This window comes from Stomoxys calcitrans, chromosome 5 (assembly GCF_963082655.1).
Source record: "Stomoxys calcitrans chromosome 5, idStoCalc2.1, whole genome shotgun sequence".
NCBI classification, from domain to species: Eukaryota; Metazoa; Arthropoda; class Insecta; order Diptera; family Muscidae; genus Stomoxys; species Stomoxys calcitrans.
Window position 1 is genome coordinate 133843463 of NC_081556.1, and position 288358 is coordinate 134131820.

A 288358-nucleotide genomic window follows, 5' to 3' on the forward strand; every position below is an offset into this window, starting at 1 on the left:
AAGATCCGTAATTGGTTTATATGGGAGATATATCGGTTTATATGTGAGCTATATCAGGATATGAACCGTTTTGAACCATACTTGCCACAATCGTTGATTGTCAAATCAAAACACTTCAGGCAAATCGGACAAAAATTGCGCCCTCTAGCGGCTAAAAATTAAACCGAGATCGGTTTATATGGGAGCTATATCAGACTATGAACCGATTTGGACCATACTTAGCACAGTTGTTGAAAGTATAAAAATACCTGGTTTAAAATTTTAGCCCAATCGGATAAGTATTGCGACTTCTAGAGGCTCAAGAAGTCAAGATCCAAGCTCGGTTTATATAGGAGCTATATCAAAACATGGAACTTCCTTCGAGGTTAGCGCGATTTCGACATACAGACAGACGGACGGCATGGCTTAATCGACTCAGAATGACAAGAAGATCATCCATTCTATGGTGGAGGCTATACAAACCAAAGTAAAATAAAATATGTAAAACTCGTGCAGAATCAATTAAAATTATATAATATAAAACAAGTACAAGCGCATTGATTTATTCATACAGAATCTCCATCATGGATCGCAGTGGATGAATTCCTTGAAAAACTTTTTCAAAGAAGAAGATACTGAAATTATGCGTATTTTAACTAATTATTAAACGGTCATACCAAATTATATGCTGATGGCAACTCTGTTTTCCACATATATCATACGTCTGACTGAACTAACTGCATTGAAAGCATAACATAACACAAAGCTTAGTAAGAGCCAAACAACCTAACTTTTTGCTGGCACACAAATGCACACTCATTTGACTCCACTTCAATTTTATCACATATTCGCACGCAAACATGGACCAACAACTTGCTGTTGTAGTTGTGCAGACACAATTGAGAGGCTAATTTAATCGGCCACAGTCTGTCTGTTGGATTATTGATGAAATTTACCTCTAACAACAATGACATGACATGAAGTGCGCTTTAAATGTGAAGCTTTGAATTGTTAGATGCGAACACCAGAGAAAGATGAGAAGCTAAGCAAAATAAGAGAAATGATCGAAGGTGTGAGGTTACCAAGTGGTATGGCGAAAGAAAGCCATAGGAAAAAAAAAGACAAACAAAGGTTTTAAAAATCAATAACAGAAAATGGTTCATTATAAACAACTTTTTACATTAATTATTTCAGAATTAATAACAAAAGTCTGACTTTAGGGTTGAAATAATGTTGAAATAGTGAATAACATAGAGGAGTGGTAAAAGATCTTAAATAAGCGGACCCTTCAATAGGTGGACGCCATATAACTTGAAAGAGAATGTGTCAACGTTAAGGAAATACACTTGAAATAGGCTCAGAGTAGATTTTACTCTGAGCCTGTTGGACGTCTGGATGGACGTCTGTAGATCTATAAAAAGCCTTTCTGTAGAGAACATAGGAGAACACATTTGAAAATCGAAGAGTATACAGACAATGTTCACAAGCAAAAACCCTTGAAGCTATACCTGAGATGACCACAATGGCTACATTAATAGGCTTTCAAGATACAAGAACGATGAGCCTCTTGGCAGGCCCCTAAAGTTGCTCAACTCGGTACTACGAAATTGTTGGGGCTGCCAAATCTTCATTTGTGGTCCGCTTGAGGTATACAATATCTCCACTGGTTTTGGAGATCTGCTTTGTATTTTGCAATTTACGAAGGCATTTGTAGTTCGATTTTAATGATTTGGATTTATGACAAAATTTATGTATGATATGTATGACAAAATTTATGATGTATAATTTGTATATAAAATATTTTATAACCTGCGACAAAATCGCTACCTAATGTGCACACCCCTATGATTTTATCACCTATCCGGTAGAGTTCATTATGTAGAACATTTGAATATATGTCGAAAGTTGGGTTTTTCCTCTAATTTGTGAATTGCAATATCAAAATACTGACTGAGCCAAAGTTGGTCCAAGTATATCCAGCAAGAAAAGAATTTCGAAAATCACTCACAGGTCACTTGAGATTGTAAATGGGCCATATCGGTCCATGTTTTGATATAGCTGCCATATAAACCGATCTTGGATCTTGACTTCTTGAGCCACTAGAGGGCATAATTCTAATCCGATTTAGCTGAAATTTTGCATGAGGTGCTTTATTAGGACTTCCAACAACTGTGCTGAGTATGGTTGAAATCGGTCCATAACCTGATATATAAACCTAACCTGATATATAAACATATCTGATATATAAACCTATCTGGGGTCTTGGTTTCTTAAGCGCCTAGAGGACGCAATTCTTATCCGATTTGGCTTGAATTTTTCACAACGTGTTTCGATATGACTTCCAACAACTGTGCCAAGTATGCTTTAAATCGGTCCATAACCTGATACAGCTGCCATATAAACCGATCTTGGGACTTGACTTCTTGTGCTTCTAGAGGGCGCAATTCCTATCCGATTTGGCTGAAATTTCGCATGAGGTATTTTATTATGACTTTTCAACAATTGTGGCGAATAAGGTTCAAATCGGTTCCTAACCTGATATAGGTGCCATATAAACCGATCTGGGATCTTGACTTCTTGAGCCTCTAGAGGACGCAATTATTATCCGATTTGGCTGAAATTTTGAACGACGGATCCTCTCATGACCATCAACATACGTGCTTATTATGGTCTGAATCGGTCTATAGCCTGATACAGCTCCCATATTAGTTGATCACTATCACTATTTTACTTCTTGGGCCCCCAAAGGGCGCAATTCTTATTCGAATTGGCTGACATTTTACACAGGTCTCCAACATATAATTTAATTGTGGTCCGAACCGGACCATATCTCGATATCGCTCTAATAGCAGAGCAAATCTTTTCTTTTATCCTTTTTTTGCCTAAGAAGAGATGCTGGGAAAAGAACTCGACAGATGCGATCCATGGTGGAGGGTATATAAGATTCGGCCCGGCCGAACTTAGCACGTTTTTAATTGTTTTTTTTTCTGACGGTCTCGCCAGGATTCGAAACCAGGCTTTCAGTGTCATAGGCGGACATGCTAACCTCTCCGCTACGGTGGCCTCCATTGTTGTACTCATTTGGATTTGGATATAGCTAGAGGCAGATCCTATCTGTCACTCATCTCTTAAACTTCCCGTGAACATTTCATTTAGGAACAGAGCATACTTCTCTCATATCAATGAATGCAGCCCGATTGATATTTAAGCTCAATGAACGGCTGCCAGCACAGCGACACCACTTGGTAGAGAAGTTTTAGCATGGCTGGATAACTCAAAAATGTAGCCAGTAAGGTAATAACCACCGCTGAAAATTTTTGTGATGTTCAAGTCGGGATTCGAACCCAGGTGTTTGGCGGATATGCTAACCTCTGCGTCACAGTGGCCTTCTAAATTTGGTCCTAAAAACTCTATTTTCAAGTTTTAATACAAAATTGAAGTAAAAAGATTTACCACACCTCAGCTCACCTGGTCACCTCACAACATCTACAAAAAAAAATAAACCCTTATAGCACATTAACAATAATAAACTCATGATTTACTACTACTCCACCTAAGTACTCTCAATCAAGCAAATACTGTTAAAAATTTAAACAAAAGCCGGCATATGCACCAACAATATTTATAAGCAATGAACAACAGAGGCTGAAGTTGTAGAGCTTTGCTCTCCACAGAGTTTCACCCCATGACGTACCACCACCATGCTCAATGATCGACAACCCAACCCAACTCACAGCGGTCATGATAGTCCACATAAAGGTGTGTGAAGAAGCTGTCTTCGCATTGTGCGAAAGCTTAAGAGAGGAGAACAGAACAATCGTTTGCAGGGAGGGTATTGTGAAGCTGAAGTGAGCAAAACCCTCTGCCAGCAGATGATCATCTCCATGTGCGCCAAATTTAAGAAAAAAAACCCCCCAAGGACAAAATGTGAGCTTTTCTCTAGTCTCAATTATTATCAATTCACAACAATAACAACAATGCAAAGCCTAAACTCAACAAATCAGATGTGCAGATTGTTTAGTTGACAGACAGTCTTTGATCGTCTCTCCGATACGGGCGTATTGTAATTACACTCTCTAATACACTCACACACACACACAAGTGTTTAGCAATGAACATCTCGAATTGATTCAATCGGGCAATTTTTAAGTACCATACAAAGAGTTGATGCTATCATTGTCAGTCATTCTGTGCTCTTGTATTCTAATATTAAATTCATATAAATTCATTCATTTTCAGGAAACTCAAAGATTAAATTGTTTATATTGCATTTCAGATAAATTATATGTAAACTGAGAACAACTGCAGAGATACGGGAAACATTTTCTTAGACTTTACCTGAAACTGATAGTGCAAGTGCAGATGTACTAATATTTAGATCAGCAGAGCAAAATGCAGTGGATGGAATCATTGGCATATCTGAGTTTCGGAGTGGAAAGCTTCCTTATCGTTAATTACTAAAGTCTATGATAAGTATCCAGAAACGATTCGTTTGTCGAAATTCCCAAGTTCGTCAAATCCGATGTAAGACCAAGTATCTGGTATGCCAACTAACAAACGTTGGTTCATAGCTAATGTCAAAGCTACTTTAGAGGAGTTGGTAAATTGGGACCAAAATTGTGTAGACACGTACTAGAAAATTGCCTAACAAACGCACGATAAAGGGTCTAGAAAAGAAAATAGGGCAGTACATATGTATATATGGGAACAACAATAAAACCAACACTTAATAATGGCTGTTTTTCATACCCTTCACCATAGGATGGGGGTATGAAAATCTATGGGGCCTCCCCACCCATATAACACCACCCAAATAGGAAGTATTTGTTGACCATTGCAATATGAGGCTCAAATAAGAGGTATATAAGAGTAGAACACGAATCTGGAATACATTTTCAAAGCCACCCTATCCCCCATACCGGTCATGTTCGCCGACTATGGAAAAATGGAGCTCAAATGAAGGGTATTTGGGAGTAGACCATGAATCTGACATCTACATTCGGGACCAACTGTCTAGGGGACGTCCCCCCACCATAAAGTGGACATATTTGCTCACTAAGACAATTTGGATCTTCAAGACAAGACGATATTCAGGGGCCAATACCCCAAACTGGACATATTTGCTGGCTTTTTCAATAAGGTGTTTAAGTGAGGGATATTTGAGATTAGACAACGAATTTGATATCCAATTTTGAGGCCAATGGGGTTCAAATATATGAGAATAGAGCAAGTTGCTGATATATTTTCAGGGCTCCTAAATCGGGCATATTTAGCGAACATGTCGATGTGGGGCTTAAATGAAAGGAATTGGGGGGTAGAGGAAGAATTGAAACCATTTTCGGGACCAATTTTCTGAGGGTCTACCCTTTTCTCAAAATACCCCACAAACAGCAATTTTTTACTGGCCACCGCAATATGAGGCTCAAATAAAGGTATTTGGGAGTAGAATACAAATTTGATATCTAAATGTAGGACCATGTATTTAAGGCATCACCCCTTCCCCAAAATAACCCCCAAAGGGTAAAAATTTTTCGACCATGCCAATATGTGGCTCAAATGAAAGGTATTTGAGATTAGAAAACGAATTTGATAACCAATTTTGGGGCCATGTGTTTGGGGAACGCCTTATTCTGTAAATTCCCCACAAAACCAATGGCAATATAGGGTTTAAATAAATGCTATTTGAGAGAAGAGCATGATGCTGATATTTTTACCGGGCCAAGTGTCTGGGGTACCACTTCACCCCCGAAAACACCCCTAAATCAGACGTCATGAGAATATCGGGCTAAAATAAAATATTTTAAGAATGGAGTACACCTTACATCCAAATTTAAATTCGTAGGCCAATAAAGATCATATGGGAATCAGATAAAGGCTCTTATATTGTTAACATTTTATTCCACTAAAAGCTCTTTAATTGTCGAAAATAAATATTTCAAGGAAAGAGAGTGCTAAGTTCGGCCGGACCGAATCTTATATACCCTCCACCATGGACCGCATTTGTCGAATTCTATGCGCAGTATCTCTTTTTTGGCAAACAAAGAATATTGAATAAGAATATGCTATTGTGTAATATTTCAGTTCATTTGGATAAGAATTGCGCCTTGTAGGGACTCAAGAAGCAAAATCGGGAGATCGGTTTATATGAGAGATCTATCAAGCTATTGATCGATTCAAACCATATTAGACGCATATGTTGAAGGTCATTAGGAGAAGCCGTTGTATAAAAATTGCTCTCAAATCGGATGAGAATTGCGCCCTCTAGAGGCTCAAGAAGTCAAGATCCCAGATCGGTTTATATGATAGCTATAACAGGTTATGTACCAATTTGCGCCATATTTAGCACAATTATTGGAAAACATAACAAAACAACTCATGCAAACTTCCAGCCAAATTGGATAAGAATAGCGCCCTCTAGTGGCTCAAGAAGTCAAGATCCAAGATCGGTTTATAACACGGCTATACCATATTATGAACCGATTTGAATCATACTCAGCACAGTTAATAAGAGTGATACCAAAACACTACGTTCAAAATTTCAGTCAAATCGGATGAGAATTGCGCCCTCTAGAGGCTCAAGAAGTCAAGACCTAAGATCGGTTTATATGGCAGATATATCAAAACATGGACCGATTTGAACCATACTTAGCGCAGTTGTTGGAAGTGATACCAAAACAGCTCTTTAAAAATTTCAGTCAAATAGGACGAGAATTGCGCCCTCTAGAGACTCAAGAAGTCAAGACCCGAGATCGGTTTATATGACAGCTATATCAAAACGTGGACCGATTTGAACCATGCTTATCGCAGTTGTTGGAAGTGATACCAAAAAACCACGTGCAAAATTTCAGTCAAATCGGACGAAAATTGCACCCTCTAGAGACTCAAGAAGTCAAGACCCAAGATGGGTTTATATGGCAGCTATATTAGAACATGGACCGATTTTAACCATGCTTATCGCAGTTGTTGGAAGTGATACCGAAAAACCCCTTCCGAATTTCAGTCAAATCGGACTAAAATTGCGCCTTCTAGAGGCTCAAGAAGTCAAGACCCAAGATCGGTTTATATGGCAGCTATATTAGAACATGGACCGATTTGGTCCATTTGCAATACCAACCGACCTACACAAATAAAAAGTATTTGTGCAAAATTTCAAGCGGCTAGCTTAACTCCTTCGAAAGTTAGCGTGCTTTCGGCAGACAGACGGACGGATGGACGGACATGGCTAGATCGACTTAAAATGACATGCCGATCGAGAATTTATATACTTTATGGGGTTTCAGACGCATATTTCGAGGTGTTACAAACAGAATGACGAAATTAGTATACCCCCATCCTATGGTGGTGGGTATAAAAAGGCGCAGCGGAGCGGGTCCGGGTCAGCTAGTCTATAATACAAGGTGAGACATGGTTTCAAAGTTGACCCATTTTCACTTTTCCAACTTTCTGGGGGCCATTACTGTTGATCTACCGAATTGATTTGCTTCATATGGGACTCGTATTGAACTTGACGAAATTGAAGATCTTTAGCTTATAAAATGCGTATTTCTTTAAAACGGGGAGTTTTTTTTTACATATCTACAACTGTGTCGAATACGGTTCAACTTTATGTGCAGGTTCCATACCCGTACCCCCGATTTTCGTAATTTTTGTTCCCTAAAATTTTGCATGCGATATTTTCTCGGCATGAAAAAAGGTTATTCCAACCCAAGGACCAATCGATCAATATTTTAAATGAATCTGGCAATGCAAAAAGTGGAAAACGAAAAAAAAAAAACAAAATTTTTCGTATATGTCGTATTTTGCTCATTTTGATTTTCTTTAAATCAGGTCTCGCTACGACTCTTTCGGTGTGGTCCTTCTTATCCCCATATGCCGAAAGCTATAAATTCAAAATGTTTTGTCAACACTATCATACATAAATTCGAATCTATGTCATCACATTATCTTCAAAAAGCTATTTACCGGTAATTAGAAATTCATAACTTAATGTTTTCGTACAATCATTTCCCCAAAAAGAGAAGAAAATGAAATTAAACATTTTTTTATGATCAATAATAAAAAACACAAAACAAGTGGATGCTATGGGAATATTAATCAGGCGAGACCCAACAAATCACCATTAAGGCGGATCAAAAAAAAAAAAAAAAACACACAACCGATATTACCTACTAACAACCACATGAACAATCGAATGCTTCTAATGGACAAATCGTAAAGGTCTCTACATGGACGGACAGACAATTTGTAGTACACTCTCGTAAATGTCACTTCTGTATATGTAAACATAATGTTTTCTTGTGTAGTAAGCAAATTGTAAAATTATGACAAAAGAAAAAATTAAATAGAAAAACGGTGAACTATTCATTCAACGCTTTCGTGTTGACAACATTTAAGTGGCTTAACACGGGATTTTTGACTTGATGGGACATGGCTGAATGCCTCATAATGGAGTTATAAGAATTATGAATGCAAATAGGAAACTCTTTGGGTATGTCTTTTGGGTATTTGATCATGCCGATGTAGAAGGTGTTTTAACTTCACTCTGGTTAGGTTGAATTTTGATTTTTGATTTGGACAGATAATTGAACCACACCAAGAAATCGCCATCAAATTGCATCTATTGGGTTGCCCAAAAAGTAATTGCTGATTTTTCATATAGTCGGCGTTGACAAATTTTTTTACAGCTTGTGACTCTGTAATTGCATTCTTTCTTGTGTCAGTTATCAGCTGTTACTTTTAGCTTGCTTTAGAAAAAAAGAGTAAAAAAAGTATATTTGATTAAAGTTCATTCTAAGTTTTATAAAAATGCATTTACTTTCTTTTAAAAAATCCGCAATTACTTTTTGGGCAACCCAATATATGCTCATACGACCTATGAGCAATATGTGAAAATATGAATTTGAAGCGAGAATGTTTAAATGGCTGCGCATTTCAACCATATCGATCCAATAAGCAAACATCGATTTTGTCATAGCCTGCCCAGACACTCAGCATTCGAACCGAAGCATTCAGTGTCATGGGTGAACATAATTACCTATGTGCTACAGTGGCCTCCAAAAAGATAATACTGATGGTAAAATACTTATCTGCCATGCAGATCTTAGCCTCCTTCTCCTTTAAGTGTCCTTCTGACTCAACAAAGTCATCGCCAGTTTGTTATCAGCTCTAATACAGTGCGGGGACTTATGGAGTTATCGAGATTCTTTGGCGGGGATTCGACCTAATACTTCTACAGTGTATGTTCTGAAGTTAAGTTCCAAACAGTTCCTGTCAGTTGGCATTCGACAAATCAATAACTTCTCAACACTGCCAACTTAGGTGACATCACTTCGCTCCGTAAATGTATGCGAATGGAACCCTCCATCGGGTCAACCAGTTACAGAACCGGCTGCCATGGGATTGTTTATACCCGTAGGTATATTCCCGCTATTGGGCGGTTAAAATTCCCATATTTTTACCAAGCGAAGTGAGGGATTGCCGCCTCAGTGTTCGTCCTTTTTTCGTCATGGGATTGGCACATGTCGGAGTGCCTTCTCCATATGCTTAAGTCCGTCCGGAAGATACAATGTTCTGCGTAAGGATCTCTTAAGGAGTGGAGGTGGGGAATGGCCTTCGTGATATATCGTGCAGTATTAATCGAACTCGCCTGTGCCTTGAGCTAGTGACCTCTACATGGAATGTATGGAGAAAGCAAACAGGTCCGGTACTGCCGACATAGAACTAAACAACGCACAGTGGGAGAAAATCGAAAAAAAAACTAGTAAAAACAAGTAAAAGTGTGCAAAGTTCGGCCGGACCGAATCTTATATACCCTCCACCGTGGATCGCATTTGTCGAGTTCTTTTCCCGGCATCTCTTCTTAGGCAAAAAAAGGATATAAGAAAAGATTTGCTCTGCTATTAGAGCGATATCAAGATATGGTCCGGATTGGACCACAATTACATTATATGTTGGAGACCTGTGTAAAATGTCAGCCAATTCGAATAAGAATTGCGCCATTTGGGGGCTCAAGAAGTAAAATAGAGAGATCGATTTATATGGGAGCTGTATCGGGCTATAGACCGATTCAGACCATAATGAACACGTATGTTGATGGTCATGAGAGAATCCATCGTACAAAATTTCAGGAAAAGCGGTTAATAATTGCGACCTGTAGGGGCTCAAGAAGTCAAGATCCCAGATCGGTTTATATGGCAGCTATATCAGGTTATGAACCGATTTGAACCTTATTTGACATAGTTGATGAAAGTAAGAATAAAATACGTCTTGCAAAATTTCAGCCAAATCGGAAAGGAATTGCGCACTCTAGAAGATCAAGAAGTCAAGTCCCTAAATCGGTTTATATGACAGCTATATCAGGTTATGTACCGATTTGTACCATACTTGGCACAGTTGTTGGATATAATAACAAAATACCACATGCAAAATTTCATTCCAATCGGATAAGAATTGCGCACTCTAGAGGCTCAAGAAGTCAAGACCCAACATCGGTTTATATGGCAGCTATATCAGGTTATGAACCGATTTGAACCATACTTGGCACAATAATTGGATATCATAACTAAACACGTCGTGCAAAAATTCATTCCAATCGGATAAGAATTGCGCCCTCTAGAGGCTCAAGAAGTCAAGACCCAAGATCGGTTTATATGACAGTTATGGACCGATTTGAACCATACTTGGCGCAGTTGTTGGATATTATAACAAAACACGTCGTGCAAAATTTCATTCCAATCGGATAAGAATTGCACCCTCTAGAGGCTCAAGAAGTCAAGACCCAAGATCGGTTTATATGGCAGCTATATCAAAACATGGACCGATATGGCCCATTTACAATACCAACCGACCTACACCAATAAGAAGTATTTGTGCAAAATTTCAAGCGGCTAGCTTTACTCCAGACAGATGGACGGACGGACATGGCTAGATCGACATAAAATTTCGCGACGATCAAGAATATATATACTTTATGGGGTCTCAGACGAATATTTCGAGTAGTTACAAACATAATGACGAAATTAGTATACCCCCCATCCTATGGTGGAGGGTATAAAAATGATGTGTGAGTACGGGTAGGTACATCTCTTTGAAATTTGAAATGGGTAGAGCTGAGGTGTTAGCGAAATCGTGTGCAAAATTTCAAGTCCCTAGGTGGTCCGAGCTCCTTTTGGCAGGCTCCTTGATTTGGTCACTGCGGTATTTTGAAAAAAGACGCCCAGATAACCTAGGCCCTTGAAATGTTGCACATAATCTCGTAAACACCTCAGCTCTAACCATTTCAAATTTTAGAGAGATATCTTTACCGCTCTCACATCGCATATCTTGTACTAGTTTTTATACCCACCACCATGGGATGGAGGTATACAAATCTAGTCATTCCGTTTGTAACACCTCGAAATATTCTTCTAAAACCCCATAAAGTATAAAAATTCTTGGTCCGTCCCGACGTTCTTAGTCGATCTTGCCATGTCCGACCGTCCATTGAAATCACGATAGCGGTCGACCGCATAAAGCTAGCCGCTTGAAATTTTGCACAAATACTTAATATTGATGTAGGTCGTTGAGGATTGCCAATGGGCCATATCGGTTCAGATTTAGATAAAGATCCCATATAAACCGATCTGCCGATTTGACTTTTTGAGCCCTGGAAGCCGCAATTTTTGTCTGATTTGGCTAAGTATTTGCACGTAGTATTCTGTTATGACTTCCAACAACTGTGCCAAGTACGGTCTAAATCGGTCTATAACCTGATATAGCTCCCATATAAACGGATCTCCCGATTTGACTTCTTGAGCCTTTACAAGCCGCAATTTTTGTCCGAAAAGGCGCAATTTGAGCATGTGGTCTGTTATGACTCCCATCATCTGTGACAAGTACAGTCTGAGTCGGTGTGTAACCTGAAATAGCTCCCATATAAACCTTATATTCCTTATAATTGCTCCATTCCTTATAATTGATCCAGCTTCCCTTATAAAGCTATTGAAAATTCAGCAAATTTTTGCTGGGTCTGTTCATGTATTAATGTGACCAAGGATGGGGGTATACTAATCTCGTCATTCCGTTTGTCACACCTCGAAATATTGATGTTGGACCCCATAAGGTATATATATTCTTGATCGTCTTCATATCCTGAGTCGATCTAGCCATGTCCGTCCGTCAAAATCACGATAATGGTCGAACGCGCTTTGAAATTTTGCACAGATACTTGGTATTGATGTAGGTCGTTGGGGATATAAACCGATATCTCGATTTGACTTCTTGAGCCATTACAATTCTTGTCCGATTTGGCTGAAAATTGCACAAAGTGTTCCGTTATGACTTCCAACAGCTATGCTAAGTACTGCATGTAGTGTTCCATTATGATTTCCAACAACTGTGCTAAGTGCGGTTCAAATCGGTCTATAACATGATATAGCTCCCATATAAACCGATCTCCCGATTTGACTTCTTCAGCCCCTGGAAGCCGCAATTTTTGTCCGATTTGCCTGAAATTTTGCATGTAATGTTCTGTTATGACTTCGGTCCGAATCTGTCTATAACCTGATATAGCTCCCATTTAAACCGACCTCCCGATTTTACTTCCTGAACCCCTGGAAGCCGTAATTTCCAGACCCACTATGTCCTCTTGCTTTGATCCATCCGTGTAACTCAGGAAGGCAAATCGGAGGGTCGGTTTATATGGGAGCTTTATCAGGTTATAAACCGATTTGGACCGTATTTAGCAAAGTCGTTGGAAATCATATAAGAACACTATGTGCAAAATTTCAGCCAAATCTGGCAAAACTTGTAGCCTGTAAGGGCTCAAGAAGTCAAATCGGGAGATCGGTTTATATGGGAGCTATATCATGTTATGGACCGATTTGAACTGCACTAGACACAGTTGTTGGAACTCATAGCAGAACACTACATGCAAAAATTCAGCCAAATCGGAGACAAATTGCGGCTTATAAGGGTTCGAGAAGTCAAATCGGAGATCGGTTTATATGGGAGCTATATCAGGTTATTGATCGAATTGCACTGTACTTAGCACTGCTGTTGAAAGTCATAAGAAAAAACTACATGCTCAATTTCAGCCAAATCGGACAAAAGTTGCGGCTGGTAAGGGCTCAATACTAGGGTTCCGTCTTGCATTGACGGAACCCTAGTATTGCCATCTAGAATATCATGTTACACGAATGGATCAAAGCAAGAGGACATAGTAGGCCTGGAGGTTTACATAGAGAACCCAGGGACTGAGATCTGTTTTAGACTGTTTGACCATAATACGGTCCTGCAGGCGGAGATCCGGGCAATCACGGAATGCGTGAAGTGGTGTGGTGCCAACGCGAGGACGTCAACTGTGAACATCTTTATCGACTGTAACCATAAGGGCAATAACAACCAGGATGGTAAGGCCACGAACAGTCTTGCAGTGTAAGAAGGAGATAAACGTCTTCTCTGAGGATGGCAAAATCCGCATCGTTTGGATGCTGGGCCATAACGGAGTAAGGGGAAATGAAAGGACAGACGATTTGGTGGTGAAGGCGAGAGGACTGCCGTCAATGAACTTGGTTAACCCGAAGCCGTTCGGGTCGACGCAGTCCGTGTTAAGGGAGTGGGCGACGAATGCGCATGCAACATCCAGATGGGGGGATCCAGATGAAAGGAAGCAAGAAGGAGGTCAGTATAGCTATTGGAATCATAACGGGACACATAGGACTACGAGCTCACTTATGTAAAATCGGTGCGGCAAGTGATAGCATGTGTAGGGCATGCGGGAAAGATGATGAGACGTTAGAGCATTTCCTTTGTCATTGTCCAGCTTTCGCGTCCAACAGATACTAATACTTAGGTGGAGACACAATATCAGACATGAACCAACTTAGGGGAGTGGTATTGAAACCAATTAAGGAGTTTGTAAGTTGCACGGAATTCCTACCTTAACATTTTCTTTTTAGATGTTACTTTATAGTTTTTAGAGCAAACAACAAGCCGATTACTGGCTTAGGTGTATGTCCATAGTGGCATGGGACGCATTAATATCTGCATCCTCTTTTCAACCTAACCTAACCTAAGGGCTCAAGAAGTCAAATCGGGCGGACAAAAATTATGGATTCCAGGGGCCCAAGAAGTCAAATTTGGAGATCGGCATATATGGGAGCTATATCTAAATTTGAACCGATATGGCCCATTTGTAATCCCCAACGAACTTCATCCATATAAAGTATCTGTGCAAAATTTCAAGCGGCTAGATTTACGCGTCCGATGGTTACCGTGATTTCGACAGACGGACGAACGGACAACGCTAGATCAACTCAGAACGTCGAGACGATCAAGAATATAAATACTTAATGGAGTCTTAGACGAACATTTCTAGGTGTTACAAACGGAATGACTACATTAGTATACCCCCATCCTATGGTGAAGGGTATACAAAGACCGATTTTGAAAACATACTAGTTCAATGTTTTCACAAAAAACGTTCCCAAGTTTTGTTTCTATAAAAAATTTTGCTTAAATTTTGTGTTTAAGAAAAAATATTGCCAAAATGTTCAAAAGTTCGAAGTTACTACTCTTCGAGTGATTTTGCTATTGTCATTTAATAATTAAAATAATATATTAATGTATTCTTTTTATCAATAAATGTAATGTGTTATATCATATCGATAAAGAAGAAGAAGAACTATCGACTGCTTCCTCATTACAATAAATTGCAACGATATCAGTGTTCAAGTTGCAATCATTATTTCCTTCTACCATAAACACGGAAAATGCAATGTAAATATTTGTCAATACTCGTTCCGTACTGTAGGGAGAGTAGCTCGAATGGTCCTTCGTAGAGATTCACACAAATGGTCTCAATAAAAAGGTATAATAAAAATGGCAAAAATAATATGACGATAACTTTTAATTAAAGAATGAATTGTTTATTTTCTTTTTTAACTTTACTTTAATTTGTCCCCCACTCATTTATTACAGTAAAAAGCAAAAAAAGCAAAAAAAAAAAAACAAATTTTTATTTACGCAATTTGTTTCATTTATAAATACTGCCAGACTTCGTCACCTTCCCATTTATGCCTGCTTATTTTCTTACCCATCTCCTTCCACTGCGAACTCGATATTGGCCAAACTAAAGTGGAATCGCATTGGGTGTTATCACTTCCCGCCAGTCAGAGGTATAACAACCAACATAAACTCTGATAAGATAAAAACTAAAGAACCAGAACAAACATCAGCTCTGTATGTGGAACTCAGATGTCGACCCTCTTTAGGGAGCAACATGCATGCATTCGCTGGAAACAAGAGCTTGTTTTGGTATTCCAAACAAACTTTTGCAAGACCTTTAAATGAGGGTGTCGTACATGCATTTCAAAATTCATAATCGAGGTCTTTATCGCTAAAAGATACCAAAATGTAACAACAAGAAAAAGTTGTTTAAATTAAGAAATTAAAAAAAAATGATTTTGTTAGTGTTAAATTTTAAGAAAAACACAAGTGAAAGCATTCTAAGTTCCACCATGGATTCGGCTAAAAATTTGTTCAAACTAAATTTGGTTCAATGCCATAATTTTATTCTACATACCAAACTTTTGTCAAACCAGCAAAATTAAAGCTTCTGGGAACCGAACAAGGATAATCGAGAGACCGGTTTATATACGGGAGAACTACATCAGGTTATAGACCGATTTGAACCGTATTCTGTGCAGTTGTTGAAAGTCATAACAGAACCCTATGTGCAAAATTTAGACCTAATCGGATGAAAATTGTGGCTTCCAGGGGCTCAAGAAGTCAAATCGGGAGATCGGTTTATATGAGAGCTATATCAGGTCATAGACCGATTTGAATCGTACTTGACAAAGATGTTGAAGGTCATAGCATAATGTAATTGTAATCCACTGCCGTATACCTTTCATTTGAGTCCTTTATTGATATGAATGTTCAATTCGTCTGCTTTAAGAAGTTTTGAGGTTAGGGCGACTTCCTGGGTACTTGGAACCAATTTTTATACCAACCACCGAATGATCGGGGTATATTAATTTTATTATTCCGTTTGCAACACATCGAAGTATCCATTTCCGACCCTATAAAGTATATATATTTTTGACTGTCGTAAAAATCTAAGATAATCTAGACTTTGTCGTCAGTATGCAATTTTGGCTTATATCGGTTCAGATTTGGGTATAGCCGTATAAACCGATCTCTCGATTTAAAGTCTTGGACCAATTAAAGGCGCATTTACTGTCCGATTTCGCTTGGACAGTGAGTTGTGTTAGATCCTTCGACATTCTTCTTCAGTTTGGTCCAGATCGGTCCATATTATGAATATAGCTGCAATATTGACCGATTTCTCGATTTAAAGTCTTCGTCCCATAAAAGGCGCATTTAGTTTCCGATTTCGCCGAAATTTGGGACAGTGAAATGTGTTTGGCTCTTCGACATCTTTTTTCAATTTGGCTCAGATCGGATCAGATTTGGGTATAGCTGCCATAAAGACCAATCTCTCGACTTAAGGTCTTGGGCCCATAAAAGGTGCATTTATGTATTCGATGTATTCGAGATCCTTCTGCAATTTGGTAATAGGAACCGATCACCCTATTTGAACATAGCTGCCATATAGACCGATCCCTAGATTTAAGGTTTTGGGCCCATTAAAAGCGCATTTATTTTCTGATTTCGCAAAATTTGGGACAGTGGGTTGTGTTAGGCCCATTCGACATTTCTCTTCAATTTAGTCCAGATCGGTTCAGATATGGATATAACTGTCATATAGATTGATCTCTTGATTTAAAGTCTTCTCCCCATAAAAGGCGCATTTATAATCCGATTTCGATGAAATTCGACACAATGACTTATGTTAGGCTTTTCGACACCCGTATTGTAAATTGTTCCGATCTGTCTATTTTTGGATATAGCTACTAAAAAACCAATATCGCCAATATCACCAATATCAATATTCATATCGCCCTTATCGGTCCATTTTCGATTTTGTATGGTGTTTTCCGATATTAACAAATTATAAAGCCTATTTTTCCTTCCTTATAAATAGCCTATATTTCCTTCCAGACCAACCTACACCATCCGTAAAAATTTCAAGGTAATCGGTGCAGCCGATTTTGAATCTAAACAGAACAAACAAACACAAGTTTTTGTGCCATATCGGATTGAAAATGAGGCTTCTAGGGGTTCAAGAAGTCCAGTACGGGAATCGTTTTATAGGGGGGCTATATCAGTTTATAGATTGCTTAGGATCATATTCGACATAGATGTTGAAAGTGAAACTTGGGACCTCTAGGGACTCAAGAAGTCAAATCCAGGGACTGGTTTATATGGGCGCTATATCAGCTTATAGATCGATTTCGATCTATAAGCCAAATCGGGTGACAATTGCGGTTGCTAGGGGCTCACGAAGTCAGAACTGGGGATCGGCTTATTAGGGGGCTATATCAATTTATAGACCGATTCAGATCATACTCCGCACGAATGTTAAAATGTCAAAATGTTAGTCCGTGGGCCAAAATTCAGCCCAATCGCAATAAAATTAAGGCTTCTAGTGGCTCAAGAAGTCAAATCCTGCGATCGGTTTATATGGGGGTTATATCAGGTTATAAACTGATTTGGTTCATACTCGGCACGGATGTTGAAAGTCCTTGTGGCGAATTTCAACCAAATCGGATGGAAATTGAGACATCTAGAGGCTCAAGAAATCAAAACTTGGGACCGGTTTATATGGGGGCTTTATCGAAATCTAAACAGATATGACCCATTTGCAATACCTAGCCACCTATATCGATAAGAAGTCGCTGTGCAATATCTCAAGCGGACATCTATGTTCGTTCGACCGCTATCGTGATTTTCACAGACGGGTGAACAGATGGACGGAGGGAAGGACGGACATGGCTAGATTGGCTTAATGTGTCAAGATGATCAAGAATACACATACTTTAAGGTTTTGTAGTTCAATATTTCGAGGTGTAACAAACGGAAGGCCACCGTAGCGCAAAGGTTACCATGTCCGCCTATGACGCTGAATACCTAGGTTCGAATCCTGGCGCGGCAATCAGAAACAAATTCAACGGTGGTTTTCCCCTCCTAATGCTGGCAACATTTGTGAGGTACCATGCCATATAAAAAACATCTCTCCAAAGAGGTGTCACACTGCAGCTCGCCGTTCGGACTTGGCTTTAAAAAGGAGGCCATTGATATGTGTAGAATTTGCCCCTCTTCCTTAGTGAAATGTTGATGGGCAAAATTTGTAATTTTACAAACGAAATGACTTGATTAGTATACCCCCATCCTATGGTGGTGGGTATAAAAATCTTCAATTGCATCAATGTACATTTAAATTTTGCATAAAAGCCTATAATGGTTTTTTTGTAGTTCGTATTTTTTTTAAATTGTCGTCAAGATGAAAACGATTTTTAAATAACCACATATCCCCATATGTATAGGAGTAGGCGATATGTGTGTTTGCCGTCAAGTATCTTTTCAAAAGTTTTCTGGGTCACAGCAAACAATAGGAGTTGCAACGAAAGATGCGTAAAGCTCTATTGTAAAGGCTAAACGAAAATTAGTTGCATGAAATTGGCACAGAATTCATTCAGGGAATATTTGTTGTTGTTGTAGAAGCAGTGTATTTACCGGCATAGCAAGTTCAAAGGCAGCGACTAATGTCTAGAATACGTTCTGCTAAATTAAACGATGTCATTGCTCTAATTACATTCTACACATCTATTGTGGTATAGGGTATTAAGAGATAAATTCTTTGTTCCATAAAGAACATATGTTCTTGATTGTCTCAACATTTTGAGTTGGCTAGATAGCCATGTCAGTCCGTCTCTCGAAATTTTGCACAGATACTTCTTAATGGGGATTGCAAATGGGCCATATCGGTTTAGATTTGGATATAGCTGCCATTTAAACCAATCTCCCGACTTTTTAATTCCAATCTTTCAACCACCGACTGGAAGATTGGTAGATTGCATGAGGGGAATCAGGAGACAATTCAGCTGATAAATTGCTTAAAAAACTATCGAACACATCGCTAAGGTCTGTGGGATTGCAGGAGACTGAAAATCCCCCTGCCATAATCGAGACAGGGGAGAAAGCATCGAAACAGGACCCGACAAGCCCTATGTGGGTGGGTCATCCGTTTGGACTGGGCTCAAGGTGTGCGTTAGCGGGGAAGCACGGAACTCAAAATGAATTTCGTCAGCAGCAGCTAGCGAAGCATCTAAGAAGAAGTCGTTCACACCGCAAGTGTCCAGTGTCCTGAGGAAGAGTGGTTCCATAGCTTTCTCACCTGCCCCTGGATGCGCACGGAAGCTCATCATGACAAGATCTAACGTATCTTGTGAGGATAAACAACTGACGGAATCAAAAGACGAGGCTAACGCAACAGTGGTGGATTCTGAATCCTGACTATGGTCCTATTTCTGCAGATAAATCTCCACTATTGTAAGGCCGCTTCGGCGGCACTAAAGGTCCTCCAGATGGCTATGGGGATTTGACGTCTTTAAGGAGGAATGGTTCGTGGTGTATGGAGGAATGATTCGTGGTGAGTGGAGGAATGGTTCGTGGACTAAGAATTCCGGGACTTAAACTTCTCAAGGTTACAGGGAATGGGAGACACAGAGCCTGTATTCATGCAAAGAGTAGTCTAAAAATTTTTCTTCTTCCGTCGCTAAGCACTGAAGAGCCAGTAGTAGCCAGCCTTCAAATAAATAAGTCTCATTACTGACTGGCTTCCCTATAGAGATGCCGCCTTCAAACCTTAAGTTGCTGGTTGAAGACGCTTTTGCAAAGAATAAAAGCCTCATTGTAGAAAGTAATGGAAATGCACTTCATCAGATATGGGGAAGTTCGGATGTCAACGAATAGATTGAGCTGCTTATCGAATAAATTATAAGTAGCAATCTGGCGATTTGTAATAAAGGGGATAAACCGAGCTTTATTACCAGGAACAGGCAGGAGGTACTAGATCTTACCTTGGTATTGAAAGATATTACCACAAGAATATGCGACTGGGAAGTGTTGGATGACCATAGCTTCTCTGAGCATCATTATATTAGTTACAGCCTTGGAGAAAATACTGCAAAAGTGGCTCCTCGGCTAAACAGAGGAAAGGCGGATTGGGACAAATTTCGGCACAAATTCTGCACCTCTATCGCTTGTAGACCATAAAAGGAAGTAGCAACTGCACAGGATATAGACATAATGGTCAAGCGGATCACGAAGGCCCTGAATGACTCGCCTGTGTCAAGCTAAGGGGTAAACAGCGACCGCCATGGTGGATCCCATAGCTGGTTGGTCTTAAGAAGGACTGCAGAAAACTCTTCAAGCGAAAGCCACAAGAGACATCTCTGGGACACCTATAAGGCTGAGCTGAGAAAATATAAAGGCGAGCTAAGACAGGCTCAGAACAAATACTGGTTGGAATTCTGCAGCTCCGTGATGGATACATCTGAGGCCTTTCGGCTAAGGATGAATCTGTCCTCTAGATCTTTGACATTGGGGTATATTCAGAAGTCAGATAATGTATGGACAATGTCTAGTGAGGAAATACTAGAACTACTCGCTGATACACATTTCCCCGGAAATTCTCCAATGGACAAAGTGGAGCCAGAAGAGGTTGTCCCTGGTATGCATTCGTCGGAGGTTATTAGGGAAATTGTGTCTGAGCCGAAAATCTTTTGAGCGATAACAAGTTTCGTCTCCTTTAAGTCGCAAGGCCAAGGTGTGCTCCAGCGGAGAAGGACTGAAATCAAAAAGTATTTCTATCCCTTCTAGAGCAGAAAAGGAAGTGGCAAATGCGGAGGATATAGATATAATGGTCAAGCGGATCACAATGACGAATACAGCATTTTTGGCTTCGATTACATGTTTGAATAAATAAATCTAAATATAAATCTAAACTGCTAACCTCAGGTGAAAAATTCCTCTGGAGATATCTAAAAATCTTGTAGGCTGACTTCATAAAGGGTGATTTTTTTGAGGTTAGGATTTTCATGCATTAGTATTTGACAGATCACGTGGGATTTCAGACATGGTGTCAAAGAGAAAGATGCTCAGTATGCTTTGACATTTCATCATGAATAGACTTACTAACGAGCAACGCTTGCAAATCATTGAATTTTATTACCAAAATCAGTGTTCGGTTCGAAATTTGTTCATTCACCGTAACGTTGCGTCCAACAGCATCTTTGAAAAAATACGGTCCAATGATTCCACCAGCGTACAAACCACACCAAACAGTGCATTTTTCGGGATGCATGGGCAGTTCTTGAACGTCTTCTGGTTGCTCTTCACTCCAAATGCGGCAATTTTGCTTATTTACGTAGCCATTCAACCAGAAATGAGCCTCATCGCTGAACAAAATTTGTCAAAATTTGAACACATTTCGAACCGAACACTGATTTTGGTAATAAAATTCAATGATTTGCAAGCGTTGCTCGTTAGTAAGTCTATTCATGATGAAATGTCAAAGCATACTGAGCATCTTTCTCTTTGACACCATGTCTGAAATCCCACGTGATCTGTCAAATACTAATGCATGAAAATCCTAACCTCAAAAAAATCACCCTTTATTTTGTGAAAACATTTGTAAACCAATTTTTTACTTAGAAATTTCTGATTGCTTAGAAAAATGCCAATAATTTTGTGTTATCGTATTTTGAAATCTGATTCTTCAGTCAAAAGTTATGCGGGTTAGAAATCAAAAATTCCTAAAAATGAATGGATGGAGGTACAAAAGTTCCAGAATTATTCCCAAGATTTGCCGATTTGGCAACACTGTGCAAGGTCCGTTTTTGGACGACCTTTACGGAATTCGAATTTGAGCGAGCGTCGTCCACCACTTCAGTTAAAAGTTATTCGGGTTAGAATTCAAAAATTCCTGAACATTCCAGAATGGATAGAGGTTCAAAAGTTCCAGAATTATTCCCAAGATTTGTCGATTTGGCAACACTGTGCAAGGACCGTTTTTGGACAACCTTTACGGAATTCGAATTTGAGCGAGCATCGTCCAACACTGAATTCATTAAACCAGTTTAGGATGGTGCTTCGTCGCCATATAGAGATTTAAACTCTTATCAAGATATGGAGTATCTTCGTCAAAAGTAGTGAAAATAATACCCTGTACCACAGTAGTTGTGTAGGGTATAAATAGTAGCACGAAAATTTTCACAAGTTTTTTTCCTTTTTTTTTTTTGCAAACTATCTAGCATTCGAAGCCATCAATACAACTTCCAACAGATGCACAGAATCATGTGCACCATAGAAGTACAATAGAAAAAATTCTGTCATTACAGGAAAACACATGCATTGGGAAAAGTACAGCTTATAGACAGGGTTGTCGAGCGTGGTTAATGTGGTATTTATATTATAAAAGCGTTTTTGCAATAAATACGACTCAAATACAACATACCAACGCGCGGCCCTTGAAGCCATCTCACCTAATATGGTTGAAAAGTCTTCTAACCAAACACTGAACGCATCCCATAGTTGTTGTTGTTGTTGTAGCACTTTGTTGTGTTCTATCTTTTGTCTGCTTGATTCAATTAAGCGTTAAGATCCAGGAGGATAGAGGCCACCGTAGCGCAGAGGTTAGCAAGTCCGCCTATGACGCTGAACGCCTGGGTTAGAATCATGGCGAGACCATCAGAAAAAAAAATTGCAACGGTGGTTTTCCCTTCCTAATGCTGGCAACATTTGTGAGGTACAACGCCATGTAAAATTTCTCTCCGAAGAGGTGTCGCACTGCGGCACGCCATTCGGACTCGGCTTTAAGAAGGAGGCCCCTTATCATTGAGCTTAAAACTTGAATTGGACTGCATTCATTGATATGTGAGAAATTTGACCCTGTTCCTTAGTGGAATGTTCATGGGTAAATTTTGCATTTGTTAAGATCCAGGACCTCTGCGACTAAGATTGGATGCATCCACAGGTTCTGGGTCTGAGTCGAGTGGGTCGGCCTGGACAGTTAAGCCGGTGACGTGTATCGTGTGGTTACAATCAGGACATACATCTTGCACGTCGGCATCAATTATTGCTCTGTAGGACTTGAGGCGGCTGCATCTGCTCGAACGTAATTGAGCCAGAACTACTCTGGTTTGACGGGGGAGGTCAAATTTTCAGGTGCAATGGGAGGCAGTCGTTTTCCAAGGACTACATTCACCCGGTAGCTATTTACCGCATCTGCTACCGTGCTACAGGAGGCCACCATAGCGCAGAGGTTAGCATGTCCACCTATAACGCTGAACGCCTGGGTTCGAATCCTGGCGAGACCATCAGAAAAATGTTCAGCGGTGATATTCCCCTCCTAATGCTGGCAACATTTGTGAGGTACTGTGCCAGTGAAACTTCTCTCCAAAGAGGTGTCAAACTGTGGCACGCCGTTCGGACTCGGCTATAAAAGGGAGGCCCCTTATCATTGAGCTTAACACTTGAATCGGACTGCACTCATTGATATGTGAGAAGTTTGCCCCTGTTCCTTAGTGGAATGTTCATGGGCAAAATTTGCATTTGCATTTGCTACCGTGTCTGCATGAATGTTGTCAAGACCCGCTTGATATGCCACTTGATCGAGAGGTTCTCTCTTGATGAGCTGAACCTCACGCTCCAGATCATGAAGATCTACTTTAAGGCTTCTGGCCGGTGGATATCTAACCACAAGATGATGACTTGGATGGTCTCTGCGATAACAGCCCAAAAGGCATTGCTTGGACGGCATTTAGTTAGTGTGGAGACAGCCCATCGCAGTTCGGAGGGCGGCATTCTGACAGATCTGAATATTACTCCACTGCGTGTCACAAAGTTGACGAGACCACACTGGCGCTACATAACTTACCACAGACCGGCTAATTTCTTTGTGCGTGGTCAACAAGGTTTCTTTGTCTGCGCCCCAAGTACTGCCGGCAAGTGACTTGAGGACCTTGTTTCTACTTTTGACCTTATCGCAAATTGCTGTGGCATGTGTGGAGAATGTGTAAGAGCTGTCAAATGTGACGCCACTTGATGGTCGGAATCATTTCTCAATCAACCATCACAGTCAGCTCGGCATTCACCTTACGCGTATTTGTAGTGAACAATGTGGCTGAAGTTTTGGTGGCAGATATTTTCCCATAGTGGTTGATGTGTGTTGCGATCTCTGGCTTTCCTTTTCCATTTGCAAAGAAAATCTCCAATCATTGAGCTCGTCTCAAAAGAGAAACAAACAAAAAATTGAGAAATGTAAGGATTTTTCTCCAGTCACATCACAAATAATGGTCGTACGCCAAAATGTTCTGAGTGCGTTTATGCTTGAAAATGTCAAACTTTCCAATGGTAGTGACAGATGGGCAACTGACACTACTTTGTGTCGCCTTAGCCAGAAACTTATATAGAAACCCTCGCGCACTGTATACCATAGCCACATGGTTTGCTAAAATAATTATCGCATATGCAATTTGTTACCCTTCTCCATACAATGGATTCGTGAATACTGATAAAGTTTAGAATTATATAACTACCATCAGGTATTTTCCTTTCGCTGCCGTTAAGCCAAAACATCTGACTCTATTTTTTTGTGTATGCTTTGGTCATAGTAACAAAAAAGCACCCTCAACAAACTAAATAAGTCATTCGACATGTTTTTCCTATTGGATCGACCAAATCATATGCCTTAAATAAATATTTGCCAAACATTGGTGTATTTTTCATCGATTCTAAATAAAATTGCTGTTGACATGTGGTGTTTGGGTGACAATTTAATTTAATTTAATTTACTGTGTACACACACCTCTCTAGATACTGAGTATGTCCAAATTCATATGCCGGTAGCAAACCAATTCACACATTTTGTTCTATTGCAAATGAGGTTTTTTATTTATTTTATTTAGTGATTATTTCCGACAATTTCAAAGGAAGGCCTTACATCATGCACAAATTATTGTGCCCTTGAAGAGTTCCATGGAAATGCTTGGAACTTTCTTTGAAATACGAAAAAAAAAAGATTGAAAAGGCACAAAACAGAGAAACTTGGTTAAAACCCCTTGTGGAACCCCGTCTCCACGGGTTCCACAATGTTGCATGCGCATTCGTCGCCCACTCCCTTAAATCGGACTGCGTTGGCCCGAAAAACTTCGGGTTAACCAAGTTAATCAACGGCAGTTCGCTGACCTTCACTGCCAAATCGTCTGCCCTTTCATTTCCCCTTACCCCGTTATGGACCGGCACCCAAACGATGGGGATTTTCCCATCCTCAGAGAAGGCGTTTATCTCCTTCTTACACTGCAAGACTGTTTGTGACCTACCGTCGTGGTTGTATATGCCCTTAAGATGTTCAGACTCGACGTCCTCGCGCTAGCGCCACACCACTTCACGTATTCCGTGATCGCTCGGATCTCCGCCTGCAGGACCGTATTATGGTCAGGCAGTCTAAAACAGATCTCAGTCCCTGGGTTTTCAATGTAAACCCCCAGGCCCACTCTGTCCTCTAGCTTTGATCCATCCGTGTAACCAAGACTGTGCCGATGGCAGCAGCGCGTCGCACTCGACTTCAAGGTTCATCTCAGGTATCCGATTGAAAACTTCTCCCCTTCCTTCCAGGTTTCCTATCGTCGCCTCGATTATACTGCGATGGTATGAGCTGCTCCTATCCTCAATCCATTCTCCCATCGCTTTAAGTCTCATAGCCGTAGTGGCTGCCTCACACTTAATCTGTAAGTCAATGGGTCAAATATCTAGAATAGTCTCCAGTGCTCTAGTGGGCGTGGTCCTCATCGCTCCGCCTATGCCAAGACAACATGTTCTCTGAATCTGTTGTATGGTCCTTATGTTGCACTTTTTCTCCATACCAGTCCACAAAATACTGAGGCGTAAGTAAGTATTGGTCTAATCACGCTCCTGTAGAGCTAGTGAACTATCCTAGGATTCAGGCCCCATTTCAAGCCTACGGCCCGTCTACATAGTGCCCAACATCTGTGAGCCTTCTTAGTACGCTCCTGAATGTGACACTTCCAATTCAGTTTCCTGTCCAAGATCACACCTAAGTATTTGTCCTTGTCAGATATCGGAATCGTCTTATTGAGGAAACGTGGTGCGTTAAATTGGCCCAACTTCGTCTTCCTCATGAACAGGCATATTTCAGTCTTCTTTGGGTTAACATTGAGATCTCTGGGTCTAGCCCCGTCATATGCCATATGTAAGACCCTTTCGGCCCTTCTGCATAGCTGGTTCGGATCCTTACCTCTTGGAGGTATTATAATCGTCTGCGTAGCAGACGGGTTCAAATCCCTCCTCAGTCAGCATCCGTAATAGGTCATTTATGGTGGTCACCCATAGGAGTGGCGATAAAATGCCCCCCTGCGGCGTGCCCTGTGGCACTTTCTCCCTTATATTTATGTCATTGTCACACACAATTTATCTACCTGTTCCTTAGCAGTCTCTAAGGATCGGGTCCATCCGATACTGGTCTAAGGATTGGATCATCATCGAGGACCCCCTCGATGTTAATGCATACCGCCAGGGTGTACTTTTGCCATTGAAAGATTCTTCTATTTTAGGAACAATCTCGTGCAGAGCAGTCTCCACCGACCTTGCGTTGTCATAGACAGTACTGATCGGGGTTCGAATCTTGGCGAGACCATGAGAAAAAAATTTCAGCGGTGGTTCTCCCCCCTAATGCTGGAAACATTTGTGAGATACTATGCCATGTAAAACTTCTCTCCAAAGAGGTGTCGCACTGCGACACGCCGTTTGGATTCGACTATAAAAAGGAGGTCCCATATCATTGAGTTTAAAATTTATTCCTGAGACCCTCCAATCCGAACATAATGTCGCATCTAAACCTCCTCCCTAATACTCTTACATGTCACACTTCAGACCTCTAGCTCCATCTGAGCCGAAAGTACCAAATGGTACCAAAATGTTAGTTGCAGCTACACCTCTAGCTCTTTCTATGAAGAAAGTATCAAATGGTACCAATATGTGCGAATTGTGAATAGATCTTTCAGCCACTCAGCATAGATTTATTACTTGTGCCTACATGCCAAATTTCAGATGGTACCATTTTGGGACGAAAATGTACGAACTTTGAATAGATAATTTAGTCTTTCATCATTTATGTCTTAGTTGTACCTACATGCCAAATTTGGACCTCTAGCTCCATCTATTAAAAAATTATCAAATAGTACCAATTTTGGTACCAAAATGTTTGAATTTTGAATGTACGAATTTTTAATAGAATATTTAGTCACCCATTATATCTGCATCTGCACAGAAAGAACCAAATGGTACGAATTTTCGTACCAAAATGTATGAATTGTAAAAAGTTGATAGTCATCCAATTTATTTTTCCTAGTTGTACCTACATGCCAAATTTCAGACCTCTAGCTCCATCTGTAAAGAATGTACAAAATGGTACCAATTTTGGTACCAAAATGTATTAATTGTAAAAAGTTCATTGTCACCCATTATATTTTTCTTAGTTGTACCTACATGCCAAAATTCAGACCTCTAGCTCCATCTCTAAAGAAAGTACTAAATGGTACCAATTTTGGTACCAAATCTACCAATTTTGAATAGATCATTTAGTCGCTCATCATATATTTCCTACTTGTATCTACATGCCAAATTTCAGACCTCTAGCTCCATCTGTAACGAAGGTACTAAATGGTACCAATTGCGATACTAAACGTACGTATTCTCCCGTTACCACTTTTTTTTAATTTTTTCCTTTTCACTCTCATCCTTTTGCACCAGATGTCTTTTAAGTCAAATTTCAAAATTCTACCTCCATCCATCCGCCCTGTACAAAGTTCACCTATTTCGTACCTTTTTGGTACATTTTTTGTTCCTAATTACACAAATTTCCAAAAAATCGAATAGTTTTCTAATTAAAGTCGCCATAGTGTATCTAAGCTTCAAAATGCAGAGCTCCAGTTCAATTTACAAACAAAGTACCAAATAGCACAAATTGCGGTACTAAACGTAATATTTCTTCCACTTCTGGTACGATTTTCCAAAATTTTCTCTACCAAAGCTTAATTTTTCGAGACTCTCTTTAATTTGAGCCCCAGAAAATATATCTCTAGGCTTGTCAATTCGCGCTGGGCAAATATGTACCATTTCGATTCTTTTAGTACCTAAATGGACGATATTCAATAAACAAGTGTAGAGGTCTTTCAAAACGCACTGTTTCAAATTTCATCAACATCGGATGAAAAATGCTCGTTTTATGGTCTCAATACTCTATATCGGGAGATTGGTCTATATGGCAGTTATATCCAAATATGATCCGATCTGGACGATATTCAATAAAAAGGTTTAGAGGGGTACCGCAACTCACTGCGCCAAATTTCATCGAAATAGGATGAAAAATGCTTTTTTTATAGGCTCATTACACAATATCGGGAGATCGGTATATATGGCAGCTATATCCAAATATGGCCCCATCTGTACCACATTTGATAGGAATGGGTTGTGGTCTACCGAAGCACACTCTGCTAAATTTCGTCGAATTCGGGTAATAAACGGATCTTTTATGGCCTTAATACCCTATATCGGGAGATCGGATGGTCGGTCCAAGGGCAGCTATATCCAAATATAGTCCGATCTCAACCGCACTTCATAGAAGTGAATAGGGACCAGAACTCACTGTGCCAAATTTCATCGAAATCGGATGAAAACTGACCAATTTATTGCCTCAAGACTTTAAGTCTGGAGATCGGTCTATATAGCGGCTATATACAACCAAAATCCGATTTTATGAGTTCAGGAGATCAGGTTTATATACAAAGAATACGAAATCATCAAAAAATTTTTGAAAAATATTTAAATACCCAAAATATGTGCAAAATTATATATACCCAGCTTTTGGGTATAAATGAGTAGTTACCCGGGTATTTACCCAATTTACCGGGCTATTTACCCATTTGGCTATTTACCCATCGCTCATCTCCATCCATGACTCCTGAATTAAGACAATATGAATCTTACCCTTGCTGATTTTATCCATAAGAGAAGAGGAGGTTGGATATATTGGGTTGCCCAAAAAGTAATTGCCGGTAATATAGTAGTAATATAGTCGGCGTTGACAAATTTTTTCAAGTCATCTCCATCCATGACTCCTGAGTTAAGGCAATACGAATCTTATCCTTGCTGATTTTCTCCATAAGAGAAGAGGAGGTTGGATATAATATATGGATGACCTCAATCAATCAATCATTACGACAAGGTGTTCATGCATTAGCTGGGCTTCTTGGGAGTGGGTGATGGTCTCATCGTCTACTCCCGGTTCTTAAGGCTTCATTGAGTTTACCGTTACTGCACTACCTGATGTTTTAATATATAGATCTTTGCTTATCCTAGTTTTCCGAATCTTGAGAAAGTCGGTAATGGTTTCATCATCGGGTCCCTGTTCATTAAGCTGTATAGAATCTACCGTCTCCGCACTGCCTAATGTTCCAATATCAGGATCTTTGCCTATACAAATCTCCCAAATCTTGAGTAAATGAGCTTCTTAGGAGTAGGTTATGATCTCATCGTCGGCTCCCTGTGAATTGGACAGCATTGAGATTTCTGTCACTATACTATCTGATGTTGCAGCATTAGAATCTTTATTTATCCTTGTCTTCCTAATCTCGAGAAAATCGTTGATGGTTCCGTCGTCGGGTTCCTGTTCGTTAGGCTGTATTGAGACTACCATCCCTGCACTGTCGGATGTTTCAATGTTAGGATCTTTCGTTTTTGGACAACTTTTGTTATTGGCTCATCAAACATTCAAGCGTATGGAAATGAGTCCTACTTCAATTCTATTTATAATATATTTTCTCTCTCACTATAATACCAAAATATTAAATTTTTTCCAAACATATTGTATCAGTTTTTTTTTTTCGTTAAACCTCGTAATTGTAACACCTAATATGGAGCTAAACAAATTTCAGCTTTTCACACTTTGTTCTTCTGAAGTGCAAAATGAGGAAATATCGCATTACCCCACCACACATGTGTGATGATGATCAGTGTCTAAATTGAACTGGCGATAAAATAGTTCTGCTTTCATTTGTTTTGACTGATGCATTCATCCAACTATTAAAGCTATTGAAGTGTATCATCTTTACAAGTGTTTCTAATATTTTGAAGTTTACCTTACACGCTGACGCTCAGTGTGTGATCATCATCTACCGCAAATGTTCATAATAAACGTTAGACTTTTATTTGATATGCCGACTGTGAGTAGCTTTTTCTATAAAACGAAGTAACAGCAGGAAGCAACGAAACAATCTAAGGCAAGTTTGCCACAATAGGTAGCAGATATAGCTTTGGGGGAGTAAAGTAATACATGAACACAATAAATACTTCCTTTATCTTTTGCCAAGATAATTTATGGTTAAATCTCGAAAGTAAACTAAATGATATCCATATTGACTTACCATGTGTAACTATAGAACAATTCCTACTGAAAATCATTCCACCATCAATGATTAACTCAGTCAAGGCGTGGTATTACATTTAGTTCATTATTTGAGCATTCATTCAGGTGTTAACTGAATGTTTGCCGAAATATCAAAAACACCAACCGACTTGAAAAAGAAAAAAAGCAAATGCCAAAATATATAAACAATTGCCTCATTGTTTATCGAAATAATCATTTTGAGTTCTTTTTGGCAAATACAATTTTGTTTTTTCTCTTATCAAAACATCTAATATTTCCTATGGTATGGCAAAGAGTTATAAGATACGAACGTGATATAACTAGAGATGGGCGAAGGGTAAATATCCAAAAGGTATTTACCCGGTAAATTGGGTAAATACCCTGGTATTTACCCATTTATACCCAAAAGCTGAGTATATAAAATTTTGCAAAAATTTTGGGTATAAAAACCTTTTCTAAACCTTTTTTGATGATTTCGTATTCTTTGTATATAAACCTTACCTTCTGTTCTCATAAAATCGGATTTTAGTTATACCGGCAAATTAGGTAAATATCCGGGTATTTACTCATTTATACCCAAAAGCTGAGTATATAAAATTTTTCAAACATTTTGGGTATAAAAACCTTTTCTAAACCTTTTTTGATGATTTCGTATTCTTTGTATATAAACCTTACCTTCTAATCTCATAAAATCGGATTTTAGTTATACATATTCGCTATATAGACCAATCTCCAGATTTTAAGTCTTGAGGCAATAAATTGGTAATATTTCATCCGATTTCATATCAATTGAATCAAGAAAGTTCATATCAGTTTGTAGTCAAATAAACAATAAATTGAGAAAAGAAACAATAAAGTTCGAAATATTGTTAATATAAAAAATAAAGAGTTACAAAGGAACCCCGCTCAATGTTCTTTGTTGACCTTGAACCAAGCCCTAATAATCAAGATGTTTTCGACATTCGATATATTTATCACGCAGTCGTCAAAATTGAACCTACATTGAAAACTAACGACACATTATCCAGTGTCACAGATGTCAACAGTTTGGACATAGCAAGACTTATTGCAGAAAACTATATAGCTGTACTAGCTGAACCGGGCCAGCTCCGCTGCGCCTTCTTTAATTCTCTAATATCTTTTCAGGGTGGGAACACTTCGCCCTGAATATGGATATCGAAATCGTGCCATTGTTGCCTATGACGCTGAACGCGTTAGAATCATGGCGAGAACATCGGACAAAGCGGTGATTATCCATCGACATTTGCGAGGTACAATGCCATTCTAAGTCATTTAAAAAATTGTTCCCCAAAGAGGTGTCGCACTGCAGGACGCCGTTCGGACTCGGCTATTAAAAAGGTTCCCTTATCGTTGAATTTAAACTTGAATCGGAAAGCACTCATTGATGTGTGAGAAGTTGCCCCTTCTCGATTCCTGGTGGTTATGTTCTTCCTTAGGGTAATGTTCTCATTAGGAGACACTTCGACTCAAATATAGATATCAAATTCGTGATGCACTTCCTGGTGGTAATGTTCTTCCTTAGGGTAATGTTCTCATTAGGAGACACTTCGACTCAAATATGGATATCAAATTCGTGCTGCACTTCTAAACCCCTTTAATTTGAGCCCCATATTGCCATGGCCGGTAATTATGAACTGTTTGGAGGGTGTTTTGGGGCTGGGGTGGCCACCGGCACTTTGCACTAGAAATAGATTTCGTAATCGTTCTCTATTCCCAACGGAAATAAAGTTCAGTTTAGGGGATGCTTTAAGGCTCCAAAATTGGAATTTAATTCGCTTTCTACTTTCAAATACCTTTCATTTGAGTCCCATATTGTCATAATGGGTCAAATAACCCATTTGACGTATCTTTAGGAGGAAAAGCGCCACCTAGACTTGCACGCAAATTTTAATGTCATATTTGTAATCTACTCCCTAATACCTTTCATTTGAGAATATGCCCATTTGGGGGTATTTTGAGATGGGCGACTTCCCTTGGACGTCATGTTTATGCCATATTTTTAGTCTACTACCTAATACTTTTCATTTATGTCCCATATTGACATGACATTGGAGTTGGGGGGGGTGGCCCGCTGGGTACTTGGACCCAAATTTTAATACCATATTTGTTTTCTGATCTCCAATACCTTTCATTTGGTACCCTTATTGTGCCCATGGGATATGGGTGGCGTTTTTGGGGTAAGGGGGAGAGTCCGCCTTTACTCGATATCAAAAAATTACAAAGCCTATGTTTCCTTCCAGACAAACGTATGAAAATTTTAAGAAAATCGGTTCAGCCATGTATCATATAGTCATAATGGGTTTAAAGGCGTTTGTGAGGGGTGGCGTGACCCCCTATACTTCGATCTGATTTTTTATGCCAGATTCGAAATCAACTTCCGAATACCTTTCATTTGAGCCCCATATTGAAATGATAATACTTTTCATTTGAGTCCCATATTGACAAGAACTTCTAATATTTCTGTTTAGAGGAGTTTTGGGGTTGGGGCGCCCCGATGGGTACTTAGACTCAAATTTTAATACCATATTCGTATTCTACCTTCCAATACCTTTCATTTGATACCTATATTGTGTTGTGTTTTGGCATAAGGGGGAGGATCCGTCCACCTTCCGATACCGAAAAATTATATAGCCTATGTTTACTTCCAGACCAATCTACACAATATGCGAAAATTTCGAGAAAATCGGTTCTGCCGTTTTGCAGTCTATATGGGACAAACAAACCGAGTCCCATACATCTGTGATTGGCTAATGTGCCCATTTTGGGCGTTTTTGTGGGGGTGGGGTGACCCCCTATACTTCGACATGAATTTGTATGCCAGATTCGTTATATACTCCCGCATACTTTTCATTTGATACCCATATTGTCCTTATCTGTCCACTTTTGATTTTGGGTGGTGTAGTTGGGGTAACGGTGGAGGGTCCACCCCCTTCAATAAATTATAGAGCCTATTCCTACTTCCTGACCATATTCGTAATCTACTCCCGAGATAGATGGATTACCATATTCGTTATCTCATTTGAATTCCATATTGTCATGATCGTCAAATAAAGCTATTTTAACGGGTTTTGAGGCTGGGGCGGCCCTCCCAGGTACTAGGACCCAACTTTTATTAAGAAATTCATACTCTACTCTTGAATACCTTTCATTTAAATCCCATATTGTCCCGATGGATCCACTCTTATTTTTGGGTAGAACTTTTGGCGTAAGGTGGAGGATCCGCCCCCCCTCACCATATCAAACAAGTAAAAGCGTGTTAAGTTCGGCCGGGCCGAATCTTATATACCCTCCACCATGGATCGCATTTGTCGAGTTCTTTCCCAGCATCTCTTCTTAGGCAAAACAGGATATAAGAAAAGATTTGCTCTGCTATTAGAGCGATATCAAGATATGGTCCGCTTTGGACCACAATTAAATTATATGTTGGAGACCTGTGTAAAATGTCAGCCAATTCGAATAAGAATTGCTCCCTTTGGGGGATCAAGAAGTAAAATAGAGAGATCGATTTATATGGGAGCTGTATCGGGCTATAAACCGATTCAGACCATAATAAATACGTATGTTGATGGTCATGAGAGGATCCGTTGTACAAAATTTCAGGCAAATCGGATAATAATTGCGACCTCTAGAGGCTCAAGAAGTCAAGATCCCAGATCGGTTTATATGTCAGCTATATCAGGTTATGCACCGAATAGAATCATACTTAGCACAGTTGTTGGATATCATAACAAAACACGTCGTGCAAAATTCATTCCAATCGGGTAAGAATTGCGCTCTCTAGAGGCTCAAGAAGTCCAGACCCAAGATCGGTTTATATGACAGCTATACCAGGTTATTGACCGATTTGAACCATTATTAGCACAGTTGTGAGAAGTGATACTAAAACATTATGTGCAAAATTTCAGTCTAATCGAATGAGAATTGCGCCTTCTAGAGGCTCAAGAAATCAAGACCCAAGATCGGTTTATATGGCAGCTATATCAAAACATGGACCGATATGGCCCATTTACAATACCAACCGACCTACACTAATAAAAAGTATTTGTGCAAAATTTCAAGCGGCTAGCTTTATATTCTTGATCAGCGTAAAAACCTAAGACGATCTAGCCATGTCCATCCATATCTCTGTTGAAATCACGCTACAGTCTTTAAAAATAGAGATATTGAACTGAAATTTTGCACAGATTCTTTCCTTGTCCATAAGCAGGTTAAGTTCGAATATGGGCTATATCGGACAATATCTCGATATAGCCCCCATATAGACCGATCGGCCGATTTTGGGTCTTAGGCCCATAAAAGCCACATCTATTATCCGATTTAGCTGAAGTTTGGGACAGAGGGATGTGTTAGGCCCTTTGACATCTTTCTTCAATTTGGCCCTGATCGGTCCAGATTTGGATATAGCTGCCATATAGACCGATCCTCCAATTTGGGTCTTAGACCCATAAAAGCCACATTTATTATCCGATTTTGCTGAAATTTGGGACATCGAGTTGTCTTAGACCCTTCAATTTTGCCCTGATCGGACCGATCCTCTGATTTAGGGTCTCAGGCCCATAAAAGACACATTTATTATCCGATTTGTATACAGCTGCCATATAGACCGATCCTCCGATTTAGCGTCTTAGGCCCATAAAAGGCAGTAATTTGGGACAGTGACATGTGTTAAGCCCTTCGACATCCTTCGTTAATTTGACCCGGATAGGTCCAGATTTGGATATAGCTGCCATATAGACCGATCCTCTGATTTAGGGTCTCAGGCATATAAAAGGCGCATTTATTGTCCGATTTTGCTCAAATGTGGGACAGTGAGTTGTGTTAGGCTCTTCGAAGTCCGTCTTCAATTAGGCCCAGATCGGTCCAGATTTGAATATAGTTGCCATATAGACCGATCTCACGATTTAAGGTTTTGGGCCCATAAACGGCGCATTTATTGTCCGATTTCGCCGAAATTTGGGACAGTGGGTTGTGTTAGGCTCTTCGACGTACTTCTTCAATTTGGCCCAGATCGGTCCAGATTTGGATATAGCTGGCATGTAGACCGATATATCGCTTTAAAGTCTTGGCCCCATAAAAGGCGCATTTATAATCCGATTGGATTTTATTGTATTTTGATGAAAGGTGGTTTACATATATACCCGAGGTGGTGGGTATCCAAAGTTAATATCAGCCTATTTATGAAGTTCAATAGAGCTGCATAATTCCTGTTATTTAGAAAATAATTCATCACATTTGCTTATTGTCTTTATTAGATAGATTGCAAATAAATATGTTAAAAAAAATCTTTGATTACGACTTGTGCCAACTTTTCTAAGCTGATTTGGGTCACTTCATAGAAGCTTGAAAATTCCACCAGGCTGATTCACCGTAGGTGTATGTTTTATAGAGCAAAAAAATAAAAAAATATGATTTTTTTTCTTACTACGTCTCTGTTTACTTCAAGTAAATAATTGATAAAATACGAGTACAAGTAAATATAAACAAACCTTAGGGTAATTGAAACTCTAAATAGATATGCTCATGTACCCTCTCTCGTATGTAGTCGCTTAAATGTTTGTTTATAGCTGTAAACTGAAGCAGAAGAAGAAAAATTGCCATATTTGATATACGTACAACAAATCGCAAGATATCGGAAAGTAGCACTAGCCCCGTAAGAATATTCCTAAGAAATATTTGATACTCGCAAGTACATAGCACGTGATTGTGAATAAATGATAGAGGGTATGTAATCGAAAACCCAACGTCAGCCAAAGCAGACACTATGGCCAGTCGAATACATTGTCAATTTATTAAATTTGATTAACCAAAAACCACCAAACTTATGCTCACCAATGACAAAACGTTGGAAAATTGCTGATAGTGTTTTATTTTTTTTTCTTTTAATTGTTTTTTACTCCATCACTTTAATTTCGATTTTTCAAAAGTGTCGTGGTTGGCCGTTGATGTTATGTGCCCGCTTTTTTGTAGTAATTTTTTTTTTTTTTATTAAACCACAACATGGTCATTGACCTGCAACAATTTATATGCGATCCCAATTCATTCTACATAAGACATTTGAAGTCGTTTTCAATTTCATTTCATCGATTTTTGCCAATTCAATCAAATATTTGTATGCTCGCCTTACAGACCTACTAAATTGTTGAGCGTTGAGCGGAGGTGAATATTTGGGAAACCTGAGTTCACATTTATTTGGCACACATTTATTTCAATGGCTGTGATCATTCTGAGGTATGACAGCATAGTAATCAAAAAGTTTGAAAACTATTTTTTTTTCTACCCACAAGAAAATTAAGTGGATTTTATTGAAAAAAGAATTTCAAAGCGTGTTCAGAGCTGAAAGAGTAAGGTTTACAATTTTCATTCATATTCGATTGTTTTAAAGGTAATTCAGGAGTTGAGTACTTCTCATAAAAAAATTAAGAATTTCCTGTACTTCAAATTTTGATCGGAATTATATATAACACTGGCTGGACCGGGCCCGCTCCGCTCGTCTTCTTTTATATGGAACAAAATTTTCCTTGGAATATTTATTTTCGACAATTAAAGAGCTTTTAGTGAAATACCATGCTACGAAAATAATATATCGCTTGATAATCAGTTTAACAATATCTGAATCCCATATGACTTTATTGGCCAACGAATTTAGGTTTGGATGTAAGGTGTACTCTATTCTTAAAATACTTTATTTCAACCCGATATTCTCACAGAATCTGATTTACGGATGTTTTTGGGGGTGAGGTGGTACCCCAGACACTTGGCCCTGAAAGAATATCAGCATCGTGCTCTTCCCTCCAATACCATTTATTTAAACCCCATATTGCCATTGGTTTTGAGGGCAGTTTACAGGATGAGGTGTCCTCCAAACATATGGCCCAAAATTGGTTATCAAATTCGTTTTCTAATCTCAAAAACCTTTCATTTGAGCCACATATTGGCATGGTCGAAAAATTTTTACCCCTTGGGGCGTGTTTTGGGGAAGGGGTGATGCCTTAAATGCATGGTCCTACATTTGGATATCAAATTCGTATCCTACTCCCAAATACTTTTATTTGAGCCCCATATTGCGATGGTTAGTAAAAAATTGCAGTTTGTGGGGTATTTTGGGAAAGGGGTAGACCTCCAGAAAATTGGTCCCGAAAGTGGGCATCAATTCTTGCTCTACCCCCCTATTCCTTTCATTTAAGTCCCACATCGACATGGTCGCTAAATATGCACGATTTAGGGGCTCATATATTTGAACCCCATATTGCCATTGGCCTCAAAATTGGATATAAAATTCGCTGTCTAATCTCAATTACCATTCACTTAAACCCCTTATTGAAAAAGCCAGCAAATATGTCCAGTTTGGGGTATGGGCCCTAAAAACTATGAATATCGAGCTCCACTGTCTTGAAGACCCAAATTGTCTTGGTGAGCAAATACGTCCTACTTGGGGGTTGTTATGGTGGTGGGACGTCCCCTAGACAGTTGGTCAAATGCTGATGTCAGATTCATGGTCTACTCCCAAATACCCTTCATTTGAGATCCATCTTCCATAGTCGGCAAACATGACCGGTTTGGGGGGGGTTTGGGGGATGGGGCGGCCACTCAGTGACTTGGCTTTGAAAATATTTAACAGATTCGTGTTCTACTATAAAAAACATCTTATTTGAGCCTCATATTGCAATGGTCAACCAATATTTCCTATTTGGGTGATGTTATGGGGGTGGGGTGGCCCTATAGATACATTTTCCAAACATTGATATCAGATTCGTGCTTTACTTTCAAAGACCTTTCATTTGAGCCCCATATTGCTATGGCCGTAAATATGACTTCTTTGGGGGATGTTCTCGGGGATGGGCGACCCCCAAACACTTGGTCCCACATCTGGATATCAGATTCGTATTCTACACTCACATACCTTTTATTAAAATCCCATATTGCCATGGTCTGTAAATAATTCCTGTTTGGTGATTGTTTTGGGGAAGGGGTGGACCCCCAGAAACTTAGTTCCAAATTTGGATATCAGATTCGTATTTTACTCGCAAAAACCTTTCATTTGATTCCCATATTGCAATGGTCGGTAAATATGTCCGATTTAGGGGTGTTTTGGGGGGTTGGGGTGGTCCCCCTAACATTTGGTCAAACAATTGGATATCAGATACGTTTTATTATCCCAAATACCTTTCATTTGAGTCCCATATTGTCGTGATTGATGTATATATATTTGGTAGGTTTTGGGGTGGGGCGCCCCCCTAGGTACCCTATCTGAAATTTGGACGCCAAAATTTTTGATTGTAGGTTCCTATAAGAGAGCACACATAATTTCGCTTAAATCGCACCGCCCATCGCCGTCTAATAATTACCGTTTCTGAAAATTAGGGTAAGGGTGAGGGTCCGCTCCCCCTTCAGATATCAAAAAATGTAGTACCCTATTTCCACCAAGGGATTATTATGCACCATCAGTGAAAATTTTAATATAATAGGTTCAGCCGTTTCTAATACTATAAGGAACACACAAACAAATAAACAAACCTACGCATTTTCCACAGGTTACGACGGGACTCACGGAAACACCGGAATCTTGGAATAATGAGGTTGCTCAAAGGCTTACCATAACGGAATTTATGGTCATGGAAGCCTTGAGGAGCTTCAAACCTTTAAAGTCACCCGCACCTGATGGAATATTTCCAGCGTTACTACAAAAGGAGACCGACAGTCTGGCACCTCATTTGGCAACTATTTCCACAGCGAGCCTAGGACTTGCATATACTCCGAAATCGTAGCAGGAGACAAAGGTTGTATTTATACCCAAGTCTGGCAAGGCAAGTTATGCGACACCAAAAGCCTACAGACCTATAAGCCTTAGGTCCTTTCTACACATAATTTTGGAACGTATTGCGGATACCATGATAAAGAGTAGGACATCCAGCGAACTGCTCAGATACAAACAGCATGCCTATGTCAAAGGAAGCAGCCCTGCACGAGGTTGTGCATGAAATAGAAGAATCCTTCGATGACAAGTCGTACACATTGGCGGTTTGCATTGACATCGAGAGGGGGTTTAACAGTGTGCGGACCGGCACCCTGAGTCAATCCTTAGACCGGGTGATCCGGGTTCCTAGAGACTGGACAAACCATATGCTAAGGAACATGTGGGTTCCCATGACATAAATATGAGGGAGAAAGTGGCACAGGGCACGCCACAGGAGGGCATTTTATCGTCACTCCTTTGGGTGACCACCATAAATAACCTATTACAGGTGCTGACTGAGGAGAGATTTGAACCCGTTTGCTATGCATAATATAATGTTATAATAGTTCTTAGGGGTGAGGATCCGAACCAGCTATGTAGAAGCGCCAAAAGGTTCTTGCATATGGCATATGGCTGGGCTAGACCCAGATGTCTCAATGTTTACCCAGAAAATATACCTTTTCACGAGGAAGACGAATGCGAAACAATTTGACGCACCACGTTTCCTCAAAAAACGGTTCCGACATCTGACAAGGTCAAATACTTACTGTCATAATCACCTGTTCTGGGAACCGGGCCACAGCGATATTCCAGGGAATTCTAAAGCAGGCGAGCTTGCAAGACTAGGAACTACCTTACACATTTCAGGGATACTGGAATCTGTGGGTATGTCTCTAGCGACATGTAAGCTAAGTGTTCAGGACCAGGCCGGAAGGGCAACGTAGGATAGATGGTCACATAGAGGGGGCTGTGAACATTCCAAAACTATGTGGCCTCATCTAGACTTGAAGAGGTCTACTGCTTTGCTTTCATTGGATAGAACAGTAGTCTCAGTCATTTTGCCCGTCATGACAGGTCACTGTCTAATCGGAAAACATGCTGACATACTGAAGCAGAACAAGCATTTTCCTACAGTCCGCTCACATAGGATCTTCTCAATCTGCCTTGGCGGCGTTGTCACCGATTTTGTCAGTCTGCTCATTATCATCGTCGTTCACCTACTATGTTTGCATAGTTCTTATTGGAAGATTCCCCTTTGACCTCTTCAAAAAGAAAGAAAGAATGTTTCTTAAAATTCAGTATTTAAAATTCAATATGATTATCTCAAACGATGACAGCTTCAAATACTTTATTAATAAAACTCGGATCTAAAGATTTGTAGATTTTTATGACTACCATCGTTTAGGCGTTGCTATTGTTAAATGCAAATTTGCTCCTTGCTATTGCTTAAGGTCTGCAAATTAACAACCAAATACTTCAAGTTTGTAAAAATGTTGCTGAGGCTGATGTATGAATTAGCTTGCATACGCAATTCTATGAATAAACTACGCTTTTCGTTTCGCTTTACTCCTCAATGTTCATATCTGTTATTCACACCTTTTTTTGACTATGCGAATTTCTTAATTAGTTTCAAATATTTTGCCTTTTGTTGAGCTATTGTACGGTAAGATAGTTAAAAGCCCATCCAATCTATGAAGACCGTAATAACAAATAAGTATATACATTGGGGTGGACCAATTAGTATGGAACAAAAACAATTGCATGTTCGATTATCAAAATCGAAATCTACGACGAATTGTAGAAAAAAAATTTAAGATTGGATCACACATTAAAGCCAATGTTGGTGCGAAAGTTAGAAATAAGTCGAAAATCGTACTACAAATGATGATAAATGTGACAGCAGATATTTTCAGCACACAACAGGCCTTTCAGCAGCTAATTTGCTACACGAAAATTGCAAATATTTTGCGCTGACTGCAGAATATTGCTGAAATAGCAACAAAATTAAGTTCGAACAGTCAGCAGATATTGTTTGCTATTATCACCAGTCTTTTTTCTAAGAGTGCAGAACTTAAATGTGCAGTAGAGAGAAAAGCTGGAGAGCAGTGACAACTTTTGTTTCAAGGTGTTGTGCGAACTTATACAGCAGTGGGTCACAAGCTTCGTTTTCGCTTTCTGCGCTCTCGTCGTCGGACTATGTACCCTCCTGACCTCTCCCTTGCGGCACATACGTATACATACCGCCGGTTGGTAGTTGTGATCCAGTTAATGGCAAGGCTAACAATCCCGACATAAGTTGGCTACTGTCTGGCTACAAATGCTTGGTTCTAGGAGACTTTAATGCGCATCACGTTTCATGGCATACTCCCCTAGGTAGCGACCAGCGGATTGAAAGCTTCACAGAGCAGATTGAAAGCTCCACATTGTGCACGGTGAATGAGGGTGCAATAGGATTACAAGGAGATGCAGCAGCTCACCAGACATTTCCATTACATCCCTTGATCTCCTGAGCGACGTATCCTAGCAAGCCATCATTTCTTTGGGATCCGACTACCTCCTCATAATCCTCACCATCGACCGTCTACCCGACTTCATAATCTCTGAGCGCCAGACGTTTATCAATCAGAAGAAGGGCGATTGCTTTGGCTTCAGAGTGTATATCATTCGCCACTTCAGTGAACTGAAGTGTTAATTGCCGAGAACATCATTAACGTAGCAGCCGTTCGCCTTATATCAACTGGTCGAAAACCCCAAGTGCTACTCAATTTCCCGGCGCAGGCATTCGCAGAAGAGCATGATAGGATTCGTTCCACGGACCTCACTGAGCCTAGAATCAACGAGTTGAATCTGGAAATTTACCGTGGATCAAGTTACGAATGTCATCCGTGGCGCCGAGTTATGCAAGGCGTTCGGCCCCAATTAAATCTCTACACTGATGCTGAAGAATCTGGATCAATCTGGAGTTGAGTACCTTATAACTGTCCTTAACATGTCTGTGAACACTCTTATAATTCCCGATGTCTGGAAGATGGGCAATGAACCCGCTACTGAAGTCTGTAAAGGACCCGAGTTTGGGGGAGTCGCACAGAATGATCTCCCTTGTCTCACCAGTAGCCAAGACGCTTCCCCCCGAGTCTCTTTGGAGAATTTCCATTCGCCGGGCATCAGCATGGGTTTCAAAGACTGCATAGCACAACAACTGCTTTGCATCGCACATATTTGCCGCGGCTTCAATCAGTCCAGGCCATGTGATAGGACGGTCTTCGTGGCATTAAACCAATCAAGTTATTCGACACTGTCAGCCATGCCATTTGAGAACATGGCCAACACATTCTTCCAGCCAGGCCTGAAACAATAGGTGTGTCGTCGCCAGACATTTGTGGAATTTAGGAATAAGAAGTGAAAGCACCGTAGAGAGAAACAAGGAGTTCCTCAAGGCGGGGTGGTAACTCCTGCACTGTTTAACCTCTACCCATACTCCATTCCATCTACATAATCTATAGCGTGAGGTTCAGCGCTACAAGAGAGAACCTCTAGATCAAGCGGCATATTAAGACAACATTCATACAGACATAGTGGCAAATGCGGTAAATTGCTACCGGGTGAATGTAATCCACGGAGAATGACTGCCTCCCATTGCACCTGAAAAATTTTACCTCCCCCAGCAAACCAAAGTAGTTCAGGCTCAACTACGATCTGGCAGATGCAGCCGCCTTAACTCGTACAGAGCAAGGTTTGATGCCGACGTGCAGGATGTGTGTCCCGATTGCGACCAGGGACCACACGACACATATCACCTGTTTAACTGCCCAGCCAGACCCACTCAACTCAGACCCAGGTCCGTCTGGACGCACCCATCTTAGTCGTAGAGTTCCCGAATCTGGAGACTCAACTGAACCAAGCAGACAAAAGATAGAATACAACAAACTGCCTCAACAACACTAAGACGTAATGCGTTAGTGCCTCCCCAAGCGAAAGGCGACGGCCATAGTTAGAGGCGCAAAGCCTTTACCCAACTAAGGAAAAAAAAACAAATAAGAGCGTGATAAGTTCGGCCGAGCCGAATCTTATATACCCCCCATCATGGATATCATTTGTCGAGATCTTTGCAGTGTATCTATTTTTAGGCAAACAAAGAATAATGAATAAGAACTGTTATGGTATTGGAACTATATCAAGTTATATACCGATTCGGACCATAACAGAATTGAATGCTGAACATTGTAGAAGTCATTGTGTAATATTTCAGTCCATTCAAGGGCTCAAGAAGCAAAATCGGGAGAACGGTTTATATGGGAGCTGTATCCAGCTATTGATCGATTCAGACCATATTGGACATGTATGTGGAAGATCATGGGAGATGTCGTTGTACGAAGAGTTTCTGCCAAATCTGATGAGAATTGCGCCCTCTAGAGGATCAAGAAGTCAAGATATATATGGCAGCTATACCAGGTAATGAAGCGATTTGAACCATACTTAGCACAGTTGTTGGAAGTGATACCAAAACACCAAGTGCAAAATTACAGCCAACCAGGATAAGAATTGCGCCCTCGAAAAGCTGAAGAAATCAATGATCGGTTTATATGGCAGCTTTATCAGATTATGTACCGATTTGCACCATACTAATTACAGTTCTTGAAAAACATAACAAAACACCTCATGCAAAATTTCAGTCAAATCTGATTAGAGTTCCGCCCACTAGAGGCTCAAGAAGTCAAGATCGGTTTATATGGCAGCTATACCAGGTTATGAACCGATATGAACCATACATAGCGCAGTTGTTGAAATTCATAACAGAATACCTGGTGCATAATTACAGCCACATCGGATAAAAATTGCGCCCTCTAAAAGCTGAAGAAGTCAAGACCCATGATCGGTGTATATGGCAGTTTATATCAGGTTATGCACCGATTTTGACAATACTTAGCACAGTTGTTGCATGCGATACCATAACGCCAGTCAAAGCCAAATCGGACGAAAATTGCGCACTCTAGAGGCTCAAGAAGTCAAGACCCAACATCGGTTTATATGACAGCTATATCAAAACATGGACCGATTTGGCCCATTTACAACCCCAATCGACCTACACTAAAAAAAGTATTTGTGCAAAATTTCAAGCGTCCAGCTTTACTTCTTCGAAAGTCAGCGTGCTTTCGACAGACAGACGGGCGGAAATGGTTGGAAGTCGTAACAAAACACTACGGGCAAAATTTCAGTCAAATCGAACGAGAATTGTGCCCTCTAGAGGCTCAAGCAGTCAAGACCCAAAATCGGTTTATATGACAGCTATATCAAAACATGGACCGATTTGAACTTTACATAGAGCAGTTGTTGGAAGTGGCAGCAAAACACCAGGTGCAAGATTTCAGTCAGTTTCGGACGAGAATTGCGCCCTCTATAGGCTTAAGAAGACAAGATCAAAGATCGGTTTATATGGCAGCTATATCAAAACATGAACCGATCGGTTTATATGGCAGCTATATCAAACATGAATCCCAACCGACCTACACTAATAAGAAGTATTTGTGCAAAATTTCAAGCGGATAGCTTTACTCTTTCGAAAGTTTGCGTGCTTTCGATAGACAGACGGACGGACAGACGGACGGACATATCTAGATCGACTTAAAATGACATGACGATCAAGAATATATATATACTTTATGGAGTCTCAGACGCATACTTCGAGGTGTTACAAACAGAATGACGAAATTAGTATACCCCCATCCTATGGTGGAGGGTATAAACATACTACACATTGAGTCTGTTTTTTAATTACAACATTATATGAAGACGGATACGGCCGAATAATCCGATGAAGTCTTTATGAAAATGAGCATCTTTAAAAAAAATTATATGGCACAAAGCAAAATAAATTACAAATAGATGTAAGTCAATACTTTCTATAACGTGGTTGATTGCACATCAATGGCAGGAAATTAAATTATTAAAGCTTTAGTTGCTGTATAAATACTCATATGATCCATACTTGGCACCGCCATACTGCATCAAACATAACTTTCATATAAAAAAAATCTTTTAGGTTAAGTTGGCAACTAAATACATATGTAATGACGAATTTAAAATTAGACACTAAATGTTTTTAATTAAATTGTTCACAAAAATCTTCAAAGCCAAATGTTTACCAAATTGGTAATAAAACAATTAGGAAACTCAATTTAAACGGAAATTGTTACTTCAATAATGCATAATAATACTTTTTAGTGAAGAACCCACTTTAGCCACTTTATGTATGTCTGTTTGACTATCTCAAGGAAAGTTCAACTAAATTCCAATTTTAGTATTAATATGATAATCACTGAATCAAAGCTTAACAAAAACTTCTTTCAAGTCGTCCCATAGCCATGGGTGAGTTGAACTTTCTTCAATGCTACAAAAACCAAAGCAAAGACACCATAAGAAACTCACGAAAATTCTCGTAATAACCATTAACCCCTTTTATGGATTGCTTCCCATTAATTTAAAGGTGCGGAGTTCCAAAAAGAAAAAAATATTGAGTTTAATTCGTCGTTAAGTCTGTTTTGGTTATTCATCAGTTGCTTTTTCGTTGGCGTTTTAGTACTTTTACTTGCTTTCATAGAATTTTTAAACTGTCATAGCAAAAACGATTTTTGGAAAATATGTGAACAACAAATATTAGGGAGAATGTAAGAGAGTACAGTGCGATCGAAAAGAATGAAGAGTGTGGAAATACGAGGGTTACCTTTTATATTTCGGGATTAGAGAACACAAAAACAAACATTTATCATTGTAATATTCCCCATTAAGATCTATAAACTTTTGAATGCGTATGAACCAATTGTCTCCACTCTGATTGAGGTATCTCCAAAACATGCATTCTGAACACATCAACCGGTCATTCAGGTTTCAAAAGCGTTGACCTCCAATTTTATTTTTTCACGTACGAGAGTAAAAAGAAGTCATTCGGTGCCAAGTCAGGACTATACGGCGTATGACTCATCGAATCGATGTTTTGAGTACTCAAAAATTCAGTTGTTTCGTATTTTTGGAGCATTTCTTTCTATCAATCGACACGAACCTTTTTTTGAGCGATTGACAAATCGTGTGAGATCTAATGGGAACAAGTTTTTTTGATGGTGAAATGTTCAAGCAATTTTGAATGTATGATGGTCCCACTAAGGTTGTCTCAATCTCACGAGAGGTCACATATTGATCTTGCAATATCAGTTGGTACACAGCATCAACGGTTTTTGGACGACCTTCAACTGAATTTGGAAGACCTTCACGAAATTCTTCTTGGAGTGAACTACGACCTCGGTTGGTGAGTTCAACCATCGATAAACACTGGTCCTTGATGAAGCTTCATCGCCACAGTTCATCAATGCACTATGGTTGAGTTAATCCACTTCGAAAGTTGTAAAAAATATTCGCACGAATACGTTCACGATGTAATTCCATTTTTTTGGCGAGATGAATCTTTCAAGTTACTGTAAACAACACAAATAGCGCTCGTACGTCAAAACGTTCTGAGTACATGTAACCTCAAAAATGCCAAGCTTTACGATAGAGCTGTCAGTTGGAAGATTGCAACGCAAGGGTTGCCAAATCTCGAAATATAAAAGGCAACCCTCGTATAACGAATCTACCGACGTCTTACACAACTTAATATTCCAAATTTCAGCGAAATCGCCAAAGTCCATCAATGCACTTTGATTGAGTTAATCCGCGTCGAAAGTTGTAAAAAATAATCGCACGAATATTTTCACGATTTAATTCCATTTTTTTTGGCGATTTGAATCTTTAAAGATACTGTAAACAACGCAAATAGCGCTCGTATGACAAAACGTTCTGAATACGTATAGCCTCAAAAATGTCTAGCTTTACGATGAAGCTATCAGTTAGCAGATTGCAACACAAGGTTTGTCCTATCCCGAAATATAAAAGGCAACCCTCGTATAATGAATCTATCGACTTCTTACACAACTTAATATTCCAAATTTCGGCGTAATCGGGTAAGAAATGTGAATTTTATGGGCAATATGAATCATATATTGGACAACTGCAACATTTTATGAAACATTTTTATGAAAATAAGTAGTATGGCAGATCGTTATATATGGCAGCTATACTAATCCAATATACACCGATCTGGATCGTATCTGGCAAGGTGGTGTAGGGGTTTCACGCAACTCACTTTTCCGTATTTCAGAAAAATTGGGAATTCGGTCTACATATGGTAGGTGTATTCACATACCAACCGATGTGGACTATATACAACAAGTAAAAAAGTAATAAGATCGGTCGGACCGAATCTTTGAAACCCACCACCATGGATTCTGCGTAAAATTGACACAAAATGAAATAAGTTGAAAGGTATAAGTTTACTCTACGTACCAAATTTCTGCCAAACCATGCAAAAATGAAAGCTTAGAGGAACCGAACAAGGATAATCGAGAGATCGGATTATATGGGAGCTACATCAGGTTAAAGACCGATTTGGACCGTACTTGGCACAGTTATTGGAAGTAGCAACTGAAAAACAATTGTCGCTTCCAAGGGATCCAGACGTGAAATCGAGAGATCGGTTAAAATGGCAGCCAGGGACGTAGCCAAGGCGGCCCTCGGATTAGTGGGACCAGCATACATACATTGAATGAACATTTGACCGTCAAAAAATGTGTTCGCGGTGCTACGAAATACGTCTTTGACATCGTGACAGGCGATGAATCGTGGATTTACGCGTATGAGGCCGAAAGTAAACAGCAGTCGACTGTATGGGAGTTTCAAGCTGAGCCGAATCCAAAAAAAGTTGCTCGCACACTTCCAAGCAAATCATCGCCTGTTTTTTTTTTTTTTGGACAAACTGGACTTTCTGAGTGGTACAAACCCATTTGTTTTCCAGTTGTCTTCAAAAAAATCAGGAAAACCAACAGCCGAAGACCGATCGGCTCAAACAACTGCATTTTTGAGCATTCAAAACATCGATTTGATGAGTCATCCTCCGTATAGTCCTGACTTGGCACCGAATGACTTCTTTTTATTCCCGTATGTAAAAAATAAAATGAGACGTCAATGGAGTTTCCTCAATCAAATTGAAAAAGTGCTTAGACAATTGGTTCAAACGCATGCGAAAGTGTGAAGATCTTATTGGGGAATATTTTGAAAAGCAATAAAGCGATTTTAGATGATGAATATTTGTTTTTGTTCTCTAATCCCGAAATATAAAAGGCAACCCTCGTATTTCATGCAAATGTTGACCGTGACTGCGCCTCAAATGGTCCCTCCGCTTAGTCCAATTTTGGCATACTCTTTCCAACATTTCGACCGGTATCTCACGAATAATTGCTTCCATGTTGTCTTCCAATGCATCAATTGAAGTGGGCTTGTCTGTATAGACATGAACTTTAACTTAGCCCCACAAAAAATAGTCTAAAGGCTTTAAATCGCACGATCTAGGCGGCCTATTGACCGGTCCCGAACGTGCAATAAAATGTACACCAAACTCGCCTATCAATAAGTCCACATATCATTCAAGTGAAGCTCTTGCATTTTGGCAAAAAAAAAAGTTGGTTATCATCTCACGGTAGCGCTCACCATTCACAGTTACGTACCGATTCGCATCATCTTTAAAGAAATACGGTCCAATGATGCCACCAGCCCATAAACCGTACCAAACTGTGACTTTTTCTGAATGCATTGGTAGCTCTTGCAATGCTTCTGGCTGATCCTCATACCAAAATCATCAATTCTGCTTATTTACGTACTCATTGAGTCAAAGATGACCTTCATCACTCAATGGAAATAGCAAGCGATGAACTTTCTTAACAGAGGACTTTCTTATTTTATTACATTTTGATAATAAAAGTTCAATAATTTGCAAGCGTTGGTCGTTTGTAAGACGATTCATGGTTAAATTATAGACCAAACTGAAGATGTTTGACAGTGACACAAAACGCGAAACGTGCGGGAGGTCTTTTAACCAGTGTTACCAAAAAGATAATAGTGAAAAAATCGCCCTTTATATTCAAAAAGGAGGTCTGAGTATCCTTTCGATTGAGATCATATTTAGCTCCACTGGAACTCGCTGATAAATTTTCAACGTATGCACGAACTAGCATCTTCTTCAAATGCTAATTTGGCCACAAGCATTCAACTAAGGAATAGGGAGCAAACTTCATCCATATCAATGAATGCTGTCCGTTTTCGCTCAATGATAAGAGACCTCCTTTTTATAACCGAGTCCGAACGTCGTCCGCAGGGCGACACCTCTTTGGAAAGAAGTTTTAACATCACTTACATTAACTTTAATTGGCTCTGACAGAACATTTGTTCCACTAGCCGAACGTAGAATAGCGTTCCAAGCGCCTCTTCAAATGCACTGTCGTTTCAAGTCATGCATCGTTTGTTGCATATCATATCTGATTTCCTATCAAATGCATATGCGCATGCGTTTTAGTTTTAGTTTTTTTCAGTATGTCACTGTGCCTCGATAGACTTCCACCACCAAAAAAAGATGATTTTCGATTACTCTTTTTTTTTTTTGGTTTGAGTTCATATTTGTTGTTAATAATTTGAATACGTGATGTCATTTGTATACTCTTTTTTTTTGGGAATATTATTTTCATTTTTGTAGTTTGTTTTTCTTGACAAACGAAAAATTTTTTAATAGTACATGATGAGGATGATGTTGATGATAGTGGTGTGTATGACTATGACAACGAACAGACGGACAGACAGCTGCTGGCGCTTGTTAATGGTTATTGGTTTAATGGGATAGTTGGTTGGGTTGGTTGGGTTTGACTTGACTTGACTTGACTGCCTGGTTGACAATTCTAGTTGAGAGTTTTGTATATTTATTATTGCGTTACTTAGTCATGTGTGAATTGTCCAACCCAATTATTATTGTGATTTATAATGCACTAAACATTTTGTGGATCTCATCTTTATATTTCTTTTGAACTCATTGATGGCGGATCTAATCATGCGCAGTGTGAAGAAAAATTTCGGTAGAAAATTAAACTAAAGTGAAAAATATTGAAGATATTAAAAAAAGAGGCGAAATTCAAAGAAAACAAGTAAAAATGGGTTTTGTTTGGCTGGGCCGAAACTTGGGAACCCACTAACATTTGATTTTGAAGAGCATAACTTAAAGTTTCTAGGAGCCGAACAGGGATAATCGAGAAATCGGTTTGTATGGGAGCTATATTAGGCTATAGGGCGGCTTGGAATCGTTCTAGGCACAGTTGTTGGGATTTGTATCAGAGCACTACGTACAAAATTTCAGCTATATCGGATAATTATTTCGACTTCCAGGGACTCAAGATCTCAAATCGGAAGTTCAGCTTATATGGCAGCTATATCAGGTTATACACCGATTTGAACCACATTTAGCAAAGTGGAAGTTGTAACAGGACACTGCTAAAGAAGTAGATCCGAGATCGGTTTATATGGAAACTATATCAAAACGTGGACCGATATGGCCCATTTACAATACTAACAAACCTATACTAATTGAAAGTATTGGGTTGCCCAAAAAGTAATTGCGGAGTTTTCATATAGTCGACGTTGACAAATTTTTCCACAGCTTGTGACTCTGTAATTGCATTCTTTCTTCTGTCAGTTATCAGCTGTTACTTTTAGCTTGCTTTAGAAAAAGTGTAAAAAAAGTATATTTGATTAAAGTTCATTCTTAGTTTTATTAAAAATGCATTTACTTTCTTTTAAAAAAATCCGAAATTACTGCTGGCGCTTGATTAGCACAGTTTCCAGTGAATAGCTTTATTTCTTCGAAAGTTAGAGTGCTTTCAACAGACAGACGGTCGGACATGGCTAAATCGACTTAGAATGTCAAGTCAATCAAGAATATATAGATTTACCGAAAAATTATTTTTCCTAATTTTAAAGATTCGACCCAAAGATTAAAAATCTTATTTTAAAGACAGTCCCTTTGGTGAAAAATATTTTCCTTCATATTAAGGATTTTTTTATTTTAAATGGTAGGTTAATAAATCCTTAAATTTGCATATTGTTATTAAAGACAAACATCTAAAATTAAGTTCAAAATAACATTGAATGTAAGAAAATTGACCTTGGGACAAAGCAACAGTGAACCGTAGTTAAAAATGCTAAATGACCTAACAAATAGAAGCGTCTTTGAATATTAACTTTTATATCCACCACCGAAGGATGGGGGCATATTCATATTGTCATTCTGTTTGCAACACATCAAAACATCCATTTCCGACTAGAGCTGGCAAACTATCGATAATCGCAACATTCGATATTTTCGATAGTTTAATAATAAATATCGACAATATCGATACTATCGTTAATTTCCGATTTTTCAAACGAAAATGAGAAGTTAAAATAAGGAGACCGATCTCATATTGAAGCAATATCAATGCACAGACCAAATAAAACCATGGTTAATAAAGTCAGTTGGAAGTCATGAGAAAAATCATAGCTCAAAATGTTAGCCTAATCGGATGAAAATTGTGCCCTCTAAAGGCGCACTATATCTTTAAGGATGCGTTCATTGTCGGATTGGTTATTTTTGTTTAGTTTTGCAAAAAATTTAACTTATTCGATAGTATCCATCGGAAAAATAACAATCGATATTCAGTCAAAAAATTAAGTATCGATAGCGACATCGACATTTTGCCAACTCTATTTCCGACCCTATGAAGTATACATGTTCTTCATCGTCGTAAAGTCTAAATCTGTTGAAATTACGCTAGAGTCTTTACAAATAGAGTTATTGAGCTAAAACTTTGCACAAAGCCTTTTTTTGTCCATAGGCATGTTGAGTTCGAAGATGGGCTTTATAAATTACATTCCGATATAGCCCATCTTTCAGCTCAATAACTCTATTTGTAACGATTGTAACGTGATTTCAACAGACAGACGGACGGACCTAATACACGGACCCATACAGACCGATCAGCCGATTTAAGGTCCTGGGCCCATAAAATGCGTATTTATTGTTCGAAAATTGGGACTGTGAATTGTGTTAGGCCTTCTACACCCTTCTTCAATTTGGCCTAGATCGGTCTAGACATGGATACAGCTGCGATATATACCTATCTGCCGATTTAAGGTCTTGGGCCCATAAAAGGCGCATTTATTATCCGATTTCGCTGAAATTTGACACAGTGACTTATGTTAGGCTCTTAGACATCTGTGTCTTTTATGGTTCAGATCGGTCTAGGATATAGCTGCCAAAAAGCTCAAAATTTAACAGTGACTTGTATTTATTAGACCAGTCAATGTTCGTGCCGACTTTTGTCCTTTATGGTTCAGATCGGTCTATATTAGAATATAGCTGCCAAAAAAAACGAATAGTGACTTGTATTTATTAGACCACTTAATGTCTGTGCCAAATTTGGACCAAATCGGACCACATTTCGATATAGCTGCTAGGAGTGCATAATTAATGCATTTTTCACCAGATTATGACGAAAGGTGGTTTACACATTTATCCGAGGTGGTGGGTGTCCAAAGTTCGTCCCGGCCAAAATTAATGCTATTTTACTTTTTTATATCTATAAACAGATATAGCCCCCATATAAAGCGATCCCCGGAATTGGCTTCTTGAGCCATTAGAAGCCTCAATTTTCATCCGATTGGGCTGAAATTCGGAACAAAGACTTGAGTTATGACTTCCAACATTCATGCCATGTATGATCCGAATCGGTCTATAAACCGTTATAGCCCCCATATAAACTGATCTCCGGATTTGACTTCTTCAGCCCTTAGAAGTCCAAATTTTCACCTGATTTGGGTGAAACTTGGCCCAAACCCCTATCCTATGACTTGCAACATTAGTGCCAAGTTTTATCCAAATCGGTCAATATGGTGATATAGGTCCCCCTACGTACTGATAACCCGATATGACTTCTTGAGACTAAAATAATTCAAATACAAACTCAGTCAACAAGGGTACATTTTAAGCGGCCCGGCCGAACTTAGCACGCTTTTACTTGTTTTTAGCTTTAGCTAAATTTAAAAAAAGAATCTTTCAACAAATAATTGAATGGTCATCTATGAAATAAAGAGAAGCTGTGTTCATCCAACACTTCCCAGTCGCATTGTGTCAAGGATAATTTTAAAGAAATTTTGTAGTCAAAGAACACTTAAAGGATATTTAAAATTAAGAGAAAATGTCATTGAAGTGTTTTCTTAAAAAAATATTCTTATTGACCATTATTATATCTGTCAAGAAACCTGAACTTAATTTGTAAAATACCTCCATATTACGGCCCGTGTCAATACTCTGGCCCCTGTCGACCTCTTCATTCTTTTGTCATTTCCAAATCAATTATAACATAATTTCATCATCGGCCAACTCGTGAGAGTTTCTATTTTGTGCACATGTCTTTCGTTTTGGCTATTTATGGCAAAAGTGATTAATATTTTAGCAAATACCTTTTGACTTTATCGTACTCCCCTGACGTCAATGCCAACCTTTTGGGGTGCCTTCATTGATGGTAATACCAAATCGCAACCATAGTGCAACACGTTTGGATCCAATTGTTGCCAATTGTTCATATTGGATGTTAGCGATGGGGCTATGCTCTTGACTATTATTGTCTTGATGTGGCAAAAACAAATGCAGTGGCATGGTGGTCGTGGTAGAGGCGGAGACATTTCAATGGCTATGCAGTGTGGCTGGTGATGATGCCGCAACCATTTAAGGTCTTCAAGTCATTTGGCTAAATTTGGTAACAACAAACAAAATGAGACAAAAATGCAGTTGGCTCATATTGTCTGGGATTTTCTTGGGATATGCGGGGGGATTTTTTTTTTGGTAGTAATCTGCAATGAAAACAAAAGAAAGGTTTACCAAAAAAAGCGAAAAGATCAACGTTAAACTGGCAGAGAAATGTCAATTCATTTTAACAGATGAATGATGGCGTACAACATTGCAAAAACGAAAGAAGTCATTCCGGCAACCTTGGAAGTCATTGTCTTTGGATTTAAGATTAATGTTGCCAGCCAGGACTTACAAAAACAAGTGATGCAAGTTTTGGACAAAGTAGACAGTCTGGGAGTAAGCAAACATTTCAGGAAAATTTTTCATAAAAAGAAACAAAAAAAGTGTACAAGATTTTTAACAGAAAATTCAAAATAATTAACAAAAAATTGTTTTAGAATAAAATTTTGTTAAATTTTTCGAAAGAAATAAAATTTGGAAAAACTTTTATATAGAAATAAAAATTCGAAAAAAATTTTTAGAAATAAAATTTTGTGGAAATTTTTTTAGAAACAAAATTTTGTGGAAATTTTTTTAGATATAAATTTTTTTTAAATTTTTTAGAAATAACTTTTCTTTTAAATTTAAAAAAAAAATTTGATTTTTTTTGTTTTTTTTTTTTCTTTTTTACGTAAGCCTTTTGTTGCAAATCTGTTAATTTTTGTTAGCAAAAAAAAACCAAAAGATCAACACTAAACTGACAGAGGGATGTCAATTGGCTGAAACCCAAATGAATGATGGCATACAACAGCGCCGGCAATATAAACCAAAATAAAAAACAAATTCCTAACAAACCATTCAACCAATCTGGGAAACCATGATCTGGGCTCCTTGAGTCAATGTTGCCTGTTTTATCTTTGGTGCCATTGTTGTGTTTCCAATGAAATTGTTGCATGTTTCGGGTCCCAGCAGACAACAGACATTAGACATCGAATTATTGCTGTGGCACAAACATTGTATTTCATTGTGTTTTTGTTGTTGTTGTTGTTGCAACATTAGTTTTGTTACCATTTTTGGAAAATAACTTTCATTTATGTTGAAATTGTTTTAATGTTTTGTGCTTTTGCTCCTTTTGTTGAAACTTGAAAAATACTTAAATAATGCGAATACCATTGAAATTTTTTGTGATACCACATCTTTGGCGATTGTGTCATTTTTCACTCTGTCTCTGTTATTCATGGCCTTGACCATTGTGGCAGACATAATTCCATCAATTTTTTGGCGGGGTCTGTCATTGCAAAAATTTGACACGAAGTTGATTGCTGTTGTTGTTGAAATGTTGCTATGAAACTTTCATAGCTGAAAATGTAATTAACGAAGAGATTGGTAGGTCTATAAGTTGGAAAGAGCAGCTATGGATTACCGAAAACTTGTAAAGAATTTTGATGAAAGTATATTAACGTAATTTAAAAAAAAATCTTAAAAATAAAATTCCGAAAAGGAAATCAAACACAAAAATTTTAAAAATAAAATTTTGATAAAATGTTCACCAAAAAAAATTTACATGCTTTGCGCTAAATTTATTCGGTCTGCCTAACTCTACAAATAAGGTTTATTGTTTTTCAATTGGTAATAGATACAGAGAACCCTACGGTCTGCAGCCAAACGATATACAATTGTATGAAAAAAAAATAAATAAAAAATGTAAAATTAAAAAAAAAAAATAAAAATACATTTTTGACAAAATTTTCTCAAATAATAAAATTTTAACAAAATTCATAGAAATTTTAACAAAAATTTTAAATAGAAAAAAAATTTTGACTAAATTTTCAATAAAAATAAAAATTGGACAAAATTTAATATCAAAAATTCTTTTTGGAAAAATTTTCTAAAAAACTGAAATTTAAAATTTTTTCAACTAAAAAATTTTATCTCCTTTTTGTGTTAGTTGAGCCCACGAAGAGGGGTTGTAAGAAACAGTTTGTTTTTTATGAACTAAAGAAACGAAATTGTCAGCTATCAGACAAAAGGCTTAAGTTCGGCCGGGCCGAACTTTAGATACCCTCAGGTAAATGCGTGAACCACCTTTCGTCATAATCCAGCGAAAAATGCATCATTTATGCCCCCATAGCAGCTATATCAAAATATTGTCCGATTTGAACCAAATTCGGCGCGTACACTTAGTGGTCTAAAAAATAAAAGCCATTGTTCAATTTTGTAAAACAAACTATTGGTCTTTTTGGCAGCTTTATCCAAAAATAGACCGATCTGAACCAAAATCGGATTATAAATGCTCCTTTTATGGGGCCAAGGCTTCAAATCGAGAGATCGGTCTATACGGCAGTTATAACCAAATCTGGACCGATCTAGGCCAAATTAAAGATGGATTTCGAAGGACCTAACACAACTCACTGTCTCAAATTTTGGCAAAATCGGACAATAAATGCACCTTTTATGGGCCCAAGATCTTAAGTCGAGAGATCGGTTTATATGGCAGCTATATCCAAATTTGAACTGATCTGGGCCAAATTGCAGAAAGACATCGTGGGGCCTAACACAACTCACTGTCCCAAATTTCGGCTACATCGGAGCATAAAAACGTCATTTATTGGCCCAAGACCTTAAATCGAGAGATCGGTCTATATGGCAGCTATATCCAAATCTGAACCGATCTGGACCAAATTGAATAAAGATGTCGAAGGTCATAACGCAACTCACTGTCTAAAACTTCGCCCACATCGGACAATAAATGCGCCTTTTATGGGCCCAAGACCTTAAATTGAGAGATCGGTCTATATGGCAGCTATATCCAAACCTGAACCGATCTGGGCCAAATTACAGAAAGATATCGAGGGGCCTACCACAACTCACTGTCCCAAATTTCGGCTAGATCGGACCATAAATGAGCCTTTTGTGGACCCAAAACCAAAAATCGAGAGATTGGTCTATGTGGCAGCTATATCCAAATCTGAACCGATTTGGGCCAAATTGCAGAAATATATAGTGGGGCCTACCAATAAATGTGCCTTTTATGGGCCCGGACTACATTCACCTGGAGCTATATATCGCATCTGCTATCGTGTCTGCATGAATGTTGTCTGGACCCGCTTGAGATGCCTCTTGATCTAGAGATTCTCTTTTGTAGCGCTGAATATCTATCCACAAGATGATGGATGGTCTCTGTGATAAGAGCCCAAAAGATTTGCTTAGACAACATGTAGTTATGTCTTTGCACTGGTAGGATCTTTGTCTCCTGATGGAGGTGGTCCACGTGTGAGCTGAGGAGACTAGTCCTAATGGTGTTTAATGCAGGCACCTGCCGCGTTGGCCTAATCCTGCAGGGCTCTTAACCCCGGGTGAATATAATGCATCCACCATCGCCCCCATACATAGCCTAAGCTATGCATGAGTACCGATTTGAGTTCACGTTGTTTGGACGCGTGTTCTCCCCCTTGGTTAGGGACGGAGCACTATCTAAAACTCCTTCCGGTCTATGGGCCACGGCACCCGATTGCAATGCAACACCACATCGAGCTTGCGCTCTACCCGCCATTTAGGTCCAAACCACAGCCACCACGTTACTCCACACTGGGGCCACACCATAGTCAGGCTGGGATGGGAATCTCAGGGGCTCCCGACTCCCGTGGTACCGGATTAAGGACTCTGGTCAGACCTCGTAGGCGAAGCTACTACCAGTTTAACCCGAAACGGTCCCGGACTGGTCACCTAAAAGGAAAACGGCCAAAGTCATTTCCCCGCACACAACCCACACCCCTCCAAAAAAACCCACAACACAATTAAGATCAAAACATGGTCGCCAACAAAACGGACTAAAACCCAATACGGATGTAAAAACGGACAAAATATATGGACAAAAGCAGTCAGTTGCCTATACGGACATAACGGACGGAAAAGAACAGATACTTCCCACTACGGACAAAACATCAAGAGCCAAGCCATCGGACGACCTCACCAGAGCCCTATCACCGCCCACCTAACATCCTCCTCCTATCAAACACCACCCTCGCAAAGGTGGCCAACCTCGCAAACGTCCCAGAGTCCAACAAGGCCCTGCTCAAATCCCACACCCTTTCTCCATAGGATATACCCATAGCGCCTAAGTCCCTGATGTCCGAATAGTACGGGCACTCAGTCAGTAAGTGTACCACGTCCTCAACCACACCGCCGCATCTGAGGAGACAGTCCGTCGCAGTTGGGAGGGCGGCATTCTGACAGATCTGAATGTTATTCCACTGCGTGCCACAGAGCTGAGGAGACCACACTGGCGCTGCATAACTTACCGCAGACCGGCCAATTGCTTTGTAGGTGGTCAACAACGTGCACCCCAAGTGCTGCCATCAAGTTACTTGAGGACCTTATTTGTGTGCTGTGGCATGTGGGGAGAAAGCTGCGGCATGTGAGGAGAATGTGTAAGAGTTGTCAAATGAGACGCCAAGTATTTTGGGACACTTGATGGTCGAAATCATTTCTCCATCGACCATCACAGTCAGTTCGGTATTGTAGTAAACAATATGGCTGAAGATTTGGTGGCAGATATCTTCAGATTTCTTGCAGCGAAATATGAGGCATGTTCTGGGTGGAATTCTGCAGCTCCGCTGAGGAAACATCTAAGACCTCTGGGCTGAGGCAGATCCTATCCTCGAAACCTAGTACGCTAAGATATATTCAGAAGTCAGAGAGTTAATTGACAATGTTTAGTGAGAAAACACTGGAAGTATTCGGTGATACATATTTCCCGGGAAACTTTCCAACATACATCGTGGCACCAGAGAATATTGTCACTGATATGCATTCGTCGAAGGTTATTAGGGAAATTGTGTCTTAATCGAAAATCCTTCGGGCTTTAAAAAGTCTCGACTCCTTAAAGTCGCCAGGCCTTGATGGTAAATCACCGGTTGAATTACAAGCTGTGTCCGATAGATGGGATGCTTGGCTTAGGGAGATATAATCTGCTAGTATCAGCATTAATATACCTGTGGGATGCAGGTATATTAAAAAATTTGATTACCATTTTTTTACATTTTTTCTTTATAACTTCCTTCATTATACTCTTTAAAGCTATTAAAAACCCATATACTATTCATTATTAAACATTATTAACTTATTATTCTTAGAATTTACTTGATTAACTGAAATATGTATGTTTATCACCAACTTTGTATTATTGTCATTTTAAATTCACCACATCATTGCAGTTCTAGAGTACACTTCCATATGTCTTTAAACATATGCATCATACACCATACATCAATGGTCATAACTTAATTCTAATTAACATAATTTGGGGTGAACAAATCATAAATTCTCATCATAAAATTAACTTATTAACACATTAATTTTGAGCATTATTAATTGGAATTTAAATTAAAAAAAAAATTTAATAACCATTACTCGCTCTCACCCAAAATGGGTGTGATTTGATTTCTTCTTTGTGTGGCTTTGCATACCCAGTGTCACAATATGGAACAACTGACTGTTCCATATCGTCTTCACTCTTTTTTCGAGCATTTTCATTTCATTGTTGGCTCTGTCATTTGCACACACAAATCGTCACAAGTTTTGAGTGTGGCAAAGTGTTGATCGAATTAAATATCCATTCATTCATTCATTGTCATTCGGAGCAGCAACACCAAGCCAAAGGCAACAAACAAACAAACAAAATCATCAAAAATTCCAGTTTTATTAAAGAAGACGACCCCAAGAAGACATAGTCACTAGCTAGCTCATTCATATATTCCATGCCATCTGGGAGACCATCATTTGAATTAGAGATAAGAAATTGTTGTTGTTGTTCTTCTTGCTGTTATGATTCCATTTCCCGTGCAGCTATAGTTTCTACTTCACCAAGATGGAGGGACAGACATGCTGTGAACAGCCTTGTCTGCTCTTAAGTGGGCGAGTGCATCCGAACTGTATCAGCGTGACACTCAAAATTTGAAATGTTATGCCTTGCCTTTTCATAGAAGACTCCCTCCCCCACATTGATTGAGTTAAGGTTGGAGTTTCCCATTTCGTATACATTGGCGCTTGTATGTCTGTTGCGCATTTGTATTAATCCAATTTGTGTGAACTATCAATTCTTTGGTTCCAATTATGGGTTAAGTGCAGGCAATTGTGGCCCTCTGTTAACAATGGTCGACCACAACAATAGCAGCCGCGCAACAATGTTGCTTTTTAGGTGCTGACATAAAAAAACAACTTGCAATTCTTGCAAAACTTGCCGAACAGTATTTAGAATATCTGAAAATGTTAATACCCACCTTCAAATGATGAGGGTATATTCATTTTGTCATTCCGTTTTCAACACATCGAAATGTCCATTGTCGACCCTATAAAGTATATATATTCTTGATCGTCGTAAAAATCTAAGACGATCTAGTCTGGTCCGTCCATCTGTCTGTTGAAATCACCCCACAGTCTTTAAAAATAAAGTCATTGAGCTGAAAATTTGCACAGATTCTTTTTTTGTCCATAGGCAATTTCGAAGACGGGCTATATCGGACAATATCTTGATATAGCCCCCATATAAAACGATCCGCCGCCACATTTATTATCCGATTTTACTGAAATTCGGCACAGTGAGTTGTGTTAAGCCACTCGACAACCTTCTCCAATTTGGTGCAGATCGATCTTGATTTGAATATAGCTGTCATATAGACCGAACTCTCGGTTAAAGGTTTTGGAGACAATATTGGAATGTTGGTCCGATACCAATAAAATTAACAAGTAAGAGCGTGCAGGGCCGAATCTTATATACCCTCCACCATGGATCGCATTTGTCGATTTCTTTGCGCGGTATAAATAAGAACTGTTATGCTATTGGAGCTATCTTAAGTTATAATCCGATTCGGACCATGTGAAATGAATTGAATGCTGAACATTGTAGAAGTCATATTTCAGTCCATTCGGATAAGAATTGCGCCTTGTAGAAGCTTAGGAAGCAAATCGGGACATCGATTTATATGGGAGCTGTATCAAGCTGTAGATCGATTCAGACCATATTGGACACGTATGTTGAAGGACATGGGTGAACCGGTTGTACCAAATTCCTGCCAAATCGGATGAGAATTGCGCCCGCTATATCAGGTTATTTACCAATTTACGCCATACTTATCACAGATGTTGGAAGTCATAACAAAACAACTCATGCAAAATATCAACCATATCGTATAAGAATTGCGCCCTCCAGCTGTTCAAGAAATAAAGATCCAAGATCGGTTTATATGGCAGCTATATCAGGTTATGAACCGATTTGAACCATACCTAGCACAGTTGTTGGAAGTGATACCAGAACACCACGTGCAAAATTACAGCCAAATCGGAAAATGGGCAAAATCGGTCCATAACCTGATATAGCTGCCATATAAACCGATCTTGGGTCTTGACTTCTTGAGCCTCTAGAATGGGCAATTCTTATCCGATTGGAATGCAATTTTGCACAACGTGTTTTGTTATGATATCCAACAACTGCGCCAAGTATGGTTCAAATCGGTTCTTAACCTGATATAGCTGCCATATAAACCGATCTGGGATCTTGACTTCTTGAGCCTGTAGATGGCATAATTCTTATCCGATTGGAATGATTGAAATTTGTGATGATATCCAACAACTGTGCCACGTATGGCTCAAATCGGTCCATAACCTGATATAGCTGCCAAATAAACCGATCTTGGGTCTTGACTTCTTGGGCAGCTGGAGGGCGCAATTCTTATCCGATATGGTTGAAATTTTGCATGAGATACCAATTTGGGATCTTGACTTCTTGAGCCTCTAGAGGGCCAATTCTCATCCGATTTGGCAGGAATTTGGTACAACCTGTTCACCCATGACCTTCAACCATACTTACCACAGTTGTTGGAAGCGAAACCAAAACTCCACGTGCAAAATTTCAGTCAAATCGCACAAGAATTGCGCCCTCTGGAGGCTTAAGAAGTCAAGATCCCAGATCGGTTTATATGGCAGCTATATCAGGTAATGAACCGATTTGAACCATACTTACCACAGTTGTTGGAAGCGAAACCAAAAACACCTCGTGCAAAGTTTCAGTCAAATCGGACGAGAATTGCGACCTCTAGAGGCTCAAGAAGTCAAGAAATCAAGACCCAAGATCGGTTTGTATGGCAGTTATATCAAAACATGGACCAATTTGACCCATTTACAATCCTAACCGACCTGCACTAAAAAAAGTATTTATTTGTGCAAAATTTCAAGCGCCTAGCTTTACTCCTTCGAAAGTTAGCGTGCTTTCGACAAACGGACGGACAGACGGAGGGACATGGATTGGACGGACATGGCTAGATCGACTTAAAATGACATGACGATCCAGAATATATATACTTTATGGAGTCTTAGACGCATATTTCGAGGTGTTACAGAATGACGAAATTAGTGTACCCTCATCCTATGGTGAAGGGTATAAAAATTGGCAGGATACATCGTGACGCAATGGAGATGTGACTGGCGACCTGATGCGATTATTCAAAGTTCTAGTGGAGGCATCCACCACGTTCACCATGCAAAACGTGGAGCTATCCATCTGCTATGCCAAAAGCATGCCCCTCTAGTCTTTTCCTCGTGCCAAGCGATTATACTGTGCAACAATGTTAGGGCCATTATGGTATTACGTCAGTTGAGCAAAAAGGTTGAGAGTTCACAGATCAACATTTTTTAATGCCCTTTATACATAAACTTAAAGCGAAGAAAGGGGACCATACTTTGCTACATATCTGAGATGTACAAGAAAGTGGAGGACCGTTCAGACATGGTTTCAACTATCTTTGAATTTTAAGGGCTGTCGAAAGCTGTTATGACATGGACGAAAAAATTATAAGTTTGGTATTTTGCAGTATTTTTCTTTTTTTACCCTACCTACTACTACTGTGGAACAGGGTATTATAACTTAGTGCGTTTGGTTGTTACACCCAGTAGGAGGAGAGATAGATCCATTGATAATTGTACCGATCGACTCAGAATCACTTTCTCTTGTATTTTAAGCAAAAAAAAAAAGTTGGATATCATCTCACAATAGCGCTCAACATTCACAGTTATGTTACGATTAGCATCATCTTTAAAGAAGTACGGTCCAATGATGCCACTAACCCATAAACTGCACCAAACTGTAACTTTTTCTGAATGCATTGGTAGCACTTCCAATGCTTCTGGCTGATCTTCACTCCAAAATCGACAATTCAGCTTATAGACGTACCCATTGAGCCAAAAATGAGCTTTGTCGTATAATGGAAGAAGCGCGCGTTGAAGTTTATTACCAGAGCACGCATTTTGATATAAACAGATCTCCCGGTTTTACTTTTTGAGCCACTATAAGGCGCAATTTCTATCCGATTTGATTGAAATTTTACACAATGACTTCTAACTACTTCGGTCTCCAACAGCCACAACACGTATGGCCTCAATCGGTTCATAACTTGGCATAGCTCCAATACCATAGCACTTTGTATCCATTTTCTTATGTTTGGCACTAAAGAGATATCGCCAAAAGAACTTGACAAATGCGATCCATGGTGGAGGGTATATAAGATTCGGCTCGACCGAACTTACCACCCTTTAACCGTTTTCTAATAAAACTGAATTTTCTTCGCCCACTTTATCTTTCCATGCACTGTGCCACCAACATCACACACAACGTTATACCAGGCAACAGCTCAATGCATCAACGTTCTATCGCACAACACAATCGCTTACAAGATACCGATTATCGAGTACATCGATATCTTGTTACTTTCGCACTTTGTTCCAAATTTATCATTGCCCATTTAACATGTGCTGCATTATCGTTTTATATTTCATGCACCCTGCTTCTTTGTGGTGTACGATGTACGAGTACACCACCCCCATTGGTCGTTAATTATTCAATTGCTTAGCATTGAGACTTTTGCTGTTCCAATGACCTTTTACTCCAATTAGCCATTGAAGATTAACTTCAATCGTAGCCGACACTAAATGCTCAATGGGATACAAATATATTTTATTAATAGTTGGAAAAAGAGTAGGAATGGCGGAAGTTAGTTAAACTAGGAAATTTATTTCAATTAAGGAAAAGTAACATAGGAACAAACTGAGAAAAGAAACTTATGAAAATATAAACATTAATGGACAATTTATGAATGAAGAGTTCTGGGTTTCAATAAAAAATGACAACTAAAAAGGCATTAAGTTCGGCCGGGCCAAACTTTGGATACCCATCAAATTTCAGCAAAATGGGGTAATAACTAAAGCTTTTATGGGCTTTGGTCCCCCTATCGGCAGATCGGTCTATATGGCAGCTATGTTTAAATATAGTCCGATCAGAACCATATTTAGGTCGGATGTTGGGAGATCTTAACCTACTCACTGTTTCAAATTTCAGCAAAATCGGGTAATAAATAACGCTTTTATGGGCTTCAAACCATTTATCAGCAGATCGGTCCACATGGCAGCTATATCTAAATATAGTCCGATCTGAACCATATTAAGGTCGGGTGTCAGGAGGCTAAAAATTACTCACTATTTCAAATTTTTGCGAAATCGGTTAAAAAATAAAGCTTTTATGGGCTTCAGACCCTTTATCGGCAGATCGGTCTATATGACAGCTATATCTTAATATAGTCCGATCCGTACCATATTTGGGGCGGATGTTGGGAGGCTTCTAACTGCGCTCTATTCTTAATGTCAGTGAAATCGGATAAAAAAATAAAGCTTTTATGGCCTTCAGACTCTTTATAGGGAGATCGGTCTATATGGCAGCTATATCTAAATGTGGACCGATCTAATCCATATTTAGGCCAGATGTCGGGAGGCTTAAAATAACCTAGTGTAGCCAATTTCAGCAAAATCGGGCAATAAATAAAGCTTTTGTGGTCTTCAGACCCTTTATCGGGAGATCGGTTTATATGGTAGCTATATTTAAATATAGTCCGATCTAAACCATCTTTGGGTCAATTGTCGGGAGGCCTTAAAGTACTCACTGTTTCAAATTCAGCAAAATCGGATGAAAAATAAAGTTTTAATGGGCATTAGACCCTTTACCGGAAAATCGGTATATATAGCAGCTATATCCAAATATGGTCCGATTTGGCCCGTCCAAGAACTTAACCAGCGTGTATCAAAAAGACGTATCTGTGCCAAATTTCAACTCAATATCTCAATTTCTGAAGGCTCTAGAGTGATTACAACAGACGGACAGGCGGGTAGACGAACGGACGGACAGACACATGGACATCGTTAAATCGTCTTAGAATTTTATGACGATCCGAAATATATATACCTTGTAGGGTCGGAAATTAATATTTCGATGTTTTGCAAACGGAATGACTAAATGAATATACCCCCTACCCTACGGTGGTGGTTATAATAATATAGGGTTGACCACCTTGCCAAGTTATATATGCAACTTCTACATATATGAACAATATATACTTCTACTAAATAAAAATCGTTTGCGAAACATCTCTTACACACAAAACGTTACAGTAATCATGTTCGAAAATTTCCCTCAAACGAAGATTTTATCTCACGAAAAGTTAGGTAACCTGCACACAAAAAAATAATTCGTTTATCATAAAGGAAGTTTTCACCAAGTAAACTTATTTTCTGAAAAACGTTGGACTTTGTTTACGATAAAAGTACGTTTTTTTGCGATAAATTGTTGCGAGAATTAGTGACAAATATAAAGGTTTTTTTACGCTGACAATAACTTTCATTCTTGAAATATAGAACATGGTACTCAGGGTTTTAACTAGTTTTAAATGGATTGTGTTTTAAAATGGATTGTGTATATTGAAAAGGATGACATGTTCAATTTAATATTGTAACATAATTCAAACTCAATTATTTACGAATTATAAGCAAATCTCAGATGGTCATTCAAACTCTTTCAGAGTATATTTGGATTTATTTCGATGTTATGAGATCCAATTGTATTAAATACCTTACATTTTCGCACCACTCCATTATGGTTTTGTATTACGATCTGATGTAATCGTTATGATATACAACAAGTAAAAGCGTGCTAAGTTCGGCCGGGCCGAATCTTATACACCCTCCACCATGGATCGCATTTGTCGAGTTCTTTTCCCGGCATCTCTTCTTAGGCAAAAAAAAGGATGTAAGAAAAGATTTGCTCTGCTGTTAGGGCGATATCAAGATATGGTCCGGTTTGGACCACAATTAAATTATGTGTTGGAGACCTGTGTAATATGTCAGCCAATTCGAATAAGAATTGCGCCCTTTGTGGGCTCAAGAAGTAAAATAGAGAGATCGATTTATATGGGAGCTGTATCGGCATATAGACCGATTCAGACCATAATAAACACGTATATTAATGGTCATGAGAGAATCCGTCGTAAAAAATTTCAGAAAAATCGGATAATAATTGCGACCTCTAGAGGCTCAAGAAGTCAAGATCCCAGATCGGTTTATATGGCAGCTATATCAGGTTATGGACCGATTTGAACCATACTTGGCACAATTGTTGGATATAACAACAAAACACGTCGTGCAAAATTTCATTTCTATCGGATAAGAATTGCGCCCTCTAGAGGCTCAAGAAGTCAAGACCCAAGATCGGTTTATATGGCAGCTATATCAGGTTATGAACCGATTTGAACTATATTTGGCACAGTTGTTGGATATCATAGCAAAACACGTCGTGCAAAATTTCATTCCAATCGGATAAGAATTGCGCACGCTAGAGGCTCAAGAAGTCAAGACCCAAGATCGGTTTATATGGCAGCTATATCAGGTTATGGACCGATTTGAACTATACTTGGCACAGTTGTTGGATATCATAGCAAAACACGTCGTGCAAAATTTCATTCCAATCGGATAAGAATTGCGCCCTCTAGAGGCTCAAGAAGTCAAGACCCAAGATCGGTTTATATGGCAGCTATATCAGGTTATGAACCGATTTGAACTATATTTGGCACAGTTGTTGGATATCATAGCAAAACACGTCGTGCAAAATTTCATTCCAATCGGATAATAATTGCGCACTCTAGAGGCTCAAGAAGTCAAGACCCAAGATCGGTTTATATGGCAGCTATACCAAAACATGGACCGATATGGCCCATTTACAATACCAACCGACCTACACTAATAAGAAGTATTTGTGCAAAATTTCAAGCGGCTAGCTTTACTCCTTCGGAAGTTAGCGTGCTTTCGACAGACAGACGGACGGACGGACGGACGGACGGACAGACGGACGGACATGGCTAGATCGACATAAAATGTCACGACGATCAAGAATATATATGCTTTATGGGGTCTCAGACGAATATTTCGAGTAGTTACAAACAGAATGACGAAATTAGTATACCCCCTCATCTTATGGTGGAGGGTATAAAAACAAAAAATGGTTGTTGTTGTTTTCGCACATTTAAATTTCTGCCTTGTGATGGATATTTGTTTATCGCGTAAATTTTACCAGACAATGTATTTGCCTTAGAAATTCTTGTTGTGTTTTCTAGTACCTGGCAGCCGTTTGTATGTTGCTCTAATGATTTTTTCCATTGGGCATACCAGCATTTTTGTACCGAATTCAAAATTGTCACTTTTCGAGTTTACAATCCGCACTTGTCCGATATGTTCAATATACTATACAATACTGTAATGTTCTTTGCTCAGTCAAAACAAAAAAGGAAAACATGTTGTGTGTGAGAAAGCGACTATACTAGTGATGAGCACACAATTGCAATTATTTGCAAGCCTATGTCTGCGTGGTATTACCTTCTTGTGTATGTACAAAGTAATGTGCAATAGTGTGAGTATTTTTGCATGGTTTATACGCTCAAATACTCACCCTTTTTATACCCACCACCGAGGGATGGGGGTATATTCATTTTGTCATTCCGTTTGCAACACATCAAAATATTCATTTCCGACCCTATAAAGTATATATATTCTTGATCAGCGTAAAAATCTCAGACGATCTAGACGATGTCCGTCCGTCTGTCCATCTATCCGTTGAAATAACGCTACAGTCTTTAAAAATAGAGATATTGAGTTGAAAATTTGCACAGATTCTTTCTTGTTCATAAGCAGGTTAAGTTCGAAGATGGGCTATATCGGATTATATCTTTATATAGCCCCCATATAGACCGATGCACCGATTTAGGATCTTAGGTCCATAAAAGCCACATTTATTATCCGATTTTGCTGAAATATGGGACAGTGAGTTGTGTTTGGCCAGTCGGCATCCAACTTTAATTTGGCTCCGATCGGTTCAGATTAAGATATAGCTGCCAAATAGACCAATCTCTCTATTTAAAGTCTTGAGCCTGTAAAAGGCGCATTTATTATCCGATTTTGGCAAAATTTGGGACAGTGAGTTGTGTTAGGCCCCTTGACATATTTTTGCAATTTGGCCCAGATCGATAGGGATTTGGAAATAGCTGCCATATAGACCGATCTCTTGATATAATGTTTTGGCCCCATAAAAATCACATTTATTGTCCGATTTTGCTGAAATTTGAAACATTGACTTATGTTAGGCGTTTCGAGATCCGTGTCGTATATGGTTCAGTTTCGGTTCGGTTTATATTTGGATATGGCTACCAAAAAGACCAATATTTGAATGACTTGTACTTATTAGACCTCTCAATATCCGTGTCGAATTTGGTACAAATCGGACTATATTTCGATAAAACTTCTATGGGGGCATAAGTTATGTATTTTTCACCGGATTTCACCGGTGGTTTACATACATATATACCCGAGGTGGTGGGTATCCAAAAATTCGGCCGGGCTGAACTTAACGCCTTTTTACTTGTTCTCCAATAGCATAGCCACAAGAGAATAATTAATGGTCCACTACATGAACAATCGTTTGCGGCTATCCAAGCACTTTTGAAATTTAAGAGCTTTTGGTTTTCCATCAAAAGGAAGGTCCCTTTACCGTAGACAAAGCTGCTAAAGGGTTTACAATAAGAAAAAGTTCATTACATTCAATAATACAACGTTTGTGGCTAACATTTGATATGTTGAAACGAAATGTTACATGGTTACAATTACAGCAAAACTTCGTGATAAAAGTACTTTGTTTGTCGAAAAATTTTTCAAGCGTTTTATTTCTTTTTTGCGTGTATATATGACCCACCCTCTATAACTAAATTTCTCATGAACATTTCATTAAGGAACAACACATATTAATATCCAATTATCCTTGACAGATATCTTCTTTAAAAGTATACCAAAATTATAAAATTTTTTTTTTTCAATATTTTTTTCTAATAACTTGCAAGATTTTATTAACAGTCATCATAGTTTGAATCAATATTTTGATTATCGTAAATGAATTGGCCCCCAAAGACCACAAATGGCAGCTAATAATCCCAAAATAAATTTCTGCGAAACACTTTCATTTGCCAGGAGGATATATTAATTGATTTTGTTTTCTCTCGCGCTTTAATGCGCCCCCAAATAGCCCACTTGCAACTTTCATTGCCATTCATTCGAAGAAGGGGATCTAAAGAAACCATTTGCACAAAATGTTGTTTTTTAGTGTCCGTTCTTCGTCTTTAAGATTCAAAAACATTTTTTATAGCTTGCGCCACATTTTTTTCGTAAGGGGAAATTTCGCTTTTGCTGTCACCATTGTCGTCGTTTCATATTCATAATCTTTGACATTGCAACACAATGCAAACAGCATTGACCTTGTGTCAAGATGACATATAATCACAAAAAAAAAAGATTTTCCGTTCAATAAGGCATTTTGTAGCCTGTTCATAATTTCAATCATGTTTGCCATAAACAAAAAGTAAGTAAAGTGGAAGAGTCGGTTGAATTCGACCTTTAGATATGCTAAAAAATTTAAATTTGCTCAAGGGCATTTTATAACGATATTGCTGTTAAACTTCTCTCAGACAATGGTACTGATAGGTCTCAGTTGTTATTTCAATGAGATGAGACCTACTGTAAGTTATTTTAGACCACTCGATATGCATACCCAATATCGCCTTAATCGAACTATATTTGGTTATAACTGTCATACAGACCGATCTCTCAATTTCAGGTCTTAGGTATATAAAAAGTCATTTTGCATAGGACTTAGACTTAGGACCGCCCGGTGTATGTATATGGAGATGGCTTTATAAATACCGATAAGTTTGCCCCGTCCGAATGCGTTTTTAACCTTTAACCCTTTAACCTTTAACGTTTAAAAATTCTGTTTAAGAGATGGCATCCTTCGAGGGTGGGCTGTGATTTATCAGGGGAAACAACTATGGGACACTCGAATTGTAATATATCCTCACCTAATGAGCCCGAAGACGTAACTCTCATTATCATAATTTTGCAGAAGAAACAAAAAACGTTATAAAATGAAAACTGTTTAATATAAAATTTGGATTTCGTCACATCTTATCTTTAGATAGATGACTTATTTCTGTAAGAAAAAATTTTTATTTTTCAAAATTTCGGAAGTTATGTGGCTTAGTTCTAAGTTCGGCCGGGCCGAATCTTATATACCCTCCATCATGGATCGCATTTTTCGAGTTCTTTTTCCGGTATCTCTTTTTAGACAAACAAAGGACAGAAGAAGAGAATTGCTATGCTATTGGAGCTATATCAAGTTATGATCGGATTCGGATCAAAATTGAATTGAATGTTATAGATCATAGTAGAAGTCATCGTATAAAATTTCAGCCCATCGAATAAGAATTGCGACCTCTTGAGGCTAAAGAAGTAAAATGGGGAGATCGGTTTATATCGGCTGCATCTGGAAAAAGACCGATTCAGACCATATTTGTCAAGTATGTTGAAGGTATTGGGAGAAGTCGTTGTACAATTTTAGCCAAATCGGATAATTGCGCCCTCTAGAGGCTCAAGAAGTCAAAATCCCAGATCGGTTTCTATGACAGCTATATCAGGTTATGGACCGATTTGAACCATACTTAAAACAGTGGTTGAAAGTCATAACGAATCATGTCACGCAAACTTTCATTCCAATCGGATTATAATTGCGCCTTCTAGATGCTCAAGAAGTCAATGCCCCCGATAGGTTTATATGACAGCTATAACAGGTCATACACCGATTTGAACCATATTCAGCACAGTTGTTGAAAGTCATAACAAAACACGTCATACCAATTTCAGCCAAATGGGATAAGAACTGCGCCCTCTAGTGGCTCAAGAAGTCAAGATTCCAGATCGGTTTACAAGATATATCAGGTTATAGACCGATTTAAACCATACTTAGCACAGTTGTTGGAAGTCATGACGAAACATGTCATGCGAAACTTCTGCCCAATCGGATTCTGCTCTAGAGGTTCAAGAAGTCAAGACCCCAGATAGGTTTATATGACAGCTATATCAGGGTATAGACCGATTTGAACCCTAGTTGGCACAGTTGTTTGAAGTCATAACAAAACACTTCATGCAAACTTTCAGCCAAATCGGATAAGAATTGTGTCCTCTAGAAGTTCAAGAAGTCAGGATCCAAGATTGGTTTATATGGCAGCTATATCAAAACATGGACCAATATGGCCCATTTACAATCCCAACCGACCTACATTAATAAGAAGTATTTGTGCAAAATTTCAAACGGCTAGCTTTACACCTTCGAAAGTTAGCGTGCTTTCGACAGACAGACGGACGGACATAGCTAGATCTACTTAAAATGACTTGACGATGAAGAATATGTATACTTTATGGGGTCTTGGACGAATATTTCGAGGAGTTACAAACAGAAGACGAAATTAGTATATACCCATGCTATGTTGGAGGGTATAAAAATATTGCGTTTAATTCTGCCTAAAATTATTTTATTTTTTTTGGGACTCTTAAAGCTTCATTGAAGTTATATTCATCGCCTGCATATATGTAGCTCCCTTATAAACCGATCCCCCGATTTAACTTCTTGTGTCCCCCAAGAGCGCAATTATAATCCGATTTAGCTGATATTTTGTAGGTGGTGTTTTGTTATGACCTCCAACATCCCTGTTTATAATAAAGGGTGATTTTTTTGAGGTTAGGATTTTCATGCATTAGTATTTGACAGATCACGTGGGATTTCAGACATGGTGTCAAAGAGAAAGATGCTCAGTATGCTTTGACATTTCATCATGAATAGACTTACTAACGAGCAACGCTTGCAAATCATTGAATTTTATTACCAAAATCAGTGTTCGGTTCGAAATGTGTTCAAATTTTGACAAATTTTGTTCAGCGATGAGGCTCATTTCTGGTTGAATGGCTACGTAAATAAGAAAAATTGCCGCATTTGGAGTGAAGAGCAACCAGAAGCCGTTCAAGAACTGCCAATGCATCCCGAAAAATGCACTGTTTGGTGTGGTTTGTACGCTGGTGGAATCATTGGACCGTATTTTTTCAAAGATGCTGTTGGACGCAACGTTACGGTGAATGAACACATTTCGAACCGAACACTGATTTTGGTAATAAAATTCAATGATTTGCAAGCGTTGCTCGTTAGTAAGTCTATTCATGATGAAATGTCAAAGCATACTGAGCATCTTTCTCTTTGACACCATGTCTGAAATCCCACGTGATCTGTCAAATACTAATGCATGAAAATCCTAACCTCAAAAAAATCACCCTTTAGTTGAAATCGGTCTATAAACTTATATGGCTCCCATATAAACCGATTTCACAATTTGGTTTCTTGAGCCTCTAGAGGGCGCCGTTTTTACCCCGGCTTGGCAGAAATTTTGTACATCGACTTCCGTTATAACTTTTAAAATATGTACCAATTATGGTCAGATACTTTAAATTGATGAAGGTCGTTGGGGATTGCAAATGGACCATATCGGTTCAGATTTGGATATAACTCCCCTATAAATCGATTTCCCGATTTGACTTCTTGAGCTCCTGGAAGCCGCAGGGGTATGTATTTTGTTATGATTTTCAACAACTGTGCCAAGTACGGTAAAAATCGGTGAAGAACCTGATATAGCCGATTTGACTTTTTGAGCCCATAGAAGCCGCAATTTTCATCAAATTTGGCTGAATTTTGGCACATTGCACTCTGTTAAGACCTCCAACATCTGTGTCAAGTACGGTCCAAATCGGTCTATAACCTGGTATAGCCATCATATAAACCGATCTCCCGATTTGACTTCTTGAGTCTCTGGAAGCCACAATCTTCATCCTATTTGGCTGAAATTTTACACAAAGCATTCTGTTATGACCAACAACAACTGTGTCAAGTACGGTCCAAATCGGTCTATAACCTGGTATAGCCACCATATAAACCGATCTCCCGATTTGACTTCTTGAGTCTCTGGAAGCCACAATCTTCATCCTATTTGGCTGAAATTTTACACAAAGCATTCTGTTATGACCAACAACAACTGTGTCAAATACGGTCCAAATCGGTCCTTAACTTGATATAACTGCCATATGAACCGATCTCCCGATTTGATTTCTTGAGCCCTTGGAAGCCGCAATTTCCATCCGATTAAATTAAATTTTGCACATAGTGTTCTCTTATGACTTCTAACAATTGTGCCAGATAAGGTCAATATCGGCCTATATCCTGATATAGCTCCCATATAAACCGGTCTCTCGATTATCCTGGTTCGGTTCCTAGAAGCTTTAATTTTGCTGGTTTAACAGAAGTTTGGTATGTTGAATAAAATTATGCCCTCCAACTAAATTTAGTTTGTATAAATTTTTAGCAGAATACACGGTGGTGGGTTCTCAAGGGTTTCCGGCCGAACTTCACGCTTTTACTTATTTAAGGCATGGAAAATATTTGAAGGGCTTATTATCTCTTACTCTCAATGATAGTTGCTTTGTTCACCACACAATTTCAAATTTCTATTATTGCATTCCCTATGTTACTTGTTCTTTCTACTTCACCATCCTTCATTCTGTACCAAGCTCTACCTCCTTTTCTGGCTCTACATATAAGTATTGCATTGCATGTACCTTGTAACACTTCTCAGATTATGTCATTCTGCAGCAATACTTTTTTAATTTTCTTTCAGCCGTAGCCCTCTCAATTAATCTTTTTTACGCTCTCCCTTGGTTTTTTTATAACCTCGATCATAGGTTAGGTTAGGTTGATAAGAGGTGGCGGATATTAATCCTCCCCTTGCCACTATGGGGATGTACCTGAGCGAATAATCGGCTATTCGTGCGCTCTAAATACTAAAAATAGTAACCTGGAAAAAGAAAATCTAAGATAGAAATTCCGTACTACTTATGAAATCCTTAATTTCCACCCCACGCCTCTAAGTTGGTTCATTTCTGGTATTGTGACCCCTCCTAAGTGGCGGTATCTGTTAAACGCGAAAGCCGAGCAATGACATAGGAAATGCTCCAACGTCTCATCATCTTCCCCGCATGCTCTACGATTTTACATAAATGAGCTCGTAGTCCTATGTGTCCCGTGATGATACCAATAGCTATACTCACCTCCTTCTTGTTTATTTTCAGTAATAACCTAGTCTTCTCACGATCTGGATCCGTCCAAAGGATTTTCGCCGTCCTACCGACGATTTCGCTGTTCCACAGGGTTGTATGCGCATTCGTCGCCCACGCCCTTAACTCAGACTGCGCCGATCCGAAAGGCTTCGGGTTAACCAAGTTTATTGACGTCAGTTCTCTACCCTTCACTACCAAATCGTCTTCTCTCTCATTCCCAGTTACGCCGCTAAGACCCGAGTTACGACACCCACCTTACTGTCTCCACCAAATCCACCAAGAATGCTGACCAGTTAGTTGATCTAGTTACGACACCCACCATAATGTCTTCACCAAAAACCACCAAGAACGCTGACCAGTTAATAATTGTATAATCGAATTTGTCTCACTAACTTCCGCTGTAACCTATAAAACATAACAATTCTAAAGAATCTTGCCCCTTACACCCACATCACAGTTACCACCTAAAACACTAACCAATCAATAAGACCTTAATATTGCTGACTAGCTAATAAGAAGAAATTGTCTTTGTAACTTTTAATGCGACCCATAAAGTATAATTCTAAGAAATCTTGCTTTTCCCATAATCATCAATTATTACATTGTAAATTAGTTTTCTCTAAGATTAAAATAAAAAATAACAAGTAAAAGCGTGCTAAGTTCGGCCGGGCCGAATCTAAGATACCCTCCACCATGGATCGCGTTTGTCGAGTTCTATTATATGGCAGCTATATCAGGTTATGTACCGATTTACGTCATACTTAGCACAGTTATTCGAAGTCATAACAAAACACCTCATGCAAAATTTCAGCTAAATTTGATGAGAATTGTGCCCCCTAGAGGCTCAAAAAGTCAAGACCCAAGATCGGTTTATATGGCAGCTATATCAAAATATGGACCGATTTGAAGCAAATTTAGTGCAGTTGTTGGAAGTGATACCAAAACACTACGTGGAAAATTTCAGTCAAATCGGACGAGAATTGCGCCCTCTAGAGGCTCAAGAAGTCAAGATCCAAGATCGGCTTATATGGCAGCTATATCAAAACATGGACCGATTTGAACCATACTTGGCACAGTTTCAAAATTTCAAGCGGCTAGCTTTTCTCCTTCGAAACTTAGCGTGCTTTCGACAGGCAGACAGACGGACGGACAGACGGACGGACATGGCGAGATCGACGTAAAATCTGAACACCTCACCCCCATAACGGACATATTTACCGACAATGCAATATAAGACCCAATTGAAAGAAATTTGAGAGTATAGCACCAATTTAATATTCACTTTGAGGCGACATATCTGAAAGGCCGTACTTGCACCCCCAAACAGGACTATTTTCCTGACCGTGCCCATATGAGGCTCAGATAAAATAAGAGAGTGAAAGGAGGCGCAGCGAACCGGGATCTGTTCAGCTAGTAGCTCCCATATAAACCGATCTCCCGATTTGACTTCTTGAGCTCTTGGAAGCCGCAATTTTTTTACGATTTGGTTAAAATTTTGTTAGACTATCAACAACTGTGGTATGTACGGTCCGAATGGGTCTATAACCTGATATAGCTCCCATATAAACCGAGCTTGAGAATTGACTTCTTGAGCCCTTACAAGCAGCAATTTTTGTCCGATCTGGCTGAAATTTTACATGTGGTGTTCCGTTATTACTTCCAACAGCTGTTCCAAATAGGCTCCAAAACGGTCTATAAACTGATATAGCTCCCATAGAAACCGATCTCCCGATTTGACTTCTTGAGCTCTTGGAAGCCGCAATTTTTTTTGGATTTGGCTGAAATTTTGTTAGACTATAAACAATTGTGGTATGTACAGTCCGAATGGGTCTATAACCCGATATAGCTCCCATATAAACCGAGCTTGAGAATTGACTTCTTGAGCCCTTACAAGCAGCAATTTTTGTCCGATCTGGCTGAAATTTTACATGTGGTGTTCCGTTATTACTTCCAACAGCTGTTCCAAATAGGCTCCAAAACGGTCTATAAACTGATATAGCTCCCATAGAAACCGATCTCCCGATTTGACTTCTTGAGCTCTTGGAAGCCGCAATTTTTTTTGGATTTGGCTGAAATTTTGTTAGACTATAAACAATTGTGGTATGTACAGTCCGAATGGGTCTATAACCCGATATAGCTACCATATAGACCGAGCTTCAGGATTGACTTCTTGAGCACTTACAAGTCGCAATTTTTGTCCGATCTGGCTGAAATTTTGCATGTGGTGTTCCGTTATTACTTCCAACAGCTGTTCCAAGTAGGCTCCAAAATGGTTTATAACAAGATATAGCTCCCATATAAACCGATCTCCCTATTTGACTTATTGAGCCCTTACAAGCCGCAATTTTTGTCCGATCGGGCGGAAATTGAGCATGTAGTGTTTTGTTATGACTTTCAACAACTGTGCCAAGTACGGTGCAAATCTGTCTATAACTTGATATAGCTCCCATGTAAACCGATCTCCCAATTTGACTTCTTTAGCCCCTGGAAGCCGCAATTGTTGTCCGATTTGGCTGAAATTTTTCATGTGGTGTTCCGTTATTACTTCCAACAACTGTACCAAGTCTGGTACAAATCTGTCTTTGACCTGATATAGCTCCCATGTAAACCGATCTCCCGATTTGGCTTCTTGAGGCCTTACAAGCCGCAATTTTTCTCCGATTTGGCTGAAATTTTGCATGCGGTGTTCTGTTACGTCTTTCAACAACTGTGCCAAATACGGTCAAAATCAGTCTATAACCTGATATAGCTCCCATGTAAACCGGTCTATCAATCATCCATATTTGGTTCCTAGAGCTTCTTTGCTGGTTTGACAGAAGTTTGATATGTAGAATAAAATTATACCTTTCAACTAAATTTATTTTGTATGCATTTTTAGCATAATTCATGGTAGTGGGTTCCCAAGATTTGGCCCAGCCGAACTTAACACGCTTTTACTTTTACAAGATATTTCAGGCTTTTCATCTTCAATATTTTTATACCCTCCACCATAGGATGGGAGTATACTAATTTCGTCATTCTGATTGTAACTACTCGAAATATTCGTCTGAGACCCCATAAAGTATATATATTCTTGATCGTCGTGACATTTTATATCCATCCAGCCATGTCCGTCCTTCTGTTCGTCCGTCTGTCGGTCCCTCCGTCCGTCCGTCTGTCTGTCTGTCGAAAGCACGCTAACTTTCGAAGGAGTAAAGCTAGCCGCTTGAAATTTTGCACAAATATTTCTTATTAGCGTAGGTCGGTTGGAATTGTAAATGGACCATATCGGTCCATGTTTTGATATAGCTGTCATATAAATCGATCTTGGGTCTTGACTTCTTAAGCCTCTATAGGGCGCAATTCTTATCCGATTAGAATGAAATTTTGCACGTAGTGTTTTGGTACCACTTCCAACAACTGCGCTAAGTTTGGTTCAAACCGGACCATGCTTCTATAATGCTGCCATAAAAACCGTTCTTGGGTCTTGACTTCTGGAGCCTCTAGAGGGCACAATTCTCGTCCGATTTAAGTGAAATTCTGCACGTAGTGTTTTGGTATCACTTCCAACAATTGTGCTCCGTATGGTGAAACTCGGTGCATAACCTGATATAGCTGCCATATAAACGGATTTGGGATCTTGACTTCTTGAGCCTCTAGAGGGCCTAGAGGCCCTCAGTCTTAGCCAATTTGGCTGAAACTTTGCAAGAAGTGGTTTGTTATGACTTCCAACAACTGTGTTAAATATGATTGTAGTTGGTCCATAACCTGATATAGCTGCCATATAAACCGATCTAAGATCTTGACTTCTTGAGCCTCATGAGATCGCAATTATTATCCGATTTGCCTGAAATTTTGTACAACTACTTCTCTTATGACCTTCAACATACGTGATAATTATGGTCTGAATCGGTCTATAGCCTGATATAGCTCCCATATAAACCAATCTCCCTATTTTACTTCTTGGGCCCCTAAAGGACGCAATTTTCATTCGAATTGGCTGAAATTTTACAATTCTTTTGTTTTATCATATGTTGGCCTATAACGAGAAGAACTCGACAAATGCGATCCATGTTGGAGGGTATATAAGATTCGGCCCGGCAGAACTTAGCACGCTTTTACTTGTTGTTTTTGTTTCTCTTTTTCAAAATTTCCCTGTTCTCTCTTTTCGAGAACGGCAATCTTGACCAATTACTCAGTAAGAAGTATGTGTGTGTGTCTCTCTCTCTCTCTCATACTGCAGCATATTAACCTACTCTTTCTTTATCTCTCCTCAATCGATATCCAGCACTCCCTTTTGATTACAAAAAGTGGACTTACAAACATGAGAAAATATTTCGATCGTCTTATATGTAAATTTTTTCACCTTAAAATAGAGTCAAACTCCTTTTCCTTCAGGCATTACCTTCCTCTACACTCAATGGCACAGTAGGGTATTAAAATACTCCACCTACCCACCACCACTTGACTTGTATAGGCTACGTGCGATGTCATGAAAGTAGCAAAAAAAAAACCAAAAATCCTATAAAAACATTGTCCACTTTCCACTTCAAGAGTAAGAGTTGACACAACAGCAGCAACAACAAAAACTCCAACAAAAATAACCAATATTGGCAAAATGAAACCTCTTAAATTAAAAATGACAATGAATGGACTCCACTTTACACCATCACCTTCAATTGTGTAGAGGATACTTGGCCACTTGGTTGCTTGAATAGCTGACATTGCTGCAGAAAGCCAGGAGAGGGTGTCCCGTTTGCAAATTACCGCCTGCAGTTTGTTGGCAATGCATAGTTGGCATGCATGCAACAATAACATCAACCATTTAAAGGCATGCAAAGCCATGCAACAGGCCCATGCATGTGTCGCTCATTCACCACCAGCAATACATGGTCCGTTGCAGTGCAAGATGAGCTCTCATTCATGGTTCCTGCCTTCTTCCTTTGGGTTTTATTGAGAGGGGGACACACTCAAGTTGTAATCGTCCCTGCTACTCCTAGACATTTGTGAGCAATGGCAATATGGCATAGCAATCGGAATTGTTTGTCTAGGAATACATATGACGGTGATTATGTTGATTCAGTCGATTTTCTAGACCACCTGCACCAAGTCTTGAGGCGGTGATTCGTTTGCTGAACGTCTTAAAGTCTGTCCGAAAGGCTCTAAGGGGGATAGATGGTAACATAGGAAAGGAATGATGAAATTTATTAACTAAAGAAAAAGTTAATATAAAACTTTTTAGATAATTTCAAAAAAATTAAAAAAACAAGTAAGAGCATGCTAAGTTCGGCCAGGCCGAATTTTATATACCCTCCACCATGGATCGCATTTGTCGAGTTCTTTGCGTGGTATCTCTTTCTAGGTAATCAAAGAATAATGAACAAGAACTGTCATGCTATTGGAGCTATTACAAGTTATACTCCGATTCGGACCATAGGGTTAGGTTAGGTTAGGTTTAAAAGAGGGTGCAGATATAAATCCATCCCATGGTACTATGGATATACACCTAATCTAGTAATCGGCTTGTTGTGCACTCTAAGAAACTTTAAACTAACTAACCTCTTAAAAGAAAATTTTAAGTTAGGAATTCCATGCTACTTAGAAAATCCTTAATAGTTTTCAATACCACTCCCCTAAGATGGTTCTTGTCTGATATTGTATCTCCACCTAAGTGCCGGTATTGGTTGGATATGTTCCAACGTCTCATCACCTTCCCCGCATGCCCTACACATGCTATCACTTGCCGCAACGATTTGTAATAAGTGAGCTCGTAGTCCTATGTGTCCCTTTATGACACCAAAAGCTATACTGACATCCCTCTTACTTCCTTTCAGTAATAGCCTCGTCTTTTCACGATGGATGGATGGATCCCCCCATAGGATTTTTGCAGTCCTACCGACCGTTTCGCTGTTCCACAATATTGCATGCGCATTCATCGCCCGCTTTCTTAATTCGGACTGCGTCGACCCAAAATGCTTTGGGTTAACCAAGTTTATTGACGGCAGTCCTCTGGCCTTTATCACCAAATCGTCTGCCCTTTCATTCCTCTTACTCCGTTATGGCCCGGCACACAAACGATGTGGAACGTGCCATTCTCAAAGAAGGCGTTAATCTCCTTCTTACACTGCAAGACTGTTCGTGACCTTGCCGTCCTGGTTGATATTGGCCTTATGGCAATTTTACTGTCGGTACGAATGTTCACACTCGACGGCCTCGCGTTAGCACCACACCACCTAACGCATTCCGTGATCGCCCGGATCTCCGCCTGCAGGACCGTATTATGGTTACGCAGTCTAAAATAGAACTCAGTCCCTGGGTTCTCAATATAAACCCCCAGGCCCACTCTGTCCTCTAGCTTTGATCCATCCGTGTAACTTGATCTTCCAGATGGCAATACTAGGGTTCCGCCAACCCAAGACTGTGCCTCGACTCGACTTCTGAACATTGTAGAAGTCATTGTGTAATATTTCGGTCCATTCGGATAAGAATTGCGCCTTTTTGGACCTCAAGAAGTCAAGACCCCAGATCGGTTTATATGGCAGCTATATCAGGTAATGGACCGATTTCAACCATACTCAGCACATTGGAAGTCATAACAAAACACGTCATGCAATATTTCAGCCAAATTGTATAGGAATTGCTCCCTGTAGAGGCTCAGGAGCCAAGACCCCAGATCAGTTTACATGGCAGCTATATCAAGTTATGGCCCGATTTGAACTACTCTTAGCCCAATTGTTGAAAGTCATAACAAAACACCATACGCAAAATTTCAGTCAAATCGGATAATAATTGCGTCCTCTAGAGGCTTAAGAAGTCAAGACCCCATATCGGTTTATATCTCAGCTATATCAAGTTATGAACCGATTTCAACCATACTCAGCACAGTAATTGGAGGTCATAACAATACACGTCGTGCAAAATTTCAGCGAAATCGGATAGGAATTACGCACTCTAGAAGTCAAGACCCCAGATAGGTTTATATGGCAGCTATATCAGGTTATGGACCGATTTCAACCATACTCAGCACAGTTATTGGAAGTCATAACAAAACACCTCATGCGAAGGTGTTTTGTTATGACTTCCTCATGCGAAATAATAATTGCGTCCTCTAGTGGCTCAAGAAGTCAAGACCCCAGATCGGTTTATATCGCAGCTATATCAGGTTATGGACCGATTTCAACCATACTCATCACAGTTGTTGGAAGTAATACTAAAACACCACGTGCAAAATGACAGCCAAATCGGATAATAATTGCGTCCTCTAGTGGCTCAAGAAGTCAAGACCCCAAAGGTTTATATGACAGCTATATCAGGTTATGGACCGATTTCAATCATACTCAGCACAGTTGTTGGAAGTCATAACAGAACACCACTTGCAAAACTTCATCCAAATCGGATAAGAATTGCGCCCTATAGACGCTCAAGAAGTCAAGACCCCAGATAGGTTTATCAGGTTATGCACCGATTTCAACCATACTCAGCACAGTTATTGGAAGTCATAATAAAACACCTCATGCAAATTTTAAGCCAAATCGGATATGAATTGCGCCATCTAGAGGCTCAAGATGTCAACACCCCAGATCGGTTTAAATGGCTGCTATATAAAAACATGGACCGATTTGGCCCATTTACAATCCCAACCGACCTACTCTAATCAAAAGTATTTTTGCAAAATTTCAAGCGCCTAGATTTACTCGTTCGAAAGTTAGCGGGCTTTCGATAGACAGACGGACGGACGGACATGGCTAGATCGACTTAAAATGTCATGATGATCAAGAATATATATACTTTATGGGGTCTTAGACGCATATTTCGAGGTGTTACAAACAGAATGACGAAATTAGTACGTTGCCCAAAAAGTAATTGCGGATTTTTTAAAAGAAAGTAAATGTATTTTTAATAAAACTTAGAATGAACTTTAATCAAATATACTTTTTTAAATTTTTTTTTGTAAAGCAAGCTAAAAGTAACAGCTGTTAACTTACAAAAGAAAGAATGCAATTACAGAGTCGCAAGCTGTGAAAAAATTTGTCAACGCCGACTATATGAAAAATCCGCAATTACTTTTTGGGCAACCCAATATATCCCCATCCTATGGTGGAGGGTATAACAAAACCTGTTAAGTGCAGCTTCTTCATAAGGAATCCCTAGGCTTTAAATGTACATCCACTATTTAATGTTCTTTAGGTATATGCAGGAGGCCATCATTGCCCAGAGTTTAGCATGTACGCCTTTGACGCTGAACGCCTGGGTTCAAATCCTGCCAAGAACATCAGAAAAAATTGTCAGTGGTGGTTATCCTCTCTTAAGGTTGTCCACATTTGTGAGGTATTATGACATGTAATAACTTTTGCCCAAAGAGGTGTTGCACTGCTGCAAGCCGTTGGCATTCGGCTATAAAAAAAGAGGTCCCCTATTATTGAGCTTAAATTTGAACCGGACAGCACTCATTGATATGTAAGAAATTTGCCCCTGTTCTCCGTGATGGAATGTCCAAGAGCAAATTTGCATTTGCAAGTATATGCAGAATGGCAAATTCCGCATCGTTTGGGTGCCGGGCCATAACGAAGCAAGGGGGAATGAAAGGGCAGACGATTTGGCGGTGAAGCGCAGAGGACTAATTTACTTACTTTAATTGACTATGACAGAATATTTGTTCCAAGCGCCTCGTTCTTCTGTGCTCATTCTAAAAATCTCTGACACCAAGTTTCGAGGTGTCTCCCACCACTTGCTCTTTCCATCGGGCATTTGATCTTCCAGGTTTGCGTGGAGCTTCTTCATCCATTCTGACAACATGACCTAGCCAACGCAACCGTTGTATTTTGATGCGTGTAACTATGCTATCGTCGTCATACAGCTTATACAGCTCGTGGTTCATACGTCGCCTATATTCTCCGTTAACGCAAACTGTTCCATATATTTTTTACGAAGAATCTTTCTCTCAAATACTCCAAGCACTGCCTCGTCCGCTTTCACAAGTGCCCATGCTTTAGAACCATATAACAGCACGGGTAGTATCAGTGTCTTGTATGGTGTAATCTTCGTCTGTCGAGAGGAGGCCTTGTTTCTAAACTGCTTACTTAGTCCAAAGTAGCATCTGTTTGCCAGTATTATTCTTCGCTATATATCAAAACTGGTGTCATTCGTTTCGGTTACGGCGATGCCGAGGTAGATAAAGTTACAGACTGTCTCAATGTTGTGGTTCCCAACTGTCTCCATTTTCTTTATCTGCTCGGTTGTGCAAGGCTTTTTGGGAGTTGAAACCATCCATTTAGTCTTATCTCCATTTACTGACAGACCCATTTTCACTGACTCTCTTTCGATTCTTTCAAAGGCTGCAGTTACTACTTCCGGTGACCGACCTATAATATCGATGTGCCATATCTATTCACATCTGCATCTCGTATAATCTTCTCCACCAGGATATTAAAGAGATCACACGATAGGCTGTCTCCTTTTCTGAAACCTCGTTTGGTATTAAATGGTTCGGAGAGATTCCTTCCTATTCTTACTGTACATAAAACTTGGTTAACCCGAAACCTTTCGGGTCGACGCAGTTCGAGTTAAGAGCGTGGGCGATGAATGCGCATGCAACCCTTTGGAACAGCGAAACAGATGGTAGGACGGCGAAAATCGTATGGGGGGATCCAGATCGTGAGAAGACGAGGCTATTACTGAAAGGAAGTAAGAAGGAGGTCAGTATAGCTATTGGAATCATAACGGAACACACAGGACTACGAGATCACTTATGAAAAATCGTTGCGGCAAGTGATCGCATGTGTAGGGCATGCGGAAAAGATGATAAGACGTTGAAGCATTTCCTTTGTCCTTGCACGGCTTTAGCGTCTAACAGATACCGGCACTTAGGCGGGGACACAATAACAGATATGAACCAACTCAGGAGCGTGGCATGGAAAACAATTAAGGATTTCGTAAGTAGCACGGAACTCCGATTACTGGCTTAGGTGTATGTCTATTGTGGCATGGGGCAGATTAATATCTGCACCCTCTTTTCAGCCCAAACTAACCTAACCATACGCAGGGTTGGGATACATTGATGGAAGACCGTATTGAATTTTTCTTGTTTCTTCACAGCAGTATAGGTATTGTTTTAAAAGGATAACCTACTACGACATAATCCTTACCAAGAATTTGCAGTGTCATTCCTTCCCGACAGAATCATTGGCTAGTTTGCAAAAATTCCATCATGCCAATCTATACACCATACCCCTTCATTGATCCTTTGCATATTTTAGACATTGTCGTAAAGTGGCCTCATATGCACATAAGTACGAGTATGAATGTAAGCTCTCCCTGTCCGTCTGACCGTTGGTGGTGCAACATGTGATATCATTGACAGTTTTGCCTCTTTATTATTTTTTACTGCTGTTGTAATTGTTATTGCCACAGTGTGACCGCTATGGCAGTTGCAGTTACCACAGGCATCTTCCAATGTTGGGTGCATTTTCCCTGCCGTTATTGTTGGAAGTTTGTTTGCAAATTGTTGCCAACAATTCCATCAATTGTTTATTGTTTCAAATTGGCCATGTGAATGTGTGTGCCGAGTGTGTGTTTGAGCCATGGTAAGACAAGTTTTTCCTCTTGGCCCATGCTTTTTCTTTAAACCTTCTTGCAGCCGTTAAGGTTGCATTTCTTGCTTTTTTTGTATTGACTCAAACTTGTTACCTCGATTTAAGTATTCCTTGCTTTGTGGCCATGTCAGGCCATTGAGGGGACCTCTTTTATTTCTGATCACGCCATTTGCTGTTTAATGCCTTGTTGCCTTGTAGCCTTTATGGCTTTTTATAGATTTTGGCCACTTTATTGCTGTAAAGAAAAGACTGTCGATTGTAAATTCCACTTTGAAAGGCATCACTTTAGATGACATTAAGTTCACTCATTTTTATGGAGGGGTTTATTTTTTCCTAAACTAGCCGTATGGCTATTCTATTGACATTGGCATTGAGAGTTTTGGACACTTGAATCAATAGTAGCTTCAAAATAGAACAAATTGTTGCAACAAAAAAGGGGAACAATAAAAATAAAATATTTCAATGATAAAATCCAAAAGAGAAAAGAAAAATTTGAACATTCGGAAACTTATTTTATTATTATTTTGTAAAATTTTTTTATAATTATATGCAAAATGTCATTCCTAGAGAAAATTTTGTACAAATTTTATATATAGAAAATTTTCGCTTTAATTTATTTCTGTATAGGAAATTTTTAAGAAATTTCGAAATTCCGGGGCGAATTTTATATACCCTCCCCCATGGATCGCGCTTGTTTAGTTCCTAGCCCGATATCCCTTTTTTAGACAAGCAAAGGATAATGAATAAGAATTGCTATGCTATTGGAGCTATACCAAGTTACAAACCGATAGGGGCCACACTTGGTTTGGCCCGAGACCGGTTCATATGTGAACTATATCAGGTTAAGAGCCGATTTGAACTATACTTGGCACAGTTATTCTGACAAACTAGATAATAATTTCGCCCTCAAGAGGCTCAAGAAGTCAAGATTTGAGATCGGTTTATTTATTTATTTTTTTTTTTTACGTAAGCAACACACAGGGTATGTCCCCTATATATGCAGTGCCTTGCGTTGGCAATTAGGAAAGTTAATAGTTGGAGGGGGGAAAGAGGGATTAGTGTTTATTGATATTCGTCTTAAATTTCTGAACATCAAAGTCAGTGGGAAAGACATTAGCCGGAAGTCGATTCCACAAACGAATAGTTCGGGCGAAAAATGATTTTTTTTAGGTAATGCATGGTTTGGTCGAAAGGCCAATCAATTACAAACGGGTGTGAGTTCCTGGCAAGTCTTGTATTCGTGGTGAACAGCCTAACGTCAGGGATAAGAAGACGCATATCTCTGGAACAGACGCCATGAAAATAACGATAGAGCAATACAAGGCTACTCACATTCCGACAATGTTCAAGAGAAGCAATAGAGTTGGATACCCTACTGTCCCAAATCAACACCATCGCTCTCCGTTGAACCCGGTCAAGTAGCTTCAAGGATGATTATGGAGCTCCTGCCAATACATGAGAGTTATATTACATACTCGACCTTATGTAGGTAGTATAGATATTGAGAAGATCAGAAGAGGTGAAATATTTCTTGCACCGCCTAAAAAAGCCCAAACACTTGAGTGCTTCTTTCGACACTTCGCATACGTGTTTTGAGCAACGGGCATCACATTGTATCTTGATGAACAGAACATCAAGAGCATCGGACTGTTCAATATCTATACCGTCGATAGATATCGACGATTGTAGTGGGTCAGTGAATCGCTTGTGAAACAAGAAACAGTACTGCGTCTTCTGGGCGTTAAAGTCTACTCTGTTCATTCTACCCAACTCGCAAATGTCCAACAAATCCTGGGAGAGCGTCTCATCCATAATGCGCCTCCTGTCCACAATTTCTTGAGGACTGGACCTACCTGTCGAATGAGAATGAATAACACAGACTACTGTCATCGGCAAATGAGTAGACTGGATTCGAAGTCTGACCCAATAGATCGTCAATGAAAATAAGAAAAAGGGAAGGAGAAAGGGAAAGGACAGAGCCTTGTGGCACACCTATAACAACTCGTATAGTGCAATCTCTGAGAAAGCTCGATATAAATCGAACGAAGTTATTACCGACTCCAAAAGCAACAAGCTTTGATAAAAGTGCGCCGTTCCAGACCCTAACAAATGACTTGGAGATATCCAGAGCCACGACCTTACTCTCACCAAACTGGTGGATACAGCGATTCCATCGTTCTGACGCAAATACCATTAGGTCTCCCGTAGAGCGATTTTTCCGGAACCAATACTGTCTGTCGGTAAGAAGGCCATTGGACTCTACGTATCTGGCAAGATGATGGTTAACCATACTCTCCATAACTTTGGAGAGCGGTAATTCGGAGGGTTGTTCGCCCCACCTTTCTTGGGGATGGGCAGAACGTTCGCAACCTTCCAACGTGCCTGGAAAAATCCGGCACGGTAAGCAAGGTTAAAAAGGGAGCTATATCACGTAACGAACCAATTTAGACCATACTCGCAAGAGTTGTTGAAAGTTAAAACAAAACACTTCGTGCAAAATTTCAGTCAAATCGGATAATAATTGTGCCCTCTAGTGGCTCAAGAAATCAAGATCCGAGATAGGTTTATATGGGCGCTATATCACGTAACGAACCAATTTAGACCATACCCGGAACAGTTGTTGAAAGTGAAAGCAAAGCTAATGCAAAATTTCAGCCTACTCGGATAAAAATTGCGTCCTCTAGCGGCTTAAGAAGTCAAGATCCGAGATAGGTTTATATGGGAGCTACATCAGGTTATAAACCGATTTGGACCATACTTGGTACAGTTGTTGAAAGTTAAAGCAAAACACAGCATGCAAAATTTCAGCTTAATCGGATAAAAATTGCGCCCTCTATCGGTCGAAGAGGTCAAGATCCGAGATCGGTTTATATGAGAGGTACATCAGGTTATCAACCGATTTGGACCACACTTGGCACAGTTGTTGGAAGTCAAAACGAAACACCTCATACAATTCGGATAAGAATTACGCCCTCTAGAGGTCCAAGATGTCAAGATCCGAGATCAGTTTATGTAGGAGCTATATCAGGTCATGAATCAATTTGGATCATGCTTGTTGGGCCAGTTGTTAAGAGTCAAATCGAAACACTTCATGAAAATTTTCAGCCAAATTGGGTAATAATTGCGCCATCTAGCGGCTGAAGAAGTCAAGATCCAAGATCGGTTTATATGGGAGCTATATCAGGTTATGAACCGATTCGAATCATATTTGGCGCAGTCATTGAAAGTAAAAACAAAACATCTCATGAAAAATTTTGGACAAATCCTATGCTAATAGCGCCATCCAGAGGCTCAAGATGTCAAGATGGGAGCTATACCGTCGAGGATTAAAGTAGCTGTTGTGTGGAGCGGACTCGCTCCTAAAAAAAATATCCTTATCTCGGAGTAGGTACTACCTATTACGAAACATTTGAAAGCCTTTTTGGAGTAGGTTAGAAATGAACTCCAAAGAACCAACAGCTGCGGTGGTGGCGTCAGATCTTAGCATGTTGTCCTCCCCTCCTATAGGTATGGGTGCCTTAGCACCTGTAGTCGATATTAATGACTCAAGCGCACAACAAGTCGTCAGACTAATTAATAAGGAAGGGACGGATAAACCAGAGGGATGCACAGTTCGTCCCCAGCCTTTAAGTAAAGGTGGTTTTTCTGACTCGGATTCAGACAGTGTCAATGAAACAGCCATCGCAGATGAGGGCAGCGGGATGACGGCAGAAGTAAGCAATGGCTTTGCTAAGCTCAAGTCGGATCTCTTTCTCGGGATCCGGGGCACGAAGGAGGAGACACACTGGCGGTATACATTGACATCGATGAGGCTTTTAACAATGTGCGGACCGGTCCTAAGAAACCTAAGTATATACCATATGCTAAGGAACAGGTGGATAAATTGTGTGTTGCACGACATAAATATAGGAAAGTGGCACAAGGCACGCCACAGGAGGGCATTTTATCGCCTCTTCTATGGATGACCACCATAAATGACCCGCCTGATACACAGACGATGTTATAATACTTCTAAGGGCTAAGGATCCGAACCTGCTATACAGAAGGGCCGAAAGGGTCTTGCAGATTTCATATGACTGGTAGACCCAGAGGTCTCAATTTTAACCCAGAGAAAAGTGAAATATGCCTGTTCACGAGGAAGACGAAGATGAGTCAATTTAACGCACCACGTTTCCTAAATAAGACGATTTTGATATCTGACTAGGTCAAATACTTAGGTGTGATCTTTGACAGGAAACTGAATTGGAAGTGTCACATTCAGGAGGCTACTGAGAAGGCTCACAGATGTTGGACACTATGTAGACGGGCCGTAGGCTCGAAATGGGGCCTGAATCCGAGCGTGATTAGATCAATACGTACTTACGCCTCAGTAGTAAGGTGAACTGCGATGGAGGAAAAGTGCAACGTTTCAGAGAACATGTTGTCTTGGCATAGGTGGAGGGATGAGGGCCACTCCTAATAGGGTAATGGAGACCATTCTAGAGATCCGACCCATAGACATAAAAATTAAGTGCCAGGCAGACATTGCGGCTATGAGACTAAAAGCGATGGGAGAATGGATGAAGGATAGGAGCAGGTCATACCATCGCGGTATAATCCAGGCGAAGAGGTTTCCGATCGCATACCTAAGACGACACTTGAGGTCGTGTGCGAGCCACTGCTTCCAGCGGCACAGTCTTGGATTGACGGAATCCTAGTATTGCCATCTTAAAGATCATGTTACACGGATGGATCAAAGCTAAAGGACATAGTGGGCCTGGGGGTCCACATTGAGAATCCGGGGACTGAGATCTATTTTAGACGGACTGACCATAATATAGTCCTGCAGGCGGAAATTCGGACGATCACGGAATGCGTGAGGTGGTGTGGTGTTGGACATAAGGGCAATAACAACCAGGACGGTAAGATCACGAACATTCATGGAATGTAAGAAGGAGATTAACGATTTCTGTGAGGATGGCACGATCCGCATCGTTTGGGTGCTAGGCCATAGCGGAGTAACTACTCGTTCGGGACATGCCTTCGAAAAGGTCTCGTTCAGGCATCCCAAGACAAGATCAACTGCGGGCTCCAGTTCCCTTGGGTCCTCCAGAGGCCCCAGATGGTCCAGTTTCTGAATCTCTTCCCTAAACTTGTCCTCATTTGGTCCTTTAAGGGTTTCTATATGGTCTCCTAAATTTCCCATAAACATTCCTTTTAGGAACAGGAATTAGTGAAGTCCGATTAATGTTCAAGCTCAATGATAAGGGGCATCCTTTTTATGCCGAATACGAATGGGGTACTGCATTGTGACACCACTTGGTAGAATTCGGCGTCATAGGCGAACATCGCTGAGCCACTGTGGCCTCCTAACCTATAGTGATCCGCAAAGGAGCACTGGGTGTAGACGTTTCAAACCAAGACTTTGACAGAGTCAATGTTTATTACAAGCGTTGTTACCACAACCTGTTCCATGATCTGTTTGCAGAAAGTAGAGACATTGCCCCCTTTTGCACACATCTTAGCCAACGACTCATCCCTATTGTTGGTATCCGTGCTTCCGCGGAGACTGTGGTATGCATTCGCGTCATCCTCTTGTCTTAGGTCATGGTCATGCCTTCATGGTATGGTAGCTACATAGAGGCCAGGTTTAATAATGGTTAGGGCGGGCACTCCATGGCAACTATCGTTAAGTCTACATCGCTGAAACTGGATACAATACAACTTTTAATTTTACCTTCTGCTGGGGGAGAGATGAGATTTAGATTACGTGATCTGAGTCCACGAAGGTTGTTACCTCGTAACATAGGTTTTTGAACGAGGGCCACGCCAGTGCCGTCTCTCCCCATAGTTCTCAGCAGCTCATCCGTGGCTGCCTCTGAGTGGTGCAGGTTAATCTGCACTAACTACAGGAAACCCGTGCCTCCTAGCTCCATGACCATTCTTAATCAATCCCATGGCAGCCGGTTGTACATACCGGATTAACCCGATGAAGTCCTTCATCGGCAAGGCCAGCCGCCTCAGTGTACAACACAGTAATAAAACAACAACAACCATTCTTAAATGGTTTAAGCCAAACTTGATCCCTCCCGGCGAGGACTTCAGGAGTGACAGGCATACTGAACCAACTCTGATCCAGAGATCCATTATCTTTATCCCTCGCTCGTCTCCTTACAATCGCCCAATACTCTGCTGGAGAATGTTTGTTCTGCACTTTAAGCAGTATGGCTTCATGCTCCAAAATAAGAGGAGGAATCTAAACCCGAATGCTATCCAGCGGTGGATTTGATCAATCGGGACCAGCTCTATCTTCATACCAGACCAAAGAGGGTGAAGCCATTGATGGTCGATAAAAAATCTAATGCTTGCTCGTGTCTGCATCCAATGACCTTGAGGCCTTTCTGCCACCTGGCGCCATCGAAAGCCACGAAGTAGTCGGTCTCGCCTTTTCCAATAGCTTCCGATAAAGCTCGGAGAATTTTCTCTTCGATAAGCAGCCATCTTTTCGTAGATATCCGGCCTTCAGGATAATTCCGATCCAGGATAGCCACTTGTAGTTCAGGTGCTGATGGAAAACTGGTCGAGGGAGATACCCTTGCCGGGAGGACACTCTTCAGACCACCCTTCCTGGCTTTGGCGGCAGAATCAGTGAAAGGCCTCGGATTAACATTTATGCCCTTTTCTACGCCGGGTGTAATGCACACTGTGCTTCCATTTGCGGTCTGGGTTTCGTCTGTTGCATTTGTACTAATTTTTCTTGTTGTGTTGCTTTTGGTGCCTGTTCTGGTATCGTCTAATGTTGCAGAGGGCAGTTTACGTTCCACGACAGACTCGACATAGACTCGAGACATAGACTTTGCGCAGCAAACGCTTAGCACGCTTCGCCAGGGTGGATGGCTGTAGACCCTCCATCTTTCCCTGATACGATAGGGTACTACGATACTACCATCCTTTAGTGGTAGATTGGTAATTGAAAATTTTTGTCCATGAACATTTCACTAAGGAACAGGGGCAAACTTCTCACATATCAATGAGTGCAGTCCGATTCAAATTAAAGCTCAATGATAAGGGGTCTCCTTTTTATAGCCGGGTCCGAACAGCGTGCCGCAATGCGACACCTCTATGGAGAGAAGTTTTCATGGCATAGTACCTCACAAATGTTGCCAGCATTAGGAGGGGAAAACCACCGATAAAGATTTGTTCGGATGGTCTCGCCAGGAACCCAGGCGTTCAGCGTTAAACGCGGGCAGGCTAACCTTAGCGCTACGGTGGCCTCTCCGGTAGATATAAAAGCTAATAACTCGAAATTTTATTCCTCTAATTTGCTGGTATGTATGATTCTTATACCCTCCACCACAAGGTGGGGGTATACTAATTTCTTCATTCTATTTGTAACTTCTCGAAATATTCGTCTTAGACCCCATAGAGTATATATATTCTTGATCGTCATGACATTTTAAGTCGAACTAGCCATGTCCGTCCGTCCGTCTGTCTGTCGAAAGCACGCTAACTTTCGAAGGACTAAAGCAAGAAATTTTGCACAAATACTTCTTATTAGTGTAGGTCAGTTGGGATTGTAAATGGGCTATATCGGTCCACGTTTTGATATAGCTGCCATATAAACCGATCTGGAATCTTGACTTCTTCAACCGCTAGATAGCACAATTCTTATCCGATTTGGCTGAAAGTTAGCATGAGGTGTTCTATTATGACTTCCAACAACTGTGCTGAGTATGGTTTAAATCGGTCCATAACCTGATAGCGCTGCCATATAAACCGATCTGTGGTCTTGACTTCTTGAACCACTAGAGGACGCAATTAGAAATTTTAAAAATTTTTCATAGAAATTTTGCATGACGTGTTTTTTTATGACTTTCAACAACTTTGGCAAGAATAGTTCAAATCGGTCCATAACCTGTTATAGCTCCCATATTAACCGATCTGGGGTTTTGACTTCTTGAGCCTCTAGGGAGCAATTCCTATCCGATTTGGCTGAAATATTGCATGAGGTGTTTTGTTATGGCTTTCAACAACTGTGCTAAGAATAGTTCAAATCGGTCCAAAACCTAATATAGCTTCCATATAAACCGATCTGGTGTCTTGACCCACTAGAGGGCGCAATTATTATCCGATTTAGCTGAAATTTTGTACAAAGGCTTCTCTTATGACCTTTAACATATGTGTCGAAAATGGCATGAATCAGTTTATTGCCTAATGCAGCTCCCCCAATAAACCGATCTCCCTATTTTACTTCTTCAGCCCCTAAAGTGCGAAATTCGTACTAGATTTGGCTGACATTTTAAACAATGACTTCCACTATGGTCTCCAATATTCAGTTCAATTATGGTCCGAAATGAACCATAACTTGATATTGTTCCATTAACATATCAATTCTTTTCTTTTATCCTTTGTTTGCCTAAAAAGAGATACCGTGGCAAGAGATCGACAAATGCGATCCATGGTGGAGGGTATATAAGATTCGGCCCGGCCGAACTTAGCATGTTTTTACTTGTTAAATATGCAAGCGTGTATCGATTTAGTGAAGGAGCATTAAATAAAATTCAAACAAAATCAAAGCATACTTTTAGGCTTACTAATTACGATATTCTTCGAAACATATCTCGAAAGGTGGTTGACTAGACTATTTGAATACAAACAATCCAGAGATGGTCAAACAAAATATAATATTTTGAAAATAAATTTCGAGAAATAACTCGACGATCTTTTAAAAGAAAACACATTTTAGTGTTTTGATGATATCAGAATATATAAGGCAGTTGAGATCTCTGTTTTTCACCATAAGATATGCTCTAATTAGCAGACTATTGTGACTTTCTTCTCTGAATGATAATAATGTGCGTTATAAAATAAAATAGTTCTGTCGTTATAGTAAAGTACTACTATGCATCTCCAGATGGCGCTATAGTATTTTAGCTTTTTTTAAAGAATCTTTATTTCTCTTTTAAGACTAGCTGGATGATCGGAGATGCAAATGGAAAAGGAAAGCCAAAGATAGCAACACACACCAACCACTATGGGACGCGTTTTGTCTTTAGTTAGAAGACTTTTCAACCATATTATGAGGTGTGATGGCTTCAAGGGCCGTGAGTTGGTATGTTGTGTTTGAATCGTATTAATAGCGAAAACGCATCTATGATACAATTACCCTGTACCACAGTGAAGGTTATACCCTACACCTTCAATGTGATACAGCAAACAGTCTAGGATAGAAGCATCTACATTTTATTTTTATATTTTAAAAAATTTTAGAATTTAAAATTTCCTATATTGTCACCTTTATTTTACTTATCCGGAGTCGGGGTCGATATAATTTTCTGGACTCCGACTCCGCAGACCTGATATTTACCCATATTTACCTGGTGAATTGAGCAAATAGCAGTTTACTCAGATTCACCCGGTATTTACCATTATTTACCCAGTAAATTGTATAAATACCCGGGTATTTGTCCATATTTACCCGGTAAATTGGGTAAATATCCGGTATTTATCGGATAAATACCCAATAAATAAATTTTCTGCATATTTATAATTTTGCAGATATCTTGGGTATAAAAACATTTTCCAAACAATTTTGGATGATTTCGTAATCTTTGTATATAAACCTGATCTTCTAATCACATAAAATCAGAATTTTCCTATATATAGACCGATCTCCAGACTTAAAGTCTTGAGGCAATAGATTGGTAATTTTTCATCCATTTATGATGAAATTTGGCACTATTAGTTCTGATAGACCCCTCACCATTTCTGTGAAGTGTGGTCCAGATCAGACTATATTTTGATATAGCTGCACTATAGACCGACCGATCTCCCGATGTAGGGTATTAAGACCATGAAGGATCCATTTGTTGGCTGAATTCGATGAAATTTGGCACAGTGAGTTCTGGTAGACCCCTACCCATTCCTGTCAAATATGGTTCAGATCGGACCATATTTGGATATAGCTGCCATATAGACCGATTTATCGGTATAGTGTATAGAGCCTAAAAAGGTGAATTTTTCATCCGATTTCGATAAAATTTGGCACAGCGCGTTCTAAAAGACCCCTCCACCTATTTGTTGAGTATGGTCTAGATCGGTACAGATCGGACCATATTTGGATAAAGCTGCCATATAGACCGATCTTCCGATGTAAAGTAATGAGCTCATAAGAGGAGCATTTTTCATCCGATTTCGAGGAATTTTGGCAAATTGAGTATTGATAAACCTCTAAACCTTTTTGTTGAATAAAGTCCAGATCGGACCATATTTGGGTATAGCTGCCATATAGGCTGATCTCCAGATATAGGGTATTGAGTCCATATAAATCGTAGTTTTCATCCGATTTTGATGAAATTTGAAAAGGAGCATCAAAATCAGATGAAAACTACGACTTTTATGGGCACAATACCCTATATCTGTAGATCAGCCTATATAGCAGCTATATCCAAATATGGTCCGATCTGGACGTTATTCAACAAAAAGGTGTAGAGGTTTATCAATACTCATTGTGACAAATTTCATCGAAATCGGATGAAAAATGTTACTCTCATGAGCTCAATACTCTATATCGGAAGATCGGTTTATATGGCAGCTATATCCAAATATGGTCCGATCTGAACCAAATTTAACAGGGATGGATAGGAGCCAAATTTCACTGTGCCAAATTTCATTGAATTAGGGTAATAAATGGATCTTTCAAGACCTTGATAACCAATATCGGGAGATCGGGCGGTCGGTCTATAAGACAGCTATATCCAACTAAAGTCCGATGTGGACCACACTTCACAGAAATGGGTAGGGATCTATCAGAACTCACAGTGCCAAATGTCATCGAAATCGGATGAAAAATTACCAATTTATTGCCTCAAGTCTGTATAGCGGCTATATATAACTATATTCCGATTTTATGAGATCAGAAGGTCAGATTTATATACAAAGAATACGAAATCATCAAAAATTTTTGAAAAATGTTTAAATACCCAAGATATCTGCAAAACTATAAATACCCAGCTTTTGGGTATAAATGGGTAAATACCACGATATTTACCCAATTTACCGGTTAAATACCCGAATACCTTTTGGGCATTCACCCATCGCCCATCTCTAAAAATAACCCAATGTGATTTTATGTTTTCGTGCTGGTACAATATCGTAATTTTAAATCGGAGAGCCACCAAGACTCTCCCTCTTTTCACATACACAGATATGGCACTTTATTAACAAACAACCGTTGCCTATGACATAGAGATGAGAAGTAAACACACCACGGCTTGAATGGATTTTACCTGAATTCCAATGAAATCGTGGGCGTTTTTACCCAGTGCAATTGTAAAGATAACAACAAACAAGCCGATCCATATGATGCATACACTCTCAAGTCCATATGCAATCCATATGGGAGTCATAAACAACACTTTCATACGAATGCATTAACATACAAACAAATATAGGCTCATGCAAATGCACCCACCCAGATAACCGAGTACGTTGTGTTGCCATTCCATTCACTGACTCTGGTTTAGTTGAATAAGCACTTTGATCGGGCCAGAGAGAATAAAAGTATTTTATAACCACATATATGGGTGATTGCATAAAAGTTGCAATGCCATTTTTTTGTGAGGAAGGGGGTGTAACGAAACAAACCGGAAGGTAATGATCTCAGGATCTTAAGCCTATAAAAGCCGCATTTATTACCCGATTAGGATGACACAGTGGAAAAGTGAGATGCACTTGGCGCCAATGTCTGAACTGAATGTGGTCGAGATCGGACGATTTTAGAATATAGCTGCCATATAGACCGAACTGTTGTTTAGGATTTTTAGCCAATAAAATCCATAGCTATTACCCGATTTCGATGGAATTGGGAACAGTGGGAAACCGAATGTTGTTCAGATCGCAATACATTTGTATGAAGCTCCCATATAGACCGATCTGCTGATTAAGAGTTTTAACCAATTTCAGACTATATTTTTATTATATTTTTCGTAAAATAATCCAAAAACAAGTAAAATCGTGTTAAGTTCGTCCGTCCGCCTATCACCACCATGGATAGGATTAAAGCAAGTCACTATTTCAAATATCAGCGAAATCGGGTAATAAATGCAACTTTTATGGGTTTTAGATCCTTAATCGGCAAATCGGTCAATATGACAGCTATATTCAAATATGGTCCAATCTGAACCATATGTGAGACGGATGTATACTTTAAGGATGGCAGTTCATTATTTCGAGGTGTTACAAACGGTATGGCTAGATTAGTATACACCCCATACTATGGTGGTGGGTATAAAATGGAAAATGCTAAGTGAAGCATCAAATTCCATAAAGGGATTTTATATGTTGGGTTAGGAATTGCGTTCGGTAGATCCTTAAGAAGTAAAGTCGAGAGATCGGTATATATGGGAGCAATATCAAGTTAGAAACCAATATGGACCATACATGGCAAGGATGTTGGAGGTTATAGGAGAAGTTATTATGCAAAATTTCAGACAAATCGGAAAAGAATTGCGACCTCTAGAGGTTTGGGAAATAAAATCGGGAGAACGGTATGTATGGAACCTATATCAGGTTAAGGACCAACTTTGAACCAAACTTTGCAAGGATGTTGAATATCATTAGGCAAAATTTCCAGCCAAATCGGTTAAGAATTGCGTCTTCTGCAGGCTAAATAAGTATTGGGTTGCCCGAAAAGTAATTGCGGATTTTTTAAAAGAAAGTAAATGCATTTTTAAAAAAACTTAGAATGAACTTTAATCAAATATACTTTTTTACACTTTTTTCTAAAGCAAGCTAAAAGTAGCAGCTGATAACTGACAAAAGAAAGAATGCAATTACAGAGTCACAAGCTGTGAAAAAATTTGTCAACGCCGACTATATGAAAAATCCACAATTACTTTTTGGGCAACCCAATACTATCAAGAGATCGGTTTGTATGAGAACTATAAAAAAAAGCTACAACGATAAAAAAAAATTCAAGGGAATTGCTTTATTCCTTTTGTTAATGGGCTTTAAAAATATTTTGCAATGGAATGACCCATACGAATCAGGGATGGAAAAGGTAGCATTATGGTACTATTTCGACCCGAGTAGTACTTTGTACCAGCGAATCTGCAGTTTGCGGGAAAAATAAAAAAATATATAAAAGCGTGCCAAGTTCGGCTATGCCGAATCGTATATACCCTCCACCATGGATCACATTTGTCGAGTTCTTTTCCCGGTGTGTCTTTTAAGGCAAACAAATCAGAAAGGAAACAAATTGCTATGCTATTGGAGCTATATCAAGAAATGGTTCGATTCGGACCACAATTGAGCCAAATCGAATAAGAATTGTGCCCATTAGGTTCAAGAAGTAAAATAGCGAGATCAGTTTATAGGGGAGGTGTATTAGGCTACAGACCGTTTCAGACCATATTAACAAGTATGTTGAAGGTCATAGGAGAAGCCGTTGCACAAAATTTCAGCCAAATTGGATAATAATTACGCGCTCTAGAGGCTGAAGAAGTCAAGGTCCCAGATCGGTTTATATGGCAGCTATATCAGGTTATGGACCCATTTGAACCATACTTAGCACAGTTGTTGGAAGTCATTCCTCAACGATGTGTGTACAATTTCAGCCAAATCAGATAGGAATTGCGTCCTCTAAATGCTCAACAAGTCAAGATCCCAGATCGGTTCATATGGCATCTATATCAGGTTATGAACCGATTTGAACCACTCTTAGCATAATTATTTGGAAATCATAACAAAACACGTCATGCAAACTTTCAGCCAAATCGGATAAGAATTGCGCCTCTAGTGGCTTAAGAAGTCAATATTCAAGATCGGCTTATATAGCAGCCAAAGAATGGAGAATGGATTGAGGATGGGAGCAGCTCATGCTATTGCAGTATAATTGAGGCAACTATAGGAAACCTGGAAGGAAGAGAAGAGGTTTCCAATCAGATACCTGAGACGACACTTGAGGTCGAGTGCGAGGCACTGCTGCCAGCGGAACAGTCTTGGATTGACGGAACCCTAGTTCCGGAACCCTCTTCAGTCTGAAAGATCAAGTTACACGGATGGATCAAAGCTAGGGGACAGAGTGGGCCTGGGGGTCTTCATTGAGAACCCAGGGACTGCGATCTGTTTTAGACTGCCTGAACGTAATAAGGTTCTGCAGGCAGAGATCCAGCCGATCACGGAATGTGTGAGGTGGTGTGGTACTAACGGGAGGACGTCGAGTGTGAACATCTTTACGGACAGTAAAATGGCCAAAAGGGCAATGACAACCAGGAGGGTAAAGTCAAGAACAATTTTGCATTGGAAGAAGGAGATTAACGCCTTCTCTGAGGATGTCACAATCTGAATCGTTGAGGTGCCGGGCCATAACAAAGTAAGGGGGAATGAAAGGGCAGACGATTTGACAGTCAAGGCCAGAGAACTGACGTCGATACACTTAGTTAACCCAAAGCTTTTCGGGTCGACGCAGTCCTATTTAAGGGCGTGGGCGATAAACGCGCATGTAACAATGTGGAACAGCGAAACAGTCGGTAGGACGGCGAAAATCTTAAGGGGTGATCCAGATCGTGAGAAGACGAAGCAATTACTGAAAGGAGGTTAGTATAGCTTTTGATGTCATAACGGGACACACGTTATAAATATAAAGGACTTCGAGCTCACTTATGCAAAATCGGTGCGGTAAGTGATATCATGTGTAGGGCACGAGGGGAAATAGTAAGACGTGTCCGGCTTTCGCGGCTAGCAGATACCGGTACTTAGGTGGGAACACGATACCAGATATGAAACAACTTAAGGGAGTGGTATGGAAAACAATTAAGGATTTCGTAAGTAGCAAGGAATTCCTAACTTTAAATTTTCTTTTTCGAGGTTACATTTTTGTTTTAAGAGCGCACAACAAGCCGATTACTGGCTTAGGTGTATGCCTATATTGGCATGAGGCATATTAATATCTGCACTCTCTTTTCAACCTAACCTAACAAATTCAAAGAACTTGACAAATGCAATCCATGGTGAAGGGTTTATAAGATTCGGACCGGCCGACCTGTTACTTGTTTATTTATAGGCTAGGATGAAAATTGCGCCCTCTAGAGGCTCAAGAAGTATTAGGGAGATCGGTTTATATGGAAACTATATCAGGTTTTGGACCAATTGATGAGCTGATGAACCAATTGAATACTTGGTACCTCTGATAGAAGTCGTAGCATAAAAACATTGTACAAAATTTCAGCCAATTCGGATAATTATACCGCCCTCTATAGGCTCAAGAAGCCTATTCGGCAAATCGGTATTTATTGGAAGTTTTATCAGGTTTTGGACAGATTGAAACCATACTTGGTACATCTGGTAGAGGTCATAGAAAAAGCAAAATTTAGACCAAATTGAATAAGAATTGCTATCTCTAAAGGCTCAAGAAGTATGATCTTGAGATCGGTACATATGGGAGCTATATCTAAACGTGGGCCGATTTGATCCATTTACAATCCCAACCAATATACATTAATAAGAAGTATTTATGCAAAAATTCAGGCGTCTATTTTTACTCCTTCAAAAGTTGTCGTGCAAACACACCGAAACATTCATTGCCGACCTTATAAAGTACTAGCTGGCACTGTGTCCTTCGCTGCACCCTAAAGTATTTACATGGTCCGAATTAGAAAATTATTTATATTCGTATTTAACTCTCAATTTCCGCAAATATCGGTATACATGTTCCTTTGGGGTGGGCGACCCCCCGGAAATTGACCCACAATTTTTTATAAGGTTCGAATTCTGCTCTCAAGTACCTTTCGTTTGTCCCGATCGGTGTACATGATTATTTGGCGCATTACTTTGGAGTGGAGTGAACCGCATGGCAATAGACCACAAATTTCTATGTAGGTTTCGTATTATACTCTCAAGTACCTTTCGTTTGAATTCTATATCGGCCTACATGACTGTTTTAGGGTGGGGCGTCCCCCTTGTTATTTGACACCAAATTTGTTGTACAATAAGTTTCGTTTTCAACCTCCAATTACTTTTCGAGTGAATTTGACGCAATATGAAGACACAGGCGGGTTATGGGGATTGGGCGAGCCCCCGGCACTTGGGGTCAAATTGTTATATCGAGTTCGTACTCTACTCTAAAATACTTTTAATTAAATACCCATGGGTTGTGGGCGAATTATTTTTTTATTTTTTTTTTTTTTTTTTTTTTTTTGAAATGCAAAATTTTTTTTTTTTTGGTTCTTCTTCTTGCTCATATTATGCGCCATTTCATTTAGAAAGATGAAGAGGGTCCCAAGTTCCAAAAACCGATTTTACATTCTGTTCTAGTAGTCAATTAAGGGGATATGCAAACAAAAAAAGATTTTTTGCTAGTGTCGCGGTAAACAACAGTTTAGGCGAATTAATTTGAATTTTTTTCAAAATTTTAAAAAGTACCTTTTCATTAAAAAAAATGTGCCCTTTCCAAACGATTTACAAATTCCCATCTCTGATGAGAATGCAGGCAAACCATGAAATACACATGCAAGAAGCATTAAAATATATTTACACATTAAAATAAGAGCACTCACAATCACAGCAATAAAGTGTTCATTGCGAGCACAAGCAACACAGAGAGCAGAACTATCGAAATTCACCACTGTACTGGGCTAATGGAGGTGAGAGAGAGAGGGAGAGTGATCCGACAGCGAACATCGAATCATGTTACCAAAAGCAGTTATTAAACGAAACACAAATGTCGCTGAATTCAGTCGAGTGTAGCATCAACAGGTGTTAAAAACGTGTTAACGATTGTGTCGGGCGAACCTACTGCAACTCATTTTTGTACTAAAAAAATCTAACAAACCAAACCTAACCAAAACGATAAAAAAAAGCTAAAAGAGAAAAACGAAAAAAGCTGAAATAAGAATTTAACATCACAAATAATTAGAGAAGCAAAATCTGCAAAGCGAGATTAAAACCTAAATAAAGAAATAAATTTTTTGGCTATTCAAGGTGAATGTTTAAATGATAAAAAATTAATATATAAAGTTTGGTGAATTTCTATATTTTATATATTGTGTGGAAAAAACCCCAGTGTTGTTTTTATAGCGTTTAGTTTCTTAAGAGTCCATTTTCTAAGCAAGGATTATTCTTTTCCAGCTCAAAGGATTTATAACCACTTCTGAACAAAAGAAAACAACTACGCAAATCGATAAAACGATATCTTTTTTTCTGGGGTGAGTTCAGAACGCCATGAACAAAATCAATATTTACACTTATATAAAAATTCAAGCACTCGTTGAAGAGTAAGATGGGGGGAAAAACGAATTCACCAACAAGCAGTAAAAATTAAAAAAAAAATATTAAGAATTTTTTTATCTTGGCCCCAGTTGTCGGTGGTGTAGTTTGTAGAGTTTTTCACCTTTTTGTCGGTGCCTTTACTACCACTACCCACTTATCGGTCTATCTTTGTGCGTATCAACACCGATAAAACTAAGCAACACATACCTGGGCAACTCGCTGCCATTATTACCAATACACTGATATATGCATTTATGCACAAGCAATTAACTCACCTTTACCTTTGGGGAGATTCGAGTGAAATAGTAGTCATCATATTTCATCAGCATGTTCAGCATTTAAGCCAAGAGTTATTGTCGTCATACTAGTGGTTGCTCACCTGTCTAGTGTTGTCTCTTTTGCTCATGGGCCTTGTTTTGTTGGTGTAAGATTGTTAAAGAGAACACAAAGAGAAGAGATCACGTCACTTACAGGAAGGCAGTGTTGCCGTTTTGTAATGAGGATGTATAAAGAAAAACAACTCAATAAAAATTAAAAAAAAATAACATAAACAAGAAATAACAAGTAAAAACGTGTTAAGTTCGGTCGGGCCGAATCTTGGGAACCAACCAACATGGATTCTGCTAAAAATTTATACAAAATAAATTTAGTTGAAGGGCATAATTTTATTCTACATACCAAACTTCTGTCACACCAGCAAAAATTAAAGCTTCTAGGAACCGAATACGGATGATCGAAAGAGCGGCTTACATGGAAGCTATATCAGGTTATAGACCGATTTAGACCGTACTTGGCACTGTTGTTGGAAGTCATTACAAAACACTACATGCAAAATTTCAGCCAAATCGGACAAAAATTGCGGATTGTAAGAGCGGTTTACATAGAAGCTATATCAGGTTATTGACCGATTTAGACCGTACTTGGCACTGTTGTTGGAAGTCATAACAAAACACTACATGCAAAATTTCAGCCAAATCGGATAAAAATTGCGGATTGTGAGGGCTCAAGAATTCGAAGCGGGAGATCGGTTTATATGGGAGTTATATCAGGTTATAGACCGATTTCGACCGTATTTGGCACAGTTGTTGGAAAGTCATAACAAATCACTTCATGGCAAATGTTAGCCAAATGAGACAGAAATTGCGGCATCCAGGGGCTCCGAAAGTCAATACCGCGAGATCGGTTTATATGGGAGCTATATCAGGTTATGAACCGATTCGAACCGTACTTGGCACAGTTGTTGGAAGTCATAACAGAACACTATGTGCAAAATTTCAGCCAAATCGGATAGAAATTGCAGCTTGTAAGGGCTCAAGAAGTCAAATCGGGAGATCGGTTTATATGGGAGCTATATCAGCTTATAAACCGATTCGAACCGTACTTGGCACAGTTATTGGAAGTCATAACTATGTGAAAAATTTCAGCCAAATTGGACAAAAATTCTGGGATCCAGAGACTCAGGAAATCAAATCGGGAAATCGGTTTATATGGGAGCTATATCAGCTTATAGACCTATTTAGACCGAACTTGGCACAGTTATTGGAAGTCATAGCAGAACAATATGTGCAAAATTTTAGCCAAATCGGATAAAAATTGTGCTTTCCAGGTGCTCAAGAAGTGAAATCAGGAGATCGGTTTATATGGGAGCTGTATCAGGTTATACACGGATTCGGACCGTACTTTGCACAGTTGTTGGAAGTCATAATGAAATACCACATGCAAAATTTTTGCCAAATTGGCTTCCAGGGGCTCTAGAAGTCTAATCGGGAGACCGTTTTATATGGGAGCTATATCTTAGTCTGAACCGCTATAACCTATTTGCAATCCCCAACGATCTACATCAATACTGAGTATCTGTGCAAAATTTCAAGCGGCTAGCTTTACGCGTTCGACCTCTTTCGTGATTTCGACAGATGGACGGACATGGCTAGATAGATTCGGAACGTCGAGACGATTAAGAATATATATACTTTATGGCGTCTTAGACGAATATTTCGAGGTGTTTCAAACGGAATGACTAGATTAGTAAACCCTATCTTATGGTGGTGGATATAAAAAAGGCATTAAATTCAGCAGGGCCGAACTTTGGATACCCACTCGGGTATATATAAACAAAATTTCTTTTAAATCCGATTTCGTTAAAATCCGATTCAAGATTCTGAACTAGTAGCAGCTATATTGAAATATGTTCCAATCTGGACGGAAAGCAAGTTAAAAGTAACAGCTGATAGCTGACAGAAGAAAGAATGCAATTACAGAGTCACAAGCTGTGAAAAAATTTGTCAACGCCGACTATATGAAAAATCCGCAATTACTTTTTGGGCAACCCAATAGCTCACTCTACATAATTTCAGCAAAATGGGGAAAAAAATAGGCTATTAATGTATGAAAGACCTTCAATCGTGTGTTATATTTCAGTAACTGTGTTATATTTCAGTAAAATCAAGCAATAAATGCAGCTTTTATTGGCCTGATACCTTTAATCGGGAAATCCGTCTATATGGAGGCTTTATAAAGATATGGACTGATTTAAACCATATTCGCTACGGATGTCAAGGTGTTTAACACAAATTAAAAAAAAATTTGGCCATGAACATTCCATTAAGAAATAGGGGCAAACTTCTCCCATATCAATGTGCGCTGTCCGATTCAAGTTTTAACCTCAATGATAAGCGGTTTCGTTTTTGTAGCCGAGTCCGAACGGCGTGCCACAGTGCGACACCTCTTTGGAGAGAAGTTTTTACATTGCTTCTCTGCATGGTATAGTACGATACAAATGCCGCCAATACTAATAGAGGAAAGCTACCGCTGAAAATTTTTTCTGATGTTCTCGGTAGGATTCGAACCCAAACGTTCAACGTCAAATGCGGGCATGGCAAACTCTGGCTACGGTGGCCTCTTAACACAAATCACTGTGCCAAATAACAGCGAAATCGGGTATTTAATCCAGATTTTATGAACTTAAGACCCTATTTTAGGAGATCCGTCTATATGGGGGGACAAATTAAGATATAGACTCTTTTGGACCATATTCAGCGAGGATGTCGAGAATCTTAACAAAAATCACTACGCCAAATTTCTAAGCAAAGTTTTGCCCTCGTCCCCCGTGGTATGAACTGGATCATACTTGGTACGAAACTCGGGGAGTGAAATCAGGCAACAAATGCGGCTTTTGTGGGCCCCGCACCTTAAATCGGGACATCGGTATATATGGCAGATATATTCAAATATGCAATTGCAAATTTGCCCATAAGGAACAGGGGCAAACTTCTCACATATCTATGAATGCTGACCGATTCAAGTTTTAAGCTCAATGATTAGGGACCTCCTTTTTATAGCCGAGTCAGAAAGGCGTGCGGCAGTGTGACACCATTTTGGGGAGAAATTTTTACATGGCTGCTATACCATTTTTTCATATGGAATAGTTCTTTACAAATGTCGGTCGCATTAGGAGGGCATACCCACCGATAAAACTTGATGTCTCATTCCTCTGCTTGCTTTGGCTTTATATGACACTCATCTGAGTGGTGTTCACTTGCAAACAACACACGATGTCCATCGACCAAATTGACAATCAAAACCACTGAACGATTACTAAAACGTTCGCGCAACTCTCCCTTTATTGTATTTGTACGTGTGTTTCTACCTAACTTTGTTTTTATGTTGCATGCAATGCAGACAATTGCTTTGGCCAAAGTGACTACTGAGTGCCAAATTTTGGGTCTCATGTAGTTCTCTGGTACGTATGTCGAGGGGCTAAGCACATAAGGTTAGTAAGGTTAGGTTGAAAAAAAAGGTGCGTTTTCTTATCCGTCCCACGTCAGTGTGGGCATACAACTAAGTCTGTGATCGGCTAGTTGTGCGTTCTTAATCCGAAATTCATCCCCGAGGTGATCCCTGTCAGGAATTCCATGCTGCTCACAGAACCCTAATGGTTTTTTATTCTATGCCCCTAAGCTTAGGGTCCTTATGATTGAGCTTAAAACTCGAATCGGACTGCACTCATTGATATGTGAGAAGTCTGCCTCTGTTCCTTAATGGAGTGTTCATGGGCAAAAATTAGCAATTTTTTTGCCCCTAAGCTTAAAGTTCAAGTCTGATATTATATCCCCAACCAAGTGCCGGAGACTGTTAGCCACGAAAGTCAGGCATTGTCATAAGAAATGTTCCAACGTCTCATCATCTTCCCTACATGCCTTACACACGTTATTCTGCATAAGTGCGCTCGATGTAATATGTGAGCCTTTATTATAACATAACCCATATTGACTTGCTTTCTATTTCCTCTCAGTAACAGCCCGGTCTTCTCATGATACGGATTCCCCCATTAGGTTTTCACCGTCCTACAGTGCTACATGCGCGTTCGTTACCCACGATCTTAACTCGAACTGCATTGTACGGAAAATTTTCGCATTTATCAGGTTTACTGCAGTTTTCTGGTTCATACGACCAATTCGTCTGTCCTTTATTTCCCCCTTTCTGCGCTGTGGACCGGCAATCAAACGATAAGGAACATGCCTTCTTCAAAGAAGGCGTTAATATCCTTCTTACCCCAGAAGACTGATCGCGACATTGCCGTTCCGGTTAACACCACACCTCACCTCACGCATTTCGTGTTCACCCGGATCTTCGCCTGCAGGATCAGGCAGTCCGTAATAGTTATCTGTTCCTGGGCCCTCAAAGCAGACCAACAGGCCCACTCTGTCCTCTAACTTTAATCGGTGTAGCAAGAAATTCCAGAAATCCGTCAATCCCAAACCGTGCATCTGGAAGCAGTGTCTCGCACTCTATCTCAAGTGTCGTCTCTGGTATCCGATCCGCAATCTCTGTCATTCCTTCCATTTCCTATCGTCGCTTGATTGTACCACGATGGTATGACCAGCTCCTATCCTCACATCGCCTTAAGTCTCATAGCCGCATTGACCGCCTCATACTTAATTTATATGTCTATGGGCCGGAAATTTAAAAAGAGTCTCCAGTGCCCATAAAGGTGTGGGCCTCCTTAAGTTGCACTTTTTCTCCCGCATTCCACCAAACTAGTGAGCCGTAAGTATTGGTCTGATCACGCTCCTAGAGATCCAGTGGGCCATTCTCTGATTCAAGCCTACGGCCTGTCTACATAGTGCCCAACATCTATCAACCTCCTTAAGTTGCACATTTTCTCCACCGCATTCCAACAAACTAGTGTGGCGTAAGTAAGACGTTGCTGTGTAGAGGAGCTCTAGCAAATCTCTTGGGAGACTATTAGAACTAATTTGGAATATAATGAATTTTGACCATTCTAAGGCATTCGAAACTCTCGGTCACACAAAGCTGGCGGTTAAGTTAAGATATTTGTGTCACTTCTCCAATCGTAGACAATCCTGGGTTTCCAAGTCATCTGTGTCTAGTCCATTGCATGTTATTCGGTGAGTATCTCAGGGTTTAATTTCGGATCCTATTGTTTTTGTATATAATAACAACCTGCCGGATCAGCTCTCATTATGTGAGACACACATGTTTGTGGATTATGTACGTGCCTATAATAGTAGACCTAACGAAAATCTTGAGTACCATGTTAGAATGCTAAACCATGACCTGTCTAGGACTTATATGGGGGCAAATGTTAATGGTTTGTGCCTTTATCCTTCGAAGTGACCTGTCTAGGACTAATATGGAGGCAAATGTTAATGGTTTGTGCCTTTATCCTTCGAAGTCCAAGTGCATGGCTATTAAAAGTAGGACACTATGTTGTTCATGTGGCCCTTTGTTGTTGTTGCCAATGAAAGACTGGAGATTGTGGCTTTTGCAAAGAACTTGGGGGTGAAATTCAACAGTACCTTGAAGTGGACAGACCATATCAATTCTGATGTTGGTCAAGGGTATTCATAGCTTCTCTTCCTTTAGGCTATTAAACAATTCACTTCTCTTTTTGGTTAAGAATACTCTTAACCTCTACATCATGGAAACCTACAAGTGCTTCTCATTTTTTTTCTTAAAACATTTGGTTTTGTCGTTTGAAAATATTCTTCATCTATGGCAACACTGCCTACTTCACATCTTTAAGATACCGCATATGTTTTTCATTTGTCTCTACTTCTTCGTTGTTGAGTGGGGCTCCAGTAAGAAAGACGACGGTGAAAAAGAAGAATAAGAAAGAAAAAAATACTCATAATGACTATAGGTACGATTGGTGGTAGGCAGACGGCCGATGAGGAGCCACTCCGTCATTCAGCCAGTGAGTGGTAGTAACTGGTAACCACAATCTGGTTTGTTTTACATACTGGCTGTAGTTCACCTCTAATAATGGCGGCGACCATACACAACAACAACAACACACAAGACTGCAAGAGGAATTGATCGGTATGATAGACAGACAGACAAACAAACAGAAGGGGGACACACACAAAGACTTCACTGACGAAGCAACCAAACGACACATTCTTTTGAGAAAATATTTTGGTGTTTGACCATCATCAATAGAAATTTATTTATTTTGTTTTGATCTGCATGTGATTGGAAGTTATGAATATTAAAAGGTAGTATACTCGAACTCAAGAGGTTTGTAAAGGTGACCAGATGTTTAGTTAAATTGGTATTTAAGCCTTATTAGAAACACTTTCTCAATCTCAGTACATAATGGAACAAACAGAAGGAGAGATAGTACAGGGTTACCATATTAAAAAAAATTTTTGGAATATGCAATTTTGACCAAAAAATCTAAGAATATTAAAATTAAATCATTTTTTGTATGAGATACATTTTTGACAAAATATTCCAAAACAAGTAAAAGCTTGCTACGTTCGACCAGCCCGAATCCTATATACCCTCCACCATGGATCGCATTTGTCAAGTTCTTTGCCCGGTATCTTGTTATAGGCAAACAAAGGATAATGGATAAGAATTGCTATGCTATTGGAGCCACGTCAGGTTATGGACCGATTCGAACAATACTTGGTTTGGATTTTGGAGCTCATGGTAGAAGTCATTGTGGAATATTTCAACCAAATCGGATAAGAATGGTGCACTATAGAGGTTTAAGAAGTGCAGTAGGAAGATCGGTTTATATGAGAGCTATATCAAGTTAAGCACGTATGTGGAGGGTCATAGCTTGTCGTTGTTTAAAATTTTAGCCAAATCGGATAAGAACAACGACCTCAAGTAAGAGAGAGAGAGAGAGTAAAAGATACATACCTTTCACCATGGTTCGCATTTGTCAAGATGTTTGCATGGTTTCTCTCTATAGGCAGAAAATATCTAAAAAATAATAGGATGTGAAGTAACACATCTGACGATGTTCGTTATATATTTGGATAAGAATCCAGAGGCTCAAGGAATACATCAGATCGGTGAATATGGGAGCTATAATAGCTTATGAACCATTTTGAATAATACTTGGCATGGATGGTGAAAGTCATAAGAAAAGTCTTTGTGCCAAATTCAGATAAATCGGAGAAGAATAGGTTTAAGAAATCAAATCGGGAGATCGGTTTATGAGGAAGCTATATCTAAATCACAATAGCACAATATTTTGCACAGACACTTCTTATCGTGGTAGGTCGTTGGGTATAGCAAATAGGTCAAATCGGTCTATGTTTAGATAAAGCTTCTATTGGGTTGCCCAAAAAGTAATTGCGGATTTTTCATATAGTCGGTGTTGACTAATTTTTTCACAGCTTGTGACTCTGTAATTGCATTCTTTCTTCTGTCAGTTATCAGCTGTTACTTTTAGCTTGTTTTAGAAAAAAAAGTGTAAAAAAAGTATATTTGATTAAAGTTCATTCTAAGTTTTATTAAAAATGCATTTACTTTCTTTTAAAAAATCCGCAATTACTTTTGGGCAACCCAATATATAAACCAACCTCCCAATTTGACTTCTTGAGTCTATAGAGGGCTCAATTTTTATACGATTTGGTAGAAATGTTGCTCAAATGCTTCTCTTTTACCTTAAATATATTTGCTCTATCTTGATATAACCCCCATATAGACCGATGAAACGATTTTACGTCTTGAACTCGTAAAAGACTAATAGATTACCCGATTTTGCTGAACTTTAGATCAGTGGGTTGTGTTGTTGTGTATGGGGCCATATTAAGATGTAGGTCGGAATATTGTTTGAAATAGCACTATGCCATCGCTTAAGTCTCATAGCCGCAGTAACTACCTCATTCATGATGAATATGTGCGTGGTTCTCATCGCCCCGCCTATGCCAAAACAACATGTTCTCTGAAGCTGTTTATTTGTCACAGTCCATCAAACTACTGAGCGCAATTTAATATAGGTTTAATCACGTTTCTATCCTCGTAGACTATCCTCGGTATCCTCAGTAGACTATCATCGGATTCATGCCCCATTTCGAGCTTACGGCCCATCCACATAGTGTTCAACATTTGTAAGCTTTCTCAGTATACTCATGAATGTGACATGTTTCAGTTCGGTTCCCTGTCTAAGATCATTCATTAATATTTTAATATCGAATTGTTGTGTTGAGGAAACGTGGCGCGCCAAATTGGCTCACCTTGGCCTTCCTTGTGAACAGGCAGATTTCAGGTTTAAAATTCGTACTCCTTAGCCCACGCCATAGGTGTGTCATCTCCAAGACCCTTTCGACCCTTTCTGCATAGCTGATTGGGATGCTTATCCCTTAGATGTATTATAATATCGCCTGCGTAAAGTAGATGGGTCGAAATTTCTCCTTAGACAGGACCAAAAATGTTTGCAAATTTACTCACGAACATTTCATCAAGAAACAGGGGCAAACTTTTCACATATCAATGAGGGCTGTCCGGTTCAAGTTTAAGCTCAATGATAAGCGACTTCCTATTTATAGCTGAGTTCGAACGGCAAACCGCAGTACGACACCTCTTTTGGGGCTGCCATACCAAATGGCACAGTGCCTCACAAATGTTGCCAGCTTTAGGAAGCATAACCACCGCTGATATTTTTTTTTATGTTTTCGCCAGGCGTTCAACACCCTACATGGATATGGTAATCTCTGCGATACGGTAACCTCCACCTCAGACAGGATCAGTAATTGGTTATTTATGATTGTTGTTGTAGCAGTGTGTTGTTCTATTTTTCGTCTGCTTGATCCTGTTGAGTATCCAGATCCAGGAACTCTGCGACTAAGATGGGGTGCGTCCAGAGGGATCTGGGTCTGAGCCGAGTGAGTCCAACTGATCAGTTAAACAGGTGACGTGTGTCGTGTGATCCCTGTAGGAATTGAGGCGGCTGCATCAACCAGATCGTAATTCAGCCAGAACTATTCTGGTTTACCGGGAGAGTTCAATTTCTTCAGGTGCCAAGGGAGGCGGTCGTTCTCCAAGGACCACATTCACCCGGTAGCTATTTATCGCATCTGCTACCATGTCTACATGCATGTTGTCTAGGCCCACTTGATCTAGAGGTTCTCTCTTGCAGCGCTCTCTAGATCATGTAGATCTACATTTAAGGTTCTGGGCGGATTATGAACGATACACTTTGCCAGCATTTGCTGGCCATTTCTGGGTGGGGTCGAATGAATAGGGTAGATTTTAATGCATGGAAGACTCAGTGCTGTTTGTTGTCACACAAATGGTTTGCTGACCCATTACGATCATCTCTGACCATCAACGATATGAATGTTGAACACTCAGAAGCTCTTGATGTTCTGGGCATGAAGAAACAGCGTGATGTCCGTTGGGTTAAACATATATTTGGCTGGCTCTGTTCTATCTGTACCATGCATGGTGTGTGTGTTTATTTTCGTCTTCTTATTTCTGATGTAAGGATGTTGGTCAGAAATACTAGACTTACCAGAAACTCGCATCCGTTTAAAGTTGATTAGCCAGCAAACCGAAAAATGCATTACAGAGAGAATTCTTTCTTCGCCCGGACCGTTCGCTGGTGGAATCGACTTCCGGTTAATGTTTCTCCCACCCACAATGACATCCAGATATTTAAGACAAATTGGCAATGTCCACTACATCCCTTTCCATCCCTCCACTTCCTAAATTCCATTCGCCAACGCAATGCAATTTTTATCCGATTTGGCTGAAATTTGGGATGAAGTATTTTGTTATGATTTCCAGTAACTGTGCCAAGTATGGTTGCAATCAGTCCATTACATGATATAGATGTCATATAAACCGATCTGGGGTCTCGACTTCTTGGGCCTCTAGAGGGCGCAATTCATATCCGATTTGGATCAAATTTCAAACAACTATGCAAAATATGGCTCAAATCGGTTTATAACCTGATATAGCTGCCATGTTAACCGATGTGGGATCTTGACTTCTTGAGCCTGTAGAGGGCTTAATTATTATCCGATTTGGCTGAAATTTTGTACGACGGCTTATCCTATGCCCTTCAAAATACGTGTCAAATATGGCGATACAGCTCCCATATAAACCGATCTCCCTATTTTACTTCTTGAGACCCTAAGGGACGTACTTCTAATAAGAATTGGCTGAAATTTTACACAATGACTTCTACAATGGTCTCCCATATTCAATTCGATTATGGTCCGAATCAGACCATAACTTGAAATAGCTCTAATATCATTGCAATTATTGTCTTAAATCATTTGTTGGCCTAAAAAGAGATATCGGAGAAAGAAATCGACAAATGCTATCCATGGTGGAGGGTATATAATATTCGGCCCGGCCGAAGTTAGCAAGCTTTTACTTGTTCTCTTCTAACTCCTAGGGCGAACACAATGAACCTTGGGTCTCCGAGTGAAGCGTTTAGCAACCACCAAGCAAACTACCCCCATGTTCTCCAACCTAACCTAACCTTATTGGCAGCACTCTATCATTAGCAAGTTTTCCCCCAATTATGGACGCCCTCTATTTAAGCTTTTAGCATTCTGTTTATGTAATACCAATAAAACACAAAATTGGGTCAGGACTACTCTCATTACCCATGGTCATAGCCTTTCAATGTTACTTTAAAAATCAAAAGATTGCCAATTTATTAACTTTTAAACAATTCCAACTTAAAAATGAAAAAAATTTTAATTCTATTTGCCTGAAATCCCCACCATAGCATCGATCAATCAATCAAAAGGCAACACAAGTTTGTGCACTTGGATTTGTTGTTGTTATTTTTTTTTCTTCGTAAAAATTCTTTAATATTCACAATATGAGAGGGTTGAGTTTAGGTTTCATTTGATCGCTAGTTTCTGCTGTCATTCGTATTTCTGTTGTTGTTTATTTGTCCCCCTTTTTGCTGAGAAACGCAACAACAACAGCAGCAAAAACAAATGCAAACGCTAAGGTTTCTTATTATCGATCTAGACATTCGGTAGTTTATTATTCGCTGGCTCACCACTCTTCCATCCTATACCCCGCCTTGGGCGACAGAATTCATGAATATTTTGTCGAATGGTGGGTATATGGGCAGATAGGTATACGTTGGTTGCTAGCTTGGTACGTACGTACGTACACATGTGACGCGAATGTTGTTTGGCTAATTCAACACATTTTTAGCCAGTTATTAGTGTACGTGATATTCCAGCATATTTGCTTAACTATACCCCACACCACTTATGTATATGCATACCATCAGTCGCAAGTAAATGAGAGAGAAGCAAAAAAAAACACAATGTGGCAGAGTATAAGCTAAAACAGGTAATGAGTGACAGTAATGAATGATGTTTAAGGCAAATTCCTAAATAAGCTATTAAGGAGCTAAAGTAACTGCAAATCGATTATAAGATTCATTACTATTTATAAGAAAAGAAAGCGCCAGCCGGGACTCGCGTTGCATTTAAGAATGAGGTTTAGAACCTTAAACTTGCGATGCAACTCAGATGATGTCATTCAAAAATTTGGAACTGTTACGAACGGTCGAATCAACTATTGAAGTTAATCGATTAATAAACAGTTCCAGGTAAACCCGGTACATCAGATAACAAAATGATACAAAACAAGTAAAAGTGTGCTAAGTTCGGCAGGGTCGAATCCTGGGAGCCCACCACCATGGATTCTGCTAAAATATGGGAGCTATATCTGGTTATAGACCGATTTGGACCGTACTTGGCACAGTTGTTGGAAGTCATAACAGAACACCATATGCAAAATTTCAGCCAAATCGGACGAAAATTGAGGCTTCCAGTGGCCAAATCGGATAAAAATCGAGGCTTGTAAGGGGTCAAGAAGTCAAATCGGGAGATTGGTTTTTATGGGTGCTATATCACGTTCTTCACCGATTTGGACCACACTTCGCACTGTTGTTGAGAGTCATAACAGAACGCTATGCGCGCAATTTATGCGAAATCAGATGAAAATTGCAGCATCCAAGGGCTCAAGAAGTCAAATCGAGAGATCGGTTTATATGGGAGCTATATCAGGTTATAGACCGATTTCAACAGTACTTGAGACAGGTTCTGGAAGTTAAAACAGAACACTATGTGCAAAATTTAAGCCTAATCGGACAAAAATTGGAGCTTCCAGGGGCTCAAGAAATCAAATCGGGAGATCGGTTTATATGGAAGCTATATCAGGTTATAGACCGATTTCAACCGTACTTGACACAATTGTTGGAAGTTAAAATAGAACACTATGTGCAAAATTTCAGCCAAATCGTACAATAATTGAGGCTTGTAAGGGTCAAGAAGTCAAATCGGGAGATCGGTTTACATTCTTGGCCGATTTGGACCATACTTCGCACTGTTGTTGAGAGTCATAAGAAAACACTATGAGCAAAATTTCAGCCAAACCGTACAAAAATTAAGGCTTACAGGGGCTCAAGAAGTCAAATCGGGAGATCAGTTTATATGGGAGCTATATCTTAATCTAGACCGATATGGCCCATTTGTAATCCCCAATGAACTACATCAATATTAAGTATATTAAATTTAAGAACAGATAGGGCAAGATCGACTCAGGATGTTGAGACAATCAAGAATATATATACTTTATGGGGTCCTAGATCAATATTTCAAGGTGTTACAAACGGATTGACAAGATTAGTATACCCGCATCCTATGGTGGTGAGTATAATAATAAGCCTGTCAAAATCAGTCCACAGCATGACTGCGGAAAAGATGGTAAGGTAGAGAAAAGTCCGGCATTCAATACAAAACAGAGACGGATATACGATTAGGAGCACAAATGGAAGATCACGCGAAAAGATGGAACAACTACTAATGTACGGTTGGTAAGAATGTGTAGCTAGAAAATAACATCAACAGGAATGATGGAAAGACGTACATCAAATTCCGATCAATATTTGCATGCACTATGTGAAGATATATATCTAGATAGGGGTCTTATCGCTAAAGCCCTTTAATGAACAGTTATATGATGAGTACTAGACATTCACTGATATTTCTCAAAAACTCACAGCAAAATCGGGTAATAAAGGTAGCTTCTATGGTCCTTCTATGGAAATTTGTCTATATGGGGGGTATATCAAAATATTGTCTGATCCCATATTTCCTACCAATGTCGGGGACCCTATGACAACTAACTGCGCCAAATTTCAGTTAAATTGGGTAATAAATGCCGCTTCTCTTCGCCCAAGTCATTAAATCGAAAGATCGGTCTTACACCCAGAAAAAAACTTAGCATGCTTTTACTTGTTAAATATTTCCTAGTCTGTACCACTGTACCCACCTCACATTTGTCTCTGCTGCTCATATGTGTCTTTCGCAAATGATCGTCTATTAGTGTTGTCAACTTTGTCCGTGCCATCTCATTTTATCCGCTCTCAATAGTTTGCACACTTTCCTCTCCCTCCGCAACGACATGCAAGAGTGTTAAGTCTTTCTTCGTGTGTAGGAGAGCATATTTAGGATGAAACGAAAGCAACCATTGTACGTTTTTCGGCATGTCTAAGCATGTCTCATTCACAAATCACTATTCGTTGAGGCTAATGTTGAGTTCTCAGTCTTGTTGTTGGCTTAGTGTGAGTAGTTTTTTAATCAGTGTTATTTTGTTCTTCTTCATTTGGCTGTTGTAAAGAGTTTTCTCACTCTCTAAGTAGAGTTTGAAATCTTCTTATTTCTATAAAAATCTTTGTCAAAGTTTTAGTTCTATAGAACCTTATTCTTGTTCTTTTTGAATTTAGTTCTAGTATTTTTTTTTTAATTTTTTCTATTGTTTTTATAAACTAAAATAAATTGTGGTTTTAAAAATTTTCATCTTATCAACTTTGGCTTTCTTTCACTTGTCAAGTGAGTATTTGTGATAAAATCCATTAAAAAAATGTACCAAACAGTGGGCGTTTATTTTGAGATATTAATAAAAAAATTCCAAAAGCTTAATAAGTTTTAGTCTAGGCTGCGGTTGACAATAACGTCGCAGTTGCTTGGCATGCATTTGGAAATAGTTGTGTGACACCATTCCACCACCATCTACCACATGTGGTGAGAAAATGATTTAAATTGATTTTCGATATGGTTTTTCTTTCTTTGATTTTCAATCACTCTCTCCCCCTGATTGGAAAGGCAACTTGAAAAAAATGACTTATCTGACACTGCATTAATTTTGGATTTTATTTAAAATGCAGCGAAATGAAACAAAAACGGCCTCAAATTATTCCATGCGGGCCTTTTTCTTTAAATGGAAATGTCAAATCAATGTTGAATATTGAATTTCATCATTGCATTTTATTGTCTGACATGACTAATTGGCTATAAATTCAAAGACAACCAACCTTCCATTGGAAATGACTCCACCTTCCACCAAGTTGTGTTGCAGCTGCTGCTGCTGCGTGTAGGTGTTTAGGAGAAAAGTTTCAATCAATTTGAATATTTTTCCATTTCAGTTAAGATTTTTTAAGATTTCCTCTGATGACTTTCCAAATTGGGCTTTAAAACTTATCTCCTATTAACATTGACATTTTCGAAGATCTATAAAAGTTGATAAATAACTTGGCCATTCAGCGGAATAATCAAAACGATTTTTTAAGGTTTTTTTATGACTTCCCAAACTCGACATTTGAATAGAAGTATCTGCATAGTTTGTAAAAACATTATTTTCAAAGATACCAACTTTTTATATCTTTAGGTTTTGGTGTAAATTAACACATTTTTAGGGTTTGATAATGGTGACATGCGGTTAAGAGTTAAGGATTTTTTTTATATTAATAGATAATAAACACAAAATTCGTTAGAAAAATTTCGTTAATCAAAAATTTAAAACAAAATATTTTAACAAAATTTTCTATAGAAATAAAATTTTGACAAAATTTTCTATAGAAATAAAATTTTGACAAAATTTTCTATAGAAATAAAATTTTTGACAAAATTTTCTATAGAAATAAAATTTTGACAAAAATTTCTATAGAAATAAAATTTTTACAAAATTTTCTATAGAAATAAAATTTTGACAAAATTTTCTATAGAAATAAAATTTTGACAAAATTTTCTATAGAAATAAAATTTTGACAAAATTTTCTATAGAAATGAAATTTAGACAAAAATTTCTATAAAAATAAAATTTTAACAAAATCGGTTCAGGTTTGGATATAGCTTCTTATTATATGTTCGCTCGATTTGGACTAATACTGCAATAATATAGTTATTTGTGAACCGATTCACATTAAATTTGGCACAAAGGACTCCCGACCTTGTGACTACCAACATTGCTGTTACATTCCATTGAAATCGGTTCATATTCAGCTATAGCCCTTTAGAGCCTTTCTCACCGTATTTCTTAACAGATTTTCTCTAAATTTTGCACAATGTCTTTTTCTATAATTTTAGCTGTGGCCTTCGATATTAATCGCATTTATCAACCTATCTTATCAAAATTTTGCACTACGATTTTTTGCACTGCGACTCCCACAATATGTCCAGATTCTGGTCGAAATACTACATTTCAAATTTCGATGACTTAACCTGCTTACCCAAAGTGGAGTCAGGTATTAAAACGTCGGCTTCGCTCGACTTTAGACCATCCTTACCTGTTTCAGTCTTAAAATCTCATTGAGATTCCACTGCAGGATATTGTCCTGCAATGGTATGCTATTCCTTCGATAGAGAGCAATTCCCACAATATGTCCAGATTCTGGTCGAAATACTACATTTCAAATTTCGATGACTTATTCTGCTTACCCAAAGTGATGCCAGGTATTAAAACGTCGGCTTCGCTCGACGTTAGACCATCCTTACCTATTTCAGTCTTAAAATCTCATTGAGATTCCATTGCATGATATATTGTCCTGCAATGGTATGCTATTTGTTCGATAGAGAGCATTAACCAAAGGTCTAATGCTGGACAATATCCTTAAAAATTACGGCAAAGAGCTGAAGCTTTGCACAAATTCTTTTTTCCCTTAGGCAGGTTAATCCGGGGATGGGCCATATCGGACTATATCTTGGTATGGCCCCCTAATATACCGATCTGCCGAAACAAGATTTTAGGACGATAGAGGCGGAATTTTTTGCCTGATTCCGCTGAAATTTGAGACAGCGAATTGTATTAGGCCCCTCCCTTCACATCCTTACCGAATATGGCCAAGATCAAACAATATTTGGATATAGAAGCCAAATAAAGGATGATTTTTTTAGCTATTATTTTTTTGGCAACATTGGTTTAAACAGCCCACGCACATTCCTGTTTAGTTTCACTGTCAAACATCTTCAGTTTGGTCTATAATTTAACCATGAATCGTCTTACAAACGAAAAACGCTTGCAAATTATTGAGTTTCACTACCAGCGACGAAGCTCACTTTTTCCTCAATGGGTACGTAAATAAGCAGAGTTGGAGTGAAGAGCAGCCAGAAGCAAGAGCTACCAATGCATCCAGAAAAAGTCACAGTTTGGTGCGGTTTATGTGCTGGTGGCATCATTGGACCGTACTTCTTCAAATATGATGCGAATCGTAACGTAACGGTGAATGGTGAGCGCTATCGTGAGATGATATCCAACTATTTTTGCCCAAAAGGCAAGATCTTAACTAGCATGATATGTGGTTGCAACAAGACGGTGCCACATGCTACACAGCACGGGTAACAATGGACTTATTGAGAGGCGAGTTCGGTGAAAATTTTTTAGCTCCCGGACCGATCAATTGGCTGCCTAGCTTGTGCAATTTAACTCCTTTATGCATTATTTGTGGGTATATGGTAAAGCGCATGTCTATATAGACAGGTCCGCTTCAAATGGCGCATTGGAAGACAACATTGAAGCATTTATTCGTTAAATACCGGCCGAAATGTTGGAAAGAGTATGCCAACATTCGACTTAGTGGATGGACCATTTGAGGCGCAGTCACGGTAAAAATTTGCATGAAATATTCTTCAAACATTAAATTATATAGACCGTACGATCGGATCAAATAAAGATTTCATGAATTTTTCTTAATTTTAGGTTTTTCCTATAGCTCTTAAAAAATCACCCTTTTTATCGATCTCCCGACTTAAGGTTTTGGGCCAATAGAAAGCGCTTTATTACCCGCTGAAAGCTAGCGTAGTGAGTTGTCTTAGGACCCTCGAGATCCGTTATAAGTATGGTCAAGATGATTTGTGTTAAACCCCTCAATGTCCGCACCGAGTTTGGTCCAAATCGGACCTAAGATTCATCGGATTTTTACGAAATGTGGTAAATTTTCATACATATATCCGCGGTGGTATGTATCTTAAGCTCGGCTTGCCCGAAGTTAATGCGTTTCTATTTGTTTCGATTTATTTACCATATCTGGTAAGTGGTGGCCTTTAAACATCAAAACAAATGTCCAGACTTGTTCAGTGACGTTCTGCTGTATTCAGAGAAATGCAACAAAACAACTGTTGCAGCAATACTGCCCCCAAACAATAAACAAAAACTCAAACAAACAAACAACAACAAAAAGACTCTAGAAAACAAAAACAATGTCAAAAGGGAGTCATGGACATGATTGATTTGTGTGAATGAGAAAGGTATCACACCCTGTGGGGAGCAAACGAAATAAAGGTTAACGGTTTTCTTTATCAATTCTTCTCTCTGGAAAATGCCATGCCATGAAACCGAGCCATACACAAACACGCACACACACAACCATACACACAAGTAGTCTATGCTGCCGACATAAACTGCAACATAAAACCCCCACAAGTAATGGAGAAATGATAAAACAACAACAACCAAAAATACTACTTCAGCCCAATCCTAGAGTTAAAGTAAGAGACATGCATGTGCATACAGGCGGCAGGCATGCAGCCATGAAACGAGACGAAATAGACAACAAACAACTACCCACCACAGATAATAGACAAGCGAACAGCATGCAACAATAACAACTATGGCCACCACAAAACATAGGTAACCAGTAACCACAAAAACAACGACTTCTGCTCACGAGTCGAGAAACCTATAGACGAGACCAGAAAAACAGGGCAATCGTTAGATGAAGAGCTAGTGTGAGAGAGTGAGCGGAAGAGAGAGAAAGAGAAAGAAAAGGAAATTGTAATAAAAAAGACAAGGTTTGCAATCGCATCTGCTGATCAACAACATAAAACCCAGCAAAACTTTTGAATATGTTACTAGAATGTAATGGAAACGAATACTAAAAAAACGAAAAATTGCTATAAGGCGTCCATAAAAATTGGCAAAAAATCATTAAAATAAGTTTGCTTAGAAATAAATGAATGGAAGTGTGGCATACCCCTTTAATTCATATATTGAAGCTAGGACGAATGTACCAGAGAGGACTGATATCTGCAGCGTTGCTTTTATTTTGTACAGGTGGCCGGTGTATCGCGAAAATCTGGATAATTGGAGATATGCCAATAACAAAGGACGGATGATCAGAGGCAGACATACGCGTACGTATCAACAAGGCTAGATCAGCCCTTCCTAAACTCAACAAATACCGTGCGACGATATAGCGTGAAATGTCCTAGGCTGGACATGATTCCGCAAGGACAGCGAGGGAGGAGACGCCCGAAAAACACATGGAGACGCTGTACGAAAAGAGAGTTGGAATCAACCCATATATCGTGGAACCAAGCTAAGGCTTTGGCCAACGATAGAGGTCGATGGACAGAGCTTATTAACGCCCTAAAGACTACATATCAACTCTGTCATATACATGAATCTCAGGTGAACAAAAGCTTTCCTCCTCGCAAAACGAATTGGGTTTATCGTATATGATCTTGAAAGGCAGAGTAATGAGCATACTCATTCCAAAGGCCTTAAATGGGAAGATTATGTCAAGCCACCACAAGGAAAGGCTTTATCTCCTGTTTTAAGGATCTTGGTAATCATTGGGATTTTCAGATGTTTTGAAGAGCAGAGAGCGAAAGTTGATACCTACGAGGATGGCATTATCAGGGTGGGTGACTGATTTCCTTATAAAGGGTGATTTTTTAAGAGCTATAGGAAAGTAAAACAAAAAACAAAAACATTTAAATATTTAGAAAAATGCATGAAACCTTTATTTGAATGGATAGTACGGTCTATATAATTGAATGTTTGAAGATTATTTCATGCAAATGTTGACCGTCACTGCGCCTCAAATGGTCCATCCACTTAGTCCTATTTAGGCATACTTCTTCCAACATTTCGTATCTAACGAATAAATGCTTCAATGTTGTCTTCCAATACGTTGAAGCGGGCTTGTCTGTATATAAATGACCTTTAACATAGCCCCAAAAAATAGTCTGAAGGCGTTAAATCGCACGATCTAGACGATCTGCGGACGGTCCCGAACGTGAAATAAAATATTCACCGAACAATGTCAATAAGTCCATTGTTACGCGTGCTGTATGACATATGAGACCGTCTTGTTGAAACCACATGTCATGCAAGTCAAGCTCTTGCATTTTGAGCAAAAAAAAAAATTGGATATCATTTTACGGCAGCGCTCACCATTCAAAGTTGCGTTACGCTTCGCATCATCTTTGAAGAAGTACAGTCCAATGATCCCACCACTCCATAAACCGCACCAAACTATGGCTTTTTCTGGATGCATTGGTCGCTTTTGCAATGCTTCTAGCTGATCTTTACTCCAAATTTAACAATTTTGCTTATTTAAGTACCCATTGAGCCAAAAATGAGCTTCGTCGCTCAGTGGAGGAAGCGTGCGATGAACTTTCTTAACAGAGCACGCATTTTGATAATAAAATTCAATAATTTGTAAGCGTTGTTCGTTTGTAAGACGATTCGTTAAGTTATAGACCAAACCAAAGATGTTTGACATTGAAAGAAAACACGAAATGTGCATGAGCTGTTTAAACGAGTATTGCCAAAAAGATAAAAGCTAAAAAAATCACCCTTTACTATTACATACATGTTTTCGGGTTCATATATGATGCTGTCTAGATTGGCAATGGCAAATGGGCATGGTATAACCCCCAGATAGACTGAGCTAATACTGTTCTTCAGGAGAACGAAACTTGGTGTTTTCAGAGGACCAGTCCTGGATGGGGTGGAACTGCCGCTATCACTATAGACAGCTATCTTGATAGGCAATAGTAATGTCAGAACTTTCGCAGCGCATTGGCCACATAAAGGGGCGGACTTCTCAGAATTTATGGGGATGAGAAGTTATACAGATTTTCAACAGACACATAGTCCACTCGCCATTCTTGAGTTGATTTTTACTGTGTGGGCGTGATATAGCAGATAGAAGAGAACTTGGTTAGTCCGATTGGCTCCCATTATGGTTAAAGGCATTCGAACCATTGCTGTCTGCCACCCGACTGCTGTTAATTTTACCTGTCTCCTGCGTTTTAATACCCACCACCATAAGAGGGGGGTATATTTACCTAGTCATTCCGTTTGTAATACCTCGAAATCTGCGACTTCTTGATCTGCGACCCCATAAAGTACATATATTCTGGATCGTCTCGACATTCTGAGTCGATCCACCCATGTCCGTCCGTCCGTCTGTGGAAAACACGAACGCGTAAAGCTAAAAAATGCAAATTGCAAATTTTGCCCATGAACATTCCACTAAGGAACAGGGGCAAACTTTTCACATATCAATGAGTGCAATCCGATTCAAGTTTAAGCTCAATGATAAGGGACCTCCTTTTTATAGCCGAGCGCGAACGGCACGCCGCAGTGCGACACCTCTTTGGAGAGAAGTTTAACATGTCATAGTATCTCACAAATGTTGCCAGTATTAGGAGGGGAAAACGACCGTTGAAAATTTTTTCTGATGGTCTCGCCGGGATTCGAACCCAGGCGTTCAGCGTCATGATGGGACATGCTAACCTCTGCGCTACGGTGGCCTCCTTAACGTATAAAGAAAGCCTCTTGCACAGATACTTCTTATAGATGTAGGTCGTTGGGAATTCCAATATCCAATATGACTTCCAATATACATGCCAAGTACGGTCCTAGTCGGTCTACAAACTGACATAGCCTCCATACAAACCGATCCCCCGATTTTACTTCTTGAGCCCCTAGGAGCCTCAATTTTCATCCGATTTGGCGGAAATTTGGAACAAAGACTTGTGCTATGACAACATCCATGCCATGTATGATCCGAATCGTTCAATAAAGAGATAGAGCCCCCATATAAATCGATACCCCGTTTTGACTTCTTGAGCCCCTAGAAGCCTCATTTTTCATCCAATTTGACTGTAATTTGGATCAACAACTTTTGGTATGACTTCCAACATCAATGCAAGTACGATCCTAGTCGATCTATAAACAGGTATAACGCCCATATATACCGATCCCCGGCTTTGACTTCTTGAGCCCCTAGAAGCCTCGATTTTCATCCGATTTGGTTGAAATTTGAGACAAAGACTTTTGTTATGACTTCCAGCCTCTATGCCAAGTATGATCCGATTTGGCTGAAATTTGGAACAGAGTCTTGTAGTATGACTTCAATATCCCGATGAAATTTCCGATATCCCGATATGACTTCTCGAACCCCTTGGATTATGCTAAAATATGGGAGTTATATATGGTTTTGGACCGATTTTTACCGTACTTGGCACAGTTGTTGAGAGTCATAACATAAAATTTCATCCAAATCGGATAAAAATCGCGGCTTCTAAGGGCTCAAGAGGTCAAATCGGTCTATCGGTTTATATGGGAGCTGTATAATATTCACGACCGATTTGGACCGTACTTGACACAGTTGTTGAAAGCTATAACAGAACACCGCGTGCAAATCGGATCATAATTGAGACTTCCGGGGGCTTAAGAAGTCAATCGGGAAATTATATGGGAGCTATATCAGGTTATAAACCGATTCGGACCGTACTTGGCACAGTTATTGAAAATCATAACGGAACACCGCGCGCAAAAGTTCAACCAAATCGGATATAAATCGCGACTTGTAAGGGCTCAAGAAGTCAAATCGGTCGGATCGAGCTATATCAGGTTCTTCACCGATTTGAACCGTACTTGGCGCAATTTCAGCTAAATCGGATAATTGAGACTTCCAGGGGCTCAAGAAGTCAAATCGGGAGATCGGTTTATATGGCAGCTTTATCAGGTTATAAATCGATGCGAACCACACTCTGCACAGTTGTTGAAAGTCATGACACTACGTGCAAAATTTCAGCCAAATCGGTCTAAAATTGCGGCTTCCAGGGGCTCAAGAAGTCAAATAGATCGGTTTATATGGGAGCTATATCCAATTCTGAACCGATATGGCCCATTTGCAATCCCCAACGACCTACATCAATATTAAGTATCTGCGCCAAAGTTCAAGCGGCTGGCTTTACACGTTCTGCCGCTATTGTGATTTCGACAGACGGACGGACATGGCTAGATTAGTATACCCCCATCCTATGCTGGATCTTGCATCTTCACCAAACCTTTTGAAAACCATATTAATTTTGTTACCTGGGTACCATTTCCCCTTTCTCTCCTGCACCTCCTTAGATCTTCAAACGACACGCATGAATTACCCATGAAACCAGAATTTGCAAAATTGACTTTTTCTTCAAGAATTCAGTTAAGAAGCCAAAGTGCAAGAAGCGCTTCTTTTATGGCCACAAGGCATAAAAGAAAAGACGTAAAAAGTGCAAGAAAAGGAAACGCCAAAAGCCAAAAGCAAATAAAAGTTGCAGCCAGCAATGCGCATTTACGATGTTTGGGTATTGTTGATACAACAACAACAACAATACGAGAGACAACCAACTTTACAACCACAAATGAAGAAATTTTAGCTCTCAAAAAAAAAAAAACAAAAATCCATTTGTGGACCGACCCACCTACCTACGTATCTGCCACAATGAAGGTGGTGGCGCGACCGATTACCTGGAATAGGGAATTTTTCAGTCATGAGATGTTTACTTTATTTTTTCGAAAAGACAAAAAGTATACAAAGTGAAGAAAAAAAAAAGAACAACTGAAAAAAATTCCAAAGCTCTAGACACTAACGGATGAATTTGGATGGATGGACACTTGGGCGAATGTATCTAAGATAAGATAAACGGACAAATTTGTTAAGGTTATATTGAGGTGGTGCCATACAAAAAAAATATGAAAACAATAACAAAGATAAATGATAATATTATCCACACTAATACAACGGCATTCAGTTTTATTTGTTTCATGTGCAAGGAAAATAATTGCATGGAATGATTTCATTGCAGTCTCTTTAAGCTTAAGATCTTTATAAGATATTCACCTTCTTCAAAGGGGATTAGGGCAAATGAGTGGGGAATTTAAGGAATTCCATCAAATGTCAGATTATATTAACTAGGTTAATTGGAAATACGTTCGTTGAAGCGAGAGTAGACTGTGGTGAAATTTTCATATTCCCGAAAGAGAAGGACTTAATAAAACTGCATTTTATGCGAAAGTAATAGCAGATTAAGAACAAATGGTTTAAAAGGGTATTACATTTTAATACCCAACACCATACATTTAGAGAAAAAATGTCCTTAGTAAAAATATTATTGAAAAACAAATAAAAGCGTGCTAAGTTCGGCCGGGCCGAATCTTATCCACCACCATGGATCGCATTTGTCGAGCTAGTTCCACAGCATCTCTTTTTAGGCAAACAAAGGATAAACGAAAAGAATTGCTATGTTATTGGAACAATATCAAGCTATGGTTTATTTCGGATCATAATTGAATTGAATATTGGAGACAATAGTAGAAGTCATTATATAAAATTTCAGCCAAATCTAGTAGGAATTGCGCACTTTAGGGGCTGAAGAAATAAAATAGGGAGATTGGTTTATAGGGGAGCTGTATTAGGCTATAAACCGATTCATTCCATATTCGACACGGTCATGAGAGAAGCCATTGTACAAAATTTCAGCCAAATCGGATAATACTTGCGCCCTTTAGAGGCTCAAGAAGTCAAGACCCCAGATCGGTTTATATGGCAGCTATATCAGGTTATGGACCGATTTCAACTATTCTTATCACAGTTGTTGAAAGTCATAACAAAAAACGTCATGCAAAATTTCAGCCAAATCGGGTAGGAATTGCTTCCTGCAGAGGCTCAAGAAGTCAAGACCCCAGATCGCTTTATATGGCAGCTATACCATGATATGAACCGATTTGAACCATAACAAAACACCTCATGAAAAATTTCAGCTAAATCGGATAATAATTGTGCTCTATTGAGGCTCAAGAAGTCAAGACCCCAGATCGGTTTATATGGCAGCTATACCATGATATGAACCGATTTGAACCATACTTAGCACATCAGTTGAAAGTCATAACAAAACACCTCATGCAAAATTTCAGATAAATCGGATAATAATTGTGCCCTATTGAGGCTCAAGAAGTCAAGACCCCAGATCGGTTTATATGGCAGCTATACCAGGACATGAACCGATTTGAACCATACTCAGCACATTAGTTGAAAGCCATAACAAAACACCTCATGCAAAATATCAGCTAAATCGGATAATAATTATGCCCTATTGAGGCTCACGAAGTCAAGACCCCAGATCGGTTTATAGGCAGCTATACCAGGATATGAACCGATTTGAACCATACTTAGTACATCAGTTGAAAGCCATAACAAAACACCTCATGCAAAATTTCAACCAAATCGGATAATAATTGCGCCCTCTAGTGGCTCAAGAAGTCAAGACCCCAGATCGGTTTATATGGCAGCTATATCAGGTTATAGACCTATTTGAACCATACTTGGCGCAGTTGTTGGAAATCATAATAAAACACCTCATGTGTCAAATCGGATAAGAATTGTGCCCTCTAGCGGCTCAAGAAGTCAAGATCCCAGATCGGTTTATATGGCAGCTATATCAAAACGTGGACCGATATAGCCCATTTACAATCCCAACCGACCTACACTTATAGGAAGTATTTGTGCAAAATTTCAAGCGGTTAGCTTTACTCATTCGAAAGGTAGCGTGCTTTCGACAGACAGACGAACGGACGGACACGGCTAGATCGACATAAAATGTCATGACTATCAAGAATATAATGGGGTCTTAGACGAATATTTCGTCTAAGACCCCATTATATTAGACGAATATTTCGAGGAGTTTGAAACAGAATGATTATCAACGAGCAAAACTGACGACATCGTTTTTATATCCTCCACCATAGGATGGAAGTAAAGTAACATCGGAATTTAGCTTAAAACATATCGGAATAAAGGGTGATTTTTTAGCTATTAATGTTTTGGCACCAATGTTGCTACAGCTCATGCACATATCACGTGTCTTATTTCACTGTCGGACATCTTCAGTTTGGAAAGTAATTTAACCATGAATCATCTTACAAAGAAAAACGCTTGCAAATTATTGAATTTTATTATCAAAATGCGTGCTCTGTTTAAGGCCTAAACAGAATGAGCGCGTTGAGAAGCGACGAGTGGAAAAATTCAAATCTGCAAACAAATGTTAAAAAAGCAACTCGCAAAAGTTAAACAATTTTTACTTCGACGACCAAAAACACTACTTCAAGTCTGGTAACACCGAATGTCGCTCGGTTTCAAGCGTCATAGTTAGAAAATTTTTAACTTTTCCGCGTTGCTTTTGTGAAATTTGTGTGCATTTTTGCAACGCGACATTCCAAACCAAAGCTCATTCTGTTTTAGCCTTAAGAAAGTTCATCGCGCGCTTCTTCTTCAATCGAGCGACGAAGCTTATTTTTGGCTCAATGGGTACGTAAATACGCAGAATTGTCGATTTTTGAGTAAAGATCAGCCAGAAGCATTGCAGGGGCTACCAATGCATCCAGAAAAAGTCACAGTTTGGTGGGGTTTATGGGCTGGTGGAATCATTGGATCGCACTTCTTCATATATAATGCGAATCGTAACGTAACTGTAAATGGTGAGCCCTACCGTGAGTTGATATCCAACTTTGTTTAGCTCAAAATGCAAGAGCTTGACTTTCATGGCATGTGCTTTCAACATGACGTTGCCACATGCCACACAGCACGCGTAACAATGGACTTAGTGAGAGGCGAGTTCGGTGAACATTTTAATTCACGTTCGCAACCAGTCAATTGGCCGCCTTGAAGGTGCGATTTAACGCTTTTTAACTATTTTTTATGGGGCTATGTTAAAGCCCCTGTATATACATTAAAGCATTTATTCGTGAGATTCCGGCCGAAATGTGAGAAAGAGTATGGACCAGTCACGGTCAAGATTTGCATGAAATAATATTCAAACATTAAATTATATGGACCGTACTATCGATTCCAATAAAGATTTCATGCATTTCTCTGAACTGTGTTTTTTTGTTGAAGAACTTTCCTATAGCTCTTAAAAAATCACCTTTTATATGTCTAAGACATGACATTTTAAATCGATATAGTCATGACCGTTTTCCCCTCCTAATGCTGGCAACATTTGTGAGGTACTATGCCATGTAAAACTTCTCTCCAAAGAGGTGTCGCACTGAGGCACGCCGTTCGGACTCGGCTATAAAAAGGAGGCCCCTTATCATTGAGCTTAAACTTGAATCGGACTGCACTCATTGATATGTGGTTGTGGGCATACCAAAAATATGTGGCCTGGTCTAGACTTCAAGAGATCTACCGCTTTCCTGTCGCTGTCTATAACAGACGTCTTAGTCATTTTGTTTATATATATGGCTTGTTACAGCCCGTCATGTTAATGAATTCATTTCATTGATTGGTTACCCGCCAAGGGTAATCGAGCTTTAATGACCAAAAGAATGTTACATAAAAAGTAAAGATTGTTCTGAATGTGTTCTGTGGAAAAGAAATTGTCACTTTTCACTCAAGTCTAAACAAACATATCACACCACTGTTGAACTTGTTTCAATGACTGATTATCAAAACCGTCGTGTATTATCGCGAATTATCGACGGATATGATTCATGAAGGTGTTGAAATCTTACCAGTCATAGTAACGCATTCACCAGTGGTGTGGTATTTGTGTCCTCATTCTAAGGAAATAAAATTGCAACAAAATATTCTATGGAAATAAAAAATTTCCAAAGAAATTAATGTTTAATTTTTTCTTCAGAAAATCAATTTTGACAAAATTTCTTCAGAATGAAATTTGAGCAAAATTTCCTAAGGAAATAAAAATAAAATTTCATATTAAAAATTGGGTCCAAGTAACTGAGGGGCCGTCCTAACCCCAAAACACCCTAAAAATAGGCTTATTGGACGATCATGACAAATTTGACTCAAATGAAAGGTATTCTGTAGTAGTGTAAGGAATATGGTCAGAAAGGATGAATAGGCTTTAAAATTTGTTGATATCGGAAGGTGGCGGACAATATGGGCATCCTCACAAATGGGAATATTACTCGATCATAGCTGTATGAGACTCAAATGAATGGTATTTGGGTGCAGATTACGAATATGACAATAAACTTTGTGTCCAAGAATCTAATCTAATCTAAAATCGCCTCAAATAGGTTATTTGATCCATTAAACCAATGGGGAATCAAGTGATACATAATTTTGTGCGTCATTCAAATTTGTGCTCAAGTGGCAAATGGGGTGTGGCGCACAACCATCCTATAGACGCTCTCCACCAATCATAACAATATAGGGTTCATATGAAAGGTATAAGGTTGTGGACTGCGAATATGATATCTCTATTCTGCTAATATGCCTAGCGAACCACCACCCTCCTAAAACAGTCGATCCATCATAATGACCTAATAGAACACTGCGTGATTTAATTAATTTGGGGACACAAATAAATGTAGGCAGCCATGCCCCGAAAATTATGACGTTCAGCGTGATAGGAGAAGTGGCAAACCCTAATGTTAGTGTTGTCACAATTTTTAGCTCAACGATAAGGGGCCTTCTTTTCCCAGACAAGTCCAAATGACTTGCTATTGGGAAACACTTTTTTGCTTAAAAGTTTTACATGCTTAAAATACAAATAACGGTCGCCACCGCATCAAATACATAGATCGGTAAATTGCTTCTTAAGCACAGGAAATCGTTTAATATGGCAATTTGATTTGATTTAAAAAAAGACTAAATGATGACTAGTTAATAGGTAGTCATATAGGCATTTATAGACAACTACCACATGATGATCAATGCTATAGGCGATGTTAAGCCAATACAAGCAAGTAGCACAAACATTTAAATTAGCGCCATCTATTGGCTGTATACAATTCGATCAACTGAATGGGGACGCCAACACGAACAAAGAGATGGCAAAGTGGTCAAAATTGATCATGCAGCATTTATCTTTATTATGGCAACCTATCGGTCCTTAAAATAAAGAAAAAAATATGTATAGGAATTTCGTTGCGGTTGTTTGCGCTAGTATTTTTTAACATTCGAACCCTAAGACGGGCTTTAACAATAGGTGTTTCAGGTAGTTTAAGTGTCTATCTTTGCCACAGACAAAAATAGATATAAACGCAAAAAATTTCGATAAAATAAAGAATTTTGGAGTTGGAGTTCAGAGTTCAGAAATTTCTGATTAAGTAAAATGTTGTCAAAAGTTTAGTGTAAGAATAAGAAACCTATTTTTGGCGTGGTGTAAACGAAGGTGCAGCGAAGCGAGCCAGACTCAGCTAGTCTTATATATAAAAATCATTTTGTGTTTGTTTGTCGGTTTGTTCCGTATGGATACAAAAACGGCTGGAACGATTTTCTTGAAATTTTCACAGATTGTGTAGGTCTTATATAGCAATAGGCTGCATAATTTGTTGATAACGGAAGGGGGCGGACCCTCCCCCTTACCCCAACAACATCACTCAAAATCAAAAGTGGGCCGTTCGGGACAATATGGGTATCAAATGAAAGGTATTGGAGCGTTGAATACGAAAATGGACTTAAATTTTGCCTTTAGACTTAGATATAGTTCCCATATTAAGCGATTTCGAGGTTTGACTTCTTGAGCCCTTACAAGCGGCAATTTTTGTCCGATTTGGCTGAAATTTTGCATGTAGTGTTTTGTTAAGACTTCCAGCAACTTTGCATGTAGTGTTTTGTTATGACTTTCAGCAACTGTGTTAACTACTGTTCAAATCGGTCAAGAACCTGATATAGCTCCCATATAAACCGATCTCACGATTTGACTTCTTGAGCCCCTGGAAGCCGCAAATTTTGTCCGACTTTTTTGTTTTTTTGACTTCCAACAACTGTGCCAAGTACGGTCCAAATCGATCTATAACCTGATATAGCTCCCATATAAACCAATGGCCCGATTTGACTTCTTGAGCCCCTGGAAGCTGCAATTTTTGCCTAATTTTGCTGAAATTTTGCTTGTAATGTTCTGTTATGACTTTCAACAACTGTGCCAACTACGGCCAAAATCAGTCCATTACCTGATATAGCTTCCATGTAAACCGGTCTCTCGATCAGCGGGCAACCTCAACCCCAATACAGACATATTGAACGTAAATGTCGATATGGGACTCAAATGAAAGGTATTTGGGAGTAGAAATAGGTTAATTGACCCATCATAACAATGTGACAGTCATATGAAGGTTATTTGAGAGTAGAAACGAATCTGATATCCAATTTTACAGCCAGGTGTTTAGAGGTACGTCCCAAAGAACGCTACCTAAACCAATGAAAGAGAAAAGAAAGAATTGGATATCTTTTTTTAGGACAAATGTCGGGGTGGTTGCCCTAGCCACAAAACATCCCCCAAACCGTACCTATTTACCGATCATGGCAATATGGGGTTTAAATGAAAGGTAGTCGGACGTAGACGACAAATTTAATATCGATATTGGAGTCGAAGTGTCAGAGGGGCAATGCCACCCCCCAAAAGCACTTCCCATTACTTTAATTTTCAAAAAAGGCCATATCTCTGAGATTCACCTATCACAAAAATTTGATATTCTTTGTTCGCAATATATCCGTCAAATGAATACAGAGATCAATCACGACAATATGGGTGTAAAATTAAAGGTGTTTGAGAGAAAAACGTATCTGGACCCCTAAAAAAACCACTCAAATCAGCCATTTTTAAATACCAACGTAGCGCAAAGATTAGCATGTCCGCCTATGACGCTGAACGAAAATTTTGAGCGGTAGTTATCCCCTCCTAATGCTGGCGACATTTGGGAGGTACTGTACCATTTCGTATGGCAGCCATGTAAAAACTTCTCCGCAAAAGTGTCGCACTGCGGCATGACGTTCGGACTCGGCTATAAAATGGAGGTCCCTCTCATTGAGCTTGAAACTTGAATCGGACAACACTCATTGACATGTGAGAAGTTTGCCCCTGTTCCTTAATGGATAATTCGTGGGCAAATTTGCATTACTACAGCAATATAGGACACAGGGAGTAGATCATGAATAAAATGTTCACACCTGGGGCGTAATGTCGCAACCCCGAAACTCCCCCAAAAAAAGTCTAATTTACGGACCATGGCAATATATGGCACAAGTAAAAAGGTACTATAAAAGAGATAAGGAATGCGTCGCGGAAAAGGGTCGGTTCGGCTAGTTTTTTTTTATAGAATTTGAATCATGATAAAACTTTCTATAGGAAAAAATTTTTGCAATTTTTTTAAACTATTTTTTGTCTAGCTTTTCCATACACAATTTTGTCAAATATTTGCGGAACATTTTCTACCAATAACAACAAATAAATCTCACTTTTATCCACCGAATTAATTATTCAATACAACCACAAGTCTTAATCTTCTTGTTTCTTGAAAGTCTTTCAATTAAAACAAAAGTGTTATGATTAATAACACCCTACCAGAAGAAGCAAAGAAAAAACCGGTATTTAATGCATTTTAAAATTCAACCAATTCGCTTTGGCATGTGTAAAGAATAAACATAAATTGGAATATAAGATGGGGTGAATATCAATTTAAGTATTAATACCCATACTCATTTGCGCAAGCGCATCTGCTTTATGGTATAACAAAAAATTCAAATTCGATTCTTTCAATTTTAAATTAAATATTAAATTTTTCAACTTCTTCTTTTCTGTAATAAAAAACCAGTAAGGAAGGGCAAAAGTCGCGGTGCCGACTGTATAATACCCTACACCTACCCTAAAGGTACGAATTGGGTGCTATATCTAATTCAGAACCAATTTTGATGGACTTTGGCGGATGTTTTCACATGGGTTATTAAACAACCTGGATCAAATTTAGAGCAAATAAGTTCAAACTGTAATAACTACGGTTCACAAATGACAACATTATTGCAATATTCCCAAAATCGGACGAACATATACATGGGAGCTATATGAACCGATTTCGAGCAAACTTTATAGACATTGTGGAAGTCGTCGAGGAAAGCGTTGTACAAAATTTTTGGGAAGATTGGTCAATAAATGCGCTTGCAGTGGCTGCAGGATTGAAAATCGGGCGATATACATATGAGAGAGCTATATCTAAATCTGAACCGATTTCCATGAAATTCACCAGTAATGTCGAAAATCAAAAGAAAATCCTTCCTAACAAATTTCAAGAGAATCGGTTAACAAATGACCATTTTTTTGCTTTATTACTGCAAATCGGACGAACATATATATGGGAGCTATATCTAAATCTGAACCGATTTCAAGACAACTTAATGGATATTGTAAAAGTCGTCGAGGAACGCGTTGTACAATGTTTTGGCAAAATTGGTCAATAAATGCAGTGGCTCTAGAAGTGAAAATCGGGCGATATATATATGACAGCTATATCTAGATCTGAACCGATTTCCATGAAATTCACCAGTAATGTCGAAAGTCATAACAAACTTCATCCTGCCAAATTTCGAGGCATTCGGTTAGCAAATGACAATTTTATTGCATTACTACTGCAAATCGGACGAACATATATATGGGAGCTATGTCTAAATCTGAACCGATTTAGAGACAACTTAATGGATATTGTAAAAGTCGTCGAGGAAAGCATTGTACAAAATTTTTTGGAAGATTGGTCAATAAATGCGCTTGCAGTGGCTCTAGGAGTGAAAATCGGGCGATATATATATGTGAGAGATATATCTAAATCTGAACCGATTTCCATGAATTTCACTAGTAATGTCGAAAGTCAAGAGAAAATCCTTCATAACAAATTTCAAGAGAATCGGTTAACAAATGGCCATTTTATTGCATTATTACTGTAAATCGGCGAACATATATATGGGAGCTATATCCAAATCTGAACCGATTACAATGAAATTCATCTGTAATATCGGGAGTTATAAGAACATTTTTCCTGCCAAATTTTGAGAGAATCGGTTAACAAATAGCCATTTTATTGCAGTATTACTGCAAATCGGACGAACATATATATGGGAGCTATATCCAAATCTGAACCAATTTTTTCCAATTTCAATAGGCTTCGTCTCTAGGCCGAAAAACATGCCCATATCAAATTTGAAGACGATCGGATGAAAATTGCGACACAAATTAACAGACTGACAGACAGACAGACGGACATAGCTAAATCGAATCAGAAAGTGATTCTGAGTCGATCGGTATACTCATCAATGGGTCTACCTCTCTTCCTTTTGGGTGTGCCAAACTAATTCACTAAGTTATAATACCCTGTACCACAGTAGTATTGTAGAGTATAAATACAGCGTGAAATATGACAATTATATCGACATAATAACATTAAACGTAACCTTTAACAAACAAAAATGAAGAAAAAAACAAGTACGAGCGTGCTAATATCGGCCGGGCCGAATCTAAAATACCCTCCATCATGGATCGCATTTGTCGAGCTCTATGCACGGTATCTCTCTTTAGGCAAACAAAGAATATTGAATAAGAACTGTTATGCCATTGGAGCTATATCAAGTTATAGTTCGATTTGGACCATAAATGAATGCTGAACATTGTAGAAGTCATTGTGTAATGTTTCAGTTCATTCGGGTAAAAATTGCGCCTTGTAGGGGCTCAAGAAGCCAAATCGGGAGATAGGTCTGTATAGGAGCTGTATCAAGCTATTGATCGATTCAGACATTATTAGACACGTATGTTGAAGGTCATTTCAGCCGAATCGGATGAGAATTGCGCCCTTTAGAGGCTCAAGAAGTCAAGATCCCAGATCGGTTTATATGGCAGCTATATCAGGTTATGTACCGATTTGAGTCATACTTAACACAGTTGTTGGAAGTGACACCAAAATACAAGGTGCAAAATTTCAGTTAAATCGGATGAGAATTGCGCCCTTTAGAGGCTCAAGAAGTCAAGACCCAAGATCGGTTTATGTGGCAGCTGTATCAAAACATTTACCGATTTGAACCATACTTAGCGCAATTGTTGAAAGTGCTACCAAAACACCTCATGCAAAATTTCAGTCAAATCGGATGAGAATTCCACCCTCTAGAGGCTCAGGAAGTCAAGACCCAAGATTGGTTTATATGACAGTTATATCAAAACATGGACCGATGTGGCTCATTTACAATCCCAACCGACCTACACTAATAAAAAGTATTTGTGCAAAATTTCAAGCGGCTAGGTTTACACCTTCGAAAGTTAGCGTGCTTTCGACAGACAGACAGACGGACGGACATGGCTAGATCGACTTACAATGACATAACGATCAAGAATATATATACTTGATGGGGTCTCACACGCATATTTCAAGGTGTTACAAACAGAATGACGAAATTAGTATTCCCCTCATCCTATGGTGGAGGGTATAACAAGTTATCGCATTGATCATTTGAAGATGATGTCGAGAGCTTTTGTGTGTGGTACTAATTGTCTACAAATTTGTAAATACGTTTTTAATTGGTTTATCTTAAGACATCGTTACCCCACTTGTACATGATTACAAGAAATCAAAGAAATCTTCCATTTTTGTTTAATAGCGTTAGCTGAGAAACTGTTTGTGGGCTATCTAAAAATCATTAAAAGGTCAATCACTGTTTGCTTTAGAAGAAGATAAAAGAAAAGCAAAAATATTTAATTTTGACTTTGGATAAAAGGGAGAGAATTTCATTAACGTATTTAGGAATTTTAGAATTTTTTTTTTATGTTTAAACTTTTATTAATTTTAATGTTTTTTTTATTTCCATTGCAGGTATGTACACGTTAACAAAATATAGCATCAGTAAGTAACCATCAGCATATACTATGTGTGCCATCTGCAAGACCCCTTTGGGCCCTTCTGCATAGCTGGTTCGAATCCTTACCCCTTACAAGTATTATAACATCGTCTGCATAGCAGACGGATTCAAGTCCCTCCTCAGTCAGCATCCATATTAGGTCATTTATGGTGGTCACCCATAGGAGTGGCGATAAAATGCCCCCCTGTGGACTGCCTTGTGTAACTTTCTCCCTTATATTTATGCCATGGAACACACAATTTATCCCCCTGTTCCTTAGTATATGTTTTATCCAGTCTCCGGGTCCACTCGGTACTGGTCTAAGGATTGGATCAGTGTGTCGGTCCGCACATTGTTAAAAGCCCCCTCGATGTCAATGCATACCGCCAGTGTGTACGTTTTGGCATCGAAGGATTCTTTTATTTTATGCACAACCTAGTGCAGGGTAGTCTCCACCGACCTTCCCTTGACATAGGCATGCTGTTTGTTTTTAAGCAGTTCGTTGGCTGTCCTACTCTTTATCATGGTGTCCACAATACGTTCCATAGTTTTGAGTAGAAAGGACGTAAGGCTTATGGGTCTGTAGGCCTTTGGTGTCGCATAACTTGCCTTGCCGGGCTTGAATATAAACACCATCCTTGCCTCCTGCCGGGCTTTCGGAGGATATGCAAATCCTAGGCACGCTGTGAAGATTTTGGCCAGACGATGCGCCAGATAGTCTGCCTCTTTCTGTAGTAACGCCGGAAATATTCCATCAGGTCCGGGTGACTTAAATGGTTTGAAGCTCCGCAAGGATTCCCTCACCATAAATTCCGTTATTGTAAACCTTCGATCAAAGTCATTATTCCAAGATTCCGGTGTCTCCGTTAGTCCCTTTGTATCCTGTGGAAATTTGTGGATTTTTGAGAGAAACTTTTAATACCCTCCACCATAAGATGGGGGGTATACTAATATCGTCATTCTGTTTGTAACTACTCGAAATATTCGTCTGAGACCCCATAAAGTTTATATATTCTTGATCGTCGCGACATTTTATGTCGATCTAGCCATGTCCGTCCGTCCGTCCGTCTGTCTGTCGAAAGCACGCTAACTTCCGAAGGAGTAAAGCTAGCCTCTTGAAATTTTGCACAAATACTTCTTATTAGTGTAGGTCGGTTGGTATTGTAAATGGGCCATATCGGTCCATAACCTGATATAGGCGTCATATAAACCGATCTTGGGTCTTGACTTCTTGAGCCTCTAAAGTGCGCAATTCTTATCCGATTGGAATGAAATTTTGAACGACGTGTTTTGTTATGATATCCAACAACTGTGCCAAGTATGGTTCAAATCGGTCCATAACCTGATATAGCTGCCATATCAACCGATCTTGGGTCTTGACTTCTTGAGCCTCTAGAGTGCGCAATTCTTATCCGATTGGAATGAAATTTTGCACGACGTGTTTTGTTATGATATCCAACAACAGTGCCAAGTATGGTTCAAATCGGTTAAAAACCTGATATAGCTGCCATATAAACCGATCTGCGATCTTGACTTCTTGAGCCTCTAGAGGTCGCAATTATTATCCGATTTGCCTGAAATTATGTACTACGGATCCTCTCATGACTATCAACATATGTGTTTATTATGATCTGAATCGGTCTATAGCCCGATACAGCTCCCATATAAATCGATCTCTCTATTTTACTTCTTGAGCCCCCAAAGGGCGCAATTCTTATTCGAATTGGCTGACATTTAACAAAGGTCTCAAAAATGTAATAATATTAGCAGAGCAAATCTTTTCTTATATCCTTTTTTGCCTAAGAAGAGATGCCGGGAGAAGAACTCGGCAAATGCGATCCATGGTGGAGGGTATGTTATATTCGGCCCGGCCGAACTTAGCACGCTTTTACTTGTTTTATCTTGGCGGCGTCACTAACGCTATCGCTCCGCTCTGGTAATCTTATTGTATTCCTTGAGCCGTGTGTAATACACATCCCAATAGACTTCCTTTTTTTTACCACGTGCTCTGTTAAAAAGTCTGCTGACCTCTTTCCCAATATTGCGAATCTCCCCGTTTTTCTTGGACTGATTTCCTTTCCCAAAGAAGACAACTATCTTCGACGGATCTCACCAGTGCAGTGGTAATCCTGTTGACTTTTTCGTCAATCTCTTCTATGCTTGGACAATCTAAATATTCTTGCCCAAGTTTTCTTCTGAGTAGCCTTCCGAACTTTGTCCAGTTGGCGTTGGCCGTGCTATTCTAAACCTAATGTAGGGATGGTCAGAGTAAGAGTGTTGCATGGAGACCCTCCAATCCTGAACCTCATCGATCAGATTTTCTGAACATATCGTCACATCTATGCTCGGACAATCTAAATAATCTTGCCCAAGTTTTCTTCTGAGTAGCCTTCCGAACTTTGTCCAGTTGGCGTTGGCCGTGCTATTCTAAACCTAATGTAGTGATGGTCAGAGAAAGAGTGTTCCATGGAAACCCTCCAATCCTGAACCTCATCGATCAGATTTTCTGAACATATCGTCACATCTATTAATTAAAGGTAGCGGTGTTACCAATATTAAGTGTTATTAGGTCGTTAGTATTCAAGAACTCTGCCAGGGCTTGGCCCCGCTTATTAGTCTTGGTACTACCCCACGAAATGTGGTGAGAGTTTGCATCGCACCCTATTAGTACCTCGTTTCCTGTCTATTTTGCTTTCCTCACCAGCCGTTGCAGCTCCGACGTGGGTGCCGATGTCGGAGAGTCGAAAGGCAGATAAAGTGATGCCAGCCATACTCCACCGTTGACAAATCTGAGGAACATGTATAATTAAAATTTTTATGACAAATAACGTAGGTCCTCGGCCGAGTACCAGTGTTAGCATAGAACAATTGGTAGTTGATATATTTCAGTCCAGAAACTTTGTTCCGCATCGCCCATGGCTCCTGAATTGAGGCAATATGAATCTTGCCCTTGATGATTTTCTCCATCAGAGCGTGTGTAGCAGTCTCGCTCCGGTAAAGGTTTATCTGGATTACCTCAATCATTGGTCCTCCAGTGTAGGGGCATCTTGGGAGTAGGTGATGATCTCATCGGATTCTTTAGATTGCATTGACTTGTCACTGCACTGCCTGAAGTCATCGTTTTAGGTTCTTTGCCTAGTCTAGTCTTCCGACTCTTTGCAAAGTCGGTAATGGTTCCATCGTCGGTTTCATGTATTGGGTTGCCCAAAAAGTAATTGCGGATTTTTTAAAAGAAAGTAAATGCATTTTTATTGAAACTTAGAATGAACTTTATCAAATATACTTTTTTTACACTTTTTTTCTAAAGCAAGCTAAAAGTAACAGCTGATAACTGACAGAAGAAACAATGCAATTACAGAGTCACAAGCTGTGAAAAAAATTTATCAACGCCGACTATATGAAAAATCCGCAATTACTTTTTGGGCAACCCAAAACTTTCATGCATCAACTCAAAATATGGGAGAACTTTTCCACTCCTGCTAGATTACTTTCCGTTGCATACTTTTTAAACGTCTTAACACATGTCTTCTCTTTATGCCTCTTCTTGTATTACCGGTTTATTCTTTCAGGTTTAACCATGGTTACAAGAAGCTCTAAGCTCTCTATATAAATCTCTAATAATTTTTTTTAAATTTTCTTAATAAATAAATTAAAAAAAAAATAAACCATTCTAATTTACATTAAATTCAAATGAAAAGCAATTAACAAAATTGAATAAAAACTACATTCACTGAACTTGTGTGGCACTGCTAATGCAAATATCAAACAACGCCACACTTTTAGGTGAAAAAAAACACTACTGCGAATAATTTTCCCGCTCAATATCATAAAAACAAATTAAAGTAAAAATATTGCATGCAAATGACATATTTCAATGAAATCATTGAGGGTTAAGGTGAAAGATGCCATACGGGTAGACAGAATACTGTTTTTTGCATAAATAAAGATTTTTTTTTTAATTGGATTTTTTTTTTGCAATATTGTGAGTGCACTGCTGTGAACAAAAAAAAAACCGACAGCACAATATTGTTTTTGTTAATCTTGGTATTTTTTCAAGTTTTTGAACTGGAAAATATTAAAAGTTTAACGCTCAATTTGCTTTAAATGTAATTAAAAACGCATGGCAATGGCAACGCAAGAATAATAATCTTATCCAGGGAATATGATTTTCATCGAACCATAAAAGTGATATTTTTGAGATATTTAATTTTAATAGGTGTTTTTTATTAATTCGTTTGCCATAGGCGGCAAAAAAATTGAAGTGGTTTTGGTGAACACATTCAATAATTCTCTTATTTGTGGTGTGTGTTTTTGTACCCACCACCATAGTACCACCATAGGGAGTATATTCATTTAGTCATTCCGTTTGCAACATATCGAAAAATCAATTTCCGACCCTACAAAGCATATATAAATTGGGTTGCCCAAAATGTAATTGCGGATTTTTCATATAATCGGCGTTGGAAAATTTTTTCACAGCTTGTGACTCTGTAATTGCATTCTTTCTTCTGTCAGTTATCAGCTGTTACTTTTAGCTTGATTTAGAAAAAAAAGTGTAAAAAAGTATATTTGATTAAAGTTTATTCTAAGTTTTATAAAAAATGCATTTACTTTCTTTTAAAAAATCCGCAATTACTTTTTGGGCAACGCAATATTTCGGATTATTGTAAAATTCTATGACGGTTTAACGATGTCCTCGTGCCTATCCGTCCGTCTGACTGTCCGTCCGTCCGTCTGTCTGTCCGTCCGTCCGTATGTCCGTCCGTCCGTCCATCCGTCTGTCCGTCCGTCCGTCAATCTGTCTGTGCGTCCGTCCGTCCATCCGTCCGTCCGTCTGTTGTAATCACTCTACAGCTTTCAAAAATTTAGATATTGAGCTAAAATTTGGCACAGATACCTCTTTTTGATGCACGCTAGTTAAGTTTTTGAATGGGCCAAATAGGACCATATTCGAATATAGCTACTATATAGACCGATCTGCCAATAAAAGGTCTAAAGCCCATAAATGCTTTATTTTTATTCGATTTCGCTGAAATGTGAAAATGTGAGTAGTTCTAGGCCTCTCATCATCTGACCCAAATATGGTTTAGATCGGACTATATTTAGATAAAGCTGCCATATAGACCGATCTGCCGATAAATGTTCTGAAGCACATAAAAGCTATATTTATTACACGATTTTGCTCAAATTTCAAACAGAAGGTTATTTTAAGACTCCCGACATCAGACTCCAATATGGTTTAGTTTGGACTATATTTCGAAACTAGCCGAACCGGGCCAGCTCCGGTGCGCCTTCTTTAACTCTCTAATATCTTGTAAGGGTGGGTACACTTCGCCCTGAATGCGGATATTGAATTCGTGCCATTGCAGCCTATGACGCTGAAGGCGTTAGAATCCTGGCGAGATCGTACAAAGCGGTATTTATCCCCTCTTAATATTGGCGACATTTGCGAGGTACAATGCCATGCATGGTTATTTAAAAAAATTTTCCCAAAGAGGTGTCGCACTGCAGGACGCCGTTCGGACTCGGCTATAAAAAAAGGTCCCTTATCATTGAGTTTAAACTTGAATCTCAAAGCACTCATTAATGTGTGAGAATTTGCCTCTTCCGGGTTCCTCGTGGTTATGTTCTTCCTTAGGGTAATGTTCTCATTAGGAGACATTTCGACTCAAATATGAATATCAAATTCGTTCTGCACTTCCATTTCGCTTTAATTTGAGCCCCACATTGTCATGGTCGGTAAATATGAACCGTTTGGAGGGTGTTTTGGGGCTGGGGCGGCCACCGGAACCTTGCACTGGAAATTTATTCCCAACGGAAATAAAGTTCAGTTTAGGGGGTACTTTAGGGCGTATCCCAAAACAATTGGCTCTAAAATTGGATATCAATTACGCTTTCTACTCTCAAATTGAAAATTGCAAATTTTGCCAATGAACTTCTCACATATCAATGAGTGCAGTCCGATTCAAGTTTAAGCTCAATGATAAGAGGCCTCCTTTTTATAGCCGAGTCCGAACGGCGAGCCGCAGTGCGACACCTCTTTTGGGAGAAGTTTTACATGGCATAATACCTCACAAATGTCGCCAGCATTAGGAGGGGAGAACCACCACTGAAAATTTTTTCTAATGGTCTCGCCAGGATTCGAACCCCGGCGGACATGCTAACCTCTGCGCTACGGTGGCCTCCAAATACTCTCAAATATCTTTAATTTGAGTTCCATATTGTCATAATGGGTCAAATAACCCATATGACGTAGCTTTAGGAGGAAAAGCGTAACCTGGACTTGAACGGTAGACTTAATGTCATATTCGTAATCTACTCCCCAATACCTTTGATTTGAGTCCCATGTAGCCATGGTCGGCTAATAAGCCAATTTGGGGGTATTTTGGGATGAGCGACCTCCCTTGGACGTAATGTTTTATGCCATATTTGTAATCTACTGCCTAATACTTTTCATTTGAGTCCCATATTGACCTGAACTTCGAATATATCTGTTTAGAGGAGTTTTGGGATTGGGGGGTGGGGGGGCGCCGCTTGGTACTTGGATTCAAATTTTAATACGATATTCGTTTTCTGGTCTCCAATACCTTTCATTTGGTACCCTTATTGTGCCCATCAGACCACTTTCGGATATAGATGGCGTTTTTGGGGTAAAGGGGAGGGTCCGCCTTCACCCAATATCCAAAAATTATATAGCCTATGTTTCCTTCCACACAAACGTGCACAATCAATGAAAATTTTAAGAAAATCAGTTCAGCCAAGTATCATATAGTCATAATGGGTCTAAAGGCGTTTTGGAGGGGTGACATGACCCCCTATACTTCGATCTAATTTTGTATGCCAGATTCGAAATGTACTCCCGAATACCTTTCATTTGAGCCCCATGTTGAAATGAACGTCCAATATGTCTGGTTGGGGGTGTTTTGGGGTTGGAGCGGCCCGATGGGTACTTAGACTCAAATTTTAATACCATATTCGTATTCTACCTTCCAATACCTTTCATTTCATACCTATATTGTGTTGTGTTTTGCATAAGGGGGAGGGTCCGTCCCCCCTCCGATACCGAAAAATTATATAGTCTAAGTTTCCTTCCAGACCAAACTACACTATTTCCGAAAATTTTGCCGTTTTTCAGTCTATACGGAACAAACATACAAACAAACAAACACAAATTGAATTTTTGGTCCACCTCGGTCCAGACTTGGTTATAGGGGCCATATAGAACGAACTCTCGATTTAAAATCTTTTCCCTATAAAAAGTGCATTTATTATCCGATTTCGACGAAATTTGACGCAGAAAAGCCTTACGTAAGTCATGTTAGGCTTTTCGACATCCTTATCCTATATGGTTCAGTTCGGTTTATATTTGAATATAGCTGTCAAAAAGGCCAATATTTTGTTCTACAAAATTGAACAGTGACTTATATTTATTAGACCACTCAATGTACGTGCCGTATTTGGGTGCATAAGTTATCGAAATTTCACTGGATTGTGACAAAAGGCGGTTTACATATATACCCGAGGTGGTGGGTATCCAAAGTTCGGCCCGGCCGAACTTAATGCCACTTTATTTGTTTGTTTAAAATTTGTCAAATGTTTTTAGGGTTATTGAGCTTTTTGCTTATTTCTAGTTTCCTTTTCATATTGAAAACCATGACATGACAGGTGATATTTTATTTAAGTTATATGTATGCGACATTCTACTCCAGGCTCGTGCCAAAATACTGAATATTATCATAAATCAATGATTACGAGGTTTATTTCTATGATTACTTTTATGGCCAATCAGTTAAACATTTATTTGTTATAATAAACTTTTTTTGTTTTTTTTTTCTAGGGTTTCATTTATTTGCTTAATTTAAACAAATTTGTGTATAATAAATCATAATTAATAGCTATTTAGTGGATAAATCCCAGAATAAAATGTTTGGTTGATAACGAACATTAAGTCCCGCAGGACTTTTGTTGTCAGGATCAGCGTTGCCACTAAAGAAAATTATTTCGTACCAAAATTAAGAAAAATCCTACTAAATGTTCTACAAGCCAAAAATGCTTCATATTTTTTATATCCACCATCAAAGAGTTGGCCATTTTGCGATTTTAATTAGAACATATCAAATTATACAGGATGCTCCAGAAAAATTTACTTAAAAATTCGGGTAAATGACGCATGCACTGAATAAGTCAATTTTTGAAATTCGAGTCCAATCAATCGGTATGTTGGCAATGGCGTCCCGAATGTTGTTATTGAGGATTTACATCACTCGAATAACCCATGTTTTGCTTGTTGACGCAGCAACAAATGTGAAATTAAGAGAGAAAAGATGGAGAATTTGTCGAAAAGTGATGTCAGAAATTCTTATGGCAGCTGCGTGTTTGCGAGCCGTACATCGTAGAGAACGCACAACTGACTGGCTCACTTTTTAGTTATTTTCCGGAGTTCTGATGGTCCGTTGAAGTTAATTTCTTTATTTAGCGACACTTACACACTCCCAAAATGAGCACGACAGAATCGAATTACGGAGAGGAGCCAGTCTGTGAGGAGAAAATTCGAAGAGAGCGCGACAGGCATGCTGCTTAGCAACAAGTAAGCGACCGTTAGAAAAGAAGCTCTCGACGGCGAAGGCACGCTGCTTCCTAGACCCGAAAATGATGGCAACTGACTGTAGAGAAAGAGATACAAACTTGGGGGCCACCCCCTCCAGATGCACCCATACTCGACGCCCGACCGACCCAACTCACCACACTGGTGTTTTTTTCTGATAATTGGAATTCTACTGAGCAAACAAGTCCACTAGACTATACGTGTACGGTGAAAATCTAGCATCCATATTTTGACTCTAGCATCCATATTATGCCTGATGGAGCGTTCCAATGCTTTTGCGATGTACTACACTAGATATACATGACACAAAGTGATTTAGTTTCGAGTTATCCCTGGCAATTTTTTCAGTAAAGTGCTTTGTGTTTATATTTTTAAAAAACGTACTAAAAATTGAGGACAGCCTACCAACCTGCGAAGAGAATAAAAACCTACCAATTTTAGTAGGAGTCTACCAAAAACGGCAACATTGATCAGGATCAGGGCAAATTTATCGATGATTTTAGAGTGGCTGGGTTAGGTAACTTAGGTTAAAAAGAGGGTGCGGATATCAATCAGCCCCATGCAACTATGGATATACACCTAAGCCAGTAATCGTTTTTTCGTCCGCTCTAAATACTGAAAAGTAGGTTAGGTTAGGTTAGGTTGAAAAGAGAGTGCGGATATTAATCCGCCCCATGCCACTCTGGACATACACCTAGGCCAGTAACCGGCTTAGTTCATGGTTCATGTCTAGTATTGTGTCTCCACCTAAGTGCCGGTATCTGTTAGACGCGAAAGCCGGGCAATGACAAAGGAAATGCTCCAACGTCTTATCATCTTCCCCGCACGCCCTACACATGCTGTCACTTGCCGCACCGATTTTATATAAGTGAGCTCGTAGTCCTATGTGTCCCCTATACTAACCTCCTTCTTGCTTCCTTTCAGTAATAGCCTCGTCCTCTCACAATCCGGATCTCCCCAAAAGATTTTCGTCGTCTTGTCGTCCGTTTCGCTTTTCCACAGTGTTGCATGCGCATTTGTCGCATACTCCCTTTACCCCTTAGGGTAAAAAGGAGGTAGTTAATGATTGAACCCGTCTTCACGGGTTCCACTATGTTGCATGCGAAAATTCGTCGCCCACTACCTTAACTCGGACTGCGTCGACCCGAAAGACTTCGGGTTAACCAAGTTTATTGACGGCAGTCCTCTTGCCTTCACCGTTAAATCGTTTGCCCTTTCATTTCCCCTTACTCCGTTATGGCCCGGCATCCAAACGATGCGGATTTTGCCATCCTCAGAGAAGGCGTTAATCTCCTTCTTACACTGCAAGACTTTTCGTGACTTTACCGTCCTGGTTGTTATTGCCCTTATGGCAATTTTACTGTCGGTAAAGGTGTTCACACTGGACGTCCTCGTGTAAGCACCACACCACTTCACGCATTCCGTTATCGCCGGATCTCCGCCTGCAGGACCGTATCATGGTCAGGCAGTCTAAAACAGATCTCAGTCTCTGGGTTCTCAATGTAAACCCCCAGGCCCACTCTGTCCTCTAGCTTTTTTCCATCCGTGTAACATGATCTTCCTGATGGCAATACTTGGGTTTCGTCAATCCAATACTGTGCCGATGGCAGCAGTGCCTCGCACTTGACTTCAAGGTTCATCTCAGGTATCCGATCGGAAACCTCTCCACTTCCTTCCAGGTTTCCTATCGTCGCCTCGATTATACCGCGATGGTATGAGCTGCTCCCATCCTCAATCCATTCTCCCATCGCCTTAAATCTCATAGCCGCAGTGGCTGCCTCACTCTTAATCTGTATGTCAATGGGTCGGATATCTAGAATAGTCTCCAGTGCCCTAGTGGGCGTGGTCCTCATCGCTCCGCCTATGCCAGGACAACATGTTCTCGTTTTCACTTATTTCTGTGTATTAAAGGCTGTGTACTAAAGTGTGTAGCAGCAAGCGGAAGACTCATAACAGCAAATGCCTTAATTGTTAGCTGTACCCTGATCGTCAAATTGCATGCTTTCGACAGACGGACGGACCTGGCTAGATCGATTTAGAATGCCAAGACGATAAAGAAAATATATATTCGTTTTAAAGTCAGAGGTCAGCATTTTGAGGTGCTACAAACGAAATGACTAGATAAGGTCCACCCTATTGTAGTGGAACTAGGCACCAGCAAAGCGTTTAGAACCACCGATGAAAATACCAGACTCAAATTTACAAGAAAAATACAACAATTCAAAAGACGGAAACCCCCTTTGGAGGACCCATGGATACTAAAATGTCGGTCTTCTTTAAAGGGTTGAAAAATATGAAAAGGAAATGTTTCGCCTATTGTAATGTATGATGGCAATTGCAATACCTTTTTTAATTTTGTTCATTTAGGCTTATAAGTATTTGCAATAAAAAGCTTAAAGTCGGGAAACATTTTTATTCCTTACCTGGCGCATTGTGAAAGTTTGCAGCATAAAGAATCACTTACCTAAAAAGTAGAAAAAAAAGCAAATTTAGTTAAGTAACTGCTTGTAGATAAGTATTCTTATATATAAAAATTAATTTGTGTTTGTTTGTATAACATAGGCTATATAATTTTTTTTTATCGGAAGGGGAGCGGACCCTCCCCCTTACCCCAAAAGTACTACCCAAAAATAAAAGTGTTCCGATCAGAACAATATGGGACTCAAATGAAAGGTGTTGAGAAGTAGAGCACGAATTTTATATTAAAAATTATGTTCAAGTTACTGGGGGGCCGCCGCAGCCCCAAAACCCCCTAAAATAGTTTTTCTGGAAGAGCATGACAATATGGGACTCTAATGAAAGGTATTCGGGAGTAGATTACAAAAACAGTCAGAAAGAAGGAATATAATTTATAATTTGTTGATATCGGAAGGGGGGCGAACCCTCCCCCTTTACCCTAAAAATACCACCCAAAATCAAAAGTGGACCGATAAGGACAATATGGATTTCAAATGAAAGGTATTGAAGAGTCGAATACGAATATGGTATTGAAAATTGGGTCAAAGTACCTAGGCAGTCACCCTAACTCCAAAACTTCTAAAAGCAGAGAATTATGAATCTAGCATAGAAAATCAGATCGAAGCCCACCCCTCAAAAAAAAGCCTCATATGAGCATATTACCCATCATGGCTATATGAGATTAGGTTTAATTACTTGTTCCGCAGAAAAAAAAGGCCAAACCGATTTTCTTGAAATTTTCACAGATTGTGTAGGTTTTTGTGGAAGGAAACAAAGGTTATATAAATTTTAGATATCGAATGGTGGCGGACCCTCCCCCTTAACCCAAAAACCCTAACCAAAACCAAAAGTGGACTTTTAGGCACAATGTGGGTATCAAATAAAAGGTATAGGAGTCTTAAATAAATTATTGTATTTAACTTTGGGTCCAAGTACCCAGCGGGTCGCCCCAACCTCAAAATTCGACGTTCCTATCAATATGGGACTGAAATAAAGAATATTCGGCAGTAGATTACAAATATGGCATAACAAATTAGGTCCAAGTAATGGGAGGTCGCCCCACCCCTAAATACCTCCAAATTGGCATATCAGCCGACCATGGCTACATGGGATTTAAATGAAAGATATTTGGGAGTAGATTACGAATATGACAATAAAATTAACATTCAAGTCAAGGTGGCGATTTTCTCCCTAAAAATATGTCGAATAGGTTAATTGATCCATTATGGCAATATGGGACACAAATGAAAGGTATGGCAATAGAAAACGAATCTCATATCCACTTTTGGAGCCAAGTGTTTGGAGATACATCCTAAACCACCCCCTAAACTGAACTTCTTTTCCGACTATGGCAATATTTAGCTCAAATCAACGGTATTTGGAAAAAAAAAAAGAATTATATATCTATTTCCAGGGCAAAGTGCCGGTGGCCGCCCCAGCCCCAAAAAACCCTCCAAACGGTTCATATTTACTGACTATTGCAACATAAGGGCTCAAATTAAAGGTATTGGGGAGTGGAATACGAACTTGATATTCATACTTGAGTCGAAATATTTGACGACTTCTAAAAACGACTTCTCATTACCCTTATTTTGAAAAGACCAGATCTCGTAGATTGGTAATGCGATTCATCGAAATTTATTTGCATTTTTACATTGCTGGGGTCGGGTGTCTCGGGGGCAACCAAAACCCGCCAAATGGATATATAGACCAATCACAATATAAAACTCAAAACGAAAGTTGCTAGAGAGAAAAAAAAAGAATTTTATATCCATTGAAGAGCCACGTAATTGGAGAGCCGCCCCACCCCAAAATACGTATTTACTGACCATGGCAATATTTGACTTAAATAAAAGCTATTTGGGAGCAGAGTACGAAATTGATACTCATTTTCGGGACAAAGATCCTGGGGTCCACCCCACCCTCAAACATAACTTATTTACCGATCATGCCAATATGGGGCTCATATAAAATGTATTTGAAAGTAGAGGACGAAGTTTATATTTACTTTAAAGACCAAGTGTCAGGGTGGCCAACCCATCCCGAAATAACCCCTAAACCGTAAAAAGAAGAAGGCATTGGGGAGTAGAGTAAAAATTTGCCCAGGAACCAAGCAGGGGCAAACTTCTCACACATCAGTGAGTGCTTTCCGATTCAAGTTTATACTCAATGATAAAGGACCTTTTTTTTATAGCGGAGTCCGAACGGCGTGCCACAGTGCGACACCTCTTTGGGGGGGGAATTTTTTTATATTGTCACCAGCATTAAGAGGTATAACCACCCCTTTAAATATTTTCCAATATTCTCCCCAATACTCGAACGCAGGCGTTCAGCTTCATAGGCGGACGTAGGCTACAGAATTCGATATTCACATTCAGGACAAAGTATCCCCACTCTAAAAATATATTAAAGAGTTAAAGAAGGCGCAGCGGAGCGAGCCCGGTTCGGCTAGTTTATTATAAAAAGAAGCAAATATTTTGTGAATCATATTTATCTTACTTATTGGATACAGATATATTCCCTTCAGCATTCTTAATACATCAGCTTAGATATTTTTCAGTATATATGTCAGTGGTGTCAAACTCTGCCTAATTTATGCAAATACCCTTAACATAGAACATAACACCCAGCGCAAATAATCCATTAGAGTTGATATCAAAGTCACGATTCTGAATATTTAAGCCTGGCTAGAAACTGGCAAAAGTGTCATAAGAGCAGAAAATAGTGGATATCGAAGTTTTTTGTCACTTTTATTTGTTGCCAGCATCAAACACACACCTTACCAAGCTATCAAATAAAATAAAAACAGACATTGGCCATAATGACATCATATTCGTATATAAACGATATACTGAATGAAGAAAAATGTTTGAAATATTTAAAACCGTTCACAAATGCAATAAGCTGTGCATACATAGTGCTGCTCATATGTTGGAAGAAATTATAGAAGTGGACCCTGAAATGAATATGATTATGAGTACGATAATTATATTTTCCATCATTTAAATTTCTCAGATACTCAGAAGTGAGTTTTTCAATATAAGTGCCGGTAACAATTAAATTTTGTTTGCTTATCACAACCATTCTGGGAAATTTTTAATGGGTTATAGAAATAACATTGGCAGTATGGTGAGAATTATAAATAAAATTTAATTCATTTCTTGAAGCAATATTTTCAAGAGTATCTAACGACAATATTGAATAATTGAAGATATTGTTATAAAAATAAGTAGGAAAAATTAATTTTATTTTCTTGATTTACGAGTTGAATCATTTAATTTAATAAATTCATAAAAAATATATAATAGATTTCACCATAAAAACTAATTAAATGAACTCGATTTATTCGACCCTTGGAACTTCGACACTCCGCTTGTAACAACAGGAAGTCATTGCCTCAAACCTCAAAAAGAAATTATACAGTTGAGCCTCGATTATCCGGCCCTCTATTAACCTGTTCCCCTAATAACCGGCATGATGTGCTTTTCATTTTGAACCTCTATTGAACGTAATTTACTTATTTTATCCTTCACCATAGGATGGGGGTATAATAATTTCGTCATTCTGTTTGTAACACATCGAAATATGCGTCTAAGACCCCATAAAGTATATATATTCTTGATCGTCATGTCATTTTAAGTCGATCTAGCCATGTCCGTCCGTCCGTCTGTCTATCGAAAGCACGCTAACTTTCGAAGGAGTAAAGCTAGCCGCTTGAAATTTTGTACAAATACTTTTTACTAGTGTAGGTCGGTTGGTATTGTAAATGGGCTAAATCGGTCCATGTTTTGATATAGCTGCCATATAAATCGATCTTTGGTCTTGACTCCTTGAGCCTCTAGAGGGCGCAATTCTTATCCGATTTTATTGAAATTTTGCAAGCAGGGTTTTGGTATCACTTGCAACAACTGCGGATTTTTCATATAGTCGGCGTTGACAAATTTTTTCACAGCTTGTGACTCTGTAATTGCATTCTTTCTTCTGTCCGTTATCAGCTGTTACTTTTAGCTTGCTTTAGAAAAAGTGTAAAAAAAGTATATTTGATTAAAGTTCATTCTAAGTTTTATTAAAAATGCATTTACTTTCTTTTAAAAAATCCGCAATTACTTTTTGGGCAACCCAATATGTATACAACATCATAGAACTCTGTATGGTATTGAAAGAAATCAATATAAATATATAATGACATTAAAAAGAAACCTCTGTTAACCAAATTTTTCGATTTTCCGTGCTAAGCTTAATCCTGGGAAAGCCCGGTAATCGAGGTTAAACTGTATTTTAAATCGCCTTAAGTTCTTCCGCCTGTCCATCAATAAGGCGCTGTCTTCGGAGCAAATCTAGTTATTGAAATACTAATGATGCGGAACACAGTGGTCTTATAAAGGAAACTTCAAAAGCAATTAGTTTTGGATAATTGAAAAGTGAAGTGTAGTGCACAAAACTCTGTTCTTTAGTCTCTGTGATAAAAAAAAAATTAATTTAATAACTTGATTTTAGTGGCATCAGCTCAATGTTATGGTGATTGAAGAACAGGGCATACTGTTTTTTTGGAATAAGGCAGCCACTTTTGCTTTTACTTGTTAAGCAGTAATTCTGTTCTTCTTAAGGCCATGTATAGTGAAAGGCATATACTAACCTGGCAATGTCATTCAATGTTAAACAAATATAAAGACTAAATTCGGAGACCAGGCCTCACGGATGGAAAACAGGAAGTGATATCAAGCCTCGAAGTCGGTGTCCTTTCCCGCTGGTTATTTAACCTAGAACGGGCGCTCAATGTTCGAGCGTGTGTTGTTTTCTTGGTTATACTGTACCGGGAAGGAATTCTAGTACTGTCATCTCGTTGGACCAGCTGCACGGAAGCCATGGAGATTGTAGGACTAGTATACAACCAATTGAAGATCAAGAAACTGAGTTAAAATTCCGAAAAACTGATCGTGGAGAAGATGACGAGACGTTAGGGCACTTCCTAAGTCATCGCCCCGTTTTCACATATACAATACCACACTTTATCCAATTCATGGGTATAAAATGGATTTGGTGTGGAGAACAGAATTCCTGGCATAGACTTTTCGAGGCTTCTTTTTCTTTGTCAGAAAAATGTGTTAAAAAAATTAATACCAAAAGCGATTATTTCTATGGTATATCCCGTATGGTATCAAAACAATTTAAGCGCCGGCAGATGGCTTGGCTGTTAGAGCATTCCTGTAAATAAACTTAATCATGTGGGGAAGATGACGAGACGTTCCTAAGTCATCGTTCGTTTTTCACATACAGAATACCAGACTTCATCCAAATCATGTATATAAAATGGATTTTGTGTGGAGAAAAGAACTCCTGGCATAGAAATTTCGGGACAACTTTTTCCTCGTCAGAAAAGATTAAAAAAAAAAAAATTAGTACTAAAACTGATTTTTTTGATGGCTTACGGTATTGATAGTGAATCAATCCCGTATGGTATCAAAACAATACCGCTTGGTATGGGTAAAATATTAAACGTAAATACCATTTGGTATTTAATTTATTACCAAACATGTATTGCTTTTAATACAAACATGTTATTGGCTTTAGTACCAAATCGAGATTATTTTAATACAATTTAAGTAATCGTTAGTGGGTAAAGAGTTTTTGTGGAACTAGGGTTATTTGTTTAGACGATAAGAGTTGTGGTGTACAATCGGATACGGCATAAACGTTGTAAATTTTGTCTGCAATCCAAACCTTGAATCAAAATAAAATTGAACCACAAAAGGCTTCGTAAATTGCAAAATACGAAGCCGGTTTTTGGCCGCAAAAGCGAAAAAGGGAATAGTCGAATATCCCTGAATCCAGATGCGACTGTAGACCCCAAGCATGGATTTTTGAGCAATAAATAGCAAAAAACCCTTAGCCCGCGCCCAAAGGCCTTCTTTGTACACTTATGATTTAGACCATATTTGACACGGATATCGAAGGATCTAATGCAACTCTCCGTGGGTTATGTTGAAAAGAGGGTGCGGAAATTAATCTGCTCCCTACGACTATGGACATACATCTAAGCCAGTAATCGGCTTGTTGTGCGCTCTAAAAACTTAAAAGAAACCTTGAAAAATAACATTTTAGGTTAGGAATTCCGTACTACTTACAAAATCCTTAATTGTTTTCCACACCACTCCCGGTTCATGTCTGACGTTGTCTTTTAGCCACGAAATCCGGGCAATGACGTAGTAAATGATCCAACGTCTCATCATCTTCCCCACAAGATCCAAACATGATATCACTTGCCGCACCGATTTTGCATAAGTGAGCTCGTAGTCCTGTGAAATTCTACATACGTGCCAAATATGGTCTGCATCGGTCCATAACCTGATATAGCTCCCATATAAACCGATCTCCTCCCGACTTTACTTCATGGGCCACTGTATAGCGAGCTATATCTTAATATGAACCGATAAGGCCCATTTATAATTGTATGACCTCTATTATACGTGCCAAGTATGAAATGAATCGGCTTAAGACCTAAAGAGGCTCTCATATAAACCGATCTCACGAATGCACTTCTTGTCTGATTTGGAGGAAATTTAGCACGACTTCTTCTGTGACATTTTTCATTCGTGCAAAATATGGTCTGCATCGGTCCATAACCTAATATAGCTCCCATATAAAACGATCTCCCGACTTTTCTTCATGGGCACTTTATAGCGAAATTCTTAACCGACTTGGTTAAGAATTTCGGCTACCGGCGCCCTGGTAGCTGAGTTGGTAGAGATCTTGGATTACCAGTGCAGGAGTCAAGGGTTCGATTCCCGCCAGAAGACTTGGTCTGTCGCTACTGTGGTATCACAATGGACTTAAAATTGTCTAAGTGAGCCTGTAAAGGACTGCCACTCTCACCTGACCTAACCTACTTGTTATACCCTCCACCATAGGATGGGGGTATACTAATTTCGTCTTTCTGTTTGTAACACCTCGAAATATGAGTCTAAGACTCCATAAAGTATATATTCTTGATCGTCGTGACATTTTAAGTCGAACTAGCCATGTCCGTCCGTCTGTCTGTCGAAAGGACGCTAACTTTTGAAGGAGTAGAGCTAGCCGCTTGAAATTTTGCACAAATACTTTTTATTAGTGTAGGTCGGTTGGTATTGTAAATGGGCCAAATTGCTCCATGTTTTGATATAGCTGACATATAAACCGATCTTGGGTCTTGACTTCTTGAGCCTCTAGTGGGCGCAATTCTAGTCCGATTTGACTGAAATTTTGCACATAGTGTTTTGATGGCACTTTCAATAACTGTACTAAGTATCTGTACCGATCTTGGGTCTTGACTTCTTGAGCTTTTAGAAGGCGAAATTCTCATCCGAATTAACTGAAATTTTGCCCATAGTGTTTTGATATAACTATATCAGCTATAACTGATATAGCTGCCATATAAACCGATCTTGGGTCTTGACTTTTTGAGCCTCTAGAGGGTGAAATTACCATCCGATATGGCACAAATTTTGTACAACGGCTTCTCCCATGGCCTTCAACATACGTGTGCAATATGGTCTGAATCGATCTATAGCTTGACATAGCTCCCATATAAACCGATCTCCCGATTTTGCTTCTTGAGCCCCGAATCGGATTAAAAATGGTTTTTAATTAAGTATTTCCAGAAACAGAATTATCTTCTTGTTCTTCTCCAAGAGGCAGGTGCTTTACAAGTCGCCTTACTTCTACTAGTAAGAGAACCTTTGTTTTGAACAAACCTCATGGCCAGTATTTTTATTTTCTATACTTCCCCATATTGCAAAGTCCCTCCTACAGATGCACCCATTCTTTATGCCCTAAAACTTAAAACCAATCGCTCAAAAAAAACCCTTTGTTGTCTCCTAAATGGACTACGTGACATTTTTTTTTGAAATCATTGAAAGGGTTCAATCTAATATTGAGGGTACATAATCTGTTAATATTTGTAAATCTGCAAAATGTGACAATCAATTTACAATCCAACAATATGGCAACTTGGATTAAGAATATTAACCTCTTTACAAGGTGTTATACAAGCTTAAATCTTTTCCAATTTTAGCTTTTATACACTTACTTAAGTATACAGCTTAAGTTACTTTTATTAACCGTACTACCCCTACATTCATTCTGACCTATATAAAACACTGGTGTTTTATTTACTAGTTTTTTGTTGGTTTTGCAGCGACTACCACTTTATTTACCCAATGCTTGTTTATGTTTCTATTCTAGATAAGATATGGCTCCATAGTTTGTCTAATGGAGAAGGTTTTGTTTTCACAGAGGTTTTTTTGAAAGGTTACATACTACACAGAAACTTATAATAGATATGATAAGGTGTTTGGAACAAAGAAACTTCTATTATAGGACAGGGTAGACATTGTTAGTTAATGTTATCTAGCATTAAACGCTCTATAAAAATAGAACTAAAATTAGTTTGATTAACAAAATGTTATATATAGGGTAAAATGGAAATGAAATTTCCACTGGCCAGCTAGTTTTTAATATTATACCCACCACCAAAGGATGGGGGCATATTCATTTTGTCATTCCGTTTGCAATACCTCGAAAAATCCATTTCCGACCCTATAGAGTATATATATTCTTGATCAGCGTAAAAATCCAAGACGATCAAGCCATGTCCGCCCGTCTGTCTGTTGAAATCACGCTACAGTCTTCAAAAATAGTGAAATTGAGCTGAAACTTTTCACAGGTTCTTTTGTTGTCCATAAGCAGGTTAAGATCAAAGATGGTCCATATCGGACTATATCTTGATATAGCCCCCATATAAACCGATTCCCCGATTTAGGGTCTAGGTCAATAAAAGCCACATTTATTATCCGATTTTGCTGAAATTTGGGATAGTGAATCCTTCCTCGATATCCTTTTTCAATTTGGTCCAGATCGGTCCAGACGTTCTCTCGATTTAAGGACCTGATTCCATAAAAGGCGCAGTTATTGTCCGATTTTGCTAAAATTTAGAATAGTGAGTTGTGTTAAACACTTCGACATCCTTCTTCAATTTGGCCCAGATTTGGATATAGCTGCCGTATAGACCGATCTCTCGATTTAAGGCTTTTGGTCCATAAAAGGCGCATTTATTGTCCGATGTCGCCGAAATTTGGGACAGTGACTTAAGTTAAGCCCCTCGACATACTTCTGCAATATGGTCAAGATCGGTCCAGATTTGGATATAGCTGCAGTATAGACCGATCTCTCGATTTAAGGCTTTGGGTCCATAAAAGGCGCATTTATTGTCCGATGTCGCTGAAATTTGGGACAGTGACTTAAGTTAAGCCCCTCGACATACTTCTGCAATATGGTCAAGATCGGTCCAGATTTGGATATAGCTGCAGTATAGACCGATCTCTCGATTTAAGGCTTTGGGCCCATAAAAGGCGCATTTATTGTCCGATGTCGCCGGAATTTGGGACAGTGAGTTAGGTTAGGTCCCTCGAAATCTTTCTGCAATATGGCTCAGATCGGATCAGATTTGGATAAAGCCGCCAAAAGACCGATCTCTCGATTTAAGGTCTTGGGTCCATAAAAAGTGCATTTATGATCCGATGTAGCCGAAATTTGGGACAGTGAGTTGTGTTAGGCCCCACGATATCATTCTTTAATTTGGCCCCCCTCGATATCTTTCTGCAATTTGGCCTAGATCGGTTCAGATTTGGATAAAGCTGCCATATAGGCCGATCTCTCGATTTATGGTCTTTGGTCCATAAAAGGTGCATTTATGATCCGATGTAGCCGAAATTTGGGACAGTGAGTTGTGTTAAGCCAGATCGGTCCAGATTTGGATATAGCTGCCATACAGAACGATCTCTCGATTTAAGGTTTTGATCCCATAAAAGACAGTCAGTTATGTTAAGCCTCTCGACATATTTCTGCAATTTGGCCTAGATCGATCAAGATTTGCATATGGCTGTCATATAAACCGATCTCTCGATTTAAGATTTTGGGCCCAGATCGGTCGATATTTGGATATAGTTGCCATATAGACCAATCTCTCGATTTAAAGCTTTGGGCCCATAAAAGGCCCATTTATTGTCCGATGTCGCCGAAATTTGGGACAGTGAGTTAAGTTAAGCCCCTTGACATACTTCTTTATTATGGCACAGATCGGTCTATATTTGGATATAGCTGCCATATAGACCGATCTCACGGTTTTAAGATTTGGAGCCATAAGTTAAGTTATGCCCCTCCACACATATCTGCGATTTGGTCTAGATCGATGAAGATTTGAATATAGCTGTCATATAGACCGATATCTCGATTTAAAGTCTTGGCCTCAAAAAAGACGCATTTATAATGCGATTTAACTGAAATTTGACACAGTGACTTATGTTAGGCTTTTCAACATCCATATTGTATATGGTTCAGATCTATTTATTTTTAATATAGCTACTAAAAAGACCAATATTTTGTTTTACACAATTAAACAATGACTTGTACTATTGGTATTTGGTCCAAATCGGATAATATTTCAATATAACTACTATGGGATATAAGGTATGCAATTTTCACAGGATTTTGATGAAAGTTAGTTTACATATATACCCGAGGTAGTGGATATCCAAAGTTCGGCCCGGCCGAACTTAACGCCTTTTTACTTGTTCTCATTCAAATACTTTTTATTTATTAAATCCATTTTCGGTTTAAGTCTTGAGCCCCTGCAGAGCAAATTCTTATTAAATTTGGCTGAAATTCTCCATATCGTAGACTATTATGGCCTTAAATAAGCATGCCATGGCCTCCACAGTGAGAGAAATTGTCTAGAAAACTTCTAATACATGGAATCGGCTTTACCGAACGTTATGCCTATATATTGGGTTGCCCAAAAAGTAATTGCGGATTTTTCATATAGTCGGCGTTGACAAATTTTTTCAATTTTTTCTTTTCACCAGTCCAAGAGTTTTTATGTGATAATGAACGGTTGATTTTGGTATATTTAACTTCTCTCCTATCTCACGCTCAGTTACATGACGATCCAATTCAATTAAAGCTTTGATTTAGTCATCATCAACTTCATACGGCCGACCTGAACGTGGCTCATCTTTAAGTGAAAAATCTCCAGAACGGAATTTGCGAAACCAATTTTGACACTGTCTTCCTTTTAAGGCTTTATCACCATACACATCTCGTAACTTTTTAGCAACCTGCTCCGCGTTTTTTCCTTTACGGAAATAATAAAGTAAAATATGACGAAAATGCTCCTTTGTGGGCTCCATATTAAAATTGACGCCAAACGAACAAATGTAAACAAAATTTCGCGCACTTTTTTTTTAAAGCAAGCTAAAAGTAACAGCTGATAACTGACAGAAGAAAGAATGAAATTACAGAGTCACAAGCTGTTGAAAAAATTTGTCAACGCCGACTATATGAAAAATCCGCAATTACTTTTTGGGCAACCCACTAGATTGTGCCACCTATTTAGAAAAATTTTGCTACTTTTTTCAACATATGCTATATTTGTGTCCCTTTTTGAAATTTTCCAATAGTAACGCTGAAAATGACACCTACTATGGTCTGCAACATCAAAGCCAAGTATGGCCCATAACCTGATAAAACTCCAATGGCATACCAATTCTTATCCGTTATCCTTTGTTTGCCTATAAAATGATATCGGGCAAAGAACTTGATTAATGTGTTCTATGGTGGAGGGTATATGAGATTCGGCCCGAACGATTTAAACACACTTTTACTCGTTTTAAATTCAAATATTAATAAATATTTTATTTTTTCTCTTTGCAGGTTAGTAAACAAATTTAACAAAAATTGTGGACAATACTTTCAAGCAGCAGGTAACCCAAACATATTTCTATGCTTCATTGTTAATAAATCAATGATAATAATCAATGAATTCGAAAATTTTCAATACATTTCTTCTTAAGGAAGTATAAAGTTCCGAAATCAGCATGAGTATTTATTTCAATATTTATTCCATATTTCACGTCACCTAATGATGCTGGCTAGGGACACCTATTTGAATATATTAACAAATTATGGCCTACATGTAAATGATTTCGATTCATTCACAACACCTAAATCTCATGTGGTGATGTTGGGGCTTTAAAAAAAACCAAACTTTTAATCTCAGCTTGAATTTTGTTTTTGAATTAATTCTAAGGGCCTAAATTTGATATTATTTCTTGGCAAGAACACTAGAACGAGTGGTTTTCATAAATAGATGTATGGGATATTTAATATTTATTTACTAAACCATCTTTCGTAGTTTTAAATTACACTAATATATGCACACACTTTGTTGACTCCAACTGAAAAGTTATTTAAAGTTTGGGGAAAGATTAGTCAGTCGTTTGGTGGTCCAAACCAGGTGGCCCAGTTTGTGTAAAATAATATCGGTAAATTATTTTTGGAGGTTAATTATGTGCAGAGACATAAATGTCAATAATCTTTAAGAAAAGTCATAATTTATGGAAACTGTTTAGCTTTGACTGAATCTCAAATGGTCACACGTGGTTAAAGGGTTTCTTAAAGCAGCTAACTTTACATGTTATTTATAAGGCAAAGAATTGGGAATTGTCGACCGAATATGTAGTATAATAAACTAAAAAACGAAATTGCTGTTTGTTTTGCGACAAAATTTTAACTTACAATTTAATTTTGGAAGGTTTTTAAAATATAAATAAAATAATATATAATAAATAATAATATAAAATAAAATAAAAACTAAAAATAAAACGAAATCAAATTACAACTAAAAAATACCAAATAAAATTTTAAAAAATAAAAGAAGAAGCTCCGATTAATCAGCTTACCTCGAAAGAGAAACAAACAAGAAATTGTAAAATTTAATGATCTGCACCCTAACAGGCAAAAAGATTTGAAAATTAAAAAATTCGGCAGAGCGCGGCCGGGATTCGAACCTGAGCACACGGAGCAGCAGCGAGAGCCGTAGCTGTTGTCTGGCGTTCAAAGCCATCAGTACAACTTCCAACAGATGCACCGATTCTTGTGTATACCATGGGAGCAGTGTAATTGTGTAGAAAAAACAATCTGTCATTACACAAAAACACACGCATTGGGAAAAAGTACAGCTAATAGACAGGGTTGTCGAGCGTGATTATTGTGGTATTTATATCATAGAGGCGTTTCAGCAATAGATTCGGTTAAAGTACAACATACCAACGTACGGCCCTTGAAGCCTTCACACCCCTAATATGGATGATGAGTATTTGTAGGGGTATTTGCGCAACTCAATGTGACAATTTTTAGTCAATGTGTCTTTTGAGGGCCTTAGCCCCAAAATCTTTTCTAAAAAATTCAACAACATTTTTAAACATTTCTTGGAAAACAAAATTTTGACAACATTTGCAAAAAAAAAATACATCTCATTTTCCCCAAACGTTGAACAGCATACTCGTATTTGGCCACCAGCAACAACAGCAAAAAGCACTCATATTACCTAAATCACAGTTCTCATGTTACCAAGAATTCATCAATACGTCATCTGTGGCTTATGGCTTAAGCCTAAAATTTCAGGTAGCCTTACCTTGACAACAGATTAAGAATTAGCCATAGCCGCCAAATCCAGTCGTTTGTCCATAAAGACGAAGATGATGATGAATATGACCTACCTCAGACACTGATGATTTAGAAGCCTAATGACTTCAAGAGAAATCACAGACAAATATTTTTTTTTAGCCTTTCGCCTCTCAAAACAATGGGCGATTTTAAAATTTAGTTGTTAAACTATCCTGAAAAAAAGACACGTAAAATAAGAAGCAGAACTACCTGAAGTGAATTTGTTTGTACATGCAAACACATGTCGAAAAGAACCCAATGAATTTCCAAAGACAAAAGTCTTTGAAACGTGGGTTGTGTAATGGACATGTGGAGAGACATTGAGAAAATGCTAACACATACAGAGAATTTATTATGAAATCTGTTGTTGGTCTTCCTGTTAAACAGGAAATAAATTGAAGCACTTCATCATACCCATATTTAGAGTGTAAATAGCAAACACAAGTCAAGGTGGCTGGTCTTTTTCATAAGAAATCCAAATATTACTGAACATTCAGAAACCTTAGGGAAAGGTAGAACTTGAGTTGGGTAAACCATACAATAAATATATATGTATGAACATATATAGAAAATATTATTGAAAATTTTATTTCTATAAGATAATAATAAATAAAAATAGTAACAATAATTTAAAACAGTTGAAAAATTTTTATCTCCATAAAATGTCCATAGAAATTCAGAAAAAAAACATTTTTTCTACTATAGAATAAAAAATTTTATTTATATAAAACATTTTTCTTAGATTTTTTATACCCTCCACCATAGGATGGGGGTATACTAAGTTCGTCATTCTGTTTGTAACACCTCGAAATATGCGTCTAAAACCCCATAAAGTATATATATTCGTGATCCGTCTGTCCGTCCGTCCGTCTGTCTGTCGAAAGCACGCTAACTTTTGAAGGAGTAGAGCTAGCCGCTTGAAATTTTGCAAAAATTCTTCCTATTAGTGTAGGTCGATTGAGATTGTAAATGGGCCAAATCGGTCCATGTTTTGATATAGCTGCCATAGAAACTGATCTTGGGTCTTGACTTCTTGAGCCTCTAGAGGGCGCAATTCTCGTCCGATTTGACTGAAATCTCGCACATAGTGTTTTAATATCACTTCCAACAACTTTGCTAAGTATGGTCCTAATCGGTCCATAACCTAATATAGCTGTCATATAACCAATCTTGGGTCTTGACTTCTTGAGCCTCTAGAGGGCGCAATTCTCGTCCGATTTGACTGAACTTTCGCACATAGTGTTTTGATATCACTTCCAATAACTGTGCGAAGTTTGGTCCTAATCGGTTCATAACCTGATATAGCTGCCATATAAACCGATCTTGGGTCTTGACTTCTTGAGCCTCTAGAGAGCGCAATTCTCATCCGATTTGGCACAAATGTTGTACAACGGCCCCACCCATGGCCTTCAACATGCGTGTGCAATATGGTCAGAATCGATCTATAGCTTGATACAGCTCCCATATAAACCGATATCCCGAGTTCGCTTCATTATACTTGGTTTGCTTAAAAACAGATACTGCGCAAAGAAACCGACATATGCAACCATGGTGGAGGGTATATAAGATTCGGCCCGGCCGAACTTAGCAGGCTCTTAATTGTTTTCTTTTTTTTTGTCATATAGACCGATCTCGTGATTTAAAGTCTTGCGCCCATAAAATTTTGCCCAAAATTTGGGACACTGAGTTGTGTTAGGCCCGTCGACATTTTTCCCCAATTTGGCCCAGATCGGTCCAGATTTGGATATAGTTACCATTAAGGCAGATCTCTCGATTTAAGGTCTTGGACCCATAAAAAGCGCATTTATTTTCCGATGTCGCTGAAATTTGCGACAGTGAATTGCATTAGCACCTTCGATACCCTTCTTCAATTTGGCTCAGATCGGTCCAAAATTGAATATTGCTGCCATATAGACCGATCTCTTGATTTAAGTTCTTGGAGCCATAAAAGACGCATTCATTGCCCGATTACGCCGAAATTTGGGACAGTGAGTTGTGTTAGACCCTTCGATATCCCTCTTCAATTTGGCCCATCTCAGTTGAGATTTGGATATAGCTGCCATATAGAGCGATCTCTCGATTTCAACTCTTGGCACCTAAAAAGGGGCCGACTGACTCCCTAAACCTCGACCTGATATTGTATGCCAGATTCGTAATATACTCCCGAATATCTTTCATTTGAGTTCCATATTGATATGAACGTTCCTTGCTTGGAAGCGTTTTGAGGTTTAGGGCGACTTCCTGGGCGCTTGTACCCAGATTTTAATACCATATTCGTATTCTACTCTTCAATACCATTCATTTGATACCCATATTGTCCCGGACGGTCCACTTTTGATTTTGGGTGGTATTTTTAGGGTAAGGGGGAGGGTGCGCCCCCCTTCCTACACAATCTGTGAAAATTTCAAGGTAATCGATTCAACCGTTTTTGAGTCTATACGGAACAAACAAACCGACAAACAAACAAAACCTAATTGATTTTTATACCCAACACCACTACTGTGGTACAGGGTATTATAATTTAGTGAATTTGTTTGTAACATCCAGAAGGAAAAGAGTATACCGATCGACTCAGAATCACTTTCTGATTTGATTTAGCTATGTCCGTCTATCTGTCTGTCCGTCTGTCCATGTTAATTTTTATACAAAGTAGAAGTCACAATTTTCATCCGGTCGTCTTCAAATTTGGCACAAGTATTTTCTTGGGCCTTGAGACGAAACCTATAGAATTTGGAAAAAATCGGTTCAGATTTCAATATAGCGCCCATATTTATGTTCCTCCGATTTGGACTAAAAATGCAATTATATCGTCATTTGTAAACCAATCCTCACGAAATTTTGCACGAGGGGTTCTCTTATAAGTCTTGACATTGTTGGTGAGTTTAATAGAAAACGGACCAGATTTAGATATAGCTCCACTATACATGTTCGTCCGATTTGGACTAAAATTGCAGTTATATTGTCATTTGTTAACCGATTCTCACGAAATTTTGCACGAGGGGTTCTCTTATAAGTCTTGACATTATTGACGAATTTCATAAAAATCGGTTCAGATTTGGATATAGCTCCCATATATATGTTCGTCCGATTTGGACTAAAATTGCAAATATATCGTCATTTGTGAACTGATTCTCACGAAATTTTGCACTAGTGATTCTCTTATATGTCTCGACATTACTGGTGAATTTCCTAAAAATCGGCTCAGATTTTGATATAGCTCCCATATATATGTTCGTCCGATTTGGATTAAAATTCCAATTATATCGTCATTTGTGAACTGATTCTCACGAAATTTTGCACTAGTGATTCTCTTATATGTCTCGACATTACTGGTGAATTTCCTAAAAATCGGCTCAGATTTTGATATAGCTCCCATATATATGTTCGTCCGATTTGGATTAAAATTCCAATTATATCGTCATTTGTAAACCGATTCTCACGAAATTTTGCACGAGTGGTTCTCTTATAAGTCTTGACATTAATGGTGAGTTTCATAGAAATCGGTTCAGATTTGGATATAGCTCCCATATATATATCCCTCCGATTTGGACTAAAATTGCAATAATTTTGATATTTGTTAACCGATTCTCACGAAAATTTGCACAAGTGATTCTCTTTTGAGTCTTGACTTTATTGATGAATTTCATAGAAATCAGTTCAGATTCAGATATAGTTCCCGTATATATGTTTGGCTGATTTGGACTAGAATTGCAATATTTTGGTCATTTGTTAACCGATTCCAAGACTTAGCCTGCATATCCAATGTGGTGTAGGGTAACATAAGGTTAGCTTCGCCCTGCTTTAGCCCGTCCTTACTTGTTATATATAGGATTTTGTCAAAACTTGATTTGAAATTTTATTTTCATGTAAAATGTTGTTGAAGTTTAAATTCCATAGCAATTTTTTTCAAAACTGTACTTTCATAAAAATTTTATTTCTATGGGGAATTTAGTTAAAAATTTCTATTTTTTTATATTTCATTAAAAAGTTCTGTCCATTTCTTTTAGTATAGAAAATTTTTATTCAACCTAAATAAAATGTTGCAAAATACCATCTTTAACAAATTTGATCCCAATTTCCTTTTATTGCTCGCCATAAAAAAAAATGTTGTTTCTGTTTTTAACTTTGAAATCACACTTTCATACAGAGCCTGCTTTTAAACAAGTTATAATTAAGATTTGACAAAATTTAACATTTAGCAATACTGATGCGAAGGGCAGACGGACGTACGGGCGGAAGCATGGAAGTTTGGACATATGGCACATATACCTGCATGCATGTCTTATGGCCGCTTAAAGCACACGTTCTTTGCTCTTGGCTTAATAATAATAACTGGTATTGAGTTCATGTTCTTTGTGTCGATAGCCGCAGTTTTAGGCATTGCAAAACCCTTCGAGTTCATATTTTGAGTATGAAATAAAAAACCAAGCTAACGAAACCAAACCACTCCAAGTCTTCCGCTCTTTATGGAGATACAAGAATTTGCAGCTGTTAAAAAGTCATAAAACTCTTCTTGACGCTATGTGTGTGTGTTTTTTTTTTTGTTTGCTGTCAGTCTGGCCTGGTTGGACTTTCGTCCGTCTGTCTGTCGGTCCATTGGTAGAGTACTTACCAAGTTTTGTATTGTATTTTAGCATTTTTGTCTGTTAAATTTGATGCGTACTTAAAACCAGTTGAGGCTTCATTACTGCCACATTTTACTGCTTTTGGTCAAATGTCGAAAGTTTCATTTGGCAGAGGGGTAAGGGTCTTGCTTTATGTGCCTTAAAATAAACATGAAAACGCATCATAAAGCCAAAACCGTGTGTTCATCACAAATTTTCAGGGAAGAGAAAAATTTTCAAATTATTTGGCATTTTTGGGTAAAAACAAGTACAAAGGCGTTAAGTTTGGACTGGGCGCGAAGTTTATTTACCCTCAAAATGAGAAGAGGAGAATTTCTTTCCTATAAAAGGAGCATTTTTCATCCGAATTCGATAAAATTTGGCACAGCGCGTTCTGGAAGACCCCTCCATCTATTTGTTGAACATGGTCCAGATCGGATCATATTTGGATATAGCTGCCATACAGACCGGTCTTCCAATATAGAGTATTGAGCCTCATAGGAGGAGCAGTTTTCTTCCGATTTCGATGAAATTTGGTACAGTGAGTTGTGTTAGGCTATTCAACTTGCGAGCTCTATATGGTCACAATCGGTCAATATTTGGAGAAACCTGTCATATATACCGATCTCCCGATAGGGGCCATACATAGCGTAATTAGGCTAGGTCGTTTGACAATCGGGGCTACATTTCGCTATGTCAGCCTTATGTACCGATCTCCCTATTTAAGGTTTGAACCCACAAAAGGCGCATTTATTATCCTATTTCGCTGAAATCGAAATGTCAAATATCATCCAAATCGGTCAATAAGTACCCCTACTATTAGCTCAAGATACTGAATCGGGAGATCGGTCTATTTGGGGCTATATCCAAACATAACCTTTACTTGACCGGTAATCGGTACGATGATCGAGGGACCTTACGCAACTCACTGGGCCAAATATCAGCGAAATTGCGCAATAAATGCGCCTTTCTTGGCCCCAAGGACTTAAATCAGGAGATCGGTCTATATGGGGGCTATATCAAAATATATTCCGATAAAGCCCATTTTCGAACTTAACCTGCCTTTGGGAAAAAAAGAAACTCTGCAAAGTTGCAACTCAAAATCTCTATTTTTAAAGACTTTGGCGCGATTTCAACAGACAAAGGGACAGATGGACGATGGACCTAGATTTTTACGACGACCCTACTGTATGGGGTCGGAAATGGATATTTCGTTTCTAGAGACGTTTTCTAGAGACAACTTTAACAAATTTTTTAAAAAATTTTATAATTTTTTTTTTGTCATTTTTTAGAAAAATAAAACTTTTAAATTTTTTTTCTGTGTCTAGACAAAATAAGCTCAAAAACGAATGAATGCGCGAACAGCACGTCGAAAAAGAAGTAGCTGCAATATACTGATATTGAAAGGTTATTCCATGGCCATCAAAGATTGTCTGGATAAGTTTTTGGCTTTGTGGGGGTTGCTGATGTTAAATGTATTTTTTGAATGTATCCGACGTTTTATTCGAAAGGCATGCTTCCACCATTGTACTGCTCACTAATTAGTGAGTAGGGGAGAGCATGATATCTTTTGGTGGCATCGCAAGCTGATGAGACCTCTGACAAAGGCCGAATTCGCAATCGCTAAAGCCCGCCCTCCAATCCATTTAGCACACCTCAATTGCTGAAACTCTTTAAAGGGTTTTTATTGTATTATTTTCCACTTTGAAATAGAAGCAAAGACATTGAATAAAAACACAATGGTTAAAGCTAAAGTAATCCAACGACAAAATTGTCTATATATGTATATAAAATTTTAACAAAATGTTTGAAGTGGAAATATTTACTAAAGAAAATGAAATTTGCAAATTTCCTAAGAAATTTTTGAAAGAAAATGTTCTAAAGAACAGTACCATATTTTGGAAAATCTGCTAACCAATTATATATTGAAACAATTAAAAACGTGCTAAGATCGGTCGGGATGAATTTTGGGAACCTATCGCCATGGATTCTGCTAAAACTTTACGCAAAGTAACATAGTTGAAGGGCGTAATTTTACTTTACGAACTATATTTCTGCCCAACTAGGCAAATATTGATGATTTTAGGAGCAGTAAAAGGCCAAACGACAGATGGGTTTATATGGGAGCTTTATCAGACTATAAGCTGATTTAGACTGTACTAACCATGAGTAATGAGTCATACCAAACCACTACGTGCACAATTTAAGTCAAAACGGCCAATAATTGCGGTTTGCAAGGGATCAAGAGTGTAATCGGGATCGGTGGATCGGTTATATGGGAGCTACATCAGGTTATTCACCGATTTGGACCATACTTGGAACAACCGCTAGAAATCGTAACATAAAACTTCTTGAAAATTTTCCCCCATGGATGGTGAAAGTCTTAACAAAACACTACGGGCAAAATTTCAGTCATATCGGCCAACAATTGCGGCCTTCAGGGGCTCAAGATCTACAATGGGGAGAACGGTTTATATTGGAGCTATAACCGATTTCAACCAAGGCCACCGTAGCGCAGAGGCCCATGACCCTGCACCCCTGGATTCAAATCCTGGCAAGACCATCAGAAAAAATATTCAGCGGTGGTTTTCCCCTCCTAATGCTGGCGACATTTATGAGGTACTATGCCATGTAAAACTTCTCTCCAAAGAGTTGTCGCACTGCGGCTCGCCGTTCGGACTCGGCTATAAAAAGGAGGCCCCTTATCATTAAGCTTAAACTTGAATCGGACTGCACTCATTGATATGTGAGAAGTTTGCCCCTGTTCCTTAATGAAATGTTCATGGGCAAAATTTGCTATTTGAAACCTATTTGAACCGTACTTGGCACACTTATTGGAAGTCATAGCAAAATTTCAGCCAAATCGGATAATAATTGCGGATCGGTTTACATGGGAGCTATATCCAAATCTGAACCAATATAGCCCCAATTTGCAATTCTCAATGACTTAATTCAACATGAAGTATCTGTGCAAAACTTCAAAAGGATATCTTTATTCGTTCGATTGCTGTCATGATTTCGACAGGCGGACAAATAGGGGGATGGATGGAAGGACGGACATGGCTAGATCAACTTAGAATGTCAAGACGATCAAGAATATATATACTTATTTTGATGCGTTACAATGTCTAGTTTAGTACACCTCTTCCTAAATTGGTGATCATAAAAAACAATATTGATATTTTCTATAAGTATACAACAATATGAAACATTTTTTCTTATTAAGCTAACTTCTTTTTACACATTTCAGTAAAAATAATTTTTGACAAAATTATATCTGAACATGGTATTAAAACCCTTCCTTTATATCAATATGCCTATTGTAAATTTTTCAAGTTGATTGTTGGCTTTAAAACAGACATTATCAGCACTTATGAAAAATACGTGCAAAATTTCACACTTTCTTGTTTCTATATAACCATAATAATCACATTGCATGGCAGTACTTAGCATGTCAGTCGTCTGTTTTTTTTTGCAATAAAGAAATGTCCATTCTAAAGGCAGACAGCACCTTAATTTGAATAGCGAAGTTCATTGAGCAGTGTGGTTAACGAACAATAGAAAGAATTCAAATATTGGAAACAATGACACCGCATTGCTGCGGTCATAATGGCAAATAATACAAAACGAACAGAGAAATTTCGACTTTCACAATAAATGAGTCATCAAAGTTTTAGAAAAACAAAGAGATAAGAACAGACATATATTGGAATATGATAAAAAAACAATAAGGCAACCTGCTGTTTCAACAATTCTTTATATGGATATAGAATTCAAGAATTTCGATATGAAGTACATTAAACGTTTTGTAAGTTCAAATAAATTCAAGCGTGTAGAGCCATTGCCCTAGCGTTATAAAGAATTCTTAATACGACAATAAAAGGTAATGCATGTAAAAGATAAATTTCAGAGCTAAAAAAAACCAAATCGAAAAATTTTGTCTTTATGGATCATACTCCTAATTCTGTTTTTACACGAATTTGATTTCACGCGAAAATTCGAAAATAATGCTGCATATCGTTTCATCGTCATTTGAATTGATTTATCGCGATCCAAATGGCAGCTAAATTGGGCGTGAATTTTCGCAAAAATTATCCTAATTGAGGAAAGAGCCTCGAAATTTTAATGTGATTTGAAATTATTGCTAGGTAATTATGGTGAATTATATAACAGTCTTATCAAAACTGGAAGCCAACGATTTTTAATGGAATTTGCGATTAAAATCGTTAAACCATCACCACTAATTGAATATGAATTTGAAAATATTTCTAGCGATAAATGGCGCTGAAATCTATCGTAGACGAATGATACTGATTAAAAATTATTTTTTAGTTCCTGGTCTTACTCAACCATTTCGCTTTTATTCGTAGTTTAGGGGTCGTAGATTAGATCGCCACCGTGGCGAAGAGGTCCAAACGTCCCCTTTTAATGCCTTGCTTCTGAGTACGAATCCTGTCAAGAATTTTCGAAAAAAAATTCTGTGGTGGTTATCCCCCTTCTAATGTTGGTGGCATTTGCGAGTTACTGTGCCATTTGAAAAAAAGGTATGGTATCTCCCCAAAGGGGTGTCGCAGTGAAGCACGCAGTTCGGAATCGGCTATAAAAGGGAGATCTCTTATCATTGAGCTTAAACTTGTTTCGGACAGCACTCATTGGTGACTGCGAAGTTTGTTCCTGTTCCATAATGAAATGTTTGTGGGTACATCTGCAATAGCACCCATTGGTGACTGCGAAGTTTGTTCCTGTTGCATAATGAAATGTTTGTGGGTAAATCTGCCATAAAGACCGATCTGCGGAATCAGGGTCTTAAGCCAATAAAATCCGCATTTATAATCCGATTTCGCTGAAATTTAGAATAGTGAGTTGAAATGGACTAGTCGATATCCGAACCGAGCATTGCTAAACGCAGAACTACCACATCGACCGATCTGCTGATTTAAAGCCTTAAGAACATAAAAAGCGTATTAAGTACCAGATTGGCTGGAATTTGGAACAGTCAGTTTTGCCAGGGCAACCGATATCCTAACCGATTATGCTCCACATAAGACCTTATTTGGATATAGCTGCCGTTTAGTCCGATCTGTCGATTTAGGGTCTTACGCTTATAAAAGCATCATTTATTACAATTTTTCTCTGAAATTTGAATCTATGGCTTGTATAAGGCTTCTTCGTACCTGAACCAAATATGTCGGAAATCGACCAAATATAGATATAATAGAGTTGTAATAAAATAGGATGGTTAATAAATCCATGGTGGAAGATATCCCAAGTTTGGAAAGGCCGAACTTAATGCGTTTTTACTAGTTTAACTTAACTAAATATGTCGAGATCGACCACACATTTTATTATATAAAAAAGGATGGTTAATAAATCCAAGGTGGTAGATATCCGAACGGCCGAACTCATTCCAAACGTCCTTACATATAACTCCAATAAGAAATGAAAAATTTAAAATTCGCAAACGAAAATTCAATTTTCTGTTGAAGGTCCGAAGTTTATAACTTAAAATACTTGTAACTCCTTAAGGCCAACGTAGCGCAGAGGTTAGCATGTCCGCCTATTACGCTGAACGCTTGGGTTCGAATCCTGGCGTGACCATCAGAAAAAAGTTCAGCGGTGGTTTTCCTCTCCTATTGCTGGCAACATTTGTGAGGTACTATGTCTTGTAAAACTTCTCTCCAAGGAGGTGTCGCACTGCGGCACGCCATTCGGACTCGGCTATATAAAGGACACTCCTTGTCATTGAGCTTAAACTTGAATCGGACTGCATTCATTGATATGTGAGAAGTTTGCCCCTGTTCCTTAGTGAAATGTTCATGGGAAAAACTTGCATTTGCAACTCCTTGAATATTTATGCAAATGATAAATGAAAAGCAATTCTTGAACAAATTAACGATGTTCAAATTAGCCATAAAATATTTTTTTAATCTTCTTTTAAATCTTTAGGAATGGCTTCCGAATTTCTATGATTTGAGTCATAAACATAATCACCACCGACGCCATCGTCGTCATCAGAGTCATTGACAACTTCATTATCAACGACATCATCATGATCATCATTATCAATATAGGCATCTGATCTGATACATGTGAAGTGTTTGTGTGGGTTTATAATTAATGGACGATTATTAATGGTATCCTATTCGTGTATCATACCGTATGCTGTTACGTTATCTTGAGTGCGCGTTTTTTTTTTCTCGTCTTTACGGCACCAACAGGAAATAAACAAAGTCAAATAATCTTACGTGAAACCGGCTTTTTCAAAAAAAAATGAATATTTTTGTCGCATTAAAACTCTTTTCAAAAAAAAAAATGTAAAGAAACGATAAAACTTAATGGTTGCCAGCAGCAAATAAAAAAAAACAACATGTAAAACGTTTTCGTTTTCTGTGAAAAAAAGATGACAATAAAAAAATCGAGAAAAAATTCATTTCATTTGCACTTCAAGTAACGATTTCTTTGTTATTTAGCCATTTTCCAATTGCCTTCAAGCAAATGTCTTACTGACAACTACTCAATGGGGAATTGGTATTGAGTTCAAAAGCTTAATTAGCATTTTTTGCTTTAGTTTAATTTCAATACCCTACAGGTCTAGGTTATAATAAAAGTTTAAAACATAAAATGTAACCCAGTGAAAGAAAGAAGAGTACAGTTTGGTTAACTGAAGCTGAGGAACTAGAAGATTTGCTTAACTTTCCTGATTCCTTCTCATATAACCATGGTCTTATTTGTTTAAGAGAGTCTGTTGATAAACTTTCTCTATACACCACCCTCTAACTCATTGGCTGTACTGCATCACAAAGTCGACTTTGTCCATTTGCCAACCTCACCTACTTGTTTACGAATAGTTTTGTTGAAAACTGCTACCACTCAGTGCTTAGACAATATAAACAATTGTTATGGCTAGAAGCGTAGATTTTCCAAAATACTGCTCCTCCCTCAACACCCTTGGGCTTGTGGTGATTTAAAACTCGAACACAAAAGCGCCGCCACTGTAAGGAAAATTGCATTTTAATGTATTACTGACGTTTGTTTTTGTTTCGTGCGAATTTAATTTTACAAAACGATTTATCTTTTTTCCATTTTTTAGTTTGATTAATTTCTGTTATTTAACTTATTAACAGCGCTTCAAAAGGGGAAAGATTTTGAATTGTTGTGGTAGGGCAAAAGTTCAAGAGATATATGAGTTCAAATTGAATGAATGGGGTTTCTTTATCGTTCCCGTCAAAGCCTACTTGAATACTTTGAATTATGTTTAAGTTTATGAAATGAACTATTGTACGTTAAATTAAAAGTCCTCAGTAGTAGTCTAGAACAATTAAATAGCTGTAAAGATTATTCAAAACTTTTACACATTTGGTCTCTGTTTCTATGCGGATTATGCTTCCTGGGGCTAAATCGGTGTAATAAGTACACAAATGATAAACTCTTAGGCTTTTAGCTGCTCATGATGTCATATCGAAGGACCATTTTAATCCATTAATGTATAAAGCTTCATAGCATCGTTTATTCAAAATTTTGGGTTTTTAAGGAGGAGGCCACCATAGCGCAGAGGTTAGCATGTCCGCTTACGAAGCTGAACGCCTGGGTTCGAATCCTGGCGAGACCATCAGAAAAAAATTTCAGCGGTGGTTTTCCCTCCTAATGCTGGCAACATTTTTGAGGTACTATGCCATGTAAAACTTCTCTCCAAAGAGATGTCGCATTGCGGCACGCCGTCTCGGCTCGGACTCGGCTATAAAAAAAGGAATGTTCATGGGCAAAATTTCCAATGCGAAATAAATTATAATAAATTTTTTGTTAAAAAATATTTTTTTATTTTTATATGGCATCCTTTATGAAGGACTATATGAAGGGTATTCGCCTTCTATAGGTTAATCGGCTTAATTTTTAACTAAGTCCGAAGGAGAATATTGTTAGGATTTGTTTCTCACAGCTTGCATATAAAAAATTTTGGTCCCGCCAACGTACCATAAAATTTTACTTTGATTTTCTTGCATTAATTTGCCTGCCACTCTTGCTTTTTTAGATTTTTTTTTCAAATTTCCCTATCTTTGTTAGTAAGCAAGTAGATGTATTATAGATCACCAGAACACTTTAAAAATCTATTAACTTGCGTCCCAAACATTAATTGAGACAAGTCTTAAAAGAAACTAACACTTGAAAAGGAACTAATTCCCGCGGGAAGTGAAAGGTTTCATAGTTCTCCCTTTATTGCCATAACAAGCGGACTTATTGTTTAATTTCGCTGAAACTATGACTTGTATTTATAAGAATTCTTAGGACCTAAATCTAATATGATACAGACCAGTCCCTATTTAGATATATTGTAACTATGGATATGGTAATGGAGTTATAATAAAAAAAAGGATGACTCATATAAATGACATTCGTACTAAGGAAATGACATTGAATTGAAACACACAATGCTAAGTTGCCTTTCTACAAAATTACTATTGACCACTTATTCTCCAGCGCTCGATCGGTAAGGTCCTCCTTCTTTTTATTTATCTCATTTCCCTTACTCTCACTCTAGCCCTAATCAATTTTAACCCACTAACCCATTCTTTTATTAATAAAATACTTATTATAACGTTGACTTGTTCTTGTTTTTATTTTCTCTTGGTGCTGAGATTTCGTTTATACGCTTATTATTCCCCAATTCGGAGGAATAACAAGCATTGTCATAAGCCATACAGTCCACTCTTATCGGGATCGTTTCAATTGCCATCAAGTTCGTCTTTGGTAACATCATCATCGTCATTCACCTACATATTCTGTATTGTTTACATCTTACCACCCATACCTATGCGCACATTGACACATTTTTACTATTGCAGCTCCCTTGTACCTGCTATACGGCAAGAGTAGCCCTTCTTACATTTCATAATGCTCAATTATCTCTCCCTCTCTCTCTCTATGTCTGTTTGAGGATATCAGTCATTTTATTAAGGATAATACAGTCTCCGCTGCATGTTTTTTGATTTAAATTGTAAGCTCAATGATAAGGGGCCTCCTTTTTAATGCCGAGTTCGAACAGCGTGCCGCATAGCGACACCCCTTGGTAGAGAAGTTGTAACATGGCAGAATACCTCATAAAAGTAGCCAGAATTAGAAAGGGGATAACCACCACTGACAATTTTTCTGATGTTCACGCCGGAATTTGAACCCAGGCGTTCGGCATCACAGGCGGATATGCAAACCTCTGCGCCACGACGACCATTAAATCAATTGAATAGTTGGTGGGCTTTTGAAGCGCCGTCCACCAGACCTTGACACCTACAGCATTGTAAGTTTAACAATTGCAGAATACAGCCAGTGCATGATATGACCCCAACGATCGACCAAAACTATGTTATAAGTGTAAAAGACAAGTTTTCCAGCAAAATTTTAAAATTTAAAGTTTTCAATTTCTATCCTGCAAAAACCTCCGTATTTGACGTCTCTTATAAATGAAGTATACTTTTCTTACAAGCAGACAGTAGTGACGTTACAAAACAATCATAAATGTATCTCACAAAAGGTACTGTACCACTATTCCTGATAGAACCGATTGGAATTACGATATCCCTGGTAAGAGAAGTTATGTAGACTTCTATACGGATGGTTCCAAACTAAACGACGAGGTTGGCTTTGGGGTGTACTCTAAAGACCTAGAACTGCTCACATCGAGAAAGTTATCCGGCCACTATAGTGTGTATCAAGCGGAGATCCTTGAAATTAAGGAAGTGGTGGAATGGCATAAATATCTTCTCAGACAGCCAGGCAGCCACTAAATCCCTGGAAAACAAAAATAACAAACAACCTGAATATCTTTACAAACACCTACAATTTGCTAGATCAAATCGAGGGCGCAAACTGATTCAACCTAGATTTGAATCTCAAATCACTGAAAGGCAATTTATTGTAAACAGTATTCGTCTCTGGAACACCCTCCCATCATATATACAACTCATAAGCAATGCTATTGAATTCAAAAAGGAGCTACATGATTATTATAAGTAGAAATTGTATGTAGTCTAGTAGTATAAGTTATAATTAAATTATTTATTTATTTTTTTATAAGTTATAGTTTATAATGGAATTAATTGATGAAACTGCACTGTTGTGAACCAGCACAGTAAAATATAAGATATAATCTTGTTGTGCTTGGTGTTAAATAAATGAAATGAAAAAATGAAATGAAAAATGAAACTTATTTCTGAACACAAAAACCGTCCTCGGCTGTCGCAGATCTCTCAAGGTTACCCTACCACTGATGTGTGTATCAAGCGGAGATCCTTGCAATTAAGGAAGTGGTGGAATGGCTAAGATATAATGTAATTACGACGATTGGCATAAATATCTTCTCAGACAGCCATCCCTGGAAAAGGTATTTCTGAACACAATAACCACCCTCGACTGTCGCAGATCTCTCAACGAGATGGCTGAACAGTTCAAATTTCACCTGTCCTGGGTGCCGTGCCACACAGATATCCCATGGAATTTTAAAGAGGACGAGCTTGCGGGACTAGGAACTATCCTACACCTTCCAGGGACACTGGAATCTGTGGGTATGCCTCTAGCTACATGTAAGCTAAGTTTTCAGGATCAGACCCGAAGGGCAACGAATGATAGATGCTCACAAAGACATTTACAAAAAGCATTCCAAAACTTATGTGGCCTAATCTAGACTTGAAGAGGTCTACTGCTTTGCTGTCATTGGCTAGAACAGACTTCTCAGTCATTGTGTCCGTCATGACAGGTCATTGTCTAATCCGAAAACATGCTGACAGACTGAAGGTTTGCCAAGTTTCAGGGTGTCTCCCACCACTTGATCGAGGTGTCTCCCACCACTTGATCTTTCCATCGGGTTTTTGATAGTCCCGGTTTGCCTTCAAAAGACTTCTTTGCTGTAGCTTCTTCATCCATTCTGACAACATGACCTAGCCAACGCCGCCGTTATATTTTGATGCGTGTAACTATGCTATCGTAGTCATTCAGCTCGTGGGTCGTACGACGCCTATATTCTCCATTAACGCAAACTGGTTCATCCATTTTACGAAGAATCTTTCTCTCAAATACTTCAAGTACTGCCTCGTCTCCTTTCACAAGTACCCATGCCTCAGAACCATATAACAACACGGGTAGAATCAGTGTCTTGTATAGTGTAATCTTCGTCTGTCGGGAGGTGGTCTTATTTCTTAACTGCTTAATCTGTCTACTAGATACAAATTACCTTATTAATGCTGGTAACATTGGCTTAAGCCAAAGTCGGAAGCTATTGAAAATCTCTGGGAAAAGGTTTATCAAGCTTTAAAGGGATTATATTGAAAATAGAAACATTTTCCCATTTTCGTTGTATTTTCCTGGTAAGCTCCGCAGATTAAGCTACCACCCTCGTATAATTCATATTAACTTCTTTCAGAGGCCACAATTAATAGATTTATGCAACCTCTTAGACTAAAGATTATGTCATAATTTCAAATATTCTTAGCTACTGTAAAATCTTAAAGGTCACCAAACACTTACAAAGATGATGGTCAAGAATTTCCATAAGATTTTCATAATCTCTTGCCATTTACTTAGAATATCCAAGATTTTCATTTGCTACGACTACTGCGCATGTGTACCACTCATAGAACAAAAAACTGTACAACAAATATTTCTTTATATTAAAAATTATAGGCCATTTAGAAGAAAAAATGCTAAAACATTCATTTAAAATTAATGCCATATTTATGAGAGGGATTTTTCTTTGATGACGGCATTTGGTGCACATGGTCAAATCCAATGAAAAATCAGAAAACCGGCTTCCATGGCTCACAACTGTCGTCCACCAGCTGAGTTTTGGTTAAGCTTAACTCTGAGGTATGTGAACAAATGCACGTAAATGAAAAAAATGCGTTTTCTAAAGAGTTACTGTGAAAACAGAGAGACCGATCGACAGACAGTCATGGAGCCAGGTAGACACAGAAAATAACCATGAATTGGTTAATCATCATGTGGCTTTAGGTGAAATACCAAAAGAGCTAAAGAACTAATAATGTGATAAAATGAAATATCTGGAATTATTGACAAGATCCCAAAGATATTGAAAGATGTCCGTCTGTCTGATTGTTAAAGGAAGCTATTTTTCGAACAAATAAGGCCTCATGAAATTTTGCACAAAATTATGTTAGATATTGGTCGTTGAGGAAAGTAAATGGGTCATATTTGGATGTAACATAGCTCCCATATGAACTGATCTTCTATTTTGACTTCCTGAGCACCTTAAGGACGTTATACTTATTCGATTTTGATGGAAATATTCATTCAGAATCGGGTGTAAGATATTAAATATTAGGCCGGGTCGAACATTACAGCTGATTGTAAAAGGAAGCTATTTTTCGAACAAATAAGGCCTCATGAAATTTTGCACAAATGGGTCATGTGGTTCATATTTGGATGTAACATAGCTCCCATATGAACTGATCTCCTATTTTGACTTCCTGAGCACCTTAAACACGTTATTCGATTTTGATGGAATTATTCATTTTTTTTCTTCAAAAATCCCATATACCAAGCCATGTAAGGCGAATATAGTGTAAGATATTAAATATTAGGCCGGGCCGAACATTACTATAACATCCTTCATACTCTTTTCTGTAGTTTCGTCACTTTTGCTGTATTAACAAAAATTTACGTATTGAAATTTGAGGCCTCTTGTTTGTCTCTCTCTCTCATTAGTTCATTTTGCTTTTCATCATCATCAACGTCATAATTCGAAGAAAAACTTTAACAGACAATATGTTCATTTAGTTGTTACTCTCAGGCCATATGTGAGCTCATTTTGGCCAAAGTGTTAAGTGAAGTGAATGTTGTAAAGTATTATAAGCTGATGTAAGTTGCTCAAGACCTCCCACACCAAAATTTTAAATAAAAACAAATAAATGCAGAAGGTAGTGAAAAGAAAAATGCAGACAATACCCACTGTATAGAGAAAAGTACTGCATATAAAAAAAATTTCCAATAGATAAGCCAAAAGTTTCTCCCTTTTTTTAAAAAATTTGTAGCCTGTGGTTAGATTTTTTTTAGTTAAAAATTACGCCAATCTCAGGCGTCAAAATCAAATCTTTTCACAATTTTTTTACAATGATCTAATTGATCAATTTTACAGTTTTTTAATTGTTACCCCATGGTTTTCATTTCATCACTTTGCCTCCAAAATCACACTAAAGCCCCATTAATCTCTATTCTATCAACAGTTAGTCAGTCATAATTGGGCAAAGTCGTGCCCACCATGAAAGCGTCTAGTATAGGAATATAAAACGAAATCAATGCCCGCTTTTTGTGGTGCAGTGTGGTGAAAACAAACAACAAAAAGTTTTACTTACCTAGGTGAGATCATTTCATTCTCACCTAAGCCCATATGGCTTAAAAGTGCAACAGTGATGAGAAAAAATGATACCCCATGAACATTTTATTTATATAGAAAGTTCAGTGAAAATTTAATTTTCGTAAAAAAAAGAATTTCATCAACATTTTTAGGGTGGCGCGGCCCCCCTTGGGACTTGACCCCAAATTTTTATACCAGTTTCGTTTTCTACTTCCAATTACCTTTCAATTGATGTCCATACTGACCCAATCGGTTAACATACATTTTTGGACAGTTTTTGGAGGTTGAGCGGGCCACCCGACACTTGGGGTCAAATTGTTAAATCTAGTTCGTACTCGACCCTTAAATACATGTCCTATTATACCCATATTGTCCCAATCGGGAAACATATCTGTTTGGGTGGGTTTTGGGGCAGGGCGTCCCCCACGGTTATTTGACCCCAAAGTTTTATACCAATTTTGTGTTTTTGGGTTACCATAAGGAGGCACACCAAATTTAACTTAAATCGATGCAAACATTTCCGATGTCTGGCGTTGTGAAAAATTGGGGTTAGGGGTAAGGTCGATACGACAAAATGAAGAACCCCATTTTCACTGGGGGGCAAAACTCTACCATCTTTGAAAATTTCATGAGTTTCAGCAGTTTTTATATCCATCACCATGCGATCTAGTCGTTCCGTTTGTAGCACCTCGGAATATTGATCTACGTATCGATAAAATGTGTGTATTCTTGATCGTCTGGACATTCTGAGTCGATTTAGCCGTACCGCAAAACGGAAAACGCAAAGCTAGCCACTCGAAATTTTGCACAGATACTTCTTATTAATATAGGTTTAAGTATAGGTATTAATCGGTTTAGATTTGGATATAGCCGCCATATAAACCAATACCCGGTTTTGACTTTTTGAATCCTTAGAAGCCTCAATTTTCATCCAATTTAGCTGAAATGATCCAAATCGGTCTATAAGCTGATATAGCCCCAATAAAAACCAATTCCGGATTTGATTTCTTAAGCACTTAAAGATTTCAATTCGGCTAACTTGGCTGAAATTTGGCACACAGTCTTCCGTATGATACGAATTGGTCCACACATTGATATAGGTTAAGTTAGGTAAGAGTGACAGTCTTTACGGTCTTTAGGGACTCACTTAGACAATTTTAAGCCCATTGTGATACCACAGCATCGCTAGACCAAGGCTTCTGGTGGGAATCGAACTCACGACCCTTGCACTGGCAATCCAAGAACGCTACCAACTCGGCTACCAGGGCGCCCAGATTGATATAACCCAATATAAACCGATCCCCAGTTTTCACTTCTTAAGCCCCTAAAAGCTGAATTTTCATCCGAGTTTTGACACAATGACTTCTGGTATGACTTCCAACATCTGTGGCAACCAACATCTGAATCGGTCTATAAACTGATATATCCCCCATAAAAATCAATCCCGCATTTGATGTCTTGAGCCCCTGGAAACCTCAATTCGCTGATTTGGCTGACATTTGTCGCACAGATTTCCATTATGTCCTCCAACATTCGTGCCAAGTATGATTTGAATCGGTCAATAAACTCATTTAGCCCCCGTATAAACCGATCCCAGGATTTTACTTTTGGAATCCCTAGAAGCCTCAACCAATACCCGATTTGGTTGATTACAAAATATGTTCAAATACAAATTGGGTTAAGAACGGTAAGTTTTAAGCGAAATCCATTGTGGATTGAACCCGGCTGAACTTAGGATGGTTTTACATTTTTATGGAAAATGAAGCCAAACTTTTATTTTTATAGAAAATGAAGCTAAAATTTTATTTTTATAGGAAATGAAGACAAAATTTTATTTGTATAGAAAATGAAGCCAAAATTTTATTATTATAGAAATGTTTGCAATATTTTATTTTTATAGAAAATTTGAAAAAAAAATTTATATAAATATGTTTTAAAGAACATTTTTTAATATATAATTTGTTTATAAAAGTAACTTAAAATGCATGTATCTCCGAAACTTGAGTGTCTCGTTAGACGAGGTGGTAGTGTGCTCGGATAACCAGTGCGTGGGTCGTGGGTTTGATTCCCACAAGAGGCTTTATGATACTGCGGTATCACAATGGACCACATTTGTCTAGGTGAGTCGGTTTAAAGACTGCCACTCAAAACTACTAACCTACCTCCAAAACTTGAACATAGCAATATTTTTCTATTCTATTCGATTCTATAAATGTTATTCTAAAATAATTTTGTCAAGAATTCAATAATTAAAAAATTTAATTTTAATTTCTGTTCTGAAATGTTTTTTGAGTACAAAATTCGTGTTTTTTTGTCTCTTAGTACAACTGGTACCATCTCTGTTGTGCACTCGGCACCTTTTTTTCCATCTGACCAACCACACACGAAACCCAAACGGTGCCAACAACAAAATTACAATGCAATAAAGGCTTTTTAGCCTCAAATGTTTTTTATTTACAATTTTTTCTCTCGCATTTTCTCAATATTAACAACTGTTGACACTTGTGTTTAGTTAATCATATGACAGTTTTCTGACATATGACTTAAGCTGTTGTTGTAGTCGTGGTGCGGACGGCGGCTGTTAATATCGGCCGTTATTTGAATGACAACTGCTTAAAGCTTTAACTTTACCTTGCTTGCTTTATGTTGATCACTCTTTTCTTTGGGTTGTTGTTGTGTGGTAAATAACCGAGCCCAAAAAGTCAAGGGAACTTTTGGTGAGACCTTTTGTTCAATTAAATCATAATTGATGGAAAATTCTTAAAGCTGATGTTTTGTGCTTATTTTTACCAACGAAGCACGAAGTATTGTTTCGCTCGAGTTGTTATTCAAATTCAATTCGTATCAGCAACGGATTATTATACGAAATTAACGGAGCAATGTTCTTATAGAGGTTGAGGGTATGTCGGTTTGTTTGTATTTGAAAACAGGAAGTATTTGGATTTGTTTAAACAAATGAAAGTGGTATTGTTGCCACAACATTAGCTTAGTAGTTGAGGTGAAAGTTGTACCATACTTTGTGGAAATTCAAAGTGATTGTGTTAACATTACAAACAAATGATTTTATAATATATTTAGAATATTTTAATTTGATTTCGAATATTTAAATTTCTTTGTGGCTTTAAAAATGGAGAGATTAGAACGAGCTAACAGGAAAAGAAGATTATAAAGAGATTTTGATGGGGAGTGTGAAGAAGATGTAGCAATGTTAAACTTACAGCCTGTCGCGTTTAGTTTATTCATGGTTCTATTCACTCGCACGCTATCGGACAAACAGCTGTTTTGTGAACCAATAAGAAGTAGAAAATCGACTAATGGGGTGAGTGGCAATGCGAAAGAAGTCGTAATCAATTTGCTTTGTAATCAGATTTCATTATGGTTGTATTGACGTTAATTATAAGAAGGCAAGATTTAAAATAGCTGTCCTGCATTTTAGCTTTCGTGAGCTAAGGAAATGAAAAATCTAAACATACTGTAATGAAATTTGAAACACATATTTATGGAGGCTTCACTTGATTTGAAACGATGTTTTTTAAACCAATAGACCTTGAGCCAAAAAGTGACACGTGAAAATTTTATTGAAGATTTGTTATACATTTAACACCTAGTTTTATGGCATTTGGAGAACATTTGTGGTCTCTCAAATAGAATCGAGGAATTTGTCTTCTTTTTTTTTTTAAAAAATACCCCGCCTGTGAAATATGCATTACTTCTTATTTCTCTTAACAACAGCGAACGTTTTAGGCATTTGCTTTTGTTTGATTAATTTTTTGACATATTTTCTTCTTCTCCGATTAGTAAAGACTACTTTTCCGTTTTTTTTGGTGTTTAAGCGATTTTCCCTGCCAAATTAAATTTTTTATTAACTGTTAGATCTGGCCACGATTTCTCTCATTCGCGAAGTGTAACCACATGCGAATAATTATATTTTACATTGTGAAACACATAATCACTCGAATGTGAATAACTACAATTCTTTATTGTAGCTTGTCACTCAGCAGAGTGGGACTGCCCGTTACTCTTGTTTATCTCTCAGCATAAAGGGTATAACATTTGAAGTGATTGGCATTGTAATACGGCTTTACCGACAGACCAAAGTACTTCATTTCCAAGATTTACACAAAAGGAACATAAAATGCATGGGTCTCCAAAGGTTAAGGTAAAGGTCCCCTTACTAGTACTGGCTACATTTGTTGGGTGTCCTGTCATGTTAAAACTTCCCTACCAATTGGTGTCGGCACGCCGTTCAAACTCAGCATAAAAAAGGACGCAACTCATCATTGAACTTAAACTTTAATAAGACTACACTCATTAATATAAAAGAAGTATCCCCTGTTCCTTAATGGAACATTAGTGGAAAATTAAGTATTTAGTTGTGTCTGTAAATATTCCTTGGGTAAATATGTACCTATCACGAGGGGCAGATATACTGGAGGAGCGAATATAAAAGATTGAAATAAGTATCATTAAATGAAGTGCATCAGACAGTCTCGTTTTCAGAGCGAATGTAATGCACAGACAAGCAACCCTTTGAATCGGGCTGATTATTGAACAGTAGGTTTAATTTTGAAGTGCCTTCCACCAAACCACAACACCATACAGATCCGAAAACTGCAGTATACTGCCTGCATGGCAGGTGCTAAGACTACCAACATTTATCAATAGTCTTCTTGAAGAGGCATGGCTCATCAGTTGCCCTTTTTCGGTTTGAATTTAAAGTAATATTTCCTGTCCACAAAACTATCTCCGACACCATAGTATAGCAAAATATATAAAAAGGCATTAAGTTTGCCAAGCCGAACTTTGGATAGCCACCACCACGCGTATATATAAATTCACCATATACTCTCGACCAAACTCTGCACGAATATCTAGAGGTCTAACACAGCTCACTCTGCCAAATTTCAGGGAAGTTGGGTATTGGACCCAAGATCTTAATCAAAATCGGGTAATAAATGCATCTTTTTTGGGCAAAACACTAAATCGGTCTGTAGGGAAGGCTATATTAAGATGTAGTCTATACCGCCCATCTTCGAATTTAACCAGCCTATGGTAAAAAATTTATCTGTTCAAAGTTTTAGACAATATCTTGATTTTTTAAGACTGTAGTGTGATTTAAACTGACGGACGGAACTAGTAGATCACTTTATACGGTCAGAAACTGACTTTTTGACGTGTTCGAAACCCAATGAAAAAATGGGCGGTATAAAAACAGGCGGGCATAAAAACAAATAGTACTAATCTTCCTCTCTCCATACCGCGAAATACGTTTCATTGCCTTAGTGTATGCTATGGAAATAGTCGTAGAAAGAGTTTAACTGATGATTTTGAAAAGAACGAAAAATTGATGTGAATAGGTGTTGCGTTCCGGTTCAAGTAATAAACCCAATGATAAGGGGCCTCTGTGAAATGTTCCAGTAGTTTTGCCGGCTCCAACAATTCTATTGTTGTGAATTCTTTTGTGGTTATAAAAATTTTATCCAATGATATGTACATCTCTGACATCAACTTCCGTGATGGCTTCCTCTACTTGGTATTTCCTTATATATTTTTTTTTCGAGTCTCTAAAGACATCAGTGGGATATTACAGCAAAAACTTATCTATATATTTCTGCAAATAAATTAGCACATTTTTCATATGACACCGATATTCTAAATCCATAGATTACGGCCGTATGCAGCCCTGATCTGAACCATTTACCATTATGGGTAAATAATGATTTTTTTTCTCTTGCGGCAAAGGTAGGCACTACTGCTATCTTTAATCTGAATTGGTTGTCATTTATATCAACCTTGATTAAACATTTTAAAAAGATCACAAAATAAGCTGTCTTCTGCTCCCAAAACGCGTTTAGTAATAAAGGGATAACTTTGCCCAAAGTTATCCTGCACAGTCTTATTAACTTGGCAGGGATAATAGCAATACTATTGAAAGTATAGAGCGGTTCTAAGCTACATATATTCGAAAAAAGATGTCGAATATGTGTCAGCAAGTACTTTGACAGCGCTACTATTTAATACTCGTCATACTTCGATTGTCTATCACCAGATGTCCTTCCTCATCTATGTTGGAGGATGTTCATTTGCTTAAACCCTTGGTCGGATGATTAATTTTTGGTAACACTTTTCGAATCCTATTTTTCGTGATTTCCTCTTAGTTGCATATACAAACACTTATGATAAAATATAAAAACTCGTTATCATATATATACGATATTCAACATACATTTTCGCTTATATAACCCAGCAACAAAATCTCATACAACTTTGTTTGAAGACAAAACCATAAGTAATAAACTCCTTCAATCGTTAAAACTAAGGAAGTTTCTGATTGATTCATGAATTTAAGTTTCCTCTTGAAAGCTGACTTGTTTTAATTTACTCTCAAAATCTAAAAAAAACAAACATGGAAAACCATCAAAGTGTCAGAGAACTATGAAATATTTTGCATCGTAAAATTTTTTATTACTATGGTGATGAAGAAACAAAATGTGGTATTGCTAATTAACAGAAGCAATAATGTAATCTTATGTCAGAAAGAGGGGAATTATCACAAGTTTCACTTATTATGAGAGTATAGGAAAAACTTAATATGGCTTCCTATAAGCTATAAGTGAAATCGTTTAATAATCTATTTTTATATTTGTTTCTTGATTGATTAAATCAACGTCTCTTATTTTAAATAGGCGGTAAATATCACTCAAGTCTTGGCAAAAAAGGCATATACCACTTTCCATACAAATCAAGTCAATTGAAAATAACAAAATTTCCATATATAGAAATGATGTGAAATAAAAAATATTCTAACAACAAACGACCAGCAACAAGTAATGTAATTAAAAAATCACAAAATAGCACGAGTATGGAATAAAAATAATTATAAACCACATTTGCATGTATAAAAGCAAACAGATACAATAGGGTGGAACAACATACATTCAACAATCGTCAGTTATTAAAAAAATATATGTATATAAATGTCACAATATTAGCCAGATTGAATTTCCATTAAAGTTCTTCATGTTTGTCAACTTCCCCTTATGAAAAAAAAAATGAAACAAATCAAATAAAACTAAAGTTTTCTTTGTTCATGTAAACGTTTTGTTACACTTAAATATGAGAAGCTATCAATATCATAACATTACATGGCCACATACGGGCAATTCATATTCAATGATAGATGATAACCCCAATGCACGTCAATTTGAATAGGAGTTCAAATGCTGTTGCAATGCAACACTTCATCATATATGTCTTGTATATCACCGCATTGTATTTTTATATGACAATTGACAGGCCGCTAAAAAATCCCCCTCCCAATGCAAATTAACCCAACACCACAACCACAATAATGAAATAAACTTGTATTTCACCATTATTTGTTATTTTATAGGCGTTTTGCTCAGGCAAACAAAGCCAAATGTTATTAAAAAAGGGCTTGTAAGGAATTAAATAATTTTTTTTGTTTTGAGTAATAATATATGAGATTAGAATGATTTAAAACTGTTTAGATGAGCAAAAAATTATAAGATTTGTTGAATGAAAAATTATAAAAAAGCTTAATTACAAATTAATAGATAAGAAGATAAATAACAAGTAAAAGCGTGCTAAGTTCGACCGGGCCGAATCTTGGGAACCCACCACCATGGATTCTGCTAAAATATGGGAGCTTTATCTAGTTATAGACCGAATTGGACTGTACTTAACTCCATTGTTTGGAGTCATAACAGAATACTATGTGCAAAATTTCAGCCGAAACGGATGAAAATTGAGGCTTCCAGGGGCTCAAGAAGTCAAATCGGGAGATCGGTTTATATGGGGGCCATATCAGGTTTTTGACCGATTTGGATCGTACTTGACACAGAACACTATGTGCCAAATTTCAGCCAAATTGGACAAAAATTGTGGCTTCCAGGGGCTCAAGAAGTCTTATCGGGAGATCGGTTTATATGGGAGCTATATCCAAATCTGAATCGATATGACCCATTTGCAATCCCCAACGATCAATATAAAGTATCTGTGCAAAATTTCAAGTGGCTAGCTTCATGCGTTCGACCTCTTTCGCAATATCGACAGACGGACGGACATGGCTAGTTCGGATCAGAATTTCGAGACGATTAAGAATATATATATATATAGTTTATGGGGTCCATCAACGATCAATATTTCTAGGTGTTACAAACGAAATGAATAGATTAGTATACCCCCATCCTATGGTGGTGGGTATAAAAACACGTTAAGTTCATGTTTTATGAGAAAATAGTATAAGAAACGATTTTAGAAACAATTCTAAGACTTTTAAAATTTGGCGCCCAACGAGGGGCATTAGTAAACAGGTCTTAATATGCTTGAATTTTAATCAAGGAACTCTAGTAAGCAGATATGATCAAATGTTGACTTTATAAAAGTTTCTTAAACATTAGATTTCTTAATATGAAGAAAAAAGAATAGTCTAAAAAGCACAACTATTTCCGATTCGACTAAATTTCTTCTGTTCTGTTCTGCTATGACCTCTAACATCTATGTCATTGTTCCATAACCTGACCTCCAACATCAAATACGTTCCAAATAGATGAATAAAGGGAATCGTTCCAAATAGATGAAATGGCGCCCAACTAGGGGCACTGGTCTTTATATCCTTGATTTTTAATCTAGGAACTCTACTAGGCAGATCTTATCAAGCTGTGACTTCATTTAAAATTTCGTAAGCATCAAATTTCTTCAAATGAAATAAAAAAGATAACCTGAGATCTTATCAAGCTGTGACTTCATTTAAAATTTCGTAAGCATCAAATTTCTTCAAATGAAATAAAAAAGATAACCTGAGAAGCACAACTATTTCCAATTTGACTGAAATTCTTCTGTTCTGCTATGGTCTCTAATATCTATGCCAAATATAAGCTGAATCGTTCTATAACCTGACCTCCAATATCAAATACGTTCCAAATGGATGAAAAAATATTTATAACACATTCTTACTGATCCACCATTCGATTTCTCAGTCACTAGTGCAAATTGGACCATTAGGGAACAGCGGGGATTCCACTCTAATTTCAATAAGTCATGTCCGAAACAAGGGCTAAGCCCAATGGTAAGCAACCTTCCTTTTATAAATGAATCAGAACGACCTGTCTCAGAGGGACATTACATACTAGAATAGTATGGCTAAAGTCTGCTCATTTGTTAGTAGCATTGTAGCAGCACAACAAGAATATAAAGTACGGGTAATTTATCTAACAATATTACATAGTTCACAGGGTTTGAAAATTAAAAGTAATTTTAAAAAATAAATATAAGAAACTATTGTAAAAACGAAATAAGAGGGAACATTTGTGGTTTTTGTGATTTAAATTTAAAGGAAAAAAGTTTAACAAAAATGTATTAAATGATTGAAAATAAAACAAGTAAGAGCATGCCAAGTTCGGCCGGGCCGAATCTTACACACCCTCCACCATGGATCGCATTTGTCGAGTTCTTTGCACGGTATCTCTTTCTAGACAAACCAAGAATAATGAATAAGAATTGTTATGCTATTGGAGATATATCAAGTTATTGTCCGATACGGACTAAAATTGAATTGAATGTTGAAGATCATAGATGAAGTCATTGGATAATATTTTAGCCCATTCGGATAATTGCCCCTTAAAAGGGATCAAGAAGCATAATTGGGAGATAGGTTTATATGGGAGCTGTAGCAGGCTATAGATCGATTAAGACCATATTGGACATGTATGTTGAAGGTCATCGGAGAAACTGTTATACAAAATTTCAGCAAAATCGGAAAAGAATTACGCCCTCTAGAGAATTAAGAAGTGAAGACCCAAGATTGGTTTATATGGCAGACGCATATTTCGAGGTGTTACAAACGGAAAGACGAAATTGGTATACCATCCACCCTATGGTTGATCCGGAAAAAACTATGGTGGTATAAAAGAATAGAATGAGTAAATATATAAATGAGTCTTAACATTCATCAACTTCATTCAGTAAAATGTTTCTAAAGTTTGGTTTTAAAAGTTGCAGAGTTACTGAATAATTGCAGATCGTTGGGGAGTGAGTTCCAATGACGCATATCGAATATGAACATATGCCGCTTTGAAACTATTCTCCGATGAATTTTGGGAATGCTTTTTCTCCCTCTATTAGACCTGGCGAAATCTATGAATCCATATAGGTATTGTGTTGCCTGTGTGTAAATCCGTTTGTGCAAGAAACTAAGTGACCTCAAGTGCAACAAGGGCTGGAAGGAGACGCCGTACAGGGATATTACACTACTCAGAAATCGAGCCAAGCCAAAGATATAACGTGTAACACTATAAACAAAAGTATTCAGCTTTCGTCTACTTATTATTAATATTATTATGACATGTTTATAAAGGGTGATTTTTTAGCTGTTATCTTTTTGACAACAATGGTATAAAAAGCTCTCACACGTTTCGTGTTTTGTTTCACTGACAAACATCTTCAGTTTGGTCTACAATTCAAACATGAATCATCTTACAAACTAACAACGCTGGCAAAATATTGAATTTTGTTATTAAAATGGGTGTTCTGTTAAAAAAGTTCATCGCACGCTTCATTGTGTTCAGCGACGAAGCTAATTTTTGGCTCAATAGGTACGTAAATAACCAAAATTGTCAATTTTGGAATGAAGATCAGCCAGCAGCAATGCATCCAGGAAAAGTCACAGTTAGGTGCGGTTTATGGGCTGTTGGCATCATTAGACCGTAGTTCTTCAAACATGATCCGAATCGTAACGTAACTGTGAATTGTGAGCGCTACCGTGAGATGATATCTAACTTTTTGTGGAATTCCTTTTGCGAAAAGTACATCCCATATGTATGTTCTATTTAAGGCGTCGAATGCCTTTTCATAATCTACGAATGCCAAATAGAGACTAGAATTATATCCGATTGATTGCTCTATAATGATTCTGGTTGTGCATATATAATCTATACATGATCTGCCCGCTCTGAAACCGGCCTGGTTCCTACGTAGCGTTTTTTCTAGTGGGTCAGATATTCGATTTAATAGAACCTTGTTAAATACTTGCAAAACGGTTGGTAGTAGCGATATCCCTATCCAATTATTACCTATTATAGGAAGATCTACAATAATTGACTCCTTCCAGTCTTGAGGAATAGCTTCCTCATCCCAAAATTAATCTTATCATTATCCAAATTGACTTCGATCCTTTCAGTGACTTCTGCTACGGCAGTTAGTCAGCTGTGGTTAGGACAGTACCCGGACTGTCTCACATGCAACAAAGAGTTCTCGTTGACAAAAGATGACATTTGCAAATACAACAATTTCTCAAGAACTTTCGACAATTGTTCTATATTCCTTGGAATGCTTAGGTAGTGAGATGATCTTGGCATGCTTCAACGATAATAGAAAATAGCTTGTGGTTCAAATCTTTTTGAATACATAGGTAATATGAAGGAAAATGAGCGGGAGTAGCAGTCTTATAAATCTGGGATCTATACTATCAGATCCAACAGGGTTAGATTTCATAGTCGCGGCACAATCAAGGGCATCGACGGGACCAACACAGCGGAAGCTAAAACCAGCTCCATCATTGAGTAAGGGGGAGAAATTAAAGCCGTAGAAACTGGGATCAACATATTAACAAAGGTATTATTGAGCCTTTTGAGCCTTTTACCTTTACCAATTCCTATATTTCGAATGACCTTCCGTGTCCTCCGCAGGCCTATTGCAGAAGAGAAACGTCTGTATTAAATATCTTTCTTGACTTAATCAACTTATTGACATGGTCCCTTGGTTTCAGGCGTCCTGAAACGTTTCCACCAACAATGCGACATATTCCTCGAGTGAATGACCTAGCAAATTTTCTGGCAAAAGCATGGTTTAGTTTTCAAAGAGACTTCTATAGTCTTGAGTGCAACCGCAAGTTCCTGTAGATCGCGTATATTCGTCTGTAGTAAGCCTGTCTGTTCATCGATAGTCTTCATACGAAATATCAGATGCCAGTTGATAGGCACAACATTCGAAAGCGCAAAACATCATGATAGAGGGCGCCAAAATCTCTATGCGAATAAGTCAGTTTAGTCCTGTTGAGCTCAAATGCATACCATAAAAGTTGAAGTCATGTTTCGAAAAACATGAGGCTGACAGTTGATCGTATAGAAGGACTTTAGAGGATTCGCTAGCAAAGAACAGGACGAAAAGCGTGCTGCAGTAGGCGAAGAAATGCATGGGAATAGTCGAGTTGACAGGCAAAAGACCAAAAGAGGTCATTCCATTCATCAAGCCCGTGTCCAGTAAGACGTTAGAGTAGGGATTCTTACCCAGGAGTTAAGCGTCATAGGCGAATTTGCTAAGCAACGCACCAGAATGGTTTACAATCCCCAGTGGGTATACCCACGGTTTAACGCCAACCTATTTATCAATTGAAATTTTTTAAGATTTTTTTATTCTTTGCCAACGGATTTTTATAAAAAAAAAATTTCTATATTTTATTTCTTTTAATTTTTAAAATTATTTTTTTTTTTTTAATTTTTATGTATTTTAATACTTCTTCTCATTTCTTATAACACTGTTTGCAACACTTTTGTGCAGCAGTGTAATATTTTACATACCCCCTCCTGCTTTCATACATTACAACTTTACTTTTGTGTGTTTATAAAACTAAGCAACACATATGGATTTGGATTTTCTTAATCACCTTGTTGCCAAACATGTTACAATTTCCGACTTTACTGACCGATTTGTCAATTCGATGGCAATTAACATAATTAAAGTTTTTTTTTGCTTCATACTTCCTGCCCCATATTTTACCTGATATGTAAATTTTTCGTAAATACCCTACAAATGTTCCTTATTAAGTAAAACTTTTTAAAAATATAAATAAAAATTAATTTTAATTCTTTCTTTGCTTGCCCTCCTGCTCCACAATTTGTTTATAAATATTTTGCGTCAGAAGAAGAATAAACAGCAGGATTAAAAACAGAGCAAATTAAACAACATCTTCTATATAAAAAAGGGGGGAAAATGCAAGAAGTTGGATCAGTTTCAATATTTGCATTGATCGCACTTAAACGGGGCAACTTTAACAGATGTTTTGAAAGTAAACGAGGCAAATAAAACCAAACAGAGGCAGAACAAAAACTTAAATAGACTTTAAAGTAGAATAAAAGCTAGTTATTAAACAGTATAAAGTTTGGTTAGTTGGCTTGTTAGGAGCCGGTCTCTGCTGACATTAAGGTTGGTGTTATACCATAATCTTTATTTAATTTTCTGTTGTTTCTCCTTTAACAAAAAGACAATAAAAAATAAATAAACACCAAAATTTCCATAATTTTGGTTGTTTTAAATGTATATTTTTCCTTTTATATATAATTTTTTTATTTATTGATTTTTTTACTCATTCTTTTCTGTTTTTGTTTCATTGCAGATACATATTTGGGCCATAAGTTATTGTTACCTCAGGAGTATATAAATATAAATAATTTTTAATTATAAGGTGAGTAATACTCTATATTGACTTCAATGTCTTTTGATTGTCTTGTCAATTTTGTGGCTTAACTGCTATTAGTGTTTTGCTGTCGGGGGTTTGGTTGAAATGTATGTGCTAGACAAATGTGCCAAGCAATTTGCATGCAATTTATTTTGATTTTTTTTTTCAATTTTTTTGTTCAACTTTTTTTTGCAAACCACCCACATGGTCTTAAAGCCAAACTATTCTAATTTTATTTGTTTTATACTTGAGGATTTTGGTGGAAAATTGTGATAAACCATACACTCAGCAGAAAATTGATCAATAAGGAGAAGAGTATAAATGAAGGTATTTATGTTAATGACAAAATGCACGCATGCGCAAATACCTCAGTAGGCGAGAAATTGTGGCCATATCATTAATATAAATAGTTTGTATGAAAAAAAAACTACAAATGTACTTCATCCATGCGTATTCCATTAAGGTACGGCGGGCGCACACCCTTTAATAGCGTTTTTATACCCCCCACCATAGGTGGGGGTACAGCAATGTAGCAAAATTTACATTATAATCTATGAAAATTTTGTCAAAATTTTATTTCTATAGAAAATTTTGTCAAAACTTTATTTCTATAGAAAATTTTGTCAAAATTTTATTTCTATAGAAAATTTTGTCAAAATTTTATTTCTATAGAAAATTTTGTCAAAATTTTATTTCTATAGAAAATTTGGTCAAAATTTTATTTCTATAGAAAATTTGGTCAACATTTTATTTCTATAGAAAATTTTGTCAAAATTTTATTTCTATAGAAAATTTTGTCAAAATTTTATTTATAGAAAATTTTGTCAAAATTTTATTTCTATAGAAAATTTTGTCAAAATTTTATTTCTATAGAAAATTTTGTCAAAATTTTATTTCTATAGAAAATTTTGTCAAAATTTTATTTCTATAGAAAATTTTGTCAAAATTTTATTTCTATAGAAAATTTTGTCAAAATTTTATTTCTATAGAAAATTTTGTCAAAATTTTATTTCTATAGAAAATGTTGTCAAAATTTTATTTCTATAGAAAATTTTGTCAAAATTTTATTTCTATAGAAAATTTTGTCAAAATTTTATTTCTATAGAAAATTTTGTCAAAATTTTATTTCTATAGAAAATTTTGTCAAAATTTTATTTCTATAGAAAATTTTGTCAAAATTTTATTTCTATAGAAAATTTTGTCAAAATTTTATTTCTATAGAAAATTTTGTCAAAATTTTATTTCTATAGAAAATTTTGTCAAAATTTTATTTCTATAGAAAATTTTGTCAAAATTTTATTTCTATAGAAAATTTTGTCAAAATTTTATTTCTATAGAAAATTTTGTCAAAATTTTATTTCTATAGAAAATTTTGTCAAAATTTTATTTCTATAGAAAATTTTGTCAAAATTTTATTTCTATAGAAAATTTTGTCCAAATTTTATTTCTATAGAAAATTTTGTTCAAATTTTATTTCTATAGAAAATTTTGTCCAAATTTTATTTCTATAGAAAATTTTGTCCAAATTTTATTTCTATAGAAAATTTTGTCAAAATTTTATTTCTATAGAAAATTTTGTCAAAATTTTATTTCTATAGAAAATTTTGTCAAAATTTTATTTCTATAGAAATTTTTGTCAAAATTTTATTTCTATAGAAATTTTTGTCAAAATTTTATTTCTATACAAAATTTTGTCAAAATTTTATTTCTATAGAAAATTTTGTCAAAATTTTATTTCTATAGAAAATTTTGTCAAAATTTTATTTCTATAGAAAATTTTGTCAAAATTTTATTTCTATAGAAAATTTTGTCAAAATTTTATTTCTATAGAAAATTTTGTCAAAATTTTATTTCTATAGAAAATTTTGTCAAAATTTTATTTCTATAGAAAATTTTGTCAATTTTTTTTTTCTATAGAAAATTTTGTCAAAATTTTTTTTTCTATAGAAAATTTTGTCAAAATTTTATTTCTATAGAAAATTTTGTCAAAATTTTATTTCTATAGAAAATTTTGTCAAAATTTTATTTCTATAGAAAACTTTGTCAAAATTTTATTTCTATAGAAAATTTTGTCAAAATTTTATTTCTATAGAAAATTTTTTCAAAATTTTATTTCTATAGATAATTTTGTCAAAATTTTATTTCTATAGAAAATTTTGTCAAAATTTTATTTCTATAGAAAATTTTGTCAAAATTTTATTTCTATAGAAAATTTTGTCAAAATTTTATTTCTATAGAAAATTTTGTCAAAATTTTATTTCTATAGAAAATTTTGTCAAAATTTTATTTCTATAGAAAATTTTGTCAAAATTTTATTTCTATAGAAAATTTTGTCAACATTTTATTTCTATAGAAAATTTTGTCAAAATTTTATTTCTATAGAAAATTTTGTCAAAATTTTATTTCTATAGAAAATTTTGTCAAAATTTTATTTCTATAGAAAATTTTGTCAAAATTTTATTTCTATAGAAAATTTTGTCAAAATTTTATTTCTATAGAAAATTTTGTCAAAATTTTATTTCTATAGAAAATTTTGTCAAAATTTTATTTCTATAGAAAATTTTGTCAAAATTTTATTTCTATAGAAAATTTTGTCAAAATTTTATTTCTATAGAAAATTTTGTCAAAATTTTATTTCTATAGAAAATTTTGTCAAAATTTTATTTCTATAGAAAATTTTGTCAAAATTTTATTTCTATTGAAAATTTTGTCAAAATTTTATTTCTATAGAAAATTTTGTCAAAATTTTATTTCTATAGAAAATTTTGTCAAAATTTTATTTCTATAGAAAATTTTGTCAAAATTTTATTTCTATAGAAAATTTTGTCAAAATTTTATTTCTATAGAAAATTTTGTCAAAATTTTATTTCTATAGAAAATTTTGTCAAAATTTTATTTCTATAGAAAATTTTGTCAAAATTTTATTTCTATAGAAAATTTTGTCAAAATTTTATTTCTATAGCAAATGTTGTCAAAAATTTTCTTCTATAAAAATTAACTTAACTGAAAATGGCTGTAAATCCTTAACTACTGTTTCAGTTATGTTGTATTTTAATTCAATTGTGGGCGGACGTGTTTTCATTTCACTCCTCGAAGAAAAATATCCGTATCTCGGAATAGGTACCTATTACGTAAAATTTTAAAGCCTTTCAGAAGTAGCTCAAAATGAACTTCAAAGAGTCAACAGCTGCGGTGGTGGCATCAGACCCGCCGAACCTATAGGTGCAGGTGCCTTGACACCAGTAGTCGAAAGTAATGCTTCAAGTGCACACCCAAAAAATGAGTAAGAGAGAGGGATGCACAGTTCGTCCCCCACCCCAGGTGGTGTTTCCGATTGGGATTCCGTGAGCGACAGTGTCAATGAAAGAGTCTTCGCAGTCGAGTCGATAGATGAAGACAGCGGAAGTGAGCGAGGGCTTGGCTAAGCTCTCAAGAAAACCGAGAAGGCAACCCGGGGAATGGCGAAGGAGTATGCACAGGCAGCGCAATCAGGCGAAAGTGCAGGATGCTGGAAGGTATAGAACTGACATTTCAGGCACTTCTACGTAAGCTGGGTAGAGATTCAGATATCCCGAAGAGCATAACAGTGCGAAAATCCTGAAAAAGAGAAAACTTCCCGCTTTCAAGTACTCTAGGAAGATCAAGCCAGCCCTCCCGCAATGGAGACTTCAGACAGTGTCCTGCGGAGGGAGACAATGTTGAAACAGAAACGAAGGAAGCACACATGGCCCATGAGTCTGAGTCCAAAAGGATGCCACAGCCATCACGAAAAGGGAAGATGGTCGCTGTGAAAGGTAAGAAGTCGCCTTGATACGCCATAGTGGCAGAGGAAGCACAACAGAGATGAGCTGATTTATGCAAATGCAAATTTTAGCCATGAACATTATATTAAGGAACAGGGTCAAACTTCTCACATAACACTGAGTGCTGCCGGATTCAAGTTTAAGCTCAATGATAAGGGGCCTCCTTTGTACAGCCGAGCCCGAACGGCGTACCACAGTGCAACACATTTTTGTGGAAATGTTTTTACATGGCATCCGTACCAAAATGGTACAGTACTTCACAAATGACGCCAGCATCAAGAGGGGAAAACCACCGCTGATAAGTCTTTTTCTGATATTCTCGCCAGGATTGGAACCCAGGCTTGCATTTTCATTAACGGACATTCTAACCTCTGTGATACAGTGCCCAGTGATTATAGTAAGGCCTCGAGAAAATTCAAACTATTTAAGTCACCCAGACCTGATGGAATATTCCCGGCGTTGCTACAGAAGGGGGCCGGCTATCTGGCGCCCCATCTGGCAACTATTTTCACAGCGTGCCCTCGCGGAGGCAAGAGTGGTATGTGTACCCAAGTCCGGCAAGGCAAGTTATCAAAGGACTAAAGACCTGTAAGGCTTAATTAAAATCATCAAAACTTGTTGATATATGTGGAAAATTTGATAAAATTTAGTTTTCGGAAATAAAATTTGTCAAAATTAAAAAAAAAAAAAAAATTTAAAAATCTCTAAATTTTATTACTATTTTTTTTTTAATTTTATTTCCACTTTTTCCTTGAGTGTAATTTATTGCCTTCTATTTTTTGCTGCATTGCCATATCTTTATGATAGACAATAAAATAAATATTTTGCAGCAGACATATTTTGAGTGGTTAAAGTCTACAAATTTCGGTCTTTCATTTGATTAAAGGCGCCGTACAATGATTTCATTTTTAACCTATGAGTTGGCAGAAGGGTAGGAATTCTTAAAACTCGTAATAGAAAAAAATATATAAAAAATTTTAAATATTTACCCACACCATATAAAAGGTTTTGTTGAAGATAAGCTACCATCCCAAGCAAATATGGTTAAATAGTGAAATGCCTAAGCACAAACCATTTAAAAAAACATAGAGACTTTTACATTTAACCATAATTTTGTTATGATTTAAATTTACAGCGCCTCCATCATCACTCTCAAAAACACTTCAATGACCTATTCTCATCACTTTTGTTTTTGCAGCTAATGAGTAAAATAAATAAAAACAAAATTTTATCTAGTAGTACCTAGGCGGTATTTCCCCTCAAATTTTTTGATATGGTCGAACAAACGCGTTTAATGATATGAAAATATTGACGAATTTCATTAGCACGCACACACCTGGTTAACGACACATCGATATTTTTGGGAAATGTTTCATTCCCTTTCCACCTTCAACAAGAGTGGAATTATACTTCTGAAAAAAAAAACAACAACAAACAAATCTGTAGTTCAAATAGCCATATATTTATTGGGGAAATGAGCAACCACCAACTCCAATATTTACCGAAGTGTGAAGTAAGCTTTGGCGGAACTAAATAGAAATCTCCCTCAGCCAAAGGGGACGGACCCATTGGGAATGACAAATAATGACTTAAATAAATTTTAGCGAAAAATAAAGTGATAACATCAGAAAAGCATACACACATATAAGCAACAAAGTAATCAATTATAGTCTTTGATTTTCGGGAACGATTCATGATTACTTGGAAAATTCCCATTCCCAGGAAATTTAAATTTAAATGGGAATGAAAATGCACAAAAGCTTTGGGAAGACTTTGTTAAATCCAAATTTGTCATAATTTGTTTATTTATATAATTTTTTGTTCGTAGTTAATTGTTTGTGTTATGGTGCATTTGAGAAAGTTTGGTCAATACTCTTGTCTAAACAATCCAAATGTGTTCGTTATTTATTTATTGTCCATTCTTCTGTTTGCCTGAGGGGGACTTGTACACAACTAGTGCTCTTTAATTTCCTTTTTTTCAACGTCATCGCAGATTCTACAGAAATCTTTATATGCATGCTTAAGTTTCTTTGCAAGTTTTAGGGCAATGAACTGTCAAGACGATTACGGCGAGTGACACATCATTTCTCGCCAACGACAGAAAACTTAGGTCGGGACTAATTGATTGCTTAATTGAAATGAGAATCTAAATATTTAATTTAAAATGGTTGTAACTCCTTAAGTGCGGTATTTGTTAGGTCTATTTTTTATAGTTTTCTAAATTAATTCTCCAATATAAACGAGATTTAAGGTGAAGTTTGCTATAGTTTCCTTCTCTCAAATTAATTCTTCAATGTAAACGAGGTTTAAGGTGAAGTTTGCTAGTTTCCTACTCTCAACAGGAATCCCTAAAAGTATCCTTTTATGCTGTCCTCGAGGTCTCGATAGCAGTTGGGTTTTTGGAATCAATTCTGAACCTATCTCTGGACTTTAGATCCGCCGTTCCACTGGAAAAAGAAGCTGATCATCAACCGCCTAGTAGAAAACACTGCTGCTACAAGGTTCCGAAGTCTTCTTGCGTAGTTGAATAATAAAACGTTCGCAACATTCAACGGTTGAAACAACGATGGTCCTTATTATTGATCTATGATAAGGGCCGGGTCGGTCTTAGATCAAAGAGTCACCTTATAACTTAAAATGGTTATAATTCCTTAATTGGATTGGAAATTAAAAGCAAATTTTCTTGCTAGCATTCATTTAAGAAAAGTCTGCAGATGTTTCCAATGTCAATAAGACTTGTTCGATTCAAGTTCAAGAGGCATCAAGCCGTAACTTTTCCTTTACTAGGTTGCAAAAACTGCAAGAAACAACGGGCTGCCTTCTCTCGTATCAATCAACGTTGACCGATGTTACGATTTGCAATTCTATGAAGTGAGTCCTCTTGGTTGTGATGGACACGGTGGCTAAGCCGGCTACTCGTCAGCAAAAGGGCAGATTCTTCCACCAGAGAACACTTCGAAACTGTAACATTAATATTTCGTGTCCAAAATATCATTAATTATCTACGGGATACAGATGAATCGGACTGACAAAGAAAACCCCAAAAAAAACAAGACTAATAAACAGATACGATACGTCCTGGTCGATAATCAGTCAGTCGGTTGGAGCCGCCCTCCCCTTCCGCCGTTTAGCAAACCAGCGGCCTTCGTATTGCTCATGGCTCAAAATCTACAGCAATACCCTATCATAGATAAACTAGTCTGAATGTCTACATTATCTCTTGGTCAGATGAAACCAACAGATAAAGCTTTTATTTTCCTTCGTTTTGTTCCCTCTCTTCATGATCAGCTGTTCGCCAACACCCCCCCACATCAACCAAAGAGAAAAACTTACTCCAACATCATTGTTTTAGCATAATCCATCAAAACGAAACTGTCGTACCATGCAATTCAAAAGAGAACATAGTTCTGTTAATTCTTTATTACTCTCTTCACAAACATTGATAAGAGAAAAATAGAAAAAAAAATGTACAAAGAATGAAAAAGAATACTCTTATGAGATTATTAAAAATAAGTGTTATACATTTAATTTCAACAATAAGAGAAAAGAAAAAAAAAAAAATAATAATAATAAAGAAAGATAACAAAAGTTGTTGTTTATTGCTTAACTCTAAACCTGACTTACCCCTGTTGTAACAGCGCTGTTGTACCCAGGAGAGTATATAAAAAAAAAATCGTAATCTTCGATCTGTTTAGCTTTTTTTTTCTTAGTTTCGTCGAACATTAAGGTAGGGAATATAAACTATGTTTGACATATATTTCAAATTAATATATATGTCTATATATATTTTCTTATATAATTATTTAAATATAATTTATACTCGTTATAAGTAGAAAATTTTAAATTCCTGCATGCATTTATTGACAAAATTTTATATATATTTTTTTTTTTCTTTTTGTATAAATGATTTTTTTTTTGTTTTTTTTTTTTTTTATTTATTATCTTTATTTTTCAATTATCATAATTATTCTTTTTAATAGCAAAAAAAAAATATTTTTTTTTTTTTTTATAATTTGGAGAGACAAAAAACTCTGATTTTACATTGGCAGCTTTAAATCATTGCATGGCTCCGAATGCTTAGCTCGCTCTCACTCTGAATAGAAAATTACTTGGCTCTTCGTTTTGGATGATTGGACATATGTATACCCGTGTGTACTAAAAATGCGAAGTCGTCATAGAGGGTACCAGTTTAAACCGTTAAATATATTGTGATTCTGGAGCAAATGCCTTCTTCTTGATAGTTTTATGTATTTCTGGCAATGAGGCACGAATTGATTCCAAAAACAAAAACAATCACAATTTGGAATCTATAAAGTTGTTGTTGTATATTGACATTTTTAGGTACTTTGGAATTTCATTGTCGTGTTGGATGTTTGGTGGTTTTATCACATTTGTTATAATTTCTGATTTTTATCAATCTTATTGTTGTTTGTTCGAGTTTACAATTTATAACATAATTTCTGATTTTTTTTTTTTTCCATTTTTTTTCACAAAGTTTTATCTCTTTTTTTTTTTTTTTTTTAGTATTAATAGAAAATATTTTTCACAAATTTTTTTATGTTTATACGTGTTTCTTTTTTTTGTTATTTTTGTACAACAAAAAAAAACGTGTTGAAATTATTAAAGTACTTAGATTTCTTTTCAAATTTTTTTTTTTTTTTTTGTTATTTTTCTTTCATTTTTAACTATGAGTTTCAAGGTGACACAACTTGATCGATTCACGATCGCTAAGCCAAAAAAAAACAAAAAAAAATCATCTCGGAAGTTTCCTTAGCTAATTCTCTTCTCCTTCTTCTTCTCACTGAACAATAACTATTATCTTAAATCAACATTGTTGTATTCAACATTCTTTGTCATCGTTTGACCGTTAAATTTAATTTAATATTTAATTATTCCTGCATGCAACACGCTCGCACCCGTCGATACTGGGGAACCAGCATGGAACGTGTGCGTAAAAAAAAACAAGTTCAAAAGAAAAAAAGTACGAAAATCAGCAATCATAGGTATCCGGGTTCAATGTGTGGCATCGACCCACGAACTCAAATAAATATGTCTCTAGCTTCAAACAGCAAATAAGTCCTTACCATGATAAATGCCCATAATCTTTCCATCTTGTCCTGCCAACTTGAACATCGAATTCCCAAGGACATCTACTACTATGCATTTAACATGGCTAGGCCCAAGTTTCGCGTTATAATTATCTGTCTTTTTACTATGTTTAAAATTTCTGCGAAAAACCATTTGCCCTTTCTTAAATACCGTTGCTTGTGCCCTCAGATTATAATTCTTAGCAGAACGATCATGTGCAATTCTCAAACTATCGTAAATCTTCTCTCTAATCAATTGCAGTCGATCCTCCTTCTGAACTGTCCGAACGTCTATATCTTTTACCGGCCCAAGACTTCTTATTATGTTATAAGTATTGGCTTGTTGGATCATATTTACACCAAACACGGCATAAAATGGTGACATCCCTATCGAACTATGGTAAGTGCTTCGAAGAGCAAAGGCAACGTCGCTCAGATGTTGGTCCCAATTGCGTTGATCTTTGCCAATAAACGACCTTATCATCTGGAGCACCGATCTGTTGACCCTCTCGGCCGCATTCGACTGCGGGGCATATAGGGCTGTTCTGACGTGTTTCACTTCATATCTCTTTAAAAACTGCTGGAATGTATCCGAAACAAATTGCTTTCCATTGTCGGAATGGATCCATTCGGGTACACCGAACATATGAAAAACCCTTTTCTCCATGAAATTGACAACGTTGATTGCAGTGGCCGCCCGCATAGGTTCCAAAAACACGAATTTACTAAAATGATCAAGGCATACAAATATGAATGTATTACCATCATTGCTCCGCGGATACGGTCCCATAAAATCAATATATAGCCTCTGAAAAGCTCGTTCGGTTAAGAGTTGTTGACCCATTAGCGGTTTCTTAAAGGCATTTGAGGTTTTATTCGCCTTACAGACGTCGCAAGATTTCACTACCTTCTGTACGTCCTTAGCCATGCTTGGCCAGTAATATTTTTCACGTAGGCGTGACAATGTTTTATGTATACCGCCGTGTCCTGAAGAGGGAGAGAAATGTGCAGCTAATATTAAATTTTCTTGAAGTTCCGTAGGAACCCACAACTTCCAGGTTTTGTCCTCTTCGAGCAAATCTCCAGGATAAAAGCTGGTCCTTTTGTAGATAAAGTTGTCCGAAACGCATAAGTCGGGTATTTTCCCCTCTTCCTTTAGAATATTACTCCGAAGACGAGCGTATTCCTCACTCTCAAAGTATGGGCTTGACAGGTCAACGTCCAGGAGTCTAGAGTCTATCAATATTTCCTCCATATGTATCCTTGATAATGTATCTGCCACTACATTAAGGGAACCTTTGCGATGTTGGATATCGAATTCGAAAGCTTGCAGTTTCAAGCTCCATCTCGCAAGCCTGCCTGACAACTCCGATTGGCTCATCAGCCACTTGAGGCTGGAGTGGTCGGTGATGATGGTAAACGGCAGTCCTTCGATATAGGGACGGAACTTCTTTACGCCCAGAACCGCGGCATAGCATTCAAGTTCCGTCACACTATAATTACGTTGCGCCTTATTCAACTTAGCCGACATATAGGCGATGGGATGCTCGTTGCCATCGTCATCCACTTGGAATAGCACACCTCCAACCCCAAGTGTTGATGCGTCACATTGCACGAAGAACCGACGGCCAAAATCGGGGTTTACTAGGACAGGAGCCGAGGTCAGGCAATCCTTAAGACCCTCAAAGGACTCTGTCGCTTCCTTGGTCAAAGAAAAGTTGCGTATACGGTCCTTCGTCAAACAGTCATGAAGTGGCGCTGCTATAGTCGCATAATCGCGTATGAAACGGCGATACCACCCGCACATACCAAGGAATCGCCGGAGTTGTTTTGGCGTTTTAGGAAGCGGAAAATCCCTTACAGCTTCCACTTTGGCAGTGTCTGTTCGGATACATCCATCTCCAACGACGAATCCTAAATACCGCACCTCCTTCTGGCAAAATTTACTCTTTTCTACATTAATAGTAAGTCCTGCTCCACTCAACAGTAAGGCAACGTCCAGCAACAGCTTCAGGTGCGCATCAAAATCAGCCGATACCACTAGAAGGTCATCGAGGTAGACGAAAACACTCTCCCTGATGGATGCAGGTATAACCTTATCCATCAGGCGGCACATTCGCTGGGCGGCATTGCACAATCCAAAAGGCATAACTGTATATTGGTACAATGGCCGCCCAGGGACTGTGAATGCTGTCTTCTCCCTCGATTTCTCTTCCAGTGGTATTTGCCAGAATGCGTCTTTAAGGTCGATTGCCGAAATAAATTTTGTATCCTGAAGCCTACTGAGTATACCTTCAATATGAGGCAGTGGATATGCATCCTTTATGGTCCTGGCATTCACCTTTCTGGCATCGAGGCATAATCTAATCTTGGACTCCTTACGCACTAAAGTAACTGGAGAACTCCAGCTGCTATTACTTGGCTCAATAACACCTAATGCAAGCATGTCGTCTAGTTTATCGTAAAGGACCTTCTGTATTGCCGGCGATACAGGGTAGTGCCGCTGTTTGATTGGTATGCCTTCGTCTGTCACCTCGATAACATGCTGCTCTAAGTGGGTGCGACCCAAACCTAATACCGCAAATGAAGGAAATTTACCCTTTACCTCAGACAACCGTGTATATTGTTCCTCCGTCAATTGATGCATACCCTTATCTTCAAAATGGATCTCACTAATGGAATTATATGTCGTCTTTAATTCTGAGTTACTCATCCTGTTGGACACTAAAGGTCCTACTACAGACAAATTGAAAGCTCGCCAAAATCCAATACCAAAATAGCATTCCTGTTCCAACTCAGGCACAATTAAAAAATCCAAATCTTTAGTAAGATTGTTCCATAAAACTGGCAAGGTAATAACACCCTCTACGATGACCTGTCCTCCATTAGCTGTCTTCACCGTTTGGTTCTTCAGCTTCAAGACCTGATGTTCTAAACCCCTCAAAAATTCATTTGCATTACGGCCAATACAACAGGCACCGGCACCAGAGTCTAGCAAAGCTACTACCTTCTTACCTCCTACAAGCGTGCTAGCAAAAAATCGGTTATCATCACCCAATGTTACTACTGTTTCTATTATCATTCTCTTCGCTCTTTTTAACATCGTGGCTTTCTTTCTTAATTTTCCAATTTTACGATAATTTCTACTACTAACTTTCAATTCCCCCAAAAAAATCCTTGCTCTAGCTATCTCATACTCTTGTTTTCTAATATGGAGAGGTTTTCTATGCGACAGAATGGGATTCTTCTCCTCCACACGGCCATCACTGTCTCTGGTCATTATAGCTATTGTTGTTGGGGCTCCGGGATTTTGGGGTTCTGGCAGCAGTTTCCCGTCAACTCCGCCACCTGAGCATTTTTTGGGACATATTCGCAAAATGAATCGGACCTTCCACATGAAAAACATTTCATATCGTGAAATGTCGATTTACAGAAATTTTCCTGTTTCAAGTTTTGGGCATTTTTCCGATAAAAATCTCCGGGCATACCGCATGTGAAACAGAGATTCATGTGAAAAGGTGACAAGCAAAAACCGGCACCTACTTCCTTACCGGCAGGTTGCTGAAAAGAGTTACTTGTCGTTGATTTGTGCTGTAAGTCATAAGAGTTACTTGTCGATGGTCTTTGCTGTAAGTCGTAAGATCTAGTAACTGTCTTGGGATTGGAAGAATTTGAACCCGACATATACCCACGCTGTCTTTCTCGAATCGACATAGCCTCGATGTTCAGAATGTCTTCCTCTTCAACCTTCGGATCAAACACATTCAGCTCGCTCACAGGTTTTGGCCTCTGTCTACTGTCCTTCACCAATTTCTCAGCCCGCTTACATTCCCTTTTCAACTCCTTTATAGTCTCCACGGTCGAAGAAAAGATAAGGCTTGCGATATTACTTTTAAGATTTCCTCTTACTATTTGCACTAATTCTTTTTCTGGGATCCTCTTCTGTAAGCGAAATGTTAAATTGTGAATTTCGGTGTAAAAATCCTCAAAGCCTTCTCCAGGTTGTTGTTTTCTGTCCATAATTTCCCGGATTATTTCGTAGTCAGAATCAGCGGATTTAAAATGATTTAACAATTCTCTCTTCAAAGCGAAATAGTCAAAGTTAACCTGATCGGCATGGTCTTCCAAAATCTGCCAGTACCATTTGGCTGCACTTCCCGAAACGAGACAATGAAAGTCACTGAACAATTGGTCGTGCGTCAAATTGTATTGTTGACGCAACTTTTCAATCCGAAAAAGAAAACTTTCCACCGTCATATCACGCCCAATTCCATCAAACTTCACATGCCATCTATCTAAGTCCACTGGCTTTCGATTGTTAAGTTCGCGATGGCTATATGATATACCAAGATTATCTCGATTTCCGGCTTGGTCTTGGTTCCTGTGTCCCTCAGATGTGGAATGTCTTCCTGGAGGGGTTTGATCGCGATTGGTGTTGGTCTCCACTCTCTCTACGTTCTCTCGTCGACAAGATGTCGCATCCCCTGGGGTAGAACTAAAACCCAAATCATCCAAGCGCGGGTCAGTCGACTTATTTTCCACCTCCACTACACGATGGTTAAGAGACTCTACTTCTCCCCGTATTTGACGAAGTTCGGTCATATAGTCATTCATTAGTCTATTTTGATGAGCAATCATGGACATTATCTGCGCCATAGCGTTATCTTGCTGATCTGTACCTGCCGGTACGGCTGCTGCACCTTCTTCATGAGACATGTTGCAAGCTCTTTCTAATTTGCGTGAAAAACTGAGAGATAATTCGTTCGGACCTATAATAATTTCGTCAGTAACCCTTACCACTGAATCGTTACCACCAGATGATGTTCTGCCAAAAATTACTTCGGTACACCTATTCAAATAATCGGTTGGAATGAAATCAACGGGTCTGGGGATGCCGGTATCTATCTGGTTTAAAATCGAGCCCACTACTTGGTTGTCTAAAGCGCGAGAAACACTCCGAGTAATACGCCTATCTTGAGAAATTATACCAGTAAACGGACGTTCCGGAATTTCCTTCCTATCCATATATAGAAATATCCTGATAAAATCGTGAAAAACTTATAAATCTTGTAAAAATCAAAAAAGAAGAAAAATATGGTCGATGTTTTGGGTGCTGGTCAAAAAGCAAAATCATATTGAAAATTGGGAAACAAAAGAAAACAGAACAATTCACACTCACATGCGGTTCCACACACATCCTTATATTCCATTCTGAAATAAAATAAAAGGGCTGTCCAGAAAACAAAAAAAACAAACAAACCCCCTATTAACCCAAGAAACATTCATGCACTCATTAAAGTGTGCACGAAGATTCTTTCAAAAAAACATCCTACAAAGTAAAGTACTCAATTTGGCCAGTTAAACAAACTAACTCCAAAGCAGCACTCTAAGACATAAAATAAGTCCACTAAAGTCATACTAACGACCCGGTTCAGATCCTTAATGCCCTCTAATCGACGTAAGACAATATACTAGTTAAGGTATCCGGTCGTTGGGCGCCATATGTTACGATTTGCAATTCTATGAAGTGAGTCCTCTTGGTTGTGATGGACACGGTGGCTAAGCCGGCTACTCGTCAGCAAAAGGGCAGATTCTTCCACCAGAGAACACTTCGAAACTGTAACATTAATATTTCGTGTCCAAAATATCATTAATTATCTACGGGATACAGATGAATCGGACTGACAAAGAAAACCCCAAAAAAAACAAGACTAATAAACAGATACAATCCAACTTTTAACTTAAAATTTTTGTAAATCTTTATGTCTAAAATGAAGTTATTGTGGCAGTTTGCAATGAGAGCTACATTTTCTTTTTTGTTAAATTTTTTCACTCTTCTTAGATTCGTAGTAGGGTTTAATATGGCAAAACAACCTAAAATGGTTATACTACATTAGAAATTATTTGGACAGATTTCTCTTATGTCAAACAGCATAATTTTCCAACAAAGCCTCATCACTGACCGATTCAAAATAAAATTAACTTTAGACTTAAAATGTTTGTAACTCCTTAACTAGGTCTTTTGTAAAATTACTTTTTCATTTGGTTGAAAGCTTTTTTCAACCAATCTGTACTTTAAGGCATAGTTTCCAATCAAAGCCAACCTACGTCGTATGTGTCTTACCTATAACAAAATTTTTAATATTCCAACTCTTTACAACTTGACCTAAGCGTTGGTGCCTACTTCACCACACACAATACAAATATTTCATAAAATTTATGGCTATCACGACCATTGACCATTGCTTTGTTCACTTTGAAAAATTTGCATAATCTTACACAAATGTCACATTAAACGACCCAATAGACAAAGAGGCTTTGCGATGCACTCAAAATATTTAAATTATCATAATAATAGTATATAATTGATTCAAAAGTTAAATTTATAGGAGAATTTATAACAAATGCGATTATCGTTTGTTATAATAAAAAAAAAACAATTTGTTAATTGATGGAGCCATGTTAATCTTTTCAGGCGTCTTTGCATTTTGAATAGCTCGACTTTAATTTAATGACTTTTAGCACATCACATTACCAACATGGATGTAAGACCATATACGACAAAGCATGTTTACTGATCATGCGTCTTCATTGAAGATAATAATGATGATGAAGCTGAATTTTCATTGTCATACTTGATTGTCTGCAATTTTTCTTATTGGCTTGAAGTTAATGTTAATATTATTCGATATATGTATGCACATACACACGTATCGTAATGACTCGAACTGGAATAATGACTCTTTTTTTTTTGGTGGTTGGTGCAGATCATCAATATTCGCGTTTTTTTCACAAAGAATGTATTAAAAACCCAAAAAAAAATATATATTTTTTCAATGTTCGCATAAAATTGACATTAAATACTGTTTTTGGTATTCGTACAAATGTTTTGTATGAAATATTCGTGTACATCGTTCACGTCATTCAGGTTGGAAGAGTGATGCACAGTGGATTTGGTTGCAAATTAGATTTAATGGAGGCCGCCGTAGCTCAGAGGTAAGCATGTCTGCCTATGATGCTAAAAGACTGGTGAGAACATCGAACAAAATTTTCAACGGTGGTTATCTCCTCCTAATGCTGGCGACCTTTTGTAAGGTAATGTGCTAAGTGTCGCACTGCGGCACGCCATTTGGACTCGGCTATAAAAAGGAGGTCGCCTATCATAAAGCTTAAGCTTGAACCGGACATCACTCATTGATATGTGAAAAATTGCCACTGTTCCTTAATGGAATGTTCATGGGCAAATTTGCGCACTCGTTAGTATCATTGCTCCCTATATATTGCCATTTCTGAGTTGTCTACTGGTTTATGATAGAAAACTAACATTGCAGAATCATGCACTATTGGCGTCATTGGAGGTATAACGAACAGGCGTTGTTGAAAATATTGAAAACATGTGGTGTCGGTTTTGTGAACTGATTTTGTAAACATTTGTGACTAATTTGCTAATTTTTGTTTGTGCGGAATCTCTTTCTTCAACCCTATTGCCCATCAAGAAGACGTCTTTCATATTAATCCGTCACTATTTTCCATTTTTTTTGAAAACGAAATGTCCGAATTTTGACATCTCATACCTTTTTCTGGATCTTGTGGGAAAAATGAGTATTGTGCCTAGGACCAAATTTAAAGCATATTTTCATGGAAAGTTCAGTCTTACCTAACCTAACCTATCTTTTTTTTTAAAGGTATTTAGCTTCTATAAAATCGTATACCCGTCTTCATGATAAAGAATTACACGGGTATTCACAAAACTTAATGTTGCTTTGAAATAGGTTTATTTGACAGATTTCCTTTATAGAACTGTTAAATAAACAAAATTCAAGGCTTCGTTAAGTTTTGTGAGTAAGGCCATTAGAATACAATATTGAATTCAAGATACTGTATGTTATCTCTCAAAACTGTTTTCTTCAACTTGTCATATACTGTATCTCACCATTTAAGCTCACCGCAAATTACTGTAAAGAAGAGAAATAACACAAACATGAAAGGTGATCATAAAGCTCAACACAGCCAACATAGTCTCTCTTATTAAGGTGACACTTTTGACTGAGCACGATCACGATCTGCTTGTCTACCCAACCTGAGGCCGTCTGAGTCAAACACACTCCCCCCGTTTGCCCACCCTCTCTAACCAACTGTTGAAGCAATGCGTCTGCGTTGTCAAATGAATCCCACAACAACAATAAAGTTAAGCTGTGGCGGCAGTTTTATACAAGTTTTTAAAATCTGAGGTACACATGTATGTCAGCATGTTCACCTCACCACAAAAGACAATTGTGAATGTGTGAATATATGTATTTGTATGCAAGCATGCATGTACATTTTTACTTAAATGATGGCGGCGGCACTCCCATGTGTCAGTCATTAGTCTATCGGCTGAAACTATTTAGGAGAAAGAGAAAAAAAAAAAAATCATCATTTAAATACCAGTAAATATCGAAATGTGATTTTTTTTGTCAACTCAGGGGGAGGAAACCATGGTTTTTTGTCTCTTTAATCGTTGTGTTTTGGGGGGCTGGGAGGCGAGTGATAAAGCAATAATTCATTTATATGTATGTATAACACAAACAGCAACAATAATAATGCTCTTCTCGCGGCAGACGTCAAAATGTCTTGTCACAAACATTTAAATGATGCAATTTTATAGTGTTGCCAATGCACTGAGATATAAGCAAAGCTTTTTTGAAGAGAGATTAAAATTAAATTTTCTTTATTTTGAATGAGGAGGAGGCCACCGCAGCGCAGAGGTTAGCATATCCGCCTATGACGCTGAACGCATAGGTTCGGATCCTAGCAGGACCATCAGAAATTTTTTCAGCGGTGTCTTTCCCCTTCCAATGGTGGCGATATTTGTGAGGTACTTTGCCATGTAAAAACTTCTCCCCAAAGAGGTGTCGCGCAGCGGCACGTCGTTCGGACTCGGCTATGAAAAGGAGGTCCCTTATCATTGAGCTTAAACATGAATCGGACAGCACTCATTGATTTGTGAGGGGTTTGCCCCAGTTCCAAAATTTGCATTTGTTGGGGATTGAAAATGGGCTATATCGGCTCAGATTTTGATATAGCCCCCATATCAACCGATCGCCAGATTTTGAGCCCTTAGAAGCCTCAATTTTCATCCGATTTGGATGAAATTTGGAACAAAGACTTGAGTTATGACTTCCAACATCCATGTCAAGTATAATACGAATTGGACTATATACACATAAAGCCGCCATATAAACCGATCCTTGGATTTGACATCTCCACCCCTTAGAAACCTCAGTTTTCATCCGATTGGGCTGTTATTTGGAACAAAGACTTGAGTTATGTTTTCCAAAATCCATGTCAAGTATGATCCTAATCAGTCCATATAAACCGATCCCCGAATTTGACTTCTTCAATGGCTGAAGAAGTCTAAATTTTCACCTGATTTGTCTGAAATTTGGGGCAAAAGCCTACCTTATGACATACAACAACAGTGCCAAGTTTTATCCGAATCGATCAAAATGATGATATAGGCCCCCCTAAGTACCGATGTTCCGATATGATTTTTTGAGACCAAAGTAATTCAAATACAAACTCAGTTAATAGGGATACATTTTTAGCGGAATCCATGATGGTGGGTGTCCAACATTTAATTTAAATTCATATGGCAACCCTGCCAATAAACAGCAATTTTGATTTCGAACTCTATCACAAAATAACGCCATCACTTCCAATTGTTGTCGTTTATTTATTTCTTTACTGTTTTTGTTGTCGTTAGAGACGTCTTCAAGTACAAAAATTACATTGTAATATCATCATAACATTTTAATAAAAGGTGTCACTATGTTGGCAAACATTCATGGCAAACGAATGCCTCGTATAAAATGGAGTTTGGGAAGTGCAAAGACATTTATTTAAGATATTTCGAGGGTAAATTAAGCAAAACGGTAAAGGAAAAGAAAAATACGAAAAAGAACCATAATAATTTTAATTTTTTTATAAAACAAATTTTGACAAAATTTTCTATAGAAATAAAATTTTGACAAAATTTTCTATAGAAAAAAAATTTTGACAAAATTTTCTATAGAAATAAAATTTTGACAAAAATTTCTATGGAAATAAAATTTCGACAAAATTTTCTATAGAAATAAAATTTTGACAAAATTTTCTATAGAAATAAAATTTTGACAAAATTTTCTATAGAAATAAAATTTTGACAAAAATTTCTATGGAAATAAAATTTCGACAAAATTTTCTATAGAAATAAAATTTTGACAAAATTTTCTATAGAAATAAAATTTTGACAAAATTTTCTATAGAAATAAAATTTTGACAAAATTTTCTATAGAAATAAAATTTTGACAAAATTTTCTATAGAAATAAAATTTTGACAAAATTTTCTATAGAAATAAAATTTTGACAAAATTTTCTATAGAAATAAAATTTTGACAAAATTTTCTATAGAAATAAAATTTTGACAAAATTTTCTATAGAAATAAAATTTTGACAAAATTTTCTATAGAAATAAAATTTTGACAAAATTTTCTATAGAAATAAAATTTTGACAAAATTTTCTATAGAAATAAAATTTTGACAAAATTTTCTATAGAAATAAAATTTTGACAAAATTTTCTATAGAAATAAAATTTTGACAAAATTTTCTATAGAAATAAAATTTTGACAAAATTTTCAAAGAAATAAAATTTTGACAAAATTTTCTATAGAAATAAAATTTTGACAAAATTTTCTATAGAAATAAAATTTTGACAAAATTTTCTATAGAAATAAAATTTTGACAAAATTTTCTATAGAAATAAAATTTTGACAAAATTTTCTATAGAAATAAAATTTTGACAAAATTTTCTACAGAAATAAAATTTTTACAAAATTTTCTATAAATAAAAATTTAAAAAATTTTTACAAAAATTATTACAAACTCTTTTTTAAGAATAAAATTTTAACAAAATTTTCTAAAAAAAATTAAATTGAAAAAACGTGGAGGACTTACCACTTGCCATATTATTTGGATAATGTCCTGTGAATAAAACCAGAAATCATAGAAAGCAACCTAGAAAGAGTGCAAAATAGCAAAGAGTGGTGGAAAATTGCCAAAGAAATAAGAAACACGAACTACTATCAAGAAATTAAATCTTCTGCAGAAGATCTACAAACGCACTTCAAAAATCTATTAAATCCTCACCAAGAGCAATCAGACATCCAATATGCACACAATTTGCAATTTTATCACGAGCTGGACACGCCAATAACACTGTCGGAAGTCAAAAAAGTTTTGAGTAAAACAAAAGACCATAAGGCTCCTGGCGAGGATAGAGTGCCATACGAATTTTTTAAAAATGCACCAAATGATCTATTGGCAGAAATTGTGAATACGTTCAATACCTTGTACGACTCCGGTTGTGTTGATGAATCATTACTCAGGACTATCATTTATCCAATTTTCAAAAAGGGGGATAGAACCTTGTCGTGCAACTATAGAGGTATTGCATTTATGAATTGTATTGCAAAAATAATGATGGGCATACTTAATGAAAGACTGTCACTATGGTCGGAGAAACATAAGATACTAAATGAGTATCAAGCAGGTTTTCGTAAAAATTATAGCACGTCTGACAATATTTATAACCTATCCTCAATCGTACATTTGAATTTCAGCCGAAAAAAGAAAACGTATGCTTTTTTCGTTGACTTTAAGGCGGCGGTCGATAACATTTCAAGGAAAGCGCTCATATTCAAACTGCAATCGATAGGCATGTCAACGAAAGCTGTAAGATTTATCGAAAACGTTTATAAAGACACAACATCAGCAGTGTGGACCGGAAATGAATTGTCGGAATACTTCAATACTTCGTCAGGTGTCAAACAAGGATGCCTACTCTCACCGCTATTATTTGCTCTGTACCTAAATGACCTGCATGACACTCTAGAAGGCGGAGTTAACCTAAATGGATTAAATGTAAGATTACTTCTATATGCCGATGACATCGTAATACTAGCCGATGAACCAAATGTGCTACAACAAATGATCTACAACTTGGAAGAGTATTGTAAACTATGGACAGTCGAAGTAAATTTAAATAAATCAAAAATTATGGTATTTAGAAAAGGTGGGAGAATAGCCAGAAATGAAAACTGGACATTTAAATCGAATCCTGTGACGATAACATCGGAATATTGTTATCTAGGAGTAACATTAACACCATCCATGAGCTTTAGCAAGCATGTTGAAAAAAGGAATCAAGCAGCAAAAACTAGTATAAATAGCACATGGAACGACTTTCTAAAAAAACAGGATGTACCACTTCAATCTAAGTGGAAACTTTTTCTAGCCGTTAGCAGATCAATACAATCATACGCTGCGCAAGTATGGGGTTACAAACACTTTGAGGAAGTTGACAAGCTGCAGACATATTTCATCAAGAGAATGCTTAATCTCCCAGATTGCATACCAACATACGCCATAATGCTAGAAACTTCCATCGAAAATGGACATATATTTACACTAGATTTAAACATAAGATATGTGTTTAAAACTCTATTTGAGTACGACGAATCTCGTCTACCATTTCTTCTTTCAAAGAAAATACTGCAGAACAAATTATCCTGGGTAAAACGCCTAAATGAAATGGGAGCGGAACATGATATTGAGTGGTCAATAAACAATCTGAACAAAACAACTTGGAAAGAAAACGGAACTAAACTGCTACAAGCACTAAGAGTAAAGAATTATAATATATATATGTCGAGAAAGCAGAGCACAAGTAGGATATACAGAAATTTAGATCCTATGAAAGGAGCAAACTATTTAAAAACATCATATAAGATCGAAGACATAAGATGCATACTACAGATCAGAACAGAAACAACGATTCTAAATGGTAATATATACAGGAACAATGGATCCGAAATATGTTCGCTCTGCAACACAATGGAGATAGAAAACGTGGAACACTTCATAGGCCGGTGCCCGGTGTTAAAAGAAATTAGGAAAATATATTTTAACAAGGAAATATTAACAGAAAACGAAGTAATAAGTCTTCTTGATGGCGCAGTTGTAGAATGGACACGGCTTGCAAAATACACCAAAATGGCTATGAGATACAGGCTAAATCTGATAAATGAATTCAACTATTAAACTGAATATTATCTGTATATATATGTATAACAATAGCAAAACCCCATATGCAGACTAACGACAATATGTCATGTCTTAGAGATTAATATTAAGTATTTATTTATATATTGTACAAAATCTTACCACACATTGTATACATAAAGAATTATGAAAATAAATACTACTACTACTAAAACCAGAAATAAATTTTTTGATTAATTTTAGTACGGATGTTATAAATTGCAAAAAAATGGAAATGGTATTATTTTATACAAGTATATTTTTAATTTCCATGTTTTAAAAAAAAAAACAAAAACATGTATACTTAAAATTTTGGCCAAGATTACTAAGCCATAGCCTAGGCAGCTTAACACCACATTGAGAAAAATTGGCAATAGCAACCATTCACATGGTGTTGTGACTTGATTTCACACAGTCATAGCATTTCATGTGTCAATCACAAGGAACAAGTTGTGATTTTAGCTTAATTTTAGTGTTTTTTGCTCAATTTTGGCGCCACTTAGGAAATGCGATTATTACGGGCTAGCATGGTTACCTCCTACATGGCTTTGGCATAGTCTGCGCAACAGACCCATGGATCATTTTGGTTTACAATTTTTCTGGCGGTAATCTTTATGCGCCTATAAACTTACCAACTTGGACACCACTTGAACATTAAACAATTATTGAGACTGACTTTTGGAGAGAACCCAAGTGGTAACTGACATAAAATCAAAATAAGAGTGGGTTTAAAAGCAAGTTTAATGTTGCAAAATATTTGGTTGTTATATTCTGGGGTTTAAAATAGAATGGATTGTAATACTTTTCACTTTCAAATAAAAAGCACTGGAATTGTTTTCTAAGCCTAAAAAACAAAGAATTTAAATAAAAAAGGAAAAACGCATTAAGTTTGGCCGTACCGAACTTTTGATATCCACCACCATGGATATTTATTATCAAAATCTATTTTAACACTACTATATCCATATAAATATCAAAATATAGTCCGAACTTAAACATATATGATTCGGGTGCCAAGAAGCCCTTCACAAGTAACAGTTCGAAATTTCAGCAACATCGGGTAACAAGTGCGCCGTTCATGTGATTAAGACCTAATTCGGATGATCGATCTATTGGGTTGCCCAAAAAGTAATTGCGGATTTTTTAAAAGAAAGTAAATGCATTTTTAATAAAACTTAGAATGAACTTTAATTAAATATACTTTTTTTACACTTTTTTTCTAAAGAAAGCTAAAAGTAACAGCTGATAACTGACAGAAGAAAGAATGCAATTACAGAGTCACGAGCTGTGAAAAATTTTGTCAACGCCGACTATATGAAAAATCCGCAATTACTTTTTGGGCAACCCAATATATGACAGTCATATCTGGATCCGATCCGATTCGATCTAGACCATATCGATTTAGACCATATTTGGGTTGGATGTCGGGAGTCTTAGATCTAGACCATATTTGGGTTGAATGTCAGAAGTCTTCAAGCAGACCACGGTTTCAAATTTCAGCAAAATCGGAGAATAAATGCGTCTTTTATGGTCTTTAGACCTTAAAGTTAAATATCGGTCTCTATGGCAGCTATATCTAAATGTAGCCTGATCTGGACCATATTTTTGACAGATGATGGGAGTCCTAATACAACTGACTGTTCCAAATTTCACCTAAGTCGGGTAATAAATGCGCCTGTTATAGGCCTAAGACCCAAAATCAGCAGATCGGTCTATATGGCAGCTATATCCAAATATGTCCCGATCTGTACCATTTTTGGTTCGGATATCGGCAGGCCTAATAAAACTCACTATGCCAAATTTCAGCAAAATCGAATAATAAATGCACCTGTTATAGGCTTAAGACCCTAAATTGGCATATATGGCAGCTACACGTAAATATGGTCCGATATACACCATATTCGGGTTGGATATCAAGGCACCTAGTGCACTTGTGACTTTAGGCCCTAAAGCTGAAGATCTAAATATAGCCCAAACTGGAACATATTTCAGCGAAGTCGGGTAATAAATGTCTCTAATATAGGCCTAAGACCCAAAATCGGCAGACCGGTCTATATGGTCGCTATATCCAATTATGTCCTGATCTGGACCATATTTAGTTTGGATATCGGCGGGCCTAATAAAACACACTATGCAAAATTTCAGCGAAGTCGGGTAATAAATGCACCTGTTATAGGTTTAAGACCCTAAGTCGCCACATCGGTCTATATGGAAGCTATATCCAAATATGTCTATATGGCAGCTATATCCATATATGTTCCGATCTGGACCATTTTTAGGCTCAAGAAGTCAAATCGGGAGATCGGTTTATAGACCGATTTGGACCGAACTTTGCACAAACTTTTGCAAAATTTCAATCAAATCGGAAAAAAGTGCGGATTCCAATTTCAAATCTTTTATACCGTTTACCGTGGATCGCATTTGTCAAGTTCTTTGGCCGATATCTCTTTATAGGCAAATAAAAAAATTGCAAAAAAAATCATAAAATTTTCAAAGTTCGCCGCTCAATGTTTCATGGTGTTACAAACGGTATGACGAGATAAGTGTACCCTCCACCCAACTGATAGTTTTAAAATTACCCTTTTTGTTACCAAGGGTTATTACATTTTGTCGATTATTAATTAAAACACTTTTTTAATCAAATTATATGTCAGCTACACCATGTTTACATCGAATAATATATAGGAAGACAACATTAATGCATTCAACCTTTACGTTCATTAACTTGGTTTTACAGTTTCCTTTTTTTGGCTACGACTCTCCTCAATTAGTTTCCAATAATTTATGCGCACATTTTTATTTCAGTGGAAAATTATTTTTTGATGTCAATTTGTATAGATTGTTGTTTGTTAAATATTTACTGTATGTACTTTGTCCCCTACCAATTTGCGACGTATTTTGTGTTGTTAGTGTGTCGATACGTGAGTTGTGTGACAAATTGCTTAAAATGAAAATAACAAACAAAAAATATTGAATTTTATTGAAATTCCTTAAAAAAAAAATCAAAATGCTGTTGTGTCTTGTTAATATTATGTACCTTTTTTTAAAATAATTTTTAATATGTAAGGCAGTGGAAGTATGTGTAACTATAAAATACTACGTATTTTTTACAGAAAATTATTTGTTAAATTATTAGCTATATTGGTAGTTTGATGTACAGCGTTAAAACTCCTGCGGTTAATTATTCCAATTATTTTGAATTAACTAATTAGAACCTATTCGCATTCGCTTCACATTTGATACATGTGCATAGATCAATTATTAATTATTGAGTAAAACCCCGAACAATAGAGAAAAGCGTTTGAAAGGATTTTTATACCCAACACCATAGGATGGGGGTATACTAATCCAGTCATTCCGTTTATAAAACCTCGAAATAATGATCTGCGACCTCATAAAGTATATATATTCTTGATCGTCTCGAAATGCTGATTCGAACTAGCCATGTCCGTCCGTCTGTCATATTAACCAATCTTCCGATTTGACTTCTTGAGATCTTAGAAGGCCCAATTTTTGTCTGATTTAGCTGAAATTTTGCATGCGGTTTTCTGCTACGACTTCCAATAACTGCGCCAAATACGGTCCAAATCAGTCTATAACCTGATATTGCTCCCATAAATCGGCCTCTCGATCATCCTTGTTCGGTTCGTAGAAGCTTTAATTTTTGCTGGTTTCAGCTAAATTTATTTTGTACACATTTTTAGCAGAATCCATGGTGGTGGGTTCCCAAGATTCGGCCGGACGAACTTAGCACGCTTTTACTTGTTAAAATTAGAGTGCCGAGAATTCCGATTTTTTTCTTGAAAAGTACTAATTTTCTTCCAAATTAATATGGCAGCCCTGGCTGGAGGTTTTTTTCCAGCAGAAATTTGCAGCATCGGTCATTAGTTTTATGCAAACCAGCTGTTTAGTTCAAATAAATAGCAAAGTATACTAAAGACTGTTTCTACTCTCTTGCAAATGTTTACTGGAAAAGTGCGCGAACAGACCTTTTTTGAAAGCTTTCATAGTTTGTTATTTTACTAATTACTCACATGTGATTTTACCGTATTCTATCTCCTGCATCGTCTCATTTCTAACAATTCGCAAATATTGAATTATAAGCAACATTACTAATGTGATAAACGGTATTATAAAGAAGTGTTAAAGAGGAAATAGATATTCTATAAGGAGTTTGAAAAGATCTTGCCATGTACACCTAACTATTTTCTCTGACGGTCTTTCTGTCCGTCCTTCAGGATTTTTGCATACGATGGGGTGTTTTTTTAGGGTGGAGTAGCCGCTTGGTTCTGAACATAGTTACAGGATTCGTGCTCTATTCCCAAACACCATTTATTTGCGCCCTATATAGCCATTGTCGTTAAATATCTTCGGTTTGGGGGGCTGTCCCCCCAAATACTTGACCCCAAACGTCGAAAACAGATCCGTTTTCTACTCTAAAATACTTTTTATTTGTGTCCCATACTGTACTCAGCAGAGAATATTTTCGTTTGGGTGGGTTATGGGATGGGGCGGTCCTTCCCGGTACCCCACACCTAAATTTGGATACAAAAAATTTGCTATAAGATTACTATAAGGTTGCTAATAAAATCTCCGTAGTGATCGCCGAGATCTGGCTTTTTAGAAATTGGGGTAAGGGGAATCTCTTCGACGATGTACTCACAGCTTCTATATTCTTACTTTAAACTTTTAGTAAAAGTAACCTCTCACGGCGTGTTATACCAAACTTAGTTCCATAACAGTTACTCCAAAGTCCTCATGATCATCTACTCAGGAACTATATGTATAGAACTCTACCTTTATTAAAAAAACCAGGGATATTGTAGTTCTCATCGGCTGTGCCTCTGGCAATGTGTAGTTCCAGTGTTTAATGTCACTGGAACTACACATTGTGGGAGGCATTAAAATAGAGAAGGGTTGTGATGCACAAAAATTAAACATTTCGATTCCGCTGAGTATTTAACAGTAGATGGATTTTTAAAGCGCCGTCCACCAGATCACAACAACATACAGCATTGTGGCAGTACAGCGGTAAGCATAAGGCCTCATAAAGTATATACGAGTATTTTCTTGATTGTCATTACAATTTTAATTGATCAGGCCGTATTCGTCTGTGTGGCGAAAACACGCTAACCTTTGAAAGATTTAAGATAAGCGCTCGAAATTTTCCATAGACTTCAAACCCATCTTCCTAGAAGTTTCACTGAACTTCCTTGAAGTTCCACAGAACTTTCTTGAAGTTCCGCTGAACTTCCTTGAAGTTCCACTGAACTTCCTTGAAGTTCCACTGAACCTCCTTAAAGTTCCACTGAACTTCCTTGAAGTTACGCTGAACTTCCTAGAAGTTCCACTGAACTTCCTTAAAGATACACTGAACTTTCTTGAAGTTCCGTCGAACTTTCTAAAAGTTCCGTCGAACTTTCTTAAAGTTCCACTGAACTTCCTTGAATTTTCATTGAACTTCCTTTAAACTTCAATGAACTTTCTTGAAGTCCATTGAATTTTTTCTTAGATCCATTGAACATCGGTAAAGTTTGATTGAATGCCCTTGAATTTCCATTGAACGTCCTTGAAGTTTCTCTAAACTTCCATGAAGTTCCACTGAACTTCCTTTAAGTTCCATTGAACTTCATAGAAGTTCCAATTGAAGTTTCGGTGAGCTTCCTTGAAGTTCTACTTAACGTCTTGAAGTTCTATCAAACTTCCTCGAAATTCAATCGCACTTCCATTGAACTTCCTTGTAGTGCCATTGAACTTTTGCGAAGTTCCAACATTGGAAACGGTCTTTGTTTCTTCGCATTATATGCGTTTTTTCGGGGCGAGCTGAATTGACTACTACGGCCTCAGTTTAATGTAACCTAACCAAACAAACATGACTATATGGCACCTACACTGGAAATGAGAAAGTTTTAGTGGTTTTATACACACCATCATAGGATAGGGGTATAATCATTTAGTCATTCCGTTTGCAACACATCGAAATATTCATTTCCGGCCATACAAAGTATATATATTTCCAATAGTCGTACAATTCTAAGGATTCCCGTGAGTCTGTCTGTCCCTGTGTCCGTAAGTTATAATCACGCTACAATCATTAAAAATTGAGATATTGAGTTAAAATTTTGCACAGACTCGTATTTCTTTTTTATGCAGGTTAAGTTCTTGAATATAGATATAGCTGCCATATAGACTAATCTGGCGATTTTTGGTCTTGAGCCCGTAAAAGCCGATATTCAAACCGAATATGCCCCATATCGGACCATATTCACATATAGCTGCCATATAGACCGATACGATGAGTTGTTTTAAGCCTCCCGACATTCGACTCAAAATGGTTCAAACCGATCTGCTGATTTAGGGTCCTAAGTCCATAAAAGCCGCAATTATTATCCGATTTTACTGAAATTTGAAAAGGTGAGTTGATTAAAGCCTCCCGATATTTGACTCAAATATGGATCAGACTGTCTTTATTCAGATATAGCTGTCATATAGACCGATCTGCCGATTAAGGGTTTTAAGCCCATAAAAGCCGCATATATTACACGATTTCGCTGGAATTTGACACAGACTATATTACGCTATAGCCGCCATATAGAACGATCTACCAATTTAGAGTTTTACTCCCATAAAAAGCGGATTTGTTGCCCGACTTTGCTGAAAATGTGACTTGTAAAAGAGTTCTCGTGCCCTGAATCAAATACCAGACCAGCCCCAGCCCCCTTTTGCATACTACTATGGATATGGTAGTGGAGTTGTTATAAAAGACTTGTATAAGAGTTCTCGGGCACTGAATCAAATAACAGACCAGCCCCAGCCCCCTTTTGCATATTACTATGGATATGGTAGTGGAGTTGTTATAAAAGAGTATGGCTAATTTATCCATGGTGGTGGGTATCCAAAGTTCGGCCCAGGCGAACTTAGCACGCTTTTACTAGTTATCTTTCATTCTTTTCTTTTGATAATTCGAAATATTTTCAATCTAAGAAACCCATAACAAAACTATTATTTAAATGAGTGTCAGCTATAGATGGAAGATGGCAAATACACAAGTAATGCTCTTTATTAAATGGAGTTTAATAACAAACCGCAAGCAACATATGCGTCACTTCCTTGCTACCGCAATCTATTTGTAGACCTATGGTGAAAATAGGCCATGATATTTCATATCATAATGAAATAAAATATATGTACGAATATGTGAGTTTCAAGTGTAATTGACTTTTATAAATAAGTACATATCTATTTTAACTAGTTAGCATCGCTACAAAATATTCCCCACCAGCGTTCGGGGAGAAACAACTGTTATAAAAGAATATACATGTGAGTTGTTCGTATTGTCTCACACTTGCCACACCTTTCTTATTCTCATTACGCAAAAGAATTCTCATTACTCAATGTGAGCAAATAAAATTTGGAATTTTCGACAGTGAAGTGAAGAAACCCCTTATTAGGTGAGACTTTTCTCTTCAGCGCAATTGTGCAAAGGCCGCCATTAAACATTAAAACCTAAGCGGCTGCATATGTAGTCTGCACATGTGTCTGGTTATATTTTTAAATACTATTGGTACAATAATATGACATATATGTGTGTACATCGACTCATACAACTAGTAATACCACCTATATTCGAAATAGTTTATTGGGGTTTTATCTTATCGGTATAAAACCCACCCCAATGAGAGATAGCATTTAATTTTATTTGCCGCAGATAAAACCAATACGAGTTGCTACGAAAGACAGCAATAACTACAACAACTAACAAATACTTACTATTACAAAAATAAAACTAAAAATATTCAATAACCAAGAATGTGGTGTGGTGTGGCACAAATTATGAGGATCGCGCACTTGAGTTAACAATGGAACTAGTAGTTCACATTGAAATGTAGTACTTAGCTGTTCTAATTTTAAAGGTTGCTAGGACAATATAGTCATAGTTAATAAAAATTAATAAAAGCAATTTTCTCTGTTTAAATTAATGTTTAATTATTATTGTTTCCTTTCTTCTTTTTAGTTCTCCTTTAATCACACCATGTCACGCCAGTCCAGACTGGTACTACTCTTACTCCTCTCCATAGGGGTATGCCATGTAGCCCGCTCCAGCCCTAATCTAAATATTGTTCATGATGCCATACCCGATGATCAGTTGGATTTGCAGGATGACATTCTACCCTCGTCAGAACCTGCCAAGCCAACCAATCAGGAGCAACAGCATATTCGCATTTCCACTCCCAAAGTCAAGGAGATACCAGTAGTTGTATCTACGACAAGTGCCAAGAGTGAGACCTCCACAGCGGCTTCAACACAGAAAACTTTGAGTGACAATACTTTGGATGATTTAGTGGAAGCCGCAAAGCATTCTGAAGTTTTGGCCAAGGATGCAAGGTAAGTTATTCGTTGTGAGTTTCACTATATAGTGTGCAAAGTAAGAAAATTGTGTGGATAGTGTATTGTGCCTATTTCTCAATGTTGGATTATTTCTTAGTTTACAAAAAAAAAAACGGCCTTCTTGAACGTAGAATGGACTCTCAACGTGAAGTTGAAGTCGATATGTGGCTTTCTGAAGGATATGAAGGTCCCCTTCTATTGGCGAATTGGGTCTCTATTGAGGTTATAAAACCGAAAGCAGGGGTTTCATAACCTCTTTTGTGGCTTCTGGTAATCAATGGGATTCTAAGAAAGTGAAAGTCGTTGCCTTCGCGGATAACGTCGTCATCATTGTGGGTAGCCGTTTCCTATCTACGGACCTCATTTAGGGGGAGACTTGTCATAAACCCCAGAAGGACTGTGTACTTCAGTCTTGAACAAAAGTGTTTCAGGGCCCCTTTTTTGGACGTGGTAAAGCTGCTGCTGTCTCTATCTCTCTCAAGGACATCTACTTGGGAGTAATTCTTGACTAGAAACTGAAGAAGGAACGTCGAGAAAAGGGTCAAAAGGGGACTGAATATGACCTACTTCTGTTGCTACTCGATAGGAAGGATTTGAGTACATAGGCCGGATAAGGTAGACCGGCTGTTTACGGCGGTTGTTCGACCCATTCCCTGTCCGGTGTGGCATTGGGCTTTGGAAAACTGCGCTCTTCGCAAGATGATCAAGATGGTATAGGTTACCATGGCGGTGCTAATGGTGACCCGATAATGCGATTCTCGACTTCAGGTGTTTGTTGTATGGTGGGTATGGGGAGTAAGGAACCTGTCGCATGGGTATCATTTTGTTCTGCTGGGGCATGGAGATAGGGTGCAGCGGCATGCTTTATGCGGCGCATATTCCTTCTCGGCAGATCGGACGTCGTTTTCCCAAAAAGGGATATATGGGCTGAAGACAACCCGTCCTACCCTCTATATACACGGATGGTTCTAAATTGGGATGTGGCACCGAAGCAACAGATCACATTGAATTCCTTGGAATCAGGAAAGACGGCGCTGAAGGCTTTGGCGTCGTTCGATGTAAGGTTGAAACTGATCAGAAGACACAAAAAGCTTCTTCGAATTATAGAGAATGCTGTCAGGCTCTTCTGAGTCACAAGGGATGGCGGGGAACGAAGCGGCCGATGAACTGGCCTAAAATGGATGGATGATAACAGCATATCAGCCTACGTAATCAGTAAGCCCTTCACCATGCGAGCTTTTTAATAGGATGACGAATGAAGCGTGAGCTAGGGCTGTGGGTTGCAGGGGACCGAGTATTTCGCAAAACAGGAAGTGCACATGAGTGCTTCGTAATGTGGTTTTAACAGAAACTAAACGGCATACCGTAACCGTTTAAAAGAAAAGGAAACGTTGGTAATATTTACTCCTTACAAAGGAGTTGGCTTTGTATACCCACCACCATAGGATGGGGGGTATTCTAATCTAGTCATTCTGTTTGTAACACCTCGAAATATTGATCTAGGAACCCATAAATTATATATATTCTGGACGGTCTCAACATTCTGAGTCGATCTAGTCTGTCTGTCTGTCGAAATCACGATAGCGGTCGAACGCTTAAAGCCAACCGCTTCTTATTGATGTAGGTCGTTGGGGATATAAAGCGATCCCCCGATTCGACTTCTTGAGGCACTAGAAGCTTAGTGCCTCAAGAAGTCGAGGCACTAAACTTTTTTTTTTTTGTTTATACTGGCCATTGCGGAAAAGAAATTTATTAGTACTCCTTGTACAATGCCAAGTGATAAGGGTTTTCTGTAAAAATCGTATCGTAAATATCGCATGGCTTCGTTTTATGGTCTGTAACAAATATAAGAATTATGACCCAATAGTTAAAATGTTTGTAACCCCCTAACTAAGGGCGTTATTATGTTATCGTGTAATTGGGACCATAATTGAACTAAATGTTGTAGACCATAGTAGAAGTCGTTGTGTAAAATTTCAAGAGCTCAAGAAGTAAAATAGGGAGATCGGTTTATATGGGAGTTGTATCAGGCTATAGACCGATTCAGACCATAATTGACACGTATGTTGAAGTTGATTAAAGAAGTCGTTGCACAAAAATTTCAGCCAAATCGAATAATAATTGCGACCTCTAGATGCTCAAGTAGTCAAGATCCCAGATCGGTTTATATGGCAGCTATATCAGGTTATGGATCAATTAAAAAGCATATTTAGCACAGCTGTTGGAAGTCATAACAAAACACCTCCTGTAAAACTTCAGCCAAATCGGACAAGAATTGCGCTTTCTAGTGGCTCAATAAGTCAGGATTCAAGATCGGTTTATATGGCAGCTATATCAGGTTATAGACCAATTTGAACCGTACTTATAACAGTTGTTGGAAGTCAAAACAAAACACCTAATGCAAAATTTCAGCCAAATCGGATTAGAATTGCGCCCTATAGAGGCTGAAGAAGTCAAAACCCCAGATCGGTCTATATGACAGCTATATCAGGTTATGGACCGATTTGATCCACACTTAATACAGTAGTTGGAAATCATAACAAACCAACTCAAGCAAAAATTTCAGCCAAAATTTCAGGATGTTATAACAAAATGTCTGTAACTCTTTAAATCAAAATATAAATGAATAACAACAGGTTGATTATCACATGGCTTCGTTCTGCTATCTGTAAATAAAGAAATATGGCCTAATAACTTAAAATGGTTGTAAGTCCCTATAGTTAGGCTTAGTAAGATAGTAAAATATTTGTATCTACCCAAAGTTTCCCTGATTTTGCTTAATGGAATGATTATGAGCAAATCTGCAATGTACATCCTCACTCCTAAAAAGATAAAAGTTCAACGGGTCATCAAACCTAGTATTGGGATTCTTTATACCCTAAAGTCCCATTCGAATGGGGTTTCATTTATTGATACAAAAGATATAAAATTTTTTGAAACTGTGATCTAATTTTAAAATTTTTGTATATTTCTTAGATTCCAAAAACTTGTCGCCAAAAAACTGAATAACACTTCAACCACGTCCACCACCGCTGCGCCTGCCGAAATTGTTTATGATGACAACTACGATGAGGACAACTATGATTATGATGATGAGTATAACTACGATGAAGCAACCACCACACCTACCAAGAAATCCAAGAGCAAGGCTAAATTGGCCACTGAGCAACCCAAATTCCAAAAGAAACCAATTGATGTAAAACTTGTCAAGGGAGAAACCAAGGTGAGTAGGGAATAGAAAAAAAACGTGCTAAGATAAGGTTTTGAAAATTTTGAAACATTTATTTTAGACTTCTACCGTGAAATCTTCGCTTGAAGACAATAACAAAGAATCCAATTCCATTGAATTCCACAATGACAAGACCTTAAATGCCAATGACGAAAACGAAGAGGATGATGACAGTTACGATGACGAGGATGATGATGATTTCGATAGTGAAAACGACATCAACGATGATGATGAGAAGAGCTATACCGAAAGTGTTCCCTGTCCACGGTATTGTATATGCGAACGTAACATCAACAGTTATTTGGTGGCCTACTGCAGTCGGTATGTTGCTATATAAAATTTTAACAGAAAAGTTTCCGGTTTTAACTTTTTGTCTATAATTTCAGCATTGATCTTGGTACCCAAAAATTCGGCAAGGATATCACCGATTTGGTAGTCACCGATGTGGGACCACAATATCCCATTTTGCTGGAACCTTATTTCTTTTCTAAACTGGGCCTAAAACATGTCTCCTCCATCAAAATTGCCAACTGCACTATTGAGTACATGCATCCGGAAGCTTTTAAGGATTTGGATGATTTGTTCTCGGTGAATTTGACCAATGTTGGTTTGGCCATCATCAATCCCGATACCTTTGCCAATAACAAGAAATTGCGCATGTTAACCATCTCTGGCAATGACTTGAGTGTCATGTCCAGTGTTCATTATTTGTTGAAGGTAATAAGTTTTTTGTTATATACATAATTTTATGAACCTAAGAATGGCTTTAAATGGTATTTTTATCCCTATCCCAAAAACGGTTACATGGGGTCTATTTCATCATAGAGTCAAAGCAAATAAGAGTTGGAATGCCTCGAATTTTCTTTCCAAGAAAATATGGCAACGACAAATTTGATTATCCTCAAACGAAAAAAATCACACTTCGCAAAGAAATTTACTCCATACTTTGAGTTCTATTCAAAGAAAAAAGGTTTAATTTTTAAGTTTTATGTCTGTTAGGGCGAAAATCATTTCATTTCACAATTTTTCGTTTGTTTCTTCTTTAATTACAAGATTTTTCAACAATCATCAACAATCTACGACTCTTGAAGGCTTCAAGGGTCATAGATTGGTAGGTTGAACACATATCGAATATACCGTAAAAATGTGTCTACGATGTAAGCATGACGCCAACCAAGTTTGACGCCTTTCATACTAGCTCTTCTCTTCCACCTTTGTAGTGCTGAACTTATTTGCCACACGACATGGCTGCTATACCATATGTTCAAATGGCATAGTAACTCACAAATGTCACCAGCATTAGGAGGGGAAAATCAGCGCTAACATTTTTTTCTGATGTGTTCTGACAGCGCCTAGAGTAGTTTTTTGTTAAAGATTGCAAAGTCTTTGGCCTAACAACATTGCGCTGCATGAATTCAACAAAGCGCGTTCACAAAATCATCCCCGCATGTTGACAATATTTTCAACAACTCCTGTTTATGATAATGACAACATTGATGCATGAATTTGTAACGTCTTTTTTTCCATCAGTGTTTGCAGTCTACATTACATCGATTTAAATATCATTGAACTTTTGTCTACAATAGAATTAAATCTCTGCTTCTTCTCATTCGATTTCAGTCTTCCAGCATTGAAGAATTGGATTTGTCGCGCAACAATTTGATGGAATTGAACCCCAATGCCTTCTCTCAGCTCTCCAACATCATCTACATTAACTTGTCGCAAAATAATTTGCAAAAGATACCCGATCATGTTTTCGACAAAATCGACACCATTGAGGAATTGGACTTGTCCTACAACTCGCTCAAGACCCTGCCACCCAACATCTTTAATGCCACTGCTTTGGCCATCTTACACTTGAAATACAATTCGATCACCAACGATTTGCATTTCGGTACTTCGGATTTGCAGCAACTGGATTTGAGCTTCAATCAAATTCACACCGTTCACCATGGCATGTTTGACAAAATGTCCAGTTTGACCAATTTGAACCTGAAGGGCAATGGTTTGACCAAGGTCCAAGCCGATTCCTTCTTGACCCTCAAGAACTTGCGTCACATTGACTTGTCCATCAATGAATTGGATCAGATATCCAGCATGGTCTTCTACAAGAACTCTGAATTGGATGTTATTCGCTTGAACGACAATCCCCGTCTCAGCCAATTGCCCACCGATGGTTTCCGCAGCTACAATGGCTACTTTACCGTCTACTATTTGGACATCTCTAACTGTGCCATAAGCTCTTTGGGTCACAAGACTTTCTCAACCATGCCCCATTTGGCCACCTTGAAACTGGCCTGGAACAATATCAACAACTTGGAAAGAGATACCTTCTCCGCTCTCAACAAACTGAATGACTTGGACCTGAGCAACAATTTGATTGCCAAATTGGATGAGCTGATCTTTATGAACAACAATGACATGACCAAATTGAATTTGGCTGGCAACCCCATCCACAAGCTGTCCGTTCGTCTATTCCTGCCTCTGCATAAGCTACGTGAATTGGATGTTAGTGATTGTGAGTTGAAGACTCTCTTGGCCGACAACCAATTTGGAGTGGGACGCAAATACAAATTCTATGATACCCTCAGATCTTTCAATGTGTCCTCCAATCAAATCCACAAAATCCATTCCAGCGATGTGCGTCAATTCAAGAACCTTAGAAGTTTAGATCTCACTCTCAATCCCCTGAAGTGTAATGAAGACTTCCAGGACTTTATCAGCTATGTCTCGCTGAATACTCAAATTATGCCCCACAAGATCTTGACTTTGGCTTCTTTGGATGCCGATAGTGCTGTCCTGCAACATCAAGCCCAAGCCGGCTGGTCCGCCTTGGCCCATGAGGTATGCAAACACGAAGACTTTGCCCTCAAGAAGAAACTGACCTACACCAAGATTGAGAAAGGCCTAGAAAAAGCCGACAAAGATCTCGATGAAGATGCCAAGAACCTCATGAACATCATGGAGAATAATCGTTTGCAAAAGATCATGAAGGACTCCAAGAAACGTATTCAGGACGAGCAAGATGATGATGACGAGGAGGACATTGACGATGACTTGAACACAGCCGATGAGGAGAAGGATGATGAAGATGATGAGAGCAATTATGATGACGAAGATAACAACAATGCCGATGAGGATGATGAGGACACCGCCGATTATGAGTATTACAAGGAGAAGGCCGATGTTTCCAAGAGCTTAAAGGGTCATACCATACGTGTAGAAGAGGTCGATTTGGATAAGGAAACCAACAATGAACGTTTGTTGAGTAAGTATACAAATATTAACTCAAAATTGCAATTTAGATAAAATTTTCTTGGAAAATCGTAATTTTATATAAAAAATATTGTAGTGTTGAATATAAACAAAATACGAGTAAGCTTCGAAAAATTTTGTATACAAAATTTTATCAAATTTAATATTTTTTAAAAGTTAAACAAAATTTTGTGGCCTAATCTAGAATTGAAGAGGTCTACCGTCCAGTATGGTTGGAAAACATGCTAACAGACAAAAGCTCTAAGGACTTCGAGGAAGAAGAAACTAAAACATCTGTTGTGTGTACGTCCCGCACTGGCAGCCAAAAGCAGTCCTCATTTCTTTAAGAACTGGTCTGATCTAGCGGATGTGAACATTCGCAAGTTGTTGGGCTTTGTAAAGCGATCTGGATGGTTCAACGTAGGAACTAAAGGGTTTCATGCATTCAGAAAAATGCATGAAACCTTTGTTTGAATCGATAGTACGGTCCATTTAATTTAATGTTTGAATACTATTCATGATAATGTTGACCGTGACTGCGCCTCAAATGGTCTATCCGCTTAGTCCAATTTTGGCATACTTTTTCCAACATTTCTGCCGGTATCTCTCGAATAATTGCTTCAATGTTGTCTTCCAATGCGTCTATTGAAACGGGCTTGTCTGTAAAGACATGCGCTTTTACATAGCCCAACAAAAAATAGTCTGAAGGCGTTAAATCGCACTATCTAGACGGCCAATTGACCCGAACGTGAAATAAAATGTTCACCGAACTCGCCTCTCAATAAGTCCATTGTTACGCGTGCTGTGGGCGTGTGGCAACGTCTTCTTGAAACCACATGTCATGCACATCAAGCTCTTGCATTTTGGGCAAAAAAAAGTTGGATATCATCTCACGGTAGCGCTCACCATTCACAGTTATGTTCAGATTCTTATCATCTCTGAAGAAGTACGATCTAATGATGTCATCAGCCCATAAACCGCACTAATCTGTAACCTTTTCTGGATGCATTGATAGCTCTTGCAATTCTTCTGGCTTATCTTCACTCCAAAATCGACAACTCTGCTTTTTTACGTACCCATTGAGCCAAAAAAGAGCTTCATCGCTGAACATAATTTTTCGATAAAAAAAGTCGATCTTCGGCCCACTTTCCAAGAGCCCATTCACCAAAAATTCTGCGTTGCGGTAGATCGTTTGGCTTCAATTCTTCCAACAGCTATATTTTGAAAGGCTTCACACCTAAATCATTGAGCAAAATTGTCCACGTTGTTGAGTAGCAGAGGGCCAACTGCTGCGAACGGAGACGAATCTAATTGATGGTCATCATTAACACTGGCCGACAGAGCTGCGATATTTCACCCTTCACAATAATAAAATCACCCTTTACAACTTTCTATCGCAAACTCTTCTTCGCAATTTGGTTGAAACCATTAATGAATTTAAACACCAAATTGTTGTATGCATTTACATCCTAAAGTGTTTTCTACTTTTACACTCCAAATATATACACTAAACAACAACAAAATATTTGGGGTGATAATGCACATTTTGGGGTTTATTTGGTGTTTGAAATGAAATTTCATTATAAAAATACAACCCAAATATTGGGATGCAAATTGCATTTTTTTTTAGGTGCATTTGTTTTAGGGTAATTTTTCATAATGAAAAACCAACCCAAATTTGGGGCCTTTTTATACCCACCACCATACTAATCTAGTCATTCCGTTTGTAACACCTCGAAATATTCGTCCAAGAATAAAGTATATATATTTTTCATGGTTTCGACTTTCTGAGTCGATCTAGCCATGTCCGTCCTTCCGTCCCTCTGTCGAAATCACGATAGAGGTCGAACGCGTAAAGCTTGAAATTTTGCACAGATACTTTATATCGATGTAGGTCGTTGGGGATTGCAAATAGGCCCTATCGGTTCAGATTAAGATATAGCTCCCATATAAACCGATCTCCCGATTTGACTTCTTGAGCCCCTGAAATCCGAAATTTTTCTCCGATTTGGCTGAAATTTTGCATGTGGTGTTCCGTTAAGACTTCCAACAATTGTTTAAAGTACGGTCTAAATCGGTCTATAACCATATAAACCGATCTCCTGATATGACTTTTTGAACCCCTGGAAACCCCAATTTTTGTGCGATTTGGTTGAAATTTTCCATGTGGTGTTCCGTTAAGACTTCCAACTACCGTGTCAAGAATGGTCCAAATCGGTCTATAACCTGATATAGTTCCCATGTAAACCGATCTCCCGATTTGACTTCTTGACACCGAGACCCTGGGAGCCGCAATTTTTGTCCGATTTGCGTGAAATTATAGCATGTGGTGTTCCGTTAAGACTTCCAACAGCTTCCATATAAACCGATTTCCCGATTTGACTTCTTGAGACCCTGGAAACAGCAATTCTTTTCCTATTTGGCTGAAATTTTGCTTGTGGTGTTCCGTTATGACTTCCAACAACGTGTCGAGTACGGTCTAAATCGCTCTATATAACCTGATACAGCTCCCATATAAAATGATCTCCCGATTTGACTTCTTGAGACCCTGGAAACAGCAATTCTTGTCCGATTTAGCTGAAATTTTGCATGTGGTGTTCCGTTATGACTTCCAACAACTGTGTCAAGTACGGTCTAAATCGGTCTATAACCTGATATAGCTCCCATATAAACCGATCGTTTGACTGCTTGAGCCCCTGGAAGCCGCATTTTTTGTCAGATTTGGCTGAAATTTTGCATGTAGTGTTTTGTTATGACTTCCAACAACTGTGTCAAGTACGATCTAAATCGGTCTATAGCCTGATATAGCTCCCATGTAAACCGGTTTCTCGATCATCCTTGTTCAGTTCCTAGAAGGTTTAATATTTGTTGGTGCGACAGAAATTGGGTTCTAATGGGTTCGGGCACCCTAAAACCTACCAAATATATATGTATGTATATATTGTATATACCAATCACGACAGTATGGGCCTCAAATGAAAGGTATTTAAGATTAGAAAACAAATCTGATATCCATAGTCGGACCAAGTGTTTGGGAGACCACCCCAACCCCCAAAACACCCCTAAATCGGACATTATTAACGACCTTGGCAATATGGAACTCAAATGAAAGGTATTTGGGAGTTGAATACGAATCTTATATCCAAATGTGGGGCCACGTTTCTGGGGGTCCACCAAAACACCCTCCAAAAGGACTTATTTATTGACCATGGGAATATAGGGCTTAAATAAAAGGTATGTAAGTGTACAGTTCGAATCTGATATCCACATATTGGACCAAGTGTTTGGGGGGCCGCCCATCCCCCCAAGGGGACAAATTTAAGGCCATAGCAATATGGGGCTGAAATGAAAGGTCTTTGGGAGTAAAGCACGAATCTGATATCAATATTCGGGAAAGGTGTCTATGGGGTCATCCCACCCCCATAACACCACCCAAATAGGAAGTATTTGCTGACTATTGCAATATGAGGCTCAAATAAGAGGGTTTTTAGAGTAAAACACGAATCCGAGTAAACCACATATCTGATATCAACACTAGGGACCAACTGTCCAGGAGACGTCCCACCACCATAACAACCCCCCATTGGACGTATTTGCTCACCAAGACAATTTGGGTCTTAAAGAGAGCGGAACTAAATATTTTTAGTTTTTAGGGCCAATACCCCAAACCGGACATATTTTCTGACTTTTGCAATAAGGACTTTAAATGAGATTAGAAAACGAATTTGATGTCCAATTTAGAGACCAATGGCAATATGGGTTTCAAATAAGTGATATGTAGTTATATGAGAATAGAGCACGTTGCTGATATATTTTCCGGGCTTAGTGTTTGGGGGACCACACCAATCCCCAAAACACCCCTAAATCGGGCATATTACTGACAATGTGGAGCTTATATGAAAGGTATTGGGGAGTAGAGCAAGAACTGATACCCACTTTCGGGACCAATTTTATGGGGGTCTACACCTTTCCAAAACACCCTACAAACAGCAATTTTTTACTGACCATCGCAATATGGCGCTCAAATAAAGGTATTGGGAGTGGAATACGAATTTGATATCCAAATGTAGGACCATGTATTTAGGGCTTCACCCCTTTCCCAAAACACCCCCAAAGGGAAAAAATTTTTCGGCCATGCCAATACGTGGCTCAAATGAAAGGTATTTGAGATTAGAAAACGAATTTGATAACCTATTTTGGGGCCATGTGTTTGGGGGACGCCTCCTCTTAAGCCAATGGCAATATGGGGTCTAAATAAATGGTATTTGAGAGAAGAGAGCGATGCTGATATTTTTTTAGGGTATCTGGGGGACCACCTTCCCCCTAAAACACCCCTAAATCAGATATCAAGGGAATATCTGGCAGAAACCAAGTATTTTAAGAATGGAGTATACCTTACATCCAAACTCAAATTCGTAGACCAATAAAGATCATGTGGGATTCAGATAAAGGCACTTATATTGTTAAACTGTTATCCAAGTTTGTATGGTATTTCACTAAAAGATCTTTAATAGTCGAAAATAAACATTCCAATGAGACTTTTGTTCCATATAAAGTAAAAGAAGGCGCAGCGTAGCGGGCCCGGGTCAGCTAGTTTTGTATAAATTTTTAGCAGAATCCATGGTGGTGGGTTCCTAAGATTCGGCCCAGCCGAACTTAGCACGCTTTTACTTGTTTCATTTTCATGTTGGTGCTCGTTTGAGGCCCACTGTCTTGACGCCAATATGTATACCCATCACTGATGGACCATAGTATATTCATTTCGTCTTTCAGCTTCTACGTACATAAATAATATCTAGATTCGTTAAATCTTTTATTTTGGGAGAGAACCGATATGGTTCATGTTAAACCACAGATTAGGATCTTGTCAATCATAGGAACACGTTCTGATAGTATAAAGGCAGGCAATTTGTATTTCAAAATTCTCTTCTTTTAAAGCAACTTTCTTAAGGCTATTAAACTAATTGAAATTTTTTGATTTTTTTTTTACATTTTTTATTTATGTATATATATCTTTAAATTAATATATATATATATTTTTTTAATTAATTTTTCTTTAGATAAATTCAAACTTTCCAATTCGAAACACAACCGCTATAGCGAAGAAGACGATGATGATGAGGACGATGAGGATGATGATGATGAAGATGACGATGAATATGAGGAGCGTATCATTGAACATGGACGCATCTATTATAGCGGTTATAAATTCCTTGTACCTGCCATCATAATTGTCACTGTTGTGCTGATTTTGCTTTTGGGCATAGCCAAAATTGTATCAATGGTAATGCGCAAGCGCGGCGAACGGTATCGCATGTCTCTATTGCAGGCGCACAAAAACTCCATAGTCTATCAGAAATTGACAGAAGATATTGTGCCACCCAAAGAGCCTAAACAACCCAAAGTACATCGATATGCGCCCATAAGTAGTGCTTAAAAAAAACGAGGGAAGACGATGAAAGAGAGTGTGTGAGAGAGAGAGCGAGCATATAGCGTTTTAAGAATGATCACTACGAGTATATGATCAGAAGTTGAACGTGTTTAATAGGCACACTTGTATGTTTGGCTAGGCTTAGTTTAATGTTAAAAGAAGAAAAAATTGATAAGTACAGATCAATGAAATCATATAAAAAGTGGTCGAGCCCAATGTATTCTGGCATTGCATGCGCGTAATTATTATTATTTTTTTCCAACAGAGGGTTACAGTTTTTCTTTATTTGATTTTTATTATTATTATTATTTTTTGTAGATGTATAATAAACATAAACAAAATTCTTTTTAAATTAAATAACAAACACACTACACAAGTATTTTGAATTCAAGCAAACATTTCCAGGGAGAAACTAAAATTCCCAAAATCCCCTTAAATTCCTTTGTCATTGTCTTTCGAGCTATTATTAAATACTACAGAATTAATTTTAGTTTTTACACAATACATTAACGTTACTTTAAACAAAATTCGTAAAATAAATCCACATGTAATACAACAAAACAAATAATGTACTAAGTTAATGAATTCTAAACATTTAATAAAACAAACAAAAGACATTTCCTCACCACCTCCGCTAAATGAATAATAAAAACGAAATATTTTAAATATTATTTAAAACAAAAAAACGCTATTAAAAAGCTCTTATAAAATAATTATTATAAAACAAAAACATTCTTAAAAATTATACAAAAAAATACTATTAGTATTAGAAAGCTTCAATAAATCCCAAAACCCAAAACCGAGAACCCAAGTCATAAGAGTTTGATTAGCCCTACAAGAAATTCTATAAAAAATATCAACCAAATTTTCCCCTTTAGGCCATTTCCACATCATTTTAAATTATTTTGTTATACTATGGCAAAATTTTCTATAAAATGATTGTTCCGGTTTTCCACCCTTTCCCCCCCTCGTACCACAAAAAGTTATTGCATTTAGTCTCAGTTGGACATTTTTTGTAAAAACCACCAGTAAAATCAACAACTTTCTTTGCTCCCAAGTGCCATTTGTTTGGTTGGTGGTGTATCACTTCAAATCAAATTTTTAAATTTAATTTTGTTTTGTCGATAACTTCCAAATTAAAAAAAAAAATAAACAAAAAAATGTCCATTAGCACAAAAATTCTTTAATAAAAAAATTTTATCAAGTTATTACTCCTTTTTTCCTTCCATATCAAGTTTTTAGTTTCCAAAAAACTTTTCTTCCCCAAACTTTCGTAGTACATTCAAATTTTTGTCAATTTTCTTTCTCTTTTTTTTTGGTTTGTATAAATTTTTGTACTCTTTTGCACAGTTACTTACATTAATAATACAAATAAATAATAAATTATATTAAATATATTTCTCTCCTTTGTCTTTAGTTATTATATACAAACAAAAAAAAAACATCAGCAATTACCGCATACATATTTTTTTTTTATTAATTCCTAGTTATACACATATACTTTTTGGAAGAAATTTGTTTGGTTTTCTTCAGAGGGAAGCAAAAACAATAAATGAACTAAATAAAATGTAACATAATATAACTTCCAAAAAGTTGAATCAATAAGTGTTTTATTCGAAAAACAAGAATACATGGACAGACAGACAGACGGACATATTGGGTTGCCCAAAAAGTAATTGCGGATTTTTTATATAGTCGGCATTGACAAATTTTTTCACAGCTTGTGACTCTGTAATTGCATTCTTTCTTCTGTCAGTTATCAGCTGTTACTTTTAGCTTGCTTTAGAAAAAAAGTGTAAAAAAAGTATATTTGATTAAAGTTCAATCTAAGTTTGATTAAAAATGCATTTACTTTCTTTTAAAAAATCCGCAATTACTTTTTGGGCAACCCAATAGCTAAATCGAATCAGGAAGTGATTCTAAGCCGAACCGCTAAATCGAATCAGGAAGTGATTCTAAGCCGAACTTATCGATGGGTCTAGCTCTTCTCCTTCTTAGCGTTGCAAACAAATGCACAAATTTATAATACCCTGTACCCTGTAGTGGTGGTGCAGGGTAGAACAAGTAAAAGCGTGCTAAGTTCGGCCGGGACGAATCTTTGGAACCCACCACTATGGAACAAATAACTTTTAGTTGAAGGTCATTATTTTATTCTATATACCAAACTTCTGTCAAACTAGCAAAATTAAATCTTCTAGGAACCGAACAAGGATAGTCGAGAGACCGGTTTATTGACTGATTTTGGTTATTGATTGATTTTGGACAGTACTTGCCACAGTTGTTGGAAGTCGTCACAGAACATTGCATGCAAAGTTTCAAACAAATCGGACAAAAATTGCGACTTGTAAGAGCTGAAGAAGTCAAATCGGGAGATTGGATTATGTGGGAGACTAGCCGAACCGGGCCCGCTCCGCTGCGCCTTCTTTAGCTCTCTAATATCTTTTAAGGGTGGGAACACTTCGCCCAGAATGCGCATATCGAGTTCATGACATTGTTGCCTATGACGCTGAACACGTTCGAATTCTGGCGAGAACATCGTACAAAGCGGTGTTTATTCCCTCTTAACGTTTGCGAGATTTACTTGGGTACTGGGGTAGTTGGACCCAAATTTTTATACCATACCAGCTGGACCGGGCCCGCTCCGCTGCGCCTTCTTTTACTTTATATGGAACAAAAGTTTCCTTGGAATATTTATTTTGACAATTAAAGAGCTTTTAGTGAAATACTATGCTACAAAAATAGTATATTGCTTGACTAACAGTTTAACAATATAAATGGGTTTATCTGCAAAGGTCTTATGGGCCTTTATTAGTCTACGAATTTAAGTTTGGGTGTAAGGTGTACTCCATTCTTAAAATATTGCGTTGCTCAAAAAGTAATTGCGGATTTTTCATATAGTCGGCGTTGACAATTTTTTTCACAGCTTGTGACTCTGTAATTGCATTCTTTCATCTGTCAGTTATCAGTTGCTACTTTTAGCTTGCTTCAGAAAAAAAGTGTTAAAAATGTATATTTGATTAAAGTTCGTTCTAAGTTTTATTAAAAATGCATTTACTTTCTTTTAAAAAATCCGCAATTACTTTTTGGGCAACCGAATACTTTATTTCAGCCCGATATTCTCATGATATCTGATTGAGGGGTGTTTTCGGGGGTGAGGTGGTCCCCCAGGCCCTGAAAAAATATCAGCATAGTGCTCTTCTCTCAAATAACATTTATTTAAACCCCATATTGCCATTGGTTTAAGGGGAGTTTACACGATGAAGCGTCCCCCAAACACATGGTCACGAAATTGGTTAACAAATTTTTTTTCTAATCTCAAATACCTCTCATTTGAGCCACATATTGGCATAGTCGAAAAATGTTTAGCCTTTGGGGGGTGTTACTGATATGGTCAGTAAAAAAATTGCTGTTTGTGGCGTATTTTAGGAAAGGGGAGGACCCCTAGAAAATTGGTCTCGAAAATGGGTATCAATTCTTGCTCTACCCCTTAATACCTTATATTTAAATTCCATATTTACATGGTCGGTAAATATGCCGGATTCAGAGATGTTTGGCGATTGGGGTGGTCCCCCAACATTAAGCCCTGAAAATATATCAGCAACGTGCTCTATTCTCATATAACTATATATCATTTATTTGAACCCCATATTGTCATTGGCCTCAAAATTGGATATCAAATTCGTTTGCTGATCTCATTTAAACTCCTTATTTCAAAAGTCAACAAATATGTCCGGTTTGGGGTATTGGCCCTAAAAACTAAATATATTCAGTTCCACTTTCTTTAAGACCCAAATTGTCTTGGTGAGCAAATACGTCCTATTTGGGGGTTGTTATGATGGTGGTCTACTCCCAAATACCTTTTATTTGAGCCCCATATTTCCATAGTTGGTAAACATGACCTGCTTGGGCGGTGTTTTGAGGGATGGGCGGCCACTCAGTGTGTTGGCCTTGAAAATATATATCGGATTCGCGTTCTACTCTAAAAACCCTCTTACTTTAGCCTCATATTGCAATAGTCAGCAAATACTTCCTATTTGGGTGGTGTTGTGGGGGTGGGGTGGCCCCATAGACACTTTTGACGAATATTGATATTAGATTCGTGCTTTACCTTTCATTTGCCTTTCATTTGAGCCCCATGTGGCTATGGTCGTAAATGTGTCCCCTTTGGGGGAGGTTTTTGGGGAGAGGCGGCCCCCCAAACACTTGGTCTCATATTTGGATATCAGATTCTAATTCTACAATCAAATACCTTTTATTTAAGCCCCATATTCCCATGGTCAGTAAATAAGTCCTGTTTGGGGGGTGTTTTGGGAAAGGGGTGGACCCCCAGAAACGAGGTCCCACATTTGGATATTAGATTCGTATTCTACTCGCAAATACCTTTCATTTGAGTTCCATATTGCCATGGTCGGTAAATATGTCCGATCTAGGGGTGTTTTGGGGGTTGGGGTGGTCCCCCTAGCACTTGGTTCGACAAATGGATATCAGATACGTTTTCTTATCCTAAATACCTTTTATTTGAGTCCCATATTGTCGTGATTGGTCTAAATATAGGTTTGGTAGGTTTTTGGATGGGGCGGCCCCCCTAGGTACCCCATCCGAAATTTGGATACCAAATTTTTATTTTTAGGGTACTATATGAAGGCACACAAAATTTCGCTTAAATCGCACCACCCATCTCCGAGATCTGGCGTTTCTGAAAATTAGGGTAAGGGGGAGGGTCCGCCTTCCCTTCAGATATCAAAAAATGTAGTACCCTATTTTCACCACGGGATCATTATGCACCATCTGTGAAAATTTCAAGAAAATCGGTTCAGCCGTTTCTGAGTCTATAAGGGACACACAAACATACAAACAAACAATTGATTTTTATATATAAGATTGTCTTTAGTATGGATTTTCTCACAATAAAAATACAATACAATACAAATCTGGTAACTGACATTGATTGCGTGCTGAGGATAAGTCAAGAACATTTTACCCAACTGTTAGTGTCCGACGATGGCGACGAAGAGGATACCGCAGAACCAATCCCTGATGATGGTTAGCTGTGTTTATGTCCTAGCCAAAGTGAGGTCCAATTAGCAGTGACCCGACTGAAGAACAACAAGGCAGGAGGAGCTGATGGGTGACCCAGTGAACTATTCGCGACCGAAGGCGACACGCTGATAAGGCGTATGCATCAGCTTGTCTGCGCAATCTGGTAAGAAGAAAGCATACCCGATAATTGGAACCTCAGCATACTATGTCCCGTACATAAGAAAGAAGACGGAATGTGCCAACTACAGAGGAATAAGTCTCCTCCCCATCGCATACAAGATACTCTAGAGCATGTGAAAGATTGAAACCTAAAGGCAATGAGATAATTGGGCCCTATCAATGCGGCTTTAGACCTGGTAAATCCACCCTGAACTAGATATTCACACTGCGCCAAATCCTGGAAAAGACCCGAGAAGGACAAATCAACACCTACCATCTCTTTGTTGACTACAAAGCCGCCTTCGATACTCCTTTACGTTCAAAGGTATTTCAAGCCATGTCTGAGTTTGGTATCCCTGCAAAATTAATAAAAATCTGTAGGATGACACTTGCTGATATGCGTTCCTCAGTGAGAATAGGAAAGAATCTCTCCGAACCATTTAATACCAAACGAGGTTTCAGACAAGGAGACAGCCTATCGTGTGATCTCTTTAATATACTGTTGGAGAAGATTATACGAGATGCTAATGTGAATAGATTTGGCACGCTAATCACAAGAGAACACATGCTACTCGCCTATGCCGACGTAATCGATATCATAGGTCGGTCACCGGAAGTAGTAACTATAGCTTTTGAAAAAAATCTAAAGCAATTCAGTGAAAATGGGTGTGGCAGTAAATGGAGATAAGACGAAATGGATAGTTTTAACTCCCAAAAAGCCTTGCACAACCGAGCAGATAAAGAAAATGGAAAAAGTTGGGAACCACAACTTTGAGATAGTCAGTAAATTTATCTACCTCGGCACCGCCGTAACCGAAACGAATGACACCAGTTTTGAGATTAAGCGAAGAATAATACTGGCAAACAGATGTTACTTTGGACTAAGTAAGCAGTTTAGAAAAAAGGCCACCTCTCGACAGACGGAGGTCACATTATACAAGACACTGATACTACCCGTGTTGTTATATGGTTCTGAGGCATGGGTACAAGTGAAAGCAGATGAGGCAGTGCTTAGAGTGTTTGAGTGTTTTGTTTGCGTTAATGGAGAATATAAACGTCGTATGACAGATAGAGGGACGGATGGAAGGACATGGTTAGATCGATATACACTTTATGGGTGCTTAGACGAATATTTCGAGGTGTTACAAACGGAATGACTAGAGTAGTATACCCCCATAATAAAGTGGTGGGTTTAAAAATATTAAAGTAATTCAGACCCTGATTAGAACATTTAAAAAGTCATTTTGAAACATTTACTTTTTGCCCCTGTTTTACGATTTCCGACCATAGTGCGCTGATGGATATAAAAATTATATAAAGTCTTTAAAACTTTATAAAAAAAGGTAAAAATTTTATTAAAACAAAATCGGAGTATAACAAATAAAATTATATTAAAATTATAAAAAAATCATAGAAAGCTTATAGTATATGGCTCCAGTTACATAACAATGACATAAAAAAGCTAACATACATATATAATCTTTTCTATACAGATAATTAAGTTTCCGAAAACACCCATTGAAAGGATTCTTAACCTTGAAACGATAATTTTTTTAAGATATTGCCTCTAAAGCATGGTATTATAATATTTTAGAAAAATTTACAACTCAACGACATTGTAGATAGACAAAACGATTTTAAAGTTATTTTCACAGAAAATTTTTCTTAAAATCATGTCAAAAATCATACAACATATTGCTGTAGTACATCTATGTAAAGAATCTGTATCACAGTTTAGTAAAATAACCACAGTAATCATATGAGCTTGGGTATTTTTGATATCGATCCAAAGGATATGAAAACAAATTAAATATATATTAGACTGTCATAGTCATAGACAAATAGAAATAGAAATAAGATAAAAATAATCATTGCTTTAAAATTTTTAAAACTAAAACTATAAAAAATAATTTAACAAAAATAAACTTTTTAGAGTAGACATTTTGTTGAATATCTAAATGCAACGTTCCAATTGGGAACTTTTTTCAATCTCCTCCGTTGTTATGCGTAATTGCTGTTGAAACGTTTTCTGAAAACGTTCATTTTCCTGCTTTTCTTGCATTTCCTCGCCTATATCGTTCCACATGATTTCAAAATCATATTGATCGCCAGTGAAATCACTTTCATAGTTGGCTTCATCAAAGGTAAATGAAAATTCAAATTCATCATCCATTTTTTGGTTTTTATTGATGATCTGTAATCGAAAATTTAAATTTCTGTTAGGCATAATAATCGTAGCCCAAAGTCGTTTAACTTTCTAATGATGAAGATCAAAGGGATATCAATTACATATGGCATTGGTATTTTTGGTAGATTACAAATCGTTCAACCAGTAAGATACTGGTTGAACGATTTGTAACACTGAGACCGATTAAGGAGTTCTTAGCAATACCTTTTGGGCTGTTATAGCAGAGACCTTCCAAATCATCATCTTGTGGATAGATATCCACCGCCCAGAAGCCTTAAGTTAGATCTACATGATCTAGAGCGTGAGGTTCAGAGCTACAAGAGAACACCTCTGGATCAAGCGGCATACCAAGCGGATCTAGACAACATTCATGCAGAAACGGTAACAGATGCGATAAATGGCTACCGGGTGAATGTAGTCCTTGGAGAACGACTGCCTCCCATTGCACCAGAAGAAATTGACCTTACCCGACAAACCAGAGTAGTTCTGGCTCAAATACGTTCCGGCAGATGCAGCCGCCTCAACTCCTACAGAGCAAGGATGGATGCCAACGTGCAAGATGTATACACGCCACCTGTTTAACTGTCCGGCCAGACCCACTTGACTCAGACCCAGATCCCTGTGGACGCACCCCATCTTAGTCGAAGACAAAAGATAGAACACAATAAACTGCTACAACAACAACAACAAGGAGCTCTTGCTTAAATACAAAATGCCTATGATAGTCCATAAGAAAAGGCCTTCTTAGTGCCTTTAAATAACCAATGGCTATTATGATGTTCCCGCTTCGATCGTTCCCATTGACCGTAACGAGCTTGCTCACTTTGGAGCTTGACGAAGGCCTCATACCAGAATAAGGCTACGACTGAGCCATACATTGCATAGAACCGCGAGATGATCGGGGTCTCAAGCATAAAACTTGAAACTCGTCTCTGTGTAACACTAAGGCGAGCTTCCTTGGCCGATAAAGGGTAGCATTCAGTTCAAAGAAATTGTCGAGATCACTACAAGTTTAGCTTGTGTCATAGGGATGTCCTCGTGACACTTAAACTATAGTAGAACTTTAATACGGTCTGCCATAATATGCCCTATTGGGTATCGCTACAGAACCCTCCTGTCGAGAATTGAACATTTGATTGCAAACTTTTACTTTGGTCGCCCATCGTATGTTTAATTCAGGGATAAGAAGCCAGTCGAACCCCGTTGGAAGAACTAGGGAGAGTCGCCATCGAATTACAATTTCAACCATTTTTCTTCCCCAAGGAAAAGGGTACTAATACTATGTTCAGACCAAAACTGTTTTGAGCAAACGACTCGTTTTACCTTTAAATGCTTTGAAAACGACTCGTTTGCCACAAAAACGAGTAATTCAAAGCATGTCAGCCCAAATAAGTGCCTTAATTGTGTCAAATAAACACAGCCCTGAATAATGTCAAATTTAAAAATCAAATTTCTTCCTAAAAAAATTTTAAAACAAATAACATTTTGCACCAGAAGCAAGAGACAAATCTTAATATTAGTGTATTATAACATTTGTGTTGTAGTGATGAAAAATGCAATTTTCAAAACATCTCAACTAGTGTGAACGGTTGAGAAGTTTAACCCTCCAACAAGGAAAAGGATACTAAAACTACCCTTCTCCAAGGAAAAGGATACTAAAACTACCCTTCTCCAAGGAAAAGGGTACAAAAACTACCCTTCCCCCAGGAAATGGATAATGATACTACCCTTCCTCAAGGAAAAGGGTACAAAAACTACCCTTCCCCAAGGAAAAGGGTACTAAAATTTCCCATCCCCAAGAAAAAGAAGTACTAAAACTACTCTACCCAAAGGGAAAGGGTACTGAAGCTACACTTCCCCAATGAAAAGGGTAGTGAAACTTCCCATCCCAAAGGGAAAAGGTACTGAAACTACCCATCCCCAAGGGAAAGGGTACTGAAACTTCCCATCCCAAAGGGAAAAGGTACTGAAACTACCCATCCCCAAGGGAAAGGGTACGGAAACTAGCCTTCCCCAAGGGATAAGGTACAGAAACTACCCTTCCACGTGGGAAAGGGCACTTAAACTACCCTTCGCTAAGGGAAAGGATACAGAAACTACCCAACACCAAGGGAAAGGGTACTGAAGCTATCCTTTCCCAAGAAAAAGGGTACTTAAACTACCCCTCCCTAGAAAAAGAGTACTAAAACTTCCCTTCCCAAAGGAAAGGGGGTACTGAAACTATACTTACCCAAGAAAAGGGTAATGAAACTACCTTTCCCCAAGGGAAAGTGTACTGAAACTACCCATTCCCAAGGGAAAGGGTACTGAAACTACCCATCCACAAGGGAAAGGGTACTGAAACTACCCTTATCCAAAGAAAAGGGTAATGAAACTACCCTTCCCCAAGCAAAAGGTTACTAAAGCTACCCTTCCACAAGGAAAAGGTTACTAAAGCTACCCTTCCCCAAGGAAAATGGTACTTAAACTTTCCCAAGGGAAAGGGTACTGAAACTACCTATCTAAAAATACCTTTCCCAAGAAAAAGGATACTGAAACTCTACTTCCCCAAGCGAAATGATAATGAAACTACCCTTCCCCAAGGGAAAGATTACTGAAACTTTCCATCCTCAAGAAAAAGGGCACTGAAACTACCCTTCCCCAAGGAAAAGGGTACAAAAACTATCCTTCCCTAAGGAAAAGGTACTAAAACTACCCCTTCCCAAGAAAAAGGAGTACTAAAACTACTTTTTCCAAGGGAAAGGGTACTGAAGCTACACTTACGCATGGGAAAGGGTACCGAAACTACCCTTCCCCAAAGAAAAGGGTACTGAAACTACCCTTCCCCAAGGTAATGGTTACTAAAGCTACCCTTCCCCAAGGAAAAGGGTACTGAAACTACCGTTCCCAAAGGGAAAGGGTACTGAAGCTACACTTCCCCAAGGGAAAGGGCACTGAAATTATCCATCTAAAAATACCTTCCCCAAATAAAAGGATACTGAAACTTCACTTCCCTAAGGGAAAGGAAACTACACTTCCCTAAGGGAAAGGAAACTACACTTCCCTAAGGGAAAGGAAGTGTAGTACTGAAACTACCCTTCCCTAAGTCGATCTAGCCATGTTCGTCGTCCGTCTGTCTGTCGAAAGCACGCTAACTTTCGAAGGTGCAAAACTAGCCACTTGAAATTTTGCACAACTACTTCTCATTAGTGTAGTCGGTTGGGTTTGTAAATGGGCTAAATCGGTCCCTGTTGGGGGTCTTGATTTTAGGAGCTTCTAGAGGTCGCAATTCTAAATTTGTAAAGTGTTTAATGTTGTTGTTGTTGATTGGTAAAGTGTTTAATGTTGTTGTTGTTGATTGGTAAAGTGTTTAATGTTGTTGTTGTTGATTGGTAAAGTGTTTAATGTTGTTGTTGTTGATTGGTAAAGTGTTTAATGTTGACTTCCAACTACTGTGTCAAGTATGGTGTAAATCGGTTAATAACCTGACATAGCAGCCATATAAACTGATCTTGGGTTTTGACTTTTTGAGCTACTAGAGGGCGCAATTCTTATCCGATCTGGCTAAAGTTTTGCATAAAGTGTTTTATATTGACTTCATAATATAATTAATTCAGTTCATATCCTGATATAGCCACCATATAAACCGATCTCTCAAATAGACTTCTTAGGCTTCTAGGGGGCGCAATTAATATTCAATATGGTTGAAATTTGGCATATGTCATTTTGGTATGACTTCCAACAACTGTTCCAAGTACGGTCTAAATCGGTATATAATCTGATGTAGCTGCCATATAAACCGATCTCCCAATTTGACATTTTTAGCCTCTGTAGGATGCAATTATTCCTCTGGTTCCGGATTTTGGGTCGCCCCTATGCATATGACCCCAACAATGGAAACCATGTTTTGTTTTAGATGAATGTAAGAGTGCAAACAAATTTGGAACGAATCGCATTACCAATCTCCGAGATCAGTTTTTTTTTTTGAAAATTAGGTTAATGAGAAGTCCTAGGGGAGAGATGGCACCTCAGAAATTTCTATTCAAATATGGATATTCAATTTGTGCTTCACTCCCAAATCCCTATAATTTGAGCCCCATATTGTCATGATCGGTATACGTGAACCGTTTGGAGGATGTTTTATGGATGGGGCGCCCTCCGGCACTTTGCCATGAAAATAGATATCAAACTCGTTCTTTACTCTTAAATACCGTTGATTTGAACTCCATATTGCCATAGTCGGAAATGAAGTTCAGTTTAGGGGGTGCTTTAGGGCGTACCCCCAAACACTTGGCTCCAAAATTAGATATCAGATTCGTTTTGTACTCTTAAACACCTTTCATTTAAGTCCCATATTGTCATAATAGGTCAATGAACCTTTTTGATGAATTTTTGGAAGAGAAATCGTCACCTAGACCAAAACCCGAATTCTAATGTCATTTTCGTAATCTACTCCCAAATACCTCTCATTTGACTCCCATGTAGGCATGGTCGGCTAATATGCCCATTTTGGGGTATTTGGAAGTGGGACGACCTCCCATTACTTGAACTTAATTTTATGTGCCAAATATTTTTTGAGTCCCATATAGATGAGTGGGATGGAGCGGCCCGCTGGGTACTTGGTCCTAGCATTTTAATACGATATTCGTTTTCTAGTCTATAATTCCATTCATTTAATACCCATATTGTGCCTATCGACCAACTTTTGATTTTGAGTGGTGTTTTTGGGGTATGGGTAAGGGTCCGCCCCCGTACGATATCAAAAAATTATATAGCAAATGTTTGCTTCCAAACCAACCTACACAATCTGTGAAAATTTTAAGATAGTCGGTTTAGCCATTTTTGAGTCTACGGAATAAAGAAACAAACCGAGTCCTACATAGCCATAATTGGTTAATATGCCCATTTGCGGCATTTTCGGGGGGTTGGTGTGACCCCTTATACTTCAATCTGATTTTATATGCCTGGTTCGTAATCTATTCCCGAATACCTTTCATTTGAGCCCCATATTGATATGAACGTTCAATTTATCTGCTTGAAGGAGTTTTGAGGTTAGGGCGACTTCCTGGGTACTTGGACCCAATTTTTAATACCATATTCACATTCTACTCTCCAATATCTTTCATTTGATACCCATATTATCATTATCGGTACACTTATATTTTGTATACTTTTGGGGTAGGGGGAGGTTATACCATAACAATCGCGTATGTTGATGGTCATGAGAGGAGGCGTACAAAATTTCAGACAAATCGGATAATAATTACGACCTCTAGAGGCTCAAGAAGTCAAGATCCCAGATCGGTTTATATGACAGCTATATCAGGTTATAGACCGATTACAACCATACTTGACACAGTTGTTGGAAGTGATACCAAAACACGTCGTGCAAAATTTCAGGCAAATCGGATAAGAATTGCGCCCTCGAGGGGCTCAATAAGTCAAGATCTAAGATCGGTTTATACGGCAACTATATCACGTTATGGACCTATTTGAACCATACTTATCACAGTTGTTGGGAGTCATAGCGAAACACGTCGTGCAAAATTTCAGCCAAATCGGATAGGAATTGCGCCTTCTAGAAGCTCAAGAAGTCAAGACTTCAGATCGGTTTATATGACAGCTTTACCAGGTTTTGGACCGATTACAACCATTATTAAAACCATACTTAGCACAGTTATTGAAAGTGATACCAAAACACGTCGTGCAAAATTTCAGGCAAATCGGATTAGAATTGCGCCCTCTAGTGGCTTAAAAAGTCAAGATCCAAGATAGGCGTATATGGCAGCTATATCAAGACGTGGACCGATATGGCCCATTTACAATCCCAACCGACCTACACTAATAAGAAATATTTGTTCAAAATTTCAAGCGGATAGTTTTACTTCTTCAAAAGTTAGAGTGCTTTCGACAGACAGACGGACCGACATGGCCAGATCCACATAAAATGTCAAAAAGATCAAGAATATATATTAGTAATTGCGGATTTTTCATATAGCCGGCGTTGACAAATTTTTTCACAGCTTGTGACTCTGTAATTGCATTCTTATTTCTGTCAGTTATCAGCTGCTACTTTTAGCTTGCTTTAGAAAAAAAGTGTAAAAAAGTATATTTGATTAAAGTTCATTCTAAGTTTTATTAAAAATGCATTTACTTTCTTTTAAAAAAGATTACTTTTTGGGCAACCCAATATATACTTTATTGGGTCTCAGACGAATATTTCGGGTAGTTACAAACAGAATGACGAAATTAGTATACCCCCATCCTATGGTGGAGGGTATAATAGACTATCCGACACTGAATGTATCCTTTAAGATAAATGGCGATAAAGGGGGCGCAATTTTCATCCGATTAGACTAATATTTTGTACAATGATTTCGCTCATTACTTCGAACTGACTTTATTCACCTCGGTCTTTACATTGATACTGCTTCTATATAAATCGATCACCAGATTTTTATTTCTCATGTTCGTTTAAAATATAGGTGATGGGAAATTAACGATAGTATCGATGCTATCATTAAAACTATCGAAAATATCGAATGTTGCGATTATCGATAGTTTGCCAGTTCTAGTGCGGATAATATAACATTTGCATGTTTTCAATTGGATTGGATTTTTTGAAAATTTCAATCATTTTTCAAATTGGATCAATTAAAAATTAATTGAAAATTTTAATAATTTTTTTAATTGGATCAATTAAAAAATTAATTGGAATTTCAAAAATTTTCCACCATTTCTTTATTTGAATATGTAAGTTTTTTAATTAAATATTTTTTCAATCACTCTTTCCAAAAACTGTGATTGATATTATCATATTCGTAGTTGAAACAGTTTAAATTAAAAAATTAATTGAATCAAATATTTTCGTAATTGAAACCGATTTTTGTTCTTTTCTGTGTAGAGAAATAGCTTAACGACGGCATTTTGGTAGCAGACCAAGAAACCATTGCTGTGTTTTATTTTAGTACATACTATATAATCCAAATAACTATTAATCGTTTCTTATTATTGCATGTTATTGACAACTTACCAGTACAACTTTGCACTGATATTTTATCCAGAACATCTAGATTGCTAGGCTGAAATAAAACACAGCACTTGTCGACTATTTATAAGGCCGGTCATTGGCAAACTACATTAACAGTGGGAACTTTAAACGATCGTGGAAGAACTGACAAATGTCATCCGCAGCGATGCAACACAAACTGGGTTAAACCCGTTTTAGTGCTTTATTTAGTCTGTTTTGCAAACCCTGATTTTACACTACGTTGGCAAGACCATTTCTCAAAAATGGTCTCTCTAAAAAAAAATAATCTCTGTTTATTATTCTCTTAGTTTGCCATACATACAACCAACGATCAGATCAATCTTATCAACAGTACTTTATAACTCTCAATTAATTTTTAGATAAAAAATAATAGTAAATACTAGCAACCTTAAGATGTCACGAAAAAATGTTATTAATTTAATAAATACTGTGGTTACTAATTCGTAAGTATAATTTGTAATAAATCACAACAATAAGTGTTTTCTTCGACTAAAATATGTAAATATAAAAATCAACAGATGCAAATGTCCGGCACATTCAAGTGGGTATGGATCAATGGCTGCCGCCGCCACACAAACGGGTAAAATGGAATATGCATTTGAGGTCAGTTGTAATCAGAATTTCGTTGTTGTTGATAGCAGTTTGTAAGATTTAGTATAGAATTGTGAAAATAAAAACTGACCGTAGCTATACATATTTCCAAAAAAAAAAATTAAATTCAGTCAACTCTATCTTTGGATACCCTTCACTATGAATCTATTCCAAGGGCTGTATGATTAAAATTCTCAACTATATCCATTTATAGACCATATACAGTATCGAACAAAACATTTCTAACTACCGCGGATGTTTTAGAATATTGAAAGCAAGTTAAAAGGCATTAAGTTCGGAGTGGTCTAATATATATAAGTCACTGTTAAATTTTTTATTTCAAATTTCAACAAAATCTGGTAATAAATAAAGATTTTATGAGCTTTAGAACCTTAATCGGCATATCGGTCTATATGACAGCGATATCTAAATACAGTCCGATCTTTACTATATTTGTGTTGGATGGCATGTGGCCCAAAACTACTAATTGTTAAAAATTTCAGCGAAATCGGATAAAAAATAAGGCTTTTATTCGCTCCATACCCTTTATCGGGATTTTGGTCTGTATGGCAGCTATAACTTAATATAGTCCGATCCGAACCATATTTGGAACGGATGTCGGGAGAACTAAGACTACCCACAGTTTCAAATTTCAGCGAAATCGGGTAATAAATAGAGATTTTATGGGCTTCAGACCGGCAGACCGATCGGCAGATCGGTCTATATGGCAACTATATCTAAATACAGTCCGATCTGAACCACATTTGTGTCCTATGGAAGGGTAAAACTATTCAATGTTTTAAATGTCAGCGAAATCGGTTAAAAAATAAAGCTTTTATGGGCTTTAGACCCTTTATCTGGAGATCGGTCTATATCGCAGCTATACCTAAATATAGCCCATATTTAGGTCATATATCAAGAGGCTTAAGATAACCCTGTGTTTCAAATTTCAGCGAAATCGGGTAATAAATAAAGCTTTTATGGGCTTCAGACCCTTTATCGGCAGATCGGACCATACCATATTGTGGACCATATTTGGGTCAGAGGCTTAAAACTATTTACTGTTTCAAATTTATGCGAAAACGAATGAAAAATAAAATATTTATGGGCTTTAGACCCTTTATCGGAAAATCGGTCTATATAGCAGCTATATCCAAATAGGGTCCGATTAAGCCCGTACACGAATTTAACCAGCGTGCTTCAAAAAGACGTATCTGTGCCAAATTTCAGCTTAGGATCTCAATTTTTGAAGGCTGTAGAGTGATTACAACAGACGGACGTACAGATACACGGACATCGTTAAATCGTCTTAGAATTTTACGACGAACCGAAATATATATAATTTTTAGGGTCGGAAATTAATATTTCGATGTGTTGCAAACGGAATGACTAAGTGAATATACCCCCTATCCTACGGTGGTGGGTATAAAAAACATACACACTCTATATTACTGTGCCCAATACCGATCCAGAGTGAGATGTTCAGCCCTCAAAAGATAGCCGGTATTGGGATCTGTGAGCAGATAACCAGGGAATGTCATTTTTGGAGGCCATCTCCCTTCCATTGCATGTGATAAAGTAAAACTCCCTTGGCAAGCCAGAGTAGTTTTGATCCAACTAATTTCAATTCACCGTGGGCGAAGTTAAGAATGTCATCCGTGGCGCCAAATCATCTAAGGCGTTAGGCTCCGACGGAATCTCGAAGAATCTGGATTTTCCTGGAGTTGAGTACATTACTACTGTCCTCAAACTGTCTTTGAACGCTCTTATAGTTCCCGATGTCTGGAAAATAGACAGAGTGATCCCGCTACTGAAGCCTGGAAAGGACTCAAGTTTGTGGGAGTCGTACAGACCGATCTCCCTTTTCTTATCCGTAGCAAAGACGCTTACTCCTCCCGAGCCTGGTAGGAAAATTTCCATTCGCCGAGCATCTACATGGATTTCGAAGACTGCATAGCACAACAACTGCTTTGCATGCCATCACCGTACACATTTGGCGTGGCTTCACTTAGCCCAGGCCATGTGATAGGACGGTGCTCGTGGCACTGGACCTATCGGTCCATGACGGTCAGCCATGACAAACTATTTTAGGACATCGCCAACACGTCCCTCCAGCCAGGCCTGAAACCATGGGTCGCGAATTATCTATGTGGTCGCCAGTCATTTGTGGAATTTAGGGATAAGAAGTCGAAGCACCGTAGAGTGAAACAAGGAGTTCCCCAAGGCGGGGTGATATCTCCTGCACTGTCTAAACTCTACCCATCCTCCATTCCACCTCCTCCAGACGGCATAGAGATCGTATCATATTGTACGGACGATTGTACGATCATGGCATAAGGCCCCCACCCATTGTTGACATCTGCGATAAGTTGAACGTCTACCTCAGCGCTGCAAGAAATCTGAAGATATCTGCCACCAAATCTTCAGCCACAAAGTTCAATACAAATACACGTGAGGTGAACGCCGATCTGACTGTGATGGTCGATGGAGAAATGATTCCGACCATCAAGTATCCCAAAAGTATTCCAGCTCTTACACATTCTCCCCACATGGCACAGCAATTTGCGATAAAGTCAAAAGTAGAAGCAAGGTGCTCAAGTCAATTGCCGGCAGAACTTATGGTGCAGACAAGAAGCCTTGTTGACCACGTACAAAGCAATTGGCCGCTCTGTGGTAAGTTATGCAGCGTCAGTGTGGTCTCGTCAGATCTGTGACACGCAGTGGAATAATCTGTCAGAATACCGCCCTACGAACTGCGACGGGCTGTCTGCTCAGTTCTTATGTGGACCAACTCCACCAGGAGACATAACTACATGCTCTCTAAGCAATTTCTTTTGGGCTGTTATCGCGGAGACCATCCAAATTATCATCTTGTGGATAGATATTCACCGTCCAGAAGCCTTAAGGTAGATGATCTAGAGCGTGAGGTTCAGCGCTACAAGAGAGAACCTCTAGATCAAGCGGCATATCAAGCGGGTCTAGACAACCTTCATGCAGACACGGTAGCAGATGCGGTAAATAGCTACCGGCTAAATGCAGTCCTTGGAGAACGACCGCCTCCCATTGCACCTGAAGAAATTGACCTTACCCGGCAAACCAGAGTAGTTCTGGCTCAATTATGTCCCGGCAGATGCAGCCGCCTCAATTCCTACAGAGCAAAGATTGATGCCGACGTGCAAGATATATGTCCCAATTGTAACCAGGGACCGCACGATACACGTCACCTTCATAACTGACCAGCCAGACCCACTCGACTCAGACCCAGATCCCTCTGGACGCACCCCATCTTAGTCACAGAGTTGCCGGATCTGGGCACTCAACAGAATCAAACAGATGAAAGAAACAACAGAACAAACTGCTACAACAACGTCAACTAAGTTCTGGATACTTAACAGAACCTAGCTATCAAAATTGAACAACAGCAACATAGTTTTAGATTTTTTGGTACAAGAAATTGGATTAGAAATATATAAAAAGTGGTGAACGAACATCCAACGGTTCGCATAATCAAACTTAGTGCGATCGTACTTGTTTTAAAAATATTTTTTTATATTCCACAACTTTTTGGCCATGACATTTTAAACTTCTCTATTTTCTAGATGTCCTCCTCTACTGTACGTTTCGGTCCTGGTGTAACCGCTGAGTTGGGTGCAGATCTACGCAATTGTGGTGCTAAAACGATATGCATAGTCACTGATAGGAATGTTGTAAAGCTACCCAGCGTTCAAACTGCTTTTGACTCGCTCAAACGAAATGGTATTGATTTCGAAGTTTACGATCAGACACGAGTAGAGCCCACAGACGAAAGTCTATGGGATGCTGCCATGTTTGCCCGTTCTAAGGAATTCGATGCATTTGTGGCAATAGGAGGAGGTTCTTCTATAGACACCTGCAAAGCTGCTAATCTTTACTCTTGTGACAAGGAAGCCGATTTCTTAGATTATGTTAATCAACCCATAGGCAAGGGCAAAGAAATCAATGTAACCTTAAAACCCCTTATAGCAGTGCCCACTACTTCGGGAACTGGTTCGGAGACAACAGGAGCTGCCATATTTGATTATAAGAAACTACACTGCAAGACTGGTATATCGAGTAAATATTTAAAGCCCAAGCTAGGTGAGTTTATATGTTTAAAACTATTTCACAACGACAACAATTTGATTACATCCTACAGGTCTTATTGATCCCTTGCACACTTTAACGCAACCTGAGAGGGTAATGGCCTATAGTGGCTTTGATGTATTTTGTCATGCTTTGGAAAGCTTTACCGCCATCGATTATAGAGAGCGTGGCCTGGCACCTGCCGATCCCAGTCTACGTCCTGTCTATCAGGGACGTAATCCCATATCAGATGTTTGGGCCCGATTTGCATTGACAACAATACGCGAGAATTTTTTGCCTGCCATTTACCAGGCTGATAATTTAGCAGCAAGATCCAAAATGCATTTGGCTTCCACCATGGCCGGTGTGGGCTTTGGAAATGCTGGTGTGCATCTACCCCATGGTCTCTCCTATCCCATATCGGGCCAAGTACGCAAATTCTACCCCCAAGGTTATGACAAAGATCATGCCATCATTCCTCATGGCTTGTCGGTAATAATTACTGCGCCAGCTGTATTTGAATTTACAGCCGCTGCTTGTCCTGAACGTCATTTAGAAGCAGCTCAACTTCTGGGAGCAGACATAGGCCAAGCTAAAGCGGCAGATGCTGGTAAGATTCTAGGGGACTGCATTCGTAACATTATGCAAAAGGCAGGCATTGAAAATGGCCTTAGAGCGCTTGGCTTTGAAAAAACCGATGTGGCGTCGCTTGTCGAGGGAGCTTTGCCCCAAGAAAGGATTTTGAAATTGGCCCCAATTGAACAAAGTCGAGAGAATTTGTCGGGAATTCTAGAAAATTCCATGGAAGTTTATTAAAAATTAAATTTTTACTCACAATTGTTTTTGTTTTGAGGTTGTTGGATATGTCTACCGAATGTTTTATTAAAATATTAAATAAATTTTGTTTAATTTTCACAATTGCACACACACACACGGGAAAGTAACGGCACTTACTAAATGTCATACGAAAGGGGTTGCCAGCTTGTTGGAAAGTAGAAGTAGGTTAAAAGTTAATGGGTCGCTCACACGGTGAGAACTGGAGATTTAAAGCAAACATGTGCCGTATTTTAATGTGTATGTTCTATTGGGTTGCCCAAAAAGTAATTGCGGATTTTTCATATAGTCGGCGTTGACAAATTTTTTCACAGCTTGTGACTCTGTAATTGCATTCTTTCTCCTGTCAGTTATCAGCTCTTACTTTTAGCTTGCTTTAGAAAAAAGTATAAAAAAAGTATATATGATTAAAGTTCATTCTAAGCTTTATTAAAAATGCATTTACTTTCTTTTAAAAAATCCGCAATTACTTTTTGGGCAACCCAATATATAATCCACGTCAAATGCACTGGATAGAATTTCAGAGCAAAATTGTTGTGGATAACTTTCGATTTCATATGATAACAAATAATCCCCATCACTGGATAACTGTTGGCAGCACACGGACTGGAGCTCCGATTTGTGTGCTGTTCATCGTTAAGCCTATTAATTGTTGGCGAAATATGCCTCATTCTATGGCGCAGCGACATGTCGCTGGTATATTTCTCAAATAACTCAGTACCACTTCTGCGGAATGTGTTCGTATTTTCTGCGCCACCATTTTTTTATAAAGCATTTTGACAGTTGTTCAGGCGAAAAGTCGAAGTCGGTACTAGGCTTCATGGGTTGATATTCTACTCGGCTTTTCACGTAAAAAAATGTCAAACTCCATATAAAAACAGCGGATAGCTAGAAATATGACTTAAAAGGAGCACTAAAAAAATCTTGGGAAAAAAATTCACATAATTTCATGCTCAAAAAATATTTTGATATTCTACTAGAGAGTTTGCAACAATTCCGAAAGCTGAACAGAAAACTCTGCTTATCATGAGAAGCCCAGCTGGGAGCTAGCGGGGTAGCTGAGTGGTGAGAATGTTCACAGAACATACTCCCAAGGGATTACATTTTGACAACCTTTTTTTGCAAATCAATTTTTTGTCAAAATTTTTTCAACATCAAATTTCATAGAATTTTCTTTTAATCGGATTTGGTTTGGATTTCGTCAATATTTGCAATGAAAATAGACTTTTGTCAAAACTTTCGATAAAAGTCCAATTTTTAGATATTTTTTTATGAAATTAAATTTTTGCACAAATCTTTTTGTAAAAATTTAATTTTCGTTTTAAAATTTTATATGATTTTTTTTTTTAATTTTATGGGCGATGAAGATTGGAACGGGCCGAAGAAACGACAGCCAAACTAATTAGTTGTATTAATTTAGTTTTTTTGAAAATCAGTTTTTGTGAAAAATTTTTCGAGCATCAAATTTCCAAAAATTTTTCCTTAAAAATTGAATTTTATCGCAATTATCTATGGAAATTAAATGTCAACAAAATTTTCAATGAAAATTGACTTTAGTCAAAATTTTCTATAAAAGTCAAATTTCAAAAATTTTTATAAAATTCAGTTTATGTAGAATTTTTTTTTTTTTTGGTAGAAACCTTTTTTTAAGTTTGGTTTGTAAATTTTATGGAATTTTGCAAAAATTAATGAAAATTTGCTGTAGTCAAAATTTTCAATAAAAGTAAAATTTTTGAAAATTTTTTGTGAAATTCAGTTTATGCAGAAAATTTTTGTACAAATATTTTTTTTTCTTTAAGTTTGGTTTGTAAATTTTTTTGAATTTTGCAAAAATTAACATTTTGTAGAAATTTTCAGTGAAAAGCGACTTTTGTTTATATAAAAGTCAAATTTGGTGAAGTTTTTTATAAAATTAAATTTTGGTTTTTTTTTGTAAAATTAATTTTTTTTTAATATTTTGAATGAAAGTTTTCTAATCGTTTTTCATCAAAATCTTCTTGAGGATCAATTTTTTGTCGAAGTTTGTATCAAAATTAAATCTCTTCAATTTTTTTTCGAAAAACAAAAATTTCCACGGAAATTTGTTTTTTCCAATGAAATTCTATGAAAATTCCAAATTTTCAATTCTGCCTTGCTTCAGTTGGGAAATAAAAAATATTTAAAAATTTTTTTTTAGAAACATTTTAATGTTCTTAATGCCAAGGTATAATATATATGTAAAATTTTTAAAAATCGATTCTTTCATAAAACTTTTTCGGTGTTCGTAGACAATACCATAGTCCTTTGGGTGTTTCGTCATCAAAAGTTCTTGGCATCCATTAGAGGGCTTCAATGATGCAAGTGATGGTGATGATGATGATATGGATGATGAAAATGAATTGGATGATGGATGGGAATATGAATTGGATGATGCACCACAACAGGTTCATGAACCACTACGGCTTTGTGGACCACCACTGGTTTGTGAACAACAACTGGCTTGTGAACGATAACAGGTTTGTGTACCACCACAGGATGATGTTCCACCACAGCAACTGTATGGTGATGCAAATGTCCAGGTGCAGCTGCAGCGTATGTTACAAAGATAAGCAACAAGGCGCAGACAAGTTTGGTATAAAGCAAAGCCATTGCAGTGTCTAGATATGATTTAAGCTACTGTAGTGAAGACTTGAAGATGAGAACTGTTGGTCTAAACAAACATCTCAAAGAACTTTTATAGCAAAAACGATGGCTTTTTGAAATAATGAAAACTTCCAGTTATAGGAAGCCATGGACAATTTGCTGGCTTTACATACTAGCATTGCACGAATTATTGTGGTTGCATTCTTGTAAACTTGAAGGCCATCTTTTTGCCGGCAACAGTAAGTCGAAAAATTTGCTTTTGCGGTTTTGTTCTTCAATATATTGTAAAAAATATAAATCTCTCAATTATTCTAATTTCTTAATTTTAAAACTTAGCAACTATTAACAGGGTTTGGCTATTTCATTATCCACTTGTATGGCTGGACATTTTTTTAAGGTCTTGGCGAATTTCTTTTCAAATTTCTTTTGCTGCTTCTCTGTTAGCTCCTCTAGAGACAACTTGGATTTGTATTTCTTAAGCAGCTTCTTTTTCAGTTTGTCCATAGTAATACCTTCGGCATTCTTGGCCACAATTTTCTCCAAAACAGTGGACCATTGGAATTCCTCACTTTCTTCGGTGGGCTCTGACAAGCCATTTCCATTTTCCTCAGGCTTTTCTGTTTCTGTTTCCGTTGAAGTTTTCTTTTTCTTCTTCTTTTTCTCCACACCATTTGTGACCCCCTCCTCCTCCTCCTCTTCAGCCTTGCGTTTAACCCCATTTTGCTGCTTGGGAGCTTCTTTGGCATTTTTGGCTTCCTCTTGAGCCTTTTTCGCTGCAGCCATTTCTTGTTGTTTTAATTTTTTCATGTTTTCCAATTCCTTTTCCAGTACTGCCCATACAGGTTCGGCCTGCTTGGCGGGGATTCTCATGCAATTGGCCACAAAGTTTTGGAATTTCGCCTTTTTCCTTGGTACATTGTCATAGCTTTGTAAACGCTGAAAAATGTTGCGGGTTTGTGCTGACAAATTGTATTCTTGGGATTCCAAAATTGAGCGCACTATATCCATCCAGGTTTCCTGTTTCTTTTGACCACTATTTTGCGATTCACGGGCAACAAAATTCTTGCCGGAATACTTCTCCAACTCTGATATACATTTGGTGTGAGCCACATACTCTTCGCCATGGAAATCCTTTTGACAATCCATGCAGGAGACACTCTTGTCACGACTGCGACATTTGGTATTGTAGTGTTTTTCCACCGATGGCTTTTTGACCGATTCGCCGCAATGGTTGCAAGTAAAAAATACCATTTTTTTCTTCTTAATTAATAAGCGTTTGTTATATTAATATTGCAAGGAATGGAAATTTTCGGAAGATTGAATTTTTTTAAGCAAGAGAATGTAAACAAATGCACGTGTGAGAGAGTTGAATGATGACGTCTGCTTGAACTTGGCAGCACTTTTTATTATTGTGTGTTGGTATAATGAAGGTGAAAGCGTTGGGCGATTGAGTGATGCTTAAATATTACAAGCGATTTGTTGAACGATGTGTTGCAATTGGCTTTCAAAAACTTTTCATTAAAAAAAAACTAGTGCTATATTTTTCGGCAATTAATGGATTTTAAAGCAAAAAAAAAAAACTACTTCTAATTCAATTTAGCCATGTCCATCCGTCTGTCTGTGGAAAGTATGCAAACTTTGTAACGAGTAAAGCTAGACGCTTGAAAATTTCTCCAAATACTTATAAGTGTAGCTCGGTTGGGATTTTAAATGGACCAAATTGGTCCATGTTTTGATATAGCTCCCATATAAAGTAATCCCCCGATTTGACTTCTTGAGCCTCCAGAGGGCGCTATTCTTACACGTTTTGGCTGAAATTTTATGCGTAATATTTTATCTTGACTTCCCAACCAATGTGCATAAAATGGTTCGAATGAGTCCATTATCTGAAATATGTCGATCTTCGGTCCATAACCTGATATAGCTCCCATATAAACCGGTCTCAAGATTTGATTTATTGAACGTCTAGATTGCGCAATTTTGTTTTGAGTTTCAATAACTGTGCCGAATATGGTACAAATCGGTATATTACCTAATAAAGCAGCGATGTAAACCGATCTTCAGATTAGACTTCTTGAACCTCTAGAGGTCGCAATTTGTATCCTATTTGATTGAAATTTTGCACGTAATGTTTTGCTATGACTTCCAATAGCTGTGGGAAATGCAAATTTGCACATAAACATTCCATTAAGGAACAGGGGCCATCTTCTCACGTAGTCACGTGAGTGTAGTCCGATTCAAGTCTAAGCTCTATGATAAGGGGCCTCCTTTTTATAGCGGAGTCCGAACGGCGTGCCGCAGTGCGACACCTCTTTTGAGGAGAAGTTTTTACATGGCATAGTACTTAACAAAAGTCGCCAGCATTAGGGGGAGATAACCACCGCTGAAAATGTTATGATGATCTAGCCAGGATTCGAACCCAGGCGTTCAGGCGGACATGCTAACCTCTGCGCTACGATGACCTCCCCAATAATTGTGGCATGGTCAAAATCGATCCGTTAGCTAGTTTATCCCAAAATAAACTAATCGCCCGATTTGAATTTTGGAGCCTCTAGAGGGCGCAATATTATCCGATTTAGATGACATTTTGTTTCGACTTTCAAAATACTCGGTAAGAGTTGCCATATAGACCAATCGCTGGATTCGATATCTTTACCTTCTAGAGGGCGCAATTGCTATCCGAATTGGCTGAAATTTTAAACGTGTTTGTTATACCCACCACCATAGGATGGGGGTATACTAATCAAGTCATTCATTTTGTAAACCCTCGAAATATTGATCTGCGACCCCATACATTATATATACTCTGGGTCGTCTCGACAATCTGAGTCTATCTAGCCATGTGCGTAGGGTTAACCGCTTGAAATTTTGCACAGATACTTCTGATTGATGTAAGTAGTTTAAGATTGCAAATGAGCCACATCGGGTCAGATTTGGATATAGCCCCCATATAAACCGATCCCTGGATTTGACTTTTTGAGCCTTTAGAAGCCTCAATTTTCATCCGATTTGACTGAGATTTGGAACAAAGGCTTGAGATATGACTTCCAACAACCATCCGAATCGGTCCATAAACAGATATAGCCCCCATATAAACCGATCCCCGGATTCGACTTCTTGAGCCCTTAAAAACCTCAATTTTTATCCGATTTGGCTGAAATTTAAACCAAAGACTTTTGTTATGACTTTCAACATATATGCCATGTATGATTCGAATCGGTCTACAAACAGAAATAGCCCCCATATAAACCGGTCCCCGAATTTTAATTCTTGAGCCCTTAGAAGCCTCAATTTTCATCCGATTTGGATGAAATTTAAACCAAAGACTTTTGTTATGACTTTCAACATATATGCCAAGTATGATTCGAATCGGTCTTCAAACAGATATAGCCCCCATATGAACAGGTCCCCGGATTTGACTTCTTGAGCCCTTAGAAGCCTCAATTTTCATCCGGTTTGGCTGAAATCTGAACCAAAGACTTTTGTTACGACTTTCAACATACATGCCAAGTATGATCCGAATCGGTCTATGAGCAGATATAGCCCTATATAAACCGATCCCCGGATTTGACTTCTTGAGCCCTTAAAAGCCTCAATTTTTATCCGATTTGGCTGAAATTTGGCCCAAGATCCTATCTTATGACTTACAACATCAGCGTCAAGTTTTTTCTGAATAGGACTATATGGTGATAAACACCCAGAAAACAATTGACACCAAACGTGCTCATTTCAGTACCATACGGTATTGATAGTAAAGCAACATCGTATGGTTCAAAAACAATACCGGATGGTATGGATAAACCATAAAATGATTAATACCGTTTGGTACAAAAACAATACCGGATGGTATGGATGAACCATAAAATGATTAATACCCTTTGCTACAAAACCAATACCGGATGGTATGAATAAACCAAAAACTGATTAGTACCGTTTGGTACTAGCCTTATTACCGAATTGGTATTATTTTTTAAAACAAATCTGGTATTGGTTTAAGTATTAGACCGTTACAAAACCATTATTGATTATTCCACCCCCTAATGAACAAAAAAAAAAAAAAACAATTAAAAATAATTTTAATCTAATTTTATTTTGTTTATTTTGTTGGGTTGCCCAAAAAGTAATTGCGGATTTTTTTAAAAGAAAGTAAATGCATTTTTAATAAAACTAAGAATGAACTTTACTCAAATATACTTATTTACCCTTTTTTTCTAAAGCAAACTAAAAGTAACAGCTGATAACTGACAGAAGAAAGAATGCAATTACAGAGTCCCAAGCCGTTAAAAAAATTTGTCAACGCCGACTATATGAAAAATTCGCAATTACTTTTTGGGCAACCAATGCTGCAAAATAATGTAGCACCGTGATGAACCTCAATTCTTTGCATTCAGCAATTGACTCCATATCCATCGATTCCCAGAAGTGGTTTCCATATGAATACTCCAACAAAGTATTGTTTTCCACACAACGGACTGTCATGTTTTTGATATAGAATGTCCTTAGAATTTGGACAATTTCGATTTTCACCGCTTTAGAGTATTTGAACAAGTTTTTATACCCATCCACCCAAGGATGGGGGCATATTCATTTTGTCATTCCGTTTGCAACACATCGAAATATCTATTTCTGACCCTATAAAGTATGTATATTCTTGATCGTCGTAAAAATCTAAGACGATCTAGCCATGTCCGTCCGTCAGTCTGTTGAAATCACGCTACAGTCTTTTAAAATAGAGATATTGAGCTGAAACTTTGCACAGATTCTTTTTTCTGTCCACAAGCAGATAAAGTTCGAAGATGGGCTATATCGGACAATATCTTGATATGGCCCCATATAGACCGTCCTACGATTTAGGGTCTTAGGCCCAGAAGAGCCACTTTTATTATCCGATTTCGCTGAAATTTGGGACAGTGAGTTGTGTTAGCCCAGTCGATAACCTTCTTCAATTTTGCCTTGATCGGTTCAGATTTTGATATAACTGCCATATAGACCGATTTCTCGATTTTAGGTCTTGAGCCCATAAAAGGCGCATTTATTGTCCGATTTGGACGAAATTTGGGACAGTGAGTTGTGTTAGGCCCCTCGATATCCATGTTTAATTCGGCCCAGATCGGTCAGGATTTGGAGATAGTTGCCATATAGACCGATCTCTCGATTTAAGGTTTTGGTCGCAAAAAAGTAGCATTTATTATCCGATGTCGCCGAAATTGGGCACAGTGCGTTACCTTAGGCCCCTCGATATCTTTCTGCAAAATGGCCCAGATCGGTATAGATTTGGATATAGCTGCCATATAGACCGATCTCTCGATTTAAGGTCTTGGGCCCATAAAAGGCGAATTTATTTTTGGATTTCGCCGAAATTTGGGACAGTGAGTTGTGTTAGACCCTTCAAAAATTCTTCTTCATTTTGGCTTAGATCGGTTCAGATTTGGATATACTTGCTATATAGACCGATCTTTCGATTTAAAGTCTTGGGCCCATAAAAGGCTCATTTATAATCCGATTTCATTGAAATTTGGGACAGTGAGTTGTGTTAGGCCCTCCGACATCCTTCTTCAATTTGGCCCAGATCGGTCTAGATTTGGATTTAGACCGATCCACCGATTTATGGTATTATGCCTATAAAAGCCACATTTATTATGCGATTTTGCTGAAATATGGGACAGTGAGTTGTGTTAGCCCGGTGGAGATCCTTCTTCAATTTGGCTATGATCGGTCCAGATTTGGATATAGCTGCCAAATAGACCGAATTCTCGATTTAAGGTTTTGGGCCCATAAAAGGCGCATTTATTGTTTGATGTGCCCATAAAAGGCATATTTATTGTCTGATTTCGACGAAATTTGGGACAGAGAGTTGTTTTAGACCGCTGGACATACTTCTTCAATTTGGCCCCGATCGGTCCAGATTTGGATATAGCTGCCAAATAGACCGAATTCTCGATTTAATATCTTGGGTCCATAAAAGGCACATTTATTTTCTGATTTCGACGAAATTTGGGACAGTGAGTTGTGTTAGGCCCTTCGACATGTTTCTTCAATTTCCGATCGGTTTAGATTTGGATATAGCTGCCATATAGACCGATCTCTCGATTGAAGGTTTTGAGCGCTAAAAAGGCGCATTTATTATCCGATGTCGCCGAAATTTGGGACAATGTGTTAAATTAGGCCCCACGACATCTTTCTGCAATATAGCTCAGATCGGTCCAGATTTGGATATAGTTGCCATATAGACCGATCTGTCGATTTAAGGTTTTGGGCCCATTAAGGCGTATTTATTGTTCAATTTCGATGAAATTTGGGACAGCGAGTTCTGTTAGGCCCCTCAATATCCATTTTCAATTTGGTCCAATTTGGACCGGATTTGGATATAGCTGCCATATAGACCGATCTCTCGATTTTAAGTCTTGGCACCATTAAAGGCACATTTATAATCCGAAATTTTACACAGTGACTAATGTTGGGCCTTTCGACATCCGTGTCGTATATGGTGCAGATCGGTCTATATTTCGATATGGTTACCAAAAAGACCAATATTTTGTTCTACAAAATTGAACAATGACTTGTACTTATTAGACCACTCAATGTCTGTGTCGAATTTGGTCCAAGTCGGACCATATTTCGATATAGCTGTTATGGGGGCATTAATTATGGTTTTTTCACCGGATTATGACAAAAGGTGGTTTACATATATACGGTGAAAAATCAATGATTAATGCCCCCATAACAGCTGTATCGAAATATGGTCCGATTTGGACCATGGGGGCATTAATTATGGGGCATTAATCATGGATTTCGCAAAATGTTTGAAAGCAGTTGGGGTCTCAAGGCTTAGGTAATACTATGGATAAAGCCTGTAAAAGCAAGAGGTAACTTTGATATGGTGAAGAAAACTTACCACAGGATACGAAAACCTGCAAGAATGGAGGTAACAGGGACAGGTTTGGTCCAAATCGGACCATATTTCGATATAGCTGTTATGGGGGCATTAATTATGGTTTTTTCACCGGACTATGACGAAAGGTGGTTTACATATATACCAGAGGTGGTATATATACCCACCACCTCTGGTATATATGTAAACCACCTTTCGTCATAATCCGGTGAAAAAACCATAATTAATGCCCCCATAACAGCTATATCGAAATATGGTCCGATTTGGACCAAACCTGTCCCTGTTACCTCCATTCTTGCAGGTTTTCGTATCCTGTGGTAAGTTTTCTTCACTATATCAAAGTTACCTCTTGCTTTTACAGGCTTTATCCACAGTATTACCTAAGCCTTGAGACCCCAACTGCTTTCAAACATTTTGCGAACTATGCAAAAAGTTGATTTCCGAAGAGCGCCCATGACACATTCATGTTTAAAATTTTTTTTTTTAAAAATTATTAAAAAATTTCCTGAAGCACACTACAAATCCAATGATTTATTAAAGGTATCTAACAATTGAATAGTTAAGCTGACTGAAGATTTCACTTGGCTGATAGCCCAGTCCACATCAGATCATGAATGTATCGTTGAAATGATAAACCGCTGTAATTACAAGCGTTTTAGATGTTAATACTAAAAGCAGTGGCATTTACATCAAAATTACCTAAAATGCATTGCCAGCTAGTCAGCCTGGTGTGTGGCTGAATTACGTATCCCCTGCAAATCTTTTGATATGTCCAAATGTTAAAGGCAAACAAATAAAGAAATCACAAACAATTAATGTCTGTTGTGTTGTTTCTAATGAAATTTACAACTCTATTTGCAATGCGGTGGAAACGAATCTAATGGGAAAAATGGCAGCAACTGCTATTTCGAAGCAAAGCTAAGCATTTGAATTCATGTAATAGGTTACAGTGTTTTAAAGTTTAAATAAAAAAAGTTTAAGTTTAAATAAATAAAATGACATGCAGGGTCATTTAAAAAATTTTCCCCAAAGAGGTGTCGCACTGCGGGACGCCGTTCGGACTCGGTTATAAAAATAGGTCCCTTATCATTGAGTTTAAACTTTAATCGGAAAGCACTCATTGATGTATGAGAATTTGCCCCTTCTGGGTTCCTGGTGGTAATGTTCTCATTTGGGGAGGGATGGCACCTTAAACATTTCGACTTATTTGGGGAGGGATGGCACCTCTGACATTGTGACTTAAATATGGATATCAAATTCGTGCTGCACTTCCAGATCCCCTTAATTTGAGCCCCATATTGCCATGGCCGGTAAATATGAACCGTTTGGAGGGTGTTTTGGTGCTGGGGCGCCCATCGGCAATTTATACTGAAAATAGATATCACATTCGTTCTTTATTCCCAATGGAAATTAAGTTAAGTTTAGGGGGTGCTTCAGGGCGTACCTCAAAACACTTGGCTCCAAAATTGGATATCAAATTCGTTTTCTACTCTTATATACCTTTCATTTGAGTCCCATATTGTCATAATGGGTCAAATATCCCATTTGACGTATCTTTAGGAGGAAAAGCGCCACCTAGACTTGAACGCAAATTTTAATGCCATATTCGTAATCTACTCCCTAATACCTTTCATTTGAGTCCCATATAGCAATGTTCGTCTAATATGCCCATTTAGGCGTATTTGGGGATGGGCGACCTCCTATTACTTGGACCTAATGTTTTATGCTATATTTGTAATCTACTGCCTAATACTTTTCATTTGAGTCTCATATTGACATGAATTTGGAATATATATGTTTAGAGGAGTTTTGGGGTTGGGGGGTCCGGCTGGGTACTTGAACCCAAATTTTAATACCATATTCGTGTTCTGGTCTCCAATACCTTTCATTTGATACCCTTATTGTGCCCATCGGAACCCTTTCGGATATGATGGTGTTTTTGGAGTAAAGGGAAGGGTCCGCATTCACCCGATATCTAAAAATTATTAGTCTATGTTTCCTTCCAGAACATTTAAAGAAAATCGGTTCAGCCAAGTATCATATAGTTATAATGGGTATAATGGCGTTTTTTAGGGGTGGCGTGACCCCCTATTCTTCGATCTGCTTTTGTACGCCAGATTCGAAATCTACTCCCGAACACCTTTCATTTGAGCCCCATATTTAAATGAACACCCAATATGTCTGTTTTGGGGAGTTTTGGGGTTGGGGCGACACGATGGGTGTTTAAATTCAAATTTTAATACCATATTCCTCCATAACACCCTCTAATATCTTTCATTTGATACCTATATTATTGCGATCGGTCCACTTAGGATTTTCGGTTGTGTTTTTGGCATAAGGGGGAGGAACCGACCCCCTTCCCATAGGATTTTCGCCGTCCTACCGACCGTTTCGCTGTTCCACAATGTTGCATGTGCATTTGTCGCCCACTCCCATAACTCGGACTGCGTCGACCCGAAAAGCTTCGGGTTAACCAACGGCAATCCTCTGGCCTTCACCGCCAAATCGTCTGCCCTTTCATTTACCCTTACTCCGTTATGGCCCGGCACCCAAACGATGCGGATTTTCCCATTCTCAAAGAAGACATTAATCTCTTTCATCCACTGCAAGACTGTTTGTGACCTTACCGTCCTGGTTGTTATTGCCCTTATGGCAATTTTACTGTCGGTAAAGATGTTTACAGTCGACATCCTCGCGTTACCACCACACCACTTCATGCATTCCGTGATCGCCCGGATCTTCGCCTGCGGGACCGTATTATGGTCAGGCAGTCTAAAACAGATCTCAGTCCCTGGGTGCTCAAAGTAAACCCCCAGGCCCACTCTGTCCTCTAGCTTTGATCCATCCTTGTAACATGATCTTCCAGATGACAATACTAGGATTCCTTCAATCCAAGACTGTGCCGATGGCAGTAGGGCCTCGCACTCGACTTCAAGGTTCATCTCAGGTAACCGATCGGAAACCTCTTCCCTTCCTTCCAGATTTCCTATCGTCGCCTCGATTATACCGCGATGGGATGAGCTGTTCCCATCCTCAATCCATTCTCCCATCGCCTTAAGTCTCATAGCCGCAGTGGCTGCCTCACACTTAATTTGTATGTGAATGGGTCGGATATTTAGAACAGTCTCCAGTGCCCTAGAGGGCGTGGTCCTCATCGCTCCGCCTATGCCAATACAACACCTGTCTTTGGCATAGGCCAAGACAGGTGTTGTCCTGTTATGTTGTTATGTTGCACTTTTTCTCCATAGCAGTCCACCAAACTACTGAGGCGTAAGTAAGTATTGGTCTAATCACGCTCCTGTAGAGCGAGTGTATTATCCTAGGATTCAGGCCCCATTTCGAGCCTACGGCCCATCTACATAGTACCCAACATCTGTAAGCCTTCTCAGTACGATCCTGAATGTGACAATTACAATTCAGTTTCCCGTCCAAGATCACACCTAAGTATTTGACCTTGTCAGATATCGAAATCGTCTTATTGAGTAAACGTGGTGCGTTAAATTGGCCCACCATCGTCTTCCTCGTGAACAGACATATTTCAGTCTTCTCTGGGTTAACATTGAGACTTCTGGGTCTAGCCCAGTCATATGCCATATGCAAGACCCTTTCGGTCGTTCTGCATAGCACGTTCGAATCCTTACCCCTTGGAAGCATTGTAACAACGTCGCGTAGCAGACGGGTTCAAATCCCTTCTCAGTCAGCATCCATAATGGGTCATTTATTTTTTTATTATTCGGTTTTGCTGAAATTTGGGACTGTGAGTTGTGTTGGGCCACTCGACATTTTTCTTTAATTTGGCCCAGATCGGTATAGATTTGGATATAGCTGCCACATAGACCGATCTCTCGATTTAAGGTCTTACGCCCATAAAAGACGCATTTATTGTCTGATATTGCCAAAATTTGGGACAGTGAGTTGTGTCGATTCTTCTGCAATTTGGTCCAGCTCGGTTCAGATTTGGATATAGCTGCCATATATACCGATTCGCCGATTTTGGGTCTTGGGCCCATAAAAGCCACATTTATTGTCTGATTTTTGCCGAAATTTACGACAGTGAGTTGTGTTGGGCCCTTCGACATTCTTCTTCTTTAATTTGCCTCAGATCGGTCCAGATTTGGATATAGCTGCCATATAGACCGATATCTCGATTTAAGGTTTTGGAGCCATAAAAGGCGCATTTATGGTCCGATTTCGGCGAAAGTTGGGACAGTGAGTTGTGTTAGGCTCTTCGACATTTTTCTGCAACTTGGCCCAAATCGGTCCAGATTTGGATATAGCTACCATATAGACCGATCTCTCGATTTAAAGTTTTGGGGCCATAAAAGGCGCGTTTTTGTCCAATGTCGCCGAAAGTTGGGCCAGTTAATTGTGTTAGGCTCTTCGACATTTTTCTGCAACTTTGCCCAAATCGGTCCAGATTTGGATATAACTGCCATATAGACCGATCCGCCGATTTTGGGTCTTCTGCTCATAAAAGCCACATTTATTGTCTGATTTTGCTGAAATTTGGGACAGTGAGTTGTGTTGGCCCTTCGACACCCTTCTTCAATTTGGGAAAAATCGGTCCAGATTTGGATATAGCTCCCATATATATCGATCTCTGGATGTAAGGTTTTGGGCCCATAAAAGGCGAATTTATTGTCTGATTTCGCCGAAATTTGGGAAAGTGAGTTGTGTTGGGCCCTTTGACATCCTTCTTCTATTTTGCCCAGATCGATCCAGATTTGCATATAGCTGACATATAGACCGATCCGCCGATTTTGGGTTTTCTGCCCATAAAAGCCACATTTATTATCTGATTTTGCTGAAATTTGGGACAGTGAGTTGTGTTAAGCCCTTCGAAATCCTTCGTAAATTTGGCTCAGATCCGTCCAGATTTGCATATAGCTGCCATATAAACCGATCCGCCGATTTAGGGTCTTAGGCCCATAAAACCTACATTTATTATTCGATTTTGCTGAAATTTGGGCCAGTGAATTGTGTTAGGCTCTTTGACATTTTTCTGCAACTTGGCTTAAATCGGTCCAGATTTGGATATAGCTGCCATATAGGCCGATATCTCGTTTAAAGGTCTTGGGCCCATAAAAGGTTCATTTATTGTCCGATTTCGCCAAAAGTTGGGCCAGTGAATTGTGTTAGGATTTTCGACATTTTTCTGTAACTTGGCCCAAATCGGTCCAGATTTGGATATAGTTGCCATATAGACCGATCTCTCGATTTAAGGTCTTAGGCCCATAAAAGGCGTGTTGTCTGATATCGCCAAAATTAGGGACATTGAGTTGTGCTAGGTGCTTCGACATCCTTTTTCAATTTGGAAAAGATCGGTCCAGATTAGAATATAGCTGCCATATATACCGATAAGGCTTTGGTTCCATAAATGGCGCATTTATTTTTCGATTTCGTGTACAGTAGTACACATGCCAATAAATTTCCTTTTTTTTTGCAACTGCTGCCCTGTTAAAAAGTCTGCGTTCGCGTGAGTCTCCCCGCTCATCCAGGGGTTTTCTTGGGCTGATTTCCTTTTCCGAAGAGGACAACTGTCTTCGAAAGACCCCACCAGTGCTATCGTAATCCTTTTGACATTTTCGTCAATGCCTTCTATGGTATGGTAAGAAAACTTTTAATTTTTCAAAAATTCTTGCAAGAATTTATCGCAAAACTTTGGTCATAAACAATTTTTTTTTTGAGTGTACGTATATCTATACCATGAGTGTTGAAAATTTGCTTGAACCACTTTGGCATGAAATTATGAAATTGTGTTAAAATTCGATTTTTAAAGAAATTTTGGCAGTTTTGATTTTATTGTTAAGAAAAGATTTACGATGTATTAACAAAGGAACGATGAGATTCTTCCTCTTAAACTTTTCCATCATGGTTTCAAAATACTGTGAATGCATTTTACTATTTACACGCACCACAAACATTGGGACTTTTAAATGTTTTTGACAGATTTTCAATACACATTGAACAAAAAGAAAAAAAATAGCTTTCCCCCGATAATATCTAATTGTACCAAAAAGATTTATGTTAACAATTAAACAGCCATGTTTAGAGGCAAATCGAACAGCGCCACTTTAACTTGAGTCAGTATAAAAGTAAACATTTCACCAAAGTACAGCATCAGTAAAATTGTGAAAAGGTTTAGACGAAAACTTAGAGAGTGTGTAAACAGATTTCGGTGTAACACCCCTTTTGGAAAAAGTAAAAATGAAATTCCTGAGCTTATTCTTCATTTTTGGTCTTCTGGCTGTTATTGCCACAATGGGCTCCATGGTGGCAGCCGATCCTTTGCCCAGTCCTCGTGGCCGTCCCCCTACAACAACCAAACGCCCCAAGGCCGACAACGATGGCGAAGGAACTGGAGGTGATCGACGCTAGCTAGAATCCATGGCGGAGCGAAGACAAACAGTGTCCTGTAGCAAGCCGCGCAAAATCACCGATACCAAGATTACTGTTCACTGTTATGGGCAAGAAAATCTACAAACTGTTGAAATATTATTTAATAAAAAATAATTGATATCAAAGCTGTGGTTTTTATGTTTATTAATATTTTTCTTTTTTTTTAATTTGTGGTGATTGGTTATTTTTTTCATATAATTTACATAAATTATTTCTATTATTGTTTACTGGGTATGTGGGTGTTAGTTTTTGATTATTGGTTAGTTGTGATTATCTAATTACTAATTAAAATAAATATGTAATTATATAACAAACATATTGCATCATAGATTGGGCTAGGTGCTAACGACAGTTGTTGTTATGTCTGCAATTTATTTTCCAAAATACAAATTTACTAAAGGTCTCTGGGAAGAAAAATTTTAACGCTAAAAAGTGTAAGCCTCAAGCAAAATGCAGAACACAATAATTTACTGGGAATTTATTTCTAAGAAATCGAAAACACAAGTTTTGTAGTATTTTTGTTTAAAATAGTGAACAATTAAATCGTATTGCCTATTTAGCACTGATTAATTATTCCATATTTGTCTGACAACTAAAAACAAGTGAAAAGGCGTTAAATTCGGCCGGGCCGAATTTTGAATACCCACCATCTCGGGTATATATGTAAACCACCTTTCGTCAAAATCCGGTGAGAAATGCATACCTTATGCTCCATGGCAGCTATATCGAAATATTTTCCGATTTGGACCAAATACTAAGTCAGATCAAATAAACCGATCTGAACCTTATACGACATGGATGTCAAAAAGCCTTACATAAGCCAATGTGTCAAATTTCAGTGAAATCGGATTATAAATGCGCCTTTTATGGCCCCAAAACCTTAAATCGAGAGATCAGTCAGCTATATCCCAATCTGAACCGATCTGGACCAAATTGAAGAAGAGTGACGAAGGGCCTAACACAACTCACTGTCGTAAATTTCGGCGACATAGGCCAATAAATGCGCATTTTATGGGCCCAAGACCTTAAATCGACAGATCGGTCTATATGGCAGCTATATGCGAATCTTGATCGATCTAGGCAAAATTGCAGAAATATGTCGAGGGGCTTAACGAAACTCACTGTCCCAAATTTCGTCGAAATCGGACCCAAAGCCTTTAATCGAGAGATCAGTCTATATGGTATGGTATGGTAATTTGGCCTAGATCGGTCCAGATTTGGATATAGGAAATCTGAACCAAATTGAAGACGGATGTCGTAGGGCCTAATACAACGCACTGTCCCAAATTTCAGCAAAATCGAATAATAAATGAGGCTTTTATGGGCCCAAAACCTAAAATCGAGAGATCGGTCTATATGGCAGATATATCCAAATCTGGACCGATCTGAGCCAAATTGAAGGAAACTGTCGAAGGACCTAACACAACTCACTGTCCCAGATTTTGGCGACATCGGACAATAAATGAGTCTTTTATGGTCCCAAAACCTTAAATCTGGAGATCGGTCTATATGGCAGCTATATCCAAATCTGAACCGATCTAGGTCAAATTGAAGACGGATGTCGACGGGCCTAACCCAACTCACTGTCCCAAATTTCGACGATATCGCACAATAAATGTGCTTTTTATGGGCCCAAAGCCTTAAATCGAGAGATCGGTATATATAGCAGCTATATCCAAATCTGGACCGATCTGAGCCAATTTGAAGAAAACTGTCGAAGGACCTAGCACAACTCACTGTCTCAAATTTCGGCGACATCGGACAATAAATGAGCCTTTTATGGGCTCTAAACCTTAAATCGAGAGATCGGTCTATATGGCAGCTATATCCAAATCTGGACCGATCTAGGCCAAATTGATGACGAATGTCGAAGGGCCTAACACAACTCACTGTCCCAAATTTATGGGCTCAAAACTTTAAATCGAGAGATCGGTCTATATGACAGCTATATCCAAATCTGGACCGATCTGAGCCAAATTAAAGAAGGATGTCGAAGAGCCTAACACAACTCACTGTCCCAAATTTCAGCAAAATCGTATAATAAATGAGGTTTTATGGCCCTAAATCGGCGGATGGGTCTATATGGCAGCTATATCAAAATCTGGACCGATCTGCTCCATATTGCAGAAGTATGTTAAGGGGCCCAACATAACTCACTGCCCCAAATTTCAGCAAAATCGAATAATGAATGAGACTTTTATGAGCCTAAGACCCTAAATCGAGAAATCGGTCTATATGGCAGCTATATCCAAATCTGGACCGATCTATGCCAAATTGATGACGAATGTCGAAGGGCCTAACACAACTCACTGTCCCAAATTTCGGTGACATCGGACAATAAAAGCGCCTTTTATGGGCCCAAAACCTTAGATCGAGAGATCGGTCTTTATGGCAGCTATATGCAAATCTGGACCGATCTGGGCCAAATTGAAAAAGGATGTCGAAGGGCCTATCACACCTCACGATCCCAAATTTCAGCAAAATCGGATAATAAATGTGGATTTTATGGGCCTAAGACCCTAAATCGGCGGATCGGGTTATATGGGGGCTATATCAAGATATAGTCCGATATAGCCCATCTTCAAATTTAACCTGCTTATGGACAAAAAAAGAATCTGTGCAAAGTTTCAGCTCAATATCTCTATTTTTAAAGACTATTTTAAAGCCTAATTTCAACAGACACACGGACGGGCGGATAGACAGACGGACGGACAGACGGACGGACATGGCTAGATAGTCGTAGATTTTTATGCTGATCAAGAATATATATACTTTATAGGTTCGGAATTGCATATTTCGATGTGTTGCAAACGGGATGACAAAATGAATATACCCCCATCCTTCGGTGGTGGGTATAAAAATTGCAAAATATTAATTTTACCTATACAAAGAACACATATTTTGGTTAAGTGGCTTGTGTAGGCGACGATGCATGTATCGAGCCATTTTTAATTGTGTGCCTATGTGAGATGTAATAATCGTAAATTAATGCACATCAGGTTATTCCCCCTTGATGTGGAAACCTTGCTTTAGTAATTCTATGGGGAATTTATTCAATGTTTGTAAACACATGGTTAACAGTACTCTGCCATGATATTAGGACAGATAAGAGGCTATTAAGGCTTTACAACTCGAGTTTACGTAGAATATATTTTTTGCTATGTAACTTCATTTTAAGGCTAATCCTTCGGTATGTTATGGGCTTTGGATGTGTTTAAAGGCTTTATCAACCTGACATTCGAAATATGCATTTGCACGGTTTCTCTTTATAGGCAATAGATAACTAAACAATTAACGACTGGTTAAAGTCCGGCAAAGCGGACGTTTTGATACCCTACATCAAATTGGGTGTGCAGGGTGTGCAAAAATAACGACCCAAATCCGTCTATATTTTGGGAGTCATAGAGGAAATCGTCGTGCAATACTTTTGAGAAGATTGGTTGAAAATCGGGAGATATATATTAATGGGATTTATATCTAAATTTGAACCGATTGAAACGAAACTCAAATGAAGAGACATAAGAGAACCCATCTTGTAAAATTTTGTGAGGATCGGTTAATAAATGACCAAATTATTACAGAATTAGTACAAATCGAACAAAGATATATATGAAAGTTATACTTAAATCTGAACCGTTTCCGATGAAAATTCGTACATTTTGGGAAAAGGTTGGGTTAGGTTAGAAGGCGCGCGACTAGAAACCTCGGTAACTAGCCGCTTTACTCGGAGACTTTGGGTCCATTATTCGGCAGGGCCGAATATTATTTACACTCCGGATCGCATTTGTAAAGGTCTTTGCCCGATACCGCTTTATAGGCAAACAAAGGATAACTTGGAACTAGCTGTACCCAGACGACTCTGTTCCATATAGCCCCATGAGAAATATTCACATTTTGTAAAGTGTTTTGAGGGATAGGCAACCTACTATCACTTGAAACTGATTTTTAATGGCATATTCGTAGTCTACTCGCGAATACCTTTTATTTGAGTCCCATATTATCATGTTTGTCTAATATTATGTGAGAAGTAGTTGTGCAAAATTTCAGCTAAATCGGAAAAGAATTGCGCCCTCTATAGGCTTAGGACGTGTAATCGGGATATCAAATTTACTTGGAACTATCTGTACCCGGCTCGCTCAGCTCCATATAGCCCCATGAGAAATATTCACATTTTGTAAGGTGTTTTGGAGGGTATGACTACCTCCTATCACTTGAACCTGATTTTTAATAGCATATTCGTAGTCTACTCGCGAATACCTTTTATTTGAGTCCCTTGGGACGATTTTGGTTTTGTAATTACACCCAATATTTAATATTCCATAATCATACTCGTACTCTACTTCCAAATACCTTTCACTGGAGTCTCATATTGTCCCGACCAGTCCAATTTTGATTTTTAGCGGATCTTTTGGTGCGGTTTTGTGCTTGGGACGTCGCCCTAGGTACTCGAATAACTTTTAATTGAGTCCCATTTGTCCCGGTCGGTCCATTTTGATTTTAAGTGGTACTTTAGAGGCGGTTTGGGCTTGGGACGGCTCCTTAGATACTTGGATCCCATTTTATATATCATATTCATACTCTATTCCCGAATACCTTTCATCGGTACTTGGACTCAATTTTTGACAGCATTGCGTATTCTACCCTCAAAAACCTTTCATTTGAGTCCCATATTGTCCCGATCGGTCCACTTTGATTTTTATACCCTCCACCATAAGATGGGGGGTATACTAATTTCGTCATTCTGATTGTAACTACTCGAAATATTCGTCTTAGACCCCATAAAGTATATATATTCTTGATCGTCGTGAAATTTTATGTCGATCTAGCCATGTCCGTCCGTCTGTCCGTCCGTCCGTCCGTCTGTCTGTCGAAAGCACGCTAACTTCCGAAGGAGTAAAGCCAGCCGCTTGAAATTTTGCACAAATACTTCTTATTAGTGTAGGTCGGTTGGTATTGTAAATGGGCCATATCGGTCCATGTTTTGATATAGCTGCCATATAAACCGATCTTGGGTCTTGACTTCTTGAGCCTCTAGAGCGCGCAATTCTTATCCGATTGAGATGAAATTTTGCACTACGTGTTTTGTTGTGATATCCAACAACTGTGCCAAGTATGGTTCAAATCGGTTTATAACCTGATATAGCTGCCATATCAACCGATCTTGGGTCTTGACTTCTTGAGCCTCTAGAGGGCGCAAATCTTATCCAATTTGAATAAATTTTGGCACGTAGTATTTTGTTATGATATCCAACAACTGTGCCAAATATGGTTCAAATCGGTTCATAACCTGATATAGCTGTCATATAAACCGATCTGGGGTCTTGACTTCTTGAGCCTCTAGAGTGCGCAATTCTTATCCGATTGGAATGAAATTTTGCACGACATGTTTTGTTATGATATCCAACAACTGTGCTAAGTATGGTTCAAATCGGTCCATAACCTGATATAGCTGCCATATAAACCGATCTGGGATCTTGACTTCTTGAGCCTCTAGAGGTCGCAATTTTTATCCGATTTGCCTGAAATTTTGTACGACGGATTCTCGCATGACCATTAACATACATGTTTATTATGGTCTGAATCGGTCTATAGCCCGATACAGCTCCCATATAAATCGATCTCTCTATTTTACTTCTTGAGCCCACAAAGAGCGCAATTCTTATTCGAATTGGCTGACATTTTACACAGGTCTCCAACATAAACATAATTTAATTGTGGTCCAAACCGGACCATATCTTAATATCGCTCTAATAGCAGAGCAAATCTTTTCTTATATCCTTTTTTTGCCTAAGAAGAGATGCCGGGAAAAGAACTCGACAAATGCGATCCATGGTGGAGGGTATATAAGATTCGGCCCGGCCGAACTTAGCACGCTTTTACTTGTTGGCACTACTTTTGGGGCGGTTTTGGGCTTGGGACGGCTGTACAGGTACTTGAAGTCTCTTATTGTACCGATCGGTCCACTTTTTATTTTGGGAGGGGCCTGGGCGGCCTCCTAGGTACTAGGACCCAGTGTTTAATACCTCCCGACGCTTAGGCTGGCAAATTTATGCCATGTTAGCACTCTACTCTTAAAAACCTTCATTTGATACCCATATTGTCCCAATCGGTAAACATGTCCGTCCCCCAGGTTATTTGACTCCCAAAGTTTTATACCAATTTCGTGTTTCTAAGGTATTATAAGGTGACATGCAAAATGTCTCTTAAATGGGTGCACTCATCTCCGAGATATGGTGTTTTTTTTTTTTTAAATTGGACTAAGGGGAGGGTCCGCCTCCTTAGGATATCAGAAAATGTAGTCATCCCAAAGTTTTACACCAATTTCGTGTTTCTGGGGTACCATAAGGTGACATGGAAAGTTTCTCTTAAGTGGGTGCATCCATCTCCGAGATCTGGTGTCTTTTAAAATTGGGCTAAGGGGAGGGTCCGCCTCCTTAGGATATCAGAAAATGTAGTCATCGGTTCAGCCGTCAGACGGAACAGACAAACAAACATCTATCTCACGGACTTGGTCAGAGGGGCGGGATGTAGGTGGGAGGCTATCGGACTCGAGCCTCACTAACCAAAATTATTTTGTCAAAAAAAAAAAATATTTAAACACTTTAGATATAAGAACAATGAACACAAAATTGCAGTAAATTGCAGCTGGCATTTACCGGGTAATTACCAAACCCATGGTTGTCCAAAAGTCGGGCGGTGCCGACTGTAAAAGCATATAAGTACAAAGTGGGATCTATATCTTATTCTGAACCAATTTTGAAGGACCATGCCAAAATTTGACGAGCTATATCCATATCCGTCGGACAGACAGACGGACTCAGCTAAGTTGAATCAGAAAGTGATTTAGAGTGTGGGTGTTACAAAGAATAGAAGAGAAGAGTAGTATCTAGACTGGGTGGTGTAGGATATTATATAGTCGGCTCTACCCGACTTTTGCCTTTCCTTACTGGTTTTTTTTTATCATTACGAAGATCTTTACATTCATAATCATGCGCAAGACAATTAAATGATAATTTTCTCAGATTAGCTATAAAACAATTCAATTTCTTGGAGCAAGACATGTATACCATGAATTATTGTCACGACCATTTTGGATTTGTCACCTTTAATACATTTTATATAATTTCAGAGTATTACAGTGTATTGTTTAATCCGTCCCATTGTTTTAATATGTTTGTATAATTTACAATATTTGTTTGAATTTTTCTCCTAGGGTATAAAAACACTTCGAAAGCTTTAGATTAATCAGTTTTGCAAGTTTAAGCAATGCAATATACCTACTTAATAGTTTTGTTTCTCGCAATTATATCTGTTTTTGCAGGACCGAGGATGTTAGCAGAGGCAACATTCAAAACAGGATGTGGTGGTGGTGGTAGCAGCCGAAAAGGTGGAGGCAAAAAACATGGTTAATCTGATCTTGGAATATAAAAAAAAATTTTGAAGTTAAACAATGAAATGATATTTTGTGTTGGAGAAAAAAAACTTAATAAAAATTTTTTGGAAACAATGATTTTTTTGGGACTTTGGCCGGAAATTTTTCTAATATGAAAAAAGGATTGCGCCTATAAACTCTTTGAGCACAGCGAACTTTAAATGTAAAGCATGGCGGGGTCAATCAGCTAGAAACCGGCGCTTCGGTTTGTGGCCGCGGTGCTCGGATAGTATTCCTTGTTTTTCTGTCTAGGCGCTGGTGCTATATTCGGCTTTTCACGTAAACGACTGCCAAACATCATATAAAAAATTTACATGCTGAAAACATGTGAAATGAATATATGTATTTTTTAGGCCAATGGCTTAAAAGGTGCACTTTACTTTACTTTACATTACCTTAATTGGCTATGACAGAATATTTGTTTCACTAGCCGAACGTAGAATAGCGTTTCAAGCGCCTCGATCTTCTGCGCTCATTCTAAAACTACTGACACCAAGTTTCGAGGTGTCTCCCACAACTTTATCTTTCCATCGGACTTTTGGTCTTCCCGGTTTGCATGCACCACCGTGTTTTCCTTCAAAAGACTTCTTTGCTGGAGCTTCTTCATCCATTCTGACAACATGACCTAGCCAACGCAGCCGTTGTACTTTAATGCGTGTAACTATGCTATCGTTGTCATACAGCTCGTGGTTCATACGTCGCCTATATTCTCCATTAACGCAAACTAGTCCATAAATTTTAGGAAGAATCTTTCTCTCAAATACTCCAAGCACTGCCTCATCTGCTTTCGCAAGTACCCATGCTTCAGAACCATATAACAGCACGGGTAGTATCAGTGTCTTGTGTAGTGTAATCTTTGTCTGTCGAGAGGTGGCCTTGTTTCTAAACTGCTTACTTAGTCCAAAGTAGCATCTGTTTGCCAGTATTATTCTTCGCTTAATCTCAAAACTGGTGTTATTCGTTTCGGTTACGGCGGTGCCGAGGTAGATAAAGTTACTGACTGTCTCATAGTTTTGGTTCCCATCATTCTCCATTTTCTTTAACTGCTCGGTAGTGCAAGGCTTTTTGGGAGTTGAAACCAACCATTACGTCTTCTCTCCATTTACTGCCAGATCCATTTTCACTGACTCTCTTTCGATTCTTTCAAAGGCTGCAGTTACTACTACCGGTGTCCGACCTATGATATCGATGTCGTCGGCATAGGCGAGTAGCATGTGTTCTCTTGTGATTAGCGTGCCAAATCTATTCACATTAGCATCTCGTATAATATTCTCCAGCAGAATATTAAAGAGATCACACGATAGGCTGTCTCCTTGTCTGAAACCTCGTTTGGTATTAAACGGTTCGGAGAGATTCTTTCCTATTCTTACTGAGGAACGCGTTTCAGCAAGTGTCATCCTGCAGAGTCTTATTAATTTTGCAGGGATACCAAACTCAGGCATGGCTTGAAATACCTTTGATCGTAAAGGAGTATCGAATGCGGCTTTATAGTCAACAAAGAGACGGTAGGTGTTGATTTGTCCTTCTCTGGTCTTTTCCAGGATTTGGCGCAGTGTGAATATCTGGTCCAGGGTGGATTTACCAGGTCTAAAGCCGTATTCATAGGGCCCAATTATCTCATTAACTTTAGGTTTTAATCTTTCACACAGTGCGCTTGAGAGTATATTGTATGCGATGGGGAGGAGACTTATTCCTCTGTAGTTGGCACATTCCGTCTTCTCTCCTTTCTTGTGTAAGGGACTTAGTATGCTGAGGTTTCAATTATCGTGTATGCGTTCTTCTAGCCAGATTGCGCAGATAAGATGATGCATACGCCTTATCAGCGTGTCGCCTCCGGTCTTAAATAGTTCAGCTGGTAACCCGTCGGCTCCTGCTGCCTTGTTGTTCTTTAGTCAGGTCACTGCTACTTGGACCTCATTCTAACTAGGAGGTAAACATTCTATACCATCATCAGGGATTGGTTCTGTGGTATCCTCTTCGCCGCCAACGTCGGACACTAGCAGTTGGGTAAAATTTTCTTTCCATATCGTCAGCGTGTTATCTGTGTCAGTTACCACATTTCCTTCTTTGTCTCTGCAGGAGGATGTGCCAGAACCAAAGCCATTGGTTTGATGTTTAATTCTTTGGTAGAATTTCCGGACTTCATTGTGACTCCTATACATCTCAATTCGCTCACACTCACGTCTTTCCATTTCCTTTTTATACCCTCCACCATAAGATGGGGGGTATACTAATTTCGTCATTCTGTTTGTAACTACTCGAAATATTCGTCTGAGACCCCATAAAGTATATATATTCATGATCGTAGTGACATTTTATGTTGATCTAGCCATGTCCGTCCGTCTGTCCGTCCGTCCGCCTGTCCGTCCGTCCGCCTGTCCGTCCGTCCGCCTGTCCGTCCGTCCGTCCGTCCGTCTGTCAGTCGAAAGCACGCTAACTTCCGAAGGAGTAAAGCTTGAAATTTTGCACAAATACTTCTTATTAGTGTAGGTCGGTTGGTATTGTAAATGGGCCATATCGGTCCATATTTTGATATAGCTGTCATATAAACCGATCTTGGGTCTTGACTTCTTGAGCCTCTAGAGGGCGCAATTCTTAACCGATTTGAATGAATATTGGCACGACGTGTTTTGTTATGATATCCAACAACTGTGCCAAGTATGGTTCAAATCGGTCTATAACCTGATATAGCTGCCATATAAACCGATCTTGGGTCTTGACTTCTTGAGCCTCTAGAGTGTGTAATTCTTATCCGATTGGAATGAAATTTTGCACGACGTGTTTTGTTATAATATCCAACAACTGTGCCAAGAATGGTTCAAATCGGTCTATAACCTGATATAGCTGTCATATAAACCGATCTTAGGTCTTGACTTCTTGAGCCTCTAGAGGTCGCAATTCTTATCCGATTTGAATGAATTTCGGCACGACGTGTTTTGTTATAATATCCAACAACTGTGCCAAGAATGGTTCAAATCGGTCTATAACCTGATATAGCTGTCATATAAACCTATCTTGGGTCTTGACTTCTTAAGCCTCTAGAGGTCGCAATTATTATACGATTTGAATGAATTTTGGCACGACATGTTTTGTTATGATATCCAACAACTGTGCCAAGTATGGTTCAAATCGGTTCATAACCTGATATAGCTATCATATAAACCGATCTGGGATCTTGACTTCTTGAGCCTCTAGAGGTCGCAATTATTATCCGATTTGCCTGAAATTTTGTACGACGGAGTCTCTCATGACCATCAACGTACGTGTTTATTATGGTCTGAATCGGTCTATAGCCCGATACAGCTCCCATATAAATCGATCTCTCTATTTTACTTCTTGAGCCCCCAAAGGGCGCAATTCTTATTCGAATTGGCTGACATTTTACACAGGTCTCCAACATATAATTTTATTGTGGTCCAAACCGGACCATATCTTGATATCGCTCTAATAGCAGAGCAAATCTTTTCTTATATCCCGTTTTGCCTAAAAAGAGATCCCGGGAAAAAAAACTCGACAAATGCGATCCATGGTGGAGGGTATATAAGATTCGGCCCGGCCGAACTTAGCACGCTTTTACTTGTTCTTTCTGCGGAATAGACGTTTCTCCTTTCTCCTTTTCTCCCGATACCTCTCCTTCATCTGGCGCGGTGCTACTGATTGCTGGGTTGCTCCATATGCCGCATTCTTGGCTTGGCAGCAGCATCTCGACACTCTTGGTCGTACCATGGGTTTCTTGGAGGAGGCTTCCGGTACACAAGTACGGATTTCTCGGCATTTTCCATGGAGTTTGCCACTGCGTCATCGGAACAAGGAGTGCTTTCATCAAGCAGTTGGGTCAGCTTTTCAATGTCCAGCTTCCGTGCAGTGCCAGATAGTACTTTCCTCGCCATGTTCAAACGGGTGCGAACCTTTGCTGCCACAAGGTAATAATCCGAATCTATATTCGCTCCACGGATCGATCGTACAGCTAACACACTGGATGAATGCCTTCCATCTATTACAATGTGATCAACTTGGTTTCTCGTGTTTTGATCGGGTGACAGCCATATGGCTTTGTGAATATTTTTATGTTGAAATCTGGTGCTACTACCTACCATGTTTTTTGCCGCAGCGAAATCTATCAGCCTTAACCCTTTACTTGACGTTATCTCGTGGAGGCTAAACTTTCCGACTGTTGGACCAAAGATGTCTTCCTTCCCTATCTTCGCATTAAAATCTCCCAGAACGATTTTAATATCATGGGCGGGGCAGCGGTCATATTCTCTCTCTAGGCGCTCTTAAAAATATCCTTGGTCTGTTTTCTTTCTTCATCAACACACAAGTACTTTGCCCCTATAAACTCTTAAGGCACAGAACGAACTTTAAACGTAATGCATGGTGGGGTCAATTATTGGGTTGCCCAAAAAGTAATTGCGGATTTTTTAAAAGAAAGTAAAATCATTTTTAATAAAACTTAGAATGAACTTTAATCAAATATACTTTTTTAAACTTTTTTTCTAAAGCAAGCTAAAAGTAACAGCTGATAACTGACAGAAGAAAGAATGCAATTACAGAGTCACAAGCTGTGAAAAAATTTGTCATCGCCGACTATATGAAAAATCCGCAATTACTTTTTGGGCAACCCTAGATAGTGGCTAAACTGTAACCCTAAACTGTGATTTGATTTAAGGTATTACACTTTTCTGCTTAATGTCGATAATTAGCCAAAATCAATTGAGCCCTCATTAATTTTATTTAAAGTGTCTAATAATTGCAATTTTCTCCCATATGCAATTTTTTTCTCTTTATCTTTGATATGCGATGAAGGGTAGTAACTAAACAGCATCTTTTTTTAATATAAAAACATTTGCATTGTTTGCGGAATTTTAGTAGAATTTTATACTTTATCTTGTTAATTACCTGTAGCATCGACAATGAAGTATTGCATATTAATGTTAATATTTCTGATGGTCATGTCGGTTTTGGCTGGACCCCGCATGTTGGCAGAAGGATCTAAGAAAAAAGGTGGTGGAGGTGGAAAATCTGGCGGTAAACATGGAGGTGGCGGCAAAAAGCATGGATAATAAAAATAGAAGGATACATTTTTTTTGCTTAAGGAATTAATGATTTAAAAAATAATTTTTAATGCAAAAGTTTAAATTTTTTTTACATTATTATAAAATAAAATAGTTTTAAAATAAATTATATATTTAAAATTTTTTTGTACCATGTCATACAAATCCTGAAGGGAATCATGCAGCTCTATAGAAAACAGATCCAAGTCCTAGGCCATAAAAGATCATAGTCTCCACGACTATTACAGTGGGGTACATTCGGAGGACAGACAACGTATGAACAATGTCTAGAGAATTTATACGAGGGCTGCCTTTTATATTTTGGGACAAATAATAATCATCAAAAATCGCTTTATTGCTTTTCAAAATATTCCCCATTAAGATTTATACACTCCTTTGCTTGCGTTTGAACCAATTGTCAAAGCTTTTTTGCCACTCTGATTGAGTTATCCCCAAAACATGAATTTTGAAAGCATCCGTGAGCAACTTTTGTTGGATTTGGCTCATCTTGAAACATCATACTGTCGACCGCTGTTTACTTCGAGCTCATACGCTTAAATTCGCTATTCATCACCTGTCACGATGTCATAGACGTATTGCGAAGCACAGCGATCGGCTTTTTGGAGCATTTTTTTTCGACCAATCGACACGAGTCTTTTTTGGTTGTCTGGTCCCACTAATACCTAAGATTGTCTCAATCTCACGATAGGTGAGATTGAGTCAGTCAGTTGGCGCACTGCATCAATGGTTTTTGGAACAACAACTGATTTTGTATGACCTTCACGAAATTCGTCTGGGAGTGAACTACATCCTCGGTTGGATTCACCTTACCATCGATAAACATTGGTCCTAGATGGAGCTTCATAGCCAAAAATTAAATTAAGTTCATCGATGGACTTTTGTTGAGTTAATCCCCGCCGGGAGTTGTAAAAAAGAATCGCAGGAAAATGTTCACGATTTAATTCCATTTTTAGGGTGAGATGAATTTTTTAAGTTACTGTAAACAACACAAATAGCGCTCGTATGTCAAAACGTTCTGAGAAAGTGTGACCTTAAAAATGTCAAGGTTTATGATTGAGCTGTTAGTTGGCAGATTGCAACAAAAGGGTTGTCCAATCCAATCCCGAAATATAAAAGGCAACCCTTGTACTGGAACTACTTTTTGGTAAACACATTTGCCAAGAAACTCTACAACGAACAACGTTGCACCGAAAGAATTCTTCCGTTTAAAAGTTTCGACTCGTTGGAATTGTCAGGATATGATAATGTATCACCAGTAGGAGATATACTCCTTGTATTGGCATATTGTATGTACCTGCGGAAGTCCCTCCATTCCGCAGGTACATACAGAAGATATTTTGATACCTAAATAGGAAAATTGAACTACTAACTAGTAAGTTGGGATGGGCCAAGATTTTCATCCCCCACTATGGGTCGTGTTAATTAAGTTATGGCTGCTATAAAACGACATCGGTTTTATAGCCGCCATATCAAATTATGCTACTTATTTGTCATGGCTATTAGACATCAAAACAAAATAGCACGTGAACATTTTCAAACAAATGGGATAATAATTGCGCCCTCTAGAATGGGTTGATCCATTTATAATCCCAACCGTTCAACACCAATAAGAATTATTTGTGCAAAATTTCAAGTGAATTATTGGGTTGCCCAAAAAGTAATTCCGGATTTTTCATATAGTCTGCGTTGACAAATTTTTTCACAGCTTGTGACTCTGTAATTGCATTCTTTCTTCTGTCAGTTATTAGCTGTTACTTTTAGCTTGCTTTAGAAAAAAGTTTAAAAAAAGTATATTTCATTAAAGTTCATTCTAAGTTTTATAAAAAATGCATTTACTTTCTTTTAAAAAATCCGCAATTACTTTTTGGGCAACCCAATATATAGTGATCCACCACCATGGGATGGGGGTATACTAATCTAGACATTCCGTTTGTAACACCTCAAAATATTCGTCTAAGAACCCATAACCGTCTCGACGTTCTGAGTCTATCTAGCCATGTTCGTCCGTCCGTCCGTTTGTCGAAATTACGATAGCGGACTAACGCGTAAAGCTAGCGGCTTGAAATTTTGCATAGATACTAAAGGTTGACGTTTGTCGTTGGGTATTACCATATCGCCAAATGGGCCATATCGGTTCACATTTAGATATAGCTCCCATATAAACCGATTTCACGATTTGACTTCTTGAGCCCTTACAAGCAGCAATTTTGGTACGATTTGGCTAAACTTTTGCATGTGACGTTCAGAATTAGAAATAGCACCCACTTAGCACTTATAGGGAAGGTGTAGGGTATTATAAAGTCAGCACCGCAAGACTTATGCCTTGCACTTTTGTCGTGCATTCATACTGGCATGATTTCTACGTTGCTCTCTAAAGTTACCCCAATAGAAAACTTCATTCCATTCAATCACCTTCCAAAAGGTATTTCCGATAATAAGTCACATTTAATTACAGGCCAAGATCGATGAAAACGATTGGAGAGCGCCCATCGGCGGACACAGCTGCCCATATCATCACTTGAGATGGAAAATTACTTAAGTAAATTCGATCGGTTTGAGAGTTTACGAATTGCTCAATTGGAAAATTTTCTCCTCAGAGAACAAAATCGTATTAGATATACGTTCCACAATGGGAGAGAATCGAACAAAAACATGTAAAAGCGTGCTAAGTTCGGCTGGGCCGAATCTTATATACCCTCCACCATGGATCGCATTTGTGGAGTTCTTTTCCCGGCATCTCTTCTTAGGCAAAAAAGGATAAAAGAAAAGATTTTCTCTGCTATTAGAGCGATATCAAGATATGGTCCGGTTCGAACCACTTCTTACTTAACCTTGATATTGTTCTTTAAAATGTACTAAATCGTTCGGTGGGGTACTACGGTACTTCATGGCTCGAAGAATTACCGAAAATAGTACTATAGTACTGACTTTTTCAACCCTGTTGTGATAACGTCGTGGTTTACGTTGAATTCACGCCTTCACTCGCCGAATCATTTTAGGTATTTGGCAACGCTATCAGTATCTTTTTTACGATTTATGGAGCAATACACCAACATTTTGTTCACTTTAAGGTGCTTGAGATTGCCAACAATAGCCGGTTGTGATTTTCCATCCAAATATAATGCATTTACAATATTACGCTTGAACTCCATTACGAATAACTTTTTAATCATTCCACCATAGGATGGGGGTATACTTATTTTGTCATTCTGTTTGTAACACCTCAAAATATGCGTCTAAGACCTCATAAAGTAAGTATATTCTTGATCGTCGCGACATTTTAAGTCGAACTAGTCATGTCCGTCCGTCCGTCTGTCTGTCGAAAGCACGCCAACTTTTGAAGGAGTAGAGCTAGCCGCTTGAAATTTTGCACAAATATTTCTTATAGGGGTAGGTCGGCAGGGATTGTAAATGGCCCAAATCTGTCCATGTTTTGATATAGCTGCCATATAAACCGATCTTGGGTTTTGACTTCTTGAGCCTCTAGAGGGCGCAATTCTCCTCCGATTTGACTGAAATTTTGCACGACGTGTTTCAAAATCACTTCAAACATTTGTGCGAAGTATGGTTCAAATCGTTCCATACCCTGATATAGCTGCCATATAAACCGATCTGGGATCTTGACTTCTTGAGCCTCTGGAGGGCTCAATTCTCATCCAATATGACTGAAATTTTGCAAGTGGTGTTTCGGTATCACTTCCAACATTTGTGCGAAGTATGATCCAAATCGGTGCATAACCTGATATAGCCTCAATATAAATCGATCTTGGATCTTGACTTCTTGAGCCTCTAGAGGGCGCAATTCTCATTCAATTTGACTGAAATTTTGCACGTGGTGTTTCGGTATCACTTCTAACATTTGTGCGAAGTATGGTCCAAATTGGTTCATAATCTGGTATAGCTGTCATATAAACCGATCTTGGATCTTGACTTCTTGAGCCAATAGAGCGCGCAATTCTCATCCGATTTGGCTGAAATTTCGCATGACGTATTTTATTATGACTTTCAACAACTGTGCCATATAAAGTTCAAATCGGTTCATAACCTAATCATCAAATTATTATCGGATTTGGTGAAATTTTGTTCGACGGATCCTCCCATGACCATCAACATACGTGTTTATTATGGTCAGCTCCCGTATAAATCGATCTCTCTATTTTACTTCTTGAGCCCTCAAAGGCCGCAATTCTTATACGAATTGGGTGACATTTTACACAGGTCTCCAACATATTGTATAATTTAATTGTGGTCCGAACCGGACCATATCTTGATATCGCTCTAATAGCAGAGCAAATCTTTTTTTGTATCCTTTTTTTGCCAAAGAAGAGATGCCGGAAAAAGATCTCGACAAATGCGATCCATGGTGGAGGGTATATAAGATTCTGCCCGGTCGAATTTAGCACGCTTCTACTTGTTCAAGGTGTAACCAGCCAAATAGAATGTTGCATATGGTTAGAATATCGGCAACCTTTTATTAAAATGTGGTTTCCATACTCGAATTTAATTCGGTAGGCAATTAAAAATGGCAAACTGATGTTTTGATTTATTTTAAACTACAGCTTTCGTGTAACACACAAGAAGCTATGCATGTCTTCCCACAGTTATTATAAAATTAAATTATGATAATATCAAATTGCCACTTAATAACTTATTTTTAAAATATTATATTAAAAAGCTTTTGACAGATGTCGTATAAAATGCTAAATTTGGCATACGCTAATTCAGTTGTATTTGATTAACCCAAAGTTATAGAATAGTTGGAAACTTCAGGCTATGAAGTTTTCTTTGTGGGCCATAACAATTCTGGTTGCGGTGACTATCATAGCTGGTCCCAAAATGTTTGTGGAGGGGACGACATATCGCGAAATTGGGGTGGATGGAGTGAAGTATGGCGGCGGCAGACTTGCAGGTGGATATGGGGGAGGATATGGTGGAGGATATGGCGGAGGAGGTCGTGGTGGAGGAAAAGGACACGGCTGATAATAAAGAGGAAATATTTAAATAAAAATTAAAAAAATATGTGATGTATATTTAAAAAAGTATCAAACATGTTTGTTAATGGATAAGGAGTATCATTACAATTATTTTTTAGACTAAAACTAAAATTATTTTTCACCGAAAATTGTTTTATTTTCAAGAAAAGATTTAAGAAGACCACATCAGTCTACATTTTTGTATATGCTGGAACAATAAACATTTGACTCTTTCTTCTCTTTGGTAATTACTTTACATTCATTCTGAGTTGGCTTCTTAATTGAGTAGTAATATTCCACTAGGCTTGTTGTAGATTTATTTGGCAAAAGCCGTTTTTGAATTCGATTAAATCTTTTGCCATACATTTTCAAGCCTTGTCGAAATAGAATTTTGT

General features: G+C 38.1%; 6 protein-coding genes across 9 annotated transcripts in view; 3 read left to right on the top strand and 3 right to left on the bottom strand.

The window, feature by feature from the left end:
* The first annotated feature begins 101471 nt into the window (after positions 1–101471).
* LOC106084875 (uncharacterized) lies at positions 101472–235835 on the top strand. 4 transcript variants are annotated; one of them, XM_013248817.2, is made up of 10 exons: positions 101472–101726; positions 101874–101950; positions 159083–159132; positions 192252–192320; positions 222339–222709; positions 225689–225935; positions 226003–226262; positions 226328–226658; positions 227562–229209; positions 234257–235835. In XM_013248817.2, the coding sequence occupies exons 5-10, from the start codon at positions 222357–222359 to the stop codon at positions 234631–234633; spliced, it is 3216 nt and encodes a 1071-aa protein (XP_013104271.1). In that variant the 5' UTR covers positions 101472–101726; positions 101874–101950; positions 159083–159132; positions 192252–192320; positions 222339–222356; the 3' UTR covers positions 234634–235835. The 4 variants fall into 4 exon arrangements, with proteins under 4 accessions (XP_013104271.1, XP_013104272.1, XP_013104274.1 ...); XM_013248818.2 differs by lacking the exon at positions 159083–159132; XM_013248820.2 differs by lacking the exons at positions 101874–101950; positions 159083–159132.
* Positions 235836–249346: 13511 nt separating this feature from the next.
* LOC106084871 (probable hydroxyacid-oxoacid transhydrogenase, mitochondrial) lies at positions 249347–254627 on the top strand. The gene is made up of 4 exons (XM_013248811.2): positions 249347–249487; positions 249563–249647; positions 253235–253751; positions 253810–254627. Exons 1-4 carry the CDS (start codon positions 249438–249440, stop codon positions 254550–254552), a joined length of 1395 nt encoding a protein of 464 aa, XP_013104265.2. The 5' UTR covers positions 249347–249437; the 3' UTR covers positions 254553–254627.
* A 2153-nt stretch (positions 254628–256780) lies between these two features.
* LOC106095316 (uncharacterized protein C16C10.8) lies at positions 256781–258535 on the bottom strand. The gene has a single exon (XM_013262555.2). It carries the CDS (start codon positions 258441–258443, stop codon positions 257535–257537), a length of 909 nt encoding a protein of 302 aa, XP_013118009.2. The 5' UTR covers positions 258444–258535; the 3' UTR covers positions 256781–257534.
* Positions 256899–257198, bottom strand: LOC106095315 (uncharacterized histidine-rich protein DDB_G0274557-like). The gene has a single exon (XM_013262554.2). It carries the CDS (start codon positions 257196–257198, stop codon positions 256899–256901), a length of 300 nt encoding a protein of 99 aa, XP_013118008.2.
* Positions 258536–270187: 11652 nt separating the features above from the next.
* On the top strand, positions 270188–270978 carry LOC106084872 (uncharacterized). Its single transcript, XM_013248812.2, has one exon. It carries the CDS (start codon positions 270292–270294, stop codon positions 270460–270462), a length of 171 nt encoding a protein of 56 aa, XP_013104266.1. The 5' UTR covers positions 270188–270291; the 3' UTR covers positions 270463–270978.
* A 16778-nt stretch (positions 270979–287756) lies between these two features.
* Positions 287757–288358, bottom strand: part of LOC131998000 (REST corepressor 1-like) — a 939-nt gene continuing 337 nt past the window's right edge. The window contains exons 1-2 of the mRNA XM_059369951.1: positions 288159–288358; positions 287757–287966 (exon numbers count right to left, since the gene is read on the bottom strand). The exon at positions 288159–288358 is cut by the window's right edge and continues 337 nt beyond it. Coding sequence (XP_059225934.1) covers positions 287757–287966; positions 288159–288358 — 410 coding nt within the window. The remainder of the gene's footprint in view (positions 287967–288158) is intronic.

Bases quoted from the DNA above. Each gene is read 5' to 3' on its own strand.
- LOC106095316 (XM_013262555.2), bottom strand. From the start codon at position 258,443: ATGGTATTTTTTACTTGCAACCATTGCGGCGAATCGGTCAAAAAGCCA.
- LOC106084875 (XM_013248817.2), top strand. From the start codon at position 222,357: ATGTCACGCCAGTCCAGACTGGTACTACTCTTACTCCTCTCCATAGGG. The intron at 222,710-225,688 runs GTAAGTTATTCG...TATATTTCTTAG, and splicing joins GTTTTGGCCAAGGATGCAAG to ATTCCAAAAACTTGTCGCCA. The intron at 225,936-226,002 runs GTGAGTAGGGAA...CATTTATTTTAG, and splicing joins TTGTCAAGGGAGAAACCAAG to ACTTCTACCGTGAAATCTTC.
- LOC106095315 (XM_013262554.2), bottom strand. From the start codon at position 257,198: ATGGCTTTGCTTTATACCAAACTTGTCTGCGCCTTGTTGCTTATCTTT.
- LOC106084871 (XM_013248811.2), top strand. From the start codon at position 249,438: ATGTCACGAAAAAATGTTATTAATTTAATAAATACTGTGGTTACTAAT. The intron at 249,488-249,562 runs GTAAGTATAATT...AAAAATCAACAG, and splicing joins AATACTGTGGTTACTAATTC to ATGCAAATGTCCGGCACATT. The intron at 249,648-253,234 runs GTCAGTTGTAAT...TCTATTTTCTAG, and splicing joins AAATGGAATATGCATTTGAG to ATGTCCTCCTCTACTGTACG.
- LOC106084872 (XM_013248812.2), top strand. From the start codon at position 270,292: ATGAAATTCCTGAGCTTATTCTTCATTTTTGGTCTTCTGGCTGTTATT.